This window comes from Pocillopora verrucosa, chromosome 6 (genome assembly GCF_036669915.1).
Source record: "Pocillopora verrucosa isolate sample1 chromosome 6, ASM3666991v2, whole genome shotgun sequence".
NCBI lineage: Eukaryota > Metazoa > Cnidaria > Anthozoa > Scleractinia > Pocilloporidae > Pocillopora > Pocillopora verrucosa.
Window position 1 is genome coordinate 248,796 of NC_089317.1, and position 276,257 is coordinate 525,052.

A 276,257-nucleotide genomic window follows, 5' to 3' on the forward strand; every position below is an offset into this window, starting at 1 on the left:
AGAGGAATTTCTCGCCCAATAAAAGAGCTGCAACCTCAACACTCCTGCACAATGCACATATAATCACGCTCTTTCTAACGCACTTGAAATTATCCCAGAACTTCTCCTTTTCACAGAGATATAGAGCCATGAATATTCAAACAATAGAAATTCGTTAATGCGCTTTTGGCAACTTGGAGGAGCTACAAGCTGAACTGGGTTTTTAAGTCTCATTAACAAAGTTCTATTGTTTCAATATTCAGAGAGGATTTTCCCGACCAACGAAAGAGCTGCAACCTCGACACTCCTGCACAATGCACATCTCATCACGCTCTTTCTAACGCACTTTAAATTATCTCACAACTTTTCCTTTTCACAGAGATAAGAAGCCATGAATATTGAAACAATAGAAATTCGTTAATGAGCTTTTGGTAACTTGGAAGAACCACAAGCTTAAATGAGTTCTTAGCTCATTGGAAAAATTCTCGTCTCAATGCTCAGAGGGGACTTTCTCGGCCCACAGAAGTGCTGTATCTTTAATACTTTCACACAATACACAGCAATACATGCTTTTTATTACGCGTTTTAATTTGACCCAAAACTCTTCCTTTTCATAGGGATTGAAGCCCATGAGTATTAAAAGAATAGGAGCTCGTTAATGAGCCTTTTGGTAACTTGGAACAACCACGAGTTATACTAAGTTTCTAAACTCGTTTATTTACAATTATCTAAAAGATAAAATTATCTCACTTTAGACTGCTTTGTCGGTCTATATGTTATTATAACACCTGTTACGTAGAGAATATCTCCATTTCTTATTCTGATCTCTTTATTATTACTTAATACTGATCTGTAGCGGTAGGTTCAAACTATAAAAAATTAAGAATTAAGTTTACTATTTAAGATACACAAACTGTAAACAGCAAATGAATACAAACGAAGCGAAACGTAAAAAAAATACGTACATTGATAACACCCAGTATAAATGCAAAATTGCCCTCTAAAATAGAGAACAGCGTCAAGCGCGACTATAGGTAAACTAAGAGAATATCAACGCTTGAGGTAAACTGACTCGAAAAGTGATTATTCGGAAAAGAAACTGGCTCTAAATATAAGAGGACTGCGAAATAACGTGCGGTATGAGAAACGACCGGAAAGGTGCAACCTACGAAGAAAAACGCTAACAAAAAACACTAACGAGGAGGTATGAAAAAATATAAAGAACCAAATAAATGAATACAAATTACACGAAAAATAACTAGAAAGAGTTTAGATCTTACACTAAATGATATGCCAATTCTGATTGGTTCTTACTTACGAGGTGTTGGTAAACAGATAAATAGATGACGTCACCATTGACAGCATTTTTCTCTATCGTCATAAATAACAAAGTGCGCCTTATGCGTCACTTTTCTGTTCTTACCAAATCTTGGCGTCATCTGTGATCATTTACTGAACAGACACACCACAACCTGAATCTAATTTTCAAACGCATTATGATTTCCACACATTCATGCATCTCAGAGTTTTAAAAACAACATCTGCAAAATGACCTCAAAAGCAACAAATATCAGAATTCTACAGGCTTCTGCTTTATTGAAAATCAGGACTACTTTTTTTCAAAACTAATAAACTTACCAATCTGAATTAACAAGCAAACCAGATGGTGATTCTGATAGAAGCAGTCAAATGAAATCACTCCAATCATTCTGATAAGAAACATGTTTTCATGGGAACTTTCTATATTCAAAATATTACAAATTGGAAAAAATGTTTTCAGAGACATAGGGAATCCACCGATAATTTGGCATTTGCCTCCGTTGTTTACGTGTCTCCATGTCATTTTTCTAGGACGAAAAGAAAACGCTCAGTCATCACTTGAGGAAAAAGAAAACGTAAAAATCTCAGACGGAACCTCCATACACCGTTTTCCCATTAAACCCACTTTGTTGCACAGGCATCCCAGGTTACCCCAATGCTACGCCCATAATGTATATGAGAATTTCGGCAAATGGTGAACGACCTTATCATAAGTTATTCAAATGCCTTTATCTCAATTCAGCATGTAGTTGACACCAGCCTGACGGTAGCTTACCATTCTCCTTAAGTGCATCATCACGTGATTTTTTTGAGCGGACGACTGGGTAAAACGTTTATCACAGTAACTGCACTTGTAAGGTTTGTCTCCTGTGTGAATCCGCACATGCGCGGAGAGGTTTCCTGATTGAGCGAAGGCCTTGGGGCAAAACTGACACCGATAGGGCTTTTCACCTGAGTGAATTCGCATGTGAACCTGACAGAAAAAATTAATTCGGTCAAGGTCGTCAGTGAGAGTAACAGATTGTGATCGAAATGGAAAATGGTAAAAGAACAACTACTTATGAAAATGAGAGTGAAAAAGAGAGGATAGACGGAAACGAAGATGAGGAATTAAAAAGGCGAGTGAAAACGATAATGTTACAACAAATAATGATAATGATGGTAATTAAATCAAAGTTTGAAGTTAGTCTAAAATCAAATAAACAATTCACCCGTAAGGATCCGAGCCTGGAAAATTTGTGGTTGCAAACAGGACACTTTGGCCGAGTATCCACCTTTTGGTTTTCATCAACGAATTGGATAACGGAGGGTCTAGGAGCGAGATTTCCTTTCTCCGGGGGGGAACTGACGACCTGGTCAGTTAGGTCAGAGTTGGTAGATGTTTCATGAGCCACGTGAACAAACTTACAAGGACTGAAAAACAAAATTAAACTAAAAAGTTAGCATGACCACGTTTTATTTTCCTTGGGTAATTTTATTCAAGGAAATTTAAAAAAACACTACGCAGCTCTCACTGGCATCATCCACTTTCCGCTTGGTGTGCACTTAATATGGGGCTCGCCGGGTAAGTTTCAATGAATGTCTTGAAAGCAGCTTCATAATTACTTCCATGCGACTCAAAATGCCTTCAGTCCCATGTTCCCAAGTTTACTAAAACTTGGCTATCTTCTGTAACGTTTATCAATATGACGAAGGATCCGATTAAATACGACCAGAGGAAATTCGCAAAAATTTAGATATGAAACTGGATATGGTTTTAAATCCCTTTATTTTGGGAAAATCTAGGAAAATCGCTTTAAATGTGATATGCTTTCCCTGTTACTTCCATACTGCAAGCCATTTTTAAGCTGAAAAATATTTGTCAAATTTTGAATTCATCGCGTGAAAACCCAACATAAGACTTGACTCACCTGTGTGCCATAGGCACGTAATAAAAAGCGTGGAATGGAATTTGATCCAGTGACGTGGTTTTGATGTAGGACGATTCACTCCCTAAAATATGAATCAAATATAACAAACGATAAATTTACCATCTCCATCTTTGCATTACATAACGTGCCCTCCCTAGTCGTTTTTGGTGGCCCTCAGTAATTTCAAGATATCAAAACACTGCTCGGGTTAAAAGTAAAAAGCCAAAGAACGCATGAACGGTGCAATGGAAAGGGTGAAACCCTTAGGAATCTAACGGATTCCCAGGTGATACTCAGTAGCACATGGAGTTCACTAAAACGTAAAAGAACTAGAGATTACGAAACAGTCTGCTGGGACAGTCGAGATGCAAGATGCTTGGGCAGTAGAGATACAGGATTTTGCAATCATTAACTGCCAAATGATAGAAGAGAAGAATAAGAGAGATGGCAAGTTTTGAGCTCGGTAAAGAAATAGAGAAAGATGTTTTTCGTCTTGTCACGAGCGTGGGACAAAGTTAAAATTCTGTGTCCCCATGAGGAATCGAACCTCAGACCTTTGGATTCCCGATAAAAAAGAAGTAAGGTTATCTAAATGTGACACTGATTTTAAATACTGATGAACACGCTATGCGAATGCTCCGCTTCATGTTTTTTCTTTTTTGGAGGGCAAAAGCCTTCTAGACCATTGGCGCGGACACCGGATTACCGCGACGATCGAACTTCTAATCAAATTTATGTCAATGCTTTCGCATTTATTTCGCTACTTGGCATTCTTTTTCAAATCAAATTGTTGGCTGAGGGCTTTTTGAATTTGGATAAAAGACGGTCCACACTAACAAACCATAGGTGCGCTACCAAACAAGCTAACGATCTTAGCTGATTCAAGATAAAAATCCTTCTTTACAGTTATTTTATTTCCACACTCAACAACAGCGATCTGATTTTGTTTCGTGCATGACCGAAGGAATTTACCAAACTGTGGAAGAAAAGAGAGAGCCGAATAACGTTTTTTCAATATTTATCTCGTAAATAAGGTTTGATTTAAACTTAAAAAACGAGTTGGATGCATTATGCCTTAAACAGAAATACATATCAAACGCTGCAATACCTTGATATTCCTCCATATCTTGTGGTAATCAGGAGCGGGAATGATACTGAAATGAACAAACAACCTAGAGGTAGTTTACACGGTGAGAATCATTGCGTGCAGAACAGCGAAGAACTGAGGTCAGAATAAGACACATTTTGCAATAAGGCTGAGATCTCATTGGCTGACGCAGTGACCCTGCCTCGTGATTCCAACAGATGATATAACATTTTTATGACAAGCTTTTTCATTGGTTGATTCAATTTTCTGAAAACGTGAACAAACATGTGAATAAGGAATCTTACTCAGCCCCAACATCATGGCCAATCAGGAAACGGCATTCGTCGCACGTGAAAAAAAGCTTGCCCAGACTACAAAGTAACACCGACAGTGAGGTAAGACGCAAGGGACTCAATAAAAAATAAAAACAAAAATCAAAATAAAGATAATAACGTCAAGATAACGCAAACGACTCAAAAAATAACAAGTAGTAACGAAGGCAAATCAACCAGCAGTACTGCGGCATCCATGACTTGTTGCTATTTGCACTGAAAAATCATATAAATTCTTACCAAAATGGCTGAAAAACACTTACGATTTATTTTTGATATTCACATCCGTTGATCAAAGATTGGAGATTTTGTTGAACGCTTTCACAGCTTGCTGTGTCTCAGAGCGTTTTTCATAATTGTTTTCTCGATTCAGACTTCACATTCCTTGTTGCTTTTAAAATATTTTCCCCATTGTTCAACGATTCGTTCTAAGTTTCTATCGTACCTTTGCTTTTTCACGTTCTTGCGTTAGTGGGAAAATACTTCATATTTTTATTCTGTAAATTTGAGAGAGAGCCGCACGATTTCACCCCTTTTTTTCTTGAATAACAAGAGCATAAATTGTACGTCCTTAATTTGATTAGAAGAAAGGGTTGACCGCTAATTTCCGCTCTATTCGAGCAGTCCTTTATAGTAAGTCACTCTTAAAAAGTGTCATGCGTCTAAAAACGCAAATGGACGTATTCATGCCGAAGACACATCATCTGTCTGACTGAACTTAGGCAAACATCTGGTTATGCGTCATTTGTATTATGACGGGCACAAGACATATAACGCATCGAGACAAATTATCCTTCGTACTGCATATTAAATGCACCTCAAGAAAGATAATACGTCAGGACATGTGACGCCGCTGTGTCTCAAGACGAGCAACAGACGAGGTACGTTAAAAATGAGACCGTGTTATAAAATGGCCAGCGGCTGTACGCCAAAGAAAACTACATGGCAGATGTAAAAGTAACTTGGACTGAGAAATCGGCTCTGAACAGAAACAAACCTCAAGTACTTTGCCTTCCCCCTGGCAGACGAGGAAAACGATTGTTGACATAAGAGCGGGTTCTGAGGCTTCGCTTTCGAAGTTCATCTCTCTAAGAAAACGTTTCTTTACCATTTCCTCCCTCTTTTTTTGCATGCACGCTTTGATAACTCCTCTTCAGCTTTTCTTAAACAGGAGAACTGCCAGTCTGTTTTGCAGTTTTCAACGAGGCGTCATCTTAAATTTTACCCTCCCCGTGTGCTGGTCTCTTCTAGTTAAACTTGTCCATCGTCCTGTCTTCACACTAGACGCAGAGCGCGAGAGATACATTATCCTTCAATAAGGATATTGGGTCCTCTAGTATAAAAACAGCCAGTTAGGACGTGTGGAAGATAAAATTTGTGACATGTATGTGTTGTAAACAGAGTAACCATCTTTTACACCGTTTTCATACTTCCATGTCTTTATCATTTTAATATCAATGGATATTACTACAATGGTTATCAATCAACCATCTTGTCCTAAAAGTTGTCATTCTAAGTTTCATATCTTCTTAAATAATACACCAACCAGTGCTACATTTTAACTATAACGCTCCCGCTGACCTTTCCGATGATAAGGGAAATAAAAAATGCGAGGCTTGCTAACAGTTTATTGCTGGAAATTATGACCTATATGTGCAATTGTTATAAAACAAATTGTTGTACCCTTAAATTATAATCATATCGATCTTAACATCTGTCATTAGTACCGTAACGTGTACGTATATATTTGTATGTCCTACGAATCAGAGGCAAAGATATTAAAAAAAAAATTTCGATCGTACCTTTAAATACCCGACACGTAATTGGTGCAAATTTTTACAAATATGATAAAATTAATGATGATTCTGTCTAATCTTACAGTACATCGTCTAATCTAAGCCGACGAGAGTCTACATATCAGATGATCTTGTTGTGATTGATACAAAGGAGAGTGTTTCCCATGTATTTTATTGTGCTGTTTTACAAAGCGTCTTTTAAAGAGGAGCCAAGCTACAGAAGTATCTTATGTGTGATCTGAAGCAACATTAGCTTAACCTCTCCTCTTCTGATTAATCAACACATTTTGCTCCTTAGGATTTAAAACCGACTTACTCCCCTGCTTTATGTATAAATGTTTTCGTCCGAGCCATATCTATCACAGACAAACTCATCTTTATTGCACGACTCCTCTCATGAAGTTTCATATGATTGTTTCTACTTGACTTTTGAGTAAACCGCCGACCACACTCACTGCAGGCGAAAGGCTTTTCTCCGGTGTGAATGCGCATGTGTACTGCAAGGTTCCCGGATTGAGTGAAGGCCTTGGAGCATTGTGGGCATTTATATGGCTTTTCACCGTTGTGAACCCGTAAGTGAATCTAAACAATAAACACATTCGACACTTGATGACAGAAATAAAATCAAATTTTTTCTGAACACTTCTAAGGCTTTATTATAGCTTTATCATGGACGCCATGAGATGAAAGTAGATAAATTGAAACCATTTGATAAAATTTTAAAATATCCATTCTTAAGATCGAACTCACTTCAGCAATCCATGATTATTACAAATTTAACCCTTTACTCCCAAGATGACCTTAGTAATTCTCCTTACTGTCTGTCATACAATTCTTATGATGTGAGTTTACAGAATTGGGTATTGGATCACCTAACAATCTAAAAATCGATATTTGATGTATTTTCTCATCACCTGTCTGCTTGATATTATACCGATATTGTACGGAGAAATTCTCTCTTGATCATTCACGAAAATTAAAGGTTAGGAATGTTACCTTTAGCGTTCCTGGCCTGGCGTATGTTTTCAAACACACAGGACACTGCATTCGTTGTTTTTGTGTCTTCTTTGATTCAAAATCTTTAGGCATGTACGTATCTTTTTCTTTATGTTGCTGCGTCATCACTGAACAGACAATAGCTGTCTCGTGTGAAATCATCGGATCCTTATTTGGAAATCTTATTACACTTTCCCGTTTCGGTCGCCGACTGCACGACGAGGGGTCATTACAGTCATTTATCTCTTCAAGTCTGCCATGATGATATTGATGTTGAGCATATCTGTTAATACAACATAATGAGGATACTGTCTTTAAGATGCCAGAGATCAAAAGGGAATTTGATCATTTACGAAGGCGGGGTTCAGGAATGACTCGTTCAAACTGTAATCGACATTCACGTTATGAATTCTGCGAAAGGTTTGACGCGTCAACTTCCCAAACGAGGCTACTCTTTGCCTAGCCATAACAAGTGAAGACAGGTTTAAAATTTAGTTTCATGTAGAACGAGAATATTTTTCCGTCTCAGTTTCACTACACATAATTTGGGAACGGGAAGAAAATTTTGCAGTGGGCATTCCACGAAGCAGCTTCTCTTGTCCTCTCTTTCCAGGTCGAACTTTAATTTCGAATGTTAGTTTTTGTGGGGGGCGGAAAACCGGAGGAGCAACGAGAACCATCTTAACTTACACGTGACATCAGGTCCAGAACCTGGACCAGAGCGGGTAGGAATGTGAGCGGACTCATCATTGCACTATTCCCATGTTTTTGTTTGTATAGGTAATCACACGATTTCGAGTGCAATTTGGAATAAATAAGCACAAGCAATTTTTTTCAAAGACCAACAACATTGCACAAGCCCGCAAGGCGAGTGCAATTTGTGGTCTTTGAAAAATTTTCAAGTGCTTATTTATTCCATATTGCACGAGGAAATAATGTGATTACGTATTAATAGTATACATGAAAAAATACGAGATAGCTTATTATAATTATGCAGAAGCAAAGAGTGCGCATCAAGTGCAAAAATAATTTATTCAAACCGTGCGTTCTGCGTATCCAAATGTTGCCACATCCAAGCTCGCATTTGATTGGCTATCAGTGAGTTTCTTTGATTGACCAATCAAAATGTCTGATTTGTTACTTCTTTGCACTGAATTAACCCTCTTCTGCATTGAATTACCTGAAAACTGCTTTTATCTTAACCAATCAGTACTGAGTAATTTTCTATGTATATTATTAGCACTAAAATGTATAAAATCTTAAGATGCACGTGCAGGGGCGTTCTGTTGCTCATAAGATTTGTTGTTTCACTACGTTCTCGTAGGTGTGTTCAAGCTTTGATCATGGTCTCTAATGATTATCACATCTCAGTGTCCTACCTGTCATTTTTACTGAAATGCCGGCGTGTCGTATTTAGAGGCTTCTGCGAAGTAGTTGAATTTGTCGACCAAAAATTCTGACAGGAATCAATAGCAGCAGTGGTTAGGGGATCAACCAAGTAACTCCTCCCAGAAAGTGTACTGCACGTGTTCGATATGTCCTCGACGGTTGCTTCCACAAATTGATTTGAATCCTTTACACAATTAGAAAATAAATAAAAAAATATATTTCTTCTAGATTTAGTTTTCTTTTAGGAATATGCTGGAAAATATTCAAGATTTTAACCGACAAAACATAAGACCTAAGGCACTGAAGATTACCTCTTCCGTCGATTCTCTCACGTCCATTTCTTCAGAAATCGTCAGGTAAAAAAAATGGTCTCACATACTAGTCTCAGCCAGCCCTCTTCGGGAGGAATTAAAGCTAAGCGAATATTTATACTCAACTAAAGGGTAAAATACATCTCAAGGAATTTATAAACAGTAGCCATGGAAATGGAAAAGTGCGTAACGTTTAGTCTTGTTATGCTATCGCTATAGCAACGCGGAAACTATTCAATTGCGATTCATACGGTATGGTTTAGTTACCATGACATTTCATAGCTGGTCTCATTGCAATCGGCTAAAATAATAAAATCTAGAAAGCACCAAGTGTTTGAGATATAAATACAGCTAAGGTGTGAAGATTTATGTATGGTAAAAATAAAATACCTATGGTAAAGTAAGGTTCTTTTATTTATTTTTTTTTCAGTGCATGGTTTTCTTCACGTGGTACCTGAGGTTAACATGTGATGGTGTAATCTGATCGTCCGATGAGTGTAGTCCTGAGAAGGACTGGTGTTGGTAGTGGTGACTGACGTTTCAACAACCTGAGCGGAAGTCATCATCAAGTGAATGGTTGTCGTCAACCGAATGTTCTAATTTCGGTTCGTACAAACTGATTAGTCAGTTTTGCCGTAATATTATCGGTTGTAAGACTCTCGCTCGGGATTGGTCCTTTTCGATCCGTTGTTAAAGTTAGGTCGTTCTATTCGGCTCGTTTGTAATTTTAATTTCGTGAATAGGAACTTTAATTTGTAGGTTGCCGGTGGCTGTGGTACTGAGCACCTTAGTCGATAGTAGCGTTGGGTGTCAATGGCGCTCGTCTTCTGGAGTGTCAGTAGTTTACAGTTGAGTTTGTGTTGAAGTGCAGAAGTCGCACCTTTTTTATTTTAAGAAACTGACTTTCTGTGCGAGCGAGCGAAAACAGTCAGGTCATCATCAATGATTGAATCGAAATATAGAAAGCAAGAACCAAGCACACTTCACAACGACAGATTAAGAAATCCCTAGACCCCGTTAATGATAATGATACGAGTAAAACTGATACTTCATATGATAACAACTTTGGAAATAATAATAATGATGATAAAATATGATAATAATAGCAATATTTAGAGAGATGACATCAAAATGGTACCAAGGTCAACTGGGCGGCCCTAATTATTTACTAGTAACGTCATTGTTACCAGAGAGACAAATAACAAACCAGCTGACTGCCCTCTGTTGTTTTAGAATTACCATAGCAACAACACACATCACTCCCCTTAATACATTATACAGAATTGTGCGTGATCGTCTTAAAGCTGTTTTTTTTCGGCAAAAGTCTTTCAGGCTAGTAGCAATTCAATAAAAAGAACTTTCAAACCTCATCAAACTATGCCGCTTTCCTCTCATTGGCTTTTTAAATCAGCCTGTATTTCCCATTCTTGCTGTTTTCTAGGGAATAAGGAAGTTCGCTCTGTAAGATATTAATTCTGACGTTCCATTCAGCTCGCACAGTTGAAAAAAACAACGCTCTTCTTTTAATTTGTAGAGATGAATCGCAAGGTTGGATTTCGACCACCAACAAAGAGACAAGGTATGTAAAGAAATGCCTTAATAATCCAAGATTTTTTTTTGCCCGTTTTAAAAATGGAAAATTAACATTTTAGTTAAAGTCACAAGCACGTACTCGGAAAATAAAAATTCGGTGTTCCCCCAGCTGAGAAGCTAGAATCGAATCTATGACCTTTCGTCACTGACATGAATGGCCTGCCTCTAAATTGTATAACCATCACTTGGTCAAAACTCAACATCTTCATCGTCATCGCGGCGTAAAAGCCTCAAGGGGACTTTGTAATCTGAACGTGTGTGTGTGGAATGCTGATCACATGGAGATCTGTTGAAATGATCTAGAACAAAAACATAAAGAGAAATCACATAAAATCAAAATTGTTTTGCAAACCACGATGCCGAAAACGAAGAAAATTTTACTCGACACGAATAAGGAGCGTAATGCTTCATTTTGGTGTAAATAATACATTTTCATATGCTGGTGTTAAGATAGAACCGAGGCCTCTTCCCTTTACTAACCTATGCGTCTCGTTTTGTGTTCAGCCCCTAGCATGGATTGTCCATATTTGGAATCCAAAGTGAATCGTCCAATCTTCTACCCGTGTGACACCACACGATTCTTGTATGGACACTTGCCACCGGAGTTGATGATAATACAACCTTACAACACAACAGAGGGCAGTGTCACGGGAAATTTGCCTTTTTATTGCTACAATGGACACTTCTTTAAACCTAAAACAGAACGGTGAGTTTTCTCTTCTCATTTGCTCTTAAAGCAGTTCCTTTATACCCCAATTTAATTTTAGTAAATATAACTTAATGCCATTAGTCAGTTTAAGCATCGCGTTGTCATAACAATTTCACTTTCCTCAGAATTGCCTTTAAACAAGCAAACCATACAAGTAAACACAATCCAGCGGATAAAGACAAGGTAGTCTTTGACGTCCCTATTGCAACTGCTGATTCGGGCACTTCCTCAGTTCGGGTGAAGAGGGAGAAACCAGACTCTCCCCAAGCCTCCGCTCGGGCCGTGACGAATCCCAAGTCTACTCCTTTTCCGAGCATGGTAAGGCTTGGTTACCTTTCTCAGAATCAAGCTGTCGCCAACACATCAAAGATGGCTGGAAAGGTGCTCGTTCGGTTCCAGTGCACTCTCTGCTCAAAAACTTTTTCCAGATCAGGCACTTTAAAGGTAAATGTTTATTTTAGAACTTACACATTTTCCCGCGCTTGGTACTGGACGATTGTTTCTGCTTGGTTCAACTACTTAGAAAATCAAGGAACCTCTCACACACTTGCCAACGGATTTGTTCATGACAGAATATACTCGGTGCCGTAAATTAATGTTTTTCCTATTTTCAGGTTCATATGCGGATTCATACTGGCGAGAAACCTTTCCAATGCCGGTTCTGCTCGAAACAATTCGCTCAATCCGGGAACCTTTCTTCTCATGAAAGGATCCACACAGGTGAAAAGCCATTTGAATGCAAGTACTGCGGAAAACGTTTTACCCAATCCTCCGCGCAGAAAAGCCATATGATGACTCATATTAACAAGCAACTGCTATGAATTCTATTTTGCACGTTATCTTACGAGTGAGAACGTCGCTAAACTGTTCTACTAGTTTTCTTTCCCGAAGTCGCTGACAAACTCTGAGAAGATTAGTGTTCTTCTCATTCTCGCGCATTTCAAATCAAATTTTGCTTTCCCCCACCCCTCCCCACAAATGAAACTTGGCTCTTCTTCAACCCTACCCATATTGCATTTCTCTCTTTTTCATTGTTGCGTCACACTTTTGAAGGAAAAGTTACCAGTAGAGGAGGAACTACATGTAAGCGTACCAATATGTATGGGCAGAAGCATATGGCCATGTTTAAGCATATGTTTCTGGTGCAAGTTGGTCACAGAAAAGTTAGTGGGGGTTATTTGTGACAATGTTAACAATAAAATGCAATATTCTTGTTTACAAGCAGTTGAACGGAAAGCATGTAATGCATTATACGTATTTCGGACACGAACAGTAGTAAAAGATTTCTCATTTTTTCTTGCACGCACACTTTGAGTTCTAATGCATTGGTTGTGTTGGGTTTGAAGATAACGACAATTTATGTAACTGTTTGCATTTAATTTTAGTTCGGATGTTTCCGTCACATGTACAGCAAATAAACTTCCTTATGCACAGGGTTGTACCACGATGCCTGTTATGATAACTTTTATTACCATTTGAATACTTACAAAGCTCAGAACTCCATCATAACAATACAACCAGTTTATGTACAATTAAAATAAAGGAACATCTCCATTCGGGTTTTCTTCCACTCTTCGGTGAAAAAATAACAGTTTATTGCAATCCAGCAAACTATAGTGTCCTGCATGACAATTTTTTTAGGGTTATACAATCTTTCCAACTAATAGGGTGACGAATTCCTTGTAAAGGCAGAATAATATCCTCTGTGATGCAAGCTTAGTCCACCTCAAGAAGATTTTGTAAAAGATCCTTGTAGCTGACTAAACATACAAATTCCTGCGGACCAACCCGCTGCTAAACAATTAAAGTAAAAAGCAGATATTAATACCATTAAAAAAAACCACACAGAATCATTCTCCTGCTGTACGTTTATATAACTCCTTTCAGATGGTTGCTTCCTCAGTCAATACATCATTAAGCTTCCAATACACAAGAAGAGCGAACATTTTCAAATGTATTTTTAAAAAACAACTTTTCAGTCATGAAACAAACAGTACTAGAAACCAGCATATAACATGTTCCGTTTTCTTCTAACATTTCCCCTCCTCTCACACACGTCCTAATATCTTAAAATGTTACTATCTTACCATTGACTTGGGATCTGGAGCTGCGGCTGGGACAAACTTCTGGGTTGTGACTGTAGAAATGAAAAAAAAAGAGGTTTACTAAGACAATGAACAGTTTTAGGAATGAGTTTTAATTGCTACAAATCTTGGAAAACGCTAACAAGAAGTCACTGGCAAAGAATTTGCAGTCCAATTCAGTCCTCCATGATCAGCTATAATATTTCCTATTTTCACCCTCTTTTATTACCACGTGACTCTCGCCCCAACCCTTCCCGAGGAAGCAAAGCTATTTTCCCACCTGGAGAGTCCCTCCAGTTAAGTAGTTTTAGGAAGTGTTCATAGTTCCCTTCGTTCTTGTCGTTTCGTTCAACTCTTTCCAAAATGGCTTGGAGTAAATCCGACTTGGCGGGCACGTTAAACCTTTTGCATGCGTTGTGGAGTTCTTGAATGGGAAGGAATCCAGTTCTGAAAAAACAACAATGGAATTAGATTGATCTAAACAAAAATTTCAAAATAAAACCAATGGATAACACACCCTTCACCGATAAATACAAAAGCTTATTTTAGGTTTTGAATCTAATGATCATTTCCATCTCAGAAGGAAAGATTTCATTTACAACGGTTACGGTTTTCATAAATTGCAGTAGCATACGAGTACGAATTTGATAGAACAGCAATAAACAAAACATCTTGGTTCGTATCCTCACCCAAGGACATCCTCGTGTCTACATGAATCCATCATGTTGGAGAAATCTTCAAAGTTAGCTTTTCTAAGCTGTTCTTGAACTGCCACTACCAATATTTGCAAATCATCTTCTTTCTCCTGAAGCACAAAGAAAATGTGTCAAACACTTGTTACACAAACACCATGAAATCAGTGACAGAAAACTAACAGGAAAAAAAATCAAATAAGCCGTTCTCGTACTTCAGCGAGTGGGAGAGACAAGATTAACCTTGCGTATGGGATAGGCCTCTATTGTTGCACACCCAAATTTTTTTTCAGGCTTTCTTTTTACCAATATAGCTAAGCTGTGGTCACCGAGGATATGATTGGGATTTTAAGGTGTCACTACGGCAACCACTGGAAAACGTCGTCGAAAAAAAAAACCGAACTGTCTTTCCTCCTAACAATTTTGCTACGAGATAAATGCGTTTATCGTTTCTAGCGGTACGACATCTTTACGTCGGCATAACAAGTGGGAGTTCGTGTACAGTTCAAAGAGAAAGGGCCCTAAATTGCTGTCGAGGTTTCCGTGCTAAAAAATGCTGGCGTGGTTTTCTTTAAAATCCTAATACTGGATATAAGCCCCATTCATGTTTAAATCACTGTAATGAACCACTGCTTTATTTCAGTCCAAGCTAACAAAGCCATGTAAGCCTCACGTTTGATCAATACAAGTATAGTTCTTATCTGACGAAATAGAGAGCTCCAAACTCACCGTCAAGGCACCAAAGTATCTGGACACAGTTAATTGCTCGTGGACAGTCAAGAGATTTTGCCCGAACTTCTGTAAGATTCCCCTGTAAAGAAAAGAGGAACTTTTAAGAGTTTCTTCAACTTCCCCAAAATAAACCCAGAATATCTACGTTCTGATTGAGCCATCCTTCTTTGTCGTCTCAAATTCAAATCCCTCCTCAACATGGATTCACCTCCAACAAAATAAGGACATTGAATATTGACAATTCCCAACATAAATTCTTGGCGGGGGGGAGGGGGGGGGGGGAGGGGGGTTCGGATCTTACGCATATGACAGCTTTTTGGGTAAGGGAAGAGAGTACGAATTCCGGGACAGGTGGGGTCTGGCATGGCACCCGAATGGGGAGGGGGGGGGAAGAGGAGGAAAGAGGGGGGGGGGAGGGTATACATTTGTGTTAAGTAATACCAGATTACACGCTTTGCAACTCACCTGAAAATATCGCCAGGGATTCTTCCCTCGTTACCAGGATCGTGTTGCTGGAAGTCGGCTTTAATTTCTTCGTATTTTTGTTCCAGAATTCGCTTCAGTTTTGGAAGAATAAATTGAATGTTGGCCTGGGGAAAGTCTGCGGAGTGTTTTTCCATGTAATTCACGGCATATTCATCCGCGTCAATCAGAATAAACTGGAAGTTGTGGAACGCCACATCAGCACCGATGTATAAATCCTGCAATGAAAAGAAAATACAAATGCTATCGTTAAATGGGACATGAAACTATTCGAATACCGTATAAACATGCAATGAAAAGCTGTATTCGCTTCATCTTTCAACTTACATTTCCTTCAAAGTCAGAGCCTTCCCTCGTTACGCTGGACATGTGCCGTATCCAACAAAATCTCCGTTGGAACTCTCGAGAGTTTTTGAGGCTTAGAGGCCAATAAGCATACAAAACGAACACTCTTGAATATTCCGAAAGGTTTTCGAACAATCTTCGTGATGGATCCGAACAATTTCCGATGCTGGTTGTTAATCAGAAAACAGCGCAAACAGCGCAAACAGTGCAAAATTTGGCTATTTAAGGGACATGCTGGTGTAGGTGACGATATTAGGATTTGCTAACAGTGTGCATTCACAAAACAATCTAAGTAGGACAGATCACTAACTTGAGCGATAAAATAATTGACACCATCCGGTTTCTTAATTCGTCCTCGCTCCAGGAACTTGCCGCCGAGTATCCCAGAGTTCCTCTGGGGTGGCTCAAACACAAGAATTGTGTCATCAGACAGAAAGTAAGAGATGATGAACCTAAAAGGAATGACAAGCAATCTTAATACTAAGGATGTAAAATTCTCGTACTTCTTCATTACCGTCACTTCAATCTCACCACCGTTCTACAGGGAGAGTTGGGACCTTAAGCAAGCACGATAGCAACAGCAACGAGAACGTGGCAAAACAAAAGAGTTAATGAGCACATCAATGGCTCAGCACGTGCGTTTTGAAGCTTTGTACATTTCTTAGCCTCTCTCTTTGCAAAACAACAACGTCAAATCACCGACATTCGCGTAGTCTGAGGAATTAAACCCCAAATGGCAAATTATTGAAGTTTCCTATTAAACTCAACGCTGCTCACAAACGTTAATCTGAAGTTGAAGCGTGGTCCCGTTAGAGATAGTAAACGCATGTTGCTATTCGCGCAACTCTCGCTAAAAATATGGATTCATACTTAAATAAATAATTCCATCGGCATGCCGTCATAACTGCTTAAGGTCCCTAGTACCGTAAATCCTGAATGGGCGCCTCCCTTCAAAATCGCCCCTTCTAATAACCAAAATGTACAGTATGACCTTATTCTCCTCCCTTGGTTAATTCAAGACGAGTAATGAAACAAATAGGATTATCTGTACCAAATGTGCCGCAATAAAAGTTTAGAACCAGCTTTGAATGACATTACTCAAAAAAGCCTCGTCTAAGTACTCAAACCTGGCAATGTTCTTGGGAAACATTTAAAAAGTAACCCAAGCGTTATCCTATCCATAACTGTATTCTCTTCAAAGCACTGTATTGGAGTTGTTAAACTCACCTTCTGTCCATGTCAATGGGACGCGTCGTGTCCAGACGCGCAACAAATCGAAGAACATTACTTTCCAAACCATGTCTGAAAAAAAAAACAGACAATGCGTGTTAAATATATAAAAATTAAGCGTTATAGATGTCAATATTGTAATTTCATTGTTGAGAATAAACACTTTCTTCCATAGAATCGCCGCTACCAACTCACAGAGTCAAGCCGTTCAAAGTAGGTTGAATATTTCGTGTTCAGATTCACAGCTTGAATTCACTTGTATCTATGAGAGACGAAAGCTGGCTTGAAATGTGGCCAGATCGCTTTCTCACCGCGTACAAAACTAATTTCAGAGATGAAAGAAGTCTATGTGTTGGGCATGAGCAAATGGATTAAGTATGGTCGGCTGCGCGCCAATTCCCCGCGCAAGGCGATCACGTAAGTATCAAGCACGGTGTCACACACAATTGACAAAAACACAAAATATATTGAAACGTTCTATGAAACCTGTAATAGGACACAAAAATACACAAAAGGAAAACTTGAGCCTTTTCGAGCGCTAAAATAATTTTATCACGGATATTCTGTTGATTTACTGTTCTGCTCAGAACTTCAACAAAATAGTCAAACTTTCCAATGGCTTTCGTAAGCTTTTTTTTTTGCTGTTGCTGTTCTTACAACATTTTGGCTAGTTTTTGGGGCTGCTTCATTGTTCTCAGACGTTTGATACCTTTGTTTTACATACAACAACTTAATCACTACAACACTTTTCGCTTACCTGTCTTTTTCCATGAACTTCTTGAAATCTCTCCGAGTGGGCTTGGGTCTGAGACTGAGACAAGTAGCCAACGAGTCTTCCTCAGAACCAAATCCGTTATATGGGGGGATCTCTCGGGGTGCCAGGGGCTCTGGGTCGGCTTTAAAGTTGATACTTTCAAATTCCTCTGCAGACAAAAAAACATGAGAAAATTAACCAATGTTCTGTTCCTTTTGCACTAAGAAGTAAAAGATCACTTAAAACGACAACAAGAAATATAAATTTCCTGCTTCCACTCCAAAAAGAAAAGCTTCCTGTATTACACTAATTAAAATAAAATGCCAAAAAATAAAATACAAAACTCATGATATCTTACGTAGTCCATATTTTGACTTGTAATACTCTTTGGTGAACTCATCACAGTCACAGATACGGAATTTCCGGCCCCACACATTAATAACACTGCCTATGGTGAGATCATTGTCCTGATAGTAATCTGTATACACTGCACCAGTCTGAAAAATTAAAAACAGGTACATCATTCATCAGGCACTACTCTATACTTGAAAGAAATGAGCCTTAAGGTACCTGGTAATTATTCTGAGAGAAAAACTCTTCAAGGTTGTCTGTTAACCTTTAACAAGATCTGTTTGCTGATTTCCCTCTCTAGCTGCTAAACATTTCCTTTTAATTTAGTTACAAGGTTTTGGTATTTCATCAAGAGAGCAGCTTCTACTTGACAACTTTGAGTATTCTCATTACCTGGATAATGCATAGATATCATGGAGAAGTAACATGTTAATCTCTTCTGTAAATAAAGGGCTACATTGCATTAGATGAAGTAACCGACTGTTCTTAGGCAAGGCCATCTCCCCTCACAAGGGATCAACAAGGAAAGGACTTGGGAGGGTAGTAGAAGACAAGACAATTTTTTTTCTGAGTCATGCACTTTGTATTATCAATTGTCTGACTTGTTTCAAGTAAACTAACCTTAAGGCTGTCCAAAATCCATCTCCCGCCATGTCCCATGGGACCAAAAACATTCAGCACTGTTCTGCCTGTAATCTCCCCTGGTTGCCGCAATGATGTAGGCTCCTGGAAAGAAACAATAACCATTCAATTACAAAAGTCAGACAACTATGCAATGCAAGCATACCTATAAGTGTTAACTATAATATATGTAGTACTCTAGACTAATTCTTGACAAATACCTTTGGTAGCCTTTGTCTTCTGAGGAACATGGGCACTGCATCTCTACCGCTGTTGTTTGGAATACGCTCACAGATCTCTACAGTGTCATCAGCAAGGAAATAATGCATCTCCATCTCACGTGCATCACCAAACATACTAGAATAAAGTGAGGAAAAAAATTAGATACTTGCTAAATGTTTCCAACATAACAATATCACTATCTATGCCATAAGCACAACCCCAATGCACAGAGAATCTTAGGGAAAACTAACCTGTCACTGTCATCCCAAACACAGAAGAATCGCAACACATTGCGATCAAACTGAAGAAACTGCTTGAGAGTGTCCTCTTTCTCATAAGGACGTAATGGCTGCATGCTCTCCACCAGCTGGAAAATATACAGTAACACCAAAGATTAGGTTTATTTTGATACAACAAGCCTATTACAGTGGAGAATCAAAGATAAGGTATTTTGTATGAGAGCATGTTTATATGGCATACCCCAGTTTAAGTCAGACTAAAAACAAACCTTTTTGCGGTGGTCTGTATATGGATCTGTTGGAATGTTTTCTGGGTTGCGTATCCTGACTCCAAGTTTACGGAGAAAATTATGAGTAAAATCATCACATCCCTGAAAACAATAATAACACATATAGCAAACTCAATTTTAGTATATCAAAAGTGAAAATTGTTTCAACATCTGTACTGAGGTCAGTGTACATCTAAGACTGCAAAGATATACTTTGTCTGGCTTTTTTCCATCTCAATCATAGCTACGATTATGAAGATGGACAGACACCCAAAATTTCCATTTGAACCCTCTGACAATCCTTATTGTCTGCCACACAAATCTGATGATGTTAGTTTGAAAACTTTGTATTGGATCAACTAATAATCCCTTAAATGATATTTTTCTTTACCCTCATCACTTGTCAGCTTGATTTTGTACTTGCGACCCATGGGAGATGAAGGGTTGAAACAAGAGAGGGGAAATTACAACCAGTTCATAAAGAAAATGACTTGTTTTAATCACAATGCTAAGTGGTATTTCAGTGATATCTTGATATACTCACAGTGATCTTAAATGTGCGGGAGTAAAGTGTGATTTCCTGACCAACATTAAAGTTCTCCACAGTATAAAACTCTTCATCATTAGGTGGAGGTAGTGGAATGCGATGACGACGAATCAATGTTCCTTTTAAGAATAAAAATGACAAAAATCAAGTTAACATTCTTTTTAACAGTAATCACAACTCATTTCTCACATTCCAGTCAAAAAAAAAAATAACATACCTTGTGGAATCCCACTGTTTTCAACTTTTGGCTCAATCACCTGGATACTGTCATCCTCCAAATAAAAGTAAATTTTGCATCTACCAAGAAAAAGATACAATATTTGAGAGGTCAATGAAATATCTAAGATAACACAGTTTAAATCTTATCAAGATTTTAATCATACAATTCATTATGCAAAAAAATATGATGTTAGCAATGATGGTGCATGACAAATTTAAAGCTTTACAGAAAGTGACACTACATTGCCTTTGCTTTGCAACCAAAACCAAGATAAGACTGCCAGATGTTTTTATTTATTCTAACTGGTAAGGCAAATAAGGAATGAAACAAGACTAAAATATAGTTTGATACCTTCTAATCCTGTATTGCTCCTCTCTTTTCTCATGTACTGCTTCTTGGAAATAAGCATCAAAGCACAAAACCTGTATTTCACAACAAGTAATTAGACATCAAACACCATCTTCATAGGTAACCTTGTTTCTTATTGGTCTCTGGTTCATAGCAGTCAGTGGAGTGTTTTACATTTCCAATTTTTTATTACAGTTGGCCTCTATTGTATCTGTTTGAAAAACAACACTCGCTGCATACATATATCACTTAATCTATCAAGAAAGACCCACAAGCATGTTTTCATTCTGGAGTGTAGATCAAATACTTTTCAGTGCTCCCATACTTTTCATACATTTTCTCCCAAGATTTAAATCAAATTCTCCCCTCTAGCTGCTATATATTCCTTGTAAATTAGTGAGAAGAATCTGTTGATTAGTCAAGATAACAACCTCCAGCTGATAAAATTTTCTGCTCTCATGACCTTTAGCAGGATAATGTATCAAAATTATAGGGAGAAGTACCATTTCAATCAGTACTGGGAGTTGAAAGGTTAAGGTACTATACATCATACTCTTTTGCTAGAAATGAATGCAAATTGTGTTGTATCCCCAGATTGTTGTATATTTTACTTAAACCCAGTAAGTAGATATCTCACTTGTTTTAATTAAAACAAAACTGTAGGGTTGACTCCGTTTTGCTTCTCAACATTCATGCAAACCACAGTTTTCATGAACAAAAAAATACCCCTGGTTTCTCTTAAACAAACAAAAACTGTAGGGTTGACTCCGTTTTGCTTCTCAACATTCATGCAAACCACAGTTTTTATGAACAAAAAAATACCCCTGGTTTCTCTTAAACTGCTAAAGATCGACATCTGTCTTCCAAGTTCTTCCACAAACCATTTTTTGAACGTCAGGGTACATTTTCTTCACGATTAAACCGCAGAAGCATTTGCGGTAAAAATTTCTGAATTTAGCCAAAATGACTGACGAATTTCTTACCTGTCTGTCAAATGCAACCCAGGCGGGTGCCTCTCCACCAATACCCTTTGGATAACCACTGTGTCTCGGTTTTAACTTTTGTCCTGGTAAAGGATCTCCTCCTGATAAAATGGAAACAAAACAGCTAAGTAAATGTGTCAAGTCTTCAACTATGTGTTTGGGTTAGAACAGTTACAGTTACCTCTCAACGTTTTGATCTGAAATAGAAGAGATGTAAACTTCAAGGAAGTAAACGTATTTTTAAAACTTACCAATTCCACTTTTATCTTCACCTACAAAGGATGATACATCATTCCGGTAATCAAATAATTGTGACTTGTGAAACTTGCTTTTCCCAATCTGGTAAGAGAGATTTGAGTCAAGTAAATTTTACTAGATTTAAGTTTTAACTCAGTCGTAAAATATCAAGAAATATACGGCATTGTATAATTTGAATGCTCACCTTTCGATCAAAAACTTGGCCTGGCAGGAAAGGTAGAGCCATAGTAGTTTAATCACAGCAAACTCCAACCTGCTTTTATCGTAGAGCTTGTTTGAATTCAAGATGTCTGCCGTGTTGCTAATATACGGTCCGTCGCTAAGATTTGTGGGTTTACCATAGCAACAGCTTCGAAATATTACATCACTTTTGATTGGTCAAAATTCTTTTATTCTTCAAATGCAAACCAATCAGGTTGTTGGATAGAATATGACTGGTTCTCCCGCCAACTGGGTTTGTTTGTGGTTCTTCTAGGTCGGTCGAATAAGGATTTTTGCAAACACTAGTGAAGAAAAGTCTTATTCAAGGGAAACAAAATGTAGAAAGAAGATCCATGGTTTTCTTTCATAACATCAATTCTGGGGCTCGTGTGCAAGTGAGATGGCGAGGAGAGATCGAAAACGGGACAATCCGATATGCGGGAAGCTTGGTGGCGAAAGATGGCGAATGGGTTGGCATTGAACTAGACAATAGAGGTAGTGTTAATTAACCCTTCGATCTTGGCCAGAAAGTTCATTATATTATAATCCATTTAACCTCCATGCCGAAGTGATCTATCATAGAAGCTCGTTTAACAGATAGCCAATTCTGTACGACATCACTAACACATTCTTTCACACTTCATTATTTCACGTACCTCGTGTTTTCTACGTAAACCATACAACCAACGCTTTCTACGATACTATTAGTCCCAAAAATGAAGCAATCGTATCATCCACATCGAAACCACCATTTCCTGGAGTAATCGTGCATTTTTCCCCTTCAGCAATATGATGGTTTCCTCTTCTATAATCAACCCAATCAATAGCTTTGAGTGACATAATACAGTCCCAACTTAACTATCGTCGTAACCCTGGATTGCTGTCCTTTATAGCGCAAAACAATCATCGAAATGACATTTATTCTGCTTACCCACAAATACCCATCTTAGCATTAACAGCATTTATTTTGGTAGCGAAAGTAATGATTGTATTTTCGATTGGTTTTTCCTCAAGTTGGTAATACAAGCGGCCTGTACAAGGGGATCCAGTACTTTCACTGTAGAGATGGCCATGGAATATTCACACATGCAAGAAACATCAGATTCATTCCAAGTCAAAGAAAGTAAGTTATTACCAGAAGCTATTGCAGACTCAAAAACAGGCCAGTGGTGCTCAGCACCTCTCTAACTCATAGTAGCTGCATATAGGTGCTAATAAAATGCTACTATTTTTCATGTAAGGAAATTATTTTACATGTTTGCTACAAAGGAAAATATTGGATAAAATAGAAATAAAGATGATTTATTTCATTTGACTGTGATCTTATCTGTTTCTTGCTGATCACTTTTTGAAGAAAACTGTGAAAATTTTCAGATAGTTTTTTAAAGGATTATCATGTCTAATTTTCCCTTTTTAGGTTACATGATACATTCAAGGTAGTTTCCAGGACCTCATCTGTTGATGAGACTCTCTTTTCTAAAACTGAAGGTAAAGGACAGCAGTCACACTTCATTCTTAGACTTCTTTTCATAATGCTGAACCTGTCTGTTAGATCTTGTTTCAAATGCATATATGTTTCCTGAATAGTGGAATGTTCTTTCAAGTTGGGTTGACTGTGATATTTTTTTCCTTCACAGTGACCCCAGTGAAGAGTTACTCTGACCCTGAAGTCATAAGCACTAAGCATCTGGACAGGATCAAAACAATGATTCAAGGTCTTTTCATCTCTCTCATAACTGACTAAATTTTGTATGAATATGAAACACATGTGGTATATGTAGTGACTGCCACTGAATGAGTCAAGAGTCAGAGGGCATATCAACATAAAAACAAGCCATGCTCCAACCAATAAGTATTTTGGTTGACACTCAACTGATACTCATTCTATTGTTGGTCAGTGGTCAATGAGTCAGTCAAGGTGAAGGAAGGCTGATGTCGTGACTTAGAGACTCTGAAAAACCGTCAATTAAGCAGATCAAGTGTCAGTCAACATCAGGCTGAACATGGTGTAGACTACTGACCAAAATATTGACTAACTATCCTTCAATACATCAATCTCTCGCGAGCTGAAATATTGATCTACTAAAATATTTTATGGGTACCTATGGTAACCACGATTGATAAATATCATCAAACTATCACCCAGGTAAATTTACCACCAATTTTTTACCTTCAGAAATTTTCAGAGGTGTGCAGGCAATGAAGTAAGATTAATGGTCAAAATTGCAAGGGCTGTCTCATTTTTTAACTCCAGCTTGATAACTTAAATCATAATTTTCTTTTGACAGGGGAATTTTCTTGGCCTGAACCGAAAACCCGGTTTAACAAAAGCCATTTAGTTGGAGCTCACATCCCATCAGCAACAAGAGAGAGAAGTCTCTCAGCCACTACCTTCAAGCCAGAGGAAGACTACAGCTTTAACAAACACTTCATTTCTCCTTCATCAATTCCAAACATTCATGTACCTAGGCCCATTTTGAAGAGAATGTTAAGATCTGAATACTTTGGGACAACAATCCCAAGGTATTCTAGTCTTTCATAAGAGGGGACCTTGGTCAGTAGTGTGTTGTAGAGGCAGAGTAAAGGCCTATTTACACGGCACGACTTTGTCGCATGCGACAAGCTTACAACAGGCCTACAACATGACTTAAGAGTCGTAAGCGAGTTGTAGGTTTGATTTACACGAAACAATTCGTGTCGTAAGCCTGTCGTAAGCTTGTCGCATGCGACAAAGTCGTACCGTGTAAATAGGCCCTAAGACTACCATTACTTTCCCTAGGAGTTTCCTTCCAGTACCATTCTGCTACTGTTTATGAGCCACCCTACCAAAATTAACCAATCATAGTGTGCCTCCTGCTTCCAGTATGTCTATTTTTTGTGTTTTGTTTTTGTATTTTTTGTTGTTGTTGTAAATTGTGTTACATACTTCACGTTAAATACTGGGTACCTAGTTAGGTGCTGACTATCGGCCACTTACATCAGACAAAATGAGTTTGTGTGTGTTTTGAAACAGTCCTCTGTGAGGACAAGTGTAGATTGCTAACCATTAAGTGTCTTATGATTGTCAATCATTACACCATGTATTTAACAAACAATGATTCCATCTAACTTCAATTGCACCAAGAGGTACTTAGGAGCAATGGAAGAAAAAATGACAAAGAGAATTTAGGTAAAATTCACAGTTTGTTTCCTATCATAGTAAACAGAGCTGACCTTAAAGTTTAAAGTAGATGAGCCAGGCAACAGCCCTTAATTTGTAGCATTATAATTGTCACTAACAACAATGTTAAACCCTGAAGCACAGTAAGCCCAAATTTCATGTTCAAAGTGCAATTGACTGGGTGACTCTCTGTGATCGAGGGCTTGGAGGAGGCTACCAGACTCAGCAAAGTCACCATACAGTAAGACAGGAGCTGTGTCTTGTTTGAAATTCAGCTACTGACTTTCAAACAAAAATTGTATTCTAAACACACTTACTAAAACATACAGAACGACACAGTTTACATTCCATTCTTACCTATTTATTACAAAAGATTACATGATATGCACTTCTAGTGATTGAAATATGGGGCTAAAAAAACTTTGAACTAACTACAATGTACCTGCAACCATGACAGGGTTTTGTTTTTTTGGATGATATAATTTTGTACAGGTACTTATTAAATACGTACATTTTTAAAAGGCGAGTTTTAGTCAATTGTTATGTCACAGGGCCGCCAGGTGTTGGTGTGTTACTAGTGGGGGTAGTTGGCTTTGGTATCCCTGTGCTCGTCAATCCTGTTGGTAGTAATCCTGGTAGTGTTACAGTCCCTGCTGATGTGGGAGTGGTAGGGTTAGAATCCCTAGGGGTGGTAGGTAGACCAACTTTCAAACCAGGTTGTAAAGAGATTGTGAAAGTCCCACCAGAAGTTGGGGTAAGTAATTTAACTGGACTTGCTCCAGGTGTAGAAGGTGTAGTGGGAGTTGTAATCCCAGTGGTCAAGACACCAGTTACTGTGCGCACAGTTAATGTGGAGGGTTTCTTCATGGCACTCATGTTCTGCCGCAGCTGTGACACTTTGGTGCAAAGAAGAGGTCCAATACTACCAAACTCTTTTTCATATTGATCGGCCAAGTCTGGTGGATGACGAGTTCTCAGTAACAAAGCAGGACAGTGTTTCTATAAACAAAGAGAAATAAATGTCAGTTGTATCGACTTAAAGCCAAAACACATAAACATTCAAACAGAGAGGGAGAGACACCATGGGAAACATGGATGCCATCTGTTGTTTGGTCTGAGGAACCCAAATTTTTTAAGCTTCTAGCTTCTGTTGGGTTTCCTTGTTACATTATTTAATTCTTTTTCTAGTTATTGACAAATTTGTAAATAAATTTAACACTCAAATTCCTCTGCAGTTATTGAATTTTAAATATCTTACTTGTAATGTTTTGTGGCAAAATAATATAAAATAAAACAAAGGAAGGTCACTGTATCAGATCTGGTCAAAGGTTAAAGGTGATCTGATCCAAGAAATTATATAGGCTTGTTTATAAAGTTCCAGACCAATTCATGGAATGGAAAGAGATTTTTTGTAACAATTAGAAATTACTACAAAGTTCACATCAAAAATTACCAGCAGTAGATTCTTGAGGTTTTCTGCAGCATTCTTCTCTACAGGGTCGATTCCTTCTTGAGCTTTTTTAATCAAAGCACTTTCAATCTTGAGTCTTGGAACAACAAATACCTTAACCACCTTTCAAATCAGAAGAGTTTGAAGAACAAAATCACTTAACAGTGAAGTATGAGAATGTTATATCACATTGACAAATTTGAATAAACCTCATGCCAGGGCAGGGTTTTTGTAAGAAATGCAATAACTGTAGAATAGTGTAATGTATCAGGAAATAATTCTCAAAATTGAAACACAGAATTTTGCATAACACATAAGTATTCTCTGATATCTGCAAGCCCACCCTGCAAGATAATCTTTACTTGTGATTAGCGTTAAAAACATACCTCCTGTCCCAGCTCTGCAAGCCCAGTTATAGCACCATAATGAGTTGATAATGAAGCTTTTTCTTGGTGTAATGCCTGCAGGAACAAACACGAGTGTCAACAGTAACTGATTTAAAACAAGTGAACAACAGATCTTCCACAACAATGTTTTGACAACCAAAATATTTTTTTTTATCTGAGGGGGATTGCACTTACCTTGCAGTAAGTTTTGGTAACCCTTGATTGAACATTATTTGTAGTGGAATTAAAAGACCTAAGACAAAAACCATGTAGTAACATTAGGCTACTTCGGAAAAACTTAAAGTAAAGTAAAACTAAGTTGAATACCTTTTTAGGGACAAAACTACGAAGAACAGCAATTTTTCCTGACCCATTAACATTCTTTTAAAAATTGTAAAACTAATATTGTTACTTTTTCTGCTACCAGTCACCTTAACAAAGCAATTGTATTAAATCACTTCTACACTTTTTCACGTACTACACTATATGAATTATAAAGTTAATACCTTAAGGTTATTGCTAGAATGAATCCCATTTGGGTTTAGTCAATTTGGACTGGTCATGCTTTCATTAATAAATGGCCTACAATGTAGCCTACCACAAGTCTCCTTAAGGTCAGTGGTAGAGCACTTGAAGTATGTACAAATGGGAAAGTTTTAGGTTTGACTCCTATTAGGAAGACTCTGAGGGTGTCATTCACTGCATCACATCATCTTTCAAACAACAAATTTCTTCCTTACCTGCAGACTTGTGCAACAACTCTTGATCCAAAGTCTCTAAGTGCCCAATGATTGTCAGTTTCTGGATTAGTACTAAGTTGTTTACTCACAATACAAGTCATTACTGCTGGAATTAACTCATGCAGCTGTTGAGTTAGAAACAAACAACTTGATGATCATAATAATAATAATAATAATAATAATAATCAAAAGCAACAAAAAGGGGGAAAAAATTTTGCTATCCAAGAAACCCAAAACTGAAAATATCTCAAGGTTTCAGGCAAACCAATAACTTACATATTTCTCCACATAAAGTGTTGGATTATCCAACAAAGCTTTCACCATACGCATCAGATAGATCAATAACACTAAGTTATTTTGTGCCACATTTACTCTCACCTAGGATAAATTGATACAAAGAGCAGCCATTATTAGTGCTTTTCACTAGCTTATATTCATTCAAAAACTGTTATTGGAGATATCAATACCACACACATTTTCACATGTCAAATGTTCTAGTTTACATTTTGATCAACATCAGCTAAATGATTACAATCTCATTTCTCCAAATGATACAAATATGTTGTCAAACAAATAAGTTATGAGAACAAAAAGGTATCAACAAGAGAGTGTTTCCTCTATATAACACCAAATTCTTTTTAACTATTCACATGGAAATCAATGACAGCTAGAAGGAAGAACAATTGATCAAATCAGATTTTGGAAGTTAAAGGTGCAATGAAGACTTACCCCCTCAGAGATAAATGTACTGAATCTTGGTAACATTTGATAGAGACCTGGGTCTGTTGATAAACTTTGTAGAGCTTCCTGGAGATAAATGATGAAAAGTAAGGTAAGGTAAGTCTACTCTCAAACTAATCGCTCACACTGACAGAGTTAATCCCAATTTCCCAGGCATAAAACAATCAGGAGTATACAGTAATTTCCTTCTCCCAATAGCTGAGATGTCATTCCATCATAGGTAACCCCCCCCCCCCTCTCACTTACTGCTCTTCTAGATTCACAGGATCCCACACAAGCCTCTGTGATCTCCTTGTAATATAACTGTTGTTCCTAAAAAACAAGCCAGTCAAGTCAGTTGAAGTATATTTGACCCTGTGCTAGGATTAGCTTCACCCAAAGCCTTGAAAGCTTGATACAGCTGTAGGAGAATTTGGTTTTAAATCAGTGTTTTTAGCTGATATAGTCAAGTTCTCTACTTTATCCCAAAACACTTCTCCAAGTACACCTAGTTTCTAGGCAGATGAGTTAACACTCTATACCCTAACATCAGTATGCATATTCTCTGGACTGTTCCTATCGTTCCCTATGGCACCGACAAGGAGACTTTGTTTATCAATCAAGAGCTTCTTTAGTCAGTGATCGTTTCCTTTATTCTTGTTATCTTTAATGTACAACTCAGGGGTGATATTGTAAGGAGAAACTAGAAGCTAGTCACTCTTGGGTTCAGAGAATAATGGTTACTGTTTGCTCATCCTAACACATTCTACAGAATAATAAAAAAATATATGACAAACGAAAAGGCTAATTAAAAACAAGACCTGCAACTGAAAGTGTTAACCTGTTCACTGCCACAGCTGATCTTACAGTCACTAATTTCATTGACAAAAATCTTACCATGGATAATTCATGAGTGACTTGGGGTTTTGTCTTATCATTTTTGTCTCCAGATTCTTCCTCTTTATTAAGATTTTGGTTATTCTTTTTCCCAACACTTTGTTTGGCTCCCTTTCCAGCCACCTTTGGTGCCTGGGGTTTGATTGTTTTAGTTACTTTGGGTAACGCTGCAGCTAACACAGCCCTATTGTCCTTTGCCTGAACTTGTACAGGCACTAAAGAGAGAAAGCAAAGAAAATCAATTATCATATCATTATAAGAGAGGAAAATCTTTTAGGAGTTATAATCCATTGGGATAATGGTTCCTCCAACAGACCAATAATGAAAAGTTTTCCAGTTTGAATCCTTTAGTTTCATCACTCTAAAGTATGACTCATACAATTTATAATAATACTTCATTAAGTTTACTACTTATACCCTTAAATGCTCCTACAGGCTCCCCTCATAATGATATACTTATACTGATCAGGATATTGATATCACAATTACTTTGCTCCTGTGATTTGAGTAAAATTAGATACCTGGAGGGGGATTTTCAGGAATAGCAGGCTGGAGGCCATCAATACTTAACCAGTGAGCTAAAAGATAAAAGACACATAAAAATTCAGCACCCTGTCTCAAACAAGAGCTTAATCCTTAGATATACCCCCCAGTGTTTCAGTTTTTCCCAAGAAGAACATGATTTTATAAAATTTATAGAAGGCTTCCTGTTTGGGCATCTCAAAACCAAAACCAAAACAATCAGAACAGTAATTCAAAGCAAAGGAGAAGGTTGCATAGAAGTGACAATTACTAAAACTTTGCACCCTAACATAGGTACCCATACTGTACATACTGTTCTCTACACACTCACTATGGTGCTAGCATAGAGAATTTGTTCATCTATCAAGAGTTTCTCTAGTTGGCAAACACTTCCTTCTTTCTTGTGACCTTAATGTTTAATTCAGGACTGATAATGTAAGGAGAAATTAGGTGCTGGTCACTCATTTGGGGAGGGGGGGGGGGTCGTCAAATGCTTAAAGGAAAAACAAGCAAACTGCCTCAGACCCAGAAGAATGCTAGTGACTGAGTAGAGGTTAGTTTCAGTTTTGATGCACATCTGATTGATCTTAAGGGTGGTGTAAGTTTTCACAGTGCAAAGAAAAGCAAAACCAAAGCAATCCAAGAAAATTTTTTACATGTTACTATACTACATGTCAATCATATAAACAATTTGCTGCAGCACCTTACAACAACAAAGTACCTTTAATGGTTACATCCACTGGAATACGCGGCAACTGTGAGCTCACAATTTCATTTAAGTCAATTTCAGGATCCTTATAATAATACAGTTCTCTTCCTCCACCACTGGCAAAACGGAATGGAACAAATTCTTTGGAGCCAAAGCCATAAAGAGGCTGCAAGTGGAAAAGACAACGCTTCTGAAGTTCAAAACAGCATTATTTATGAAATATTGTAAAGAGCTATTAAACAAGTCAGTTCAGTTTTGTATGATATTGAATTATACATGCATTTTGATTGGTTTGTACTTATGATCTGTTGGAGGACAGACGTGTAGGTGATGTCACAGTAACAATATTATGATTTTTTATCATGTAAAACAAAAAGATTCCATGTAAGGACCCATGAGGGAACACCATCTAACAACCAGAATAATAATGAAGATCGAAATGCACGAATGGCAGCGTACCAACGTGCTACAAATGGTGACCTGTAAACAATTGACCTCATTGCCTGATGAAGACTGGCAGTATTGCAGTTGAGACGTTGCAATCTACATCAAAAAGTGACTGTCATGAGACAAACGAACAAAGTTCATCTCCAATCTTACACCACCATGAACAATAAATGCATATTTCATTACTCAACATTTGGGTTGGAAAACCCTCTATTCATGATGTATGATACATAGATTAATGTTTGTTTTAAGTGTCTTAAGTCTGATGGACAAGAAATTTTTGAGAACTATTATAGTATCTCTAGTCATTCTCAGGTGGTGCAAAAAAGGGTTGTTTTTATGCTGGGGCCAAAGCATTCAATGATTTGTTGCCTGAATTAAAATCAATTAAGTCATTATTAATATTTAAATAAAAAATAAGAGAATTTTTAAATGATTTCTAGTCAATCTACACACATATTTAGATTTTTCATAATTATCTTTAATTATGATTGATATTTTGGTCTTATTTTTGTTTTATTCACTTCAGTATTGTTTTGTATAATTTACCAGGGCACCCATTGATATCAGCAATTGCTGATGGGTTTACCCTGGCTAAAGATGTAATTAATATTATTATTATAATTACAAAAAGATTCCATGTTGGAGGTAATACCCAGTAACAGACTACAGAGGACATAAAAAAAGTGGTAAGAGCATAAGTAAACACTCAGTACTGCCTTATGCACCACTTTATTTTCATACCAAATTTTTAAGTCATCTGTGATATATAACTGGACAGACGCATGGTAATCTATTTGTTATTTTAAATAGGAACAATTCCAAAGACTGCTGGCCACAACCACTGTTTAAATATATTCAGTACGTATCTCCAAAAAATATCAACAATCAACGTTAAATGTATCGTACCTCGATATTCTGCACGTGCAGTGCATTGTCGATATCTCCAGTGACGAGTTTCCTGCGTTTTGAGTGTTGCATAAATTTAGCAGACTCCTGAAGATTTGAAGCAAGAGTTAAAATACATCGCGATTTTCCCTTTAGGTACTCAATAAATATACTAGATGTAAGTAATTTTTTCAGGACTGCCATACTTTCAGTTCCAGTATCGTACGAACAGAGGAAACAATAACCTCATTTCAATGAAGATATGAGCTCTTCTTTGGTCGGTGACAAATTAACTTCGTTCCTGACACAACGTTTACATCAAATTTTCAAATTTTAAAACAAGTTTCAAAATGCTAACCCAGCTGAACATTTAAGTTCAAAAAGTTGATCAAGATCTATCTCTATTCGCAAGTCGCCGAACATTTTTCCAAAGAGGATAGTTGAGCAAGCATGCAAAGAAACATGACGCTAAACTCACCTGAGCGAGTTGTTTCAATCGATATGTCCCATCATCAATGAGCAGATTTATCGCCTCCTCATTGAGATTCGATATGCCCATGGATTCAGAAATTAACTTTATACTTTCAATTGTCAGCTGGCCATCAACCTCAGTCCTCTCATCGTCTTCATCCATTTTAAATCAAGATGTAATTTACTCCTAATCCGCCGTGTTATCCGCCATTTTTTGTTATCATCGGTGAGCCAGCGGTCAAACGTACGAGTGCCAGTCCCTCACGCTCGCACTCGATCTCAAATAGCTACATTCAACTCTCTCGTGAGCGGACACCTTCGGGAATTCGAAAAAGAGTCCGTTCGTATAGAAGAGCTGTCCGTTTAGGATAATTATTCTCATAAGTGGAAACCAAAGAAAAATAGGGTGAATGTTCACTTTCGGGAAGAAGAGGAAGGAAAGAGGCCGTGGCCAGAACGCGGCACTACAGAAATTATCGCACTCTTGCTTATGGATAACTTGTTTTCCCACAGACAAATGGGGATCGACAAAACTGGTCCCTACTGTTCTGTTTAGGCTCTGTCGAAGGTCACATTTTTGTCGAGTTGATTTGAAAATTCAAGACAAATTTCATTGCAAGAGTCACTTATCATGCCTGGGGTGTCTGCTTACGAGAGAGTGTAAACAAGAGAATATCTAATTTTCACTTTTATAAGTGTCTGCGTCCGTTTATTGTTAAAGTGTCCTCTTACGGGAATGTATAAATACTAAGCAGGCAAAGCAGGGAACTGAAAAAGTGTCCGAAAGTAGAAATGCCCGCTTATGAGTGTCTCTTAGCGGAGATGTGACTGTAATTTGGCAATATTTTATTCCTCGGGCACTTTTCCATGGCGTATTCTTCCTCTGAACATTTACCATCTCTCCCAAGCTCACCTTTTTCTCACCTTTTAAAGGTTTTTTACCTTAATGGTACGCTATCCTTACAGAAGAAAAAAAACGCGCAATATACGTTAATGCGGGTTCTAATTTGTGCGTATGGCTACTGTTGAAATTTTGCGGGAAGTTGAAACCTATAACATAAGTTTTCAGGATTACATCTCGAGTTTTACTTTGGGCTCTGGCCCTGTACATTTCCTAACTCAATTCGTGCAGGTTTACCGCCATTTGAATGGTTAAATATTATTTTATTTTACATAAAATGTTTAAGAGTAATCTCACTTTGGACAAAAACAAATCGCGCCCCGTCAGACAACAAGGCGAGATGTCTTTAAGAAACACAGGGACCAAGTTGTTATTCCTATTCTCTTGGCCAAACTGAAATCTCTCGAATCATAACCCATTGCTTAGCGTCCGCAGTAAAATAAATTTTTAAGCATTTTACTGGAAAGCTCACGACAGTTTCCAGGTTTCTAACATCTAAAATGGGATCTGCGAAGGACCCAACTGCCTTACACTGTGATTCATCGCACGTGTTTGTTTCCATATCATTAGCGCACAAGAGGAGTTCGCTGTTGATCATAATATCTCTGTAAAAAGGACTTCCAGTGGTTACAAGCACACGCGATATTGCAAAAGGTTTTCCGAATTTCACAATAACTTTATCATCCTTTTTCGGTGTCCGGAGCCAAGCAAAGCTTTCTTGAATGAAAGCTTTCTCTATTTCATGACCTTTCTCACACTCGACAGTTGTGTCAAACTCAGCCCTTGGTTTTGCACCGCGTGGCTCTGCAGCCAGTTTAAAAAGGAACTGACCACCTGTCTGAGATGTTGATGAACTGGAAACCCTCAGAGCTGCAAAGAGATCTATGATTGATTGAGGGAAACGACCCCCTGGGAAAAGAGCCGCATATTCAGCCAAATCGCCAACTAAAGCCTCCGAATAAAGCCGCCCTAAGGAAGGCAGCGACCTTTCTCCGAAATCATGTGCGTAAAGTGTACGGTTTTTCTCTTCAATTCTGTTTACAACTTCCTTGATTACTGACAAATAAGGTTTCAAAGCACGGGCTTGATCGGTCAAAAGTAAGCAGTGTTTAGACGAACGAAAGCAGTACTCGAGAAGGAAACAGAGTCTTTTGTTGAAGGCCATTGTAGTCTTTTTAAAATCCTCTGTTAATGTCAAATCACCCCATCCCAGGGGTTCTATGTTGACTGCCTCATTAAATTTATCCGTGGGATGTAAGACCTGAATGAGACCTTTGTCCACTTCGTGTTCGAATTCGCTTTTTATGCGCTGTAAGAGAAGTGATTTTGAATCTCCTTCGGAAACCACAGCGAACACGATGTCGACATGCTCATCTATTGAGATATGCTTTTTCAAGGAATAGAGAGCTTGTATCAGGTTGCTCTCTTCGCCTTTCGTTGCAACAATGCCAAGAGTGAGGAAAACTGGAGAAAAATTGACAAAAGTCAGAAGAACGCAAATAAAAACACAATTGTACAAGTTATAACTCGCGCCTCACATTTCCGAAAATCGTTCCACCTGCCCTGTTACATAAGAAATTTCCACGCAGGCTTAAACGCGAAATGTTTGGAAAGAAACATCCAAGGCTCTAGCTATCCTGTATAAGAAACAAATACCGGTGTATCGGTGAATAAAACTGTCTTGAAATTTCTCTTCGGTTATTCTGTGTCTAACATGACAAATATGCTCTTTCAGTAATTGCAAAATTAAACCGTTTGAGTTTCATTTTAGACCGTAATCTACCTCGTAAAATTAAGATGGCTATCGAACACTAATACCTTTCTGTTTTCTTTCCTTTCCAAGAACAAGCCCTTGGCTCATGTTCACACCGTCCAATACTCTTTGAGTGCAGTGACTCGATAGAGCTTTCAGAGGACACTGTTCAGCAGACATGCCAAGATTGCTGTCTGAATTTTCACATGTGAGCAGCAATGAAGTGCGCCTGTGGTAAATATCTGGAAGGCAAATGAAAGTAAAACAAAATCCTTAAGTACCACTAAAAAATTCCAATGAAACCTGTTTTTTTACAATCCATTCAAAATCTTACCTGTAGGAAAAAAAGCAAAGTAATCGATTGAATAAATTTTCCACGTTAAAATTGTACGGATGATGTTTTGATTTTGATAAATCTCATTGTTGAGAGACTGAAATCAAATATATCTCAACTCAAATCTACATTCACTGACACCAATGAGGAACGAATAAAGTTTTCTTTTTGAAGATAAAAAGCGTTTTTCCCAAGAGATAAATATTGCAGTCGCCATATTCAAAAGTCAACAAGCTCACTAAATATAACAAACAACTGATGCATCGCTTACGTTTTAGTAATACCATTGCAGCATTAAAAATTATGACTCCATATAGGAAAATTGTGAAAAGGTTTTGCTTCCACATTTTATGAAAAATTTCCTTAAGTGAATAAGATGGAACTTTCAAAAGAAAGAAGATCCAAGAAGTTGACGGAGCAGAAAACCTGCTGCCTGGTTACTGTACTCAGCCAGGAAAAATGTTATGCGGTAACCTTGAAATTTAGTCCTCCTGAGTGGTGATTGTTTAGAATTGAATCCAAATTGATCAAAACTTAAAACCAAATCCTACTATAAACAACGATTTTGTCAAAGGAAAAAACAAACAAACAAACCAAAAACAATCTTAAATTGATTAAAATTTTAGACAAGTCAATTGAGGAGGTCAAAACTTATCACCTGACCTCTGTCTAGAGATCGGAGTTGAGTGTTACTACGCCAACAAAACCTGAGGGAAAGGCGTGTGATGAAAAGCTTCCATGCCCGGGATTCAGTTTTTAGTATGCGTTTTACAAGGATGTGCGGTTATGAATATGTCATCTTATTACGCTTTTTGAAAACAAGATCGGGAGGATATGCTGCATGTTACTATGGCTCCGTCGCACTTTGCGTTCTCCTTTCGCGATTCGCGTTCAAAGTATCTCACTTGCTGCACGTTTTCTCCACTGCTGACATCATTATGACGCACTCGCGCCTATCTTAAATGGGTTTCAGGGCATTTGGTAATTACACCGGAAATAGCTTTCAGGACATTACTTCCGTTTAAGGAATAACGTCAAAACACAGCAAACAAAGAGTCATAACCTCAACTAACCGATAATTTACTGATGACATGATTAACTAACAACTCATAGAGGCCAGATACAGAAATTAAGTATGGTCATCAGATTGAAATGGGTCATCGCAACTATGCGTCAAAAATAGTTGATATCTCAAGCACTCAATGATAAAAAGAAATACTTTTTTGACCGAAAAGAAAAGGATAAAAGTTCTTTTCGGGAATAAAAGGGATAAAATAACGAAGGCAACTTGATGGGTGAACTGACGAGTGCCGAGGGAAATATGCACAAAATTTGAGTTTGTTAAAAATAAGTTTAATTCGTAAAGTCACATAGGTACTATACGTGACCTTTTTATTTCCGCGCAGAAGAAATAAATCCTGCTATAGCGAGTCTAACTTTGAGAAATGTGTGTATCTGTATCCACATCATGAAGTTGGAAGAAAGTTTAATTAAAGTCAGGTCACCAGTAGCTGCGTTAATTACCTGGTAAGCATCTGAAAGCATCTCATTAAAGTTGATGTCACCTGCTAATTCATTGCCTTCACTCAACCTAACTTGACATTTTGTTTGAGGAGTTCACTTGCAAGCTGTTGTTCGATGAAGATAAGTTAGACTGAAGTGAATCTCCGAGTTTCCTCTGAGCCCGATCACTTCTCTGGAAACGTTTGCATGCAAACAAAGGAATAATGAGTTGAGGTTTTGTGGTTTCTTGTTGCACGGTGGTGTACAAATTTGAACATTGCAAGCCCATAAATCGCCGTGCGCTGGCACGTTCTAAATGGATTGGAACGCTGATGAAGTTGCTCATTGGTTAAAAGAAATAGGGCTTCCAAAGTATGCGAAAAGATTTAGAGGTAACTGATTTTTGACATTGTTAATCCAGCTCTTCCTTTTATCAGATACACTCATCCAATGAGCTATGCTTGACTCTAAGTGAGCAGAATGAAAGTTTTCAGTTATTCAACATGAACAATATCAGTCTGACAGAGAAATCGTTAAGCGCGACAAGGTCATGCAATATCGTTTGTTTCAAATGTTTTGACAGAAATCTTTTGTAAAGTTGTTCTGTAGTACAAAGATGGGAAAGTTTCGCCAAATTTTTACAACACATTCATACTTGTAAAGTCTGTTCTCTTTCAATTATTCACTGTTGATTTCTGGTAGGATATCTTGTCAATGGAGCTGTTTTACTCCAAATGGATGATAATCTTCTTGGTAAGTACTTGACAACAAAATTAAACTCAGTTCCTTGAACAGAAATTATAACAGCTTCATATCTTAAATATTTCGTCAAGTCCAAAGCCACGCTCTTAGCTTCTACACTCTCATTTATTTTATTCTACCGGCAGACAAAATTCGAATTACTTACTAACTGAACACATAACTCTGATAATCAGAAGTTTAGCTTGATAAACAAACATACATTGGAAACCAAAACACAATTATTCCCTACATAATATTCAAACAGTAGTTGTGTGAAAATGCTCTATAATTCGCTGGATATAATACTGTCTGTCTCTCAGAGAACACTTGATCGATAGCTATAAAATATTTGCTCTCCTTCAATAAAGCAACGGGGCATATTGATATAAATGTGGTAAAGTTTAGACGCTCGGATAAGAGAGAGCACAAACTTTCGCCTTTGTTTATATTCTTGATTGCTCGCGATATTGCGTCAGAGAATAAATGTGAATCTTTTTATCTCCTAGTAAGTGTTTCGTAAGACGCTTTTAATCCAGCCGTTTTGCTTACTAATTAACAGCAGCAAGAGAACTTAACACTTTTTCCTCGCTTCACCTCTACGTAACACAACGAGGTTTACTTTTGATTCTGTGACTCTATAATCAGTGATTCCGCTCTCTTTTGTTTCATCTCTATGCTTTGTCGAAATGGGCAGAAATTCTCAACAATAGATCAACGGCTTATTTCAATTGAAGTCCAATTTCTTTTTATCTCAGCCTATAAAATGTTTTATGCTTCACTTAATTAAACTGCAAATTAGCGACAACATGCAAATCACGAGAGGTCACGACAGTTGTAAACTAGTTGCAATTACCGGGCAAATTTGTGTCTATGACTTTTCTTCTGTTATGAATAAACCCTTTCTTTTACAGTCTCTGAAGGAACAGATGAAAACATTATTGTAACAAAACGCTTCATAAAGAAAAAAAGTTGAATAAAGACTTAAGAGAAAGAAGAAACTGAACTTGTGGTCTTAGTGATATAAAGTCCCTGTCAAAACCTAGAAATAATAAAATAATTTGTAGTATGGGCTCATTAACATTTTCAAAAAAGATTTGAACCTAATCAGAAAATTATATGAAAAGCCATTGTCGTCAAGAATGACATTGCAATTTTTAAATCATGAATTACTAAGCACTTTGTTCATCTATTTATTGTTATCTACATCAATCAATTGTAATTGGCTCAGCGGGAAGGGAGCTTAAGAAGAAGGGTGGTGGGGTGGGGGGTTAAGATTGCCCAAGTTTTTTCGGCAGAGTATGTAATGCTTAACAAGCTGTGGTTTGGGGGGTCATAACAATTAAACAGAGCATACAGGTTTACTTTAAGCGCTTACTTTTTAGTTTTTTTTTGGGACTTAAAGCCCTCAAAAGCGAGTGAATTTTGTCGTCTTAAATTCCCTTTAGACACCCGTTCCCCCTCCTCCTCCCCCTGTAGATTATAGCTCAGCTGGGAGAGTTATTTACCAGAAATTCTGCTTTTATATTTATCAAGCTAGAAAACCATAAGAAAAAACTCGAATTTGTTCATTTTGCCTTAACAGAGCAAGATTGAACTTTCAACCATTCATATGTTTCCTTCAGAAGCTCATATTTAGTAGTCAAAATCTAAAACTGCCCCATAAAGATCCTTTAGAACTGTTAAGGGTCTACATTCAGATCCTCGTGGTGGAGACATTTTCAATCAGCGATCAAGAATTTACTCTTGCTGTCGGCTAAATCTTCAGTGTAACTTAGTTCAAGAAAAAGTATATAAATATATAAAGAAGCAAAAGTTCAAACAACTTGATTTTATCTCTAATCTTTCTCCAGATGACCTAGAGATCACAAATGTTAAGGACAGGGAAATTCTCCTGAAAGAATCCTCCAAGCTTGCCTCAATAAAAATAAAACCAGCGCCCAATGGAAGAGACTATACAAAACGGACAAAAACCTTATGGACTCCTCGTATTACTGTGAGCAATTTTGATGACAATGAAAGTGAACAAAGATTTATTGTTGTGTATGACGGCGATGAGCGAAGAGACGGTAATGGATGCAGAACGAATGAAGAACTGTTGAATCAAAGAGTTATAAGCTTCAAGCATAGAGATGAAGAAGAATCAGTGGGCGATGATGGCTCTGACGGAAATTTTAGTTACAAAGACAGTGACAAGCGATACGGTTTTGGTAAGAGCAATGTAATACTCTCTTTCAATTACTGTACTTGTCTGTCATAATAATGTATTTGAGTATCGATCAGTGAACAATCACCGACCGATTTTACTCATATTGAGCACCTATTTACTGAGAGAGCACGAGCTGTCTACGCCCGATCCGTTCCAGAAGGGTGTTAGGGACCTTAAGCAAACCACGTCGGCGACGGAGATGAGGAAATGGAAAAACAAAAAATCTAATTGGCAGAACAATAGCTCAGCACGTGCGTTTTAAAAACTTTGTACATTTCTTAGCCGTCCTATACAAAACAACAACGTGAAATCACCACAATTTGCATCGTCTCCAGACCAAAACCGCGACGGCAAATTGTTTTAATTTTCATTTGGAACTTTTATACGCTATGACGGTAAACACATGCAATCATTTTTTAATTCTAATTAAAGGCAGAAATTTATTTTTTAATCGAAGTCTTCCTTGGCGTTGCCGTCCTGACTGCTTAAGGTCCCTATTAATAGTATGAGAGATCTCGGACACAGACCACAAAAACATCGGGCAAAAGTATAAGGGGGCCAAGACTGCATTTCTAGTCATGAAGTCTCTGTCGACTGGCTCATGAAAAGATTTAGCGGCCACATACATTTGTCCTTCTCCTGTAGATATACCTGATAAAGATCCAGACAGACCAGTTGATTCGACGCCAACAGCATCAGCAGTTGCCACAAGAGCCACTCAAATGGTTGAATTGTTATCACGTGATAATGTTGCATTACGAGAAAAACTGCAAAGCGTTTACCATAAGATGAGTAGAATGCAAACGGTGAGGAAAGAAAAAATCTCGTTCACGGTTTTTGAAGGCACAATCTGAGCACCATGATTTTAATCCCTCGGGATTGTTCGGTCTATTCCCGTAACAACACAAAATTAATCGAAGCCGGCATAGACACTTCCGGACATCTTAGAAAATGTTGTTTACACGAAAAAAGTTTCCTGGAAATTGTTAAAAATGAATCATAAAACATAGCAATCACATTTCTTGAATATAGCAAAAACAAAGAAAAATGTTTTTTTGAAGGCACTTTGCAGTGAAGCGAACTTTCTCAAGGAAATATTTTGGACAGATGATAAATCCTTTTTTGAACAAAGTTCAGGTCATCATGATTGGAAATTTACGTCATCTTTTCTTCTGACGTTTTTAGGGAGCCTTGATATGTCTTGGTCCACACAACGAAAATAAAATTAGCCAGTATACGTAATCTCGACCTCAAGCAAGGTCAATAACGCAGTTATATTGCAGGTTGAAGATGAACTTGAGAGCTTGCGCACTGCATACGAGGAACTACAAATATCGTTTAAGAAACGTGAAAACCTGGAATACAGAACAAGAACACGGATGGAAACGGAGATGAAGGAACTTCGAGAAAGAGACAGGAATCTTGAAGGTGAGAATGGTTTGGATTTCAAACAGAAAGGTATTGTAAATTAAATGTGAAACAGTTCACTGTTATTTTGGTATCAGCTGTATATTCATGACGACAATTTTACAGGAATGCTATGATCTAGTCATAATAGTATATCTTTCGGCTGCGCAAAAACATTCACGACACGATTGAAAGCAAACAGATCTCAGTAAAATCTGCTAAATACAGAAATATTCTTTAGGTAGATGTGAAATGATCATTTTGAAGATAATAGATGTATGTTTTAATGTTTTAGGATGCTCTAGTCGCTGTTTGCCTGATCTTTCTTTACCCAAAAAACATGCATCAAAGACGAAAATAATGTTTGGATTTTCTCCCGCAAACTTACAGCAAATACGAATGGAAAAAGACAATCAGTTTTCCACCTTAAAATCTGTGAATGAAAGAATGAAAATATTTCACAAATTTATTTTTGAACTCGTAAGGGGAGACAGTAATTTGCTATTAAGTGGCACAGATATATTTAAATTAAAGGGGAATTAAAAATATTGGTAGAATATTTGCGATATTTAGGAAACTTGTCAAAGCCGACATCTACTACAATGAAAAATCAGAAATAAGATCACGTTAGGTTCATTCGTGTTTTTTTCAAGCAGAATTCTACTACTCAGAGATTTCATAAGATTACAAATACCACAATTTTAACCTGATGACCGAACGGAAATCAATGAGTTCTCGTCATGTCATGTAATGTACGTATAAGGTCATTTTACAGACTTACAAGTTGACGTTTCTCATAATGATTGAATGTTTTATTTGATCAGTTTGTTGTTAAAATCTCTAAGGAAAGCCATCAACAGCCGATATAAACCGATGTATAAATTAAGCAGATAGAGCTTGCGAAGAGGTATTTAAAGAAACAGAGACAAAATTAAGTGAGGTTTGTTTGTATTGATCCAGATTGAAGACTTCAAGAACCTGTTCATCAAGTTGGAAAATACATGAACTGATTGAAGGATACTATTACACAAATACGTTTACGTCAGTTGTAAAAACTACGTTAGAAAGACAACAAGTTTGGATGCAGTTAAAAAACTTCAATATTGATATCATTGTTGGTGATGTTTGTACCGGATATGGCGGTCATATTATTATCAAAACATTCTTCACTTAATATTCTTTCAACAGCTGAACTAGAGAAATGTAAAGATGAAGTCGAACAAGGAAAGGTAATTTATCAAAACATAAAAGTTTGGACGATATGTAACAGCACACCTACAGATGTTTTCGAAAACAGGTCCAGGTTTGCAACCTTGTTCACACAAATACGTCTTCTTGTGCTTAATAAACCCCCAATATACCGACAGCAAGGCAACATTTCAATGGCCAAAGACAAGAGAATGTAAGAGCATGTATTAGCATGCGTATTAAATATATTTTAGCGCCTTAGACATTAAATATTACTAAAGCGTCTTGTACCATTTTCTTTTCTATTTTGTTACAGAATTCATTGGAGAACTTCAAGAGGGAACTTAGGCTCAAAAATGACATCATACGACAACTCATCGGTCAAAGTAATCTTAATACTAAGTTTTTAAAACACTTTTCAATGTGTTGAAAGTAATCCAGGACTGCAATGGTTTTGCTCCAACACGGTCTGTGATTGGTTTAGGAAAATTGCGCCATCTTCTCCACCAATCAGATACAAAAATAAAGCCAGCCGCGACTCGCTTTTTCCCGCGCTTTAAGCTGTTTCCTTTTAATGTGAGTTCCCATTGGCTCCCGCACGGTCTCTGACATAATCTCATGACCAGGTCTCCCAAAGCCACGCGAGCAGGACTGAGTGAGAAATTACTCCGGAAGTTGCCTAGTGATCAGACGGGCTTTGGTCCCTCTTGTCGTATACCCTCTCTCCTCTCTCCTGAATATATGCACGTAAGAGTTTCATGATCAACTTTTCACTTCGCAGCCAACGTAAGGCTTGTTAATTAACAATAAAAGAGCTGCTGCAGACAATCATTTTAAAAGTAGTTGATAGCAACATTTCATATGTCTGGAATTAGGTAACCTCTTTATTTCAACGCGAGAAGAGCTGGAACATACAATAAACCGACAGAACACACAAATTGAAGAACTGGAGAGAGATAAAGATCTGCTGAGTTCATCGCTAGCACAAAGTCGAGAGAGAATAACATGTCTCCAAAATGAGGTGAGATTCATGTTTTCTTGGAAAACAAAATTAAGACGTGCCCTAATTGGTTTGGAGCTTAAATAGCGTAATCCGTATTAGTTCAATCGCTCTGACGAAGGGCTAACGCTCGAAACGTCAGCTTTTAAACCTCTTTACGGTGGCCAATTTACGTTGTAAACTCGGTTGATAATTCTAAATTACCCTGTTATACTCTCCCACCGACGCAGCACCACAGTTTCTTTAGAAAATTACCCCCTTAGTTCAATTTAGCTTTAACAGAAATACAATGTTTCTATTACAGCTCGAGGAAAAGTTGCACAAGAATCACGTAAGCCCCACAGGGACGGTACATGGTCTGGGCATGATGGAAAGTAACCCTGTTGACGAGAGGTTGTGCTCAACAACTGCTGATGAAATAGGAACACATCACCGGCATTCAATCTCAGCTGAAGAAGTTATAGCAGAGTTAGATGGACCTACATCTATCCCTGGGTTACTTGAAATGTTGAGAGAAAAAAACGAAAGGATTCAAGTGCTGGAAGATAATCTATCACGGGTAATTGTGAAAGTAAAATGTTATTTTTTATGCAAAGAAAATTGGTGATTGAACCTTCGTCTGCTTCTTTTTAGCTTGAACAAACGTTAATGCAGGAAGGTACATCAAGGAGCTTGGCCATAAAAGCTGTCTCTGTCCCAAAGTAAGTTTATTCTTGCGCAATAGGTTCAAAAAATTCCATAGATGAGTCATAGCTCAAAAATCAAAGTGAGCGCGAACAAGTGTTAGGAATCATGTACCTAATGGAAGACCTGAGAAAATGCGTAACTCGAAAAATAAAATGGCGGGAAGATAGCACAATCCGTGTTGGGAAACGCGTTACTCACCAATGCGCGGTGATAACAAATGAACGAAGAAAGCGCGGTGTAATTTGTGTTAATGCGCGAAAAAATCTTTCACCACAGTTCTAATGATGTGTTATGTATCTAATTCAGGGAAGCACGGATAGCGGCATTGGAAAAATCCATCCAGGAACGTGAAAAGATTATTGCTGAATGTAGAGCGGAAAATTTAAAATCCGTTGAAGAACTATACGTGGCCAACAGGCGCTGTGCTGATTTAGAATCTATGTAAGTGATAAGAATGAGTATTTTTACCTTCCATCGAACTATAGTGATTTTTACCACAGGAACACTAACCTTTAATATTCCACCTTCTTCAACATAGAATAAAATCCCTTCACTCGCAGTTGGCGGAGAAGACAGCAACAATTAGAGTTCTTCAAAATAATAACAACGATGAACTGAGTGAGCCTGAATGGCCACTAGACCCAGCCTACTGTCGGACAGACTTCGCTCAAATGAGGGAACTGGCGCGAGATTCTTGTAAGTAAACTTGTACCTGAGGAGTACATTGTAATTACTTGAGCATTAAGAAAAACCTCATGAAAATTGTCTTAAATTGTTGATATGTTCTGTCCTTTGTTAGATGCAGAGTCACTTGATTCCGGAATGTCACTAACTAATGCACTAGATGCGAGACAAACAGATCCTGAATTCAAGGTACGGTGAAAAGTAAATAATTAAATAATCAAGAAACAAGATCTTCATTAGTGCAGCCATGATATGATGTGGAAGTGAATTCTTGCGATAATCAGCTGAATACTGCAAGGATCCAGGAATATCATTGAAATGTGTAACTTTATAGTCGGAACTGTATGTCAAACTACGAAAAATTCCTTTTTTTCTGTTTTGTTATTCATCTCCACAGACAATGGACGAACCAGACGAGCTATCAGTTCACTTTTGGTCTGTGTAACAATTACGATTCGGAAAGGTCATACAGACTTCATCCAAGTGTCGTCTCGGATATTCGGATCAGAATATTATTTCTTACGAACTTCCTTTGAAATGATCAAGCCTAGACCTCAAAAGTCGAGATCTCAAAATTTTAAGGCACAAGGAAAGACGAAATGTTCTGAGACAATCCATTTTAAGGAAGACCAACCCACTCAGAAGTCTCCTGTTGGAGGGGATTAATTTGGACAATACTCTCCTGGAACACTATGCAGTATCACTGCCATGTCTATTGTAAGATGGGGGGAGGGAAGGGGAGGGGGGGCTCAATCGATTTGCTTTGCTAGAGGTATATCACCTCTTCACCAAGAATTATTAATCAAATCATCAAGGATATTGGCTGTGAAGCAGAGCATCCTATCATATGATAAATTAAAGGCATTTTTTAAGAATTCTTGTTCATCGAGAGCGCCCTCGGTTTTGTTTTTCCTGATGTACCAGTTCGCCCAGGTTTAAGTGAATTTCTCTTCGTTCGCAGTCTATCAGCGCCGGGTGAACGACTCACTTCTCTCTCTGCCATATCTTTTTCCAAGCTCGCTAAGAAAAAAACAAGATTGAAAAAAGAAAAAAAAAACTTACCATCTCTCTTATTTCTGTAAGATTGAAGTAGTAATGGTTCCTTGGTAATAGTTTTTATCAAAGTAAAAGACACTACTGGAGAAATTCATTTTCGCTTCATTACCCACCCCACCCCCTTGCGTTTTGAGTGAAAACAAAAACAGTAAAAGCTGACCAAGTGGACAACTGATGATGGGCCGGTTATTTAGACAAAGTTTGACCGTTGTTTAACAAAACTGTGCACTAAGCTATCCACAATTTAGCTGAACCTCTTACCTGTATACTTTATTTTGTGAACTGTGTCAAGAGGACCAAAAATTAGCAGTGGAAATAAAATTTATCTGATTACAGTCAACTCTCTTATAAAGAAAACCTGAGGCTCACTGCTTGCGCAAAATCGCGGTTTGGGTTAGACCTCGTGTAAATAACCGGCCCGATATGTTTTACAAGGCTGTGATTATGTGACTTTATAAAGATCATTTTCTTACCTAGAAAATGGTCAGTGATAATAGATTTATCCCTAAGAAGAGGTTTGTAAAAGGATTTTCCATTTTCCCCTGAAAAGAAAAATTACAAGTAAAAATTCAAGATCACGTACTTAAACTTTTTTTCAGAATAAATTCTAAATGCCTGGAAATGTAAGTATTAACCTTGCCAGGGATACATATTACGCAGTTCGCAGAACCACATAGGAATACACTCGAAAGCGAAAACTCAAACCATTTATTTTCAGGGATTCCAATGATAATCCACAAATGTTCCATAATCGAACCGAGTAAACATCCAATTTTGACAATAGAGTAGATTTTCGACTGTTTCAAGTTTGACCAACAACAACAACGATTTTAGGTAACAAAATATGCCAGTATAAACACGACTAGTTCTTTTTCGACAAACACTTGGTCCGTTTCGCGGACGTTGACGTAAAAAATGTAGGCACGCAATGGGAGTACAACACAGCATAACGTACTTTCCATTTGTATTAGGACGTATTTTCCTCTGGGTTTTAAGAAATTTGTGGCATAAGATTCTTGAGGCTGATGTTGTAGATATTTTGGATGACCGGTTACTTCACACAGATCCACTTCAGCTGAAGAAAAAAAAAGGGGCAGAATCCATCACAGCTTCTGCATTGGCGTTACTTGTTATTCATTTTGAACTATTTGGTGTTATTTATCGTATGACAAACCATTTCTTAAGAAATGCTTCAATAAAAGTATACAGCATGTAAATTCTATATAAAACTCCTGTAAAAATCTTGCGTTTTGATTGGCTGACATTTGCCGCCCCATCTTGCCGCATGCGTATTAGACTATTGCTACATGAGGATGAGCGGCGATATGAGCCACATCACGTAAGTGCGCAGATATCCATAAGTGTGACCCCACCCACTCCTCCCCCATTTATTTGAAAAATCCTGGAGTCGGAACAAAATATGATTGTCACAAATATTATATTTTAATCACCTTGCATTTCACACTTGCACAGCTTTTTGATACAATCTAACAACAGCTTGAGCTTGCAATCGGTGTTAAACAACACTTCCTCTTGTTCTGCGAAAAACAATACCTCTATGAAAGGTTAAGCGGCCAATACTCTGAGCAGTTATGGAGCTCGTTGCAGCTGAAACACGTTTCCTAAGACCTTTTCACAAAATTTATACTTGGTAATCCTTGGACCCCTATGAGCGACCAGCATCTAATTTTTTCCTACAATATCACTCCTGAATCAAACATTTAGATCATGAATATAAAGGAAATGATCACCAACTTAAGAAGCTCTTGATTATTAAACAAGTTCTCCTTGTCAGCTCACAAGGAAATCTATAGAGAACAGCATGGCCAAAATACATACAGAGGTGTGCTAAAGGGTGTAAAGAGTTTAAGTATTCACTGAAATATCGTGACTAAACTATACTCCAGAAACCCTTAATGATACCAAACTTTAACGAGCACTCCTCTTTACCTGACAAAGTTCAAATGTGAAGAGCCTTTTAGATATTTGTTTAATTTCTGTCTACTTTGAAGATCCTTAATAACTTTTTCAGTCATCTATGAAAGAAGCTGCATTTATGTTGTACTTATGTTTGCTAGATACCTTCACTGATAAAGTTGCAGACTTACCCCCATAAACGACTGTAATAAACATTTTTCTCAGAGCTTCACTTGGTGCCTCTTATTCAACTAATTTCATCCGACAAGTTCAGGATCTTAAGTAATGTAATTAATTTTGGAATCTTCTCTTGCTAACGAGGTGCTAATTAAATTCTTTGCAAATTGTTTTTTTCAAAATTGTTTTGATCTACAAAAGCCTGAAAGAACATCAACTCACGGATTACGTGGAAACAGAAATTCATCGAATATTGAAAAGCTTCCGTAAAATGTGTCTTTAATACAGCCTTGTCATAATTTCTTTATTAAGTCTTCCTGGATGTCCTTATAAAAGCTCATCCGTGGCTAAAATTGATGTTGACTTTGGGAAACTGTTTTAAACGTTTTAATTCCAAAAGGATTAACATCATGAATGGCGCCAAAATACCTGATAAGTCTTCTGAGGAAACAATATAAATGTCACTTGTCAAACGGAGACATCAGTCTAAATGATTTATTCCCTCAACCGCGGATCAATTTGTTATATCGAAGTCAATGGGGAGAGGTTTAACAAAGACTGAATAACCTCGATGGTGAACCGAGGAAAATGTTCTGCTCGCTTTCCATGGCGTATTGATCGAAAAAGGTTTGCAGTCTCAAAATACACGACTTCTATACGATATTTCAATATCACTGTCAGTTACGTTGTCCTAGCAACTACTAATGTCCTTCCCAGATCTACCACGGTGAGATCACAGAAAGTCGCAGGAACGAGCGAGAACTGGTGACGCTTTTCGTGCAGGTAATGCTACCAGTTGTTTGCGAAGACTTTCGCCTATTGTCCCTATCCATTCAGAAGAGCTGCTAAAAATTTTTTGCATTATTAGAAGGAGAACATTTTTTTCGCGGGTTAACAGAAAGGTTAATCCACAGAATTTTCTAATTTAGCAGCGTTATGAGAGCGAAAACATGGAATTACTGCCTGAAACCCACTTCTGAATTTCCGGTAAGTCAGGGTATATATAAATGGGTTGCAACCGCTGTTCAACATAGCCAGCGTGGTGGTGATGATGTGGTAACTGTCGGGGAATGGGCACAAGCCGTTTGTAAAGGTTAAACACATCATTCCAATAAAATGAGGAAACCAACAGAGAAGGAACGTGCCATTTACCACAAGCAGGATAAACGTGATCTTCATCTCCTTCCTAAAGAACACATTAAAGATAAAATGTTTATTCCTTACAGTGGGCGACCGTAAGTCAAAAATCACAGGATGAGAGGGGGGTACCATTTGACCATTTTTTCTACTTATAGGTTGAAATACTAATTCTTTTTCAGTACTACTTTTGAAATTATTTCACAGTTGGAAAACACAACTGGAACCCTTACCCTCAGAAATAACAAAGGAGAGTTTTATGGAAGGGGATAAGAAGGGTGCACAGGGGAGGTAACAAACAAGGGGCACAGGGAAGGTAACAAACAGAAACAAGGGTTTGTCCACTGATCAACTTAAAAGTTGAAGTAATTGGTTCAAGACTTGCCTCTTATGTCGCCCGTCTCCCTTTTTCCGCTCGTTCATCCATCCGCGCATTCGAGCGAGGGGTTCCGGCAGCCCGGCGGTAGCTGTTATTGTTCGGGAAAGAGGGTATCTCTTTCCCTCGGTTTCTTCTGGAATAACCGTCGATTCCTTCCTTGGAGAGATATCCTCTGTCCAGCGGTTTATTACCGGTGCAGCGACGTCAACTTTATTAACACCAGTTCTACGAGAGGAAGGGATACTAAAGTTCCTGGGGTGTTTGCCTTTTCCAGCCATTTTAGAGCAACCTTTGGCTGCTACGACAGTATTTAATTGAGCCACTCCACTTGTACTCGAGGGAACGACTCTAGATGAGGATTTTCTCTTTGTTTCTTTTTTCCGAATCGTAGATGTCGAACTCAGCTCAGAGTCACGTTCAATCTCATCATGGTGTTCTTCCATTTTAAGTGAGGTCGATTCAGATTTTTCCGGCCCGATATGACATTCCTCAAAGACACTTTTCTCCCACCTCTTCTTTGAATTTGAAATGAATACATGATTTTCTTTTCCGCGAACATATTTTCCTGAATTATCGCAATTTTTATCGAAAGCTTCTTCCGTGCTACTCGTACCAGGCTTCACATTCGACCCACTAAATCGGCCAACCGTGACACGTGGTTCCTCGCGCGCTTTACGACGAGCGGTTTTCAAGACACTTGAGTAACACAGCACCACGACGATCACGGGTGTCACGAAACTTGTCGCGCTAAGAAACATCGTGTAACTCTTATCGCTTTCCCATTGGACTGTACAGATGAACTCATAAGGCAAATAAACATACCTGCAACAACATGAATCGAAGTTAGCTGAAAATACAAATGTGTTTCTCTGTAGAGCGTTAAGTTACGGAAGAGTTTCGGTATTTCTCGGCCCAGTTCAATATGTCGAAAACGCACGCGCGCTTGAAAATCGCTGATTCATCCCAGAAGAAGGAAGATGAACTCTCGAATGAATGAATGAATGAAAAGCTAAACTGAGGGGAAAATTTAATTTTGCGCGAATATTGGTCACTAAAAAAATGATTGCTCAATGCTTACACCGTAGTTAATGATTGAAGGCCCAGAAAAATGCAGATCAGATCTAGAAGATAAAAATCAACTGATTTCACAAACCTTGACCAACCAAACACAGGAAGAATCGCCACAAATAGAGCATGTATCCAGATGTAAACCAATGTAAACCTTGCTCTTCTGACAGTCAACCAATTTCTGTACTGGAGTGGGTATACAATTGATAGCCATCTATCAACAGATACTGCTGTTAGCGTCAAAACAGATGTCACACAGAAGAGCGAGTTGGTCAACCCACTTATTACACAAAGAGATTCACCAAACAGCCATAGTTTGTGAAAAGCTGAAGCAGCTATCAGAGGCATCCCAATGATCGACTGCAAGAGATCTGCCACAGCGAGATTTGCCAGAAACATTCCAGTTTCATTCCGTAACGGTTTGTAACGGATTATCACGAATAAGGTCATAACGTTTCCAATCACACCGATTATTATAATTCCGCTTATAACGATTCCCGTGATGAAACCGATATCGACTGGCATGATATGCGATAAGTATCTTACCAGCACGGTCAAAAATACATTTAAGTTATTACTGCACGATGGAATTTAGGTCTGTGAATGGATATAGATGATGAGAGGAAATTAGGCCATGAAAAAAGCCATGCAGAGAAACTATTCCTGTTTTTCGATCTGCTCAAGTCTTGTGATTCTTTCAGCGTTATACAGATGCCTTTAGAAGAATAATCTACGTCAGTAATCGGACGTATCTTTGTTCTAAAGAAGAATGGAAGAGGAATGAAAAAAAAATGTTATTGATGTTTCACGTGTTCCGTTTGGCTGTATTTCCTTGATCAAAAAATACCTTTTATCAATAGCAATGGGTTATAACAAGTATCGCGTTAAAATTGAACATCCACACTTGTTCCAGAACGTGATCGAAATGCTTTCCTTCGCCGATTCACAGCGGAAGAGTTTCTTTATCCGAATAAAACGCCGCTAGTTAAATAAGGACTTGTTAGAGCGAGGAAAGTTCCGAAGGCCTTTTCCACGAGATGCCACCTAAAGAATACCGCTTTCGTCTCTATATTCATGGTCTCCAATCCAGCTGCGCCTCTTTTTCTTTTCTCCTCATCGTCCGCAGAACATTTTGGATCACATTTTCAAAATAAAAATTCAAAGAATGGAAAATATTGTTCTCAGATATGACAGATGGCAGAAATGGCTTCCTCGACTAAAAAAACTTCTTGCATGAACGAATCTTTATCCTCCACGAAGTGAAAAATAATTATAACAAGAGCTAATCGGCTATTGTTACTATTGTCATGAAAAGGGATAACCATGAAACACCACACACATCGGAAGCAAGAAAATGCTTTTCTATTGGTAGTTTTGGTCATTTTTTTTCAATAATTTTAATGATCTTAAATTTAAGAAATGAACTTATACTTTAGCGCATCATGTTTTCTTCGTCAAAGTAAACTCGTACATTTCTTCCAAATAAAGGGGGCAAGTTTCTAAAGAAGCCGTGGTGCTGCGTCGGTGGGAGAGTATAACAAGGTAATTTTGTATTATCGACCGAGTTGATAACGTAAATTGGCCACTGTTAAAAGTTTCAAGCGTTCTCCTCTCGTCAACTCAGTTAATAACACCGAATTACATTTCTTCAAAAGTTTGTTTGTTTGATATTGTCAGAATGTATTAACGATGCTTTTTCAGTTTTTTTCCCTTGAAAACGATCTTGGCCATTTACAAACAGCTGCTAGATTCCGTAAATTTGCGTTTCCAGTAAATGATGAAACATAAAGAGTTATCCAAAGGAAAGCGTGGGCTGATGAGAGGGGGTTGGAGCCTAGGACAGGACATTGAGACGAGGCGACAATCGCGTCTTGTGTTCCCTCACGTAAAGGAGAAAAAAAACTCACTGGCGGCTGTAACTCACCTTACCTCATTCTCATTTGAGGAGTCCTCATTTCTTTGGTCACGTGGTCGGCGACACGAAAGACCGTAAGAAAAACCGAGAGGCGCTGAGAACGAGATTGGCCCGTCCCATATCTCTTTTAGATTAGTGGTTTGCGCATACTCGGTATAACAGTGAAAGCTTATGTTTCAAGACAGATCATCTTAGCGCTGAAAATAACATATTTTCAAAATTATCAAATACAGGAAGGGAGTCAATATTCTATGCAAGTGACCGACGAGGTCCTTAGATGCAATACGGGATCAGAAACCATCCAGAAGTTCTCCTCGCAAATTTAATACGACTTTGTCATCTTTCAAGTAAATCAAGCAACCAAGGTAATTCAGTCTTGTCAACTGAGTTGATAATGTAAATTGGCCACTGTGAAGAGTCTACAAGCTGACGTTTCGAGCGTTATCCCTTCGTCAGAGTGAATGGGGGGAGGGGAGGGGTTTTAGGGAGCCCTTATTCGCTTTGACGAAGGGCTAACGCTCGAAACGTCAGCTTCGAAACTCTTAACGGTGGCCAATTTACGTTATCAACTCAGTTGGCAATACTAAATTACCCTGTTACACTCTCACACCGACGCAGCACAACAGTATCTTTAGAAACTTCCCCCTTTGATCAAACAGACAAGCCTGTTGGCGGTAACATCAAGCAAACAATCAAGCCTTGGCATCCCTCCCTGGGATCTATCGCTAGCCGCTTTTGCACGGGAAACCAAAATCGATGTCTTTCTTGAAAAAAGCTCTCGTTTAAAACAAGACGGTAAAGTTTCCAACATGTGCGCATATAAGAGGCTTTCTGCGTAGTCAGACCCGTTTCTTCTTATTTAAGACAGAAGATCTGAAGATGCGTCCTACAGATGTTACAGGATTCAAGTTCTTTTGCTTCCCTCTCGCAGCTTGTGCCACTCAGAAACGAACCAGCCACGCTTCTGCCAAATATAATAACTTCCGTATTTTAGGTATAGCCTGTTGAGAGAATACCAGAAGAAAACAGTTTGCTCCTGTTGAACAAGTAGCAGAAAAAAACTACAAATAGTTTGCTCACGTGAGAGAGTGATGGATTACAAAATAAACTGATCGAGTAGCAGTGGACACACCCACTTCTCTTGGCAATTTCAAGAATTCCTTGCAAATCCAAAATAAGTAGTTTTCCTCCTGTGCAAATATGGCTGGGAACGTTTTAACAATGTAAGCTTCGCAGCAACAGCATTAAAATGACACGTATCATTTGTGTTAACTACTTACGCCCCAAATAAAACACCACCGAGATGTGCCGCATGATCAAACACTCTCCAACGCATCAACAATCCTAGCAAGTCAAAGCCAGCTACAGCTAGGAGGCCCTGGGGACGAGAGAAAACGAAACACCCGTGACATGATATTCACATGACGCTCCTGGGGTCAATGACGCCATGAGCAGTCACGTGTTGTCGACTGTATCGAAATAGATTAGTGAGTTATCAGAAACAGGGTCAAAAAAATAATCATCCTCAGGATTTCTTTCTTATTACTTACCACTCCAGCAGGGAATGTAAAAAACGGCAGAAACACAATAGACAAGCGCAAATCTGGTTCATTGATGCACACAAGCGATAAACACGCAAGCAATGCCCCTGACTAGGAAACAAAACAAAAATTGGTTTTTAAAATGTGGATTTTACGGAGTTAAGCCTCACCGTCTGTATGTCTGTTTGACTAGATGACTGCTGAATGACTAACTGACTTACTGACTAGCCAACTGACTCACTGACTAGCCAACTGACTAGCCAACTGACTAGCCAACTGACTCACTGACTGACCAACTGACTCACTGGCTGACCAACTGACTCACTGACTGACCAACTGACTCACTGACTGACCAACTGACTCACTGACTGACCAACTGACTCACTGACTGACCAACTGCCTCACTGACTGGCCAACTGACTCACTGACTGACCAACTGACTCACTGACTGACCAACTGACTCACTGACTGACCAACTGACTCACTGACTGACCAACTGACTCACTGACTGGCCAACTGACTCACTGACTGGCCAACTGACTCACTGACTGACCAACTGACTCACTGACTGACCAACTGACTCACTGACTGACCAATGATTTACTGACTGGCCAACTGACTTACTGACTGGCCAACTGTAAGAACATGTAGGAAAATGACTGACTGGCTAAGTGACCAACTGATTTGCAGGCTGACTGACTGACTGACTGGCTAATTGACTGACTCACTGACTAAACTACTGGCTGGCTGGCTGAACAAATGAGCAGCTGACTGACTGAGCAAATGACTGGCTGACTGACTTAGTGGCTGACTGACTAAGTGGCTGACTGACTAAGTGGCTGACTGACTTACTGGTTGAACAACTGACTAGCTGACTGACTAAATGGCTAACTGACTGACTGACTGACTGGTTGACCAACTGACTAATGGACTGACAGATCAAGTGGCTAACTGACTGTGAAGATAATTTAACTTTGAATCCTTACCGCTCCTAGTGAAGCACCTACACGAAATGCATTGGTGAAACCAATTCTGCATGCCTGACTCAAGAATGAAGCAAAAACACCTGGAAAATATACATTTGAGCAAATGTCACATAAAGAATGACTATTCATGGTCAAGATTCTCTTTCCATAACTCATCAGTTGACTACTTTTGGAGAAGTTGTGAACTGTTTCTCACAGTATGAATTTGAGATATTTTTAATAAGCTTACCTCCAGTAATGTAAAATGCAATAAACTGTTCTTTGCCAAGAAGAGCTGTAAAAGAAATACAACCTTTTTAGAGGTGTATCAAAAGTTTTGGATTGCATCGTCCCAGAATATCATGGTTATTTTGGCAAAATACAAAATATAAAATGAAAATTGTATTGAAATTTGTGTATCTTAAAATGAAATACCAACACTGAAAAACAAAACAAACCAAAAAAAATCACAGTTTATTGTATTATCTACCTTCTAGATGAGGTGCAAAATTCCAGAGCACAAACATGTTGATAGATAAATGCCAGATTTCTTTATGACTAAAGATAGATGTCAGCATTGTCAGACTTGAGCCTGGAGATAAGAGTATGAACTTCATCATGAGAAGAATTGTTAAATCATGTTATATGATAAGATGCATTATGTATGCACTTTGATTGGTTCTGGATGTTGCCACCAACAACATTTTTCTCTTTTAGAGGAGAGATGCACAGATGAAGTCACTATTAACAACACTTTGGTTTTTGAAGGAAAAACAAATTGATACCATATTGCTGTGGGTCTGTTCAGTTATAGATTGAACAAAAAAGCATCCAGATGTGGTAAGAGCATTGGTGACACACTCAGCTGGGCCTCCGGTGACACACTCAGCTGGGCCTCCGGTGACACACTCAGCTGGGCCTCCGGTGACACACTCAGCTGTGCCTCTAGTGACACACTCAGCTGGGCCTCTAATGACACACTCAGCTGGGCCTCTACTGCCACACTCAGCTGGGCATCCTGGGCCACTTTTTCTTTCTTACCATGCTTTAACATTTATCTGTGATCTGTACATACAGCAATATGGAATGTGTAAAAATCTTCAACTGATTGATGACTGACCTGAGAATGGAGATGTTGTAAACCACTTGTACATGAACAAATGTAATCTAGGTTGATACCATAACAAAAGCACTGCTGTGTTTATGAAGATAATTACAGCTGCTGTCTTTGAGCCTCCATGCAAAGAGTTCCACCATTTATTCAACTAAATAAAAAACAACAAGTCAACAGGAGATAACCTTTTAACCCCTAACATCAGTATGCATAATCTCCGTACTGTTCTCTGTACAATTCTTAAGGTGCTGATAAGGAGAATTTGTTTAACAATCAATAGCTTCTTTAGTTGGTGATCATTTCCTTTATTCTCATGACCTCAATGTGTGATTCAGGGGTGATAAGGTAAGGAGAAATTAGAAGTTAGTCACTCTTAGGGATTGAAGGGTTAAAGAAACAGCCACCATATCACTACCAGATCAATTAAATGAAAAATTGAACACAAACCATATTGCGGAAGTCAAATGACTTGGATGAATGAGGAGAAGGCTTGTTTGTCCTTTTTCCTTGTACATACAAATTTCTGACTCGTTCATAGTTTATAATTGAACATGTTCCAAAGCTCACTACTCCTGTCTAGAGTTATGAAGAGAAAAACTATGTAAGTGGTAAATAACTCCAAAGTAGAAGATAACCTTTGAAAATTGGAAGCAGAACATGAAGACAATGGAATTCTTCTACAGGTCTTGAATTTAGAACTGCTACTATACTTCACTATTTTGATACTGTACAAAATGAGCTATGAAGTCCTACAGAGGAAGACAGCATTTCAAGCAAAGTAAAGAAAGATACTCGGCCACCTGCCTCCCTTCCCCAACCCCCTCCCACTTTTTACCTTTACCTTCCATCAAGGGAAGGAGGGAGCCTGTGAAATATCAAATTGGGCCTGGTCATTGTTTGCAGTCATACTAATCCTAAATGGTTCTTTGCACTAATTAATTTACCACCAGCCTCCTTCTCAATGGTGATATTGATCATCTTTAAAACTTCAAGACATATTCTAATTTTTAAGAGGTTGATGTTTGGATCACATACTAGCACTGTGAACCCCAAAGGACGCACAATCATCCGTACTTTACTGACGTCGTCTGAAATTTCGGGCTGATTTTCATTTTTTCCGGATGTTCTTCCATTCTGGCCGGGAGTTCTCTCTCGTGGGTGAAACTGTCTTGATCTTGATCTAACACATGTAAACAAAACCAGTACACGTGCAATGAGTAGTTCCTAACGCCTTAAAATTTCTCTTGTTTGAAAATGAAAAATCTATACGTACTACCTGTGAAAAGGAAACCTTACGGACGATGTTTTCCCAGAAAGTTCTCTTATTCCGCGCCGCAAGGGAACGAACACGGCCGCCATGATGACTTCTTTCTTCGGCACCAGTCTTATTACAGACAAACCAAACACGGACAAGAAAACCTTCTGGCAATAGAAATTTAAATCGGTATTCTCACACAACTTCCTGGGACTACCTTTTATTTATTGCAGCTTGTAACTACAACTTTTCATGCTGTTTTTGTCAGTTCATCCTGTATCGTGGTATGTTAGTTTTGGAGCCAGTCTTTTCTCTCATGCAATGTAACGGTAAGTTAACTTGTGCATCTACATAGTTTACTCTCTTGGAACAAAGATAAAATAAAAATTTAACTACCTATGACATATTAAAGTTCACACGGCAACCAGGTGAACAATCAGACATGGTTTGATGCTACTCTGGTTTACAGATTTAATGAATGTAACCGAAGAAGTTACAGTTCATAGACCCAACATTTCGACACTCCTGTTTAGTGCCTTCATCAGGGGTGATCTAAACGCTGCAACAATTAGTGATCATATCAACGGACCTCTTGTTGCAGCGTTTCGATCACCCCTGATGAAGGCACCAGATAGGAGTGTCGAAACGTTGGATCTATGAATTGTAACTTCTTCGGTTACATTCATTAAATCTGTAAACCAGAGTAGCATCAAACTATGTCTACTTATGGCATTTTATTCTTCAGCGATCATATGTTTCAGATTAATCGTGCGAAAAAAGAGATCATGACATCACTAAGGGGCTTTCCGCAAATAATAATAAAGAAATTGACTTCCCATGACAACTTCTTTAATTGTTTGTTTGGGATGCAACTGTAAAAACATAAAAATAGACGTCGAGGGGGTTGATATTGCGCTTGGTTTGGATCAAAGAGATTTAAAGGATATTGCCACACAACATTAGTTAAGTTAAGTCTCCTCTTACGATCCCCTTTCGGTGTCCGCTTTATAGAGGCCGATCATCCTTAAGAAGGTCTCCCCCTAAGCTTATTGTTTTAGAAAATATGACCTAGGAACCATGAACGAGAGGCGGCGATCGACTCAAAGTGACTTTTTCGTGTAGACGTGTCAGTGAAGAAAGTGTTCACTCTGTGATAATACATGCAAAAAAACACAAGAAAAAGCTGAATCAAAGGAAAAACACCCACCACATCCTTGTAAGCCAACACTTAGCAGGACTCCTGAGACGAAAAACCATTTTCATTCAGCTCACGAAACAGGAGTCATTAAAAAATAATTAAATTCAAAACAAATGTTTGACAACTTGACTATATACCTTCAGCGACGACAATATTAGATGTATTGTGTAATAGTACTGAACTATTTGCTTCACGTCAACAGAAGAGAACATATGTTAATTTAAAATTTTAATAAAAGATAATTAGGACCGTATGGCCTGACATGAAGGCACTTGGCTGTTTTATGTTCTGATTTCTTCTTCGAACGAGATTTATCTCGAAAACCTGAAGTATTTGTACACCGTATAGCTAAGGGAAAGTGTGTGTAACTAATCGGTAATATGATACTGGAATCTGTTGGTAAATTTCACTTAAATTCGGTTTGTGGTAAGACTGATTTAGTTAATATTATTATTATTTATAGTTTTTTCCATCAGATTGCCTGCCTGAACGCGAATAACAGCTAAAGGTGAAGGACAAACCCCTCGCCGGCGGACAGGATGATACGCCAAGCTTCCAACGATATGAGAAGATCGGTCGAGGAAGGAAGGCGTCATACTTAAGCGGCGTTGTTTAGAAAGTGTGCATGTTACTTCTCACGCAGAGGAAAACCCAATCTTAAGGGAATTGGAAACCATTTTATATGCGGAATGGCCGGTTTTTTTGCCGAAACTGTGTTTGCAAAATTATTTATACGGTGCAAGAATGATACCAACTTGACTAATATAGGAATCGAAGGAAACATTTACAATTCAAACTATAGTAGGTGCTTCAGAAAGAGGAAATTACCTGTACACACTTGGCAGTAATAGCAAAAACCCTTATAAAAAAAAAGCTGTAAAGAAGAAGGTTAAAAATAGGAACAAAATATACAAAATGAAGCAACGTACCAACGAAGCAACGTTTTATCAGTGAGATGATTCATGGAAAGGGGGTTATCGGAAGGAAATTTCTTTCAATGTCTTCAGACATTTTAGTAATGTTATGAATGTGTCAGCAAGACAGTGTAAAAAGGTTTTTTTATCGTCACTTTCCAATGGAATAGACTTTAAATGGTGCAAAAATAGATACACGGATTAAATAAAGATATTAAATTTGTGGTTATTATTATCTGGTTTTATGGAAGATCTTCATTTGAACTTAAGTCAGTGTTGGTTTACTCACCGTGGTGCAATTTGTAGGACAATTAACTAAGTCGAAAGCATGGGAACGAAATGTGGTCCTAGAAATGTCGATGAGGTTAGAATGATAACTAAACTATTGTTGATGGTCATATTTCTCAATTAATATCCAGGAAGCCACTGAGAGTGATTTTTTTTTTCGTTTGATTAATGGCAGGAAAACCCGGTTACCCGGCTCAAACACCCACAAAGGCGATAATTACTAAATATCGGATCAGCAAACCCAGTATATTTCCGTTTATTTTAGCACTTCTTCGTCTTGTGGGATATTTATCAAGTTTGAGGTTTAATTTTTCATCTCGGCACAATCTCCTTTTTTTCCTCGGTGAACCACAAGAAGATTAAAAAGTGACTCCTATGTTTTTACGTCAATTGGCGATTCTTTTTTCTCGTTTCGTATCGAGTTAACTTAAGTGTTGAAGTCGTTGAGACAAAAACAGCAAGGGCCGGCGCATCTTTACTAATTATTAGACAATGGGTAGTCCAATAATCGTATTTCTCACAAGCAGAGAAATTTTAACAACTAAAAGAATCAGAAAATAGGATTTCCGTCGGTTAGGATTGATGTTTACAAATGCGGTTTATCGGTATTTACTAAATCACGTTTAATCCAGGTCCTACAGGCCAAGAGAAAGCCTGATTCTAATTTCGTCAAGCCCTTTTGCTTCCTGTCATTACTAACTTTTATTTCACAGACCAGTACAACAGCTACAAAAAAAACAGAGGAAACGTTTACAGTCAAAAACTGCAGCTTATTAAATTAAATGGTGGTGATTTGAAAAAAGTAATCATTGTTGTTAACATATCAACGGAATATTGATTTATGAAAATCAAATAGCGAAAATTTCGTTTGCGTTTTTTTCCCTTTTTTTAATTCAAGCTCAGTAATTGTCTGCTTTCACAAATCTGTATCAGTTAAAACACAAATAATTTACATGTACCGCGGTCCGCTCAGTTCGTTCCCTCGATCTTCATTACCTGTTTTGGGAACTTTGGTTTCAGAGTTCTACGATTTAATGATGAAAGCGAGTTAGTGCAGAAAAAAAAAAATTGTATCTGCATGACCTTCTCTCATCCAGGTGTGTGGTATTTTGATCGCCTAATTCCCTTCCATCAAGGAATCATCATGAGGTTTGTTTCTTATCCAGTTTTCTTAATAAATAGTTTCATCACTGCTTGAAAGAGCTTAGGTGCAGGGGATAAAGGTTTGACTTCAGGCTAAAGAACGGAGCTGAGAAATTGCACAAAAATACCATAGAGGCTGGAGAGGAAGACATGTTAATAATAATAGGAATGATAATGATGATACTAATAATAATAAAAATAGTTATAATGATAAGGATGATAATGATAATAATGCAGGATGATTGATAGTTATGTTCATAAAATAAAAAAAATGTAATAGGCTATTTTTATTAATAAGAATAATAATTATTATAATGTTATTTATAGCTACCTGTCTCGCGTCATCATGATAACGGCATAACTTGTAAATACAGCGCTTCTTCCCAAATTTTCCACACGGCCGATCAAATATCATAGAGCGTTCATTGGTTCCTCTGTCATGATTGACTCGCTGGTAAATCAAGAATGCTGGAACACGCTCAGAAGTTGAATCGTGCACGTTTGTTTCTTTCTATTTTCGTCATTGCAACTGATTGGATTAAAAATCAACTTATTCACACTGATTGGATAATTTCAGCACCTTGCACGATTTTGCTGGCGTACGTACCGTAACAACACACCGACACAAATGAAAGTATTTCCAGCTTTAAAGAAAAAAAAATGGCGAACCAGTGTGGATTTCGAAAAACTCCTAAAAAACTTCTTGGTTCTGAAGATGGCCCCAAGCCGCCGCTCCCCCTCCAAAAAAATTGATCTTGCTTCTCAAAGCTCGGGGAACTTTTTTTCTCTCTTTATTTTCCTTGAGATTTGACGTCGCTGGAAAAGGTCCAGAAGAGCCTCTATCCTTTTATACTTGAAGTGGAATGAGTAAGTGAGTAAACAATTTTATTAATCTGAAACCTTTCAGCATGAGGTCTGCAAGTTATGCGTCATGTGATTATTGAGGTATAAAAATCACAGTTAATCCGCTTTCTTGTCTGTTATCCATTTAACCCCTAGGCAAAATGTGTCAGTGAGAAGATGGATTTGAAAACTCCAATCACGCAATGATTCCTATTTGGAATAAACACTTAAAAATCTGTTTTTCTTTCTTCAGAAGCAATTGAATTATTTTACAGTAACACGGCCATTGCGAAAAGAGAAACGATATTTCCGTTTATCTTCCCTCAAATGTCAAGACTGAGTCATTGCTGCAGAGCAAAATTAATCTTACCAATAATGCGATGGTTTTCGATGGTACGTCAAAAATAGCTTGTGAACTCACCGCGCAAGTCAGTTAAATTGTGTGCTAAGTTCCGTAATCGGTACTAATTGACAACGAAGGAGACCCCACATTTAAAACGTTATCCATACCATAAAAGAGATTGCGATCAGTTGAAAATATCGTGATATTTTTTTCATGTTTGTAGGTTTCATTCTTTCTTCCAGACAAATTATCAGACAAATGTCCTGAATTCGAACGCTTGACTGCCTGAAGTTTGACGTTTATCGATCTATTTATGAAAACATTCTGAGTGCCGCAGCGTTGCTACGTACTTGAAATGTTTAGTTAAGATATGAATGAAGATTTCTGTTAAGTTTCTTGTTTTGTCATGTACGCTTCAGGCTGACAGGGTCTTCAAAAAAGCTTGAAATATTTTTGTAGAGATTGTTTGTATATAAAATGACAGAGTAGTTTTGATGTTTAACATTCATTTTCATATAAGCACGCGATTTCGCCGCTCTTTGATTACACTTTTATCCCTACGATGGCTCCCGAGGGCTATCATTTAACGGTTTAATTTTCATGGTCACGTTAGAAATATTTATTAAAAAAGTTCCCACTAAAATCATTTGAAATCAATAAACCATTCCTAAATGACCTTATAAAGAACAGTCAACATAAAGATTGTAAAAATTTGCTGTCGTTTATTTTCTATGAAGTAGGTATTCGTCAACATGGAGGAAACGTTCCCAAATCCTTTCAAGAATTTAAGCTAACTCTTCGCAGCGAAATTTGCTAAGTATATCAGTTTGCGTCCGCGGTGAAGGTTCACAACAATGGAACGAATTGTTAATTGCCTGCTCTTGAATGTCTGTCCTCTCTGTAAGTGGAGTCTAAGTGTGTTTGCCCAGCCAAGGTAACCATTAACTGACATAACAACTAATCATAATAAAAATGTCTTTGCTTTCAGTTTCTTGAGAGGCCATCATTAAAGTGATAAATGACAGACAAGTTTGTCCGCCCTAATTTACCATATTGCCTCGGGCATCACGACAATTGACCATGCAGTCAATTCAAATCCTGCTTGAAATATTATAGACAGCACGTCCATGAGTGTTTGGAAGTGTTTTCTTGGCTTAACGATTCTCTTTGATTACAAACGGAGTATTGCGCAAGTTTCCTTTCTTCAGATGGGACCGCTCCCTTGGTTTTCCCTCTTCTAGGGCCTTTGAAACCGGAAAAAAAGAAAAAAGGAATCTTCTTTTTTTTCAAAACGATGTTAGTTCTGAGCGGCCCGAGGACGGATCATATCTTATAAAGGCTCTTAGACAGGAGATTTTGAAATTGCAGCCCGCAGATAAGAATGAATTTTTAGTTACTTATGAGGTCCGAGAGATCTCTTAGCTGCAGAACTCATTCGTGTCCCGTTGATATGTTGCTGAGAGGCGTGCAAGATAAAAATGCTCTCATAAATACAACTTGGATACTGCCACAGTATTTATATTGCTCAGTCTGCATTCTGACCGTCACTCCGGCATAAAGATTTAGATGAATTTTATAGATAAGGAAATCTTTTAATATTAATGTACTCGGATCTGGAAGCGAACTGTGTCGAAGAACGTTTGCATTTTTTGCTATAACTCTTATTGTTTGAAATTTTTCACCAGATGTCGAATGAAACAACATTGTTATTTAAGGAACTTAAAAGGGAAACTTGAGTAACTTGAAAGTTTTAAGAAGTTACACAAGTTTCCGATACGAATGCCATAGACTACTATTTATATCAAAGATTCAAGTGCTAGGAAGTATTGAATAACTGAATTCTAATTTTGGATACCGAAGTTTTTACGCAAATGCATCTTTTATCTATTTAATGCACTTAATAAAGATTTCATTTCAGGTGTTTTCAATGTATTTTGATTTAATGTACAGAAAGAAGCTGCCAGATTATCCATCCCCCCTCTTCCCAAAGAAGTCTATTTCATGTACGCGGGAATGTATGTGCATGTCGTCTTGCACTTGTCAGTTCTCTCTCCAACCTCGCCCATAGTTCGGAAATACTTGTCCTCCCACGTTTCCTAATCGATTAGGACGGAAATAACCTCTCGGGAGTACTCGGATCTCGAGTAAAATTGCAATCATGCAATCGGAGCAGACCTAAGAGTTCAGGATATCTGCCAGAAAAAAAGAGAGCAGTATCGTCAAACTTTAGCTTTGAATACGGGATGATACTGAGTTAGAAAACAGCTGTTTCCTTTTCAATCTTCAGTCGGTAGCAGTTTCAGTTTATTTCGAAACGTTTAGCCTGGTAAATTATGATCCAGTTTTTTCAAATAAGAAAAACAGAGCAGTTCCGGCGATAACGCAGGACGAGATATCGACTACAACACGCGGTTTCTCAAGCGTGTGTTATCAGCGCATAGAGTAAGCTCAAATATCTGCCCCTTCCATGTGTGCTTGCTAAGCAACAAGCCGGTTGTTCTGTCTGGCTGGTTAAAGATATTATTTTCTATTTTAATTTTACACCATTACCTGACATGGTTATTGACAGGGAATTTCGTGGTATCTGATACCACCTCAATTAATTACCGAACGCGCGGTATTGAAAATATGATACTACTTTTAAAAGAATGTTGACTACTGGATGAAGTTTATTGCCAGAAAGCCATTTTAAAGCGCACGTCGTCGAAAAATGGGTTTCCCACGACCAATCTTTGACCCATGAAAGCCGGAAACATGAAATTTCGAGAAGTTTCTCTTATCTCAAAGCTTACTTCAAGAAAATATGAAAATCCAGAATGACCTGCAACTTCGTGTTTGTTTTATGATTTGCGAGGATACATTGCAATAAATTGCGCGCCGGAACATATGTTAGATTAACCGAAGGACAGTTAAATTAGGGCCGACCTTTCAGATGAACTCAAATCAGGAGACAAACATAGTGTCTTGTTGAAGAAAGAAAAATAAGAGCTGAAGGGGCATCGGCCTGTTGATTAAAGGATTGACCTTAGCTGTATCCTTTGAAGACAAAATTGTCCGTAATCTTTTTTATTTGCCCCCACCATGTGTTGTGTGGCAAGCGAAAGGTTATCAAGTTACACGTGTTGCTTTGAAACAAAGCCAACCTTTTCTAGCATGGTTTTCCACTATTTCCATATTGCATAATCATCCTGTTCACCACCTGTCAAATTTGTTGCTGACTTCAGCGAACTTATATCGAATGCCACTATCTGCTGTCCTTGCAAGCTGAGTCTTGTAAAAGTTGATTCCTAAGGAAAAAAATGAACTAAATTATCTCAAGCTTCTGTTGTGAAAGATATAAAAAAAATTTTTCTGATGATTGCCAACTGAGTGAAATTACTTCGGTTTTGCAATCAGTGAGATTTACCTTTTTTTCCAAGGTGCCTGTTTTTCAATTTAATACCAAACGCTTGATTGTAATTAATGTATCAGTCAAATCCATACACTGAGAAGAAAGTACTAGACGTTAACTATTCGTTAAAGCTAAATAAAAGGCCCCTTATTGAGTTAAAGCATCTTACTGAAGATAAAAGAATATAATTCTGTTAGGGTTTAAAACTTTAATGGACTGGGGTCTGGTTTCACGTAAAGATTTGATAAAATGCTGAATCACAGATGCGCCGAGTGCAATGAAATGTGCAGATATAGCACTAAAATATTAGAGGATAGTGGAAAGAAGTTACCTTGTAAAATATTGTAAGGTGGCACATTTAGATTTTGGTTGCCTTAGGAATCCTTATAATGGCTAAAATTCAGCTTATTGTAACTAAATCAACATTCTTTAGTTAAGATCAGTTTAGTACTTCATTTCAATTTTTAAGAGCGGAGTTCCAGTGTGGCCAGAATAAGAACTGCCTGTTTCCCTGTTTGAATGAGTGATACACCCAATTCGTAAGCTTGGGCTTGTTTTTGTTTAAGTTTCAATTGTTACACTGGAATGTAAAGAAAAGCTTTTGAAAAAGACCCTCCCTACAAACCGCTTATTAACCAAATAATTTTCTGCTGTGTAAATTCCGTTTGAATTACCACCCAAGGGAGTTGTACGTCATCAACAGAAACAAATGATAGCTCTGTGCCATTGTGTTCACCGGACAGTCACGTACTTTCCTACCTAATCCCACTTATTTTCTGAGGTAGCCTTTCAGGGCACAAGCATACAAACATGGGATGAAAGTTAACTGTAGTACTAAGTAAGGGGAAAGTTAATCAGTAACTTATCTGAATTTACCCGATTGCGCAAACACTGATTAAAATTTCTGTCGGTAGCGGTTTGGGCAGTTAAGCAGGCGAGGGAGAGAAAATACATTAGAGCCTACATCTATCCTTATCTGTGTATTTTACGAATTGCTCTGTAAATTATTTTATATGCGATTGGATTTGATTTGTATGTGTGAAAGAGTTTTTTTCAGCAAGGAAATTTAGCGCTAACAAGTGGGAATTCTGTTTTTTACCGAGTCACAGTCAAAACTTCTCTTTTCAAGGTACTTGCGATCGAAAAAAACTGAGCCCTTTTCCGAAGCAGATTTAACCGAGAGAGGTATGTTTCCGATGCAATTATCGATGGCAAGGTGTACCATCCATTTATCGATACAATCAGCTGAAAAATGCGCCTCTCTAAAAGTTTTGAATTTCTGTTCAGCGCAGTTCAAGATAATAACTTCCTTAGTTTTGTTCTACTTCAGACAAAAGAACTGAAACTCGCTAATGTTGTCGCATTAAATCATGTTGTTTTACTGATGTAACAAAGACGCGTAAATCCAGACTTTGCTGTACATTTGCTGTTAAAATATTTCGACCAGACCGTTATAAACGAAGGAGATTTAAGGAAAAAGAAACCCTCGGGATGATAGAGAGCCATTAACACCTTCGCCTGAAATGGTGCTTGGTCTTACAGAAACTTCAATACAACGCCTTTCCCTTAATTTTCCTTTCTTACAAAAGATCTGACGTACTGCTATTGTAATGATTTTTTTTTCGTCGTTGATGCGATTACTGGAGTATTTATCTGTTAAATTAACCAAGTTTGTTTAAAGCATGCGGAAATTAGCGGGCTGAACGTGCAGTTGATTTTTTTCGCACTCGTTTTCCTCTATTAAGTCTTTAATCTTTTTTGCGTCCCTGTTGGTTGTTTGCTATGTGGAATTCTTTGGCAATCATTGTGCTAAAAAAAAGACTCGGCTTAGGGGATGTAAATATAAATAAATTGGGTGATTTGTGGAATTCACGATATTTGAATTTTGATTGGTTAGCGGTAAAAAAGATCCCGCCTCAGAATACGTAATGTCCAAGTGTAATTGTCCACGCTTGTCAACGGGAACAAGCGTAGTAATTAGCGCGAACTCCGATCACAGGCTCAGCGGGTGAATTTATGTTTTACTGCTTTCCCACTGTTACGATTTAGTCAAACATTTATTGTTGCAGCTTTTAGGTCAACTTGACGGAAAGCGTGGACGAACGTACTGCAAGCGACTCACGAATTACGTGGTGCGGTGAAACCTTTGAAGTGACAAGATTTTGTGCTTAGAGCACAGTTGATTGCGTTCGGAGTTTTATCAACAATGGTCTCTTTCTACGTCTTTCTTGTTGTGCTTGCCACCGTTTCTTCTGGTTTTGGTCAAGATAACGATAACGAACCGTCTTGTGCTACAGTGAAGACTGCCTACAGACAGAAAAGGCTGACAGATAGTGATGTACCGCAATGGGCTGTGAAAGGTATACAGTGCTGCATGAAGTGTGCCATACCAACACTCTGTGAGCTTTGTAAATATGTGGTTGTTTCGGACCATTCTCGGTGATATCTACGTTTTGTTAATATTCTTCTCTCGGCATGGGGTATCACTTAGTAAATTTCGCCTTCAATTCTGATATTATCGCTAACACATTTTGTCTTTACATCAGGGGATGACCTTCGCGTCTGCCCGAAAGACAACGGTAAGCAATGCTGCTCACAGCAAATGGAAGATCGCTTCGCTGTCTTTGCGAGCGAAGATTTTGACAAAGCGGTCTCGTCGAAAGTTAGCGAAATGAGGAGACAGTTCCACCTTCAAGAAAAAGCATTTAACGGTGAGTCAGTTACGACAAAATGTACAAAGTGTTAAAAGTGTGTGGATTAAGTTTGAGTGAAAAATGGATCTGCTAATGGCATTTCGAATATACAGAAACCAGCGATTTTTATGCACGCGCTCTTCACGTTAAGCTGATTTCGAGAAGAAAAACTTGCCTCTACGTTTATTTTATTTCAAGTTAATCGCGGATCGGTGTGACCGCGAGCATTTCGTTTACAAGGTCATTTTCTTCAATATAGGTCGATCCGACTTGGTCCACAGGAAATTGAACAAAATTCAAAAGTAAACATCGATGTGCATGCTTGATGCTACTTTACGCATAAGCCTGAAGCAATAATTATGTCACTCTAAATATTCTGTCGTTCCGGTTTTAGGTAATCCCTGAATACGCCAAACAAGAACACACGCTAAGTTACTTAAAGATTTTTATAGCTTTACGAAAATTTTATGCGCCGCTTAATTTAATTCATGTGGGCAGAAAAGACGATGGAATCGAAGGATTTACCGTAAATTTTGAAGTTATCAAAGTAAATAATGATAGCTGCCTCTGTAACCTTATCTTTTCTATCTCCTCTGTGGAATGTCCGAGAAAACAGGCTTAAAATTTATCGGGTTGAGTGTTATAAGCTCCCATGAATCGAGCCTATCTAAGGAACTAGTACTTTCTGTGGCAGTTCTAATGGATACACCTCGATTTTTCGCGAGGCCAACCGTACGTCTTGAATAGGATTTTACTCTCAATCGAGTTTGTGAATAGTTCGTGATGTAATTTCGGCAAAGTCTTCCAAACCGTTAGTATTAAATTACTTTCCGCTCTGAGCTGCCTTCGGTTCTACAACGTGTTCATTTGGTAAACTTTTCTTAAAGCCGACAGGGCATGCTTATGTCTGTCGAACAATCGAGGTTAACGATGAACCAGCACCGTTTATTTCAGAGCACATGTTGTTGGGTAATTACTGCACTGAAGGTTTATCTTTGTCAGTAGAGGTCGCACAAATCACTCCAGTTTCTTCTTTGCTTCAGTGTAATCACAAGCGAATGTTAAATTTAGAATCGACTGTTGTTTTGCGCAGTATGCGATTGCCCGAGGCTATTGAATATTGATATTAATCAGAATGGAATATGTTATTTCTTTTATTGTGAAGTTGATTGTTTTCCCAATTTCGCGGTTTTCTCGGGTCAGCGAACGCGCTACCCAAACTCCGTATATATCTTACCATCTAGTGAAGTACTAATGTCGCGGGCTTTGTTCGATCTCATATCCAAAATGTATACTGCATGGGAAAATTGGCAGCGAAAAGATAATGATTTTATAAATCCAACTAAGACAAAACGGAAATTAAAGAAGAAATGAAACAATCTCTCTCGTAGTATGATCGTTATTGGAGTGGCAATGTTGTGAATTATTAAGTAAAACTTTCGCCTTTTACAGGAATAAGTAATGAAGTTTTGCAATAGTGAAGTTTTAATATTAATATTTGTTTTGTCATAGCTTTTTTTATGATCTTAGGGCATTGAATATTGATCCCCCAATTTCCATTTAAACCACATAGTGTCTTGTGGATTGGATTTACAGAATTGTTTGGTCTTTCCAAGTCGTGGTTTAGCTGGGTTAAATACAGTTGTCAAAAGCTTACAAACTACTTCATTTCCTTTATTTCTCTGAGGAAGTTTGATAAATTAAAAGGCCAATTTTTTTTTTTTTTTGGGAAATGTCTCCTTTTGCATTGCTAGAAGGAATAGAGTGCAGACTCAATGCACATACCAGTCTTTCGCCAAAGCAGTGTTAAACAGGTTTTATTCCAAGTATATTAAGAATATTAATGAACTTCCCTTCCGAATATATAGCTCAAATATGGGCTTTGCCAGTGTCAAAGTGCATTGCTTGAAAAGTGGGTTTGTGAATAAATTCTAAGCAGTGTGCATCAATTATCACCTTATCTTAACCACAAAGCCATTCTTTATACTGTTTATAACACTCGAGATATCTGTATCTTGCTTTGTCGATCATGAAAAACTTAAGGGCAGACACACAAATAGTTTTTTGGTAATTACTCAACAAATATAGCAAAATCCATAGGATTATGCAAATCTCTCATAAATCATTGTGACCTGATGGAATTGAAGCTAACATTTACTCTTAAAAAATTGTGAAATTTAGGTTTAAAAATATACCTGTTGTGATGTAAATTTCGTGAGACCCAAACTTATGAAAGGTCAGACTGTTTAGCCGCAAAATTACCCTCTGTCATGTGAAACTTCAGTGGTTTTGCTCTGAGGTTGGGATGACTGTTTTTACTGGTTGCTTGAATATAATGTCAGAAGTTTCTTGTATCTGCGTTTTGTAAAGGTGTAAAGTATGAATTCAAATTACGGGTACTTGTTTGAGTTTGTTTTATTATATTCTTGGTATTCTAAAGTTCTTTCAAAGTTATGGCTGTTTCCTTTTTTTTGTGGCAGTATTGTTATATTTTTTTTCATATCACAAAATGTATCTGTGAACCAGGATCCAGAATATTACTTCAGGAGCTGTAATATTCTCAATTGGTCCAGGAACTGAGAAGTTTGTAGAATTTGGCCGCTATTATAGAGTTGGGATCCCCCTGATTAGCACAGTTTTCCGGAGGTGGTCAAAATTTCCTTCCTAATTACTTTTGCCCATAACAACATACCAGTGAAATCCTTTATTTTCAATGTTTGTAATTTTTTTTTTCTAGAAATGATCAGAAATGTTGCAATTCTTTTTCTTCATTTTTTGCATAAACAAGATATGAGTAACATAATTTTTTTTTTTTCGTTTTGTAATTTTTTTTTTAATGTTCAGAAATGTTGCAGTTTTCTTTTCATTTTTGGCTTCAAACATCACATGTATAACATCTTTTTTAAATTTTTGTAATTATCTTTTTCTAGAATTGATATGGAATGAACATATGCCTGAAAGCAAAATAATGATGTTAATTTTGAAGTATGATTTACATCGTTTACAATAGGCTCATTTGCTTTAAAGAAATATTTCTTCATCTGGATTTGAATAAAACATTGTTATTATCAAAATTGTCTGGACTTGCAGACATCACAGGTGATTGTCACCTGTCCATTGTTCACCTAATTTGAGACTTGTCTTAAATGGCATTGTTAATTTCTTGCAGCAAAAAGGTTTTTCAGTGATAATTGATTTCTGAATTTTCTACCCTGAATTTAATAGTAACAATACAATTCTTCCCTGGATTATAAACTGGCTTTGCTGAACCTTGGTGTTAGAAGAGTCTACATCCTTACTAAAAGCAAACTGTAATTTTCTTTTCTAATAGTTAATACTGTTTCAAGTGAAAATGAATAGCAGCAGACATATACAGAGCTGTGAAGTGACCAAGTTAATGCCCACCACTTTTAGTGTCACTGAAGTTGAGAATTGTTTTGGTATATACCATGCCATGAACCAAGAAATTAGTTTAATTCTTTCAGTATACCAAAAATGGTTGGAAATTGAACTCTTGTCATCCAGTTTGATGTCATCAGCTGCTCTCTGAGATAATAGCACTTGCTGTATAATCACTTTTGGGCTAGCCAATTGGCGTAGGGGAAAAGAACTATTCATTTGTGTGGTATGTATTAGCTCTTAATATTTCAGTCTGTGGAGAGCTGGACCCATTGTGCGGAAGTAATGTTATTTAAGTTAAGAACAATCTGTCAAACCTCATAATTATGAAATAGTATTTGTTTAGCTGCTACAAGATGTTTTTGATAAATTGGTTCATAACTGGCTGCTGTCCTCTGTTTTGTGTAAATTTTAAATCAAATTTAATAATTTTGCTGGGAAAAGGTAACATTTTTGGTGATTTATGTGGGTTGAACAATAGACATGGCAGTGATGCTAAAGAAGGATTATCATTTAAAAATGTGATGGATGTATGGTCTGAAATGAGTAGGCAATTAATTGAATTATGTTTGTGTAACAAGCTTGGCATGTTACCATGCACTTCCCCCAGAAAAAAATTGAGATTTGAAACTTTGCAAGATGCAATTTTAAGCATTTTGAGACATAAATAGGTAACTTTTTTTGGCCAGATATTGAGGATAGAATAATTTCCTAAATATGTGTTTTCTGTCTTAAATCACAATTCACAAAGAGGGTGGCACAAAATGAACTGGCAGCCAGTGGGTTGTGACTTCCTACTGGCATCAAATGACAACCTTGGTAAAGATCCTAAGACATGACAATGAGCATGTAGCACTGCATTTGGCTGAATGGGTCTTGGATTGTTTTCTTAAATGAGAAGTGTGCTTCGGAAACATCCTAATTTAAACTATATTTGAATGGTTACTATTTTTCTTGGGTTAAGATTCCACATAGTCACATAACCTTTCCAGAATTGTCTTTTAATGTGATTTATATTCAACTGTTCATGTTCCTTCTGACGTGTCATTCCCAAGTGCTTAAACAGATCACCAAGAAATGGGAAAAAGGGGAGTAAGTCTCTGTTAACCCTTAAATTCCAAAGATCCAACAAGAAATTCTCCCTTTAAAGTCCCTTACATTTCCTTATAAATTTAACAAGAGAATTACGTGTTCTATCTACTTAGTATAAGGAAACGTTACTCGTTATCCACTTCAGAGAGTTGAAGGGTGAAATCATGGGTATTTGGCCAGGTTGCTGAATTAGGTTGATACTTTATTGGACACTTAAACTCACTTAAACTCAGTCTGTGACATAATCTTGCAATTACCATTTAAGGGAGCTTGTAAAGTGATGTTGTTTTTAAAGCATTCTTCTGTCGTAATGCCTTTTATGTCTCTAATGTTTTTTTCCTCATTTATCCAGCACACTTCCAATCCTTGATCAAGGAATCCCACGAATCACTGGATGCTTACTTCAAGAAAGTCTACGTTCACTACTACTCCCAGAACAGCAAGATATTCTCAGATTTTTATGCAGAATTAATGAAATATTATGAGGGAGAGTCCAGCTCTGACATGAAAACAATCTTAAACAAACTGTTCAAAATTCTCATGCAAAAAATGTTCCAGATCATGCATGCTCGTTTCCAGTTCAGCAATTCTTATCTGGAATGTATACCGAAGCATATGGATCAGCTAAAACCTTTTGGGAATTATCCAGAAACGTTAACCTCTGAGTTGAGAAGTGTTTTAATTTTTGCAAAGGCCCTTACAAAAGCACTTGATGATGTTCATGATGTTTTCATCATGCTTGAGAACTCAATTTCTTCTAAAGACTGTCAGGATCAACTCATCAAGCTGAAATACTGCTCCTGGTGCAAGGCTTTGACATCATTAAAACCTTGTCATCAGTTTTGTATGGATGTACATAAGGGTTGTTTGGCTGACATAGCAAAGGTGAACAATCAATGGCAACGCTACCTGGCGGCAGTGAACGAACTTTTTGAGAAGCTTTCAGGGGTATACAATATTGAAATTATCCTGTCCAAAGCGCACATCAAGATGTCATTGCCATCATGAATTTCCAAGAACCAACTGTGGCTAAAGCTGTCGAGGAAAGGGTAAATTAAAATTCTTTCTTTTCGTCCCCTTATTTTTACTGGAGGTTTCTCCTGAATTGTTGTATCTCACAGCTGGTCCATGTTTGTGGTGGCTTCATGAGCTCCTTTATTTAGTGGGACAGTTTGTGCCTTTGTATCAGGCAATTCGGTCTATGCCCAGAGGAGATTTCTACCTGATTGCTGTTCACACAAAAAATTGGATCTCTGTTGCTAAGGTCAACAACTAGCATTCCATCAGGTTGAAACGGTAAACAAGGCTATGGTTTTTCATTTTGTAGAACACACTTGTATTGAATTATGCATGATGTGACTTCATTACAAGAGAAACTATTACATCAGTGATTACAACATGTCTACTTGATGCTGATAAATACATGGAAGAGTTGTTAAAACCAAGATTGTGCATTTCAGACTGGAAAGCCTTTGAAATTGAATGAAGATTTATCAATCAGTCTCAGATTTAAGTGACAAGGGAATTTTGAGGGGTATTCTGAAATTTCTCCTTTTTTTTCAGTTTTTCTTGTGTGTCTTTTTTTGGTCTGTGTGCCTTTTTCTTTGATACAAGTGTTTATGATCTTCTTTAGTGTAAATTCTGTTCTCAATAAATGTCCTGTCACCATATGCTGAAAAAGGAAGCCTTGGATTCCCAAACTTAGTTGATTAAACATCATTTTCATGCCCTGGAAATGAGATGCTTTTAAAGAACAGTGTATTTATACATGTCTTTGATGCTGAGTTTTACAGGCTTGCTATTCTAAACTTTCTCAGGTATTCCAAGTATGTGGTAACCCTGAATTAACTAAGAGATCAACAGATGACTTTTTCCTTGAAGGAAACAATCGACAAAGAAGAGAAAATGATGCTGCTTTACCCAAAAAATCAGCAGATGTCACCTTGGAATCGTAAGTTTAGAAATGTGCCATCTCCGTTTTTGGACTAGAAGGGTGATGTTAGTTGAACAGCGAGGAAGCTGTTGTGTCTTCATTTTGAACCACTATTTACAAACTTTATTAAGTTGAATACAGATCTGAAGTAAATTTAATAAATAAGGGTGCAGGATATCCTAAAAAAAGAAGGGCTTGTCGGAGTGGGATATCCTACATTCTTAAATGCTTTAAATTTAATCAATTGACTTCAGTAGTAAAGCCCACACACACTTATACACTTGCTTTCATACCACAAGGAACATACATAAGCATATACAGGCACACACAAAAAAACTCAAATTATTTAAACTGATGACTATTTAATGAGACTTGGTGGCGATCAAAATTATGAATTAAATTAATTAATACATGTCAATATAGAAGCACTTCAATTTCTTTTGGACAGATGTAGGCTTCTTGACTTGAAATATTCATCAATAATATTCCAAGTTTTAGGACTTTGGAATTTAATACTGAAAAGGCTTGTAGTTATGAATAAGGGTGCAGCATGAAATGGTACAAAGAGTTCCGTCTTGAACAAACGTTTGTCTTGGAAGACTTTATGTAATCTTGCCTTGGGAATTTGATTACACAAGGTGTGATCGCATTTTTGATAGCAGAAATTCCCTCTTCTCTCAGATTAAAAACAGACTTCAAAGCCGTAATGAAAATGGCTGATAACTTTTGGACTTCGCTACCAGACATGTTATGTAGTGACATAGCAGCTGAAAAGAATAACCCCTCAGAGTGTTGGAATGGTGCTGGTAAAGGAAGGTAAATATTTCCTCTTGTTCTGTTACCTTGATCTCATCTCCTTTATATAACTAGACCCTGTGAGCAGGGTAACTGGGATACCTGGATGGTACTGGATCCGTGGAATCAAGTGTAGTGATACTACGCGTGTCGGACTAGTATACTGAAATAGTGAGCTCAAGTGTGGCCAATGGCATACACCTGTCTCAAAACATAGGCATGCTATGCATGCAAGAGTTATTTTTGGTAGGGTGGGTGGATTACTTGAAGCATTGTAAGTGGTCTACATTCTTACAAAAGGAAAGAAGATTATTAACGCGGGAAAGAATGAAAATGTCAAATTACCTCACACACAGGTATTTTGTGGTAGATTATGTGTGTTGTGTGTATAAATGTAACCAAAAATAAACTGTATTGGTGCCATGGATACCTGTTAGTACAAGATGTAGACAGCAGACTGCAGACCGGATACAAAATATAGACTGCAGAGTGGGTACAAAATGCAGACTGAGAATCTGAAGAGTTTTTACATCTGGTATATAATAACATGTCATCTTACAGCTTACCGAGCGTCACGCAATCGCTTTTCCGCAATCAGACTTCACGATTATTTGCACTATTGTGGAAAATTCCTGGCCCATTTCTTGATGAAAATCGATCGTAATATAATTTCAAGCCTTCAACATAGTTGGTTGGTGTGATGTCTGTACAGATTTTACCAATGTAATTAAAGTAGATGACGTGAATAATAGTGATGGTAAAGCAAGCTTAAAACGGCAATAATCGCCAGAAACTAAAACGGATACAAAACGGAGGGTATGAGTAAGTTTTATTGATTTTACGAGAAAAATCTTCATATGTAAATCGACCATATTTCGTTCCCTATACTATTCCTTATAACGTGTTCAAATTTTCAACAGTTCCTAGCATAACTCACTCTGAGTTACACAACGCGTGACGCGTTCGTGAATTAATCGTTGGCTTTTTCTTGAGACTTGACCTTGGGTTGCCTGTGACAAGACAATTGAGTAAACAATACTTGACATAAAAACATTATACACAAAAAACACGGGGTTTTGGATCATGTTTTTATTAAAAAAGAATATCCATACAACTACAATGAAAACAAATATAAGATTCACCTTTCTGATCGTGAAATTAATACCATTCGCACTGTTATTGTAGCTACGTTCCCTGGCATCAAGTGAATCCAACATGGCGTCTTTCTTCACAAGCAGTTTGCATCCATTTGAATTTTGTTCTTCAGTCTCACGGTAGTAGTGTTGTTCAATAGATTGCATAGAGTATATGCAGTTTGGTTTCAGATTTCAGATTTTGCTTTATACAACGAGTTAACGTTTTCAACTAAGACATGGCATACTTAGCATACAAGACATACAAGGCATTCAATGCTTTCATGGCTTTCAAGCGTTCGCGATTCAGTCCGTTCCAAAATTACCGCTCAATAACATCTTTTTGTGTGGATTGGCCGCGAACAATACAACTTGTGTATGCGTCTATAAGTATTTTGAGCGTTTGCGCCATAATGCTCCAGATGATCGTAATCCAAACATGTTGAAATACAAAACGACTAACAAAAGAATTTTATGGGCAAAAATCTCGTGTTCGTCATGTGACCCGGCCCTGTCCGTGCATGACAACGTCAATCATCATCAAGATAGCACGCGTGATCAGCATGTGAACACCTCATTGGATCACAGTTAGTTGTCATGGTGTTCGGGGCCCAGTGACCTCTGGGTACTATTGCGCAATTTTTCCATTTTGTGGCGGAGGAAAAAAAAAAAAAAAAAGACGACAAAAAAACAAAGGCATTTTATGACTGGGCTACCACAGGTATCCCAGTAATTAGCAAGGTGGTAGTGGCAGTAGGGCTACTGAAAAGATGGTTAGACAGGTATGGTCAGATGAAGACTAGAAGCGTAGTAGTTCAATTGTCATGATTGTCAATCAACAGATTGACTCTACAGTTGAGAATGACTTGAAATCATGTAACATTTCATTAACCCCTTCAACTCCAATGAGTGACCAAGACAGAATTTCTATTTCAAGCAAGAAATAAGATTAAGACAAATATCAATAGGAGAATCATTGGTTGAACCAATAGGAAATTCTCTGAACTAACATCAGAACAATTGTATGGAAGACAGGAAGGAGAATCAGTAATGAGATCTTAAGAGTGAAATGTTTGCTCCTTACACTATCAGTACAATATCAAGTAGACAAGTAAAGAGAATAAAGAAACATATCAATTAGGGGATTATTGCTTGATCCAATTCCAAATTCTCCAAACTAAAATCACATAAATTGTATGGCAGAGAGTAAGGAGAATTAATCATGAAATCTTGGGAGTTAAAGGGTTAACAACTCATGAACAAAATATCTGTTTTCTTTTTCAAAGTTACTCAAGCCCTGATGATGGAAAGAATGCCATCGAAGAAAACCAAGCACCATCTGTGTTAAAAGCTAGTGAAAAATTGAAAAACATTGTGAAAATGATTGAGGAATATTCCAATGCTGCAGTGTATGGGGATGAAATAAATATCGTCACCACAGACAATGAGGATGATGATGAATCAGGAAGTGGGAGTGGTGATGGAAGTGGAGGCAGTGGAGGCAGTGGAACAAATGAAATACCAATTAGCACAGATGCACCACCTACAGACCCCATCAATGGGGTTGATGGCCTTGACAATGATGATAATGTTGTTGGGGGAGGGGTGGGTGGAAACACTCAAGGACAATCAAGGAACTCTGCTTCACAAACTGTAGTTGGAGCATGGTTGTTCTATTCAGCAATTTTATTGTTGTGTTCTTCACTTGTACCATAATGGTATTAATGGAAGTGGGATTCCTGTTATTGCCTACAACACAAAACATTTGCATCATACTGTACAGTACGGAATGGATTGTCTGCACTCAGTTTCTTTGAAAAGATTATTTAGTTTTGATACTGGTCATCAAGGCATTGTCCATGTTATTCAGTGCAAAAATTTCAATCCAGCCATCATCTCAAACTGTGCAAGAAACAAGCTAGACTATGAATGAAAAATATCAAGCTTTTTATTTGTGAATATGGGAATTTATTTTTACGAAACATGACTGGAATGAATGTTAATTAATTGATTTGTAAAGTTTTAAGTTTGCACAACTATTTGAAAAATCAGTAGTTGTTTTTTCACTTCAAATTCCTGCTCAAAATGAACTTCAGTTTGCTACAGTTATCATAAGCTCTTACAAATAGTCTATGGTATTAAGACTTGACAGAAATTGTATATACAATTGGCCCCTCTTTTGTGGCACTTTGATGCCCAGTGTTGATAGGAGTTAGTTGGAAAGGCTTCAAGTGTCATCTCATATAGTATTTGTTTGGATTTTGTAAAAGAGGGAGCTTTGTGCTCAAATTTTTTTAAAACTGCTTTATTGGACATAGTGTGCCATTTGCTTATACTTTTGGAGCTTTATTAGACACTGGCTGAACTTGAAATGTCATTAAGCTTGTCAAGAGAGGAAGTGCTCCAAATTTAGTTATCAACAACCAGAATATAGAAAAGAAGTAGTTTGTAAATCTATGTCACAGGCACTTGGAGATAAGTGCAAGTAACTTTAAGACTGGTTATGCATTGGGTAAAGTGGTTGGTTGTGAAAAATGTGAAAGCCTCACATTTTCTTCACTCCTTCCTTGAATGAACAAGTTATCTTGTCAATGGCAGGCTTTTAAAAATAACACAAGTGCAATTTGTGAACGAGTTTTAAAAGTAATCATGGATTGCTTTAATTGTAATTGGCATAGCGTTTGGTTAGATCCAGAAAATTGATTGAGTGGTTTCAACAAATGGAACGCAAAACTAACCTAATCATGATTTTTCATTAGTATTCTCCCACGGTTGAAATCGAGAGTTTCTTTTTCATTTGAGCTCTTTGGGCTTTTGTATACTTCCCTATTATTGTTATGGGCTGTTGTGATTGTGTTTTTTGGTGGTTTTGTAATACTCAATTCAAAGGTGCTCTTAGTGAGAGGGATGTAATCCTTCAGTGGTTCAAACTTGTTTGAATAGAATCAGTGACTAATTTCCACCTTTTGAGTTCAGTACTATTATTCATGTTTGTCTCAACTCTTTAACCCCCATGAATGACCAAGACAGAATCTCTCCTTACATCCAAATTGTATTGCAGAGAGTAAGGAGAATTAGTGAGGAGATCTAGCGAGTGAAAGACTTAGAAGCTAAGGTGAATATCACTAGAAGCAGGAGTTAAATTGTTAGGACCACTGTTTAAACTGTACTTTTATAGAGAAAGGAAAAAATTTATTTTTCTGATCACTTTGTAACTTGTATGAATTAATACTGGTACCATTTGTGTTTTTTAACAATGGGCATTTGATAGACTACTAAAAGAGAAGTCTTGGTATGTGATTAAGAGCTCCTCATGGGCTTGGTTTTTTTTTTTTTAATGATATTTGATATGATCTGTAGAAATTCTTCCTGGTCTTGGATTTGTCACAATTTTTAACTTGTAAAGAAATCATCTGATGACTTATTGAAATTGAAGGAAAATTTTCTGTTTGAAGTATTTTCATTATTGTGGTTAGATAAATTTATATTTTCAAAAGTGGATTCACACACCAAAGTTGCTTTTCCTTCTTTCAGTGTTCCACTAGTATGTTTTTTTTCTATCAATGTTCAGTACAAAATAATTATCCTGTGACACAGTTGTTAAGTTGGTGTTTCATTATCAATTTCTTGTAAGGGAAATTACTGTATGCAGAGACAATATAACTAGTAATATACAACAGATTTCAAATAAAAATGACTTCCAATTCTGGAGTCAACACATCACTTGCAGTTTGTTAGACTTTTCATGAAAGAATTGTTTTTACATGAGATGGGTTTTTGGTAGTCCAAGGGGATTGTCCACATCTTGATTAAAAATAACCATTGTAGTTAATCAACCAAATTTTGAGCTTATAGGCAGCGTAGGCAACGGCAAATGAACACTTTGGTCTGATTCCTGCTAACCGAAGTAATACATCCTCAAGATGTGTTATGAAGCAGGCCTCTCTCATGGGATAAAGCTACATCCTCACTAGGAATCAGCAATGTGTTTGAGAGAGACAATGAAAATGAATGTTCTACCCTCACTGGATTGTTTCTGAACACCTCCATCAAGAAGAAGATGCAATGCAAACTGTGGTTTCGCTAAATGACCTGTATAATACATCTTAGCTGGATAAGCTTGTAGGCATACTTTAATCCTGCTTGTAGCCTTGGACAATTCTAAGTGATGACAATGTATCCATTCATTGAAGCTTCAAACACCCCCACCTCCCCACGCATTGTTAAATTGCAGATTGTTAAAATTCTCTCCCTGACTGATGTACTGGATGTTCAAGATGATAGCCAGAAGTTGTATTATCTTCATAGCTCACTGCAGACAACGGAACAATTATTTACAAAGCATCGTTTCTGGCATAATTACTTTTATTAATAATCACTCATAATTATAATCAATGATTCTACTTTATCATATGTACACCTTAAGAAGAACTTGGTGCCATGTCAAATGCCTTTTTTTCTTAATCAAAATTACGCTTTGAGCTAGCAAACATGTTGGCTGTAAATTTATCAATGTATGTATTAAAAAGTATAGTTTCTAATACTAATTGTACTTAATCATGAAACTGTGTAAATACTTTGCTAATAATTAGCTGGTGAAGGATCGAATTTGAAGCAATTTAAAGTAAGACTGGGAATTTTTCAGTCAAAAAACTGGTATGGCTAAATGAGAAGCTTTCATTCAATAGCCTGAATCCTTACATCACAATTAACTTAACATTTTAGACTGAAATATATACTAACAAGTACTTTGTAAGCTTGTAACTTGTAGTCTTCACAAAAAATAGAGCCAAGTAAGCTGGGTAATTCAGGCTTGAGCAATATGATCAGGCCTTTAACTTTACGTATCTACAAGGTTAATTCAACTGCATGATGGTTTCACACTTTCAAAAAGGCAATGAAAACTGCACTCTCTTATCTTACCTACTTAATTGCCACAGACTACATCATCTATCACATCTCTACTGAAATAGAAAATAACCCTTAATGATAACAAAATTCTCGAAGACTCAGAGAAAACTTTGCTATGAGCTAAGCAACTTGAACTGATCACTATTAATTATAATAATACCTTTTAATAAATTATCATTATTAAAGAATCATTACTACTGTGATTTTATTAATTCTAGCAGCTGTTTCCACTAAATTTTTTTTCAAATTTTCCATGGAAAGTCTCAATTGGAAAAATAAATAAACTGCCTTATAACTTTGTTACAGTAGTATACAAGTCAATGCTTAACTTTAGTCATATTCTGTGATGGACTTAGGAACTATAGTCTCGCATGATGGCAGGTCTCCATTTCTCTGTCCTACCCTCAAAGAAAATGCCTCCCCGTTAGTTTCAAGCTATTCTTTTCCCAAACCAAAAGACAATCACTACTTGCCTTAGGTGTAACTAGCTCATTATAGGTCAGCTGACTATAACTTGAAATCAAATAACTTTTCTCCATGTGCAATCTAACAATTATTCTTTCAAAGTCAGTCCTAATAAGTAATCTTGGGATGCACTGACTCTCAAATGTTTGGTTCCACCACCTCCTCAACCCTTTGGCTAATCAGATGCAAATAAACCCAAACTTAATCCAACATTTCAAAACTTCTGGTATTACCAGGATCTTTGTTCTGATCAGCTGTTGCAATTATATTGTTTTCAATTGGCTTCTGTGATACTCAAGCAATTGCATTTTCTTCTAAAAGAAGCAGCATATTGTAATCTTCCAAGTTACCATATACAAGCTAATAACAAGTTCAGATTTAAAAGAAAAAAAATCAATCTACTAGCTATTACACTAGGGCCTTTATCATTGACCTTTCTTTCCCTTAAAATTGTTGTCTGGTGAGAAAAGAGCCTCATGGAAAGTAAAAAACATGAACACAAGGGGCAAGGAAAGAGAAAAACAAGTGTCTGCAGACTTCTAAGCCACACAATTCACCATCTCTCCAGTAATGAATGACTTTTGAATGAATACTGAACATGAACAAATCATCATATTAGTGTGCAATCTAAAAAAATGACCCATAGAAGTCCACAGACAATATTTTCTTTTGATCTCTCCCTCGTTGCCAACAACAGAGGCTCTGGAAAGGTTAGTTACACTTTGTTTTATACAACAATTTGGAAAGACTTTGAACTAAGCCTTACACTTCTATCTATTGTCTTTGAGAGAAAACTCTGGTGGAGGACCAATTTCTTGTTGTTTCAATTCCATTTGAGGTCAGAGTGACTGCTGAGATGTTTCTATCCTCTCGTGAACCATACCAACAGAAGTAGAGTAAAAAACTGTAGCCATGTGACAGCAAGAGATGACGATGAATTACCCTGAGCTAACACATCACCAGACTTGCGAGTTGATGTAGGGTCAAAACCCCCACCTAGGACTTCATTGCCAGAGCTTTTGATTGACGAAGGTGTTGTAATGAAATCAAAGTCATTTTCTGTAAAAAATAAAAACAACCCAAAGGTTTCAATGTATATTGGGATCACAATAGCCGAATGTTGCCTACTTTTAAACTAAGGAACAAAAATTATTCCGTCAGTTTCTAAATTCTTAGGGATGACATCCAACTTAAAGACAAAACAAACTCCTCCAAGAATCTTTTTAAAAGGATCTCTCCCAGACCTGTGCCTAAAACTGTCTTTGAGACTGGAATGATCAGTTTCATGAACTAAGTATTGACATGTTCTCATGTGTTTGGAGCTTAAACATAACCAAATGAGTGGACCTTTTGAAATATTGTTGCATTGGTAAGAAAACATAAAGGTGAATAGAAATCTTCATACCCCTTTCAAAATCACCGATGTTATTGTTTTCTCCGCTTGATGTGCTACCACAGTCCTCATCATCTTCACCACAGCCACTTTCACTGATTTTGTTTCCTAATTATGAAGCATAAATAAACATAAATAAACAAAATTTGCGCTAATTAGAGTGGCACCAGCATAATTAGAGTACATCCTGACATCCTTTTTGAGTCTTTGATACTGTAAAAGTTTCATTCCTTTGCAATGCAGTACCAACAATTAAACAAGCAACCAGTTAGCTGCCAGATTTCATTCACATCTAATTTTTGAAATTTCAGACAAGCAGCACTGCAAGCTGTAACCATTTCGGTCACCATAGCAACTGAATTTGAAGCATAAGGGGCACATTTGGCAACTTGTATTTGGCAGTCATGTAGGGAGATGAAATATTTAAAATTTAATTATAAGTTCTTTTTTATCTGAAGTCCTCATCATCATCATCATCATAGTACTCATGCTACCTTCTTTTCTTCTATAAAATTGTGTTTCTTTCTTGTTCAGATCTCACCTGAATGCTAACCATACTTCTTTCTTCAAAGAAAAGCAATATGCTCTGCACTTTATTACATTACCATAGTTATTCGGTTATAAGGCGCACTCGGCTATAGGACGCACCCCCAATTCGGCAACTTCATTATTGCATGTTTTCAAACTGAAAATATTGCTAAAATACTTGGTTATAAGGCGCACCGTTGGGGATTAAAGGTTGGTCAAGTTTATTGTAAATTCTTTCATAAACTTACAAAAAAGCGAAAAAGTTGCATATTGATTTTAATTTACCGTTAATTAACAAAAGCAGAATTGTCGCACATGCGACCACGCGCACAAACAAAAAAATTACTGAGCACATGCTCTCGAGCACGTATCATATCTATGCAAATTTGACTTCGCTCGTCTTTTCAGAACCACCATATTTATTAAAGTCAATGACCAACACTGTGTCCTTTTATTTGCTTGAAATCGTACCAGTAACTGTGATAAAAAAAATTGTTTCGGAAAAATATTCACCTATAAGACGCACCCAAACTTTGGCAGTAATTTTTAGTAGAAATTAGGAATTTCTTGAAAAAAACGGTGCACCCTATAACCGAGTAACTATGGTATTTAATATTTTACAATTTTTTTTTCCATTGGAATCAATTATAATTCCAAGTTGCCCTTTCAACCCTAATAAATATAAAAGCTGATTACCATTTTTGTCACCACTCCCACTCCCACTACCACTTCCATCAAGTTCATCATCATCATCATCTCTTGTGATAGTATACTTTTCCATCATTTTAATCTGGCCATGAATCTTCCTCTCAAGAAACGTCAAGTGGTTTTTACTCTCTAGTGACAAAGATGAATCACCTTGCTTTGGCTCATACCTGTAGAAAATGATATTAACAGAGAATATAATTTGTGAAGGGAAAAAACCTAAATGTATTCAATTAACAACCAATTGTATGTGTTTTTGTTGAGGAAATGGTCTATGAACCTATACAGACCAATCATACTGGCAAAAAAAGGTTTTGAAAATTTTAAATGAGGGCAATTTTGAGGGATGAAATAAATTTAAAGATGTAAAGAGAAGGACAAATTAAAATTGCAGTGAAAATTTAATACAAAATCGAAAAATCTTGATTACAATGAAAAGCTATCTGATCAAAATTCCAAACAAATAAGGTGAGATTTTAACTAGGCTCTTAAAATGTTTAAACTCTTTATGTTGAGTGGTATTGCATGCCCAACTCCTGGTGCAGCACAGGAAAACAAAGAGTCACGAATAGTAGGTTCCAAATTGAATTACCAATTACTTGTCTTTACCTTGCTACAAATGTTCCATTCCAACAGTTGTCAATGTTTTCCTTTTGTGAAGCAAGACCATCAACTTCACAAAACTCTCGAGCTAAATCGTGGAAGAATGAGTTGAGAGCATTCAGCTGCCTATGAACAGCATCCATTTTAGCAAAGAGTCGCTCTTTGACATGAGGAGTCGGTGAAACAGATTCTTTATAAGGAGAAGTCTTTGCATCACTGTAGGAAGGTTCGCCACACTCCTTCAAAACCTGTTAACAATATTGATATGAGTAACTGTTTTTAAGAACATGAACTAAAACAATAATTTTAGCAAAACCATTTTAACAAGTTTACTGACCATCAGTCTCAGAAAACCATTAATACCTTGAAAATATAGCTGCAATTCTTACTGTGTTATTACCAACCACATAGGAGATCAGTAAATAAAACATTAAGTCTATGCTTGAGATAAGTGGCTTATCCTAGTTTCCATAGCATAAAGCAACAAGGAGTATAAATACTCCCACCTGGATGGGATGCCAATCAATCACAAGGTTATCCCCCCTCCAATTTCATCAGGCTTCCCTGACAATTTGTGGGTAACCATTTATACTCCTAGGTAGAGAGAGGCACTGTAAATAAAGTAAAATGTTTTGCTTGAGGAAATGAAAGCAAACCACAAAATCACGCACAAATTAGTGTTATTTCCTACTGTTAACATTTCTCTTGCCTGGCTAACTTATTTTCCCAAACATGTCTTCCAAAGCAGAACCAACCAGGAGAATTCCTATTATCCCTTGATAAGATGCTAGTCCAATACAAGGTTACCAATCCCCTTCCCCCCCTCCCCCCCAGCAATTAGTCAGGTTTCCCTCTACACTCCTGGGTGGAGAGAGGCTCTGTGAGAGTAAAGTATCTTGCCCAGGAACACAACACAGTGACCCAACTAGGGCTCGTGTCCAGACCCCTTCACCTGGAGTCCAGCACACTAACCATTGGGTGACTACATTTTCTAGGTCCTGGATATTAGATTCTTTAATTATGTAACCTTACCTGCGGCATTAAATTAGCCTTCTGTAGTAACATAAAGGTGGCAGCATGCCATAAGTCTGTATGAACAGAGTTTAAAAAGTTCTCCAAATTTGAGTTTCCAACACTTTTAGCCAGTGAGAGAACAGTGTCTATTAACTGGCCCCACTTTCTTTGAAGTTGAGCTTCAGAGAGCAGACATTTTCTTGTTGTAGCCATACAAAATTCATAACATGGCTTCACTTGGGTAAGACCCTGGCATAATGAACAAAATTTCATCTCCAAAAGACCATTTTTGCATCCATCTGTGAAGTTGAACTGTTGTGCCAAGCTTAATACCTCTACTCCAAATTTCAGGCCTTTGAAGAGGCTTCCCACTGGCTCAAAAACCTCCTCAAACTTACCAAGTAACTCTGCTGGGCGAGTACCGAATGGTTTAATTATATCCATGTTATCTTTTAAACAACTTTTATACTTTGCTGAGAGAGTCTTTCCTTCTGGATTGAAATATCTTAACAGCATTGGAAAAGAACTGCGAAAGAATGCATTCACAATGTCTTCTAGTTCTTGTTTATCCTCAGCCAAATAGTTTTCAAGGTCTTTGAATAACTTAGATACTGCAATGACTTCATCTGCAGTAAGATTTGGTTGTTTACCCAGTAAAAAGGTAATACTCTGTCTGTTACTTTCTTCCATGAGACTATGAAAATGCCCTAGAAATAAAACAAAATGTAATTTCAAATAAATGAAGTGGAAAAATAGAATATATTTGTTGAATTTTTTTGTATAATAAAAATATTTGGTAAAACAAAAATTCAAACTCAACTTTAAATTAAAACAAAATTGAAAAAAAAACAATGATAAACAGTAACATCCTGATGAAAATTGGGTCAAACTTTCACAACAATTTAATGCCCTATTCCACTATTTAAAAAAAAATCTCTGGGGTTAGAATTTTATCAATGCATTATCTTACATTCAGAGGGTCAAGGCAAATTTGCACTCTATTGTTTAATTCATACCAATCCGCAAAGGGCAAATTAACATTATGAACTTCTAACTGAAGAGGTTGTTTGCAGAATACTCTATGAATAAAATTAAGGTAGCTCGAGTGATACGTCAGTAACTAAAGAAAAGTTTCCAAACTTTAAACAGTATGACTTCTGTTTTAATATTGAAGAAAATCAAAATACTGCAACCAGTTGGTTTTTAAGTCAATAGCACTTCAGATGCAAAACAAAAAGCCAGCACCTACTTGTGGTAAACAATCAGTAATATCAGCAGACAATAAGGTTCTTGGCTTTGCATTATTTACATAAAAGAAATTGGTTTAATACGTTCCAGATCTTTTGTCACTTGTACCAAAATTTGCATATTTACTTTTCTTAAACATAGAGAACGAAAAGGAAAGGCGCCGTAAGATTCATTTCAGATCCAAAAAAAAAAAAAAAAAAAGACAAATGGTTTGGTTGAGATGTGTTTCACTTTATAGCGACTCTGTATGGTGCATCGTGTCTCCCTATTTCAAAAAAGCTCCCGCTGGGTCAGAGAGGGCTTCAAATTTCTGACGATTTATATCCGTTCATTAATTTAGAACGTCAAACATATGAGATCGGAATTGTCTTGCCCGCAGGCGGCTCTGATGCGACTACGAAGATAAAGACAACCTTCTAAGCGCAGGAGAATTTTTAAAATGCTTTAGAAACACGCGATCACGAACACAGATGAACAAAGTTTAGGTCATGCTAGTTTTGTTATTGTTTTCGAGTCTTCTCAGGCTCTACTGTCATAATTTGCATAACCCAACTTCTATGCTAGATTTCATCGCTAGATTAAGTAACAAGAGCATGATTTATTCTTCGATAGCTGAATTGTTCATGATAAATGTGTGCGCTGGGAGGTCTTCTGGAAAATGACAATTTTTCTACCATTCTCATGGAATATATCATAATTAAGATTTCAACACAAATATCAACAACAAAGGAGTTATTGCATTGATATTTTATATTAAAGGCCAGAAACACGCTTTAGCCTGGCAAAATCCAATTCCTTCGCAATCGAAATATCCAGACTATAAGTCCGTTTTCTGTGTTTAAATCACATTCAGAGTGCAGCGCTTAGGTTCCTAACTATTCAAAATCCATCATGCGTTATGCGTTTGTTGAATTGTTTTAAGAAACATCGAGGAATAGAAAATTAAATCATGAGGTGTCAGAAAATTGTACTCAATATTAAATATTAAATTAAGGAAGAGTAGACTGATAAAAAAAGTTCTAAGTTTACGATTTTAAGCATATTAACGCACTTGAGACAGGAAAAAGAAAAAGAAACAATTCCGAGCATGTTTGAGCCATAAGCTAAAATGCTCAAGTACCTCATTATTACAATACCCCTATAGGAAATCGGCGTGAAGAGCAATTGATTAGGCATAGCATTGTTTAGAATACCTCGAGAGAGCCCGAGTTTTTTGTTAGAGTATGATCTGCTCTTTCTTTCTACTTTTGGCTACAATAACTAACCGAACCGCAAATCCCAAGGCAGTTGCGAGCACTCAAGTAGCCTGAAGAATTTGTTTATACAAAGCAAATGATAGAGTGCTTTTCATCAACTTACAAAATAGTTCAACGAACTGTGGATCGATGGCTTACCTTTCAAATCGTCAAAAAGCGATAACATGGCTTTCTTTGCAGCCATATATTTAGTTTGCAATTGAGTCTTGATATTCTTCGCAGCTTTAATGCGAAGAGATGCTTCCGTTTGTCTTGTACAGCACGTTTTATTCGTGTGACTAACACAAACTTGCGGCTCCTTCCCTGTCAAAGATAAATTGTGTCAGAGTAAGTTCGATAAACACTCGACCACTCGTGAAATATTGGAGTCTTCCACTTCTAACCTTTGTCAGGAACTTGCGGATTCCATTGGGCGTTCGCTCCAAGCTGTTCTACTGAACAAGACAATTGCTGAGTGTCGCATTCGGCATGCCAAGCTTTCAAAATAAAACTCAATAAACAAACCACGTGAATCTTGTGAAAAGAACCCATTTTGCGCCGCTTGTTAGGATATTGAATTGTTTCAAAGAGCCTAACTTTCACGTATGTCAGCTACGTGAGGAACTAAGATACGCAAAATAATAGCGACTTCACTTTAAAATGCGTTTTCATGTCTTAAAAGGTCATTCGTCTGCGCAACAGAGAAGATATAGTTTACAAGGTATTGAGTGTAATGGGTGTATCCGCAGAACCCTTTCCATATTCGTTCAACGGTAATTAATCGAAACAATGCAAACAGTCAATCATGACTAAGCGATGAGCGAAACAGCTGCGCGGCGCCTTTGACTAATAACAGAGAATAGAGAAGAAATATTTTATTGGGCGAACGGGGGTGGAATGTGGTGCGGCACAGGGAGGGAGTGATCGTAAATTCCGGTTTAAGGTTTCCCGACTTAGCATTCAGTAATCTTAACAACTTACTCTTTTCATCTCTTTTAGCTAGAGAGGTTTACTCTAAATCCTTGCTTAATAACTTCTTTGTGAATTTAATTTAGTTATGACGAGTTTTTAAGATGAACAACAACAACTGAAACTTGAATTATCCATAATGTACTATCCATGTTTGCATTGGCTAAAAAATTATTTATCTTCCCTTACAGACATTTAGGAACCCGAAGCAAACTGTGGAATATGACACTTTTCGTTGTTCTTCCCAAATAGATGAAGGACATAGGAGTTCATGCTTAAAAGCGAGAAGCACGACCTCTCCATTAATCATATTCCCAATCTCAAAGAAAACGTAAATCATCCAGTTGTGATAACATCAAATCTTTTCCCTTGGAAGATAAATAGTGAGGTCTGTTTCGGATAAACCTTATCATTAGTTGTTCGACATACAGGCTGGCACGTGCCGACAGGAGAACGAGCTAGAATTTCCATTTCTGCCTTTCTAAAAATACGATGAGAAAGTTTCTCAGCTCACGAAATCATTTACTTCAATATTTGGCTCAAATCAAAACCAGACATCGCCATTTACGAAAACAGATTTGTTGTCATCTACAAGCGGAAAGCAATAGTATATAATTCAACTCCGATTCATAAAGATTTGAAATTTGCTGAAAGTCAGTTAGGGAATTTTATAAGTCAATTAATGGTTGCGTAACCATAGCTGAAATGTAGAAAAGATTTACTTCCGGTCACTGAAGCAGATTTTCTCAGATGTGTTGTTTCAGTGTTCTCTCTCGTTTGATTATTTGTGGAGGGTTGAATTAAAATCGCACTTAATATAAACTTAAGAGTCAGCTGATAAGTGAGGCACTTATTACATTTTGAGTGGAGGAGGAGCTTATAATATCGCGACTGATTTCAAGGAATTCGTTACGTCGAAATCTTTGCGGGAAAACAAGACACATTCCTTTTTGAAGAAGGTATCACTAAAACGGAAACAAAGTTGTAAATACACACATATCAAGCTGAAAAACAAGATCTGCTTCTTACAAATATCATATAATAAGATCTGAATTTTCTCAATCCACTTTGACGTAGAATCTTAGATTTACTGAATTTTAATTAAAACGCTTTGATTGCAATCTTATTGAGGTTAAACGGATTTAAAATCACTCAAAAGAGTAAAATTTTCTATAGTGTCGTAATTCCTGACGCCCACTTTTCCTGTCAGCCCGTAGAAAACTCATTCAAACAACGGCGCAAACAATCAAATGGCAGAAAAGGAGCAGTCCAGTGAAATTCCAGTACAAAACCCAAACAACATTACCGCCGTCTCGTCTGATGTTTCAAGAAGACTTCCTTTTCTTGGGAGGACTTTTCTCTTCCTTTGTTTCGTCACTTGACTCTTTCGACTTTCGTTTGGAGTTTTCAGCCCTGTTTTCCTTCGTCTCCGCGAGTTTTTCTTCCATGTTGCAATCAGTTTCCTCTTTAGTTCCTGGCGGAGTGTTCACATCGTCTTTGCTTTCAGTTTCCAGAAACTTCTCTTTTTCCGTCTTTTCCGATTCCCCTGTGGTCTTCTTGATCGTTTCAGTCTTCGTATCTTTGCAATGTTTTCCTCCGCAGTTTGATTCTTCCGTCTCTTGGAACTTCTCCACCTCTTTCTCCGGCTGCACGGGAGTTGTGGATGACGTGTCAACTTCTGTTGATGGCATCTTTCACTATAACAGTAGGGGTATTTCTTGTCCCAGTGTTGAAACGGAAAACACGGGAAATGAGGAATAGAGTGTCAAAATTTCTTAGAATATACAGCAAACGAATAACAAAATGTTGAAGCTCTTTCAGCTTTAGGAAGGAATGGCGCACGCCACTTTTCCCGCCACTAACACATTTCCATTTTCCCGCCAGTTGACGCTGGCGCGTTTCTCAATTTAGAATAGAAACAGCCACAAAAAGAGAAAGGAAAATAAAATGAACCACGCAGATTGTAAATTTCTAGGCTCAATAATCTCCTATAAATTAAATTATATTGGAAAAAAATTCTTAAGAATAGTGAATAAATGAAGGGCCACAATCTTCTCTTCACTACGCCGTCATGAGAGGAGAATTTGGAATTGGATCTGTGCTGATCTAAGCCAATGGTTCGTTTTCGCGCCAAAATAAATTTCGAAAATATTAGCATACATTTAATTGAAATCCAAGATGGCGGCCGGCGAAGAGAATGACGGAGCTGCCTTGAACAAAGTCGTTATCCCTAAGAAGCAAGAAAAACGAAAATCATGTGAAGAAAATGTCATCTCCAATTCTTCCTCAGACTTCACGTGCCCCATATGTTTGCAAATACTTATCGAACCTGTAGTAATGCCTTGCGAACACGAGCTGTGTTGGCCGTGCTTCAAGCAAAATGTAGAGGAGGCGAATTTCCTTTGCCCTCTCTGTCGAATGAGGATTTCAAGTTGGGCGAGAAGAAATTCGCGAAATGGGACACTGGTTAATGTAGCACGATGGCAACAAATTCAGCAGCTCTTCCCAGAGAAATGTCGCAAAAGATTACGTGGTGAAGATGATGACGATATCTTTGGTTAGAAAACCTTGTTGTTTGAGTTTTATTACACTAATGCTTTCGTCGACAACATTAACAAAACTTTGAAATTCAACACTATCGAGGTCCCAGTATAACAGTTAAGGCACAAAAAAAAAAGATAAAATTTACGTATAAAGGTTTATTTTTGTCCACTAATTAGCTCGCGCAACATTAGTAGAATGCAGCACAAAGATTATTATGATGGGAGAGATTATTCGTTGAACCCATTAATAAATCTTGAGACTATGCTTTTTTCTCAAAATCTGTTCAATACTCACTGGTATTAAGTGATTCAGGTATTCTATAATCCGTTTTCCGGAGAGAAAGAAAAATGGAGGGGTGGGAGGGGTTTTGGGAAAGATTGCAATCTGTTCACAAGGGGTACAACTTGATTCTGCAATGGTGTTGACCACTCATAGCCTGCATTTTTTTTTTTCTGTCATAAATTGTATTTTTTTTTTCAATTTCACTGGTACAGATATGCCACCAGTGAAACGCACCTTATCCAAGGATGGGGAACTACGTAAAGAGTATGAGGAGGAAATGAGGAAGGCAAGTTACAACAGTTAACTCATTACATGTACCTAAGCCAGCATGCATTGGTGTTCCTCTATGAATATTGGTTGAGAAATGTAGGGATCACTATTCTTCAACACAAAAATGGCTTTCGACTCAAGTCACACTTGTAGAAACAGACTACTTGCCCTGTAAAGATGACCTTGAGACAATAATGCAAAATTTTTTTTTTCCTTGAAAGAATATTTCTTTTAGACTAAAGAGGGTTAGTTTCTAAAGAACCTGTAGTGCTGCATCAGTAGGGGGGGGGAGTATAACATGATAGCTTGGTTTTATCAATGAAGTTGATAACGTGAATTGTGGCTACTGCAGAGAGATTCTAATGCTGACATAGGGAGCACTGTCAAGCACTCTGTGGGAGCTAATCAGATTTGCTCTGATGAAGGGCTAATCCTCGACACAGCTTTAAAATCTCTCTAATGTACCAATCCACAAATTATTTTATCCCTGACTAAGCCTAAAGTTAGGTTAAAGGATGGAACAATGTGTTCTGGCATTATTAATATCTTTTAAATTCTTAACACAAGTCAATGCTACTAGAAAAAAAATTTCTTCTTGTAACAAATCTGAATCTCTATTTTATTAACCAGTTGGTGAACAAATTTACATAGACATAATGTCTAACCCCAGTTGAAATTTAATTGAAGGGGTGCCAATTTAAGGCAGATGTTGCCTAATGACTGACAGTTGTCTGGAGCTCTAATGTAATGACCTTTCTATCACAAACAGTCATTTATGCCTCAGACAAAGTGAATGTCCAATCCCTATCTGATGTCATTTTCAAATATCTGTCTTAGTTGAAAGTAGCAAGAGAGGAAGAAATGAAGGCAAGTGAAGAGGTTATCTACAAATTACAACATGAGGAACAGAGATTAATGAGGTCTCTAGAATACCAGAGACTACAAGATGAAGAACTTGCAAGAAAAATGATAAAGGAGGAACAAGGACAGGTGAGTAGTATACAGTAGCTTGAGCATAGTGGATCATTGAGAAGTTTCTTTTCTGTTGAAGTTTAGCTTGAAGCTAATCACTGGAATCTTTGTGTTATTGCTCTTTGGATTTCTACAGAACTCAATGGGACAGCTGCCTAAAAATAAAAGCTTATCAACAACCCCATACAAGAATAAAATTGTGAAAGGAAAAAAGATAAAAGGACAGAGTACTCAAGCTGGTCACAGTAACAGTACACTAGACAGGTGGTTCCTTCCTACAAGGCATACCTCTCCTGGTGATGTTCAAGGTATTCCATTCAAATATTATTTACATTCTTGGAAAGTTACCAGTACTATGGTTCTATTTAAGACAATACAACATATTGAAAGCAGGTTTTCTTCTCAGGCAAGTTGAAAGTCATGATTTCCTTACTTGCATAAATACCATAGATCCAGGTATTTATCTCTTTCAGTTTTAAAAGTAGAAATCACAACATGCTGCTGGCAATCAAAGTTTGAGGACAGGTTATGTAGTTGGAATTGAACATTATTCACTTCAAGAGCTTAAAGTTTTACTCCAAGCCACGAAATAAAAGTGTGGTAATTCTACAGACAAGAATTCCTCTATGTATAATCTTAATTATTATATTTACTTTGTCAACAGGATTATCAAAGAATAAAAGCAGTCATGGTAAATCCAATTTCAGAAAAAATTCCTCTGAAGACAAAGAGGATTCCATCTTTTCATCAAGTTCTATATTTAGTGATATTTTTAACATGAGCAATCTACAATTCCTTGAAGAAAGAAGAAAACAAGAAGAACAAGACCTTCAGTTTGCAATAAAGTTACAAAAAGAATTTGATCTGGCAAGTACAAAGACTTCAGAGGTGGACAGAAAGAAAGGAACTGTTGATGCATATTTACTACGGACTGTCATTGAAAATGAAGAAGTGGAAAGTGGCATTGATAATATACCTTCATAAAATAAACAGTGACATTCCTGTTTTTATTTGTTTTGACATATTTTATAAAACTTAAAAGTTAAACTGTGAAAATTTCTTGGCTCAAAATTGTAGCAGGTTTTGTTTGCAGAAAATTTTGTTTTGACTATGCCCTCTAATGTGCCTACTTGTAACTGTGTTTGTTTTGGTGAAAGTCTGTGATTAAAGTGTCCTAAAGGGCATAATAATAAAATTATTTCAAAATTACTAATAATAGTAAAAAAATTACTGGTAAACTAAATTAAAGTAGATATCAAGTGGTGTTATAGGATGAAGGAGAGATATAAATAAAATAATTTGTGGTTTATTTGATGCACTTGGTTGTAGTAATAATAACAATAATGATGACAATAATAATAATAATAATAATGTCAAAAATATTACAAGCTATTATTCTTATGATCTACAACAGGGTGAGCTGGAAAACCTTTCTTTTGGGAAGTGAAGGAGGAAGCTGTTACATTTCCAGCAAAAGTTTACTTTTTTGAGTTCCCTTTATACAAATTAATAACTAAATGTCATCAAGGTTTTAATTTTGCTCCATTACACAGCTTGAGCATGTATTCTGTTGGTGTAGTAAACTGAAGTCAGCTTCCTTTATTAAATTTCATTTGAGTTTCTGATGTATTCTGCTGTTTCTGCACATACGATTCTTGTGTAGAGGTACAGTTAGCCTAACTGGGTCTTCTAGGGAGGCACATGGTTGCAACACTCATGAAAATTCTTGCTCATCAGAGTCTGGGTATGAGTCTACAAATGCAGCTAACATCTGGGCAGTTTCATCATTTTCATTCTCCTGAAAATTGATTCATTCAGAAAAAACTCATTTGAAATGAACAAATGAATGGTTTAGTAAATGCAAAAAAAGTGGCATGGTGCAAAGGTAAGAACACTCCCCTCCCACTGCTGTGGCTTGAGTTTGATTCCCACACCTGGGGTCACATGTGGATTGAGTTTGTTGTTGGTTCCTCTCCTTGTTATGTGGGTTTTTCCCCAGGTCCTTGGGGTTTCATCCCTCTGCAAAAACCTACATCCCAACTTCCAATTTGCCTCAGAAACAGTGGACAGGAAGAGCCACCTTGTGGAATGCAGCCTGCTTAATTATTATTATTATTATTATTATTATTATTGTTATTACTATTGTGTTGATTACTAGCTTACCTCATTTAAGGAGGTATTATCACTATTTGCAACACTTTCTGTGAGTTGATCTTTATTTGCTGTGGGCAATGTACTGTTGTTGTTAATTAAAATTCTCTCCTTTGAACTGCAATTATCAGTATCAGTTTTCCTTCTCTTGGGCTCAAATATTCTAGCATACTGTGGAGAAGGTCCAAAGTCTTCATCAGGCAATGTTTCTGATAAGACAGTTTGACTTGACTCATTGTTCTGAGGTTGGGTTGAGATCTGGCTGGCTGTGTTTCCTGCATCAGCAAGTGATTGATCTATTCCACTGTTACCTTGGCTTTCCCTATCACTCTTACTAGTAAAAGACTTATCAGATTGATTAAAAGATGTTTCATTCTGTATAGACTCTTGTACTGTTTGATTCCCGACATCTATAACAAAACTGTTGTCAATACTTCCCCCTTCTCTAGCTCCAAATTCCCCTTGCTCCATAGGGATTTGGTTTGTCTGTAAATAATCAGCATGATTTCCATTATTGCTTTCAGATTCCCCGCTCAGACTTTGCCAGTTTGTATTCATAACATGCTCAAATGTAATTGAAGAGGCCATTTCTGTTGTATTTGCATGCTCCTCAGAGGTGTTAAGCTGTAAAGGCCCTGGTGCAGAACACACTTGTGGGAATATCCGTGGGTGAATGATGGTATTAACTACAGCTAAGGCCTCTTGGCAGAAACTTGATACCTAGGAAAGAGTGTTGCTGCTAATTATTTTATGAAATATTGGAAGATATAGCCTGTTTTTTTCTGTGATGTCATTGTCCAGAGTGAAATCAATCTAAGAGCCACTGGTGAATAACCAATATGAACACAAGTGCTCGTCTTGTATGTGCTGACAGGCTACTCAAAACAGCTGAGCACTTATAAAGGGGGTAAGTTTCAAAAGAAACTGTGGTGCTGCATTGGTGGAAGAGTATAACAAGGTAATATAGTATTATCAACTGAGTTTATAACATAAATTGGCCTCTGTTAAGAGTTTCAAAGCTACCATTTTGAGTGTTAGCCCTTTGCTAAGGGGAGAATCAACAATTAGATCTCTAAGATTTAATTACTATTGCTTTCAACCTGTGAGAGATAATTCACAAGCCTCAAATTCTTATTTCCAGCTGTAGTAAAATAAATGTTTACTGAATCAAAACTGACCAACCTTAAAATCACTATCCTGCAGTCCTAAACTAAACAATCTTGCAGCATGATGCACAGGTGGTGGAACACAAGGAGAGTTAGTGAGCAGACAATTAAGTAGAGCATGATACAATGCCTGTCGACAATATGCACTTGTGTAAGGTATAGGGAAACCATTGAATGAAGACTGCTGACATTGAATGATCAGTTTGACAACGACAACTTGCACTTCCTAAAGAAAAATTGAAATGAGGATAAGAACATTGAATCATTTTTTCATCTCTAGAAGCAAAAAGCCACATATTTACTGTTACTGACCCTTAATGCACCGTGAGGAATGTCACTTCCAACTGCAATCAATACTGCACATAAGGCTGAAGATGATAAAATCAATGTTAAACTTCAGGGCCATAAATTAGAGTAATTTACTGATAATTGGTTCCCCACAGTGTGTTGATTTAAAACACAGTTTAGTCAAACCACAGTTAACCTTTTAACAACCAGAAGTGATTAAAATGTAACTTCTCACTAAAATATCCATACTTTATCCAGCATAAAGGTAATGAGAATATTCCAACTTACTGGGTAGACAAGGAAATCTTGATCTAGCACCAAATTCTCATAACCAATTTAATAGGAAATGTGTAGCAGATAGTTGTGAAGAATTAACAATAAAACCTTGGGAGTTGAAGAGTTAAAAATTTTGTTATTGAGATAAGATGAACTAATTAAATTTTATTTCACCTTTGAGTGCTCTGCATGTAACACTCTCATTTGCATTTTCATCAATCTTTTGTTGACCTGTGAACCCATGAATGAAAGCAGTTAACATTTTGCAACAGTAAACATGTTGAAATAAAGCAGAAAATGTTTTTTAATGCTGCTTAATTATGGAATAGAGATTCAACCTGTTCTTCTTATGTGAAGAAATTGAGACTTCTAAATTATCATGCATAAATCCCCCAACAGCTTTAACATAAATTAAGCATTGTTGTTAGCAATTGCTAGTTACTTTCCTTGCATGAATTTCTATTGAACCCTTTTTGTATCGGAATTTGTTGTTGTTGTTGTTGCAGTTTTTTTGAAGTTTAAATTTCAACAACTAAATGGGAGAATGCAATCTTTGAGTGTAATTATACACCATTGAACCATAGAAAAATAAAGAGTTTTTTGCTGCTGCTGTGGAAAATAGTAATCAAAATTAGTAATAAAAAAAGGTAATAAAAAGAGGAAGTCATGAGGTTGTTATTTAGTTTGACTTTGTTTTCTGTAAAAATATTTTCAGGCCTCACTGGAAATGGTGACACGTAATTTTTAATAACATTCCCACAGTCAGCAATTAGAACATGAAGGAAAACCACATACAAAAAATCTAATTATCAGTAGCACTTTATAACAAAGACCTGTAAGTAACTGCTCAACATCCTCTTGCATTTTCCTCTTCTTCCCCTACCAAAAAAAAAAAAATGCACACCAGTACAAAAAAGATTATCAAGAAGAACTTTTAAATTTTCATTTTCTATTCTGTATTTGTACTGGTAACAGTACCTTTCTTGACTGCTGTTTATTTCCACAGCTAGGATTTGGTATCAACTACAGATCAAAAGAGGAAAAGAATCGAAGGAACTTGTAAGGCACAATCTCACTCAGGAAGAACAATAAATACTGGTAATAGGACTGAGTGGAGTCTAATTCTGTCTGCAATCATACCAGTGATAAAAATCTGACAACAGTGATGCAGGAATATGGTTACAAACAGAATTGGTTGAAACAAAGTCCTGTTACCAGTTAATCAAAAACAATGACAACATTTGAGAAAGAACTAGATATAGGTTATACATTTTCATAAACAAAAACAACAGTTAACTTTGCAAAATATGCTACAACAGCACATACACATGATGCATGCTATCCACTTACACAGGCATGTCATGTCAACTTTCCTATTACACTTTCTAATTACAAGCATGACGCATACATTGTCCTATCAGTGCTCAAATAGGGCTGGTGGTAACCAATCATTTTTGAGAATCTTGTTAAAGTTTTCATTAATGTTCTAATTCCTTAATTTTTGAGTGAATCATTTTTTAGCTTGCAACCCAGGGCTGTCCATTAGGGCTGTAACCTGTAACACCAGTTACATCTAAGCTCACTTGCTATTATGGGTGAAGAGGTGAATCATTGTGAGTCATGTATCACTTGGCCACATATTTACACCCTTAAAGGTGATATCCCAAATGTAATGACTGCTTTAAAACTGAATAACAGCCCAGGGAATCTACTCTTTCATATACAGGTAGATTGCAAGTACTATTAGTCAGTTGATTATTAATCCATATGACAGGTCATGTCACCCAAAAATGATTGACTTGAGAATCAACTGCTGATAAATATTTTAAGAAGAAAGGCTGACTTCTCTCAAACCCAACCATAAATTTTTCAAGTTGTAAATGGTTATTGTATCTTAACAGCACAATTGCTCCATACTTGTGTAAGTTTATTGCAATGCCATTTGTAAGCCTTGTCAAGTGTTTCATAATTTTACCTTTGTTTGAGAAGTTAATGGCCTAATGTCATCAAGTATGAGTGACATCAATTTGTTCACCACACTACCCTCCTCAGGCAGGCTATTTGTCAGTTGAACCCAGTGCTCCATGCAGTGATACACAGAACACCTCAATTTCCTGAAAAAAGAGGTAACTATCTTGTAGGAGAAGTAGTTTTTGGTTATTCTGATGAAGGATTTTGTCTCAGCCAAGAGATCCTTCAGAGATCATTCAGAATACATTGGCAAACTCCTTAAGCTCTGCTCTCTAGGTCCCATTCATATTGCAAGATATTCACATTCCTTCTACTGCTGGAGGATACTTATTTTAAGTAGCTGATGACAAATGACATGCAAAAACCTTCACAAAATAATACTAAAATAGGAAATTAAAGGGAATTTTTCCAAGCTCAGGATGAAGATTTCACAATTATTTTTCTAACCTGTATGGTTTGTTGAAGCCATAAGCAGGGTCTTGAATTTTAGTCCATGTAAGCTCTTGCACCAGAAGCTTTATCAACAAGTCACAATATGGAAGCATCACATTTCTACACCTGTTGTGCCATTGGAAAGAAAATATAGTTAAACAGGATTCTAGTACGCAGCTCAGGCCATGAATAACCCTTTCATTTCCAAGCTCTCAAAATCAACTCTCCTTTTTATTTGCTGCTATATACTTAAAATTTTAAACAGTTTGGTGTGAAATCAAACAATTATCCCATTCCAATTTTTTTTCCTTTCTTCTTATTTCCTTTTCCCAGACAATATATACATATTAGAAATTACTTCCTGATTAGTTCCAAGAGTGAAAAGGTTTGGTCAAAGTCTGGTCCTATTACTTTAAACACCATCTCAAAGTTTCCTTCTTCTTCTTCTTCTTCTTCTTCTTTTTTTAATCAAAGTTGCCTCAAAGGCATAACTTGAAAATGTAATGTAAAATGTTTTAAGTAGGTCGCTCATGTCTGGGATACTATCAAGGTACCTTGCCTTTTAAGACTAAAATACTTTACCTAGTAGCCCAGTAAATAGTATAATAACAGAAGAACCAAGACCAAGTACGCTTAGTATTTTCACAAACATATGAAACATAATATTTAACATATTGGTTGAAAAGAAAACATTAAATAATTTACCTTGTGATAAGTGTGGTTAACAAATCTACAGCATTTGTATGAATTAATGGTAAACTTGCTCTCAACAACACTGATTCCACAACAACAGCACTTTTCTGCAAAATAAACATTTAAATCAAGCTTAAAAATATGTATGTCCAATGTTAATACAAAAAAAGTTCCTTGAACACTGATTGGTCCAAAAGTTATTTTTCTAGAAAAATATATCTTTCATTAGGTAAATAACCATTCTCCTATGAGATCACTGTTTCATGCAGTTTAATCAATACATAATTTTCACTCTTACCAGTGAGTTGCAGGTCACATTCATTATTCTCAATAAAAGGTTCATTGTAGAATCAATAGGAACTGCCACAACTTTTAGATGTTCTTCCCTTAAAATGACAGAGGAAATATTTTCATCACTTTATGAAAATTATATATTTAACATTCCTAGAAAAAATTGACAAAAGCAACGGATATGATTAAAATTAAAAGGGAAAAGAAACCATCAGTAAAACCCTGGTGAAGTTCTGTCCATCTCACCATACATGTGTCCCTGGGAAACAAGTTACCTTATCATTCCTGAGAGGAGGTGAAGCAATGAATTCAACCTTGTGATAAGAGTGTGTGTTCGGTCTGGTTCTGTGGCTGGAACATCACCAAGTGGAAGGGATTCATTTTCTGAGTCTTGGGAGGGTTTGTTGGCAACTAGAGTAAATGATGTGAAATTAGTAAATGAACTTTACAATTTACTGTTTCAATAAATAAAAATGAAGAAAAGAATTATCCTGAAAAACATACCTGGCTCAACATTTTCATAGGCGCTATCAAGGAGTTTATGAATTGTACAAAGCACTTTGTTCCATTGTATATTCCAAGGACACAGCTGTTGCTTGTCACCTGACCCACTGCGACTACATCTTGGTAACAAGGCGTAGCAACTGCATGCAGCCTGTGGCAAATAAAAAGATACACAGTAATTTTTTTGTTTCTCTTAACTTGCACTCGAACAAAAAAGGAGTCTTCTTTACAACTGTTGCTTACTGTTCATCTAGGTGTTATTATTGACTCTAAAAATCTTTAATATTTTGGAATTACAACATATGTTGACGTCAGGAAGAACAATTCCTGTTACTGCCAGTTCTCCACTTGGATGCTCATTTCAGGCTTCTGAGTGGTAGACATAAAGTCTACTGATAAGTCTTAAGATCTTTTCTTGTTGGTAATTTTGTCCATTTTTTTACTTCATTACAGCATAAATTAAGACCAAGTTTGTTAAGTATGCAACACAAGTTGCTTGAATGATATCAACCAAAATCCTGCCTGCTGTTCAAAATGTTCAATTGACCACAACAACATACCTTCATTGTTTCATTGCAGAATGAATTTAAAGGTGGTAAAAGAAATTTCTCAATTTGATTCTGAAAATAAAGAGATAAAATTATAATAAAGGTGTAGCTGACATAAAGATGTGAGTGACCTTGAGCTACACCTAGAGTTGCAACCCTTGACAATACTTTCAGCAGACTTGGCCCAAAAAAAAAAAAAAAAACTATAAAAACTATGTTGTGATAGTAAGACTTACTATATATAGAAGTGAATTAGTTACGCACGATATAATCTAACTATTGTATTGTGTGTGAACTGGCTATGGAAGGCATTACAGTATTGCAAGGATGAGTGCATGAGTTTTCTGGCACTGGTCATTGTCAAAAGTGGACCCCTTACTGAGTCATAACTTGTCTTTAACTGCTTTGTCAATCATGCTACAGCACTTACGAGAGCCTGATTAAAATTACTTACCCTGGAGGGTCCTGAAGGTCCTGGGAAATAGCGAATACATGAAGATAGCATCAACAACACTGAGCTCTCGTCCTACAAATAATTACAGACATGATCATGGATGAAAACAAAGCAATGTTTGCTCCTGTACATATTGTTCTTTCCATAAGTTCATTACGTTTAATGTTGCACTTACTGAACATTTGTTGGTCAACAAGGTTGAAATGATGGATGGAAGGACTGAGTTAGACAACTCTCTTGATAATTCTGAAAACTGAACAATAAAACTTTTGTTATAATAAGTGGTGAGTATACTTGAAGCAAATTGCAATTTTTTTTAATAAGTGTACAATGTGATAGTCTTTGGTAGTCTTGCTAAAAAAAATACTGTTTAAAAGCATCCTCTTACCTCTGCTGCATGTTTTAAAATGTTATCAAGGATCTTGCTGCAATACTGAAGGACACTTGATTTTTTTGAAGTCTGTAAGCATTGAAAAACTATATCAAAAATTCTGGATAACATTTTGAAAAAATTTATGAATGGAGAACCCAAGCCAACAAAACAACCATAGGAAAAAAAAGCCAAAAAAAAAAAAAAGACAAAAAAAAAAAAAAAAACATAAACAAAATACAAAAACAAAAGACAGGACAAAGAAAACAACCTGAAAAGCTACCTGAATTATCTGGAGAAGACCTCTTAGCCATGATGAACAATTTGTCCTGAAGGCTTCTGTATCACATTGTTCAACTGTTATTCCAAGTAGACAAACACCTAACCAACTGTAAAATTAATCAATACCAGATCATTCATTCTTTTTGCACACTGAGGTTGAAAGCTTTTTGGGTTAATAAGAGCGTGTATCTAGTTCCTAAGACTTACATGTATGAAGCAACATTTATGGCATGGTTCTGTGGAAAAGGAAAGGCACTAAGACTTTTCCATAAATCCTTGGTAAGGTCCATATTTAGAGAAATGTTCCAGTCATTTGTCATTTTAATCCCCCTGATATCTGGCCCACTATTTATGAAATTTGATGATGGGGAGGCTAGTACTTGCGTAAATTACCTTTTACATAATGAATGGGGAAGGATCATTAAATTTGCTTGTTTTATCATGTCTCATGTCTGTCTTTGTCTTTATTTTCATCCAGCAAGGACGGGGGAGCTGTTAGTCGTTCTCATTTTCAAAGGGGTGAGGAGGTGGGGGGGGGGGGGGAATGAGTAAAAACCAGCTAAGTTAAAGTAGATATCCCCTTTAACAGCCTACATCGCTCTGTTTACAGCATATCACCTTGCAATAAAAATATCTACATTTACCAGTCAGTCTTTGAATTAAGAAGACTATTGACTTTTCCTATCCAGCCATCCGGAATTTTCTGAAGTAAAGGATAGAAAAAAATTATATTTTACCCGGGTGAGGATTGCACGTGGTGTACCCACCTAATGAAAACAAACATACCAAGAAGTATTTAAACGGAGGATTTTAAATAAAGCTGTTATTTTACTTACCTCTAAATTAAGGTGCTGTTTTGATTCTATGCATTCAAGAAAAAAGGCTGTATAACTCTCGGGTTTCGTCTCCAGAAACGAACTTGCTAAAATGGACAATTCGGCCGCCATTTTGTTTTTACTTGGGAAACAGCTGACTTGTAATAAATGCAGTCTCGTTATAAAAACCTTAATGCATTTCGGACGAAGTGCCAACATGGCGGCTCAAGCTCAAGCTGGGTATTCGTCGTATTCCAATGAGATAAAGGAGAAGCTAAGTCTGTGGGATGTGAAGGATTCTCCTCTCGCACCATTGTCAGAAAAGCAAAGAAATAGTGTACTTGAACTTACTACAGTAGCAGGAAATCGTCCTCTTTTAGACGAGGTGAGCTCAAAAATTGTATATTTGGATCAGCTGTTTTGAAGCAAAACAGTTAGATTCATCAGCTGAGGACATAAATTCTGATAGAATGTAAGAGGCAGACAATGAGTGCTGCGTACCTGATGAAATGCATATTTCTTAATTATTTCACAGAAATATTTCCTCACGTTACTTCCTCGTTTTGCTTAGTTTTTGTAATATGGTTTTGCATACCCAATTGTTTATCTACTTAAATGAATTTGATTGCTAAACAGAATGCTTGTGATGTGAGATCATGGAACAGGAGATCAATACATTTTTCTTCATCTTAATGACAGGGCACATAGTCCCACTCACTTTAAAGTAAAGCATATCTCTTTATTATTCTCTGCTAATCAATCAAAGTTACCTGATGACGACTGCACTAGTTTACCTGCAAAGAGGACCTTGAGTGAAACCAGTAAAGAAGCTGCTGTGGACATGGCAACAGTTGATTTGGGATCAGAAAAAATAGAAAATGCTCAGCAGGTTGGCTTTTTCATCTCTGTTGTTTACCTTTAAGCTTAAACTCCCGTGAGTGACTGAGACAGAATTTCTCCCAACAATATTAATAGAATATCAAACAGATAAATGATGAGAATAAGAAAAGATATCAATTTGGGGATTAGAGAAATCCAACCCAGTCCCTGCAAATCAGGTAGGAAAATTAATGACATTAACATCACAAACAAACAGAATAGAAGGACCTAACTTTACTGATGGATTAAAACTGACCAATCATGGCTGACTTATTCCACTTGAGTCTTACAGCTAATAACATCTTGGTTAAACTGACAAATCAGTTTACACAAACCAGAATTTGTACATTAGACTGACAACAACTATTCACTTGACTCTGATGATGACCTCTGTCCAGGTTGCTGAAACCCTGGTCACTACTGCCAACAACAGTCCTTCTCAGGACTACACTCACCCAAACAATCAGACTACACTAAGTTGCTCTAAAAATCTGGGTAGGTCCACTGTAGTTTGTGAGATTTCAATCATTCTAATTAATTTCTAACAAGTTTGAATGTTGCTCAGGATATAAAGATGACCATCAGAATCAAGTCTCTCTTTTGAATTATCTTAAAAGTAGTGTTGATTTCTGTTCCCTTCACAAAGCCTACAGTAGTTGTGCCATGATGTTGTTAGGTAAGTTTTAAACTAAATTTTTTTTGTGAACAGTTTTTTGCTTGGTTTGCAAATGTTGAAGCACAGATGGAAGAGGAGCAAGAATCATCTTACAGGTAAGAGAAAAGTAAAAAAATTGTTTTGAATATAGAAAGGATAGGTGAACATGGGTTTTTATTCCCAAACATAACAAATATTTTTATTATAATGACTGTTATTTGTAACTTTTTATTCTATTAGTTATATAGATGTTTTTATTTATAACATATTTCTGATATTTTTTATGTAATAGAATAGTTTATAAGTACAGTTTGTGTTATTGTAAGATTTTATATAACAGGGCTTACTAAAAGATTTACCCTGCTTAAAAATAAATAAAGGCTAACTGTTACTACTACTATTAGTAATTTTGCTTCACATCGTCAGTTTCATGTGAAATATACAAGTGATTAGAACTAGACAATACTATATGACTTAACACCAAATCCTCCAAACTGACTTTTAAAGAAATGTATGGCAGACAGTCATGATAATTAATTTCTAAATCTTAGAAGTATAAGATCTTATTAACATTTGCTGTATGGATAATTTATTCCTCAGATCCTATGCAGCACGGTTGCGTTCTTATCGTGATCATTGTGACAGTATTCTGAGTGAAGTGGAGTCAGCTTTGAATCATCTGCAGGATCTACAGCAGAAGCACTTATTGGTATCCACAAAAACTGGGGCTCTTCATGAAGCTTGTGAACAGCTTCTTCAGGATCAGGTCAGAGAGAAAGATATAAACATTTGAGTTGCATTTAAACTCTCTTCATTGGAGACCTTACCTTCCTTTAACCCTTTAACTCCCAGATCAAATTTGTAATTCTCCTTACTGTCAACCATACAATTATTATGATTGTTCATTCAGAAAATTTAGTATTGAATCAACTTATTATCTCCAAATTGATATTTTTCTTTGTTCTCACCACTTATCTGGTTGATATTGTATTAATACTGTAAGGAGAAATTCTGTCTTGGTCACTTATGGGAGTTAAAGGGTTAAACATTAGCTGTGGGAGTGATTTCAAAATAATGCGGAAATTAGTGGTGTTGAGGTAACAGATATAGCAGAACCAAAACAATGTGATTGCAGTTGGGCGTTGAAAATTTGTTCCTTGTAGCAGTTGATCAAGGTCAACAAGGTTACAAGATAACAAAATGATTGGACTATGGGAATGTTTTAATGGTCGCTTACATCTACTGAATTATCTGCAGCAGCTTTGAAGTTTCAAATGTTAACCCTGTAACTCCCAGAAGTGACTAATATACAGGGAAGTGAGTCACAGCTAGAAGGGGAGAATTAACAATCAGATCTTGGCGGTGAAGGGGTTAAGAACCTTTTTTTCCACATTAATAGTTCATATATTTATTTTCACATGCCAACCTTTCAGACAAAGTTGATGAACATGGCTGAAAGCATCAGCAACAAGTTGTCTTACTTCAATGCTTTAGATCATCTTAGACACGTGAGTAACCAGACCATTGTTATGCTAGAAAAAATTTTTGTTAGAGCCTTCGCTGATAAGTTGTACATTTGTCATTTTGGTGTACAATCAAACCAGTGTTATGTGGCACCATATGAAGCAGTCACCCCATGTTCGGCAGTCAGATGTCATTGAAGTCCCAAATTTGTGTTCCCTTCATCACTGTAATTTGTCTCCTCCAAGGCCACCCTTTTGTAAGTCCCAATAGCCAGTTTTCATTGCCCTCCACATGTATCAATCAGTTTCTGAAAGCAGGACCACTTAAATAAAACTATTAAGAATAATCATTTAAGGAATTTTTTTATTCCAAGTTTCTCTCTCAAAACCAAATTATGTAGTATTATTGAGCAAGGTTCTGTGCACTGAGTTGTTAATTATGGCATAAAGTAGTATTGTTTATTACTTTTTTATAATACCCCTAATCTGTGGAACCTATATTTAGTGATAGACCTGCCATTCCCTGTGGGTGATCGCTTAATAAAGGATTGACTGTACTTTAATATAGAATCATTACCTACTAGGATTTGGTTTGTTTTCAGAAACTCAACTCATCCACACTGTCAGTGACAAGCGAGTCCTTTGTTCCAATGCTGGCAAGACTTGATGAGTGTATTTCATTTATATCAAGCAATGTAAGTTTTCTGTCCTTAACCCTTTAAATCCTACAAGTGACCGAGACAGAATTTCTCCTTACAATATCAACACTGTTGGAAAAGTGATGAGAATAAAGAACAATATCAAAAAGATAATTTTTAATTGATCTTCTAGCAGTTCTCTTAACTAACATTATAAGAATTGGATGGCAGAAACTAAGGAGAAGTACCAATGAGATCTTTGGAGTGGAAGGTTTAAATCTTTCGTTTATAAATTCATTTTAAAAACTTAAGTTATTTTTAATGATGTTCAAACTTGGCTGAGCAAGGTTGCAGTTGGGGGAGGGAATACTAGGGTGTTTGTTCCTCCTCTTTTTCAATAAATATAATCATTATGAGAAAGCTTGGTATGCTGCTGAATGCCAGTAGCTGAAGGATATAAGTTCAGATCCATCCCCACCCCCCATAACTGTATACTGCAAAGCTTGAGGCTCCACCAAGTGTATAAAGTCCACATTTCATTGGGTATTGGACAAAGAATACATGTATATCCAAGGTCCTGGAGGAACACCCGTCAAATACTCTGCAAATGAGTGTCAGAGGTCTCATGGGGCTATATACCAGCCATGTTCTTATGCAGCATGCCTCTTGCAAGCTGCTGAATTCAGTTGCAATGCACTAGCTGCAAAACTAGTGGATTACATATGAATATATTTTTTTGTCCTTGTAGCCTCAGTTCAAAGAATCCCAAGTGTATCTTGTCAGATTCAAACAGTGCTTGAACCAGGCCCTCAATCAAGTGAAAATGCATGTTGTGAATTTGCTGAAAAATGCCACAGCACAGGTGTTGGCAAATAAGGTAGGTTGATGGAAAATGGTTTAAAAAAAGTGTCCTATTTTAGACAAAAGTGTCCAATTTTGGATACTTATGTGGGATTTTGGACACAAGTTTCCATTGTTTCAAAAACAACTGGTAGTCTTCTATTTCAGATACTAGTGTCTAATTTTAGACACTGGTGTCTGATTTTGGACACCAGTGCCCAATTTTAGATTATAGTGTCTGATTTTAGACACTGGTGTCTCATTTTAGAGACAAAAGTCTCCTTTTGGAAAGAATGTTAGACACATCCAATTTTAGACAGTATCATTTTATTTAAGGAAGTAGTATCAGTTTTAGATAGAAATGTGCCATTTTGGACACTAGTGTTCAAAGACCATTATGGGAACAAATTTAGTTTTTGTTCTTAATTATGCTTATCTGTCAAGTTGATTATTCATTGTAGTTAATGTTGGTTGAAGATATGTCAGGTCCAAAGGAAGATTTGGTTTGACACATGTCCTGTTTAGGAAGAAAACTTATTTCCAGTGCTGCAGTTGAATATTTTGAGGGTATGATGATTTTGAAAGGAAACTTGTTTTCTTATTTTGTCATTGGCTATTTCAGGAAGGTGGCAACTCTTCTGAAAGTTCCTTCGCTTTATTTTATGGGAAATTCAGGACTTGTGCTCCAAGAGTGAAGGTCAGTCACTGTATTTAACTTTATTTTTATTGTTGGAAGGGAGATACAGTAAACCTTTTCATTCCCAATATCTCCTTGGTAATTCTTCTTGCTGTCTGCCATAAATTGATTATAATTTTGGTTCTGAGAATTTGGTATTGGGTTGAATGATAATCCCCTAATTGATATTTTTCTTAATTTTCATTATTAGTCTGCTTGACATTGTATTGATACTGCAAAACAAAAGTATGTCTTGGTCTCTGCTGGGAGTGATTTTTGTTGTTGTTGTTGTTGTTTGAAAGGGTAAATTGCCTGTCAATGAAAGCCAGTTAATTTTTGATTCACTCCATTTACTAATAATTCATTTTATTCTTTTCTTTAACAGAGTTTAATGGAACAGATTGAACAGAGGAGTCACTTAAGTTCTGAGTGAGTATTACTTACAGACAATTATTGTAGTGACAGTGAAAAGCAGTTTTTTAAAGCCTTTTTTATGTGAAAGGTGTCATTTTGTGTTTCTTGATGTTTCAGGTACAGTTCACTTTTAAGTGACTGCCAGCAGTGTTATCTCTCTCAGCGTTCTCAACTCCTGACCCCATGTGTTAGTGATGCTATTGATAAACTGGCCAAGCAGTATGAAAGAAATCCTTGTTCTCTAGTAAGTTTATGCATGGAAATGCAAAATAAGGTTTCTAAACTGCTTTGTGGTGCTGATTGTGTCATTTGACATGAAAGTACAGCTAGTAAAGTTTTCATCTGAATGGTTGAAACAGAGGAATTTTACCCACTTAAAAGTGAGAAACACCCTGTAACAGTACTACACCCTAGCATCAGTATGCAAGTTCTCCTTACTCTTCTTATATTAACTGTGGTACATACAGGGAGAATTTGTCTAACAATCAAGAGCTTCTAGAGGTTGTGATCAGTTTCTTTATTCTCATGACCTTAATGTTTATTCAGGGATGATAATGTTAGGAGAAATTAGATGCAAGTCACTGTTAGAGATCAAATGTTTAATCCTTTAACTCCCAGAAGTGATCGACATGAAACTTCTCCCCATAATATCCTTATATCACCCAGCAAACAGATAATGAGAATATTCAAACTTATCATTTAGAACTTGTTATCTTGATCTCATGCCAAATTCTCATGACTAAATTACAAGGAAATGTTCAGCAGGTAGAGGGGAGAATTAACAATCAGATCCTGAGAGTTAAAGAGTTAAGTCAGGCCAATCATAACCAACCTTAGAATCACATTTGTTTAACCTTGGCATAGTAGAATTTTAGAGAAATAAAAAAAGTTAAACATAAATCTTTTTCTGTAGGTTCGCGCCGGTTGTTCAGTGTTGATTCGCGTCTGTCAGGATGAATACCAGTTATACTATCACTTCTTCTCTAGGCCAAGTTCAGGTCTCGAGTAAGTGAAATATTTTATCACTTGTAATCTTTTTACCTTTGTGAAAGTTTGTTTACTCTGGCTTGTGAGAACTTGGCCTTTTGTACAAGTCAAGTAGTGAGAGTCAAGCTCTTGATGGAAGAAATGTATGCAATGGAGAATGAAGTTAAAAAATATTGGCTGCAACCACAGAGGGCTTGCAAAGCTGACAGAGTAGATTTAGAGGGAATGATTCTGAGTGGTTTCTTGTTAATGTTTCAAAATGAAATTTCTCTTTGCTCTGTAGCTCCTTGTTAGAAATTTTGTGCAGTACCTTATATGATTCGCTGAGACCTGTAATAATCCACATGAATCACATGGAGACACTCACTGAACTCTGCACAATATTAAAGGTAAATTTATTTTGTCATAATTATGATCACTGTTATCATTATTGTAGATTGTATGTGGACTTAGTAATTTAATTAAAAGATTTCTACCCATTTCCAAGCAGTGCTCTCCTTTTAAGCAGTAGCTGGTAAAATTTGCCATTTGTCTTATATCTTAAAATTGCTTGGAATTCTAGAAAAATCAATAGTTTCAAGGATTGCTCTATTGGTTTAAAAATTTCATATACCTTTCGTGTGTAAGATGAGGGAGAACACTGTCGAGTGATAGAAAATGACTTATATTGGAAGTGGATAAGGCCACCAAATTTTATTAATTTCTATACCTAAAATATTATATGGAAAAATGTGATCCTAAAGATTGCACCTTATGCTCCGATAAGTATAGGTAATAATATGATTTCGAGTGCAATTTGGTGTCAATAAGCACAAGTAAATTTTTTTGAAGACAATATAATTGCACGAGCCCATTGGGCAAATACCATTTATAGTCTTTGGAAAATTTACAAATGCTTATTACGGCAAATTGCATTCATGTTATTACTTGTTAATAATGTACATGAAAAAACATCACAGAGTCAGGACAGACAAAATTTTGAAAGCGTCTGCGTGCTATTTGTAATTTGCACTCATGTTACAACTTTGCACTCTTGTTACATGAGAATGCACTAATTTTCAGCCAATCAGAAGTGCATAACTTTGCCATGTACATTATTAGGGGTATTATAATAATTGTTCTTTTTTGGTCCTCTCTAGGTGGAAATGATTGAGGATCATGTGCAGCAAAAAGGTATAATTGTTAAATTTTACTAGTTAGCAAAACATTTTGAATTTGTTATTTTAATGTATAGATGACACAGAGCCAAAAATTTTTTCCTTCCTTTTATGTCAAACAATTTGAGAGAATGCAGGGGTTGGTTGAAATCTAAAATTACTCTTCTTTTTCAGGTGAAGAACTAGCCGCTTTTGAAGTTGTTGTTCTACAGATGTTAGAGGATGTACAAGAACGGCTGGTTTACCGGGCACAGGTAACAACTACTGATACGAACAACTAATTTGGATATCACTGGAGCTTATCTTAGGAAGACGAGTGTCATTTCACTATGTGACAAACATTTTCCTATTTGACACCAATTTTCTCTTTTTTGGCAGGCGTACATTGAGAGTGACATCCAGAAATATTCCCCAGCACCTGGTGATCTAGCTTATCCAGAAAAACTTATTATTGGGGTTGGTAAACACTACTGTACGATTGAAACTGTAGGGTACTTAACCTTTTGACTCCTACATATGCACAAGACAGAATTTTGCCTTTTAATATCAATAAAATATCAAGCAGACAATTGGGGAATTACTAGTTGATCCAATACTAAATTCCTTGAGCTAACATCATAAGAATTGTTTGGCTGACAGTAAGGAGAATTAATAATGAGATATTGGGAGTGAAAGGGATGAAAAACTATCAGAGACACCTAATGAACTTGTGAGAGGTTTACCAAGGTAGACTGGCTTTCCATATAACAGGAGTTAAACTTCTTGCAGCTAACTTAGTCTTATCTGAAGACTTTCATTCTACATTCAACTTTCAGGCAGGGGATAATGACAAAGAGGAAAAACAATCTGGAGAAGAAGAGAAGAAGTCTGTTGGTTAGTTATGATCAAAAGCATTACCATACTCAAATGCATCTGTCTAACATTTCTTCACCTGTTTTGTTTCTTTTTTTGTTTGTAGAGTTACCAGGAGCGTTAGCGGACCTTCAGGGTATGTGGTACCCAACAGTCAGACGCACACTGGTGTGTCTCTCAAAACTCTATCGGTGCATCTCGGTGAGGATTATTACCTTCTTTGGGTTGTATTTGATTTTCTGTCCTCTGATTTCATCTAATTCATATCTTATTGATTTGAAGGTTTATGTTTGAATTCACCTTTTACATTTTAGAAAGAAACATTTGAAGGCCTTTCTCAGGAGGCTTTGTCCCTATGCATCCAGTCCCTTAAAACAGCAAGCTCTCTTATTGCTCAGAGAAAGGTACAGATACAAATTGACAGATTTAGATGACTGCCAAGTGTTGACTTAGTTAAGATCCCTTTGGAGACTGAAGGAGAAGTAGATGCTGCTTCAAAAATCATGTAGCTCTTTCTTCCATGCATCCTTTCAATTTTCTGCCCTCCCTGTCTTTGATGCCTAACCATTTTCTCCCAGTGAGTGATCAGCATCTAAATTCTCCCAAAAGTATCACCCTTAAATCAAACATTAAGGTCATGGGAATGAAGGGAATGATTGCGACCTCAATAAGCTCTTGATTGTTAGACAAATTCTCCTTGCAAGTTCCATCATTAGGAAATGTCTAGAAAACAGTATGAGAACTTGTATACTGATGTAAGGTTGTAAAGGGCTAATATTTAGCATTTGGTTTGTATGCTCTACATTTATATAAGTCTGGCATTTTTTCCAGGATTCTATAAACGGTCATCTGTTCCTCATAAAACATCTGCTGATCCTCAGAGAGCAGATTGCCCCTTTTGATGTAGATTTTGCTGTCAAGGAAATGTCGCTGGACTTCAGTAAAATGCGGACTGCAGCATATGGTTTGTGGAGTCACAGCAACAGGCTGTTTGCTCTTAGTGGCAACAATGCATTGCTGGAATTTTTGTTAGATGTAAGTTTGGTAGATATTAAGGAGAGAGATGCACTCATTTCTAGACAGTATGCCCTTGTCCTGATGTGTTTTGGTAGGAATCTTAAAAAAGTAGTGCTGAACACTAGCTATACTTTACTGGTAATTCTGTTTCAGGGAGCGCCTCAGTTAACAGAAAACTATCTGGATTCAAAGAAGGTAAGGAAAGCTAAATATTTGGACAAACTTAGCTTTGATCTAAATCTAAATTGTCCATATGTACAGAGTCACCCTAGAGAGCTTTTGAGTTCTCTTTGCTTTTTTTACTACTTTTCTCTTACTCAATCTTAAAGCAACACACATCAAAAATTGCTGATACAAGTATTTTGCAGGATGTGTGATATGGTCTATTATGACCTGGCGTACAAATGAGTTCTTTACAGCTCAGCTGGTTGGGAATCTGAACATTAAATTGAAACTAGGTGCAGTTCAATTCCTTGTAGGAAATTAATTACATTTTTTGCCCCACTAACACAACAAGTGTAGAGGATCTCTCTTTATAGAGTTGTGATAATATTACACTCTAGCTTTGTGGCTATTTCCATTTCATAACTCAGCACTTCTGTTTTGTTATCAACTGAAGGATGTTGATGTTGAACTCAGGATTGTGTGTGAGCAGTTTATTCAAAATGTATCAGAGTCTCTCATCTCTCCTCTGTCAGCGTTCTTGACCAAGGTAAGTTGAATCTTGATGCCAATTAATTTTTTGATGGATTGAGTGATCTGTCTGCCTTAGTTTTTGGTTGTGGATGGTTTGCTACTTAAACTAAACAGGTGGCAAATAACTTCATTATTAACCCTGTCACTCCAATGAGTGACCAGGACAGAATTTCTCCTTATGATACCAATATAATATCAAACAAACCAGTGATGAGAATAAAGAAAAATATCAACTAGGGGATTATTAGTTGATCAGATACCAAATTCTCTAAGATAACATCATGAGAATTGTATGACAAACAGTAGGGGGAATTACTAAATAAAAGAGGTCTTGGGGGTGAAAAGGGTTAAAAAAAATAGTTTTTTTGTGTAACTAGTACACTCTTAGTTACTCAAAGATGTCAAGCGCACATGAGAAAAACAAAGGAATATGGATTTTCTGAAATTTTTCTTGCAGGTAACAGTGATTAAGAATCTTGCCCAAGAGGAAGGAAAAGATACTAAAGCATTCCTCAAGCAACAACCTTTTGCAAAACCAGGTGATAAAAAACATTTCTTACTTTAATAGTTTGGGTAGTTATGTGAAAAGCTTTATAACCTCTAGCACTTTTTTAAGTCATGAATAGAGTTATGCGTTGTACTTTAAATTTTCTTAATTTTGTTTTTCAGAGAATGTTCGCAAAGTTGTTAGTGAGACTTACATGTTACTGAAGTCCAAGCTCACAAGCACTCTACAAAGCATGGCTTTGTTTTTGGCAAACAAAGACACAGAGTACATTCTCTTTAAACCTGTCAAGGTAATGATCAACTGTAATTTCTTTTCCTGATATAAATACAAAACCTAACATTCCAATGGCAAAAAAACATGTATAGCAAATCATTACCGAGGGTATCCATTTATAACAAGGACCTGGGACCAAACTGTGGCATAAAAGATGGAACTTTTGCTTTTAATGCTGAGTATTAAAAGACCACTTAGGGCAGTGTCACAGTTTAAATATCACTAACTTTCGGATGTTATATTTTCATGAGTTTGCTCTTGGAATTGTAAATATAGTTCTAACTAAAACATGCTCTTCAAAAATGAAAAAAAACTGTTGATATCGCAGTACTTGGTAAGAGCCTGCCACTGAAAGTAACAAGGCTGGATTTACAAAAAAGAATTCACTCTTTCTTTTACATTGAGATTAGAATACTCAATGGAATTCTATAACATTACAGGCTAAGGTTCAAGAATATTACAAACAAATGAATGACTTGGTGATGGAAACCTACTCTGAAGAAGATCAACAGATCATTGGATGTCCATCAATTCAGCAGGTTTGTTAAGTTTACATGCACAGTAACAATAATGGCATTGTTGACCAAGGTGCATTTGCTGTTGCTCTGGAAGGTAATGGGTGATAGTGCTTGTGATTTTTTTTATTAAAAGTTGTAATCTGTTTGTGTCACAAGCGTGGGACAAAGGAAAAATCTGAGTCACCCATTTGTTATAGTTTGTTTTCTGTTGTGAAACTGTCAGGGCTAACTTCTGGATACAGTCAAAACTGTCACCAATGGCAACTTCCTCACAATAGCCACTTTTTCCTTCTTGGGAGAGTCATTCAGTCTTTTTATTTAATCTATCTACAACAACAACCTCTTCACAAGGATCATGGCCAACAGACTATTCCCATCTTTGAACCTGAGACGTGACAGGTCTCTTATAACACTTCCACATTTCCCTGTTGGTCACTTCTTTTTGACCACTGTGGTGAGGTTGGACTTCACTTATTGTTATTCAGTGGTAAAATGGGATGAGGGTTCTGGTGTTAGTAAAAACTTTGTTCTTACTTCTCAGGTTTCTCTTCTACTAGCAGTATCATGAAAAATGCTGAGTGGATAAAGCACCCACAGATCAAAATAACTGTTTGAAAACTCCAGCTGGTTCATTAAATATGAAAATTTGATGAGGAATACTGCCTCAGCAAGTTGTTAAACCAGATTAAAAAATTAGATATTTATTTATTTATTACCAAGATTTCCTATGCAAGGGCAAACTCTATTGCAAAGATGGTGGTATTTGTTTGTTGTGTTTTTTTTCTATATAGTTACTTGCCTTTGAGCTTTCCACATATCAGATAAAGATAGATAAAGCAATGACAGAGAGAGGCAAGGGAAGTTACTTATTAGGTAATACTGTGAGACCCTTTCCTAAGATCACCAATTTCATTTTCTGTACTTACTACATTTCTTTTAACTTCAGCTGCAAGAATTTGGTGTTGAATTTGGTGCTTACTCAATAAGGGCACTAATTAACAATTAATTTGAGGGGGGGGCACTTATCAGAGGGAGGGCAGTTATTGGAACGAGGGTGCTTAATAAAATCATCACAGTATATGTAAATATCTATTATAACAGCTAGTAAATTTGTCTAATCAAATTCAATTGTGTGAACATGCTTCATATTCCTATTGTACACACTCATGACGTCAGCAAACAAATCCCTTGATAAAAAAAAATTTTCCATTGGGTTGAAAATGTTATAAAACAATTGGTTCATGCGTCAGCTGTGTGTTCGTTGAGATATGAAGCACTTGGGAAGTTTGGGTAGCACTCAAGAAGCTGGAGTTGCTCTCAGCTAAGCCTCAAGCAACTCTTATGCATCTTTCGTACTCTCCAAACTTCCCAAGTGCTTCATATCTTGATGAACGCATGCTTACGTATGAACCAATTGTTAAGTGTTGAACTTCTCACAATGTATTCTGCATCAACATTTTATTTCTCTACCTTTTGTTAAAATTTATTTACAATCCCATTTACAATTATACCACAATTAAGTTAGCATTATATCGTAAGCTGAATCATACATGCATCTTGACTGGTTCTTCTTTGTAGATTAGTGGATAGATGCATAGGTGACAGCACTATAAACAATATTTTGCCTTTTAATCATATAAAACAAGTAAATTCTGTGTTACCTCCTTGTTTCTATGGTTGTGTACAGAACTTGATCACTAGAAGTTGTCAAATGTGGTAAGACCATTAATGACATACTCAGCTCTACCTTGTCTGCCACATATTTGTTCTAACACATTTTGACATCTGTGATTTATTACTAAAAGGATGTGGAATCTCTTCGGGAAGTTAAAACTCCATACTAATGGACCCTTGGAAAAGGAATACCACTTAATCATCCTTTGGGTCTTTTTCAATGAAAGATGATTAATAATTATATTCAATGACCACTCTTTTTAAAATTTAGGCTTGCCCCATTTCAATCAGTCAAATTAAATAGCCTATCCTTCCAGTACACACTGTAAAATGTTCTATAATTCCATCAACAAAAATAATTGTTTTGAAAAAAGTAGAAAACAAGAGGATATTTCAGTATAAAAAGAAAAGTGTGTTATTATAAACAGAAACCAGCTTTACTTAATTGTTCTGTAACAACAAACAATTATTTTAAACCTACAATTCAGTTTATGGAAAAAAAAGCCAAACAAAATGAAGTAATTCTAACCCATGGAAACAATATTCAACCATTTCACTGCAGCTCCTCAATTTTCATTCTCTTTTAAACCTGTAAGTATTTCATTGAACCCTATTAGTTCCCTTGGGAGGTTATTAAGGGTGGCAGAATATAACAACTTATGCCCACTTCTCAAAGGTATCTAATATTAGTAGATATGATATGTGATTGGATCAATACCAGGAGCCCAAACATTATCAGTATCACAGTAGCAGAGACATAAGAGCCATGAATTGGCATCAACATCAGTTTGGCCTAGTGAAGGAAACAATGATATATGATTAAAGATTTTAAAAAACCTGGATTCTCTTGAACAATCTTTATAAAGTTGCTACTATCTGATGTTTCCTTGTGAGTTGATAAATCACTAAACGCAAACTGCGGTTTTACAATCAGTGGGCCTCAGGCTTTCTTCATAAGAGGGTTGATTTAATTAAATAGATGTCCTGCCACTGTTAGCTTTTGGCCCCCTTGACACTGTTCAAAAAAATGAATAGGCATGGCTAGATTGATGGAGGATTGTTTTGGAGGCGGTTTTGTTGAAAAATGACTAAACTTTGTTTAAATGATCAGACCAAAAAAACCTAACCCTGGAAATAAATTCCAGAAAGTGCTATGTGGAAAATTTGATTAATACCTGCATGACATAAAGGGCCATAAGAAATTTTCAACATGGGGACATTGAAACCTATCAGATAACCATAAACTGTTCCGCCCTAGTCTAGTCAAAAAGTTTTTGTTCACATCTGGAACTCCATCACTTTATGAGTGTATATAAGTATGTTCAGCTTGTCATATATTGGGCAAAGGGGAGGATTGCTGAAAAAATACAAAGATTAACAATCTGATGCAGAAATCCCTCTCTTAGTTGGATAGTATTTGTACACATTTTTAAAATTTGCTAAGCTGCTTAATTTTTTATAAAAATCTACCATCCATGCGATTTTTAAGGCTGAATTCACTAATTTACAAACCACAAACCTATCAACTCCTGCTAGTGATCCACCCTCCCCCTCCCCCTTCCCCCAAGAAACAAATTTTTTGTAGGACCAAACTAACCTTCATTTCTACACCTTGGGTAAACAAAATGAAAGAGTCCTGGTCCAGCTGTGTGGCTGAAGGATATCCAAACACTCTGACATTCAGGCTTTGCTGTTTAAACTTCTGTGCCACTGCACTAAAGCGAGCAGCCTGCAAATAAAGAAGTTTTAAAAAAATCAAAACCAACTCACACTCTTCATGGGCCCCAAGTGAAGAATTTTATATCAGCTATATAAAAAAAAGAAAAAAAAAAAGTTGTGAGAGATGTGATGGTCTGATGGTTAAGGTATTTGACTCCTTATTGAGAGGTCTGGGTTGGAGTCTCGCCTGGGTCAATGCGTTGTGTTCTTGGGCAAAACATTTCCTCTGACAGTGCTTCTCTACTTCCAGGAGTATGAGTGGTGACTGGCAATTTGTAAAGGAAGCCTGATGAAATTCTGGGGTGGGGGGGGGGGGGACCTTGCAATGGACTAACATCCCATCCAGGGGGGAGTAGTGATACTCTTAGCTACTTTATGCTAAGGAAAGCAGGATAAGTCCTAGCTGGTTGAGCCACTTGGTTTGAGTACAGACTTCACCCTTTTTTTTTCATATAAAAAGAAGATGCCCAATGTATTTTACAATGTTTTTCTTTCTTCTCTTTTTTCCCCATAATGGTGTCACCAGGCTTGTTTTTTGACCAAGTGATGATATATCTCACAAGATATCTTCAGCCTCAATATAAGACCATATTTTTGAAATGTGCAGTTGGAAGTGTGATGTATTTCTAGGGATTGATTAATGATTAGTTCACTTGTCAGCATGGGTTCAACAGTCAGCTGAGACAGGATGAGATGAATCTTTGTTTACATACCAAATGCTTTAAAAGTACTCACCACTATAAAGGGAATCATTATAAAAGAGAAGGACAAGAGTGGAGCTAACAATCTGTAAAGCAACGTAATGGCACTGAGTGTGTCATTCTTAATGTAGGTCATCATGTTGATCACCTCTGCAAGAGTAAAATAGCACAGAAATTTGTTAATCATGCTAATGTTGGTGATATAATATGTGTTATTTGATTGGAATATCTCTTTACACATTTTATTTAGTACCCTGTTAGTGCATCAGCAAACAAAGCCTTTGTGGAACAACTTATATTTAATTTGAACTTAATCACACACCAGGCAAGGATTTGTGCTTCATATTTGAGCATTAGTTTGATACAGAGATCATTTTACCCTTTTACTCCCAAGATCTGATTGTTAATTCTCCCCTCTAGCTGCTGCACATTTCCTTGTAAATTGATTACAAGAATTTGGTGCTAGATCAAGATAACAACTTCTACCTAGAAAGTTTGAGTATTCTCATTACCTGTTTGCTGAATAATGTATGGATATTGAAGGGAGAAGTTACATCTTAATCATTTCTGGATGTTAAAGGGTTAGAGCTGTGATAGTACAGGTCATCTTGCTAACAGTATATATCTTTACACATGAAAATCTGAGACTATGCCACTTGGAAATTTCATCTTCTTTGGCAGCGCCTCTATCGGTTCCCCTAAGTTTGCCTTGCCCTATTGCAAATAGCTTCAACAATTCCTTCCTCCTCCACAGGTAGCCCAGGCTTACAAAATGAGGTTCCATAAATATGCAAATATGTTTATGCTATGCAATGGACAAGACATGAGGATTTGTTAGGGAGTATGTTTATGGCAACTGTTTAAGCCCAGGTAAATCCTTCCATTTTGCCCATTGTGCAATATATTTGCATATTTACAGAGGCTCATTTGGAAGCTTGGGCATCCTGTTCTTCCTCTAGAATGCCTTCACACAAGAACCTTATTATTGAATTCAAAGCTTGAATCAAACTTCATAATGATAAGCAGAAATAAACACCCTACAATTATCAATGATTACCTGCCACAGTAATTTTAAGGTAGCAGAGCACAATTAGACTTGCAATTATGGATATTTTTCCATTCATATTGTTGAGGTTTTTCTTTACATCCATTACGTCCTAAAACAAAAACATGCAAGCTGAGGATGTTATAATGCTCAATTGAATTTGAGATATTTTTTACATTTTCTTTCAAGGAAAACAAGAGGAATAGATCTGTAATAAAATTAAGGAAAATTAAGGGTAGGGATATGATTGCAAGCCATACTCTATTCGTCCCTGACTGCTTCATAATTCTGAGTGATTTGATTAAAAAGAAGGGCCTTCAAGGTTTTGCAAGTACAGATGATTTTTACGTATGCATGTAACCAAGCTGTCAATAACTGGTGTTAAAGATTCTTTCCAAAGACATAAGTAAATATATATGTCCTGGAAAATGCACATTGGTGTCTGATTAAGGGAAGGAAGGCAGTTTTTTTTCAGAGTTTTCACAGGTTAAGAGAAACCATGGGTTTTGCAACAAAAGGATATGAGTAAGTCCACTGATTTAAGCCATTAACTAAAATTCTGATTCCACTTCTGTTCACATGTTCAAAAAATTACCATTTAAAACTTTAATTGAGAAGTAGGTTCATGTCTATTTAATTGCAACCTTCATTTTCAATTTAACCCTTTTACTACCATGAGTGATCAAGACAAAATTTCTCCTTGCAATATCATTACAATATCAAGCAATCAAGTGATGAGGATAAAGAAAAATATAAATTAGGGGATTATCAGTTGATCCAATACCAAATTTTCCAAACTAACAAACTAAGAATTGTATGGCAGACAGTAAGGAGAATTACTAAATTATGAATGAGATAATTGGGAGTGAAAGGGTTAACTCAAAATTGACAGGGGTTGGTGGGAGAGGTGGGGTGATTTCAGAGGCTGAAATAAAACTTTGAAAAAGTATTGAAGCCTAATCTCATTATAATTTTTTTGGGGTGGGATTCATTGTTTAAAAAGTCATGTCTCAAGAATATTCCACAAAGCTGTGATTACTTTCATTAAAGCAGAGAGATCTTTGGTTTTTTCCTCCATTCTCTGACAAATCTCGTGGAGATAAAAGGTCAACAATTCACACTGAGCACAGTAACTCATGAGTGTCACTATGGAAACAAAGGCCTCCACAAAAAAGCCAAGTACAATGAATGAAACTGCTATCCGCTGGCCACTATCAGGAAAAAAATAAAGACATCTTTCATCGCTTATTACCATACTAACAAAATTTCAACTAAGAATACTTAGTGCTTGCTAATTTTGGCCTGTATTGCAGTAAAATCGATCTCTTTATTTCTTCCATTTTTTTATTTTTTTGCGTTTAAATTCTTATTTAATAAGTCAAAACTTATGGTAAAGCCTGAGGCAGGAGTTGGACATTTTTCACTGTTTTGGTCAGCTCAATGTGGACTTAAACAAGTCTTTTACTATTGTGATTAATTACCACTGAGTTTGACTATTGCAAACCACTGATACTCTTTGATACCCTTACGTCTAAAAGTGATGTAATGAGCAATTTCCCATTTTTTTTTTAAGGGGGCAAATCACTTAGCCAGGAGGCCACATGACTTGGGGTGACATGACAAAGGGGCATATTTACCTAAGATTACAAGTTTCCCTTTTAAAGTGGCATGCAGCATCAAGTGAATATTGTGCAAGTAAATTGCCATAAATTACAGTTATTTAATTTTAAGCCAGACTAACCTTGAATTGAGACTGAATCCTGTCACTGAGGTTTTCTTAAAGACATGAAGAAACAACATTTCAACGGCACTATCAGCAATTGCCAACATCACCAAGCTCAAGAAAAAAATTCTGCAAAAATGAAATAAAAGTCTTAATTTACTCATAATTTTTCAAATAAAAAATATAACATCATGCATTTGCAAAATCTATTGCACAAATTACCTTAACCTTGAAACAATCTTCCTAGGAATGGAACTAAGCAAAAAAACCTTGGGAAAGGAAACAAAATAATTAATAAAAACATCCTTAACAATACTTCTAAGGTTATTTGTTAGACTACTGGGGGCCGGGGCCTGATGTGTTTATCACAAGACTCACTCTTGCAGTTCCTTCTGCATAGAGCCTGCAGTTCATCAAGAAGGGAGGTTCTGCTTCGTAGCTGGAAAATTCATAAATCTCTGATCCATAATGAACATCCTAAATTAAACTTTTCCCTCCCAGTATAGAGACAAATGAGTAATTTCTACAAATCAAAGTTCAGAAGGGGGGGAGGGGGAAGGGGGAAGGGGGAAGGGGGAAGGGGGAAGGGGGAAGGGGGAAGGGGGAAGGGGGAATAGGGGAAGGGGGAAGGGGGAAGGGGGAATAGGGGAAGGGGCAAGGGGAAAGGGGGAAGGGGAAAGGGGGAAGGGGGATACTTGAGCCAATTTATTGTCTATTCTTTGGCCAACTATAGACCACATTTTAGTCATATTTGGTAATACAGTAGCAACTTTTACCAGGAAATCTTCCCATTTTCAAATCCCTTTATACCAGAATTTTCTTATCCCAAAATCCCAAAAATGTGCCACCCCATTCTAGTAACTATATAAATGCAACCCCATCATAGTCAATCCAGTTGTGAAAATATGACCCCATCCATGCAGTGGCACATCTACATTAGCCCATTACTAAGTATTCCCTCTCCCCCTCCCCCAACTGGAGCCCTGCTCCCCCTGCTCCATCACATTCCTCACTTTTGCCTGAATTGTGGACCTGTTTAAGTTGAGCCTATAAAATGTTGGGAATGTTAAATATTTTTATGCTACCTTATACCTTTTCTACCAAAGCACTGAGATCCTCGTTGTCTTGAATTCTAAACAAGTAAAACCCAGTCAAAACTGCCATGAAGTGGAGGAGATGTGGCATCACATACTCTGTTAGTAAATGTTTACATTTTTTGAAAGCAGCTGGTTTCCAATCACCTGACTTTGAAGTTGCCTGAATAAAAACATTGGTAACTGAAGGAAAAACTGAAGAGCTAATGTTCTTCCCCATAGTTTGGGAAGTAACACCACTTTGAACCATAAGATTCTTATTTATTCTGTTTAGGTCCAGAGAGAAAGTGTGCGTTGCTTTTGTTCCACCAAAGGAATTTCCGTCAGGTTTTATCAAGCTTCTCTGGTCATGCTGTGATTGCTTGGTGCCTTGAGATGTTTCTGGAACCTTGGAGGTCTACATTACACACATTGAGAGAAGACAAAAAAATCTTATCCAACATATTGATGACTTTAGTTTGGTGACATGTGCAAGCTTGTCATATTTTGTTTGATCTTATCATGCATTAGACTTACTATGAAAACTCTGATTGGTCAAGAGCATACAGTCAATATACAATAGCATGTGAAGTTGATATGATAACCCAATATCTGTTGCAGATATTGGGTTATCATGTTGAGTTGAAAGTCTGCCTAGTTTTCAAGCCCCTTGTCTGTGTAGTGCTCTTCAACTTTTGCAAACTCAGAGGAAAGTGTCTTCTTTTGCAGATTGTTTAAAAATGTATAACAAAACAATTATTGATTTTTGGTTTTCACATGATATCATGAATTATCAAATCTTGTGTCTGTGTTATTTGCCTCAGCCTAATCAGATATTACTCAGACCTCAGCATTGATAATTCATGATATTATGCTCAACCTCATCCAGTAATTGCATAATATCAAGGTCCTTAATGCCCACAAAGGAAACTCATGGGTCCATTCTTGATTAACAGATAGCTTTGGTATTTGCACCAAAGGGAAAGCACAGAACATACTTCTTTGGTTGAAAACTAACAATATTCACAATTATGGTATTTTAAAAAGCTTCATAAACATTAGCTAGTATCTTGTAAACTCTAACCCAACAATACTATGGATAGAATTTTTCTTTGAAGGAGGGAGATTTTTAGAGAGTTAAAGCTATAGACAGAGTGCATATTACAGAGAGAGGGGGTGGGGGGGGGGGGGGACTGACAGAGCATGTAAGGTAAACATTTTTTTTACTTCAAATACACAGAATTAATGTACCTTATTGCTACTGACATCTAGCCCAAGGTTGCAGGATATAAGATGTGAGGCATAGGTAAAGATGATCAAGCAAAAAAACAAAAATGTGTAGAAAATGTTAACCACTTTCCAGAATGAACATCTTTGACGATAAGCCATTGAGCGAGAGCCAAATGGTCGCCAAGCAACCTGAGAAATATAATTGATTCATTTTTAAGAAATCAAAGTAAATGTTCAAATTATTAACTTACATGTAAAATGTGTTGGATAATTTGCATTGTATGCTGGAAGCAATACAATATTACAATCATAACAAAAAATGTTGCAGCACAATACAGAAAGGTTTTTTAATAACTGTCAAAAATATACTGCTAACCCTTTAACTCCCATGAGTGACCAAAACAGAGTTTCTCCTTACAATACCAATAAAATATCAACCAAATAAGTGATGAGAATAAAGAAAAATATCAGTTTGGGGATAATTAGTTGATCCAATACTAAATTCTCTGAATTAACATTATAAGAATTGTATGGTTGACAGTAAGGAGAATAAAAAAATTGATCTGGGAGTTAAAGGGTTAAAATATGTTTACTGTGTTATGACCAACCATAAGGGAGATCTGGATGTCTGTAAGAAAACCAGATACTGATTAACAATATGTTTATTATGAAAATTTCTCAAGCATGGTTTTATTTTCCCCTAGTAAATCACATCTCAAGGGCCTTTGCAGTGTCCATGGTTTTCTGAGTTCCGCAAGAAATGCTGACAATATTTTGTACAACTGTTTTCCAAACTTACCAAGCATAGAATATAGAGATAAGGGTAGATAACCTGACGTTTACATTTAAGCAAAAGGCTGGCTGTTGAGCTGCTGTTGTCTTCTTGAAGAGCACTTTGGTCCCTGATCTGCAGTAAAGACATTTTATAAACATCACAAACAAGGAAAACCTGAGCACTTTTTTACATTTGGTACTAACATTACTTCTTCAATGCATCACATTAAATCAAGTCAATTTTAGTTACCCACAAGCTAATGACCAAGCTTGCTCTTCAAGTTCTCATAAATTATTGTGGTAGGAGAAGAATACCAGTACTCTGGTTGGAGTCACATGACAACACCTAAGTGGCAACCCAACTCACTCAGGAGGCAATAATTGAATTGGGGTGACTGTGCATTAGGATAATGTGACCTGTATTCATAGCATTAGTCTAATTTTCTATTGCACCAAGGGGATATGATGGGGTAACCTGATGAAAATTCCTTAGATTCAAAGCATGAATCAGGGTTGGTTACCCAGGGACTGGATGAAGGAATAGGGTGTGGTCAGTAGCTTAGGGCTGCACTCGCCTCATAAGAACTTGAACCTCATCTTATGAGACAAGCCTCAAAAAGTTCAATTTCTTTTACTTAATAGAATCTCTGATGAAGGCCTAGTGTTAGTTTCTTCAGGATTTTTTAACTTTTTTATTTCATCTCATCAAGGACAACTGAACAGGAGAATCACTGTTTATATTATAATAATATTTTCACCCTTTAACTCCCAGAAGTGATAAACACGTAACTTCTCCCTAAATTATCCATACATTATCCAGCAAACAGGTGATGAGAAGATTCAAACTTATCGGGTAGAGTTTGTTATCTCGATCTGATTTGTAAGGAAATGTGTAGCAGCTAGAGGGGAGAATTAGCAATCAGATCTTGGGAGTTAAACGGTTAACAGAAAATTCCGTTTTTTCCCCCGAAATATACAGCGTCTTACTGACTAAACTGATTTTAATACTCTTCTAAAATTTTAATAAAAGAGAGCGAACTTCCTTTTCGACATTTCCACGAAACTACGAAACAAAGTGACGTCAGTTTACAGATTTATCACAAAAATCTCATTCAAAAACATGACGTTACGATATTGTTCTTCCTTTTTTGACGTGCATAGCTGCACAAGCCCTCTAAACTCAGTTCTATTAAACAAAAGAACTTCCTTAAAAGCCATGGGGTCACAATCAAACCGCTATTCTCACCTCAATGTTTGTACTGTCCCAGATGTCTGTGAATGATGATCCACCATAGCGGCTAGAAACAGTAACCGTACCAGCATCTTCCAGCTCGTTTAATCTGTCGTCGCGATTTCTGTGCATTGTTTGTCGTAAAAAAAAAAAAAAAGCAATGAAGAAAACGAATCAAACCAGAGCAATTCTTTGCTCTGCAGCGACTAGGTAAACGTCAATTGAAAACACTTTTCACTAGCCCATTACATTACATCATCTGGATGTGGACAAACTGTTGACTTACTGACCTGTTTCCAGTTCACATGACACCTGATGAGAGAGTCATGTGAGTGACGATGCTGTCTTAGAAAAGTAACACTCGTTTCTCGGAAAAAAGATGGCGCACACCAATTCCTACAGTATAGTTTTTTCAATTCTTTACATAAATGTATCATGAGTTCAATCCTCAGCCCATAAATATAGCCCATAAAGGAAAGATATAACGCCATATATGCAATAAGTCTTCAATTCTTATTTCAAGATGCACAATCAAGACAAAATAGAAAAAGAAAACGTAACTCTTGGGACTGTTTTCCTCATTGTCAACCTATTACAACTGGAAGTGGTTGCGCACGATTGCGTGACATCTAGCAACACCCGGAAATCAACATTTCTTTCTCACTCGGAGGCAAATATGAGGAGAAAAAGCCGCCTGTAACAGAGTTCTTTTCAACGTTTGACATGGTATAGTTCGCATTGTTGGAGAGAGTTATGTAAAATTAGATAAATTTCCTAGTCTAAGGGCAATTTGTTAAAAACTAACGAAGATACGACTCGGCGAACGACTCAACTGAGTCAGTACTTCCGACCAAACTGTCTGGAATAGGACGAAGGCGTCCGAAACAAAACGGCAGCGGACGGGGAATGGAGGGGTGGACGTAAGACTATGTTAATTTCACATGAAAAGGTCAGCTTTGGAGCGACAAGACCCATCCTGTCGTGGTTCATTCTGACGTAACATGATACAAACTTGTCTCGGCCAAGATCACAACAAAAAGGAGCAGAGACGTTTTGGAAAAGCGCACGGCAATCGAAACAGGAATGGAACTAATTTTAGCGCGCTCTGATGTCCATGGAAGGTCCTTGTTTTAGCACACCGACAAGATGGACATCTGTGGCCCTATAATGTGTAGTTGCTCCGCATTTCAAATCAGACTTTACATAAAACATTTCAACACCTATCGAGTACATTGTCATCTAGAAATATTCTTATATTTCACATTGCTTTACGAGTTCGGAAAATTTGTTAATTATTACAATGGTAGTAATTATAACAATCTTCAAATTTTGTACAGTTTAGAATAATTATTACAGATATTACAATTATTACAGTTTCAATAATTATTACATATTACAGATACCGGTAATCTTTGTAAACAATATTTAAAGAGAATTTCTTTGTGAACGATAAATCTTACATCACTAGTAAGCACGTCTTGTTCACAATGGATTCTTCTTCACAAATAGATAATCAAGTTATCATACTTTGTTCAATATACTACTGTCAAAGTAATCTTCATGAGAAAGAGGGACACTTATAATGCAGATATATAAAAACATATCTGCAACATTTGTCATTGACAGTATTCAAATTATATGCTGAAGACTAGCAAATGGATTTTTACATCAGTCATTTCTTCAATTGCTCTTATTATTCATTATATGATAAGCTAAAATATTCACTCATTTTTTGATCGGTTCTTACTCATGATCTGTTGAAGAGGACAAAAGCATCAGTGACACACTCGGCTGTGCCTCATGTGCTACTTTGTTGTTTTAACTACATTTTGATGTTATCTGTGATCTATTCCTGAAAAGACCTGCAGCAACATGGAGTACATTTGCTAATAACTTGCTGGATACCAAATGCAACAAATGAAACTTCTTTTTTCCAGAAAATTGTTACTTGCATATCTACTTCAATATTTGACATTGGTCTATGCAGTAATTTATCAGAAAACCTGTTTTTTTTTCTTTTTTCATTGAGAAAAAATTCAAAGGAAATTTTCATACAAAAAGCAAAATTAAAGTGAACCAGGAACACAGCTCTTTTAACGTAAAAAAAGTTTCTCTCACAAGAGAATGCTCAACAAAGGGTAGATATGGCAGAAATTTGAATACTTCATTCTAAGATATTATTTTTCAGATATCTTACCCTTACAGGTTTTTGCTTGAAAATCAATTAATATAATTGATAAATTAATTAAGACAGAAAAGATGAATGAAGCACAAAGGATGTCATAAATGCTGATCACCCACTGTTATCCAAGCCATTTGCTTAGGTTTACTTCTTTAGATAAACTGTAGGTAGTCTTTTTGATCCTCTCTGCTAGGGGCACAAATAAGTGTCACATCAAGGTCCTGTTCACATCAAGGTCCTGTTCACATCAGGGTCTTGTTCATATCAGGGTCCTCTTCACATAAGGGTCCTCTTCACAATGGGGTCCTCCTCTCAAAGGTATTTATTCTTGCCAGCAATAATGCCCAACTGTAACATGAGTAGGAGTACAAACACCACTACTGCCACAACACCAGACAGAAAAGAGAATTGAACTGGCATAAACAGCAGCTTGGCCTGGGAGATGAAGAGACAATTATCCTTTGCCAATACCTTGAATGCGGTTATTAAGTTAACTAAAGTTGAAATCTTCCCTCCTGTTAAAACAGTTTGTAGTGCAAACACGTCACAACATGCTTTATGGATGTATGATCCATAAGTATGGCAATAGACCCATGGGCCAAAGAAACTTTCAATGAAATGTGGGGGGGGGGGGGAAGGGAAAGGGAGCTGAACCCTATCTTCCCCAAGAGTCCCCCCCCCTACTCCACCATCCTTGTGAAACAAGCTGTCCTTAATCAAGATACTTAAGTTACCTTAATTTCAGCACTGTGTGTAAACAATACAAATGAATCCAAATCCAGTTGAGAAGCAGAAGGATATCCAAACACTCTGATCTGCAAACTATTCTGTTTAAGTTTACGAGCAGCTGAAGTCAAACGAGCAGCCTTGAAAGACAAAGAATAACCAGTATATAACATAATCATATACACTTTGAGAATATGGAACATTTAGTGTGAAGGCAGATTTTAAAGTTAGCTTAGCAAGGACAGCAACAACAACAACAATGACATTTCTACTTGTGTAAAACGTTCTTTATATCAACCCTTTACACCCCAACATCAATATGCATATTCTCCAATTGTTCTCTATACATCTTCTAAGTTGTTGAAGGGACAGTTTGTTCAACAAACAAGAGCTTCTTTAGCTGGTGATCATTTCCTTTATACATGTGGCCTAAATGTGTAATTCAGGGATGATATTGTAAGGAGAAATTGGAAGCTACTTATGCATAGGGGTCAAAGAGATTATCAGAAAAATGAAAAAAAAAAAAATAGAAAGGTGAAAAAAACAAGGAAAGAAGAGAGACCACATCCATATAGAAACAGTGAATGTACATCAAACTAAAATAATGGGTTTAAGCTACTTACGATAGTTATAGGGAAAATGATGATGACAAAACTTATCAGCGGTTTAAAGATTCTGTACATCAGTTTGCTCTTTTCTACTTTTAATTTTTTAATCTGAAGTGATAAGTTACAAAACCCTGAAAAGAAATCCAAATTACCAAGATTTAGTTTTAATATTTACAGCAAGTCCTAAGGCTTTGAGACAACCTTGCAGACAAGAATAAAAATTATGATGTACTATCATAAAATCCAAAAATTTTTCAAACTTTAAAACTTTAGGTAAAAATTTGTGTTAATCATTAATTACCTATCACAGAAAGTTCAAAGTAACTAAATATTATAAGAGTTGCAATCACTGATATAAATCCATTCACTCTGGAGAGATTTTTCTTTACTTCAAGAATGTCCTAATGCAAAAATAAAATGAAAGACAAGTACAATTGGGTTAGTGAGAGAGAGATCAGATAGATCCTGCAAATGGATGATCACCTTCCATATTTTCATTGACAATTTTGAAACTTCAACCAAATTTGGGAAAAGTTGACATAACAGACAATCATCTTATAATAATATACTCTGCTGAGACTGACACTTATACTATCAAATATATCTAGTACCCCTCCCCTGTTATAACCCTGTATCAAATTATCACCATCCCACCCCCCACCGTAAATCATGTTCTTGGTTCCAGTCTTCCTACTCTTCCATCCAAAAATAAAAGGAAAAAAGCCCTAAAGTCAATTAACCCTTTACCTTCCAGATCAAATTTGTACTTCTCCTTACTGTCCACCACACAATTTTTATAATGGGAGGGGGTAAAGGCCAGAATATTTAACTACACCATTACCTTCATTATGCTGTCAAGATCTTTGGTTTTCTCTTCCATGCGCAATGTGATTTCACGAATATAAAAAATCAACAATTCACACTGTGCACAGTAATTTACAATAGTAACAACGCTGACACATAACTCTACAAGTCTGCCCAGTCCCATTACAACTGCTGCTATCCACTGAGCTCTAAAGAGAGAAAAAATAAGCTTCAGTTACAAATTGTAACCTATGAAGGACATAAACTAGGAAAAGATTTTTCCCCAACAAGATAAAATGGGTCAAGCAAAGAGGGATGTCTGGCAAATAACTTAATTTCATGTCTAAATCCCTGAACTGCTAATTGATACAAATGAATATCAAAATCAGTAACACAATTTTTGGTATAATGGGCCTGTTTAGCATCATAGCCCTATACTATCTGAACACAAATGCTCTAATAAGACCAAATACTAATAAGACCCTCTCTCTAAGCCCCTCTCTCTAAGGAGCCCCCTCCCTAATAAGTTCTCCTCTCTAGTATGTCCCCTTTCCATCTAGTCCCCTCTCTTATGAACCCCTTTCTGTCAAGCTTCCCTCTCTAATAAGGTAATTTAAAAATCTTTTAAAATTTAATCGCAGTGTGTGACTTGGCTGCCTTACCTTAAGTTGTTTATGAATCCTGTGACTGACTCCAAATGGTAGGCAAAACAAAACAAAATAAAATTACAGATGCCCAGGAACACTATGAAAAAACCACCAAAAAGGAAAAACCTGTCAAAGGAACAAAACTGACCATTAAATGCTTTCTGCCTGAAAACTAAGCTGGGTTAGTCAGCTCTCAAAAATTTTCATAAAAGCAAAGTTATAGGTTGCCAAAAGGCAAAATTTAGTTGTCTTAGGCTTTGTGAGAAAAAAAAATATTTTAAATAAGGTCTGGGGACTTTTAATCAAGGAGAGGTAATTTGGAGTTAGAAATGACTTTGTGGAATATTTAACAATTTGTTTCAAAGCATTGTTGTGCTCTAATATTTTTCCTGATTTAAAACCCTTAAAACCAGATTTTGCTTCTCTTTGGCTATTAATCATTGAGGACTGATAAAATAAAAATCCAAATTGTTTCACAGAATTAAAGCAGGGAGAATTCTAAACACAACTGCATAATTCACTAAATATACATACACACAGATCAAAACTTATGTGTGTAGGAGAAACAGCACATACCGCAGCCTTGAGGTGATTCTTCTGGGAACTGAAGTAAGCAAAAAAACCTGAGAAAAATTAAATGATCAAGTTGAGGGGAAGGTTTCACTACAATGAAACCAGAGGGGCTAAAGATTAATAATTTTGTTGGTAAGTTGACTACTAAAATGAATCTCAAGAAAAATGCCCTCGTCATAAAACTTTGCCACTCAAGAAGGTGACCACTGATAATGTAAAATCTATCATGACACTTAAAACTGTAACATTTTAAAGCATACCTTTTCTATCAGTGCATGGAGGCCCTCACTCTCTTGAATCCTAAACATGTAGAATCCGATCAAAAATGCTAGAAAGTGAAGAATATCTGGTACCACGTATGTGCTAAATATATGAGTACACTCCATGACTGCTGGGTCCCAAGTGGCTGGTGCTGCTGTGGCCAAGGTATAGAATGGTACACCTGGAGGTTTGCTTGTGTATGTTGAAGAATTAATCCCTGTCAGTGGGTTAGTGAGTGTGGTTGATGTTTTATTTGTGTGGTTTGTTGTTGGCATTGTTGGCGCTGTGCTAATGTTGCCATGGTGAGAAGTTGGTAGTTTTGTTGCTGGTGTCTGGAATGATATAAACAGAGAGAAATGTCACAATCAAATGTGATTGAGTGACCAAGACAGAATTTCTCCTTACAGTATCAATACAAATCAAGCAGATAAGTAATGAGATTAAAGAAAAACATCAGTTAGGGGAATACTAGTTGATCCAATACCATGTTCTCTACACTTAAATCATAATAATTGAATAAAAGACAGTAAGGACAATTACTAAAAGAGATCTTAGGAGTGAAACACTACACAATGAATTGTATGCATCCACTGAATCCATTTTTACTTAAGAATGTGTTCACAAAACAACAATACTTTTTCAATGTGTATAAACGTCACAAATTAACCCCACAAGTATTAACTATTTGACCCCTTAGAGTGACTAGCATCTAATTTCTCCTTACAATATCACCCCCAAATCAAACAGTAGGGTCACGAGTATAGAAGAAATAATCACTGACTAGAGAGGCTTTTGATTATTTACAAAATTCTCCTTGTCAGCACCAAAGGAAATTTAAAGAGAACAGTATGAAGAATATGCATACTGATGTTAACCCTTTAACTCCCATGAGTGACCAAGACAGAATTTCTCCTTACAATATCAATACAATATCATGCAGACAAGTGATGAGAATAAAGAAAAATATCAATCAGGGGATTATTGGTTGATCCAAGACCAAATTCTCCAAAGTAACATTACAAGAATTGTATGACAGACAATAAGGAGAGTTACTATTGAAACCTCGGGGGTAAATGGGGTTGATAAGAGTTAATAAGTCTACAAGCTGCATACCAAAGGTATATCCAGCCTGGCTTGACAAGCTAATATGCTTGACACATAGCTGAAGATAATCAGGACAAAAATAATCAGTGTGTATATAATGTTCAAGAATTTCCGCATTGAACATCCTTGGTAACGAAAGGATTGAATATTAAATGGTCGCCAGGCAACCTGAAAAATAAAGAAAATGACAGTCACTAGTATCAACTCTAAATCAAGGGGAAAGGAATTAACTGTTTGACCCCTAAGACTGATTAACATCTAATTTCTTCTTAAAATATCATTCCTGAATCACACATTAAGGTCAGGATACTAAAGGAAATGATCACTGACTAAAGAAGCTGTTGATTGTTTGATAAAATCTACTACACTGATGTCAAGGTGCAGTGGCTTAAACCAAAAGTTATGAACTACAAGAAACAAGTTAAAGATAGATGATTTTCATCTTTTCACAGGCGTGGGATGAAGAAAAAAATTGGAGTCCCCATGAGGAATAACCCTCAAACATTTAGCTTCTGTGCTCCCATGCTCTTCCACAGTGACCCTTAGATGAGCAAGGCCATTACAAGGTTCTTAAGTCCAAGCTGTTACCAAAATGCTTTATGCTGCCCTAGTGCAGATGATTAAATGACAAGGACTTTTGCTCTGCGTATAAGTGGGTAATTTAGTATAATCAACTGAGTTGACAACATAAATTGGCCAACATAAAGAGACTCAAAGCTGACATTTTGAGTGTTAGCCCTTTGTGAGAGCAGAACAAGAAAGGGCTAATGCTCAAAACGTCAACTTCTAAATTGTTTATGAAGGCCACTTTACAATTATTTATCACCTAAGCTCATAATACTAAATCACCTTGTTAAACTCTCCCACTGATGTAGCACAACAGTTTCTTAAGAAACTCACCCCTGTTATTCGTCTGTATATGACTAATGAGTTACTCTTGGAATCTAAACTTACCAAGGAGAGGATGTAGAAATAAGGATAAATAACCTGGCTTTTACAAGTTAGCAACAAGCTTGTTGTAGCATTGAAGTCTCCTTTGTCTTGATCTCTGATCTGTAACAAAGTCAGTTAACAAATATTACTAACAATAATATAACATTGGAGATATCACTCATAATCTTTTATTAAATACCACATTTACTCAAGTAGTATCTCTTGCCCAACTAGAATAAGGGAGACACAGGTTCAAATCTCATTGAAGCCTAAATTTGTTTCAGGCTTCTTTTCTCCAATTGCTTGAGCCTTTTAACTCCCAAGATCTGGATGTTAATTCTCCCTGTAACTGCTTCACATTTCCTTGTAAATTGGTTATGAGAATTTGATGTTTGATTAAAAGAATAACTTCAACTTGATGAGTTTGAGTACTCTCGTTACCAGTTTGCTGGATAGTGTGTGAATATTACAGGGAGAAATTACATGTTAATCACTTCTGAGAGCTAAAGGGTTAAGTTGGAACTCACCTGCAAGGATCACTGCTATACTTGGGGACATAGGTGTTGTTTTAACCCTTTAACTCCCAAGATCTCATCAGTAATTCTCCTTACTGTCTGTCATACAGTTCTTGTGATGTTAGTCTGGAGAATTTGGAATTGGATCAACTTATAATCCCCTGATTGATTTTTTTTCTTTATTCTCATCGCTTTTCTACTTGATATTGTATTGATATTGTAAGGAGAAATTCTGTCTTAATCACTCATGAGAGTTCAAGGCTAACATGTATGATCCAGCTCTAGGACATGCATAATGTGGTGCTTCAACTAAGAGTACCTTGCTTGCAGGAGGTCATATTGAGACCTTTTCTGCGTAGTTAGAAGGGGTGTCCCCCCATCAAGGACATAACAAAAGGGAGGAGGGGTTGAGGAAGTATCTGACCCCCCCCCCTCTTTCATCAACAATGAAAGTATTTGTGAGTAATAACTGTTTCCAAAATGGAGTGGATATAGACCCCTACTTTGTGTTAAGAAATTTTTGTTGGCATCATAATAACCGTTTCTCTGCTGAGACTATTTTATCCCAATAAACCCGAAAAAATAAGCCAATCGTATCGTAACCATCAAAAAACCATCATGATGATTTAAAATAACAATAATAAAGTGGTCAAATTTATGAAAGATAACATGTTATGTGGCAATTACTTGGCTGAAAATTTAAGACATTTGTGAACTGTTAACCAAGCTAGAAAAGCTTTGTTCAAACTCGTAAATAAGCAATGTTCGGATCAGGAACGCGTCACGACTTGGAAAAAATTACAAATGGGGAAGACAGAAGCACCTTTCCTCATTTGATAACATATAAAATTAAAGTTTAACTTCGCGAGAGAGATTGTGTAATATTAAACTAAAAACAACTCACGTATGTTCTCGAAAGATATAGAAAACCCTTAATTTACTTTCACTACAGAAGTTATAGGCAAATTATGTAACAATTCCGAAGTAATGCAATTTGACAGCGACGTGCACGCGATGCTCAAAACGAAACTGACCTTTCATCCGAACAAATGATCTGATTCTTTGGGCCAGAATGCGTATATTCATATAAAGTTTAATCAAAGCAATTACATTCTAACCTCGACGCTTGTGTTGTCCCAGATATCAGTAAAAGATGATCCCACAGTATCCTCCAATTCATTCAATCCTTCAAGTTTTCCTTCGGTTGAGCTATTCATGCTTCCGTTTCGCCCTGCAAGCATTGTACGGGGTAAAAGTCTTCGTAGCGCTGACCTCTGCCGCACAACAGAAAATATTATCTCATGAGCAAGAATTTTGCTGCCCTTGACAGTAATAAAAGCTCCAAATTACCAGAGTTGTGTTGCTGTAAACTGCGTCCCAACTGTCACCCTGAGCTCTCCTGTGCTCAGCTGACATCTCCTGAGACGACAAGTACACTTGTTTGTCTTGCATATTTGTTATGCTAATTAAGGGCTCGTCCCTCTCTGGGTCTCTAATTCACAGTAAAATAAGGTACCATGGGTTACCCCTACTCCCTCCACCCCTGCTCTGCGCGCTATGGGATCAAAGCTCATTGGAGAATCGTGAGGTTAAAAGTTCAGTGAACAATATTTCAACCGAGCCAAAATAATTTCGAAACAAACAAAATATCCCATAGCAAGTAGACAAAGCAAAAAGAAGGACATGCTTGGGCGCAGGTCAAGTGTACGTGATCGTTAAGGGAGTGTTGTTAATCAGGAGCGGTGCAACAAACGAGTCATACAGCCCGTAATCATATAAAACGTTCTTAATTCCCCATGTATCGCATAGATTTTGTTGGTAAAAGAAAAAAATGTTTATTTCGTATTGCAAGAGCATATTTCGAGTGAGAATAACATTTAACGAAAGGATTAACATTGTCACAATTCCATCATGGTGGGTCCCAGAAAGGTCCCGAAAGGAATAGAGTGGGCTACCAATTACACCGTACCCCCTCCCCCAGTCAATCAGTCTCCTGTAAAAACACGCTTGCTTCTGAAAAGGCTTATAGTGTGAATAAGAGGATTATAGGAAAATAACGAAGAACATGAAACAGAGAACACTTGATCACACAGAGAACACACGTAGGGTATCATTCTAACGTTGTAAAGAGCTCTTACATTTTGTAATAAAGTGATAACAGGATTACTAACCATTTCGCTTTATTAAAAAACACGGTAAATCTGTATTTGCACTTTATTCTAGCTCCGACAGCAATCTCTGGAGTCTAAGAAAAATATCTAAAATAATAAAATTTAACAATTATTTTGGGCATTATTTGCTACCGTCACTCAATGTTAGTGCCTTATCATTCAGGAACCTCACAGATTTGGAGGCTACAATTTCACACATATCAGTAATGAAGTTACATGGAAGCTTTTCATGACCTTTGGATCTTTTTTACTTTACGTTTTACAGCGTTCTTTTTAACAGATGAGCGATACGAGATATAGCTCGTTTGCATATTAGGAGCAGGACCGTTCAGTCAGTCGATAAAAACCGTATTAAGACGAGCAAAATAAATTTCGGTAGTACACTGATAAAAAAAAAAGCTTAATATCTAAATCAAGAAAATCACAGCGAAATGGTCGCATGTCATACTGTAACGATTTCAGCTTTTCGTTCAACTCATGTTGCAATAATTAGGTCAAGTTAAAAGCGTTCTGTACAAAATTTTCTTTTTTCACGAACAAGGTCCCGCCTCTAAAGTTAATAAATAAATCACACTATTCGTGCTCAATGTTCGGAAACCGAAGTTTCCGAAAATCTTACGATTGTACAACTGACCGATAATAAACTAACGCAGGCTCTGTTCACTAAATAAAACGAGTTTCGTGGGTCAGAGTTCGATTGGCCCTCTAAAACTCTAAAAGACGTATTCAAAAAGATTTTTTAAAAAACCTACAACACTGTTTAAAATAAATGGCTTACTCTCAGAAAGCATGCCGTTAAGATCGAAAAATTTCTTGAATAAAGGCTGAGCGCTAAAACTCTCTTAGACTACAAACTTACTCATTAAAATTCACATTTGACAACATGATTTAAAGATACCGAATTCAATGTAAAAAGATTAACGCAATTTAATAAACGAAAACTGTATTTACATGGATAAAAAAGACTTTATACAGAGCTTCTCGAGAGAAGTTATTCTGTGCTTTCAAAGTTGCAATTATACTTTTCCACGTTAAATTTCGGTTCTGCTTTGTTTGTTTTGTTTTGGCTTTCACTTTTGTTTACAAATAATTAAATCTTACCCCTTAAAATGTGTTACTACAACGTAACCATTAAATTATACTGGTAATCTTTGCAAAAAAATCGAGAGCTGAATCTTTTCACTGCTAAAGCACACTTCTCAGGTCAGTGTGATAAGGGAAAAAACTAGACGAAGGTCTTCTAAGCTTTAAACCCCAAAGAAGAAAACCTATTCCGAGGAACACGTGAAATCTCTGCAGGTTCCCTCAGGTAGATTACGAACAAACGTAGCCACCACTGTAGCCCTGTGAGCTCTCTCTTTCTTGAGCCGTCATTTCATTTCCGTCCCAAAGAGCAGTTTGTGTAAATATTAGTAACCAAAGTTTTTAAATGTCTTGCTTAGCGTCATGAAGTAAATCTGGCCACTTGAACTCGACCGAGAAGCGAAGAAAACCTGCCATGAAAAATAAAAACAATGACAGCAAAGTGACAGTGATATAGCGTGACAACAAATCGTGAAACGAAAAGCGTAACCATGTTACGTGACAAGTGGCACGAAGATAATAAGACTGACCTTTTCGTTTCTCTCACAGAGAAATCTAAACGTCTGAGCTCTTTTGTGCATAAACACACCATCCAAAAGTCCCGTCTCCACAGATCTAACCTCGATGGCTTTTTCTCCCCATCCCATTATTTGTCCTGAGCCTATGTGAGCTGCAATAATAGTTGAAACTGAGTAAGATTTTTTCTCGTCTTTTCACGAGCGTGGAACAAAGTCCAACAAAGTCCGCGCTCCGGTGCTGTACCACTAGGCCACTGAGACTCCACGGTGAGCGAGGTCTATCACGAAGTTTATATATGACACACGTCCTACATACTGCTAGGATCAGCAAAGGAAGAAATATAGTGAGTTTTGAGCTCGGTAAAGAAATGGAGAAAGATGGTTTGTTTTTCTTTGTCCCCGCTCGTGACAAGACGAAAAAAAACCATCTTTCTTTGTTTCTTTACCGAGCTCAAAACCAACTATCTTTCTTATTCTATTTACAAAAATAGTTGAGATTGTGAGAAGTAGAGCGCTTTTCGATTGGGTGTCGTTAAACCAAAACAAAACGAATCACAACGGCCAATCAAGGAAATGGTTAAAATGACAAGAAGCCAACGGGAACTCAGAACTGTCAAAATGTCTGAAGCGCGGGAAAACGCAAGTGACCAAGTCGTGATTGGTTTTAGTGAGGAATTTGATTGGTTGAGAAAGTGGCACGTGTTTTCTGGACCAATCACAGCGCTTAGTAGACTTAAGCAGAACCAAAACAATCCCAAATCCCAAACCCTCAAATTTGACTGAGGAGTACGATATCACGCCAAGGATATTTTCAAAAGCGAAAGTGCTTCTCTCACAGCGCCAGATAACCGCCAAGTTGTGAAAAGTACTGAAAAACTAACTTAGCGTTTGGCAAAATTAACAAAAATAATCAGAGACCGAAGAAGAATAAAACCTAAGGGAATTAATATCTACAAAGGAGATAAAACTTACCGATAGCGTAAGGAGTCTCGCCCCATTGTAACACGGCATGTCTCACCAGTTCTCCGTTGGTATTAACGTAAACGCCTTCATCTAGATAAGAAGTAGGAGCATAACGACTCTGTGTTAAAATAATCGTAACAATATAATTTAAACGACCAAAATATTTCTTCAAATTTGGAACGGTGTCATTTGCTTCCATCCAAGTTAGGATCCTTACGTCTCATTATAGGTGATTACGTTCGAATTGGGAAGGTTTCGCCTTTTTTTCGTTTCCGTTTAATCTCCGACGATTCGGCCTGATTTGGTCGATTTCGTATTATTTCGGAAGGTTCCTTACGACTACGGACGGTTTCGTTAAATTTCGGACAACGCCGAGGAAAGAGTCCGAAATCGACAAAACAGTCGGGAATCGGACCGACCGTCCGACTTTAGGTGGAAACTCAAAGATTCGATGGATGGTTATGGATGGCGAATTTCAAAACGGTAAAGCAGCCTGTCTAATTAAATTAGTTATGCATCCGTACTTACTGTTAAAACAGAGAAGAAGTTCCAAACCACTCGAACCTAAAACACAACGCAAACACTTAATTAAAACCAGCAAAACAATATCGAAAAAGGCTAAGACAGTTTTTATTCATAAAAGCGCTCAACTCCTGGTCGACTTATAAAACGACACAGTAAATATCGAACTTGATATCATTAAAAGAAACGGCTGACAAAATCGCAAATTCTCCTTAACAGTCTCCATACAGTCTGTCTCACATTAGTAAGGAGAAAATCACAATAATCCTTACTTGGTAGAGGAATAATAGCATGCGGCTGGAACTTTTCTTGAAGCTGTAAAACATAAGAAAAATTCAGAAATAAAAATGAACTTCTTTTATTTCCTTAAAAATGTTCTTCAATTTTAACAAAAACAACATGAAAGAAATTTGTCGATCAAACTGACCTGAGTAGGAATAAATAAATCATTAACTGAAGCTGAGTCCAAGTCAACAGCATGAAAACCTGCGAAACAATCAACTTGATCAATAGGCAAATTCTCTCCAGTTTCCTCTCAGTATTCATATAAAACAACAAAGAAGAATATAATTGTAGAGTTTTACTCGTAATGAGCTAGTAAATGAGTTTGGCCTCAGTCTGAGCCTTATAGAGTTATAGGCCATCTCCGGGTTCCAAAAGTTTTTTTATGTGCAAATGAATTGTATGCTCATGAGAGTCAAATCTTTTCCATGTCACTGGTTTAACACTTACTCTCGTTATCAAACAAAGGCTTGAGGCATTTCAGAAATAGCCAACACCACCCGCTGGGCTCAGAAATTTGAGTGTCTTCTTACAAAGAAAGAATGTTTGATACAGTTTCTGATGAATACTTAGTGACGATTTTCTGTTTAACACAAGCAATGGTAACCTTGAGGGTGGAGCGGAGGTGGGGTGGGGTTCCAATGACCTACAATTTCTGATGAGCAATTGTGGATTGTCCCGTTTGCCACTAGCAGTGGTAACCTTTGGAGAGGGAGGAGGGGGTAGTGGGAAAGGTAAGGTTGCACTAACCTATTTCAGAGGAGTAACAGACTTTTAGTCTGCTGTTTTCCGCCTCTATTGATACATTCAACATCAGAGGTTTCTGGGGTAAGTACGAGAAAGACTGAAGAAAGAAAAAAAAAACACTTATTAATAATAACTAAAGGAGAGTGCTCGGAAAGTGTTTGGTGCAAGATATCCACGTAAGATCCTCTAGACTTTAACAGCAGGTCAAGTAAACTCTCCCCATTTCTAATCTACCCACCCGGTCGAATAGACAGGGGTGAGACTGGGAGTAAGATTTCCGGGTCAAGAATAAGTCAAGTGTTCCGCCAGAAAGTTGCTACACAAAAACCGGGCTACAAGATTCGTTCTTAAGCTCGGTTTTTGAGACAGTGAGCTAGAAAACATCGACTATCAAAAATTCTGTTGTGCAGTAATTACTCAGTTAAGCTCACCTTAAAGGCCATAAACTTGTGATATGGTTTTGGAGCCCAAGCGTAAACTTCAATCATGTTCTCAGTGGCGATGGCAAGAAATTTGATTCGGTGGAAATTCACTGCAAGGTAAAAGAGTCGTTGGTCAATAATCACTGCTTCTATCTGGAATACGAGGTTGCGCGATGGTTACCACGCGGAATTCCGGAAGGGGGGCTGGGTTCGAGCCCTGACAAGACAATTTATTCGCATAGTACCTATCTCCACCCAGGCCTAAATGTGGATGGACGAAACGCGGACGACGAAGTATCGAGGGGGTAGGTTTCATGTAATCGAAATCGGAAAAACATTCGTGAAAAATTCTTGTGGTGAAGATTTGAATCAGTCTTACCAACTTTGTAGTGAACACATCCCTCCAGATCACCGACTGTTGTGTAACCTCGCTGCCTTCGGATATTCTCCGCCTGCACACAATTTAAAAAAAACAGAAAAGAAAACACATACAGCATTACAGACAGACACCTGGAAAAAATACAAAAACATTTTCGTTTTATCTGCGAAAAATGTAGACATATGGGCTCTAAAGAACCATGAGCTTCTATACCTCTTCTCCCTTTAGAATCTTCGCTTTCAGCCATGACAGATAATACACACGGAGTTTGTTTTGTTTTCCTAGAAAGGAGAAAATAGATAAAATTTTTAAAGATTGAGAAATGGAAACTTAGTTCAAACTTAGGCTCAACAGGATCTCAATGAGCTTGAAAACTAATCGATGAACAAAACGGTTCAAATGAACCCTTTACACCCCAACATCAGTATGCATATTCTCCATACTGTTCTCTGTACATTTACTAAGGTGCTGACAAGGAGAATTTGTCTTACAATCAAAAGTTTCTTTAGTTAGTGATCATTTCCTTTATTCTCATGACATTAATGTGTGATTCAGTGGTGATATTGTAAGGAGAAATTAGATGCTAGTCACTCTTAGGGATTAAAGGCTTAAAAGAACGAGATGAGGAGGATAGTGGAAAAAAAAACCTACCACTGATGGAAATAAGAACGTTTATCCCCTCAAGTACATCTATCTGTTGGAATCTGCGTCTAGATATCAATTGAAAAACTGAAAAAGAACGCCACAACTTGGGTTAGTTATAAATTCAAGGAACAAGAACAGACAAACAAACACATACACAAAATGACGACAAACAGCAAAAATACTAATACAACGAAGATCGAAAAAAATTGGCGAGGATTAAAGTACACACAAAATTATCATCCACCTTTGCCATAACCACTCCGATCCAGTAAAAATAATCCACTTTCTGTTCCAACAAGAAGGTTGACTCCTGAAAATATAGCACAAGGAGAAGATGTATTAGATGTTTATTAAATCAAAAGGCCACAAAAAGAAATAGTAAGTCACAAGACTGAGTACAAGTCTGTAAATTCTTCAGTACCCCACAGAGCTCCACATAAGATTTCTGTTCGGAATTTGTACTTGTACTTTCTTATCTGCGGCATCTAACAGAAGACAGGAATTAATAAATTTGTAAGTTTTTTCAAACTGTTATTTACGTCGTTTATGTACAGTAGAGAGCCTGCACTAATTATTTTCTGCCTTTTCAAGCGAGCTGGGGCGTTTTAGCAACGCGGGTCACTTACACGCAAGTAAAGAGTGTGTGAGTCAGCTGCACGCGCGGAGGCGTGCAAGAGTCAGTTACACGCGGGGAAGGCGAACGCGAGTCAGTAACACGAGCTGTGGGCTGGCTCGGGTTCTTCACACGCGCGCTAGGCGAGCGCAAGGGGAAAATAACAATATTTTAATTGACGATTTTATTTGCCTGCCACTTGAAGTCCATTGCGCTCGCCCAAGATAACCAAGAAAAACAGTAGAGCCTGTTCTGGCGAACAACGAACGAGTCAACTTACTCCCAGATCGTCCAAGTTAGCGATTGAAGTTCTGTCAGGGGTCAAGTTCACCGACACCTCAGAGGGAGCCTGGGACTGACGACTGAAGCCAAAACTTCGTTGTTTGGAGAATTTCCTGTCTCTCCTAGGGTCCTGGGGCACAATAGAGGAGGCGATGGATTCATCTGATGACTTATGGCGCTCAGTCTGAGACTTCTGAATTGAGAAAAAATATATCATTAGTTCCTGAGAAGATGGCGAACGCGGCGGAGGAAAAACTATGTTTGAGAAGCAAGATTTCACCAGTAAAATCCCCCAAAAAGTTAAAAAAAATTCAGTCAAAAGTTCCAAAAATGATTGTAGAAATTATTTATGAATGACTTATGAAATTTCAATAATACCATTCTCCCCTCTGAACCCTGCTCTGCACACATTGCAGACCTGTGATATTTATTGCACAACGCCACTCCTCATACCTTTACTTGCTGTTGTGTTGGTAGCACGTCTGGCAGATTGTTCGTCAGGGGTCGAGTGGGGTTGCTTGCCTCACCGATACTGGCAGTTGAGGCACTTGACTGCTGAAGAAAAATATTATGACGTTATTATTGCATTCTTGGAAACGTAACAGTTTAGTGTTTGCTTAATTCATTTTTCTCAGTAACTAGGCACAAGAAAACAAAAGAAACACCGAGTAACGAAGATAAGGTCAAAACGAAACAAGGGTTCATCAAGAGGGCACATTTTCCAAAGCCGACTGCCAACGGCTTACTGAAGTAATTTAAACTCAATAAAAACTAAAAAACAAATGATAAAACAAAGAGCAAAGCTTAATACCGAGTCATCATCATCATCTTTTACCACCATTGTATCATATCCATCCAAATCCTCTTGGTGAGCTGTGAAAGAGAAATTAGTTTTGAAAGAAAAATTCAATCACAACCAAAGACCAAAAATAACTTATGAGACTTGATTTCTGGGGCAAGGATATTCCTGAAATGGACTGTTGTCTCTTACAGAGACTGATATGATTGATTTTTAATAAGCTTAGCAGAAGTCATCAATGAATGTTTTACATCAAGAATTACAAAACAGAAATGTGCTGTCACTACCTACCTTCTCTTTGAGGTCTAAGTGTGGATTCACCATCTTGCTGCTCATCCAAAGATACTCTGAAACGATTAGCAAATAAAAACGTTTTATGCGTCTGATATTATCAACCAGATATCCAACCTAAATGTTTACATAGCCCTGAATTACTTGGCATCCAATAAATAAAAGCAGACAATGCTTTAAGTCCCTTACTACAAAGTACAGAAAATAAGGGTCAGAAGAATGCAACATGCCACCTTAAGGTGTAGCTTATTGGCAAAGGTTGGGCAGTAAGCCTCACCGATGTCGTGAATGGCTGGATGCCGTGAGGGTGTCATCTGTTTGAAAAGTCATGAAGCTGTCAACACTGGTGTCCAGGAACACATCATTGTCATAACCACCAGTTGCACCCATGTGCTGAGGTGCGCCATGGTTCAGGTTCATTTCCTGCAACAGGAAGGAGAGGAAAACAACTTGGTAAACTCAAAGAGGGTGGTATTCACTTTCACAGCTATCAGTTACACTTGACACACAAGGCACTTTCCCTCTAAAGCATCTTGTGTCCAAACAGTGGCTGTGAAGGAGACAAAGAGACTAGCTGCCTTGTTTCAGGATTTGTAAAAAACTTAAGTGCTAAAAATTCAAGACTTTTTCATTCCTTTATCTTCAATTTTCAGACTCACGATTGAGATACATGAAATAGCCTAATTGGATGAATGGCTATAAAGATTTTGCCCTAAAAAGTGGGACCTTTCTGACAATGCTGATTCAACATTTTGCTCAAGTTGTTTCATGTGACATTCAACTACCTTGTGGTGGAAAAACCCAGAATCAACTTGAAAATTTCTAATCATTTTTACATGAATTAAAGTTGTTTCCATACTTTTTCAAGGTCTTGATAATTATTTTAAGTTTTCCCACTTTTTAAAGAATACAAAATTCTGTAGAGCACCCTTTTTTTTGTTCTTTAAATAACCAAAAAAGAAGGAAAGCAATGAAAATGTATCACTCACTGGGCTGCTGCCACTGCTTGTCCTTCTCGGTGGATAATTATTACCTGAAAAGCGTGACTCAGACCATTAATGATTCAAGAAACTTTATATATCTCTGAAAATTTAAACTGATGTACACTACATATATTTTGCAATGAACATTGATTTAAACAACAGTAATAGGCGAATTTACCTTCTAGTATGACATTCAGATGCAAAAATGACAGGTTTTATCAGAACTCTGGAGATGTCTCTAACATAGTAAATTCCCTTTTATAGTAAAGTCCTACTGCAATGTTTGTTAGTGCATACCTCTAATTTACCAGAATCTCACCTCTTCCAAAAGTTCCTCCTTGCATGAGGGTTAAATTTCTTCTCAAAGTTGACTGAACATTTACAATACTGTCAGAAAGAAACAAGTTTCAATTGAATCAGTTGAGTTTTTAAATGAAATGGTACCCTAAAGAGAATATCTCGACAAGACTCAAAACAGAACTTTGTGACTCCTAATTTACAGTGCACAGCTACTGACGTACTATTCCATAACCTAAAACTGGTTACCAGGCACTACTTCCCTCCGAGTGAAGGAATACTCTAGCAAGAAGCATGAATGAACTTTCCTGATGATAAAGTTCTCACCCCATTTCCTCAGCAATCATTCCTGCTAACAACTGCTCATCTTCCTCCTCACTTCCTGAATACTGATACTCTTCTTCATGATCAGGTGGTGCTGCAAGAAATAGCAGAAAATACTGTTACTTCAAAACACAACACCAAAAGACTAACCATGGTTTAGTATCTGTTCACAAGTTAAAAGAGCACAAACAACCGCACTTACCTCTCTTCTTTTTCATCCTGTCAATGAAATCCTTCAATTCAATTCTTATCTTCCTTTCATGAGATCTTGCATCACGGATAAATTCATGCTGCAGTTAAAATAAAAAATAAACTTGAATTCTTCTTTTACAGAATAAAGCAAGGCACCTGAGCAGTCCAGAAGTGAACCAAAAAGATAATGCAAAACTTTCAATATGTTTTAATTCACAGATTCACAACTTATTTTTAGATCCTCTCATACTCTCAAAATTTTCACAATTTATTTACAATATTCCTCCTTGAATGCTTAGGGTTAGGATTATGATATATAGATTTAGCCAAGCCTAAAATCGGAGCTTGCAATTTTTTTTTCCTGCACTTCTCAAGGGCACAACGCCTTGAGCCGGCCAGGACTAGAATCCGGGTTGTCCAACTCGGAGCCCAGTGCACTGACCACTGGACTACTGGACATCTTGCTGCTCTCTAGATTTGTTTGCAATTGCCCCAAGTTCAACTTCTTGGCTGTGCTTTGTACACAGCCAACTGGTCTGTCTCCTGCCAGTTGGTTATTTACAATGTTTGTTTCAATTTGTTTGTATTGGCACTGAAAACCCTGCTTGGGTGAGAGGTCAATTAATGTTATTATTATTACTGTTATCAATATTATTAAGCTCAACCAATCAATGCATATTTACTATCTCTTAGATATGATGATAATGATGCTGATGATAATAATAATGATAAAGATGACAACAACAATGGAAACTTCAGTGTAGATGAGTCAAAGCTGATAACAACAATGATAGAAACAACTTTACCTGTAAAAGCTGGTCTGCTGTTGGTCTATGCTGGTAATCTTTAATCAAGCATGTGTTGACAAAATTATGGAATTTCTTGGACCATGCCTTCTTTGACTTCAGTCGAGGAGGATCACTCCGTGGAATCAGAAATAAAGCTCTCATTGGATGCATGTCACATAAAGCTGTGGGAGAAAGCTCTCTCTTGTTAACTTGTAATCTTTTCATCAGTCACTAATCAAAGCAGGATTTAAAATTAAAATTTCCAGTTGATAAGAGGAAACAATTCTTACGTGGTTGGGTTTCAGCCATTTCAATTGCAGTAATTCCTATTGACCACATATCACACTGAAATATGAAAAAGATTTTCTTTGATCAACACAATTCAAGGTTGCTAACTTTTTGCTAAATTCAATTTCACAGAAACCAGTTCCAATGCCATTTTATCCCTTTCACCCATTTACAAAGAAATGATTTTCTAAAATTCCATACCCTGTTGTCGTATGTGGCATCTGGCTGCTCATCACAGGCAATAACTTCTGGAGCCATCCTACAAAAAAATGATCATATTTATCTGCATTTTTGTCTCATAACTTGTGCTTTACATTATTCTTTTTTGTAAAGGTGCACAAAGGATGAAAAATATTAGCTTAAATTTCTCTTAGAGATGTCCACATTCAAAATTAATAATACTCAAATGATTTTCCACAGATCCACAGTAGAGCATAAAATAAGTGATTTATTGCGTACCTTAGAAGGAAAAATGACTTTATAAAGTTCTTTTGTTTTACAACACAAACAGATTTTCTTACCAGTAAGGAGTTCCAATGAAGGTATTTCGTCTTCCAATGGTTCTGTCCAATTGAGCACTAACTCCAAAATCAACTACATAATAAAAGTTTGTGAATTAATATTAAATTTTTAGTACAGTGACATCATGTGTATGTAACGGCACCTTTCAAGTTAAAATGGCATTTCAAAAAATGTAAGTTATGTTGCAGTGAGTCATTTAGTTAATGGATCTAGAGCTTAGCCATGATTGGTTGATTTGAGTCACTTGATTGGTGCCAAAAAACATGACAACATTTCTGAACTTCATAGTAAGCGTCAAATTGGTAAATGCAGTAATCTAGCCACTGAAATAAAAAAACGCACATTTTACAAGTGATGGCATGTCCTTACCTAACTTCACCTCAGCACTGTCTGTTAGTAACACATTCTGTCCTTTTATGTCTCTGTGAATGACATGGTTTTGATGAAGGTGACTAACTCCCTAGAAAAGAAAGTTACATCAGACATAGAGTATGCGTAGCTGAAAGTTTTAAACCTGAAAATATGAAGTATCATGAGTGACATCACAAATGCCTTGTAACAAGTGCTCTGGAGAACTTACATTCAACACTTCATGACATATATATGAAATCCATTCTTCCTTCAAAGATTTTCCTCTTGAAGCTTTAAGAAACAAAGACAAAAAAATAACATTTAAAGAATAATTCAAGCTTTACCTCTCTATACATTGGTTTAATTTGCACCAGAGTGCAAACCTTACTGGTAGAATATTACTTGTAAACTTACCTTTAACCAGGTCCGTTATGGATCCTGCACCACAAAACTCCATTACAAGCTGATCAAAAAACAAACAATGTATTAGAACACACAATCACACCAGTAAGAATTAAATAGGAAATTTTCTAACTCTTCAGCTAACAATCTAACATTGGTCTTGAATGCCACTTCGACTAAAAACTGGCAAACAGGAAAGCTTCTACTTAAATGATATTAATTAATAAGATTTAAGTCACGGAACAGGTTGTCTGTGGGTGGGGAAAGTGAGGCTGAGAGTCTATGTGTCCAATAATTGCAGTTAACTATTCCTGAATTCTATAGCACTAGGCAACTAGGAGACAGTCTGTCTATTTCAACTGGACAATGTGGTCCTCTGTGGGTCACCCCTGACCATTTATGTACACTTCCCTAACACGTCAGAGGCACCCATTCACACTTCTGGGTGGAGAGAGGCAATGTGGGAAGAAAGTGTTTTATACAAAAGAGACATTACCATGACCTGTCAGGTCTTGTACCCAGACCTCTCAGTCCAAGGTTCGATTTTTAACTAGGCCATAGCAACTTCCAATGTTGTTCTTTAGCACATTATATTTAAAATAAGCATAAAGAGGTGCACAAACAGTAATTATTAACATACCCACAGCTGGTCCTCCTGTCCTGGTAAACCCTTCTTCACAAATGCTCCATAGTATGTTGCTATGTTCCGATGATGAGAAAACTAAAGAATACACACACACAATTTAGTCAGAAGATGCTGCAAAATTGATATCTTATCCCCACTAAAAATAATCGTACAGTCAATTATCTGTAAATTTCAAAGATTGGGAAAAGTCTAGCACCAAAATGACAACTGGTTATCAATGTTTTGACAAGTTGATCCATAAGAAATTTTAGGCAATGACCCCTAATGACAAATTCTTCTAAAAATTGTGCAAACTAGAGGGTTGTGTTGTAGTTTAATTTTACTCCTTGTGTAAAGGAACTCATCAGGTGATTTTGCATGGTGGATGGTTGACATCTATATGTGTACCTACCTTTCTAAGAACATTTATTTCAAGCTTAATTTCTTCCTCTTCATCCTAAAAAAAATTCATAGTTATCATAAACTGAATATTTATTCAATATGCAAGTAATGTTTGGTAGGGTTATGTCAATGTTCCATTATAGAGATTTCAACAGAGATGGTTGGAAATACTTACTTCTGTAACATCCATGATTTTAATGGCTGCAAGTTGCCCAGTTCTTTTGTGACGACCCTGGATTTGTTAAGGAAAGAAATTTTCAAATTTATCTTCCATGATTTTACTACTGAAGTTCACAAAACAGCAAGGAAGTGCCAAACATAACTGAGCGTAGCCCAAGTTTTCCTGATAGTTCAATCAGAGTTGACCATGGTCATAATCACCAGAGGGATGAAAGTGGTTTTGTTTGTCCTGTGCTAATCATAATTTTCAAAATGTTACTCTCTTCAACAACTGAGTTCTGACAAAGGGCTAAAGCTTCAAAGGTCAGCTTGAGAAACTCTTTGCGGTGATCAAGTTACATTATCAACTGGGGTTGATAAAACCACATTATCTTGTTTCAATAAAACTTGAACAGGGTTGCATTCCAACACCAAGTTCTCACAGGGTAATTTGGTATCATTAACTGAGTTGATAACATAAATTGGCTACGGTAAAAGGTTTCAAAGCTGACATTTCAAGCATTAGCCCTTCGTCAGAGTGCATGAGTTCTCTCAGTGCCATTAGCAGAGGATCCCACTGAGTAAACCACTACCCCAGATTTGTCATCAACACTGTTATTTCCTACCAAGCAATCCTTCAGATATGTATCACACTTTAAAACCAAATCATAACTACAAATTCTAGCGTAAATAAACAAGTTAAAACAAAACATGCTGAGATGTCACGAAATTTCTTTTAAAACAACTCTTTCACTTGAAGTTTTAAGTCACAGAAAGCATTAATATGAACAATAAATATTCAAAAGATCACTGTTTAGTGTTTGAGGTTTGTAAAAATACTGCCTGTTTGACAGACAGTTGAAATCCTGGCCGTGTCAGTGAACCAATCATCTACTTACTGTAAAATTGAAATCACAACATTCCATAATGAGCAATTATCTTTAAAATTGTTTCCAATTGAGTTAATTTAAAAGAACAAAGAACAAACACTAACATGTTTTGGTCCCACAGTTTTTTATAAGTCTAAAGAATAAAGAACCACTCGATGCATAGTTTAAATTTGGAATTTAGAGGTTTCACTAATAAAGAAAACACGATGGCAAGAGGTTATTTTTCTGTTTGGGTCCAGCGCAAACATTTTCGGTATGGTGTAAGCAAAAACTACTTCAAACTATGTACATCTGTTTTTAATACGAAGGAGGTGAAATGTGAAATATATTCTACATGGTTGGTAATGAAACTGAAGGAGTGAAAACAACAAGTTCTTTCATCACATACTCCGTTAAGCTCTCCTAAATCCTGATTGATCTCTCAGTATATGGTGTTTTGCGTGCAACAGAAGTTCTTATCTGCCACTTAGCATCAATAATTTATCAAATATATGATCAAAGACGAAATAAGAAGTCTAACAAGAGAGAAGTCAATTCTTCTGTTCATTTGTTATCAAGCTGTTATAAAACAAAGAGTTGTCTTAAAAACTGGCTAAATGTGCACGTAATGATATCCCTCGAGTACGAAATATTTTTCAGTAATCGATTTTAAGCTAAATAGTTGAGCTCGCAAATTATCAACCATCACATTGTCAAGAGAGTATTTGCATGAAAATCCTCTTTAATTCTGCTTTAAGCCCGTGCAATCTGCGACAAGGTGATCGCAATTCATTTCAGAACAAAAGAAACGTATTCTTTATTTCAAACGCATGAAAAATTTACACGGAAAATGAAATGCACAGGTATTGGAGCAAAACAAGTTACCGGGCTAGAAATTATTACACATCGCGAACTGATCGAGCAATTTTATCTAAGATCCTCTTAGCAATACCTTATGTACTTGCCCATACGTTCCATTTCCAACAACTTCGACCAGATCGAATATTCCGGCTGGATCCTGCAAAGGCAATACTTAGTACTTAGTTATCAATTACAGGCACGATAAAGAAACAGATAAAGCCCAGTAGGTAAAATCACCGGGATTTCTCGTTTGAATTGTCTAGACATCGGCTTTTTCGAGTACATCGCGAAAAACTACATTTTAAAAAATACATCCGCCGAAAGTTGACCACGTATTGACAGCTCTTAGGATTACACATTTTTTCTGAGTTCAATATCTTCATCAACCTGTGAGTTCACCGGCTTAAGGCTCTTAAAATATTGCGAGATCTATTGCAAACCATCTTTGAATTCAGTCCACTAAAAAGGAATTGTCAGGGTATATAGCGAAATCTGACTCACCTTCAGCGCAGCCAAATCAATATCGTCCAGTCCGTATGCCATGTTGATAGTCTAAAGTGATGAATTCACGACCGCACTGCTCACTGAAGAATTTGAATCTCTACCTAGTCGCGAAGCCACGCACGGGAAGCTTGTCACATCCGTAGAACGATCACGAGTGTTGCGCTACACCTCAGCCCACACAAACTCTCCTATTTCCACAATACGCATACGTTTACATTGGAGTGTTTTCAAAAAACAAATCAACCCTCGCAGCTCATCCAAAATATACACAAGCGCAGGGGAACCATAGGGCTCTGTTCATGGGAAATAATTTAGAGCCATACTCAAAACAAAGTGGAGGGAGGAGCTTGGGACGGATCACGTGATATCACGCTGAGTCGGTGGCCGCTGACAGCAACGCGTTACCTGACCAATGCGCTTTCGCTACATCTTTGAACCTGAATTTAACTAAATGCACATGTGCGCTGTTGAACGGAAATTCATTACTAACCAGTTCTCTTTCTGGGGGGACTGAGGGGGTTTTGTCATTCCGTAGAGATAAACGTTAAGGGCCTTTCTGAGAGTGGGGGGGGGGGGGGGGGGTGAAGAACTCGGAAAGGAAGGGGTTATGTCAACAGAGGAGTGTAAATTCTTGAAATGGTTGCAAACTGATCAGAAAGGAAACAACACTTTTTAAACCTTTATATTCTAACTTCAGTATGCATAATCTCCTAGGGTTTTCACCATACATTTCCAAGGTTGCTGACAAGAAGCATTTGTCTAAACAATCGAGAGCTTATTTAGTTGGTGATCATTTCCTTTATTCTTGCGACCTTAACGTGTGATTCAGGGGTGATTTTGTAAGGAGAAATTAGATGCTAATCACTCTTAGGGGTCAAGGGTTTAAAAAGGAGGACGGGGAGGAAAAGATGCCTTCACCGTCAAGCCATGGCGACTATTTGAACAGTTTATTCTGATAGCGTGACTTTTAAGACGAAAAACATGAAATACAGATTCTATTTCAGTCGGCTGCACGAAAGCTGTGTTACTAACTGCAAAAAAGTGGGCGTGACTAGGATGACACGCCTCTCCATGTCTGCTTTGAGATGACAAACCTACAATCAGGTCCCTTCCCTCCCCCTAGCCCACCTCAATCCTCTGGCTCCTACTATTGAGGGATTTGTCTCTCCGTTGTTCTCCCCAATACCGTCTCTTTTATAGGGCGGGTCAGCGAGACAAATTGTCGTGATCATTCATATCACTCTCTTCTCAAAATTAACCAAAATTAAACTTGTTCACGCACAGTTCTATTACCTGGCAATAACACTCAATAACACACACACGCGCACGCAAATGCTACGCAGTGATATGTCTAATTAACACAGGTTTCAAAGAACAAATGATCTTATCTTTGGTGTCTGCGTTCACCAGGTAGTTATCTGTTCAATGCAGGTTCAATTTACAGGTACATATTGGGAGTAATAAATTTGACACTTAAGCTAGTGACTGCTTAATATGGGCTAACTGCATAAGGAAACATTCTTTGGGAACTTTTCATCACTTTTCCCATAAAAGAAACAGTAGAAACCTATCATCACTATAATGGTCATAATTTATTGGCTTCTGACATCAAATACAAATAACTTGACTGCCTTGGCAGTTAACTCTCCCCATGAAATAACCAATTTTTAAACGGAACAACTCTTAAACTCTAAAATAAGGATTTTAAGTAACTGCATGGACAGCACGTCTTGATTCACCATGCTTTCTATGAGCACATTTTATAGATTTGTAAAGTCAACTAATAAGATTTCAGTTAACTTTGTTCCAAAGCAGCCTAAAATTTAATACTAAGGTTATCATAAGGTTGTAGCTGACGTGAAAACCCGCTGTCACGCAATTCTTATAAGCATCACGCAAGCAGCTTTGGAACAAAGTTAGCTTCGATCACATAGCTACGTTAAGATTTCTTTAAGGTCTATGTAAATAATACGTTATTATAAGGCTACTTGCTGTGGCCTGGTTTGTAACTTCCTTAGCTGTTCTCTTCCCGTTCATTAAAGAAAATAAATACCATAGATACTCTTAACAGTAACATGTTTAAAAATCTTGAGTTACGTCAAAGCATGATTGCATTTACAATCATACCCCAACCCAAAGTTGTTTATTAGCTGCTGACGAGTGTACTTCAAAATTTCAAAAGGACAAGGAAAATAAATTTTTCCCATGTTATAGTAACTGTAATGCAACAAAAATTCAGATCATCGGAATAATTACATGTTTTCAGCCTTTGTATCAACATTTTCACAAGCAGCAATATTCCTAATCCAAGATGATATTCATAAAATATCAATATAGTCTAAGTTTCAGGCAGGATGATTTTTCAACTTAAGCGATTATTCCTTATATAGTGATTTACTCGTTCAATTCCATGTATTCCTGGACTACATGATGCTTGTTGTCTCTTTTCGACACAACACTTATTTCACTTGGACTTCATGAATAACAGAAAATTGCTCACTTTTCTTTGCATGATAAGGCATTTAGATCGTTATAAATTATCACTGTACTGTTAACACCCTGTAAGATTTTTGTAAATAAAATATCTTTTGCAACTACTTTTGTTTAAGAATTACTGATTTTTTTTTTTCAAAACGGGAACATTTCTCTCCTGATACTTACTATGAGATTCTTAAATATTTTGGCGACATAAGTTTTCCTAGTTCAGCACAAGATTGTAATATTACAAAACAATTTGTTGGTGGACAACTGCAGTATTACAAAATATCTCAGTATGACTAAAATGTGTTTGGTTATGGCCCTTATACACAATGTGGAACTCAAAATTTACAATAAAAACTATCCATTTCTTTCTTTAGCCAAAGAAACTAGTGCCTACTTAACACTTATTACATTGCAAACAGTTCTCTTGATGTTCACAAAGTGTTCTTGTCAATTTTTTTTTTTTTGGCTATGGTTTTTTTTGGCAAGTTACGAACAACCTAATTCTAAAAGTTATATTACAATTTCTTTTGGTATAAATTCAGAAATTTGTGACAAGGGCCATGGTCTCCTATAAATACAAGAGATTTTCTGATGAAGCATTTTTCAGTGCATTTGAAACCCTGGAAAAAGAACTGATTTGTACAATTAACCAAACTGTATTGTAAGTAGGTACATATGTACTCATATTAAAATATTCCTGTTATGTTAATTAGGATGTATCTTAAATTATGGAGTACACTTTGTTTCTTGTAATTGCAACTAATTTAATAGCCTACATGTAGCCATACACTCCCCCCTAGGAGAAATGTTCCTCCTTAGGGGGAGGGTATTGTTACACATGGGCTACTAATTCAACTATATTTACTTTTACTGGGAAACACTTCATAAGCTAATTCTGATAATCATCTAGAAAATTGTTTTCTAGGGCTGTAACTGTAAGAAATCTATTGTAAATGGTGCAGAGAATTTCTTTTTTCCACTGATCAGGAAAATAGAAAAAAAAAAAATTTTCTGAAAGGAACCAAGACCAAATGTGGACCTTTATGCAAAGGCCCAGTTAACACTATCAATATGGGCCCTCACAAAACTTAGGCTCTTACTTGCCTTCACACGTGGCCCCAAGAAGATCTCTTGGTTCATATAAACTACAAGTAGATGGCTATCACATATACCTGTCACTGTTGGTACAATGACCTTAAACATAACTTTCATAACGTCGCCAAAGATATATAAATACTCAGATTGTTGTGTTCCATAACTTGCCTCTTCTATCTGCGTCACTTGAAGTTGACATTTCAACAACTTGAACAGGCAATTTTTGACCCTACTCGGAAAACAACAACCACAACAACAGGAGATAAATGGCATGTTTGTAAGCAGCAGTTTGAACAAACTGAACAAGCCAACTGACTTTCTCCATGGTGCTCCTTAAAGAGTTTCTTAAAAATCATGAACAGTTGAGAGTTCAACATCGAATAACACTGCATTTTCCATGTGCTCTGACCTCGCAGCCAGAGGCCTTCCTCAGTTACCTGACCTGTAACAGTGCTGATCCACACAGTAAGCCACTGCGACTGAAAACCGTCACCAGTCTTCCTCAAGAACATTCCACCAATCACTCAAAGATGCTTTATTTGATGCCAGATATTGCCAATGCAACAGTCCCAAATTTAACTTATTTCATCGAACGCAAAACAAATGCGGTAAATTCCTGTAACAACAAATAAAGAAAAAACAACAACTTGTAGTGAGAACCTTGCACCAGCTAGTTCCACCAATCCTGGGAAGCATTGCCACCAGAATAACGGCCTGGATTCCAGTAGCCCCCTGCTCCTCCCCCATAACCATAGTGGGCTCCACCACCCCCACCCCCACGGTGATGTGGCTGCTGCCTGTAGTCACGGGACCCAAAGCCACCAGCTGAGTGCCTGCTGTTGAAAAAAACAAAAAAAAAAAGGTAAGAGGTCATTGAATGTAAATTGCTATTACTGCCCAAAATGTTTGGATTGCTTCATCACTCTTCATGTTATAGCTTCAAATGAATTTCAAATCAAAATGATTTTAACCTAGTGCACAGAGTAGTTTGATTAGTACAAATGAATTTTTCTTTGTTCCAGGTATGTCACCAAAGATTAAAAAAAAAAAAAAGGGCCAACAGATCAAACTAAATCAAATCATTCACACAACAAATAAACGACTCTTATGAGACATTTGGCCGAACACTTGAAGGCGCTATTGAGATCTGTTAACACATATGGCAAGGCCAGCTACTCCAAGTAATTGTAGCTCATCTTCTTCTGTAAAAATGTGACTAGGTGTATAGAAATTCATAAAGGAAATAGTTTGCTCAGGTAAACCCCATATATTACTATACCATTATCATATTCACATCACTGATTGGCTTAAAGAGCATTGGGGCAAAATTGGCTCACAATGAAACCCAGATAAGCCAATCTGAAGATCAACATTTTGGGCACAAAGAAAATTAAAGGTAAAAAAACAGCTCAAAATTTGAGACACTTCTGTTATATTCAAATGGATAAACTAAGATGTATGTTATACCTCCTTCCACGGCTCCTGCCTGAATTCTGATGGCTCTCAAAGGCAATAGACTCCAGCCAGCTTGGCACCTCTTGCCTGCTTTCACTCAACAGCTCAACCAAATCCTTGGCCACATTCCGATTCTTCTCATTGAAAAATGAAGTGGCTAAGCCTACAAACACACATGAGGGATAATTAGCTCTGAACAAGAGATTTGTTTACGTTTTGCTGTTAAGCTACTGAACCTCAATTTCAATAATTTGTTGTCAGTGTTTCTCAGCACTTGCAATTAAAATGAATCTATTAAATTGTGCATGTTGTGATGCTGATCACCATGCTGCATCATATACAACTGCAAGCAGGGAGAAAAATTCCTTTCCCAGCCCCAGGCAATCAAATTTACCCAGAATTCTTTGTAACAGCCAGAGAATTCTTTAAAACCATAAAAGATGACTTCCAAAACAATAACTAAGGAAAGGAAATTTGTTTTGTTTACAAGTGGAATTATGTCCAGAAAATCTAAGTAACCTCACCAGTGTGTCCCACACGGCCTGTGCGTCCAATGCGATGGACATACTCCTCTATATCAGTTGGCATGTCAAAGTTGATCACATGGCGCACATTTGGAATATCCAAGCCACGAGCAGCAACCTAAAACACAAAATAATTAGTCACCCAAGCTTCCAGATATTTTGGAATAAAAACTGTCTCATTTATCAGAAAACAGTGTTAGTGTACTTACAGCTGTAGCTACCAAGATTGGTGTGCGGCCAGACTTAAATGACCCCAAAGCTGCCTCTCGCTCCCTCTGAGAGCGATCACCATGAATGGAGGTTGCATACCAGCCTTCACCGTGCAGAAAATCATCCAAAGCATCAGCTCCTTTTTTGGTTTCCACAAATACCAATGTCAGAGACTTTGGACCTGGAAGAGATTAAAAACAGAGGGAAACTTTCAGAACTTCTCTGACTTTTCCTTGATATTTGATACTTTAATATTTTTTGTTATTGACACAACAATATCACAACAAACCTGAAGCATTCAGCAGATCCAATAAGAATGACCTCTTGTCGTATTCATCAACCCACACTGTTTTTTGTGTGATGTTCTCACTTGTGGAGCCCACACGTCCCACAGCCAAGAAGATGTAATTCACCAGGAAATCTCTAGCCAGCATCTACAAAAAAAGGTAAGATGATTTTAAAGAAAACCATGAGCCACAAAAAGATATGAAGAGATCTTATTTGGAATTAAAAGAAGAACTCCTCTGTAGTTATGTTACAATTGCAAGTTCTTACCTGGATTTCCTTAGGGAAAGTGGCACTGAACATAAGTGTCTGTCGTTCACCAGCTTTAGGCATGGTGTCCTGATCAACAATGCGTCGGATTTGAGGCTCAAATCCCATGTCCAACATACGATCAGCCTCGTCCAGAACAAGGAACCTGGTAAGCAACCAAATACTTTCAAAAAAAGATCAAAAACCTTTCCACTTGGCCTTGAGATAAAATGATCAAATCTTTATCCTGATTTCAATTCAAATAGATTCAAATTTGTTTTGGAATTTTGTTATTCTTCCAAACAATTCACATTCTTTATGCTAGTGTTATTATTTGGCTAGAAGTCATGTTAGTCTTTCAAAAAAACCACAAAAAGGTCAGATATTGAAATGCTGAGTAATTCTAGAGCACAAAAAGAAAACTATAGACATAAAAGATGTCTTTACTGACTTGCAAGAGTCCAGCCCCACTCGTCCCCTGTCCAACATGTCAACAAGACGACCAGGTGTGGCCACAAGAAGATGGCAGCCACGATCCAGCTCCTTCAGTTGGCCACCAATGTCAGCTCCACCATAAACCACACAGGGACGCACATATGACCTGTAAGAAAACTGACAAGAGACACATGTTCTTAGGACGGACCACCTAACATAAGCATTGTTTGTTAAGTCATTAGAGACTAACAGCTTCTCTCTGTTTTCTCCCATCAGGAGGCCACTGGGTTATTGGAAAACATAATCCGCCTTGGCAATGCAAAATAAATAACAATGTTAAAAGGTGTTACTTTCATTACCTTCCTGGATTCCTCAAAGATTTGACAAGCCAATTCCCTGGTTGGTGCTAGAACCAGGCAGTGAGGGAACTGCTTTCGGCGACCCTGATGCCGAGCCTAAGAAATGCCACAAAAATTTTCATTTTAATTTCATATTTCATTTACGGAGAAGTAACTAAAAGGTAATACAACTTCCCATATAAAAATTGGACAAAAAAAAATATATATATATATATACAACCACAAAAAAGGAGGTACATAGAACCACATCTCTTGCTTACATCAGGTAGGGGAGGAGGACCTTCCTCAAAAATCCTGCTGAGAATGGGAATCAGGAAGGCAGCAGTCTTCCCAGAACCTGAAATAGAAGTAGTTCAAGTCATCTATTTTTTTTTTGTTAGCACTACATGAAATTCACATGTATGTCCTTTGCCACTAATGGTGAACAGTTCCTATCAAAAGGGCTGGTCCATCTATCTAATTACAGTTTTTCACGGTATCGCCATAGTAGCTGTTTCAAGTTGTATCAATCTTACCAGTCTGGGCACATGCCATCAAGTCCCTCTTCTTCTTCACAATAGGTATGGCATACTTTTGAACTGGAGTGGGCTTGGAGTAATTAGCCAGCTACAAATAAAGAGTAAATAAAAAAAAATAAAATATCTACCGTTAGTAGAGTTTCACTTGATGGTGGACTTAAAATGTATTTAATCTTAAGAAGACTTAAGTCAAAACCTACAGAGGCTGCTACAGTAGAGATACAAATATGAACAAATTAACAGACAAGTACATCATACCTCAACATTGTTGCACAAGATTTCCCCTAGTTCACAGTCAGAAAACTACAAAAAACAGAACTCTGTTACCATCATGTGATACATTTGTACACAATTACAACAAAAAAATTTTATTGTCCTTTAGCAATGTGAGACTGTCAACAAATACTCGTGTGTAAAGCAATCTTCACCATGTTCACCACTATTTATGAGAACAATCTAGTCACTTTGGTCTACTATAAACAATGGTTGAGATATGTCCAGTTTAATTGTCATAATTAACTAGATGTCCCAAACTGAACTAATTTCAAAACAAGACTCTTGATTTTAATTAGTTGACAGCCTACCGACTCAATGTTTTTAGGGACATCCTGTCCAGTGGCTTCCACAGGGATATCTTCATACTTGTCAAAATTTATTCCAGTGTTGTGCTTGTTGAAAAGCTCCCTAAGAAACAAAATATATTAACAACCATTATCAATTATGCCTATACTAATATCACGCTTTTTAAAAGTGTTGTAGAATCCTTCTAAAATGGAAATGATTGTTCCCTGAATAATCCAGGACTCTTACTATTTGGAGAATGGATCATCTACAGGAAAAAATCCTGCTAAGAAAACTAACATTACGAGAGATGTATGACCAACAGTAAGACAGATTACTATCGAGCATTCACAGAGAAAATGTTCAGCTTCTCCAACAGTGATTACCTTTCAATGCGGTCATTCTTCGGCAAAAGTTTAGACCAATCTTCTGGTGGTGGCTGAGTGACTCTGTTATAGTCTGATGAGAAAAATATACTTCCAATTAACATGAAACTAAAGCAGAACACAACAGAAAAATCACCCAGTGCTGACATGTTTGTTTGTATATTACAATCGCTCACCATTGCCACTTCCTCTTGTGGGAGGAGGTCCTCGGTTGTCACCCCTTTCTCTCCAGCTGTTTCCCCCTCCACGGCCTCCACCATAATACTGACCTCCCCCATAGTATGGGCGTCCACCTCCTCGTGGAGGATATCCACCATAAAAGTTTGGCTGCTGTTGGTAAAATCCATCTGACAGATAATAAGATACAATATATTATATATCCCAGTCAAAGAAAATTAATGAATCAAACTTTTTGCCAAGCCTTGTTATCATCTGAAGAGTCACAGAAATACTCTTCTGACATGTCCATATCCTCTTCACCACACAACTTAGATTTTGAAATGATTCCCTTTGCAAGATGCAATTGTTTGGTTCAAATTACTCCCATCACTCAGCTGTGTGCGGAAACTTATAGTCTCAAATGATGTATGACCGAACAAACCTCTGTAGGGTTCCCTGTGTTGAAAGTCCCTTTGCTGGTTGTATCCATGATCATGGTACCCCCCTCTGCCATGAGGAGGAGGAGGACCAGGTCTGCTGCGAAGGTGAGGAGGCACGTATCGTTCTGAAACATTAATCATACATTGGGCTGGTCAAAATAAAGCATGGCAACTCAATTAACTTTGGTATGGTACATTTAATTTACCACATTTTGCTTTGTTTCCAAATCTGATCAAAAGTATTAATCACATTAATCACATAATTGCTAGTCTGCCATGTCTGAGAGATATTCTCTGTGGGTTAAAATATCTTATCTAAATATCTCCAAAAAATCCTAAGAATTTGCTCACCAATGTCTCTATTTCATTGGTAACTGAATATATTTTGGGAAACTATTCAGAGTTTCAGAGGGATTTCGAGAACTTCATCAACTAATGTTTAGACAACATGACCCTCTAAGCTTTAGAAAATGACTCCATTACTGTTATTACTGAAATAATGGTTCACTTTTATAAAACGTAAGTATAATTATTATATCCAGAAAGTTTTTTTTGCCAAAAACTCTCACATTCCAATTAACAATGACTTTTAATGGTGAAAGTTTACTCCTGGCACTGGTGAATTTCAATGAAACGTTTTCCTGAGCCTTTTCAAGGCCTGATTTTAACCCGCAAAAAAAAGAGACTTACATCATAGATTTTCGCTATGGGAGCAAATATCTCTCATTTCAATTTATTAGGCAAATGTACGTTATTTCAAGACACAGAAGTAATTCAAATTCAAAACATTGAACTATTTTAACAAATAGCAAAGAAGAATCAAAGATAATCTTCATTAAAATATAAAGAACGCGGTGTGGAAAAAACATCATTAGATGTAATCCAAGCCGGCTACCAGAGCGACAAAGAGATTTTTACTTCAGCCTGTGAATTATATGATACCAATCCGGCGATTTACCCGTATTGAACGGCCAAAAGCGTTTACCACGTTTCATTCTTTCGTTTTCTTCATTTCCCACTTTACCGAAATGGAAATTTGCACAATCTTAGGCGACGGATTAAAATCGTACTTTTTCAAGTTACCTTGTTGAGACTTAGGATCGACGCCGTGAGGGTTAACGGCGCCCTGATTCAAGTCCAGACCAGCGAACTACAAGGAAACAACAACACAAAAATCACTTTAAAAACTTCATCTGTACTTAATACAAGAAATAGCACATAAATTGTTTATTTTCTAGACGAATGACGGAGAAACTGTTCGAAAAAGGAAGGCGTCATTTTGCATTTTCCATGTGCCTTTGTCTCAAAAACCACAATTTCATATCTTCCGATTTAAAATCTTCAACTTACCCGCTGGTCTAGAGCTTGAAAGTTAGCTGGGGCCACATGACTCATAACGGAATAGACAGTAGTTTTAAGCTTTCGAATGAAATATTTGAAATGGTTGGTAAAACTCGGCAAAAACGCGAACAATAATTGAAGGATTTTGCTCTTCAACTTTTTTCTGTTCAGATCGAGATGTCAGTCGACGACAGCCGGCTGAGTAACCGCACTGCCGTGACGTCACGTACCAAGCACGTGGCCGCCCCAGCACCTGGTGGGAGGGGGCAGGGATCTAGAAAGAACTCTGTGACTCGTTGTTTCTCAGTGACATCATCAAATAACAATACCGGAACCAATGGATTTGTTACCTGTGAAGTTCTCCCTGTAGATTTGGCTTTCAAGATCCTTTGCACAAAAAAGATAGATCTGGAATTTCTACACATGGTACACACGAGATATTGAAAAAAAATTTAGTGTTTTCACTGCCTGATTTAATGATTTTTTTCAAAGCCGTGAGATTTTTTGCGTACGTACTAATCGTTGAACGCAACTTTTGAATTCCCGCTAGAATGTGAAAAACACCAAATGACAAAATCTAAGATTAAAATTGTAATTTCTGGGACTACTTCGAAATGACAGTTAATTTGAACAATTAAAAAACCCCGGTTTACAAATCAGAATTAAATGATTTTGTAACTGCATAGAATCTATATACTATAATCTTTAATGAGGATGCCAGCGTCACAAAAGTGGTTTACAGGAGGGTCCTCTTAAATTAAATACTAATACAAAGATAAATTACAAATAAAAAACAAATAACTAAAACTAAATCTAAGAACTAATTAAAAATACTAATCACAAAGTATTAACTAAGAGTAATACTAGTAAGGTAAATTAAAATTCAAAATTAAATTTAGACAGGCCACGTTTGAAGGCAGGCAGTGAGTTTGCATTTCTTAGTGAGATGTCTAAACCATTCCATACATCTGCGCTAAAGTTAACTGACGACCAATGACCCTACTGATGTGGTCAAACATAATTCAGGCGGACACTATCCACCAAATAAGCTCAAGCTGGAAAAGGCGAGAAAACGCAGCTTTGGTCTTTCGAGTGTCGTGTGGGGAACTTAATTCTCAAAACGACATGCTTATGAGATTGATTCATGTATTCCACTGATCGGCAGGTGGAACTGTGGGAGATCTGGATCCCAGGCTATTTTCCTCTTAGGCGGCGGTAAAGTAGTTTGATTCGAAGCATACACATTTAACTACCCCAAGAGTTAAAATAATTGAAAACGTCAAGTGTAAACGTTACATTCAACAAAGGGAATTGTCGAAATCCTTATTTTATGAAAATGAAGGTTACAAATTTACCAGACACGATAATTGATAACCGGAAAATTAGTTATACGCCAAACTTTGCTTACGACCTGCCGATGAACTTAAGAAAAGCTCCCATACTATGGGCCATTTTGGCCAATCAGGTTAATCCATAACAACGTAAACAATCACTTTTTCACACGGTGTTTATGTGGTGTATAGCCCTCCGTTTTCGGGTTTTTTTTTTCGTCGTTTCACCTTTTAACTCGTAGACGTAATAAACATGTAACCTCTCCCTAAAATATCTAACATTATCCACCGAACAGGTAACGAGAATACTCACTCTTATCAGGTAGAAGTTATTATCTTGATCCGAAACCATGTTCTTATAACTAATTTACGAGGAAATGAGTAGCAGGTGCTAAAGTGATAAACGAATTACATAACACGCACCGTTGAGAGTGTCAAAACAAAAGGCATGAGGGTGGGGTGGGGAGAGACCGTAAACGGCTTGCCCTGAGCGAAATTCACTAAAGGACGTTAGAACGAATATTGAAAGACAACGCACTTTTTGATAAATCACCCTTCATTTCCTTCAGGAAGGAACGAATCGGGGTGTAACTTCCGATGATAATGAGCAGTAATTACTCCGATTGATATAATTACTGTTTCACAATGACGAGGCAAACTGCAAAGCAAGTTTGGTTGATATGGCGCCAAGAAATATCGAGGCTATCGTTCTGATCATGTATCTCTAAGTCTGTTTGGGAAAGTTTCGAAAAAGGGAAAGAAAGTTTCATACTTAAATCACAGAGTCGCGCAAAAACCAGTACTAATTCTACATAAAACTTATTAACAGATTTCAACTTGGAGTGACTTATTACGTAATATAACTTATTATTTCATATTTTATATTCGCCGTAGGAAACGATCACCGAATGACAAAGTTTTCAAGTGCCGTGATCTTGCACTTGAAAGGTCGCGTGTTACGTTGCTTCTGGAACATCTCGCGTCACGAATCGATACGGATAAACATTGAGTAATCACGAATGAATCAACCATATGAAAGGTTAAGAGCTGATAAAGCAGATAGAGCCAGGCGTTGGATTGGTTTTGCCGTTACAATCGCAACGAGGTTCTTGTATGTCTGATGCGCACGAAATATCACAAAAGTCATTGAAATGACAGCTGACTGATATGACCGCATTACTCAAAAGCTTCGAGGCCACCAATTGCATAAAATTATTTTAAAAAAATTGAATGTCATTGTCAAAACATTTCGTCTCAGAGTAGACTAGTCAAGAAATTTTGAAACGAAAATATCAACCGGCTATACCTTAGAGACCAGCTTTAAATGAAATAATTTTCAGGTGTTGACGTCTGAAGTAACCCATGCTGTCAGTTGACTCAGCAATCTATTTATATTGTCTAGCATGAACAAAACATTCCGTCTCAAACACAAAGGAAGTTTGCGTGTCACTTTTTACACCACTTTTTATCCACGTCTTAATTTAAGATTAAAAACAAATTTCCTTCTCGGAAATGATCGTTAGAGGTGTATTCATTTAAGAAGATTCTTAATTTTCGCTTAGTAGTGGACCATACTTACCGAAAAACCTTATTGAAAATTAAAATTACACTTATTCGTTGTTGAAAAAAAAACGCTGTTACAATGTTACTTACAAAATATAATTTCCCGCGATACCATATTACTGTAGAAACAATATGATGCCATGTTGGCTCAAACAGAATCTTGTTCAATTTTTGCCCTTTCTAATTCCACTGTCGACAGAAGATCCTCAATAATTTTATCCAATTCAAGATCTTGTTCCTCGTAATTGCTATGAATATCTACCTCTAAATTGCCTCGACATGGCTCAAAATGGCCAACATCGTTGGTTGAATTGTCCTCATTCGGAGAATCTTTTGCAACATTTAAAGAAGATTTTCCATCAGTAGTATTGCTAGAGGTTTTGCAGTCGTAATTATCAAAACTTGTTCTCCTCTCAAAGCGCTTCTGCTCAAAGGACTTGCGTCTATCCCGACGCAGCTTTTGAAAATGTCCTTCTCGAAAAGCAGCATATAAAGCCAGTCCAATAGCTTTTGCTCTCTCTTCGCTGTCACAGGCCAGCGCATGACATTCGATTACTGATGGACCTTTGTGGTGATTAAACGCAAAGATAGTGGCGTCAAGTCTGTTTAAAGTACAATAAGAAATGTTATCAAGAGATATAAACTTTGATTCGTTCATTGTGGACTTAGTTTTCACCTCCGTGAATTTTACGCCGTTAGTTTCCACCTCTAAATACATTTTCGGACAGCTTTTGTCATCGTCTTTCACTTGATCTTGTATTTTGCGTACTGCTTTTTCTATCCCAGCGACGCCGGGTTCTTCTGTTTTTCCACAGCCAAGATATTTTACCTGAAAGCGGGTGGATAGTGTTAGATCCGCTTTCCCTGATTTTCCCTTGATCATTGCTGCGTCCAACGGCTAAAAATCTCTTAAAAACTTGATACCAAAGCGCTTCCCTGAAATACACCAGAAGGTTACAGATGGGTTTCTTTTCAACCTCAATTTTTAAATATAATATTTTTGTTTTGTATTTTGAACTTGCTAGCTTCTTACAGAGCCTTGCACCACTCACTATCTTATTGGACTGTTTACTGCATTCACGTAAATTCCACCTGTTTCAATGTTCCATTCAAATCCTCATTGAAATGCAAATTTTGTCGCTTGACGTGTCAGTCATTTATGCTATATCAGCCTGAGGTGGCTTCTTCTATTTAATTGGCATAAATGAAAATAAAATTCTCTTTACCGACCTGAAATTCGTTTATGTAATTTTGATCAAATTTGGTTCTCTTTCTGGTGATAATTCGTCGTCTTTCGTTTGGTATCTCACATTTAGAAACTATTTTCGCATTGTTCATAGTTAATTAACGCACGAGAAGCAAACAATATTCTGAAGTGAAAATTTCCCTTTGCTAACAAAAGAAAACTGTTAATTTTCATTTTTTTTTGTTGTTCTCTTATTTTGAACGCGAATGCCCCCCGCGTGGAACTTTGTATGATGTTTTTAATGGGACCTCCATCTCAGAGGTTGCGCAACTATCTTGGTGAAAGAAATATAATTTTTTTTATTGATTTTCTTGTGGTATTCCTAGTAAGCCACGTTATGCGATCGAAAATTCAGTGGCTTGGAGTTAAAAATATCTTATGTCTTATTCTTTCAGCCGTATTTCTTATGAGGTCGCTAAAGAAACAAAGTTGGTCCGTGAGGGCTTGAAAGATATTTGCTTCACTTTGTAAAATTTCTTAGTATCAAAATCTGTATGCTTTGACGTCTTGCACTTTGACTCAGTATCTTTCTGGGTTTTTCTCTCGAGCTCTGTTTGGTTAATTTCCTCAGCCCTCTTTGGTTCTGGTTTTGTTTAGAAATCCTAACCACCAGAATTTCTACGGTTGTTGAAGCCGTGACTACTGCACACACGGGTCAGCGGCTTCGAAGATAATTGATTTAAAAGGCTAACAACTTACCGTTTTTAAAAAGTTAGTAAGTGAAAGCCATACGGGAAAGGAGCCTGCGATCCTCCCACCCCTCCCCTAGAGGTACAAAAACCATGACCTATCATGATAGCGAAAATCAAGCCTAGTTTAGCAAAAGCCTCCTGCAATTCGATGACATATCATCCAATGAAACTGCAGTATTTCTATGAGTATTCGCGACGCGGGGCGCAAGAATCCCTCCAGGGTTCTTCTAAAAATAGCACTATGCGCGTAGGAACATTGCTGAAACCTGCACGAATGTGACGGGAAGTTAGTATCTATGAGGTATGTTGTGGTTGATCGTAATACAAAACAAATTGATGCAGGCAAAACCGTCATTTTGTCATCCACGACAGGTACAGCTGTCATACCCCTAATTTTAACTCCAGTTGTTAAAGGCAATTTTGTAAATAAGGGTAAGAAATTGCGAATTATCAAAAGTAGGAAATGTAGTCAACATTTTGAATGCTTTAAATTTATACTGCAAGAGAGAAATAACCATGGTTGTTTTGATAACTGATGAGAACATGGCATGCCTAGCAAAGAAGATTTTAAAGGGGTAAGTTTCTAAAGAAACTGTGGTGCTGCGTCGGTGGGAGAGTATAGCAGGTAATTTAGTGTTAACAACTGGGTTGAAAACGTAAATTAGCTACCGTAAAGAGTAAAAAAGCTGAAGTTTCGAGCGTTAGCCCTTCGTCAGAGCGATTGATTAGCTAAATTCACATGCACTGTTTGGAAGTCATTTGCACACATCATTTGGCCGTCCTAATTGAATCAGACATATTCTAACAAAAAGCAGTTTTTAAGTGCTTGTCTGGTGCAAAACTATCACTCAGAAACTGTCTTCCGCCAAAATATAACTTAAACTACAAAAACTGCAACTAATACACGAAATATCTTATGTTTAATGTTGTTTCAGAACAATTAAAAAACTTGTTTTCCGCCGCTTGATTTTATAACAATGTGTTAACTGACGGTGTGTACTTTGTTTAGAAATAAAACATCTAAGCAGTTTAAAAATAGATAAAATGTCTTCTGAAATTAATTTCGCAAAAGACCAGCCTTGTAGTCGTAGTTAGTTCATGTTTGGTTTTCGGTCTTTGAGTTCACGAATCGCATCTGATTGTAAACATTCTCTCATTTTTTCCCTTTCCTTGCGAAGAGTCTCGAAATGGTCTGTTCTAAACGACGCATAAAGCGCTTCGTTAATTTCCCGTGCCTTCAGCGCACTTTCGCACACTACTGCATGACATTCAACATGGTTCTTCGAGACATGATGATTAAAGGCAAAAACATTGTTGTCTTTTTCATTGATAAAGCCATAGGAAATATTCCTCAGAGGAATAAATGTCAATAGAATATCTTTCTCTCGTTTTCGCTCCATCAAACAAAGTCCTTTTGTGCTAATTTTGATGCAGTTCGTTTGAGTTGTATTTCTGCAACACTCATGGCTTGCAGTTTTCTTAATTTCTTCCACAGCAGCCCGGATTCCTTCGACTCCTTCTCGTGTATTCATACAGAATCCCAGGTAACTGACACGAAATTCAGACTCTAGGACAAAAGTGCACGAATCACTTCGAAGACCAAAACCTCCTAATTTCTCCTTAAGTGATTCCATCTCAGGTAAGCACCGATATTCCAAGCTCGGTCAAAGTCTCACAGAAGCCATAGCGAGTGAATAAAAAATGCCAGACTGATTCAACGATGGCTCGAGGAGTTTTACAATTTCCTCCCACGTATTTTTGCGGGCAATTTTACTGATGTTCTGCCAAAACAAATGGTGAGAAATTATGATTATTAGAATTGCAAATTTGCGGGAAATTTTTACACACAAATCTATTTCGAGGCAGGAATGTGACATTTGACTTAAACTTCCTTACTTGGATTCAGGAGGTCGGCTGAACGCTTTGAAATTTTTTTTAAAGCAGTTCTTTTGTCATGCACAATCAACATTAACAAAAAGAACTCGCTTTCATTCCTTCAAGGTAAAGAAATTAATGATAGATTAGCACACTTGCAGCGGCGAAGATTAGCAAAAGATGATATTCTTCTTGATGACACATAACTCAGTAATTTGATACTTTTTGGCAAAACCGAATCTATGGAAAAATCTTGCGTTCATGCTTTTTGTTTTCAATCATTTTAAGCCATCCAGACCATTAATAAAATAATGCTATCTCGTAGAGCAATTTAGCAGGTACAGAGCTGCTCGATAAACGAAAATCGTGAGACATCCAAAAGTTAAATTAGCGGGTATTATTAGGGTACACTGCTGTGAAACCAAATAATGCTCCTCGTCGACATTGACATGGCAACGCAACCAACTTTTTTGCTCGTCTTTGTGTGAAATCTGATTGGACCGTTGCTCACGCATTGTTCTTTATTCAGGATGAATAAATACGTTTTAAAAACTGTCAACAGCTGTTTTATTGACATTCCATAATAAAGAATTCGATTTTAAATTATAATTTTGACACTAAGGAGGTAGGGATCCGTCGACCGGAGAATTATTTCACAGCTTGCCATGACGGGTGAAGAGGAAAGAGCTAAGATTGTAACGGTTTTCTTATGGGTGTTATGAAATCAAAACAACAAGAAACTGACACGAAACTGACCAAGAAGAAAACAGAACGCAACATGGTCAAACGGATAAGTTTAAAAAGTTTGAGGCAAGAATACGAGTTGAAACCTTCCAGGAGTTTTATCGTTCGCTTTGCAGGGAAAGCAGAGAGGAAAAATCCAAGCGGCGAGAACATCGACGAATGTCTGAAGAAATTGTACAAGAAAGTTCAAGATAATATAAATGGATTACCACGAGTTTGTTTGGAGATTAACTCTGCAGATGTTACGATTCGATGGATTCAGAGTGAAACCGAACATCAAGAGGAAATAGTAGTGCCCTTTACTCGAGTATCTTTTGTTGTGGCAGATAAAAAACATCAACTGTTCGCTTTCAATGACTTCGTTTCCCAGAAACCGAAAAAAGTTGAGTGTTATGCTTTCATTTGCACTGAGTCGGAGAAGTCTGATGTGGTAGCGAATGCTTTCTCAGAAGCGTTCAAAGAAGTCCAGGAGAGACCAAGGAGAGGCTCAGGTCTAGACGCGAAAGTAGAAGCTTAGGAAAAAGTACTTGAGGACTTACAGTTGATATCATTAGAGATTAGGACTAAGACTAATTAATAAGAAGCGTTGTAAGAGAGTATGTTTTGGTTTGCTTGTGAAGTGTGAATTTACACAAGGAAACAAAACAACATGAGAAGACACAAGTGCTTTGCACTGTAAGTATTAAGCCCGCTGGGCTCGTCTTTTTCAGGTGTGATAATCCCGAAGTTAATTTGATTTAATCTCATTAAATATGTCATGGGCCGACTAACTTAAATTATCAACACTCTCGAGTTAGCAGCTGGATAATGTTACTATGTCGATATTCGAATGTCATGGTTTTTTCCCGCCTATCTTTTCTTTGCAGTTTCGTATTTCAAACGCGTGATTCAGTAGCAGTAGAGATGGCACCTAGGAAGGGTTTCTCGCCCTTCACTCCGGTCATCAGCCCTGAATTAAGTCCACAATTGACTTAGTTCATTCTAAGTTCGAAAGTTTGTGGATCAACGCCGACGCAATACTTTAAGCGGTCGCCTGTTGTCGCCAGTTTTCCAAGCGATTTTCAAAGAATCGACAGTGCCCACATTCGGCTGCTAGATGGCCACCATTACTCGAACAAGAAGTCCTCTAATGCAACGGAAATTGTCTGTTCCTCGTTTGGGTTGATAACCACTCTGCTTCGCCGTTCCTCTTCAGAAAGCTCTGAGTTCATTTCGCAGCTGAGAGATTTGCTGAACTCAGTATATCTCAGTAAAATGTCTGTCGACGAAGAAAATGAAGGCCAAGCAAACAAAGAACGACCACGTGCTTCACGATGCTTGGAAATGCCAACGACACCAACGAACAAGACATCATCTGTGGCCATGACACCCCCCAAACAGTGGAAACTCGCAAAGAGCTGAAAAAAAGAATGTTTCCCCAAATCTAAAGGAGATCAGCGAAAAGGAAGATTTGGATACTCCAGAAAAGGTGCTGTTGATGAAGCAGCGAAGCAGTCGCGTCATCAAGGACGTGCATAACGTGTGCGAAAGAAACAGGGAAAGTTTGGCGATGGTGTTTTCGAACATGTGCGCATTTGGCGACCCAGAAGCGAAGGCCATCGTCAATGAAATTGTCGAAGAGATGGCTGTAAAAATGGGAGTAAAGAGGAGTGTGGAAGAGCTAGTTGGCGACGACACAATGTCGAAGTACGTGGCGTGCCTGAGAGTTCCTGATTGGAAGCTTGTCCTTTTCCAGGCGATGGCGAGAGTTTCTTCGAAAACGTGGCAATCCGTGATAAACATCACAGGGCTCAGAAGGACGGGGGTAAGATGTTTAGTTACGTTGGTCTTACGTCGGTATATTAATATTCATACTTGGCGCCCCGGCTAAGGGAATAAAAGAACAAAAAAAGAACTATTCCATCGCGAGCCTCAATGTTTATAGCAGCTCTTTCTTTTGTTTTATTCAGTTATTCTCGTAAGCGAAGCCTTGTACAGGAAAAGATAAGCAGGCTTTTTTTATTACTTAAGCGGGCGTTTTACTCAACTGCGTCTTCAAAATTACCCTAGGTCTGTTTTCCAGAGAAATTTCAGCCAGTGGTAAGCTCTTTTTCAGCTGGTGAAATATGCTGGAAGCCGTATGATAATCATCCACATATTTTTTTTGTGTGTGTGTGTTGTACTTCCAAATCAAAATAACTATAACTGTTAAATTTTTTTGGCCTTGCAAGCAGTTCTTTGTATGGAAGGTGGTCATTATAATAATGTGTAAGGTGAAATGGGTTGGTGAAGGGTGCAGTTTTTGTCTTGACTAATTTAGTGTAAAAAATTGTTTTGCAGGTAGAGCTCATATGTTGTTTGGAATTGTTCCCCGTGATGGTGCTGTATATAGCCAGCAAAGTGCAAAATCAGTCTACACATTGACAATTGCCAACTGTAAAGAAGACAGGTTTGTGAATTGCAACTTGCTTGAACTCTTTACTACCTTCTGGCTAGAATATGCTTGTGGTTGTATGTGCATTTAACTTAAATAACACAATGACAGATTTTTGTAAGCCCCACTCAGTTGCAATATCACCAAGTCATGCATCCACTCTGAGATCTAAGTGGATTGATATCAATATCCCTAATTTGGCTTTAATGCACTAAATATAATAATGACTGTATAGATTTTTGGTTTTTGTTTGTTGACAGAGACAACCTCAAGATTCTTTTTGAGGACATCAACCACCAGAAGAAAATATTAAAGGAAAAAGGAATGACAGTTGATGGTAGACATTACACCGTTGAATTTCTGGGTAAGAATCAATGTTAGTCTTGGAATTTGCTTTAAAAGTCAACTTCTTGTTCATGATACTATTTATAGCAATTTATTGTGTTTCTACCCAGTTGGTAGTCTGACTAGAACTACATTGAAGCAGTAGTCAAACTATAGTAAATTAAGAGTTTTTTATATTGTGAAACATGTTCAAGGTTTAACTGCAGCAGCAAGAAATAAAACCTGGAATTTATTACTATTTTACGTCAGAAATTGATTTGACTACCCTTTTCTTTAGATACATTAGAGATTAATTTCCTGGAAAGTTTAGCATGTTAACTTTTGCTTTCCCATTTCTGTTATCAAACTTAGTTGTACTGGACTACAAGACCTTGGTACTTCTTTTGGTGAAGAAGATGAATGCTTCATTCATGTTAGGTGGTAGAAGTGTCAGTGTCGAGTTCTGTTACATCTGCAATGCTATCAGGGTAAAGTACTCAAATGATATAGAAATTAGTATGGGGCAACTGCAACTTGTGCTGTTAAAGTTGAGGTACATAAAAGTGCTGCATCAGTTCATCAACTTTTTTTACAGTGATTTCAGATGACTTTGATCTTTGCCAATATTCGGGAAAATAATTAGTGAGTGATAGAAACATCAAGTAGCTTTAATTCAGTCAAAAAAAGTTGTAAAGTACTTCTCTAAAGGTCATTCTGCTTTTAAAACATTTAAAAATCACTGAAAGTATGAATACATGTACTGTAAAAAGAACAGGGCTCACACAGAGTCATAAATTCTTGGAAAAGTCTTGATTTTCCAGACCTGGAAAGAGTCTTGAAATTGAAGATAATGTCTAGAAAAATAGTTCAAGTCTGGAGTTTTTTTTATAGCTACAAAAAGTGCTTAATAAGTTCATTTTTTTACCCTGTGGTCAATTCAATCTCGCCTGTAGCTAAGACATTCAATCACAGAATGAGAAGTTTCGCAATTGCACCATGGTTATTGTACATTTGCAGTGCATCATGAAAGAAGCTTGGTTTCTGCATTTTTCAAGATCTCTATTGATCACCTATTTGACCATCTTCAGTCTGGAAAAATAAATTGATGTTTTGGAGAAAAGGTCTGGGAAAAGTCTTGAATTTTGGATCCAAAAATCTGCATGAACTCTGAAGAAGATAATCGGAAGCATGATAAATGTGTAGTTCTATCTGAAATTATAATATTGTATATTATTTGATAGTGTGCCTGTTTTTGTCAGGGTTGCAAATGCCATGATGTTGCTCCAGATGAGACATGCGTGGATTGCCTCAGAAGCAAATGCAACATGGGAAGGTGTGTAGGCATTTGATCATTGTCATATTAAATTACATTCAAACACATAAAGGGGATTTTCTTACTGTTACATAACAAAATGAATTTTGTAAGCCATGGGGAAATGACTTGTACTAAAGCATGAACTGAAATTAAGTGTATAGTTTGGGGTTTTTTTTTTCAAATTGTTGCTTGTAAACTAAAATCCTCATTCAGGATCTTTTGCCAAACTTGGAAGGTTGCCAAAAATTGTTTTCATACTGTCAGGAAAGGAGTACTCATAGTTTGGTAATTGAAAAAGAAAAAGAAAAACATTTTTAGAGAAAAACATGAGATAATTTATTGCTTCAGAAAATCAATCATTCTTTGAAATTGTCTTGTAGATCAACTGGTATACGAGATGATCTGGTTTTTCTTTTGGACGAAGAGCTTTGCAACATTCAACTTTGTGCTCTCCATATGGAGATGCGCAACACTGAACAGTTGTTGGCATCCATTGGTCTTCTTGCATACAGGGTAGATTCCCTAGCAGAGGCCAATGCTGCCTTGAAAAACTATGGCCCAGAGTCATTTCATGGTGATCGCATCTCAGTAAAGAAGAAGTCAGATCAACAGTCTGCTATTACAAAGCAGAATATCCATGTCAGTTCAATGTCTGGTAAGATATTTCCTAAAATAATGTTTTCAAGAGATGTTTTCCATAGGTCTTAGGTAAAATATTGTTTTTTTCTTTTTTAATTTACTCTCATGCTGTTGTGTTTCAGGTCCAACAGATCGGGAAATCCTTCAACACCTTGAAGAAATTGTAGAACTTGCCCTACCACTGGATAAATTCAAGAAGCCGTATGAAGATGTGAACACGGCAAAAAATTTGATCCTTAACAGAGTTACATTTTACCAAGCTCGTGTTGATGTTAGTAAGAAGCAACTATTATTTTTATACTTGCAACTTGATTTAACATCATGTAGTCAAGATCATTGGTAATGTGTATTCATTGAGTTCATACAGCATCCAGACAATCCGTCGGAGTGTGCTTTAGGAATCAAATACCTCTGTGATTATTTCTTTAATTGCTACAGTCTCCTATGTAATTTGCCCATCTTATGACTAATTCCATCACACAGCAGCTTGAAATTAATGGAGCTCCATTAACTGAAAGCTAATGCATGTAGGAATATAGGTGAGCTCAGGATTGAAGTGTGAACCATTGTTTAATTTTAGCATGTCTGATTCTGTTAGTTAACACACCTTAAAGTGTAGAGTAACACAGAATTTTCTATAGTTAGAGATCCATAGGTGCAGTGTAACCCAGTGTTTAATTTAGTTCAAGGTAACTAACATAGGCTGCACGTAAGGTGGCACACCCATAGGTGCAGTGTAACCCAGTGTTTTCTTTAGTAAACAGTAACTAACATAAGCTGCAATTTAGGTGGCACACCCATGGGTGCAGTGTAACCCAGTGTTTTCTTTAGTAAACGGTAACTAACATAGGCTGCACTTTAGGTGGCACACCCATGGGTGCAGTATAACCTAGTGTTTTATTTAGTTAAAGGTAATTAACATAGGCTGCACTTTAGGTGGCACACCCATGGGTGTAGTGTAGCCCAGTGTTGTATTTAGTAAAGGTAACTAACATAGGCTGCATTTTAGGTGGCACACCCATGGGTGCAGTGTAACCCAGTGTTTTATTTAGTTCAAGGTCACTACTGTAGGCTGCACTTTAGGTGGCACACCCATAGGTGCAGTGTAACCCAGTGTTTTCTTTAGTAAATGGTAACTAACATAGGCTGCACTTTAGGTGGCACACCCATGGGTGCAGTGTAACCTAGTGTTTTATTTAGTTAAAGATAATTAACATAGGCTGCACTTTAGGTGGCACACCCATGGGTGCAGTGTAACCTAGTGTTTTATTTAGTTAAAGATAATTAACATAGGCTGCACTTTAGGTGGCACACCCATGGGTGCAGTGTAAACCAGTGTCTTATTTAGTTAAAGGTAACTAAGATAGGCTGCACTTTAGGTGGCACAACCATGGGTGCAGTGTAACCCAGTGTTTTATTTAGTTAAAGGAAACTTACTTTGGCTGCATTTAGGTGGTAAACCCATAGGTGCAGTGTAACCCAGTGTTTTCTTTAGTTCAAGGTAACTAACATAGGCTGCATTTTAGGTGGCACACCCATGGGTGCAGTGTAACCCAGTGTTTTATTTAGTTAAAGGTAACTACTGTAGGCTGCACTTTAGGTGGCACACCCATAGGTGCAGTGTAACCCATTGTTTTCTTTAGTTAAAGGAAACTTACTTTGGCTGCATTTAGGTGGTACACCCATAGGTGCAGTGTAACCCAGTGTTTTCTTTAGTTCAAGGTAACTAACATAGGCTGCATTTTAGGTGGCACACCCATGGGTGCAGTGTAACCCAGTGTTTTATTTAGTTAAAGGTAACTACTGTAGGCTGCACTTTAGGTGGCACACCCATAGGTGCAGTGTAACCCAGTGTTTTCTTTAGTAAACGGTAACTAACATAGGCTGCACTTTAGGTGGCACATCCATGGGTGCAGTGTAACCTAGTGTTTTATTTAGTTAAAGGTAATTAACATAGGCTGCACTTTAGGTGGCACACCCATAGGTGCAGTGTAACCCAGTGTTTTCTTTCGTAAACGGTAACTAACATAGGCTGCACTTGAGGTGGCACACCCATGGGTGCTGTGTAACCCAGTGTCTTATTTAGTTAAAGGTAATTAACATAGGCTGCACTTTAGGTGGCACATCCATGGGTGCAGTGTAACCTAGTGTTGCTAATGAGTGACTGTAACCCAGTTCAGTTTTTTCTAGAAAGTGCTGTCCTTTAAGTAGCATAAAGACACGCAGACATTCTCTATAAGACAATGAAATTGGTGTGAGGGAACATTTCTTCAAGTAGTATGGTAGCACAATGTTATGTAATTAATGCATTTTTCGAAATGTTTAGTACTTTTCAGAAGCTTTCAGCAAGGGCACTTTTGTAAGAGATTTTGGTACACATACTGAGATAATTGATTTGGAAGGCTCAGGTTTGTAGAACAACAGTAGTAATAACACTTTGTTTTTTCTTTGGTTACAAGTTCTGATTTTTTCTCACTGGCTAAAGAAGGTTTACCATACTATAATATGACTTTATTGAGTGTTTTATGCTGAAATATAAAAATTTTGGAAAATGAGTTTGGAAAATATTAAAATAATTAAACTTATTGCTAATGATGAGCTTAGGAGCTGGTACCTTAAAGGTTAGTGTGAACCCACTGACCAGCTTTGCTCCAGTTTAACTTTGCCTAAATGATATTTAGCCACATCAAAAGGAGCTTTTTGTTTTTAATTCCTCAAAAATATTTACCCAAGGAAAACAAAATGTTTACTTGCAACAGTTATTTGAATGATGTGATAACATATAGGGCCTCTCATTACAATCTTTCTCAGGTCTTATTTCAGGTTTTGGCTATTTTGCAGATATTAAAGCTGACATGGAGCCTCGCCTTGTTCAGTGGCAAGGCAAGTTGGATGAGCTACATGTCTTTTTCAAGAAGTTGTGCAAGTCACGCAAAAAGTCACTATTCACTATTCACTATTGTTTTTCTTGCGTTAGATCTGCTTTTTTCGATTCGATTGCACCTTGACTATTTTTGTACCGCTACTCCTCTTGCGTTATATTTATTTAAATGAGCAATTTTTAAAAGACAGAAATGTCCTTCTTTCAATAACGTGGCGGAATAAAACAATTACACAAAGATGTTACTATGATACTTTTTGGTACAAAATATTTTATTTTTGACCAGCACTGTTATGCCTAATTTTGTCCATAAACGGACAAAATTGCTCCGATTTTGAGACGACATTACAGCTTTTTGGCAGCGATCGCCAAGAAACTGAATGTGCCACGGAATTACACCCAATTAAGAAAGATATTTTCTCCCTTCCAGCAGTCATTAGAAAGCCGTTTTGTCCCCTCAAAATCGGATGTAGTTCACACGTTAAGGGTAATAAACTGAAAAAAAATGATTTACAATTATCCTGTTGTCAATAGGTTCTTATTCACGTAAGCTGGGTCATAAACTATTTCTTGCGGCAGAATCATGGGGAAGAAGTTGTCCTTCATTTTAAAATCGCTGAAATTGTAGTAACTAAACCTTGAATGAAACTATTGTAGGAAGATTCATTACTTGACGAGGGAATTCCGCATTTAATTGCACGCGAAAAGCGATACGCGAAGCGATGAGTGCGATATCGGTTTTCAAGTGCAATTTAACGCGGAATTCACGAGCCAAGTAATGGATTTTCCTTGAATCACATATTTGAATAAAAACAAGATAAAAAGAAAACAGCATTACTTATATTTGTTATGTATACGTGGATGCGAAACAATATCACTTAGCCCCGCTAAACAAATCGCCTCGTCAACCAATCAGAAGGCGAGATTTTATGCAATGATGCGATTCTATCTGATATTAGGTCTGCTGACTTGGAAAATACTACACCTAAAATTTAACATCAGCAATCTTACGAGAGAAAGCATAAAGGCTAGGTCTCTCTGACGGCTTATCTCTGGTTGACATTTTAACCAATTCTCGGACCCTTTCATAAAAACCCAACAAAGACGATATCGCCTTAAGCATTCTTCCCAATGAAAAAATGTCACTGGCAACGCCATAGAGTCGTTCACTAACAACCTCAGGGGCTAAATAGCTTTTCCCTTGCATTTCATAACGGTGCCGTTTCTGCGGTACAACGAAACAGATGAAACCTTAAGGCTCTTTCCAAAGTCAATAAGAACTGGGCTGAATTCCCCAGAGGTTGAGGGCCGTTCTAGTACGGGCGACCCTAAAAGCCGGAACGGTGGAATGGCGGAATGGCGAAAAATGACCCCAAATCCTAAAGCACGGAACGGCGGAAAGTGACCCCAAATCCTAAAGCACGGAACGGCGGAAAATGACCCCAAATCCTAAAGCACGGAACGGCGGAAAATGACCCCAAATCCTAAAGCACGGAACGGCGGAAAATGACCCCAAATCCTAAAGCACGGAACGGCGGAAAATGACCCCAAATCCTAAAGCACGGAACGGCGGAAAATGACCCCAAATCCTAAAGCACGCAACGGCGGAAAATGACCCCAAATCCTAAAGCACGGAACGGCGGAAAATGACCCCAAATCCTAAAGCACGGAACGGATGCCAGGGCATGTTGCACAAATTTCGTACAAAGACACCAAGCGCTTAGCTCATTTATCCTCACGACGATAACGCGCGTGACTAAAATTAAGTGTTACTAATTTTTTTTCTTTTACTGAGTGGTATAAATAATAATGAACCATTATGCATGAAAGATAGCTGCGTTTTCGCGTTGTAAACCTGTTTAGCTACCTTTTGTTATGCAAAATTTGCCATGAGTTTGTCGCGGCATAAAAAGTCGCACAGCATGTGGAAACCAACTCGACATACCACACTACAATAAACAATTATAACTTTGATACGTTTCCTGGTCACGTCTGCATTGATTTATTGAAACAATAATATCTCATATGCTTGTAAATGTGAGAACATCACAGGAACGTTTTCAGGCTTCTCAAAATATGACAACGTTCAGCCCCAGCTCCAAACTTAGACTAGCGTAAGAAAGTTAGCAGAAGTTGAAATTCTTCAAATTCGTCTCGACGGCTTCCTTCTTCTAACTTTCTTTTGTCTTTTCACACCATGAGAAATTCCCACGCGCGTGACACCCTGCAAACCTCTCTTCAACTAGTGTTACTCAAGTCCCAAAACTTATTCGTGGATGAAAAAACGCTCGTATTGAAGGGCTCGTAACGAGGGCTTGCTCTCACGCTAGTCTAAGTTTGGAGCTGGGGCTGAACGTTGTCATATTTTGAGAAGCCTGAAAACGTTCCTGTGATGTTCTCACATTTACAAGCATATGAGACGTTATTGTTTCAATAAATCAATACAGACGTGACCAGGAAACGTATCAAAGTTACAATTGTTTATTGTAATGTGGTATGTCGAGTTTGGTTTCATGGCAAATTTTGCTTAACAAAAGGTAACTAAACAGGTTTACAACGCGAAACGCAGCTATCTTTCATGCATAATGGTTCATTATTATTTATACCACTCAGTAAAAGAAAAAATTAATAACACTTAATTTTAGTCACGCGCGTTATCGTCGTGGGGATAAATGAGCCAAGCGCTTGGTGTCTTTGTACAAAATTTGTGCAACATGCCCTGACATCCGTTCCGTGTTTTAGGATTTGGGGTCATTTTCCGCCGTTCGATGTTTTAGGATCTGAGGTCATTTTTCGCCGTTCCGTGTTTTAGGATTTGGGGTCATTTTTCGCCGTTCCGTGTTTTAGGATTTGGGGTCATTTTCCTCCATTCCGCCATTCCACCGTTCCGGCTTTTAGGGTCGCCCTTCTAGTACAACATTGTTTCCTTTGATGTCGTTATGAAGGTATCCTTTAGAGTGCACGTGGTCTAAAACACTGCATATCTTTTTAAATATAGAAATACAGTTTGCTTTAGTAACTGCGTTGTTATCGGCCGCTTGATGGAGAGTTACACTTTCATGCTGAACACCATGAAATTGAGTCACAAGGCATAATGGTGAGGCCTTTGTAACAACACCAAAAATCATGGGTAGATGTGGATGGTCCCCAAAGCAGAAACGACCTTTGCTTCGTGGAGCAAATCTCTCCTTGCTCGTTCTTCATCCTCTGACGTTTCGTTGTGAGTCATTTACTTGACAATAACGTCGAAGCCTCGATAGCGCCCGAGAAAACACTGTCCAAAGCTTCCACTCCCAACTGGATTTTTAGACAAGTATTCAATGTTTTCTGGCCTGAGTTCTTTGGGTTCAAATCTGGATCCATTGCTCGCTGTGGTTTTTTTTCCAATTAAAAAGGTTTGATGACGTTTCCCACGAGGTTTCTGCGAGACAACTGCGTCGGCACCAACAGCCATTTGAATCATCTTAGCAGCTCTTGAACAACCACCCAAGGCCTCTTTCATCTCTTCACTGCCTGGTTTAAGCGCGAGGATATGGGGTTTCTTGACATTTTGTGGCTCAAAATGTTGGTCCGAAGGAGGCAGTTTCGTTTCCTTAGCCTCAGAAGTACAAGGCACCAACTCATTCGCTTCGCGGTTGAGTGATTGTAGTTCAACATTTTTATTCGTTGAATTCGGCATATGCTTCCCTTGTTTCCTCTTTCTCCATTCTTTTCTCTGTCTGTTTCTTTCTTCTGGAGTGTTTTTTCGTGATTTAATAGCTCGCTCTTTTCGTTCTTCTTCATCTTCAAATTCCTTCACAAATTCCGCCATCATTATGTAGCTAATTGATCTATTTCCGAAACACAAATGAGCTCGTGATCGGTGTAAAAGTATAAAACAAAGGCTTGTTGATGTGCAGGAAATTCAATGCTCGTTTTAATGAACTTGATGATATGTGAAAGCCCGAGTTGCTCTTCAATCGTTTCTGGTTTGCTTTCATTACGCGACATTCTTCTGTCAGAAGAGTGTCGGGGAAAACACCTCGCAAGGATCGTACGTGACAACACCCTCCACGCCTCGACTAACGCTAAAAAAGCTCCATACAATTCCTTATAATTTTATTATAAGGAATTGTATGGAGCTCTCCGGGATACTTACAGTGCAAGCCCTGTGTGTCTTCTCATGCCGTGTTACAATCTGATAATTAATTGTATTTTAAGCCATGATCACTCGGTTGATCTTAAAGAGAAGTAGGTAAAGGCATAAACGTTTTTGCAGCGAAAATATGATAGAGTAGAAAAACCTTCCTTGCCTGCGCTTTGTTGGGTTTTCAGCTGGAAGGTTACGATTGCATAAACAGCTCTTAAAAAAACGAGAAATTGTGATCTATTCGAGAAGTTTATACGAAAGACAAGACTGACTCAAGACTATCAATTACGTACGAGACATTGTGTGTCTTTCAAGAAAAGTTAAACTTCCTTACATGCGACGGGTAGACTACCGTTCTTTAGGGAAAAATCTTATCGTTAACTGAGCGTCCTCGGAGATACAAAATCGCTTTAAACTAACAATGAATATATTATGAAGGCACGAAATGCTATGCGTAAGTAATTTGCACAAGACTTGATGATTGACAAAGATCTTTCACATATTCACCTTCTACGGGCATCAGGTTATTTTGATAGATCGAGTGTAATCAAGGATTTGCAAAGATGTTTAACTGATACCGATAAGACTCTTAAAAGATTTCTGTCAGCCATGCATGTCCGAGAAACTCAAGACGAAGACGGTCTTGAGGAAGTTGGAAGTTAGCGACTTCTTTGTTATCTGGAACTGAAACAAGGGTTCTTTTGGTCTTTGTTCTCATATCATTAAACATTCATTTCTGTCTTAACCATTTCTTTTATTCATACTCAGTACCTACAATAATAATAAACATGAAAAAATTACTCAGTTCTGATTGGTTAAGATAAATGTAGTTTTCAGGTAATTCCATGCAGAAGAGAGTTAATTCAGCGCAAAGAATCAACAAACCAGACTGAACCTTGAACTGTTTAGCCGGACTCTGAACTTTTTTGCGCCTTAAAGATGTGAAAATATCATTGTATATTATTGTTTTGACCGTACGCGGTTGTTTTGACTGAACACACAATGTCACTTGCAGGGTGTGAATAAATTATTTTTGCACTTGATGCGCACGCTTTGATTCTGCATAATTATGATAAGCTATCTCGTATCTTTTCGTGTATATTAATAATCTGAGGTAATCACATGATTTTTCACGTGCAATTTGGAATAAAGAAGCGCTTGTAATTTTTTTCAAAGACCACAAATTGCACTCGCCCTACAGGTTCGTGTAATTTTGTTAATCTTTGGAAAAATTTACTCGTGCTTATTTATTCCAAATTGCACTCGAAATAATGTGATTACCTATACTAATAATTTCTCCAGCGAACTGAATTCGAGACATGACAAGAGCAAACGCGGAAAGGCAGATTGCCTGAAGTACAGGAAAACGCTAATAAAAAAAGTCAAGCTTTGCATTTTATTGTTCAAGTTGCATGAAGTAGGTTATCCTGAACAATAGCGGGGTTCTCGGACTAATTTCGATACTCTAGTGAAACTCTCCCTTGCGCTTGTTGTTTTTCTCTTGTGGTGGTGGTGGGGTTGTGGCGGAGGCCGCTACAACACGGGCATCCCGCAGAAGTAAGCGGGTCACCCGAGGGCAGCCTGTCACCCCTAGAAAAATTAATAGTGACACTAGCCACAAGATCTGGCGTCACCCAGATCGTTATTTTCCTTACTCATTAGTTTAAGGCAACCCGTCATAAGTAACATCAAATTTATTATACTCCTACATAAATACGGTCCTTGTGGGTGACTGCATAAAGCTTTATCTTATTTTTTTTCGTTTTTCACAGTAATTGATGTTTTAATATCGTTTACATACGATGTTAGTCGCGAAAGACTAAATTTAATCGTAATTAAGCAGAGGAGCTTATTAAGGCAAAGCAAACGCTACGGTAGTTAACAGGCTGAAGTGCCAAAACTTTTGTTACGCATGCGCGTAAGGTATTCCACCTGAAGAAAATGCAAATGAAGATTTTGACCCTTCTTGTCGTGTTTCGAAGCATTTAGACTCAAAAAGAGCAGAATAAGCCAATATTATTCACCACACATGACACAAATACAAACTGATGTAATATTAGGAAAAGGGATCTGATGCAAATTTAGCCTCAGTCTGGGAAACCGGATAGCGGTAGGGGTCACTGATATTTTGCGATAAAATTTGTTCCGTAGGATGGAAAGGATCTGTTTACATTATTGTTTTGTGTGTGTGCAACTAAGTGAGTAATTTTGCTGGACGAGATCTTGAGAGAGATAAAGAAAAAGAAAAGTTAGAAAACAGTGACGTAAAACTCGTACTTACGAGAGGGTGATTTTATTGAGCTCCGCCAGTTTCATCTGAAGTGCGCCCCTTAACTGTGCCATAACATTTGTTTCTTTGAGTCCGATGAAGAAATGATGACAATTTTGATAGTGTGTTTGGTAGGAAGAGACGACTCGAATTCCTGGAAAGACAAACCCAGCGTATGTGCTCTAGAACGAAGTCAGCCAACCATAGCATGCCATTCTTAATAAACACAGCACTCGAGAGAAAGTTCTAGAGAAAGAATGGAAACTTAAATATTGGTTAGACACGAAAGTGCTTGGTCACACGAGCTATTTAAACTAACCAAATTTTAATTAAAAACTGCTCAAATGAGACAAATGTTGTTACGAGTATCTATCATTTGCATCACGTAAAAAAGTTAAGGAAATTTCTCTCAGTTCTGGCCGAATCGACAAACAGGATGTTAAAATTTTCTGCTCATTTGCACATGACAATGCCGTATCATCTTTTAAAATTTAACATGTAGTGACGCAACCGTAGGCAGGCGGTCTTAAAATTTAGTGATTCGACCAGTTTTCTATTTAAAATTTGTTTGTTTGGCTGTTATTTAGGACTCTGTAAGACAATTTACATAGTGAGAAGCCAGGTACAAAAAGCATAACACAAGCGTAAAATACAACTTTAAACATTCTTCCGTTTAAACCGCTTAACTATAAATATGCGACAAACAATAACTTCGCAAAAAATGCTTCTTCAAGTTCTTGGACTTTGAGTGTTTAAAATGTGTGTTAATATTTCCTCAGCGAGCAAAGTTACCGTGGGAAAATTCACCCTCCTAATCTCACAACAAGAACAAAAAATAATTTGTTGAAAAAACTTTTTGGTTTCCTGAATTAAAGGGATCAATTTTGCGCTTACGCTGTAGTTACAAATTGTATACCCATTTTTAGGGTAATTGCACGTGTTATTTTCTCTATGATCACGAAACAGCTCTGAATTCTTGATGTTCGTTTACCATTAACGTACAAACTGCGAATATCGGAAAAAAACTTCACATTCCAGGGAAATTTTTTAAGGGGAAATCAAACGATATATGTTGTTATGACTTGTCGTTCCTGTCGATAGCTGGAAAGTGTGACAAACAGAATGCTGTGATGACGTAAACAAGCTCGTCCGAGATAGGTCATGACGATGCGGCTGAGTGATTTGAAAGAAAAAAACCTCAATATTCCGTCATTTAAATTTATGCTTTGCATCACTGTCTTTGTCTAGATAATTCGATAAAATGGGCAGGATTTTTCCTTCGTGAAGTCATTCTGGAAACAGAGCAGTTGTAAAAATGCATCGCTGGAAGACATCTCAGTTTACCACTGTGAAGACTCCTAAAACTTAGTCAAGGACTCGTGGGAGTACAGACATCGTATATTTGTAAGTTTTAATATGGAAACTTGCTTCAAAATTGTCCTAATTTATTAAACCGAAATTTCTTCGGCATCCAACTCTATATGAAGTATCAAAGACATCATTAAATAGATTGATACACTTTCTAAAAGAAAACTGCAAAGCTTTTAGAAATGTAGAATACAGTCTTAGTTAGATCTGTTTTATAACGTGTAAGTGCACCTTATTTCTATGCAATAGGCTCAAGCTGCTATTCACACATTATTCGCTTGAAATGTTTTCTAAGGATGACCTAAGGCCTAATATCACTTTAATTTAAGCTGCAAGTTATTCAGCTCGCATTTAAAAGAACGGTAGCTGTCTGAATTCGTCACTAAGCCTGGGAGAGATCTAACGGTGAACATGCTCTGCGCGACAAATTATAAGCTAACCCCCCCCTCCCCCACCACTGCTATCAATCTTTGTTTCCAAGACAGTCACACTACGATGCCCTGTTATTTTAATTCACTTACAGGTATTTTTAGTGTATACGGATTAGGAGGGCGAGACCTCTTTGCATTTTTAGTCGCTACCTTTTGTTACATGAAACAGAGGAAGCTAGGAATCGAGCAAATGGAAATATATATAAAAATATAAATTTGGATCAAATAACCCTTACCGAAAGACTTCCTTTACATTCAAATGATCCAAAAAAGATCATATCACCCTTAAAATATGCAAAGTACATTTGTGGGAATGTATTGTACTGAAAGAAATTAATCCCTGGATATCGTTTCACTGTGTTCTTTATTTTTTTTTCAATTTCGAACAATTTTTTTACCCTGCGGCAGCAAAAGGAATTGTATCAATAACTAAGCACAACTACGAGCTAAGAGAGCACAATTTAATCAAGTTCCAGACAGATTTTTATTGCTGTCTATAGCAGAAGAGAAGTGGTAGTAACTATATTGTATCCCTAAAATTTTGAATGTCCCTCTGACCTTAGCGGCAATATCGTGACGGAAAACCCATTAACTGCGCTCTCATCCTCCATATAAGGAGGCGTCAATTGATATTTGTCACTTTCATATTCCCTACGGGACCGTTGGAAGCCATTGAAGTGCATTCGAGCACATCTTGCAGTTCATAACACATGTAAATTAGTTGTGTACATATTTTTGACCAGCTTTCGAAATCGGCATTGTTTTCACGGTTGTTTTATCTTGTCAAATATGTAGAGAGGGTGTGTACGGAACCAAGGAAGGAAGCCTGAAAAAATAAATTGTGTTTAATAGAGGCGAAGAGGAGGATTCAGTGATATGACTTCCCTGATCGAACGCGAACAAGCAAGTATAAAGAGCCCCAGAAGTCCTGGTCGACCGAGTAGTGGCCAGTTTAGCTTCAAGGGATCTCTATACGTGGCTCACAATGAGAAAGATTGGATCGAAATTCAGAAGAACACGTTCACAAATTGGTGCAACGTTCAAATTCAACCGTACGGTGTACAAATTACGAGTGATCTAGCTGAGGCGTTCCAAGATGGACTTTCACTTGTGTACCTGGTTGAATCGATTTCCACGAAGAAAGTTGGTCGATACAACAAGAACCCGAGGCTGTACGCACAGAAACTTGAAAATATCACCAGCGCTTTGAAGTTACTACAGAGCGACGGGATAAAGTTAGTCAACATTGGTGAGCTATTTAAATTGTTTCGTGACAGTAATGTACACACAGACATGCGAGACGACAACTGTTCTGCGCTTTTATTTACCTTTCTTGTTCTAAATGTGTCCATTGATACACAGACCAGTGTTAAATAAATATAACGGTGTGTCGAGATTCCTCAAGAACAACACAGCTTAAACATAAATGAGAAAGATATCTTCAAAGATACGATTCAAAATTTCCGCACAAGTTTCCAGTTACAAGGCAAGAGGTCTTGGGAATCACGCAAAAATAGCACGATTCCTCGCACAGCTGAATTTGTTTTCCTCGTGGAATACTGATAGCTCGTTGTCTAAGAATACCCTATTCGTGAATACGTCGAATGCATTGCAAACAAGTTTCGAAGCCTTTCATCAGATGCTTGCCAAATATTGCACGTGAATCGAATGCACGCAAATTGGAATCGAAAATAGGTTCTGTTAACGGTGAGGGAGTTTCGTATCTCTTGAGAATCTACTTTGGAAGTTTTAATCTGCAATGAACGCTACTTCTGTTGTGGCTGAAATACGCGAAAAACTTTCATTTGCTAAGAGACTCTGTAAAATATTTATAATATCGGTCTACCAGTTTCAAAGATTATAATGTTTACGTATAATTCCAAAACTATAGTTTTTAATTTTTCCCTTCAATTAATTCACAAAAGACCACGACCTTGAGTTCGGAAAAGACCACAACAATAACAAATTTAAAATTTTTAACTCACAGGGCGGTGAGAATAACAAAAGATAATTTTTTCCCGTTGTCTTCGTGTTTCGAAGCATCGATTTCATTTTTTTACTTCCCGTTGCCTTCATAGTTTTTTCCGGTGCGTTTTCCTTTTGTTATTTATTAATCGACTCTGCCTATAAACATTCAAGGAACGACGATTCTCTTTAACTGAATACTAACGCTTCCAGCTTTCTTAAAGACTCTACGATATGGCCGATCGTTGACTGTGGTTACTGCAAGAATCGATTTTCACAGCTTATATTTTTGTTGAATATCGTGGCGACGTGACACTGGCCGGGTGTAGACGAACTCCAATCTATCCAATAAGAAACAATCTTACTCCACTTGATGCCTTTAGTCTCGACGCACGTACAGACAATAAACTCTTCCAAAATTGTTTTTTCTTTTTTTGCTATTTTATACCGCTAAATCAACGTGGGGGAAAGCGGCAGTTCGTTAACCAAACCACAACTTTCGTTTAATCTTTGTCAGTTACTGAAATTAGTAATTTTTTTACCTAATGCGCCATACCGTTGAATATATATTGCACCACATAGGGTTTAATAAATATTGGCTTTGCAACAAGGCACTTGTTCGCCCTTTTTGCTTTGCAAATTAGTCAAATCAGACCTCCTGCAATTTTTTGAAAGCAGAACATCAACACAGCAAATTAAACGTTAAGACATCCAGTCCAAAATATTTCGTAAGGCCACATATTGACGATTCTCGGAGAAGTAAACTCTCGTTCAAGACAAAAAAGATCCTTTCCCGCTAGCTTGCGTAAGAGTCGTTTCCGTTTCCTGTTAGCCAAGCTGAATAAGCGTTAGATAAACAAGAGGTGGACGCAGTCAAAGACCTCATTTTTTTTTTTGCGCGCATGCACGAGAGTTCGTTTGTTTTTTTCTTCATAATGAATAAAGGGGTAAGTTTCTAAAGAAACTGTGGTGCTGCGTCGGTGGGAGAGTATAGCAGGTAGTTTAGTGTTAACAACTGGGTTGAAAACGTAGATTAGCCACCGTAAAGAGTAAAAAAACGTCAGCTTTTTTACTCTTTACGGTGGCTAATTTACGTTTTCAACCCAGTTGTTAACACTAAATTACCTGTTTTTTTCTTCCTCTGCCACGCGTGATTCCGCTCACTGCTCGATTCTCTTGTTAGGCCGAGGAAAGGAAAAGAATAATGCCTAGGGAAACTCTCTCCCTTAGGAAGAATAATCTACTCGATTTGGCAGTAAACTCTCACCGGTCTCTCAAGGCGGTGGAGGAGAAAAGAGATATCGATTTGAATGCGATCCCTTGTTTCATAATTTGTCAGTTAGTCTTAGGAACTAAGAATAAGTCATTTTCGATACACTTCTGAATAGCAAAGGGGGTGAGTTTCTAAGGTAACTGTGGTGCTGCGACGGTGGGAAAGTATAACAGGGTAATTTAGTATCATCAACTGAATTGATAACGTAAATTGACCACCGTAAAGAGTTCAAAAGCAACGTATCGAGCGTCAGCCCTTCGTCATTCGCTCTGACAAAGAGCTAACGCTCGAAACGTCAGCTTTAAAACTCTTTACGGTGGTCAATTTACATTATCAATTCAGTTGAAATACTTAAGTACCCTGCTGAATACTAAAACTTCCTTCGTTGATTTTATATTTTCCAGGGAACGAGGACATTGCCAATGGGAACGTGAAGCTAATTCTAGGTCTAATATGGAGGTTAATCCTTCACTATCAGATCAGTTCAAGTGGCAGCGCCTCAGGCAAGCAGCTGCTGTTGTTATGGTTGAAAAATGCAATCCCTGACATGGTAATCCGGAATGTGACAACGGACTGGAACGATGGTAGAGCTCTGAGCGCCCTCAACGAGTTCTGCCAACCAGGTCTGTGTCCAAACTATAAGAGTCTAAACCCAGAGGCAAAACTGTCGAACACGAGCGATGCCATGAATGCTGCTGAGAAAAACTTCGGCATCCCGAAAGTTCTTTCTCCGGAATTCTTCGTCAGTCCGTATGTCGACGAATTGAGTATGATGACGTATTTGTCGTATTATACACAACCGGGCTCCATCGGAGAAAAACGAACACTGCAATTTATCAATGATTCGGCACCAGGCTTGAACGTGCGTAATTTCAACACCGATTGGAATGATGGAAAGAAATTATTGCAGTTTCTTGAAGCTCAGTGCCCTGGAATTGTTCCAGGGTACGAAAATATTGATCGGAATAGTCCGTTAGAAAACGCTAAGCTAGGGCTGGATATCGCGGAGGAGAAATTCGGAGTAAGGAAAGTTTTAACCCCGGAGGAACTTGTCAGTCCCGATGTGGACGAGCTCAGCGTCATGGCGTATATGTTGCAATTTCGTACAGCTGATAAACTGCAAAGTCATGCGCACATCTTCAAGGCGGACGGCAACGGAATTAAGCGGGGAGTTCGCGGGAAAACTTCTGAGTTTTTTATATACGGTCGCAAAGATATCGGTTTTGATGGGGTACGTGTCCATATCCGAGGTCCGGACGGGGAGGATTCCGTGCCAGTAGAAACACAAGTTGAAGCAGACGGCTCTCTCAGGTGCAAATTTGTTCCCTTTGAAAGCGGCATTCACACGATCTCTGTAAAGCACTACGGTAAAGAAGTCCCTAAGGGCCCCTTTCAAGTGATGGTGCATGAGAACGTGGCAGATGTTACGGTTTCTGGCGTAGGGATCAAGAATGCTGTCGTCTTCAAACCGGCAGAGTTCATTGTTCAAACCAACGACGAGAATTCCCCCCCGGTCTCGGCGGTAGTAGAAGGACCGACCAAAACAGCGAACTGCAATATGGAACCTCTTGGAAATGGAAAGTGGCGGGGATATTTTGTACCGCGGGAAGTGGGAGAGCACAAGATTCGCATTGAGGTCGGAGACACACCCCTGCTCGGAAGTCCCTTTACAACGAAAGTAGGAGATCCAACCAAGTGCAATGTAGCTGGGAGCGGTGAGTGAGTGATGCTAGCTATCAATTAAGTCACGCAATACTTTGTCACTTAACAAATTATCATGTCACGTGAAGAACACAGTTGCATAACGTGAAGGCGATTTTCGGTGTTTAGCAAGTCATTTAGTTGCTCAATTATTTTTCATTTTTTTTCCCACAGAAACTGCTCGCAACCCGACCATAGGACGTCCCTCCTCCTTCGATGTTGATACTTCCGGGGCGGGACTGGGGGAACTGGCTATCCAATGCCGAGGCCCCGTAGGGAATGTCCCTGTCGACGTGAAACCCACTGCACCCGGACGATACAACGTATCGTTTACTCCTAACAAGCCCGGGGAATATAATATTCACTTCGTATTCAACGGGGATGACATACCGGGAAGTCCAGTCAAGACGATAGTGAGTGATCCCAGCCGGATTGTAGCTCACGGAGATGGTTTGCATCAGGTACGACGTCAGGTTCTGTTTATCATCATTCCTCTTTCCTCATTCGGGAGTCTTGGTCAAACCAAATTTTTTGCAGTCATCTCTGTCACGCACAACAATAGCTACGTGTGTCCAAGGTCTAAGAAACTCTCAGCATTTGGACCACAGAAATTTACGATTTTTCTCGAAAACCAACGTCAATCTCTCAATCAGTCGGATGCAAAACTTAAACGACTCGTTACTCGACCAATCGCTTTCTCCCATTCTTCAAGCAGTTTGTTTGTTTTAACTTTGATTTCTGGTTGGCTCCTTACTCCTTATCGTATTCACTCCTGTTCTAGTTTTGGGCTTACAGCACTTAATCTAAAGTCCTAACTACTACACAGAAAATTTGAAAATCATTGATTTACTTCGATAATCTATCTCTCCACAATTACAGGTTACTACAGATTCTGAAGCAGAATTCTTCATTACACTTCATGGCGCTGGTGATGGAGAACTGAAAGTGTATGGCGAGGCTCCATATGGGCACTTTCCTGTGGATCTGCTACAGTCTCCTAATGAAAAGGACACCTACATTGTGCGGTACACTCCTCAGGGGGTGGGTCTGCACAAAATTCATATCAACTTTGCTGGGGAACCAGTTCAGGGCAGCCCGTACATAGTGAAGGTGAGAAACATGACACGACATCTCCCCCTCCTTCTCAACCTTCTCCCCAACTGCGAAGGACCCCCCCCCCCCTTACTCCCAACTGCCAAGGACATTTCAAAAACAACGCAATTTACAAAAAAAAAGATATAAAAAAATGGAGAAGCTTAAGAGCTCAAGATGAACATTTTGATATGCTGTGTCGTTATCTAACTCACGAAAAGGTTCTTCTTCAAACTAGGCTGAATCAAAACATGTTAAAAAATTTCTACCTTACTCATGCGCAGGTTACTGTTCTGGATTAATTGACCTTTTTTTTTAATCAGGTGGCGGACCCCAGACAAGTGACTTTGAATACACGTGAGTTGGAGCGCGAACCAAAGCGCTTTACTGTCCGTCACGAGGTGGACATACCTGTGCAGGTGCCTAGCTCTGCTGGAGAGGGCCAACTGGAGGCTGCTGTTGTGGGCCCCGACCAGGAAAGTGTTCCCTCTAGTGTGACAAAGGATGACGATGGATATTATCATATCCGGTTTGTACCTCGACAAACTGGAGAACACAGAGTGATGGTCATGTATGGTGGCAAGGAAGTGTCAAGTAGCCCTTATGTCATCCGTATACGAGATGCCACCAGTATGAAGGTCAAGGTCACCGAGATGGAGCAGATGAGAACTGGTTACTCAGCGCAAAAAGAGGTCCATGTTATAATTATTTTCGTTTGTCTGACCTTCACCAGTGATGAAATTTTTCCTTACCGTTTTCGTTTTATCCTCATATTTAGGTTGATGTTCCTATCGAAGTTCCAGAAGAAGTTGATGAGATTTCCGCCACCGTCCAAGACGAGGATGGCAAACCTATAAAGTCAACGTTGACCTTTGAACCAGACGGCTTATACCACGTGAGGTAAGAACAGAGCATTTACGTGACGTTGATCATGTCACGCCTAAGGGCTTCTCATGCCATCCTAAAAAAATTTTTTTGTGACACAGAAAAAAGAGCAACCAACTTATATTATATATTCCAGATTTGTTCCGCATAAACCCGGTCGTTACACTGTAGATGTGCGCTGTGGAGGACAGTCCATAGAGAACAGCCCCTTCGTAATGAAAATCTCAGAAGCGGAGACAGTGTCGGTAAAACTGAAAGAGTTTGAAAAACAGGTAACTCGCTGGTTTGTAATCTCCCATCCAGTTCTTTTGCACCTTGTTATCTAAATAACCGTAAGTGTGAGACGATCAGAGTCGAGGTAAGGTGTAACCAGACTCGAACTGAATAAAATTGTTCGGCATTAATTAGTGACGTTCTTTTGATCCTTCCCCTGACAGGAGGGAGTTAGCTATCACGTGGGGTACGAGGTAGACGTGCCCATGGAGATACCATCCGAAGTAGATGAAGTGTCAGCTGTGATTTATGACCCGGATGGAAATATTGACAAGTCAACTTTCAAGAAGGAATCTGATGGTCTTCACCATTTGAGGTTTACTCCCAAAAAGATTGGACAGTACAAGGTAAGTAAGACCTACTTATAGTCCCTGAAAGACGTACGAAGCCCAGCGATAAGGGCGTCGGCTTTCGAATCGAGCGGTCCTGGTGCGAGTCTTAGCCGGGGTTACCAAGTTGTGAATCTGGGCAAGCAAGAGATTCAGGGCTTTTTTTTTCTATCTCAGATGAATACACGTTACTTTTGGAAAGTTGCTTAGAATTGTCTGCCTTCCCACTCCCAAAAGAAATTATTTCTTACTTGCGTCAAACTTATTTCTTTTTTACTAAGGTGGATATTCGCTGTGGTGGACGCTCAGTAGAAAACAGCCCATTCCCCTTGAACGTGGCCCAGCCAAAAACGGCCGTTGTTCGTTTACGCCAACCCGAGGAGTCTGAAAACAAGTATTTAGTTCGCCGTGAACTTGACATAGCACTTGACGCGGCAGAAGGTACCAGGAACCTGTCTTCATATGTAGACGGACCCGATGAGGAGAATGTTCCAGCATCTTTTGATAAAGGAGACGATGGCTTGTACCATGTTAAGTTTGTACCTTACAAGCCTGGAACCTACAAGGTAAGAGATCGGCGTAAATTTTATCCTGGAGAATTCGGTTTGGAAAATGTTTCTCGGTAACGCTGATACAAAAGACCAAACAAGTCATTGCGGTTTGTTAGAGCTGCGTGTCTGTTTGTCTCTCACATTCCTCTTTTAAAAGCCACGTAATTTTGATAGCAAGTGGTAGCTTCTTTCCATCCTGTTTACAGCTGGAGGAATAACCAGAAGGTGACGCTTACTATTCGTCCATCGTCGAGAAAGTGCGGAGTATCGGCTGGAACATACACCAGTTGAAATATTTTGGATTACTCTCGTGTTTTCGTGTTCTTCTTTTGTTTAAAAGTTGAGAAATTGTAACTTGTCAGCTAATTAGGTGTGCTTATTCCCCGAGTTCACTCATTTCGTAGTGATGATCATGTCGGCCTGGTACGCACTGATAAGTCGCAAAACCGCAATTTTCTGACAATATCATAACTTCTCGTCCCTCTGTCCGTACATTTTGAAGTATGTTCAGATTTTTAAAGTATTTTTGCGTCTACCCAGGTTCATGTTAAGAGTAACGGCACTCCAGTAGCCAGTAGTCCATTCCTAATCAAGGTCGGCGACCCAGGCAAGGTCCAAGTTGCGCATGTCCGTAGTGAGGAACTGTATGCAGAGCGAGTCATTAAGAACGAAGTGGATTTAGCCGTGGAAAGTTCATATGACATGACTGATGAAGATTTCTCCGCCAGAGTCACAGGCCCCGATGGAGAAAATGTCCCCTGTCACGTGAACAAGGGGCCTGACAATCGGCATCACGTTAGGTTTACTCCTCATAAGGCTGGTCCATATAAGGTAAGGCGCCTCCCCGCTGGACGTTGGAGACTTGGGTGACATTGTTAGAGGGTGTGGTGATTGTAATGTTAATTTACGGTCGGTTTATATCACCATTTTTGCGAGTGAGGGAACGCAAATGTTAAGTTTCTGGACGTAGGTTTCTAAACGGGTTTTATCGCATATTTGGCGGAATGGTATCGTCATTCATATGTACCAATGGTATCAAGTTTTCATCGGAGAATTTTCTGGTATCATGCCTTCCTAAAACTTAATAGTCGCTAGTAAAACCATCAAAAACTAATGCGGTGATCGCTCAAGATTGAGTAGAATGGATAAAAATTATTATCATAAAGCGAGTCTCTTGAGAAGTTATTTTTAAACAAAGGACACTTAAGTTAAATCATCCAAGCTGGGCTAACCAAAGTTTTACGGCAAATAAACAAAATTTGCAAACAAATCGCTGACATAATTAACTCACAGTTGGCTTTTTACTTTGGTTAGGTGGACGTTCGTTACCGGGGCGAGCCCGTACAAGGCTCTCCTTTCACTGTCAACGTCACGGATCAGGGACAGGGGGGCCCGGTAGTGAATTTCAACGAATCCGATCGATTTTTCGAGAACCGCGAGGCAGACATCCCCATTATGATCCCAGAGGGTTCATCAGCAGATTACCTCAAGTGCCGCGTTACTGATCCAGAGATGGAGTTACTTGATTACGAGCTGACCTACGACCGAGGCTCCAATTTATATCACGTGCGATTTGTACCGAAGAGACCTGGGCGCCACAGAGTAGACGTGGAATACGATGGTGTTCCTGTGGATGGTTCGCCGTTTATGATGAATATTGAAGGAACTGAAGGACATAAGAAGGTTTTTGCCTCGGGAGACGGAATTAAAGGAGGTGTGTATATTCAGTATTTTTTTTTTTTCAATTAGAGACTGAAAAATTTTATCGTTACGAATACAGAATGGTTATCTTTTGTCCCATATCCTTTGTAATTCAGGCACTCGTAAAGAAGTTGCTTATTAGGAAATGCCTTACGCCCTTTGTTTATGCACAGGAATGGTGAACGAGAAGATAGATTTCATGGTGGACGCCCGCACTGCCGGCCGGGGCAAGCTGACTGGGAAGCTTACCGGAGTCAAATATCACACTGATGTAGAAGTCATTGACTTGAAGGACGGGAGGTACGCATGTCACTACTTGGTACCACAGGCTGGGGCTTATGTCCTCTCACTAATGTGGAATGGACAGCACATACCTAACAGTCCTTATAAGGTCACTATCAGAGAAGCACAAGCTATGAGCGCCAAAAGTTGTTTTGTTGAAGGTAAGAAATTTTCTCCATGATTAATGCTCTATATTTCAGAATTTTAGAAGCTAATAAGATGCTATCTCAATCCGTTAAGAAAGTCAAATGACAGTGGCAGAACTACAGGTGCACGCAAATGAAAACACGTTTTTAAACCAGTTTAACTTGTTTGACCTTTAGGGAGCATGCTCAAGGAGGGCGCAGGAGCCACAGTGGGCCAAGCCATGGGGTTCAGTATCAACAGCAAAGATGCAGGCCCGGGGCAATTGTATGTTCGCTGTCAAGGACCCACAAAAGACTGTGATTGCACAGTGTTCGACAACAAGGATTCTACCTATCAAGTACAAATCTTCCCTTCCGAAGTTGGGAACCATCTCGTGTATGTGGAGTGGGGAGGAAGACCTGTACATGGAAGTCCCTTTTTGGTACGCGTGGGACAGCCCCCTGATCCCAGTAAAGTTCGTGTGTACGGTATGTCAACTCATGTAATTTTCACGTTCTGTTCGCCCTTTAAGATACACTTTGGAGTTTTACATTGAATTTTCTGAAGAATGATTTAATATCTGCGATTTTCTCGGTAGGTCCTGGTTTGGAGAACGGATTGCTACGAAATTTCAAGGGGGAATTCCTGGTAGAAACTAAAGGTGCTGGTCCGGGAACACTTAAGATCAGAATCCATGGACCCAGAGGGGCCTTCAAAGTGGAGATGTACCGGGACACATCAAAGGAGCGTTCTATTGGAGTGCGATACAACCCCACAGAGGCGGGACGGTACATTATTAACATCAAATGGGCCGATCAGCATATACCCGGAAGTCCTTTTGATGTCACAATAGTTGAAACAAGAGACGAACTTGAATCGCTTAATGAATTGAAGGACAATGCAGTTCTATTTCAACAAAGGGATGCTAGATTATAGGAGACTGGTTGCTAGTAATTTTTAAACCTGTACCCAACCTTTTCTCGGTCAGTCATTCCCAAGATGGCGACCGTAAGGCTGAAAACTCCGCATTTTGAATCATCTCGATCTATCAATCTGACCTATAACTGCTAATTGTTTTTGTTATTTTGATCGGTGCTAGGTGGTCGATCTATGGAGACAGTGTGAGTCTGTGAGGGAAAAAATGGCGTGCTTTCACAGACTTCATGGTTTTCTCTCGCACGTTGTTTTCGATTCCACCGACCGAGAGTCTGGCATATGCTGATTTCTTTTTCAATCATTGCAGTTGTCACATATCGGTGTTAGCAGTTATTGATTTAAAAACTTAGAGTAGGGGGGAGGGGAGGGTAGTTGGAGAGGCTGAGTAAAAAATGCGGTCTTTTTGTCGGTGAATATTCAAATTATTATCCAACTGCACAAAGTAGAATACAAATAACGCGCGAACAGAGTGCAAATATCCTGCGATATTGTACGGTTATTTGGACAGTAGGTTATTTTGCACTGTAAAAAAACCTGTTTAACCAGTTGGCTGCGCGCGCTACGCTTCTCTATCCGCTTTGCTTTTCCCGTGTGATGAGAAATGATCAGAAGAACTTAGCAGAAAAAAAAAGCAGTTGGTTAATAAATAGTTTCTTAGACGTTTTGGTTCGTAGTATCGCTGAGTATTTTTAAAAGTTGTGCCACATGGGCGAGTAAAATTCCAAACAACGAGTAAAAATACTCGGCGATACTACACATCAAAACGTCTCATAACATATATGTATTTATGGATACATAGCCTGCTTTCGTGAGTGTAAAGGTTAATGCCTGTTCTCTAAGCAATTCCGCTGAGTATACGGTATGAACCTTTGTATTACGTCGTACTCACTGACCTTGCCATTGGCGGGCTGAAGACAACATCATTTTGATTGACAGAATTTTGGATTGATATGGTTTACCTGGGTTTTCTAAAGGCACTGGGCGTGTTTACAGTTACCCATAGTGAATGTTTGGAGGAGCACGACATTTTTTTAAATTATCGGAATTGGTATTGGAATATCATACACACAACTACTGTATTTACTCTCAACTTATGAAAAAATGCTCAATCGTACCTGCACAGACTAAAATGGGCACGAATAAAAACAGATCTTAGATCTGAAGGGGTGTATTTTGATGTTCGTCAGCCAAATTTAAATAGTCCTATTTAAGGTAACCATTCGATATTTATATGGTACTTTGGTTAGATTTAATCTACTGGTTTAAAATAGATATGCTGATATGGTTTTAGTTCAATAGAAGTGAACACGTGTGCATGATATCAAGGTTAATCAACAAAAAATATTTGTTAATTCTGTAGGTTGTTTTAATTGTTTTAATTGTTTTAATTGTTTCATCTATCTTAAACAACCAGGATTGAGTATTTACATATTTTAGAACTTTTGGAAGAGTTAACCTCGATTATGTGTTGACTGGCTTGAAAAGCACAATTCTCACTATATTTAAACCTAATACTAAAAGTTTCCTCGCAAAGGTGGAGGAAAAAAGAAAAAAACAAACAAACAAAAATATCAAGTTAGAGACGTGGAAGGAATCTAGGTGATCCAGGGTAATATTAATATTTTCAAAAGGTAGTGTGTATTTTATTTTTAGTCAGGGCATGGTGTGAGCTTGCAGCGATTGGAAACAGCATCGAATCTTTTACTAACGTTGTATGGGTTGAGCTGCAGCAGAGTGGAGTGAACTTCTCATAATAATAGCCGATGAATCGAGTAGAAATTCCAGAAGAAGGCTGTCTTTTTCTACATCGATACATTTTAAGGTTTTTAGCTAGATTTTTTCCTTATGTGTAAATAAAAGTCTATTTTGGCCAGGTGACGTGTAACTGAATTACCATAGAAATATGTAAGCCCCTCACGATGCGGTAAACGTAAATGATATGCGACCCACGTATCGGGCAGTGCGCAAAAGTGGGTACTCTGACATGATAAATTTCTCTTTAGAGGCATCTCAATAGAAATTGGTCACGAATTGTCAATAGTTCTCCCCGTGCGCAGACAACTTACTTCCCGTGTCAATGTGAAAATGTTACAAGTAGAGTTTTGCGTAATTGTTTTCCTGGAGAGCGCTATAAAACCTCGCGCCGCGCTGTGAGTGTTTGACCGACCACAATTAGGTCGCATGGAATTTTTAATTAGGATGAGAAATAAGATGAATTAATCTTAACTGATGCAAACACTGAAACGTGCTTGGGATAATTCGAGAACATGATTGTTTCAATGCGCGGTGGGCGTACGGTTTTTCTAGTATCTTGTGCACGATTTGTGAATCTATAAAAACTCCACAAAATTTTCCAAGTTCTTGGCTTACAATTAGAGTTAATTTCCCCTTCAGTTATCATTCTCAGTTCGTTCTCTCGACTTTTGTGATATCGTTCGTTTTATCAATGGTATTTTGCGGTTTCGCTGACGTGAAGGATATTCTGCAAGTGATGAAAATCGTCTCCTAGTAATGCAGCGTTACGTAGGTCTCGATATTGACCCATTTAATAAACTTTTTGTCGTTAAACTTGTCTTCTGACCTTCCAATGGCTTTCCACGAACCTTAAACCTCGAAAAGTTGTTTGTATGGCTGTGGTAATACTAAAAACACTGTTTGAGTAGTGGGGAAACCATGAAGAACGTTCAAAATCGGTAAAGAAACTTCGCGAAGTTTCTTTCAACGATACATATAATTTCCGGTTTCCGACCGCGAATTCTTATACATGATATGAGGCCAGAATGTGAAGAGAGCGGAAGTGGTGGACGTTTTAGTCTATCGCGGCTTTGTAATATCTAAAGTACTAAAATAGTTGTTTGAATGATAAACGCACGCGTGTAAATCGGTATTACGATATGACACAACATAAGCCAGAAACATACAAGTGGTTAAGACTAGGCCAACTATAGGACCCTCTAAAGAAAACCATTGAATTACCAGACTAGGCAGGAAATTTACGTCAGCAGTCTTTAGAGTTTCATTTGATCAGATTTTGTGCCATCTAAGAAGAGTTGTCTTGCAAGTGAAAATATGTGACAATCTTATTATTAATTAGGTGCATTTAACCACCCAAGTCGAATTAACGCTTGTACTTTGGCACGTTTCTAGGTATTTGTTACTCCTACGATATGCATTACAATAGCTTACAATATTTATTACATAGTCTTTAGACTATGTACTTTCTTACAAGAGGGATTAATTTTCTCTGGGGTATTTTTTCAATTTGGTCGCCTCTGTGAAGAAGGTTGTATTGTGCAAAACTGTTAATGAAAGCCAAACCAAGACAAAGAAAGGACGGTATCATGGCATTGCCTTTAAGACCGCTCAAGAAATCATTAAATCCGAATGCAAAGTTTTGACAAAATGTTTTTTTTTCCATTTCACAGCTTCATCATTGATCAGTTTTCTTATCAGGGGCTTTACTCATTAGTTGTCGTCTACTGCTTTTAAAAAAAAGTTGCTATCGGTTTGTTTTTTGTTGCCTGTCACGCAAAGAATTTACTTTCACTGCATAAAGCTGTTTGTAAATTATGTACATAGAGTCATAGTTGTCTAGCCGGAATCTCTGCTTTTTTTATGCGTAGATTTTTTCAACTTGTGACATTGTTTCAAAGAGAGCAAATTTTTTTCCTTAACTTGCTCTCAGTTGAAAGAAAGGTTTCATTCTTTTCAAAAATCAAACGTGCTTTCTGCCTGGAATCCGACTCAATGATAATTACAGAAACGACGAAAATGTAGATTCACTCAAACACCAAAAAAACGTTTGTTTGAATACCAATCATAAAAATTTTATTTTATTTTATAAACAAAACAGTTGAATGATAATCCGTGGAAAGGCCCTTCAACATGCAAGCGGATCTACTTTCTCCTAGATTTGTTGCTCTACAGAAAAGCTCTTTATTTCATCGTTTTACCTGTCCGTCAATGCAAAAAAATCTCTGATAAATCAAGGGTGATGAAAAATAAAGCGAGCAGAAAACGTGAAACACATTGCCTATCAACAACTTTTCTTATAGCGGAAACGTGATAGAGGAAATTGGAAAGACTAGGTTGCTGAACAGAAAAAAAACAATGGTTTATATTAAATCTGGTTTTATATCACGTACCTGAGATGGAAGGTGGCATTTACAAATGAAGGATGTGTATTTGGGGAGCTTAAAAGCTTCTAAGCTAATGCATTTTACGATCTTATGAAATTTTGCGATATGCATGCTCTGTGACACGTTCTGAGGTAAACATAACATGGGCGGAAACAGGAAAACACGAAATTCTCTTAATTAAGTGTGTTTTTCACAAAATTTGGTCCTCTGATTTTCAAAAGAAAGCTGCCTTTAGGTTTTTAAAACAGAATCCTTTGACTGAAGATTTTTTTCTTACAAACGAGAACAGTACAGAATGCTATTATCAGAAAAGTTTTTCAATATATTTATACTTGTCTATAAAAGAAAACTAATGTTTTGAAGCGCCACAATTTTAATGCGAAAACTTAAAAGACACTGAATATTAAATGTAAAGTTAAAGACTCTGCGATGTTTTTAATGGCACCTTGATTAAATCAAACCATTGATTTGAACATTTAAAACTTTCTTCAACTAATCGCTTTTTTTGTTAAAAGCAGGAATCCGAATTTTCGAAATGTACCCATAAATTTAAGGGCTTCAAAATGTCTCTTTTGCGTGTTTCGTGCGCAAAGTGTGAATATGTTCATCCTAAATCATTCTTGAGCGTTTTGGAGCATAATTTCCGGTTTTCTTTTTTTACGGTTTGAGGCAGAATAAAATTACAATACCGAGAGAAACTTCTATGAAAACATATTTCATATTTCTAATTCGCTGGCTCAGTTGATTATTTTTCTTTTGTTTGGCAGCCACTTGCCAAAACAAAAGTGTCAATAAAGATTTTCAATTTTCGTTTGCAATGCAAATATGCAGTTAATTTATATTTTTAGCTCATAAGCAGTTTTGTCACGCGCCAAAGGCCAATATTGAGACCACATATCTATACACAAACCCAGCAAGCGTGTCCACCGACGTCCTAAAAATAATTGCTCTTGAAAAAGGCGTCATCTCTGAGAAGGTCAGCTGAGTCGAAATTTTCCTTTAGCAGATAAAGGACAGATCTCCATTGTTGCGAAATCCTTTTATCCTAATGTGCCAACTCCCCAAGGAAGCGTAAACCGCTCAGCTGCCCTGTAATGATTGTGAATCAAAACAGGAGTGATTATACTAATTGTTTCACGTCGCCTCGGGAAAATTGAAATAAAAGGCGTTCTGAAGGCACAAGCGTCTGTTCTCAGTGTGTTTACAGCACCGGAGACGGACTTCTTTCGTTAATTTAAATAAAAAAAATCAAGAACTACGCAAAATTCTGCCAAGTATAACTCGAGAGGGACAAAGAGAACACGAGAGAATATGGAGGTGCCACGGCAACCAGCGGATTTCACATGCAGCGTGAAGTATTTAGGAAGTCAAAATGCCATGTATCCACAGACTGGGACTTTGGAAAACATCGCCCGGGTGTATCAAAAAGGTTGTGCGCTTAACGAGAGGGACATCGAAAAATTGACTGTTACTAAAGACAGTGTTTCAGTTCGCAGCAAAAACACCGAAAAGATTTTCAAACTACGCAAAATTTTGTTCTGCGCAAGCTACAAGAAGATTCCCAAAGTTGTTGCGTTTAACTATATGGTTTCGTCCTCGCCGAAGCGATTGGAGTGTCATGCGTTTTTATGCGGGTCTAACGAAGAAGCGAGAGCTGTTGTCGCCGCTCTGACCTCAGCGTTCAGAATGGCGTACAACGAGTCGAAAAACGCAGGTGAAATTCACGTCGATGAAACCATTACAAATCACAAGATTTGGACAGTCGATTCAGCTGAGGAGAAAGAGATTAAAGTTATTTTCGCATTGCCTCGGAAAATCGGTGAAATATTTGATACTTTGACGAATTGCATGACCGCAAAGTGATTAACTTGAGGAACGTGAGGAAAAAATTGATGAGGACGACAGAAACTTATGCCGGGAGACGTCTGGAAAGTGTTAATTTATGCAATGGGCTGCACTCGCCGATCATATATGGACAAGTACCTGACGAAAGAAACTTTCTTCTTTGATTATCTCAAGACATGAAGTCTCGTTTCGAAGTTAATTACAATTTTAGGCGGTCAGTTACAGCAGTTTATAGAACATAAATTTGAAACTTATATTGTAGCATGGCAAAAAGACATCTCTATTTTGCCAAATCACATGCGTGTCGATTTGCAGTAAGCTAGTTTATGGTTCGCGTACCCCATTCTCGTTCACTGCATCAATATCGAAGATACGAGTGAGTCATTTTAGAAATTTTGCCTCAAAATTGTAATATAAGTTATTCAAATAAATGCAGAAATAACATTTCCCAGCAAACTTCGATGAGAAGCGGGTGGCGTGCGAGAGAATAAGCAAATTGAAAATTAAATTACTCTAATATAAACAATTTTTCTTAATTTATTTATCTTCACGACAGAGAAAGCTGACAACAGATAGTTCATCAAACGTTGAGTACGCTCCGATGTCCTCTCTATCAGTATCAATTGTAAATACGGTAACGGGATGGTATCAACGGGAGCTTGATCGAAATTGTATGTGAGGAAAAAAACTTGTAAATAGGACAAATCTTGTCTTAAAATCGGTGTAAGATATTTGAATGAAACTTCTGTAGATACATCTAGAAGCTTTCCAGTCGAACGTTGAAAGAGTGAACATGAAATAAAATGTGAACATATGTCGTCTGGTTTGTTGTAAATAATTTGTGTTTAGATTTCAAGCGACGGAAGTCCCAGCGCTTTTTGGGAAAAATCACAACATCTGTCTATGTGTTTTTAAAATATTCGTTGTTCACAGAATCTTTATTAGTAAACTAGACGGTTACAAGAAGTTCGTGTTTTCGATCACAAACTTTAATAATCAAAAACTTGATTTCCCCGCTTCTTACAAAAAACTCAAAATATGAGGACATTGAAGGTGGTTAGATTGAGGCTGGTGTAAGATTTTCTGTATGAAAAGAGAGAGAAAAAGGAACGAAAGTGCATATTTTCTTCGCTCGGAAACAGCAATTTTCTATCAGACGTTCTTGATACGTGCAAATCACGGTATTGCATATAGCAAGCTGAATCAATAAAATGGAAAATAATCGCTGATTGTAGACTCACTTCACAACACGAGCGGTAATGAAATAGGAATTTTCATTTCGTGAGTATCCTGTTTGTCTAGCAAACACCTCCGGATATTATCTAAAAGCAATAGCATAAAACCGTGATTTTTTTTTGTTTTAATATTTTTGGCCAGTGAAGAGACCAATAGTTTATGAGATTCACTCTTAAATTTTTCCCTAACTTTTGCAATTAAGACGTCTGAAGGTGTCATTCCTTTTCCCACTAATTCTTCGTTTGAATGGCTTTCTTTCATCTTTGTATCGTGTTTGCGATCTGTTTGATAAGTTTGCAGTGACTCACTTGTCACAGTGAGGCCTCGCAAACATAAGTTTGATTAAGTTCTTAATCATCTTGAATGAGAAAAGTTAAAATATATTTATTTGCGTGCAAATTGAATTTCTGTGGCGGTGTATTTGAGACAAAAGCGAAAATAAAGTACTTCTCTCTAAGACTACTTTTGGAAGGAAGATGACGATTTTTTTAAGTTTCTTTAAACTCTTGCATTTTAAATTAGTAAGCGACTGTGAAAAGAAGCGTGTCATGCATAACAAGAAATTACTTTTAACCCAGTTGGCGACGTTAGGTACAAGAGACGGTTTAATAAAAGGATTGAAATCAAAAATTTAGGTTTCCTTTCGACACTTAAAACTTAAATGGAAAATAAGATTAATTTAGCGACTCTAATGGAATATCTTGTCTTCTCTCAGTTTAAATTGTTTTCCAAACAAAACTTACTCATCAGCGTCATAAATAATTTAGTCTGTGTTCTAGAATATTGTAGCTTTCAATGGACCAAGCCAAGGAGAACGGAGCATTTCGTTTTTAAAGATACGAGAATAAACAGGAGACTTGTAGGTATCATTACCCATTAAACCTGTAACTTTCAGAGTTGATTGACAAGTAACTTCTTCCTTAAAATATCCACACATTATCCAACTAACACTGAGGTAATGAGAATACGCAAACTAATCAGGTAGAAGTTATAAAAACCTAATTCTCATAACTCATTTACAAAGAAATGTGTAGCAGCCAGAGGAGAGAATTAACAATCAGATCTTAGGAGCCAGTAAAAGGTTAGGAGAGAATGATTGACTGCTCAGTTAAAACTATTGCGTACAGTAGATACAGTGATATTATTTGAAGAAAATATAAACCAAAGGCAGGTCGGGCGATCAAATTACAAAACCAATCTTAAGGAACGTTTTGGTGTGTTTTCTTTATTTTGGTTAAAGCCTTCTGTTAAGGAGTCTAGATATTTCTGTCATAAGTGGGCGCCGAGAGAAACTAATGAGATCATTCTTTTCTCTTGGCGGGCGTCTAATTAGTGTAAATAACAGTGACTATTAATTAAACACTGGTTATGGATCATCTCGTTCCATTCTTCTTTCTCAAGTGGCTTCCTTGAGTGTCTGGTCATATGAAATCCATTAATAAAAAGTGAATGTGACACCCTTAGACGCACCTAATAACCTCATCGCCGGATGTTTCTCAGTCAAGATGGCAGCCGGTCTTTCCAGATCCTAATTATGACCGGGAGGGTCTGAGTTCGAGACTGGTTTCAGACGGCATACCTTACGCGGAAAGCACTATATAACATCGTCCTAAACCAGATGAGCCCACGACATATCAGCGGCATCTTGTATGAGTATCCGCAGTTTACAATGTGACTTCCGCTTTTTCTTGTTGATGCGTACTCACAGTGTACTCGAGTGTTAGGAAGTTCGCGTAGTGCGTCTGAGCCAGTTTCTGCCAGATTTGAACAGAAAAACAGGTCCTTTGTTGGACTGTAATGATACTTTGATGGCGCTGTTAACGAAATGTTTGGCCGGTTCGTAAGTTGTCAACCTGGTTTCGGTCGATCTGATTGATTGCCAACACCTCTTGAAAATCCTGCACACCATCGACCTAAGCCTCATAGCTGCCAAGTGAGCAGAAGAACAATGACATCAAAATACTCGAGAAAGATAAGTATTAATTTTAATTGCATTTGTGTTAAACTTATATGTACAGAAATTTCTGAAGAGGTACTTAATCAGAAGTTTATCTCATGATAAGCCTTCAAAGTTGTATTAAATAAATTGATGTACATATTTCACAATTTTAAGATGATTGTGTGATGACAATACACCGACGGTCAACATTCGAATATTCAGCTTGAGCTTCCTCCTAAATGTTAAGTATTTCAATTTGAACTTGTAGAATATAACCTATGGATTAAATGTGGGTCTATAAGTATCATCCATGAAATTCTTACAGGCAATTTTCATCATGATATTAAAGCACCCCAAACTCAAGAACAAGGAAAAATAAGTTACGCAGAAAACTGAGTTAGGCAGAAAACTGACGGAGAAATTCATAGTTTTCATAATTTTGAATTCATTCATAATTTTGAATTACAAATCATTCAGACCATAGCCACATATAGACTTTTAGATTGTCACTGCTTTTCTTTTGGTGATTGCATGATATGGTACCCGTCTTGACGTTCTTGGGAAAGGAACCATATCATGCAAGTCCAGGCAGTTGATGTAGTGTTTGCGCATTTTGTCTTGGTCATATGACTGCGCTGTGGGGTCTAGGCCATGGCATAAATCTGTAGCAAATGCCAGTGCAAACAAGCCACTGTCATTTGAATTTGTTTGCTTTTGCCCTCTTTCATTAGAAAAAGTGACTGTAGAACCAGTATACAATAGCATGCGACATGAATGATCAATGGCAACCACGCTTACATTTTGATATAAGCTGTCATACACCTTGACAGTTCCAGGACTAGTAGCTATTGTGCTCAGGCAAACCCAGTGTGAGCCAGTGTTTGTGATCTGTACAAACTCACTAATGGCTGGAGTGACTTAAATGCACCCACAAAAACAGGGTCCTTAGACCATCTACAAGAGGGAATTTTTGTTTTAGGAGGATCTGACCAGCATGTATCTCAGAATCACACAGCCATGTTGTCTTGTTTAAAATGTGATCCTTTGAATCTTCATACAGTCTGTTGGTTAGATCTGGAGGCTGTTGGCCTGTGAAAAGTTCCTTCTTTACATAATGATGCAGGTGCCGTTGCATTTCAGAAACACAATTAACACCACTTCCAACAAGCTCATGAATTTTTTTTAACCAGTGTCTCATCAATAGGCTGAAGTAGCCCAGCAGTCTGATTACACAACAAGAAAGAAAGAATAATTGCTTTATTATTTATTCATTTAAAAAATTACACAACCTCATCCCCAGGTTTTCTTGGTCAATGGTTCAATAACCTGGAGCCAGCTGCTTTTGATGTCATTGGTTCAATATGAGAAAATTTTTTCCAAATTTGGTCAATAGCAGCTGGTTATGATGAAATATGTGAGTGGTTTTAACCTTTCAGAAACAGGGAAATATTTTGAATTAATAATAATGTGTGTTTCCAGAAAATATCCATACCCCCACCACGGAGGGAATTTCATATAGGACCCCCCCACCCCTTCGGATTTTCCATTTTGGGGTAGCAGTGGTAGCCCCCCCACCCCTCTGGAATTTCCAAAGAATTTTCTACCACCCCCTATACCCCCTGGAAATATATTTTTTCTCGTAGCAAACAACAAACAAGAGGGACGTGTGATTTTGTCGCGTGTATATTCGAGAGATGGCGTACACGCGCAAGGTAAACGTCGCTAACTAGCTTAAACTTAATGTTTGCTTTATTTTTAAATACAATACTTATCCTTAAACATTTAACACAGTATTCTCAGTACACGAAAGGAGAAAAAAACTGTACAAGTCGCAACAAAACACTTTTGAACTGTTAAGTTTGTACGATGTACTGAGAAAATTGCGTGCACTTGAAATGGAAACGTTCGAAATCACATTGAGCAACGTAAATTTGTACAAAATTGTGTCATAAATAAGAGAGCAAAAGAGAAAACCGAGTCAGCAGTAAGTTATTTTGAACTCATCTTTCCAAATTCCAGCCTCTAATGTAAAATTTCTCCACACAAGCATTGATTCTTGTTAACAGCGGGTCGATAATTTCGTCCGATTGTGCATAAACAAACCTTGGCTAGTTACCAGTCCCACGCGCATATATACAAAGCCCTGGATCCTAATGTTTCTCAATGTTACTATCAACTGTTTTCTACTACGGTACGACTGTACTTATCATTCATTGTAACATCGCAAGCAAGTAAGCCATAAACAAATCGTCAAGTCTCCTACACATTATGATGTAACGGAATTAAGCTCAGTGCAGATCAAAATTAATAGATGGCTGGAGTCAATAAGGGGTAGTGAATGGTAAATTTATGCGAAACTTTGCGAGACGGCGGGACCAGCGTTTTTTTTTTTGTTTTTTGCGAGACCGAGACAGTTATTTGTAAATTTTACGAACGCGAAACGTGTTATGACCGAGGAAAATCCCTAGGTAACCACTCCTGTTGGTTGTAATCTTTGGAGACTGGTAACGAGTAATGGCGGCTCCGTTCGAAAAACAAAGTGATTCTCTTCTTTATTTGATGTTATTTATGTTCCAAAGCGCTACAAGGATAAAAGAAATCTTTTGCTGCAGAACTGTTAGAAGCATCGTAATTTAACAACTTAAACTTCAGAACGTCCCACTAAAGTAGGTAAAAGGCGCCAATTGACATACGAAGAAAGTCGATCGACTTCCTACCCTCTGGACGAAAATTTCGCCTCTTACCCCCCATCCCCTCTGGAATTTCCTGGGACTTTGACCCCCCCACCCCTCTGGAATTTCCAATTCCCTCCGTGGTGGGGGTATGGATATTTTCTGGAAACACACAATGCAAATTATACCAACATTACTATCGGCAGTCCTCTGGTAGGGCTTTTCAGTAATAGTTACAGAATGTTATAATTATAGAGTACTGAACACTGTATTTTTTAAGAAAATCCATTTAAAAAGTCCATGACAGCATTCCATTAAAACAGTGCCAGTGGAAATCCCTCTCCGATAAAATTGTGATATTATAGTCTTGACATTGAGTTTGAGGAATGAGTGCCAGTGTAGCTAAAAGAAGCTCTACATGTAGTACATTTTATTGGTCTTTTGTTGTGATGTATAATCTTTATTCATTCTTTATATATATTCGACATGACAGTGGAAGCAGCACAGTCTACAGTAGACTGATGATCTGTGTGAAGTTAAGTCACCTTAAATTCCCTACCAAACTTCAGTTTCCTGATTCCAAAAAAAATTTAATTGATGGTCAAGTACTTACCCTCCCCATGGGGTGAAATAAGTGATCCGTAAGTTTAGGAAGTAATATGTAAATACGCTCCTCTGTAGCTATTGTTTGCTTCTTTTCTGACTCTAGGGATGTTCTCAGAAATTTTGACATTGTCTCCCTTCTACTCTTTGTGTTCTCTGAAATCTAACAATAAAATGTTTTAATTAAAATAATATTTGAAAAATTGGTTTCTAAAATATTCACTCTGTTTCCATTACAGGTAATGTCCAGGTTGTCTTATCATATGTCCACTTCACCTACATGTAACACAAGGCCCATTGGGATCAAGCACCCTTTATTAGGCTAGTGGTCATTCATGTTAATGGTAGTGTCCCCTGAATCCTTATTCAATAATTAAAATAAACTGACCTTATTTTCAGGATACTTGATTATTTTCCTTAGGTGGATCTTTGCTGGACACTCACATTTCTTCGTATCCTGTACTATAAAGCGCTGTTTGGTGTTGTTATAGCAGTGATCAGTATTCTCCTTCTGAAACCAAATAGATTTATTGGATTGTTAGATAGAGCAGTCATATGGGAATAGTCAAGTTATCAATAAACTTAGAAGTAATGAAAAGTATCCTTTAAAATAGTACTTGATTCCTACCTTGTAAACTGCAGTCACAGTGGTCCTTTTTTTTGCTTATTTTAACAAATAAAATGTGATATGTCCTTTTACTTGCAAGTGGTAAAAAAGAAAACATTATTGCCTGCTATTAGCCCTGAGGGAGAGGTGAGTGCTCACCAACTTGCTTAGAAAAATCAGTTGGGACTTACCACCTTGTTAGCTTAAGAGCAAATAGGTGAAGGTAAATCAATAACTATGTAATGCCCTACATATGATATCCTCTTTGGGAGTCCTTAAGTAATAATATCATCTTGTTTACATTCTTATTTAGTTAATTAATATGCATGCTTACATCTTTTTGTAGTCTCTTTTGAGCCTCCTTCCTTTTGAGTGCCTTATTTCTGTCTGGCCCATTTTGGCATTCTAAAACTTTGACCCCCACAATTTGGAATGGGATGCCATCAAAACTTAGTCTGCATCCTGTCATCTCCTGTGAGTCAGCCCATTGTATACGGTGGTTCTTAGCATTTTTATCTGCATTTTCTTTTATGTGAGAAGAGGAACAAAGCTAAGTTAGCAATACGATACATGCACACAAACACATACGTACATATGTACACATGGGTGCTTAAAATGGAGGGCCTGAAAATCAAGCCTGCCCCACCCAGATGTAGCCCAAGGACTGGTGTAATGGATGGGGATGCTGGCAGCTGTGTGTCAATAGCACTGAGTAGGGTTTTGACACTTTAAGCTTGATCTTAATTAATTAAGCATTTCTTGCCAACTCTTGCTGCAGGCTCACAGTAAATTGACACTTGAAGCTAAGTTGAATTTTAATTACATGTTAATTTTGAAAGTCTAACTGACCAGGGTAAACCGAAGAATAATGATGTGTACATGTATTCTTAAGATATCAATAATTATTGGAAAAAAGTTAAATCCCTTTTTTTATTTTGATTTATCTATATTTCATGTTAATAACACGATCTCACACGCCCCTGGCTTTAAATACCTATAGTGTCTAAATAAAGTTATACTTCACTTTACTTTACTGTCAGTATGGTTTATTTTGTAAATCTTTACATGTGAGCTTACTTACCCAGCCTACTGCAATTTGAAAATCCTCCTGTTTGTTTAAATACAGTGAAGCGTGTCGTCGTAGCTATCTCGCACTGTTTTATGAGTTCGTCAGCGCTGCTTTCATCGTTAACATACCCGGAATAAGGGTCAAACTGTACGGTCCATCTTGAAGCCCAAGGTGTACTGTTATCAGCCATGTTTGTTCTTCTACCAAACATTTAGATTTCCCGCCAATATTTACCCGCGAGCCGCAAAACATAAATGCATGAGTGTTAAATATTAACTGGACCACCCCTTGGCAAATATATTTATTAGTAGCAAAAAAGATGTTGAACAAAAAATTAAGAGATCATGGTCAAATAAAACGTAAAGATAATTTATTACAAGCAGAAAAGAACTGTATGTTTGTTCCAATCGAAAGATTTTACAGTGCAAAGTTATGCAAATGATCTTTGACCTGAATCTGCTTTTGGTCGATGATAGCGAGGTCAGAGGATAACATCGACCGAAACTATTAGGCCGGTCATATTTAAGTGTCGATCCTCCTTTTAACGCCTTTATAACAGGCTAGATTTTTTCTTAAATATGTGATCTAGACAGAAATTAGTTTGTACAAGTTATGGGAAGAATACTTTCGCAATAAAATATTGAAGAATACGACGCTTTATCGTCAGTCACACAGGTCACGGTCTCTTGATTCGCCGGAAACGAGCAGAAAAATAGAAGACTCTCGCTACGATTCCGCTGACGTGTCATGGGCTCATCTGGTTTGGGACGATGATATGTATTGCCCTTGGGGTGTTGTCAATTAATCAGATCGACCGAAACCAGGTCGACAACTTACAAACCAGCCAAACATTTCGTTAACAGCGCCATCGATCAAAATGTCATTACACTCCAACAAAAGACCCGCTTTTCTGTTCAAATCTGCCAGAAACTGGCTCAAACGCACTTCCTATTCCATGAGTACACTGTAAAATACGCTTTAACAAGAATAAGCGGAAGTCACATTGTAAACTGCGGATACTCATACAAGATGCCGCTGATATGTCGTGGGCTCATCTGGTTTAGGACGATGTTATATAGTGCTTTCCTACCTACGCTTGGTAAAATAATTATGGGTAACTTACGGTATGTGAATCACGCTCCTTTATGTCCTATGGCTGGGTTTGAAAATGGTTAAGTTGATTCGATTGAGCTGCTTATAAGATTTTCTTCCTGAAATAAGGGTGAAAGGGAAACGAAAATGAATCTCTTTTCATGGGAAAAACAAGGTCCCATCAAATGCCACTAAATGATACAGGTATTGCAATTAGCAAGCTAAATTAGTACACTGGAAATAATTGCTGAATGCATACTCACTTCACAAAGTGCGCAGTTATGGAAAATTAATTTTAATTTCGTGAGTTCCCTGTGTCTTGTTTTTTTAGTATTAAAAACAACAGAATTAACCAGTAAATTATAAAGGTTTTTGGTAGGTTAGGAAATTGGCAGCCTTTAAAATCCATTCCTAATGGATTTTTATAACATTTGAAAGTTGGGAGCTGTAGGCAGCGTCTCTAGTTTTGCACTGACACTGCTTTCAAAGCCCTCAATAAATAATGCCAAGTAAAAACAGTTTTAACTCTAAGTGTAATTATCTTCAGTACACATAAAGCATTCCTTTGTGCGTGGACTTGAAAGTTAGAGGTGACGACCTCGCAATGAAAAAACAATGACGAGTCTGACTTTGATCCGTTATAGGTTAGAACTCAACGAGAAGACCAGTTTAATTAACCGGCCTTTCATCAATTTTTCCCGTTTTAAAGTAATTCTTGCAGGCTATTGGCTGAAATTTAGAAATAACTGATCTGCCTGAGCAGCTAAGTTTAAGAAGGGACATGTCTGAAGGGACATGTCTATTTAGTCAGGACTTGTCAGGTTTATGTGGTGCTTAGTCCATTCATGTACACATCCTGATTATACATCAACAATAGCCCTATGGGTTGTGAAAAATCGATAATTCTCGAGAACAGTAAAATAAACAAATACCTGAGGTATACTGAAAAAAAAGGAATAAATAAGTGTGTCCACTTCACAAAAAATTGATTGAGGCATCTCAGTGAGTTTAGTCTGGTGCGACGTAAATCGCTTTAATCATTTTCACAGATTAATTTCATGACTAGCGTTGCATTAGAATTAGAAGTGGCAGTTGTTTTCCAGTGTTGTTGATATACAGTTTAAGCAAAAGAGAACAGGAATCTAGCTACAAGAGAAAATTATGCTCTCTTTAACCAAATTGTTCAAATCTAATAACGTGGCTGATTAAAAACAAGCTATGAGAATCTCAGTGAGAATCTTGCTTTTTGCTATTACCCAGATTATGTATAAAAAATTGAATATACTTTTTTTTTTTTTTTTTAAAATTAAAACAGTATGGCTTACTTCACGCTGACCTCCATTGTCATCCATGCGACGGTTTTTAAGGATCCTTTTCAATAGGAATAAAGTCTAATTCTTTTTCTTACGATTTGGCAACTTGCGATTTCCCATTGCCGGTCTACTACAAAGACATAAACTAAGCCCTGAACCTTTCCTACGTAAGAAATATTGAGGTTTCCCTCTAACTGAGAGATTTGCAGTCGCGAAAAGATGTTTGTCATTGTTTTCTATCTTTAGACAGTTAAATATTTATTATTACTCCTCATTTTACCTACGCTTATGGTGGTAGCCTATCAGTTTTTGCCTCGGTTGAGCGTGCAACTCAATCGAGTTAATGCATCGAATACTACAATTTAAATCGATTTCACATGCCTTTGGAAGTTAACTATATAAGCTGCTCCGAAAGCTCATGAGATCACTTAAAACTTGGCCATTAGCGAAGATGCTCTTAATAACTGGTGTGCTAAAAAAGAAAGAAGGAGTCCATGACTTCAAACGAACTTATGTGTTAGGGGTCTTGGAATTATAGCCGCCTTTCCTTTGGCAAACACCTCGTCGCCCTCGGAGTCAGTTAGAGCCGGCCAGACACAAATGGTAACGGTTGACGCCCTCTCTGTAACCTCTTCTTCCTCCATTTCAAAGAATTCCTCAAATCTCTCGCCATGCACTTTATTTGCTTGTGTAATCTTTATTGGTGGAAGCTGGTTTACCATTCTCCAGGAAATTTGTACGCATTCTGCGATGAAATTCTTCATTTTTAATAAAATATTGTCGTCTAAATAAGGCAGCAAAGGATCTTCTTTTCTCCACTGATCACGAAATTTCTTCAACTCTGTAAGCGTTTTCTGTAAAAGAATAAACTTGAAAATCATGCAAATATTGGGCAAGCACTTGGCTGTTGAAAAAAATAATCGATTTTCCTAGTAGTTGAGTGATTCTTTTAGTCCGTCTAGAATTATACTTAATTGTACTCCAATCTGACGCGACACTATATGTTTAAATAAACTATTTTGTATTTTTTTGCGAAAAGTTCAGAAATGGAATTACCTCTTCCAGAGCTGTTAAGTCACAGCTGACTGCCATTTCCTTAAGTACAGAAGAGCAAGCGACTTGGAAGGACTCCCCTAAAAATAGGGAGTCCATTTCCCCTGAGATAGATTCCTGCATATACTTCTCAAAAAGCTCTGATGCCTATGGGGTCAAAAAAAACCTCAGGGCTGTTAAGTCATAGCTGACTGCCATTTCCTTAAGAACATGAAAAATATGAAGCGGAATGATTGTAAAGGCAATAATAATACTACTAATAATAAGAATAATCATCTTCATCATCATCGCTAACATTATGGGAAAGAGCTTCTTTTATATTATTCCTCGCCACAAACATGATAATTGTAATCATAACACGGTATCTAGCATTTTTTAACTGATTTACCTCTGGGGAATTAGATCCTTTCGTTTGGTGAATAACTCCTAAGGATGGTGCGCATTGGAAAAATTTCGGCAAAACACTTTGGGCGAATGCAGATTTTGTGGATTTTGCAACATCATATGCCACCTGGGAAAATAACGTCATTTCAATTTTAACATAAGGTGCTCACTTCCTTGTGATATACTCTTTGACTGACAGCGGCATGTTCGATATTCAAACAAAATGTTAACAAGCTCATAAACTCTTCCTAAAGTAGTTGTAGAAATGTCAGTCGCCCTCGAGGAAACGAAAGCTGGTAACTTACGCGAAGATATCTTTGTGACAAGAACTTTAGGAGATTTGAAAGAAAAACAAAAATCTTCGAGAATTGTCGAATCAATTACGGTAAACATAATTTTATGACACAGGATTTGTCAAATTGACGGTCAATACCTCGAAGCTGTATCTCGATCTACTTACTGGATTTAGAGTAGAACAAAAGATACGCCTTTCGCTAAAATGGAGACAAGTGTTCTTTTTAAATGAATTATAACTCATGGCTTTCGTTTTGGACGATGTTATCCGATACTCTTGGTAAAAAAATGTAAACAATATGCAGAAGTACGGCGTAGTTTAGAGAGTTGACCTAGTAAATTTAAAGATTGTAAACAGTTAAAGGATCTTTGGTTCATTTACTGATTATTATATTACCACAAATATACGGCATGTCACATCCTTTCTGTACCAGAGGTCACTCCTGTTATCCGATTTTCCGAATGCCTCGATCGCTTGCTTGCGTGGAGCACCATCCATTCTTTTGAACTTTTTTACAACATCACTTCGCTTGTTTCTACTTGTAATGTCCTCAGAACTGCTCTGGTAACAACGATGATCCATTTCTGAGTCGTCGCCAATCCTAATGAAGAAGAGGAATTAAAATTATAGGCTATCAGTACAACTGCAGCTTGCAGGCAAAGAAAGCTTGAATCGATACTAAATGATCTCCATGAATCTAAGAATCCTTTTCTCGAATGTTTCCTCAAATCTAAAAATATAATCTTCAACTCACCTTTGTCGCAAACTTTGGATTTGCTTTTTCAGGTCATGATTCTCTGTTGACAGTGCGCTCGCCTTCTCAAACCACTGCTTCGCGATCTTCGTCGCGCCATTTTGGAGCTCCAGGAAGGAGTTGAAGTCACCTGCGTTGGATCTCTCGTTCATCGGTGTGCCTAATAGCTCGGCGCGATTCCCAGTAGAATGTTCGACGCTTACTTTTTGATTAATAAACGTCCTTTTACCTCGTATCGAGGAACACAATCCCATGAAATACAAGTCTCAACAAGTTCAGCAACACATCGGAAATGCGTTGTTTATTTCTTAGAATTTGGGTGTATCGTTTCAAGGAATCATGTTATATGATCCTTAAAAAAACAATAGACAAGAAGTCCGTGCAGCTGCTACACGAAGAGGACTGTTTTTAAGTCTTCTTTTCGATCATTCAGTCGCAGATTTGGTAAATTTGATAGTCTTATGTAGATAAAATAATATCATGGAACATTTGATCCGTGGTGTCGACAAATTTCTTTCGAGATATAGACGATTTCTTTCGATTTCATGATTGTTTCTGTTTGCTTAACTTGAAGGATATTTTCGAAACCATGGCTTCTCAAACCCCAGTTCAAAGAGATGTCATAATTGCGATCGACTTCGGCACTACTTACAGTGGATTTGGATACGTTTTCCTGAACGCATCTCAAAATCATATCTACGTGTTTCAAAAGTGGGGAAGAGGACAAGGAATGGGCTACGGAAAAACACCAACAGCTCTCCTCCTCACCGAGAAAGGCGAATTCCATAAGTTTGGACATGCTGCAGTAGAGACGTACGGGAAACAAGCGATGTCAAAGAAGGATTGTAAAAAGCTTTTGTATTTCGATAAATTCAAACTTCTGCTCCATTCCAAAAAGGTAAGTCTGAACCGGTTCATAATTTTCCTTCTACGTTAATTGCTTACGTGTCAACATTTGTTATTAATGGTTTTCAGATCATCCGTGAGTAATCGAAACTAGCAGTGTAAAGTTGTCTGCTTGTCGTAACGTTTACTGATTCCGACCAAATTTTCGGGTTAAATAGAATATGCTTACCAAACTAGCGACTAAAGTTCGTCGGTGCGTTTCAAATGTTCTCGTAGGAACCGTACAATTCTGTTTCTTTTAGTCTGTGATGCAAAACACTACGCAACGATGTGGTCAATTAACGCGGAAACTCCATACTTGTTATGGTTATCACTAAAAGTGATTGAAACCATGTAAAATTTTTTAAAGACAGTGATGGGTCACCGTACTTATTTAGAAGCAGTAGTAGCAAGTTGTGTCTACGCAATTATTCTTTATGTCATCATAGCAAACTTTTGTGCAGGCTTATGCCAACTTCATTTTTAGGAGGAGTCTGAGAATGGTTCTTTATTCGAGCTGGCATTGCAGCTTTCTTGTGCCATCGGCAAAAAACTGTTACTGCTCAATTCATAATAGGATATGTCAACATAAATGACGATCAACGTCCTTAGTGAGCTACCGCTTCGACCAGAAAGAGAAGATATCATAATAAGTGCCTGAAAGCCTCTTTATTTCGCATGTGAAATTATGCAAAATAACGATGTACAATGAAATATTAATTTACAACCCTGAAAGATGAAGATTTTGCGGAATTTTCACTTCGCGAATAAGGGACCTTGCAGGATCGTGTCAGAAAATTGAATAGGGCTGGTTCTCATTAATAACTCCATGTTAGCGTATCGAGTGGTATGTTGCTCGCACCAATCAGATCGTTTAGGGTATGTGTCCCGCACCAATCAGATTGCCGCATTAGGGTATGTATCTCGCACCAATCATATCATAGCATTTGAATATCCTGCACCAATCACAGCATTTGGGTATTTTTTTTCTTGTAAATGATGTCATAGATCAAAGAATGACATTAGCCAGAAATTTTGGGCTCATTTGGTAAGTGTAATGGTATGTGGCCTTCGCGAGAGCCTCGTCGATTAAGGTCGAGATTTATCGGGATATGAAGAGTACACATTTAAAATTTTAAAGTCAAAACGTGTCTTTTCCGGTCCTTTATTCAAAACACACGCCAAACAACTTATATTACATCACGCGCCATGAAAACAACGTTCAAAGACCAATTAGAACATACCTAATCATTGTCCTACATGAGCATTAGGCAATTTTTCACGTGCTTGAATTGTATTCCACCAATCAGATTCCATTTTGCCACATTGGACTTTGCTCTATCGCGTGTTATTTTCTTGTAAACAACATGCATTTTATTGCGTATTCTAACTGCATTGTCCAATCCCTATGAAAAAAATTCACGTAGAACTAAATGCTACTGATATTGAGTTTTCTACGCAATCCTCCCGCGTTTGACTTTTTCTACGAATTAAAGTCGCTTTAAGCTACCTTGGACTTAACCCAATAGCGTATTAATTCATTGTAAAACAACTTGCATTTTATCACACATTTCACACACAGCAGGCAAAGCCCAGATAGTTAACAACCAATCAAGGAGTCCTCTTTGAAATATTATCCTTTCTCTTGTTCAATGTATCTTCACTTATTTGAGAATCGCAATATATCTTTGGTTAAGGTCTATTAGAGGTACAACAGAGTTTCAGTTTGCTTTTCGTTGTAAAATTACGCGGAATTATATTTTTGAGGTAACTAACTGTGGACGAATAACTTTGATTTTCTCGCTGTTGGAGGAACGGCAGTAAGCGTAGTCTCTTTCGCAACCGTTATTTGGTATCGTCACGCAACGCGCGCTCTCTCTCAAACGGGAAAATAGAGGGCGTTGTATGACGAGACCAAACAACGGCTGCGAAGGAGACAACAGTAAGCGTGGCACCGATGCATTTCATTTTAACTTAGACGTATTTAGACAATAGAAGCAGTAGAGCATATAATATCTGTGTGAGTTCAGATAAATTAGGTTGATTTCTGTCTTTCTGCGATATTTTCGTTTTTTGAAAGTTATGTTATGTCGGTGACAAAAATGAAAACAGTAATTAGACAAACTGTCCCATCTCATCCCACCCAGCCAAAAAAATAACTATTGCATGCTAGGCATGCCTATGTTTTTGGCTTGAAAATCGGCTGGAAAATCAAATTGCATCAGACCGGAAATGAAAATAAAATTGAGCTTATACGGTCGCATTTCAACGAGTGAAAATGCAAGCGTCAATCACATGGGAAATTTGAGAGGTGAAATTAAGTTCAGTCACGACACTTACCATGCGGCCGAACAGGATAACAGTGACTCACAGGTTTTCTTTGTTCGGCGCTCACAACAGGCCAAATTGGGGGTATGTTGCCCAGGTCATAAATGAAGGAATACTGTTCACTTCTTGGCATTTGATGGCTGTAATAAGGAAAAGGAAAATCTTTCTTGTCCATGTTGTAGCTTCGAACTGCACGCAATAAAAACGTCAGTGTGAACGATGAAATTCCGCGCTCTTTTTCACGTTCGTGACCTTGCCGTCTATGTTGGGAGTCATTCTTTTCAATTGTTGACAGCTTTGGCGGCGGGCTACTTTGGTTTTCGAGATTTGGAAAAATTGGTCAGGCCTACCCAAGCACACCAGCGTCTGTGATGTTTTTTACCGATTTTAAATTTTTGAAAAATCACAAATGGTCGCATTAGAAAACAAGTGTATTGACAGATTTTAATCCCTTGAGTAAACAATATTCTGCAAAATCGTCTGTAATGCGACCCGGTGTCATAGCGGATTTGGACCCCCCGCGGATTTGGACCCCCTTCGCAGATTTGGACCCCCCTACCAAACTTTCCTTTTAAGCATTCTTTGTATCATATTTAGTAACTAATTCTATTTGTAAGCTTTTCGATGTTCTTTTCAATCACAACAAAACATTTCTTCAATAAAGGTAAAAAAAAAACCAGCCATTTCGTTCCAATTCTACCGCGTTCATTATAGCGAGTCGTACAGTATACGCAAGAATTAGATGTGAACAAACAACTGCATTCGAACTATTGAAATTAGTTAGTTACTGGCATAAAATCTTTCATATAAAGACTACCGACTGAGAGAAATTACACCGTTAGTTACTGGCGTAAAATCTTAAATATAAACACAACTGACTGGGAGAAATTACGCTGTTAGTTACTAGCATAAAATCTTACATATAAACACAACCGAGAGCTGCACCGAAATCGCAGAGGTCATAGGTTCAAATCCCGCGTGGGCGTGAATTTTTTTTTTTGAGGTCTTATTTCAACTACTAGTTCAGTAGTGTTCATAGCTGCTAGGATCGCTTGTATCTCATTTCTTCACTGCAGTGCACATATATGATTTTCATATATTTCCCATCATTATTGAATGAGAAACGCAGCAAGTAAATTATTATTGTACCACATAACTCAGTCGCCTGAATAAGGAGTTCACTCGATTAAAACTCTTCTCACATTTTTGGCCAACATTCTTTGGACCCTTTTTTACACGAATGATACTACCCTTAGTTTTTCGTTTATGAAGAGAAAGTAATTATGAAACAAAATAAAACCTGAAAATACATTAACACTGTTCGAAATTTCGTTTTCGGGTATAAAGAAGATAACGTTAAGAATGAAATCTTTTTGTTATCTACTTTGAAGTCCAACCACAGGACACCCAAGCTCACACACTGAGCCTTTGTGAATATGCAAATAGCTCACGTTGCGCGATAGGAGCACTGGGCTCCTAGTGAAGTAAAAGGATTTGCATGGAAATGAACATTGGCGCTCTCAACCTTTACAAAATCTGGACTAGTTTTGAATCAGGATAAATTTACCCCGCTCAAGCGGTTTTTCTGTTGCATCGTGTGAATTTCTTGGGCTGATTTAGGGAAACTTAGCTTGGTTTTAGTTCATCTGCTTCCAAGATACCTCGGCGAGTAACGCCAACCAAACGAATCCATTGGAAGCAAAACGCTGTGAGTTCACGAGTCCGGACGCCCCGACCACCCAGAAATTCCACCGGCACGGGTAATTCGATTCATTATTTACTTAAAAACATCAAAACGCCTACAGCACTAAACATGAGTAGGAAAATTCACATTAGAGAACGAAAACTCACAAATAAGCCCACAGCAAAATATTAACCTTGACGGTACATAGCTTTACAGGCAGAAAACGACGACTGCTTCTTTAAAAGTGGACATAAAAGTTGATGCAGAGGACTTAACTTATACACAAAATTACTTGACACAATTACGTAACATCACGCATGAGGCTTTATACGGATATCGCGGTACCCAAACCGTCAGAGCTTTCAAATTATGGTTCAATTCTCGCTTAGGGTTAGGGTTAGGGTTAGGTTTGTACGTTGAATGCCACCACAGTAAAAGTTAGACGTCAAGGACGATTAAAACATATTTTTCTTCTGAACTGGTATTCTTTACACCCGAAAACGAACTTTCAAACTGTTTAAGGTCTTTTTTAGTTTTTCTTTTATTTCATTGCTATTCTTTTGCAAAAAATATCGAAAACACAAGATCCAAGCAATGTTGCTTGTCCGTCTGGTCGATGTTTGCAGCGTTCAAAAAAGAAAATACAAGGACGTTTGAGGAAAGCTCGCTACTTTGCTTTCTATTTTTCCAAACCCTTCCGCCCTAAATTTTCTTTTCATCTCTTCAGAAAGGAAGTTTTGTTAAGACTTGGGGATAATCCACTGAGTAGAAATGTGTTGCTTTGACTACCATTCCTCTATCGTTGCTCATCTAGCTGATAGTATGGTAGAAAATTCGATCTTCCAGCGGAAGGAATTTAAGTTACCCAAAGTCAGGGTGAGAGTTGTTCATGAACTTTTGTCGCGGTTAAATCTATTTAGGACCTAAATGAGAGAACAGAGGTAAAGGCCAGGAATGGGAAAAAGTGGCTTGCCTTGGATGTGTTTGCAAAGTGCCTTGAGTACCTGAAGAAAACTGCGACAGATGTCGTTAACGAACGGCATCTCCGGTCAGAAAAGGACAATCCCAACACAGAAGTTATGTACAAACCCGAACAGATCCAATGGGTGATAACAATTCCAGCAATATGGCGAATTTCTGCCAAGGAATTCATGAGAAAAGCTGCTTATAAGGTAACTGATACCTTCCATTCTTGTTTTTGCAGTATTAAGTTAGATTTAAAATTGATGCTCGAAACATCAATGCAGCCTTTTTCCGATGTGCCCTATGATTCAAAGGGGAAAACTGTATACAAAAAAAAATTAAAATATACAAGTTAACTATACCTACCCAGCTAACAAACTATAGATTTATCTAAATCGTGGCTGATAAAGAAGGGAGATTCACCTCTTTCAAAAGTTTCTCACCCGTTTGTTTCTTTCAAGGCTGGGATTGCAGGCCCGGAGGATCCTGACCAACTCATCCTTGCCCTTGAACCTGAAGCCGCTTCGTACTATTGTAGAAAGTTGCCTTTCGATATGTTTAAGGGACAAAAGGGGAAAGAGCTGGTGAAGGACACTTTGGACATGGAAAAAGTTCCATACATGGTGGTGGATAATGGAGGTGAGTTGTAACTCCTTCAATAGTTAGGAAAAAAAATTTGTAAGGATCGTGGCCAGGCCATCGACGGTGTTTTTCACAACCTGCACAGGACCAGGGCTAGAACGTTCACGTATAAAATGAGAACATTTTAAATAGGAGAGTGTATACAATCAGATTCAAAACAGATGAGAAACCTCATCCACGCGCTAGTCATGTAATTCCCAAAAAATATCGAAAGTGGGAGAAGGGAAAGATCAGCATGCTAATTTACAGGTGAGATATTAACTCAATTTTGCTCCACAGGAGGAACTTTAGATATCACCGTTCACGAAGTTAATGCTGGTGACGGACATATTATTGAAAAACACTGTCCCTCTGGCGGTACCTTTGGTGGCATTCATGTTGACCAAGAATTTGAGCAACTGATGATAAAAGCATTTGGAGACGACTTCATCAAAACATTTCAAGAAGAATTCCCGAGTGACTGGCAAGTCATAATGAACCGCTTTGAGGAACAGAAGAGGGCAGAAGAGGAAGTGGACAACGATGAAATTAGTATCGCTCTCCCTTTAAACTTTATAAAGTCTTGTCATCATGACATTGAAGAAGATGATGATGCTATCAATGAGCGAATTCGGCGATCTTGCCCTGACGATGTGAGTGTTAGCAGCGACTATTTGAACATAACCATGGGAATGCTTGGCAACCTGCATCGTCCAATTGTGACCAAGATTGCGGGGCAGATGAAAAGCTTGCTCGCTAAGCAAAGTCTTCAAGATGTAAAGACAATTTTTCTCGTCGGTGGTTTTTCTGAAGCTCAGTTTTTAAGGAGGGAAATTTCCCGCTGCTTTCCTGACAAACGCATTCTTATACCACCAGATCCCCAACTCGCCATTATTCGTGGTGCTGTAGAGTTTGCCCAAGAACCGAGTTTACTTCGAGCCAGGGTCATGGGTAAGACATATGGTTTAAATACCTGTATTGTGTTCGATCCTGAAAAACATCCGCTCGAGAAACGATTTGTTAGTCGAGAGAAAGTGTACTGTCGTGACATTTTTAAAACCCTAGCCAAGAAAGGGGAACGAATAGACATTGACGAGAAAAGAACGTACAATTTTTTTCCCATCAATCCGGATTCGACGGCATTTTCTTTCAAGTTCTACAGCACAGACGAAGATGAAGCTGACTTTATCTCCGATCCCGGAGTGGTAAGTGAAAACGTCGAAATTTTAATTCCCAGTCCTAATACTGCTAAGGGATGTGACCGAGAATTAAGGGTGGAAGTAAAGTTTGGTGGCACGGAAACCAACGTTCAGGTCATCGATGTCGAGTCAGGTAATGTTAAAATGGTATGTCTTCAACTCGTTTCCACATCTTTGGTTCACTCCCGTTTCTATTAGAACTATGCTGAGTGGACCAATGTGGACCCTAATATTTACTTTAAGAGAGGTTAATCAATATTCTAATTTTAGAGACTTGTTACCCCACCTCTATAATCGAATAAACAATGACTGGCTTAAGGCCGAAATTTTAATCATCAAGGGAGGACACAAAAGTCAATTTTCAAACTTTTAAACAGCGTGTGGCTTCGGCGTTGCCATCTTGTAGAAGCGTAAATCGTGAGCCAGAGGTCCTGGGTTCAAGTATCAAGCCATCGATAGGGGCTTTTATCATGTTTTAATACGTTAGATATGAATTTTTTTTTATTACAGATTTCTCGGTCCCGTTAGTCGCTATACCTTAAACACTACTGAGAGTAAATCGATCCTATTTTAATGAACATTTTTGTCAGCTTACATTGCATGTGATATTTGGTAACATTGACTCGTTTAGGTAAGGCAGCTGAGATTGATTCCGACAGTTAGAGTCGTATTTTAGTCAACGGCCCTTAGGGGAACACTCTTATATTTTCATTTTAAAAAAATGAAGTTAAATGTAATAATTTTAAATTTTTGATCAGCTAAATTCATGCACCATTTATAATCATGTGCAAGAGTCACACAAGTAGGTTAAATGTAATATCAAAACAGTGCTGATTGCTATCTGCAATCAAGTTGGTTCTTTTACACTATATATCGAGTAGTATGTTTTAGTCCGGTATATCTTTGTTCGCGGTTAAGAATACTGCATAATACCACATATTTTCTTCGGAAGATGGGCTCATATAGGATGTCCTCCGATACGAAATTGTTAGAAAGGAACTTTTTAAATGCGAGCAAAACTTAAGCTCTATTAGGTAATTTAGGTAATAAATACTAAATACTATCGCTCTGACGAAGGGCTAACGCTCGAAACGTCAGCTTTTTTACCCTTTACGGTGGCTAATTTACGTTTTCAACCCAGTTGTTAACACTAAATTACCTGCTATACTCTCCCACCGACGCAGCACCACAGTTTCTTTAGAAACTTACCCCTTTAAGCTCTATTACTCGATTTTAGGTCGAAATATTAGCACACCATTACGAACGAAACAGTTGTAAAATGCAATACTAAGAACAAATAAATCCGAAGAGCTATATCCATTGTAAATATGAGGTAGATGTTACAGACAAATACATATTTTTAGAATGAAGTTCGGATATAACGCGCGCTGTCATTGGTTGAAAGAGCGTGCTCTATCAGAGTACAAAGCAAAGAGCTGAGCTAAAGCTGTCACGCCATCTGATGCAAACCTCAGAAGTTACATTGGCCGCGCTTCAGTGAACAACTAAGAGCTTTCCGTGATATCATTTCCGATGCGTTGAGTGGAAGGCCAAATCAAACTTCGCCTTGCGCAGTCTCTGTACATGAGACTTTCAGATTGTGTGCAAGAGACTAAAAAAACCTCAGGCAAAAGTGTCGAATTCGACCTACCGAACTATCTCAGTTTGCAAACTACTGCAGACTGTGAACTTGGATGGTTTGACATTTTTGACAGCTCTAATCTTGTTCAACCGCTTAGATTATTTAGACTATTCCAACAAGAATTCTGATTAGCTTATTGTAACGTGCTTGATGAGAGTACAAAGGATGGTGACATCGCTGTTGTTCGCTTTGCAAATAAAGTTTGCTTTGAAAATTGAAAGTAATGCGTGGGGAATTTAACGGATTCTTTGTTATAGACAACCCTTGACTGTGCTCTGTTCTGTTGTAAAGCACTTAGGAAGCAGCTAGAGCACGGAAGAAATGCTTCTTCCGTGCTTTAGCCGCTTCCCGCGTGCTTTATAATAGAAAAGAGTATAGCGAAGGCTTCTCTATTCGTTAAACATGGCATGGACAATATATCTCTTATTAAAAGTTGCGTTACATGTAAAACAAACACAAACAAACAACAAATAGCAACGCAGTCAATCACAAAAAAATGCGTGTGTTTGCCACTTATCCTTCAAATGTGAAACAGTATCTTACCTTTTAAGAAACTAAAAATAACTTGACGTAGTCGAGATGAAGTTGAGTTTAAGCGGGCAGCCGTCCGACCGACGTCAAGGCAGCAAATCTCAAATCAAAAAGCACAAGAACAAAACCCTTACGCCATTGGTCCGCCGAGGGTCTACATCGAAAGTGACAACATCGTGAGACAAACGACATTACGGGTGCATTTACCGGGATGAAGAACTGTTTGATTTGATCCGCTGGGTTCTGTTTTAAACCATTTAGGCAGCTTACAAAGCTGTTTTCCCGCGCGAGCAAACGCGCACCGGTCTTATGTTTCCCGCGCTTTTCACTGGTGGTTACCGCTCTCTATCGCCAATTGAATCATGGGACGAAATATCTCCACATGCAGTTCTATCGTTATCGTGTAAAATTCTGCGTTAATTCTCGTTACCCATTTTCCGATAGGTATATTAGTATTCGGCTAATTCAGTGCAACTGGAACCAAAGAGTTGTAAACAAATCTCTTTTACTCGACATACTTAGATATTACTTAGTTATGCACTTTAAAATTTAATGTTGATATTTGTAATTTAAAAGTACAGCCTATTGATAGAATTTCTTCAACATAATTACATCGGAAGAGAATATGTCTGGTGATATGATACACGATAAAAACACAAATGTTTACTACATAACAATCGAGGTAATGATTGGACACCAAAAGCTTTTCTCTTCAGTGGTCCAAACAACGTGGAAGAGATTTTTCACTTTCGCGCAATGAGCCACAATGAGAACTGGTATTAGTTAAAGTGAAGTTTGAAGCGATTGAAGTATTAAGGCAACAAATATTAAAAAAGATTATCATCAGAATTAATAAATACGCGTTCTTGCGCAGAACTAAAGAAAACTTTCCACAACGACGAAAATGACAGAGGTTGAAATATTCATTGTTAAAGTCGACTAAAATTAATGTAGGAAAAGTTGTCGGTCATTACAATGTCACATGATATCGATATGTTACCGACTTCTTTCCGAACCCTCTTGCTATTTTCCTTTTGGAAAAACAGCCGAAAACTCTTCGGATATACGTCCTCTGCTGGGGCCGGCACTCAAAAATATAAATACGTATCATCCCTTGAAAATAAATTTAAAAAAATCGAATTTTCTCAGTCAACATCAAGCAAACAGTAGCGATATTTCGATAGTGAAAATCAAAATTGGTTTTTTGGTCCATTGGTTCTGTAAATTGACGTATTTCATGGATTTTCAAGTTATCACAACTAGCTGACAGTTGCGAGTTCTCTTGCGTTCGACTTCTCTGTGGTGGACTGAGTGATGGAAAGTTACTTTTGAAGTTCTCCAGGAACATTTGTACATAGGATGAGGTTTAAAAACATCAGAGATTCCGGACGTCTAAAACGCACAGCTGTTAGGAAAATAGAAGAAAATCATTAAATTTATTGAAAGAAAACTGCCAATCCAAACCAACTCATGATTAGTCTTATAGAACTACCGCTTCGTGGGCATCCAATTTTGTTTTTTATCATATCCACTTTGAAATCATAATCTGATTTCGCAATCCTTGCAATCTGATTGGCGCTCAGCAGTGCGATTTGTTCACATATGACACTGTCTTTCTTCAAAACAACCAATCACATTTGAAGACTTGTCTAAAATAACCAACTAAATTTCAGGTAAAAGAAAGACAAAGAAGCCATTGTGTGACGTAACTGAACTTCGTTTTGTGCAATTTTAGTCGGAAATCATACTTGTGAATTCAAATGGAACTCGCGCCGCGCTCTCATTCGATTTGAAATATATGGTGCATTTGAACTCACACCAAATTGCACTGCTACTTAGTTCAATTGCCTTCATTAATCATTGTAGAATTACAGACTGAAACAGAGCTTCAATCGCTAAGGTACATGAGCTGATAAACAGAGCTGAGTGAATTGATCGTTAGAAAATACAATATTCGGAGTTTTAAATTTGATAAATCACCATTAAGTACCATTGGATATCTCAACGTATTGTCCTGCTAACTCACCGTATTGTCTGAAAAGCATGCAGCTACTTTATCTCCTCTTGGACTCCACTGTACTTCAAATACACCCCCATTACCATGGTAACTATGAACTAGCGTGCCAGTCTAAAGAAAAATGAAAACAATGTATTAATAAACACATGCTACTTATCTGCGACTGGCTGACATTCAGGTTCGATTTTCAAACGGGAATAAAAAAAAAAAAAAGCCCGGTTTGTGAAAAGAACACGCGAGGAGCACCTAACTTTTCCTGACGTGTTTAAAGTGCGTCCTTGTCCTATTCCCATCACCCGTTTGCGTGTCTCCTCGTTTGCGCGCGCGAGATTAATTCGCTCATATTCACTTTTCTAGGGAGTCTTGGGTCTCAGTTCATCGTTACTTCTTTTCCTTACAGCTGTTAATTTCTTTGATAAACTGGAATTAGATCAAGGTTGCACCCTCTTACCTATACGTTCTTCTGTTAACCCTTTAATTTACATGAGTGACCGAGACAGAATTTCTCCTTACAATATCAATACAATATCAACCAGATAAGTGGTGAGAATAGAGAGAAATTTGAATTTGGGGATAATTAGTTGATCCAATGCTAAATTCTCTGAACTAACATTATAGGAATTGTACAGTTGATAGTAAGGAGAATTACAAATTTGATCTGGGAGTTAAAGGGTTAACATCACCCATTTGCTTAAGATGCCCTGGAACTGTGAGGAAAAGTCGATTATTGATCACCAACTGGAGTTAAAGGGTAAAAAAAAAAAAAAATTTCATTGTCGGAAAAAGAGTGAATATATTCCCTACCTGTGTTGACCAGACATTCAGTGCCCTGTCAAAAGACCCTGATGCAATGTATCTGCCATCGGGACTAAACGACAAAGAGTGCACTGCTTCTTGATGTTTGGAGAGAGAAAGAACACAGGAGCCACGCTCCAGCTCCCATAGTTTGACTGTTGTGTCGTATGAAGCACTAAAACACAATAAAAACATCACAGTTTAATTACAGTTACATGAGAAGTTTGTTATTGTAAAGCCAAAAGGTAAATGACAGCCTAAACAAATCTCTATGTACAACTGTTTTACATCATAAATTATCAAATCATGATTGGTATTCTCTCGATGAGAAAGATTCCATATCACTAGGTGATTTTTTTCTCATTGTATGGTTACTATAAGAAATTATCAAGGGGGTGAATCCTCCATTTGTGTCTCACAGGTATCTGGACACATTCCACGCGGTTTATAATCATAAATTATTTCTCTGCCACAAGCAAGGGGTGGATGTAGGGGGTGGAAGGGGCATAAGCCACCTGGGATCTTATCCATCCCCAATCCCCATCATACTTTTTAACTTAACAAGCTTATGACCAAAACCGTTTTAAGAGATACACAGGCCTTGGTTGTTTAATGTCTGAATCTTTTAATCTGTTATGTTGCGAACTGGTCACCAAACCCTTTAACTTCCAAGATATGGGCCCAGCTGTTTGAAAGCCAATTAGTGCTAACCCAGGGTTAAATCTTAATCCAGGTTTCTTTACTCCTTTATTCAAAAGCCTTTTACTAGATAGTTTTCTCTATTATTCATGGAGCACCCAGTTGTCAAATTGTATACAAAAAGAATTCTACTGAATTTTTTTTTTAAGCTTTCAGATCTGAAATCAAATTCCTCACTAACCCTGGGTTATCCTAACTCATCTTTGAACAACCTGACACTACTTGTGAATTCTCCCCTCTAGCTTCTACAAATTTCTTTGCAAAGTAGTAATAAGAATTTGGTGTTCGATCAAGACAACAGTTTCTACATGATCAGTTGGAGATTCCTTATTACCTCTTTGTTGGATTGTGTATTGATGTTGTGAGGAGGGATAAGTTACACACTAAATAATTCCGAGAGTTGATGGGTTAATAACAACGATAATAACACACAATCTTTCAACTTGTAAAAGAACAAAAAAAAAAAAAAAAGGTTACATTAAAATTTCATGCAGCATACCTTGCTAAGAGAAGAGGTGCATTAGGAAACACTGTTGTTGGTCCTGTTGGACTCCATGTTACTGTATATATTTCTTTTTTATGACCTTGGAGATCAAACAACCAGGTATCTTGTTTGGTGCTCCATATCTAAACAAATAAGAGGTTTGATACATTTAAACCCAAATATCAGTATGCATATTCTCCATACTGTTCTCTGTACATTTACAAAGGTGCTGGCAAAGAGAATTTGTTGCACAATCAAGACCTCCTTCAGATCGCATCATTTCCTGTATTCTTGTGACCTTCATGATGAAAATGTGTGATTCAAGGGTGATATTGTAGGTAGATATTAGTCAATCTCAAGGGTTCAGGTAAATCTTGAGCTTAGAAAGCTTTGACAGTGTTCTTGGATAGTTAAAGGGATTCACATTTGATCATTATTGAGAGTCAGATGCTTAAATATTCATTATGAAAGGGTTAAGAATAACACCAAATTGGCCCTTTACACCTTAACATTAACCCTTTAACTCCCACGAGTGACCAGGAAAGAATTTCTCCTTACAATATCAAGACAATATCAAGCAGACAAGTGACGAGTATAAAGAAAAATATCAATAAGGGGATGATAAGTTGATTAAATACTAAATTCTCCAAACTAACATTACAAGAACTGTATGGTAGATAGTAAGGAGAGTTACAAATGAGATCTTGGGAGTTAAAGGGTTAATACTGTTATTCTCCTCACTTTTCTCTTAGCAGTACATATGGCACTGACAAAGAGAATTTGTTTGACAATCAGGAGCTTCTTAAATTGGTGATTGTTTCCTATATTCTCCTGTCCTTTACATTTAATTCAAGGGTGATACTGTACGGAGAAATCAGAAGCCAATCTCTCTTAGAGTTTAATCACTTACCTTAGCTGATAGATCATCTGAACATGATGCTAGGAAAGACCCTGATGGATCCCATCTAATTGTATTCACTTCACTCTGTTAAAAAATCAATAATGGACAACAGCAAATGAGTATGGCATACATGTACATGTTAGATGTGCATCTCTTTGACGAAGTTGCCCTATGTAGACCCAATACTGGGTCCTTTTCTACTAAAACATTATCAGACAATCATTAAAAAGCACAAGAACAATAATCAAATGGCACAAAAACTACAAGTGCATGCAAACTCACAGTGTGTCCTTGAAATGATTTGACAGGTTTTTCAACTCCTATTTTACAGACATGTATGATTTTATCGGTTGAACAAGATGCAAAACTTGTGTTGTTTTGCCAGTCTACATCTAGTATGGGGGCTAAAAAAAAAAGGTAAACAAAATTAATTTCTATTTGTAAGAACAAGTTGTACATACATTCATAAAAAAATCAAGAGAGGAGATAATGGAGAATCTGTGTTGTTTACAATCATAAACAAAAATTCAGTTTTGTGGCAAACAGGGTTAATTAATGTTTTAAAAATAAATTTATCTTCTTTACCTTGATGGAAAGAAAATTGCTGTTTAACTTCCCAGTTATTTGAGTCCCAAACAAAAGTGCTCTGGAAATAAAACCACATTTTCAAAAATATATATGATTACTCTATCAAGAGTATTATGTAAAAATACAATAATTTTTTGATGGTTTTATAGTTAGGACTTTTACCTTATCCACTCCAGCACTTATTAGATAGTTTCCTTTCTTGTTCCATTTGATGGAAAATATTGGTCCTTTGTAATCACCTAGTGTTTTAACCAGCTCCCCTGTAAAGAGAAGAAAATTACTGAACCTGCTTGTTGCACAACACAGAAGTAACCCTTTAACTCCCATGAGTAATCAATAAAAGTGATTGACAAATAAGTTCCCCTTAAAAAATTGACACAATATAAAGCAGGGTAGTTGTGAGAAGAGAGTAAAACATCAACAAAGGGTTTTCATTTAATTTACCATGTAATTCTTAAAGCTAAAATCATAATCAACATATGGCCAACAGTAAGGAAATTGATTTTGAGATCTTAGGAGTGGAAGTATTAAATATCATGTTTCAGAACAATAATTAAATTGTTAGATGGTGTTACCTTCTGGAGACCAAATCCTTGCCTGCCCATCACATGAACCTGTGGCTAGCAGAGTTCCATCATTCTACAGAAAAAGAGTTAGGTAACAACCATTCCTTTTTCTAAAAAGGAGTCACCACATTTGTCTGGGTTAAATAAGTTACAGTAGCTGTAACTCTAACAAATGAAATGCAAAAAGGGGGAAAGTTTCTAAAGAAACTGCAGTGCTGTGTCAGTAAGGGAGTACAAAAAGATAATTGGTTCTATAAACTGAGTTGAGAATGTAAGTTGGCCACGGTAAAGAGTTGCAAAGCTGATGTTTCAAGTATTAGCCCTTCATCAGAGTGAATGGAATGCAAGTAATGAAATGCAAGTTTTGGTGGCTCAATCACAAACTAAGGATGCAAAACATGGGTAAAAACTAAGTGCACAACTTACATTCCACTCCAGACACGTTATATCCTTGGTTGTATTTTTATGGTTTTCTAAATCTTTGAATTGATGACGTAGAATGATAGGTGTTCCTATTCCTGTCTCATTTATTGGCCACAGTCTTGCTGTACCATCTCCAGATCTAACAGTGTGAAAAATGTGTAAGTATGTTTTTTACGAAAAAACTATTTGGCTAAATAACTAATGAAATTGCCACAACTTCTGATAAAAGGGCTGAGATTGTTTGTCCTAAAAGGGATTTGGAAAAATTTTACAGAATAAATCAAGAGAATCAAGACACCTGCACCTTCAGAAAAAGCCACTATTGTTTATTGGAACCACAATTTGCCACAAAGATGAAACACCACAAAATATAAAAAAATCCATAAATATCTAAAACTGTCTCTCTTCAAGAAACTCTGACTGTAGATGTCCTCTTTTACAGCTTAACATTCTTTTGAATTCTAGAGATGTAGTTGAGGATAAGATGATAAATAAATAAAAAAGCAATATCACATAATTAAAAGATGTCCCTATTTGTAAAGAAAGTCTACAACATGATGTTTGAGCCACTTAAGCAAATTTTCAATAGTTTATACTGTTCAGTTCATGCTTTGCTGATTTCAACTTACCCAGATGCGAGTATATCCTGAGAGGGATTCCAAGAGCACACAAACACCTACAGGAGTTGTTATGCAAATGTTAAACACAACATACCTTTGAATGAGCATACAATGAAACATAGTATTACAGCACTGGATGCTTAGAATACATGTACATGTAACCACAGGGAGCTAACAGAGTCAGGCAGTCAACTGATACATATTCAAACACAAAGTACAGGTAAATTACAGGACAGCAAGATCACACAAACTCACACAATCACACTAAAGGAAAAAGAAAGAAAATAAACAGAAATATCTGCTGATATTCCAGGCCTATGCTTTTTTTACACCTTAAACAGATAATTTGGTGAGTATTTTTTAACAAGTTTACCAGCAAATACAAGCAGTTCTACCTCATGTTCATGGCCTTTCAATATCAATGCTTTGTTGTTCCCTGCATCATTAACTGTGCCATCGATCTCCATCATCTCACCATGTCCCATAGAATTGACATGAGCATAATGTCCATCCTCAAGTTTTATTCCAATTTCTGGTTTCATCCCTCGATTATGTAACAATGTATGTCTTGTGGTTACTATGTCTGGTAAGACAGCATCAATGAGGGAAACATGATCTAGTTCACTGCCGTCATCAAGTATTGTTCCATCCTGAAAAAGGGAAGCATTGATAGAAAAATCAGGCAATAAAAAATACGAGGCACCTAGTTAAATGGCATCAAACCTCTCTAACAGACTTAATCTGTTGACAGGTGACACATGTTGCCTCAGTAAGGGATAAACTGTCTACTTATAGCGAAGCTTGTAGAGCGTAGCCCCATAATTATACAAAATAGTAGTAACCCATCAAGCCGAAAAAATTTGGATGTATGACCATATGACCTTACAAGGTGCTACTTTTAACATGCACAGTCAACTATACCGCTGGCACACCAACACCATGGCTTTGTTCAGTAGTCCAGTGGTCAATGCACTGGGCTCCGAGTTAGACGACCCGGGTTCTAGTCCTGGCCAGAGCAAGGCATTGTGCCCTTGAGACATGTGGGAAAAAAAAATGCGAGCTCCGCTTTTAGGCTTGGCTAAATCTATATATTAAGCCAACACATCTCTTCACCCTTTTACTCCCAGATCTCAAAAGTGATTCTCCCTACTGTCTGCCATACAATTCTTATAATGTTAGTTTGGAAAATTTGGTACTGGATCAACTTATGATCCCCAATTGATGTTTTCCTTTATTCCTGTTAGTTGTCTACTAGATATTGTGTTGATATTGTAAGGAGAAAGTCTAACTTGATCACTAATGGGAGTTGAAGGGTTAAAAGGGCACTTTTTTCTAGGCCTGATGGTTTGACCAAAGTGTAAAGTATTTTTCTTTGCTAATATCAAACTAAAATTGAAGGAAATATAAGTCTTCTCTATTTAGACCAACAAGGAGAAAGTGATCAAAGGAATATTCCCCAAAGGCTTTTTATTTTTTTGGTGTATACATGTACATATAATGTACAATGACCAGTGCTTTAGAGATGTGATGCAGAATCCTGCCCAAAATTTTCGACAAATAAAAAAAAAAAAAAAGAAAACACTTTTGTAAAGGAGTTATTTGTAGATTTTCAATAAAAAAAAAAAACCTTCTCAGAAAGAACTCTATCACAAGTTTGCTTTGTTTAGCTCACCTCATTTAATGTCACCTCCGCCTCAACATACTGTACACCTTTCTGAATGATTGACACCAGAGCACCAGGTGGTACAATGGATCCATTAATATTTGATTGGTCTACATGGCTCTCCACTCCAAAAGTAAAAGCAGAATGCTGAAATCCTAATGGTGAAACAAAGGGTACATATTCAATTTATAGTTAAAAAGGGTAAAGTTGGCACTCCAGCAAAGTACCCTACACTGCCACTGCTTATTGCTGTTTCTATAGCGTAAAAACTCTTTAAGTGCTGCTCTCCTAAAAGAGAGCTAGTCAGCCTTAGGTTACCCTTCCCCCCCTCTCTCAGAAATACGTACTTTACTTTTCTATTTACAATCTTAAATGTATTACTGTACTTACAGTGCTAATAATTACAATACTTACTAAAAGTACAGGCATGAAAGACATTACTACTCATACTAATTCTTAGTACTAATAATCATCTTTGCTCTCATAATTCAGACAGACACAATATGTATTAAAGTACTTAAAACAAAAATAAAACTGAATACTGCCATGAAGATAACCCTAACTTGATGGATCAAATTGGCATTTTATCAATAATACATGTATATAAGATTTTTAACTTGTAAAATTCATGATCAAATCAAATTTTTCCAATAAAGTCAAGTACAAAATCTGTAAGATATTTTAAAATGCAGAATTAAACTGAAAATGGTACTAATAATTAAGTGTCGTCTTAACTCATTTCCATAATTCGTAATATTAGGCTCAATCTCAAGCAACAATTAGTTTTTCGCATGGGGATTAATTACTATTTCTTCGGGATACTAACTATACTAACACTGGATGTTTCAAATTAAGCAAGAGATAATTTTTGAACGAGAACATCATAGCCACAAAGCAACCGACCAATCGAAACTCTATCATTTTTCGATTTAATCGTATCGTTTGAACAGTGCAGCTGGTCTCCAACAAAGAAAATATTGTCAAGAGTTTCCAAAGAGGGTCCGATCTGTCTAAACACCAGTAGAATCTAGTAGCTGAATATATTTCAAATAATTTTTATTACTTTGGGCGTAAAGAGCAGTAATTAGAATAAATTTTGTTCACAACGTGGGCTTGGAATAACACTCGATGTGATAAAAGCAAAATAATTGCACCCAATGACGGCAAAATCTCTGTAGAATCTTACGAAAATTTGTTATCATACAGATGACTGATTGATACCGGGAACTACAAACTCACCTGATTCTTGAAGATATCTGTAAACTAGAAAGTTGACCTCATCGCTGCTCATAGACATGATAAATAACACATAATCTAAACGATGATTGTAAAGATTATGTTTCACTTTGTTCAGACATTGATCTACGGCACGCGGGAGATTCAATAAAATTGCGGTTAGATCTCCAACCAATGCAGAAATAAAGCAATCAAGAGGTCTACAAACACTTTAAAATTAAACTTTGATGAAGGATGTCCACAATTAAATCGCAACCAGCGTCCTACGCAGTAAAAACTGGAAGAAAATTGCAGGACAACTTCCAGTTAAGACTACTACTAGTCCGCCATGTTTGTTAAGCGCGAAATGTCACGTGATCAATGACTTTGGAGTGACGTGATGTCACTTCGTAAAGACACTGTATTTTATTCAGCCTAATTTTCTCACGAAAACGAAAAGTTAAAACTCACGGTTCCAAGTTTTTTTTACTCCTAAACGACATGAAAGTGCGTAAAATAAACCGCTTGCTCTAAAAATTTATTTTGTTTTAAGTGCAGACACTTTCTCATAATCAGAAATGAAGAAAAAGCTTGAGAGAGGCTTGGGCACGAACAGCTTTCCTACAGCCTCGCTTTGACGCATAATTTTGTCCTCTTTGCCATCTGTGGCCATATTGGTAAGAATTATCTGTAACGTTTGTGGAAATCGTTCCCACAGAAGCCGTTAGAATTGCCATCGGTTGTGTAATACACCTTTACTGAAAATAAGGATAACTTCTCTATCAAGCCCTAGGGTTATTTTTAAACGAATCTACATCTTTGTAGCAAGGGAGCTCTGACAAAAATTACTGTCCCTTTGGAATAATGATGTTTTGCGACATATCGTCTATTAGAAATAGCGAAAAACCCGGAAATCTTTATTAGACGATTGCTTTGTGTTTCATTCCAAAGTACTCCTGTTCGATTAACTTTCAATGGCATAATCTTCCATCAGTGGTCTCCATTTTTCACTAGTAATCACATGAAAAAAAAATAAACATACAGTTCTTGCACGTTTCTTCAAAATTGAATTTTTTTGCGCTAAATTCTAATTATTTTGGAAACATACGTCTGTACAGATTTATTTCCATCGTGACTTCTGAATGTTGATGTGTAAAGAAAAGACCTAGACACATCATGTGAACAAAACATGTTGTACTGGGTTCCTCTCAGTGTTCTACAATATGTGTGTACTTATTTCGACCTACTCAAAGCATTGAATTCTGGAAATTACAAATTATCATGCTCTTCTTTTGCTGTTGCAACAGATTTCTCTGATTGCTTAGCTAGAGGGATTGGCAGAATCCTTATCAAGACAATTTTCTTAAGCTTTGAGTGTTTAGGGTCATTTATCTGATAAGTAAAACAAAGCCTACTAAACATTGCATGTATTCAAATTATTAATACTTGAAGGCATCAACTTAATAATTTTTTACAGAACTAAATTTGTATTGTCTCTAGCTGGTAGCAGAAACAGACATGCAGTCAAACTTAAATCTTTAAAATATTCCTCAGTACTTTTCTGCTGCCTAGGATTATCTAAAGCGAAGGCTGCTGTCTTTTTTTTTTTTTTTGTGGTAGATAACCAAATTCCCTAAATATGAGCTTTGTTTAATAAATGTTGTTATTGAATTGCAGTAAATACAGTATGGGTCGAGTTATCAGAGGCCAGCGTAAGGGTGCTGGGAGTATTTTCAAATCCCATACAAAACACAGGAAAGGAGCTGCAAAGCTCAGATCTCTCGACTACTCTGAACGCAATGGTTACCTTAAGGGTGTTGTGAAGGAGATCATCCATGACCCTGGACGCGGTGCACCGTTGGCTATTGTTAGCTTCAGGGATCCATACCGATACAAACAGAGAAAGGAGGTTTTTATTGCCACTGAAGGCATGTACACAGGGCAGTTTGTGTACTGTGGAAAGAAGGGTAAGAATTCTGTTGCCATGAATCTGGCATAATTAATATTAATAATATTAATTATATTTATTTGAGTTCAATTATGTTCAGATATGTACCGTGCTGGAAACAAATTCCATTCTTGATGTGATAGCCCTCTCTGCTTTAAATTCAGTCACTAAATTAGAGGCAGTGTGCATTCAAGGGATGTCATTAAGTCCATGCAGAAATTAGTTCCTGAATTTTTCAAGTGATGTAAGAACTAATTGCAGGAATGAGTCGTGAAAAAAGTCTGTCTGGACAACAAATGCTGGGAAAACTACCTGGTTATATCTTTCATTAGCCTTTTTATCTTTCTTCTCAAGGCTTCTAATCGCTGCAGTGTCTTCTAAATTTTCTTTAAAAGTGTAGGATTCTTTTTACCATTTAACTCTTGAGTGTGACCAGTATTTAATTTCTTTATGGTCACAAGAATAAAGGAAATGATCACCAACAAAAGAAGCTCTTGATTGTTTGACAAATTCTCCTTTTCAGCACCTTAGGAAATATATAGAGAACAGTATGAAGAATATGCCTACCAGTGTTAGGTAAAAGGTTAACCCTTTCACTCCCACAAGTGACCAAGACAGAAATTCTCCTTACAATATCAATACAATATCAAGCAGACAGGTGATGAGAATAGAGAAGAATATCAATTATGGGATTATTAGTTGATCCAATACCAAATTCTCTGAACTAACATCAAAAGAATTGTTTGGCAGATAGTAAGGAGAATTACTAATTAGATCTTGGGAGTGAGGGGTTAATAAAAACCAATTAATCTTCAGTGAGAAAGGGGGGAAAAGTATTATGGTAGCAAAGTACAAGTTGAAAGACATTCATTGCTTTGCATTTTGTTGTTTGGTGTGTTTCAGCAACTCTACAAATAGGCAACTGCTTACCCATTGGTGCCATGCCAGAGGGAACTATTGTCTGCAATGTGGAGGAGAAATCGGGAGATCGTGGCAAACTAGCCCGCACATCAGGAAACTATGCCACTGTTGTATCACACAACCAAGAAACTAGGAGAACCAGAGTGAAGCTTCCCTCTGGAGTCAAGAAAGTCTACCCTTCTGCTAACCGTGCCATGGTGGGTATTGTTGCTGGTGGTGGTCGTATTGACAAACCTATGCTGAAGGCAGGACGTGCTTACCATAAGTACAAGGCCAAGAGGAACTGCTGGCCACGTGTCCGGGGTGTGGCTATGAATGTGAGTATATGGAACTTTAAGTATTAAACACTCTTTTAAATGTATTTTGCAGAGGACCTCAGGAGAGTTCATGTACTGCTGGTTACCAACTTTTGTCTTAAGACTATGGTTAGACTTCTATGACTTGACTTTTGTGAAATTTTTAAGAGTTTTAAGATAACGGCTGTTACTCTTTAGCTCCCATGAGTGACCAAGACAGAATTTCTCCTCATAATATCAATAGTTTATCAAGCAGACTATTGACAAGAATAAAGAAAAATATAAATTAGGGGTTGATTCAACAATAAATTCTGAGAACTAACATCATAAGAATTGTATGGAAGACAGTGAAGAGAATTACTGAAGAGATCATGGGAGTGAATGGATTTACATTTCATAGGCACCTTGAAACTTTTCCAGGAGCATAGTTATAATGGATCAAACATTTTCTTTTTGGCATAAAAATTCTACATCTAGGCACAGACTGAATCAACAAAATTCTAGCTTTTTAAAATTTCTGTGTCAGTTTTACCACCTTCATCAAGGTCTGGTCAATAATCAATGTAAGAAATTCATACAAAGTGATATTTATAGTCTGGATATATACCTCTCACTAAAGAGACCTGATTGGTTTTTGTGTTTGATTCCTTAGTCTGTTCAAACTTTGTAAGGAGACAAATAGTTGTGTTTTCAATGTCAAATCTTTTGAATGACCATTTAGACAAGTTTAAGCACTCTTTTAAGTGAACACTTGTCACTGTTGTTCTTATTTGCTTCTTGCATTTTTTCCACAGCCTGTGGAACATCCTCACGGTGGTGGTAACCATCAACATATTGGTACCCCTTCAACTGTGCGCCGAGACACATCAGCTGGAAGAAAGGTCGGTCTTATTGCCGCCCGTCGTACTGGCCGAATCAGAGGAGGAAAGAAAACTTTCAAGGGAGACAAAGAAACAGATTAAATTGTACTTTGCTCAGTTGCCCAATAAAATTTACTGTAAATTTGGTTTTGTGCTGTGTCTCTTTGTCAACATGAAATTTTGCATCCTTGTCTCTGTATTCTATACAAAATCAATTAAAGGAATTTGGTTTCATAAATTGAGTTGATTCAACCACCCAGTGCAAATTGAGGAACTTTGGGGTTGTGTATGATTTACATACAGAAATATGGAGCTATGCTATTGGTGAGATCATGGTAACATGAAAAACACAAGAAGAAAGAAGTTGAATTAAAAAGCATTAGTTGATGCTGTAGGATTTAGTGTGCTGAATTGAAAGATAAATTTTTTGGCTAAGTTTTACATCTCTCTGAACTGCGTACATGTAAGGGAAGGATGCAGGCTGCTGCATGCTGCTAAGAGTGACTAGAGAGTGTCTAGTGACAGGTTTGGCACACTTCGTCGTTCCGTTCCATGTCACAATAATTAATAAATGACAGCATTGGCTGTAGCCCTTCATTTTTATGAGAAAGATATTTGCGGAGAAATCTTAAATCGGCCTTTTCGGTTTGGCAGTGTGCGAGTAGTCCTGGGACGAGGAGGATAGGGCGGACTGATTCCCAAATCCTCTGTATAACTCTCGATCAATATGGCGGCTGGTTGGCAAGTCCTTCTTTTCGTTTTACACGGTGACTTTACGAGTTGATTGGTGAAGATCTGCGGATGAAATGTCAGGCAATAAAAAATTACCCTGTCAAAAAGAGGCTTGTGCTATCCAGAAGTGCTTGCAAGGTAATCTCGTATAATGAATAAAGGGTGTAAGTTTCTAGAGAAACTGTGGTGCTGCGTCGGGGAAAGAGTAAAGCAGGTAATTTAGTGTTAACAACTGAGTTGAAAACGTAAATTGGCCACCGTAAAGGGTAAAAAAGCTGACGTTTCGAGCGTTAACCCTTCGTCAGAGCGATTGTATAATCTCGTATATAATCTCGTATACAATCTTGTATATAATCTCGTATAATTGCGAGGCGCCTAATTGTTCTTAAGGCTACTCACACGTAAACGGGCAATTCATGGCTAGGTAATTCCGAGGTCCAAGTTTTCTCATACTATTGTTACAAACTTATGAAATTACATCAGCCACGAGTATTGCTCCTTTTTTTAACACAACTATTAATGCTGATCATGAACATTTCTACTCGCTTTGTACAGTACAACTGGTTTGAATCTAGGAGTGATATTTGATGGTGTACTCTGATCGTCTAAATAGTCCTGGAAAAGGAAGGACTGTGTCGGTAATAGTACGTGACTTTGATGACGAAAATTCACTACTACAGACAACAGTCCTTCTCAGGACTTCTCCGGACGATCGCAAGAGACGATAAAATTGACTAAGAAAAAGACCGTGAATTGATTGGCTGTAAAGTTTTGGATGTGGGGGAGGGGGTGGTGGGGGAGGGGGTGGTGGGGGCGGGGGTGAGGGGGTAGGGTTTGGTGTGGGTTGAAAGATGGAGATGTATGGACCATCAAAATTAAACCATGCCTTAAATATAATAGTTTGATGATAATTATTAGTTCATATCTTTATTTTCCACCAAGAATATAATTATCAAGAGGACAGGTGCCAACATGTGATTAACAACATGAAGAAATGTTGTCAAAAGATTTCAGCCATAAACACTGAACTGTGCTTGGGCTTCAAACAGAACTTGAGCAGCAAAAAGTAATGAACAGAGAGAGGTAGTGAAGGACTTCACCCAGAGAGCAAGAGTAAACAAGTGAGGCACCTACATAGGCTAAAATAAGTTGATCTCTGCACTGTCAGCCAGCAAGAAAATCAGCAGATAAGAGTTGACTTACAGATGTTTTGAAGTCTGTTTATGCACATTGCGGCTGACTTGAAGACAGAAACTTTATTGAATAATTTAAGCAGTTTGTGATATCATAATAAAATAAAATTTCTACATACACAGGTCATATTTTATGCTGTCTACTTAAAAATCCTTTACTGTTCCTTAACCCATTTCACTAAATGTCAGTTCCCAAGGTCTCCACACTGTTCTCTTTATGTTTTCCATTGTCCTGACAAGGAGAATTTACTTAATAATCAATAGCTTCTTGACCTTGCGATTATTTCCTTTATTCTCATGACCTTAATGTTTGATTTAGGGGTGATACTGGTAAAAGAAATTAGATGCTTATCACTCTCAGGGATGAAAGGTTAACGGTTTTTACCAGAAGTTGGACAAGAGTTTTCAAGAATTTATGAAAAAGTCATTAGTAATATTTTAAAAAATTCTTTTTAAGTTACTTCAACCAAAATACTGTTTCAGTTAATTTACGCACTGTTCACACACAATGACAGAGGACATAGTGATATACTAGTTTCATGTTCAAGCTGTAGTGAATAATTTTGTGTTAAACGCAAGTTTTTATTTCAAGTACCTATGCTATGCTATACTGTCCCATTTACTTGGTGCCTTGTTGACGAACTGAATGCATGGATCATGTTACCCTCTATTGTGACCATTTATAGTGTGAACATGGAGATGAGTCTTGATCATGACCCTATGAAAATAGGACTTAAAGTGAAGGACTAGAGGAAGTGAGTTTTATGAGTACAGAACCAACAAGAAAAATTAGTCTTTTGACAAAAGAAAATCATGATGTCCATTGTTTTTTGTTTCTGGCCTTTTCACTCAAAGATTGGATCCACTTCTAAATATCTGAACCGGATATTTTCATTATTTTTGACTGATTTCTTGAGACTGCCATAAATCAATCTTTTATTAATGGAGGAAAACACTTTGTGTTGTTTGGGCTAACAGTTTCGGATTCTGATCATTACTTTTCAATAGTCATTATTTTACTTTTCTTCACAAATTGAGGTAATTGTGACTATAAACAACTTTCCATGCTACATGTTTATTTTACTTCAGACGCTCCTCAGGCTTAGTGCAAGCTTTGCTAAATCCTTAGTCCTCTTCGCTGTCCTTCGATTTTGTACAGCAGCCTGTCTGACGGGTTTTTCCGCGGCTCATTATGTGTACATCCTAGAGCTTGTGGGACCAACCTACCGCACGATGGCTTCAAAGTGTTGTGGTTTCTTTTGGGCCGCTGGTTCTGGTGCTATTGCTCTCATGGGTTATTACAGCAGAGACTGGCGTACACTGCTCCTCGTTTCCAGCTGTCCTCCAGCTCTTTTCCTGCTTTTGTGGTTGTAAGTGATCGGATAGCGCAGTTTTCTATGGAGTGTCGTAAAACTTAAAGCAAAGCTATCACAAAAACCATTTATGCCAAAAAAAAAATGTGTCAAGGTGCTAGCTTCTGGACAAATTGCAGAGCGTATAGAAGCAAATTCAATGCAAATCTGCATTACTTTCGACACTCAGTTGAAAACTCTTTCCATTGCACGGCTGGCTCCCTCCTCATGTTTGAAAAATAACGCGAATCCTAACGCGAATCGCTATTGATTGTCTGGCTGATTTGTTCCACTAAAAGAACGAACAAACATAAAACTTGAAAAAACATGTATACAAAGAAAGATGCTTTTTTTGTCTTTTTGTTATGAGCTGCTGTCACGAGGACAAAGAAAAATCCTAAGTCCTCATGAGGCATCAAACCTCTTACGTTCTACCACTGAGCCACAGAGACTCTACGGTGAGTCAGGCCATAACCAGATTCAAAGATGACATGCTTCCCGCTTGAAAGCCTCGTCTGAGTCAGTCGACCAAGACAGATGGTAAATTTTAGGCCTGGTAATAGGGGTACAATTGTAGCTCGGAGGTTGTCACATTTGCTTATCATCTGCGAGCCAACCAATCAAAGTGCTATAAATGCTCCATTCACTCTTTTTATGAACATCATACCTCGTAGCCAAGGTGAAAATTAAGCTCTCAATATGTTATGATTGCAGAATAATCCCAGAGTCTGGTAGATGGCTCCTTGTCCGAGGTCGTGTAGATGAAGCTGGCCAGGTTGTAAGGAAGTTTGCAAAGAAAAACTCTATAATGTCAGATTACCTAGACAGAGCACTGGCAAAATGCAACCGGGGGGAAATTCTTGCGCGCACAAGAAAAATACGACATTCACCCCTCGACCTGTTACGGACACCACGCATGCGTAAGAGAACTCTGATTCTCTATTCTCTGGTTTTGCTGGTGAGTTGTAGTTTCTTACCATAATGGGAGAGAATTAAATAAAGAATTATCTATGCATAGCTTTCTTCTTACGCGCTTGGGGGAAGCTTTCACGCAATCGCTAAATAGCTAAGCCTTTCCTTCCTTACATCCTCCCAGGAAGAGGCGGTACTCTGTTTCTAGTAATCTTGCACTCCACAGTAGTAAATACCAAATCAACTGATTGATTTCTAATTAGCCTTCTTCAATTATTTGAATCTCTCACACCAGACCCTCCCATCGGTACGGTGTATACGTAAGCTTTTACTTGAATTCGCTTATTGTAAAGCACACGGGTGCTAGTTTGAGCGAATATCTATATAAATAAGTCACAATTAAAAAGAAAAAAAACCCTAAATATACTATATGTACGTACATGAATTAAAAATATAAATGATGTATTTAAGGATAAAAAATTACATTTACATATGTAAAGATATTGCTATAAATTCTCAAAGTGCCGTATAAATTTCTTAAAAGATTGAAAATCAGGTGGAGTTCTCAAATTATCATCCAAGAAATTCCATATCTTGGGTCCAAAGTACCTAATGGATTTAGAACCATATGATGTAGTATTTATTCTAGGTAAGGATAAAATATTAGATCCTCTAAGTTTATAATTTGTGTTACGAGTTGTAAATAAGTCCTTAAATAGGATGGAGCAATATTATTCAATGCTTTATATATTAGTATAGAGATATTTTGGAGCCTATGATTGTAAAGTGTAGTCTTATTAGCCCTATTTAAGAGGTATTGATAGTCGTTTTCCTTATCCTGAAAAACACTTCGAAGAGCACGTTCATGTAGTTTTTCAAGCTTATCTGAATCACTCTTTAGACAAAAGTGCCATACCTTAGAACAATTACTAGGATGTGATAAAATGAAAGAATGATACAACTGTAATTTAGCATCAAGTGGAATAAGACATTTAAATCTATTAAAAACACTTATTTGTCTGCTAATTTTGCGGCAAAGTCCAGCTATATGTTTATGAAAGTTTAGTTTTTTATCTATAGTAACATCCAGTAGCTTGATATAATTCTCTTGTTGGAGTTCCTGACCATCAACTTTGAACCTGAAATCAATGGAAGATCGTCCAGGGGCCAGGTCAAAACCTTGGAATTTGTCTGGATTTTCTTTAAGTGAGTTTTTCCTTAAAGTTTTTCCTTTTTCCTTAAACCTTTCCTTTCACCTTATCGAGGTTTCATTGGATTCTCGTATTTCATGTACGTGACGTGTTGTCGTTTCGCCTTATTTAAAACATTTATGCCTTGCTTTAGATGATTTTAGATAGTTTGCGAGTGGCTGTAGATGTTTTTGAAATGGTTGTAGGTCGTTGTTGAAATTTTTTAGGTGGTTGTAGATGGTTGTAGGTGGTTTTAGGTCGTTCCATGTTTTAGTACTTACCTTTTGTCTGCATGATCAGTGACAGTTTAGAGTAATAAGTACCGAAGGTGGGTAAGGTTCTCTTACTAAAATGTCGGTTGTACTCATAGCTTAATCTCAATGAAGCTTGGCTTCGTTTGACCCCCCTACAAAGCTTAAGTTTTATTTAGTTTAGGCTCTCATTCCGCAACCGGTTGCAAATATTTCCTTTTGCATGTCAATTGGGTGGCCAGACTGCAGACTTTCGTAATTCTGAAAACATTAACTACTTCAAATCAACATTCCCAATTTTCTCACCCTCGCGGGAAGCCATTTCTTCACAGTGACGGTCAGGCTGGATCTCATTCAGTATAAAGATTTGTAAAGGGACTTGATCCTGTACAGACGAACACGACAAACCAAGCTTATTTCTAGAATTCACTTTGATTCCTGATTTATTCAGATTCTCTAAAAAACTAGACAATAATAACATGTCTCGTGACATCCAGACATGCAAGGGAAGATTGGACTGGACTCGGAATTTTCTGGTACGGATTTCTTTTTCATTGACCCTCCCCTTCATTATAAATGTTTCTTTGTACACAACTTTGCTATCATCAGCAACTTGTCTTTTTGTTTTTGTCTTTGCTCTTTCTTTTTGTTTTTGTTTGTTTGTTTTTTTTTCCCTGTTTTTCTTTTATATCAATTTTACCAGTCAGAGCAGGGGATTCACTAGCAGAATTGAACTCAATTTTCATCTAATTCAACCAATACTGTCGGCCCTCGCAGCCGCCCAAGACGAGATGAAAAGAGCAAGAACTTTCAAGCTAACTGTAACTGTAATAGATCGTTGACGGAAATACTGGATAGCCAAGAACTTCCCAGATTATTTTTGATAGGTCTGTCATTTTCGTTTTGAATCGCTTGCGCTGTTGTCAACCTGGGGACCTTTAGTAAGATCCAACGAGTAACGTTCGAACTTAATAAGGAAATCTTCTGATGGAAAATTGAGAGTTTTTAAATCATGTCATAACATTAGTTATAACATGATGTAACAATGAGGATTGGTATAGCAAGACACTGCAGACGGTGTGCTCCAGTCTTCTAGCATACACGAGTCCGTACCAGATTTTTAAAATTTCATATAAGGTGATCGATCGATCTCGTCGAGTCGTCGAGCCATGGCGCTTCAAGACGTGTTCGAGGATTTCAAGAAAAGCAAGGCTGTGCTGAAAAAAGTTCACGATGACACAGTAGAATACTTCGGTGAAATCGTTCGAAAGCTTTCCGATAAAGGTGCTGCAGATATTGCAGAAGAACTTCGCTACAAAGCCTCAGCCGTGCAAGCTTCTCCAGACGAAGTTCGAGTAATGGTTCAAACAGCGGCAATGGCGGATGTTCATCTGGAGTTCGATAACGCCCTTGCTGAGCTGCTTTACACAGCCAAGGAGAAGAAGAAAGTTACCGATTTGTTTGATCAGGAGCCGGCACTCATTTTTGTCGGGCAAACCAACTGCGGAAAAAGCTCCATAATCAACGAGCTCCTAGGTTGTAAAGCGCTTCCCACATCAGATCGACCGAGTACCGCGAGAATTGTTCGCGTTTGCCACGCCGAGGAGCCTTATTGTCGCCTGGTTGACATAGATGGTAAAACCTTGGAAGAGATAAAGATGAAAGGCAAGGATGGAAACATAATCCCTCGAAAGAAGATCGAGCTCAAATCAGGGGATCGTGGTGACCCTAGTAAAGTGGAGGCGATCGTGGAGACTGGTTTAAATATCGAGTTCTTGAAGTGTGGTGTAACCATCATTGACTCCCCTGGAAGAAATGAAAATAAAGCGCTGGACAACTTGGTAAAAAAGCAGCTGGAAAATCCCCTGGCGTTTGTTATTTACGTGGTGGATGGACATGATCTCTTTACTGAGCAGGTAAGGTTTTTGTTGTTAACACGATCGATTCCTCGATTGGTTACAATTAGTATTTCCGGGTTGCATTAAGATCGAAACTATATCAAGTGCCATGTTCTGTGAGTCACTTGGACTGTGTCCTTTAAATATTGAGTCATGAATCAGTAATTCGATTAGAGTAGTTTGTAAACACGAAGCTGATTAAAACAAAAGTTTGCTCTTTTCGAAATTAAACAGTCGTGGTTTAAATTTACACGAAAATGCCGTGAAACGACAAGAACGTATACACCACAACATCAACATAGCTTTTACTCTGGTTCGCTTGCTGTTGCATTTATTACGAAATAAATTCGGCATTCGGATTTGGCAACCCACGGCAATCACTGTCGACCGCACCCGCGAACGACAGTGATTGCCGTGGGTTGCCAAATCCAATTGCTGCAATCTGATTGGCTACGCTATTCGCCTTATATAATGAGTAAAGAGAGTGCCTTACTAGTAATATTGTGGGATTGTAAACAAGGTAAAATAACGATTTGAGCTTGTTTTGTTATAAAGTTTTGAATAATTAGCAAATTTATAATAAAACGGCTAGATTATTCGCCCTCTATTTCTGTGCGTGAAAAAGATCTAATAGTTGATAGTGATTTTTCTTTACACAGTCTTATATATCGTCAATTAATACCAATTGTTATTTGTTTACTTGCCAGGATAGAGAGATCCTGAATGATATGACATCCACAGAGACCGATTCATCGATTTTTTTCGTTGTTAGCAAAGTGGAACCAGAAGATCGTACCGAATCATCAGATGAGGACGATGAATCAAGCCGTCATGCAGCATCAGTGAAGGCGCGGGAAAAGCGAGAGTGGGAAAGAAAAGTACATGAAGATAAGAAGACACGGGTGTACCGGCGGCTTGTCACATACGGCCATTTTTCTTCTGAAGAGCCCATGAATCAAAACGAGAAATTCCATGGGTTGTCAGCTTGGCGCATTCATAAGTACCGCGCTGTGAAGAAGAAAAATCCCGAAGCTTCTTTCGAGGAGTTTACGGATTACACGGAAGCCTTTGAAAGATTTCAAAACAGCTTGAAAAAGTTCGCTGAAGAATCTCTTCGTGCAAGGGTCGAGTGTGTGTGCAAAACCCTCGTGCGTGTTCTATCCAGATGCCTGGATTTCTTCATTCAGAAAGCCAATGTTTTGAAAAGGGGAAAGAAGCAAATATTGAAGACGTTGGAAACACTTTTGCACGAGGAACAGCAAGTTCACGAGAACATAATCCGCGATCTGCAGGACGAAAAGCGGGCCATGTATATACAAGAACTGCTCAGTGATGCCATAAATGGAGCTAAAGATGACATCCTAAAAGAGGCAGGAGATTTTGAATACGTTTTTAGCGCATTATCCATTCCGTCAAATGGCCATGTAAAAGAGAAAGCAGCTGTGACTTGCTGTCAGGACCAGATTAAGCGGATGGTGGTCAACAAACTCCAGGGAGAGATCAAGCAAACGTTAACAATGATTTTCCGCTCCAGAGATCTGTTCCTTGTTCACCTCAAAGACGACGTAGAGCAAATTCAAAGAGAAATTACCAGAGATAATGAAATTCCATCGGCAGCAATCGCTCTTGGCAAAAGCCTTCTTTCTTCTTACGAAGCTCAAATCACGCTTTCACAAGGCGACAGAGCTTTGTTCAGTTTCATAAAGAAATCAATCGGGTGGATTTACAAGGCGATTTGTAATCCGATCGACACACTTGTCAAGACCATCAGTGGAGAGGTTCCTGTTGGCTCGAAGAAATGGAAGACAAATGTTGCTTCAGATGTCCTCGCGAAAGTAGATCCATCTGACATGGCTCAGAGAATCACCACCAGCTTGAAACAGCACTTTTGTGAATGCCATAAAGAGTTCACCGGTGAAATAGAAAAAGTCCAAGGACTGTTCGATCGCGGACAGACCATCAAGGATATGAAAAGAGAAACTGTTCTTGGCTTTGCTCCCAGTCTTGCATTTCTTGAGATGCTGGCGTACGGTGTCACGGACAGGTTCAAGTTTGGATTTCCAGCTAAAGGAGAGCGCATTGGGACTGGGGCACAGGGCGAGGTCTTCGCCTGTGACAACATTAAAACTCCAGAAGGAAGGCCCTGTGTTGTTAAGGTGGTAAGTGTCGCTTCAGAGGAGGTGCTCAAGGACTTGACCCTGGAACTTCATAATACCAGGTAATGTGCAATATCAAGATGGTAAAGTAACGTAACGTTTTGAAATAGGTGCGAAACAACGCGCGGTCTCATTGGTCGATGGGTTCGTTTGGAGTTATCGATACAGATTCGCCCGTATTTTGAGAAATCATTTCTGAAGGGCAAATGGGATTCCTTTTTTCCATGTTCACAGGGGTTTATCTGAACACTCGGAGGATTAAGGAAATTCTTGAAAGCTATTCAAGCCCTCGTCTTTTCTTATTCCAACAATTTACTGAAATGAACTTCTTGGTTTAAGAGCTCTCCACCATCCGAACATTCTACCAGTTATGTGCACCGTAGTGGAGTCCAACCCAACTCGTGGCCTTTCTGTGCAACTTGTCTCGGAGCGAATGAGATGCGATCTTCATGATGGCTTAGCGGGTATACCCTCCCTGAGAAAGAGGCTTGAGATAGCTCTTGGCGTTGCCAAAGCCTTGCAGTATCTTCACGGAGAGGAGCTGATCCATCGCGATGTTAAAATGCAAAACGTCTTGGTGAGTACCGTCAGACTGCCTGTTAGCCTTGATTGTAAAATAAATGGGGCTGTGGTGGGTGTTTACTATGTAAGGCTTTGCTTATGAAGAGTTCCATAAGAGGAGCCGATTATTGAACCAAAAGGGGACTTAGAAATAATAGTATTCTGAATTTATACAGCATATAAGTGGTACAATACATTTTTGGACCAGCAAATTCGATTTTCTCCTTTTCTCTCCTTTCAGTTGGACGAGAAAAACAACGCCAAGTTAACAGATCTGGGTCTCTGTAAACCCGAGGGTCTCATCAATAACTCGTTGGTTGGTACTCCTCTCAATATGGCGCCCGAAATGATGAAACAACAGTACGACAAATCCATTGATGTGTATGCGTTCGGTATGTTGCTCTGGCGAGTGTGCGAAGGTAAGGGCAACCTACCAAAGAATATACACCGCCACTTTAACCCTCTGGTTATGCTCGTGATGAATGCATATGACAACAAGACGCCAGAGAGATTGGACGTGTTTCCAGAACAATGCTGGCAACTCATGGAAAGGTGCTGGAATCAGGATCCCGAAGCAAGGCCATCATTCGACATCGTGGTTGGGGACTTGGAAGCGTTCCTAGCGGAGATGCGGGATCAGTAGTAGCCGTATGGGGCATAATTGATTCTGCGTCTATTAAAAAAAAACTTAATTCATCTTTTTTATTTGTACAAGAAACGAGACTAAGCACTGATAACGCGATCCGTGCCTCGGTAACAGAAAAGAAACCACTCTCTGGTGCTGATTCTGCTGTTGTTAAAGCTTAAAAAGTCATAAATAAATTGGCATTAGAAGCAGGTTTTCCTTGTAACCCCACAGTAGAAAGTGAGGAATGAGCAACGCTAATTCGACGGGCGCACTTGCATAACATTGTGCCTTGGGTAAGAGCGCCTATTCAAGGTATACGGTATATCCAGCACACATTTTTTTGAGGTTCCACTTCTGTTTTGTCTATGAATTAACTCCCATTGTCCTTTCAAAGGCGGTTTGTTGTTCCAGTTGAAAAGTCGGGAGTATAGTATAGTATACAGCTTCCCTAAAGCCTACCAGGGGTAGTAGATCCAAAAGAGTTTTTCCACTAACATAGCCAAGCGTGCGGTGGTGGGGAAGGGAAGTTTGAGTTGGTTTGTTGAAGTATTCATTCAATTTTAAGTTAGCGAGCACTTAACTCTTTAACTCTCGTGATTGATAAAGAGAGAACTTCTCCTTAAAATATCAGTACATTATCAAGAAGAAAAGTGATGAGAATAAAGCAGAATATAACTTGGTGGACTTTACACTGATCCAATACTAAATTCTCTTAAGTAATACCAAAAGATTCTATGGCAGACAGTGAGAAGAAATACTAATCAGATCTTGGGAGTGAAAAGGTTTAATAGTCGTGATACCAGAGCTTCACACAATGAAAAGCTCAAAGAATTTGATTTATTAGATTTGAATGGCAAGTTCCTGAGACAGAATACTTAGGGAGTGCATCCTTTTGCAAATTATAATAGGTACACTTTTTAAACCAACTACATTCATCAACCACGCTAGATCATTTGCTAGTTTATTCAAAACAATAATTACGATGGCATATTTTGTCAACTTGTAACCTGATGAGAGGGTGGCCTTTAAATTTCAATCATCATCATCATCAGAACACTTCATAACATTTCAGAGGCTACCAGTTGATTTCATAAACTTGCTTGTCTACAGCAAGGCCTCAATGAAAACATTAAAAAAAAAAGAAATTAGGTGATGTGGTTGAGAAACAAAGAACAGATTTCTATCACAAACTACAAAGTGGTAACAGCATTTAACTTTGCATTACATGCCCATGGTAAGTACTAAAACATGTTACAACCTAAAACCACTTAAAAACCACCTACAATCACCCACAACTTAAAGAACTTTACAAAATGAACTATTAAGTTACAAAAAATAATGAAGTAAAATAACAAACTTGTAGTCAATCTATCCAGAACTGTTTGCAAGGCAATCTCGTATAATTACGAGGCGCGTAATTATTCCTAAGGCTAATCACACATGAACCAGCAGTTCATGGCTAGGTAATTCAGAGAGGTCCAAGTCTTCTCATTGCTATTGTTCCAAGCTCATGAAATTACTTCGGCCACCAAAATTGTTCTTTTCTTTTTTTCACACAAGCATCAATGCCGACCATGAACATTTGTACTTGTGCTCAACTTTACACAGTGGAACTGATTTGAACTCAGGAGTGATATTTGATAGTGTATTCTGATCGTCCAACTAAGGGTAGTCCTGAAAAAGAAAGGACTGTGTCAATAATAATAAGTCTTTTTAGTGATGACTTCTCTCAAGGATGACGAAAATTCATTACTACTGACAACAGTCCTTCTCAGGGCTTCTCTGGACGATCGGAAGACATGATCATATCAATTCAGAATATGCGAATTGATGGGCTGTATAGTTTGGATGTGGGGGGGAGGAGGGTTGGGTTAGGTGTGGGTTGGAGGATGGAGATGTAAGAACCGACTTAAGGCAATTAAAATCCTTTCCCAAAATTAAACCATATCCAAAATATGATAGTAATCAGTTTGATAATAATTATTATTTCATATCTTCTGTATTTTCTGTTTTGTTCTGTTTGATTTTTTGTTACTATTCCAAAGAATATAATGCCTTAACTGTGGGAACGATTTTCGTAATGGAAACATAACTTCTAATAATACATAAACGAAATAAAGAGAGGCTGGTGACTTTTGGTTTTCGTCTGCATGATCAGTGACAGTTTAGAGTAAGTACCGAAGGTAGGTAAGGTTCTCTTACTAAAATGTCGGTTGTACTCTTAGCTCAATCTTAATGAAGTTTGGCTTCGTTTAACTCCCCTACAAAGCTTAAGTATTACTTAGTTTAGGCTCTCATTCCGCAACCAGTTGTAAATATATTTCCTCTTGCATGTTAATAGAGTGGCCAGACTGCAGACTTTCGTAATTCTGAAAACATGAACCACTTCAAATCAACATTTCCAATTTTCTCACCCTCACGGGAAGCCATTTCTTCACAGTGACGATCAGGCTGGATCTCATTCAGTATAAAGGTTTGCAAAGGGACTTGATACTGTACAGACGAGCACGACAAACCACGCTTATTTCTAGAATTCACTTTGATTCCTGGTTCATTCAGATTCTCGCAAAAACTAGACAATAATAACATGTCTCGTGACATCCAGACATGCAAGGGAAGATTGGAGTGGACTCGGAATTTTCTGGTACGGATTTCTTTTTTCATTGACCTTCCCCTTCATTATAAATTTTTCTTTGTACACAACTTTGCTATCATCAGCAACTTGTCTTTTTGTTTTTGTCTTTGCACTTTCTTTTTGTTTTTGTTTGTTTTTGTTTTTTTTTCCTGTTTTTCTTTTATATCAATTTTACCAGTCAGAGCAGGGGATTCACTAGCAGAATTGAACTCAATTTTCATCTAATTCAACCAATACTGTCGGCCCTCGCAGCCGCCCAAGACGAGATGAAAAGAGCAAGAACTTTCAAGCTAACTGTAACTGTAATAGATCGTTGACGGGAAATACTGGATAGCCAAGAACTTCCCAGATTATTTTTGATAGGTCTGTCATTTTCGTTTTGAATCGCTTGCGCTGTTGTCAACCTGGGGACCTTTTGTAAGATCCAACGAGTAACGTTCGAACTTAATAAGGAAATCTTCTAATGGAAAATTGAGAGTTTTTAAATCGTGTCATAACATTAGTTATAACATGATGTAACAATGAGGATTGGTATAGCAAGACAATGCGGACGGTGTGCTCCAGTCTTCTATCATACACGAGTCCGTACCAGATTTTTAAAATTTCATATAAGGTGATCGATCGATCTCGTCGAGTCGTCGAGCCATGGCGCTTCAAGACGTGTTCGAGGATTTCAAGAAAAGCAAGGCTGTGCTGAAAAAAGTTCACCATGACACAGTAGAATACTTCGGTGAAATCGTTCGAAAGCTTTCCGATAAAGGCACTGCAGATATTGCAGAAGAACTTCGCTACAAAGCCTTAGCCGTGCAAGCTTCTCCAAACGAAGTTCAAGTAATGGTTCAAACAGCGGCAATGGCGGATGTTCATCTGGAGTTCGATAACGCCCTTGCTGAACTGCTTTACACAGCTAAGGAGAAGAAGAAAGTTACCGATTTGTTTGATCAGGAGCCGGCACTCATTTTTGTCGGGCAAACCAACTGCGGAAAAAGCTCCATAATCAACGAGCTCCTAGGTTGTAAAGCGCTTCCTACATCAGATCAACCGAGCACCGCGAGAATTGTTCGCGTTTGCCACGCCGAGGAGCCTTATTGTCGCCTGGTTGACATAGATGGTAAAACCTTAGAAGAGATAAAGATGAAAGGCAAGAATGGAAACATAATCCCTCGAAAGAAGATCGAGCTCAAATCAGAGGATCGTGGTGACCCTAGTAAAGTGGAGGCGATCGTGGAGACCGGTTTAAATATCGAGTTCTTGAAGTGTGGTGTAACCATCATTGACTCCCCTGGAAGAAATGAAAATAAAGCGCTGGACAACTTGGTAAGAAAGCAGCTGGAAAATCCCCAGGCGTTTGTTATTTACGTGGTAGATGGACATGATCTCTTTACTGAGCAGGTAAGGTTTTTGTTGTTAACACGATCGATTCCTCGATTGGTTACAATTAGTATTTCCGGGTTGTATTAAGATCAAAACTATACCAAGTGCCATGTTCTGTGAGTCACTTGGACTGTGTCCTTTAAATATTGAGTCATGAATCAGTAATTGGATTAGAGTAGTTTGTAAATACGAAGCTTATCAAGGCAAAAGTTTGCTCTTTTCGAAATTAAACAGTCGTGGTTTAAATTTACACGAAAACGCCGTGCAACGACAAGAACGTATACACCACAACATCAGCATAGCTTTTACTCTGGTTTGCTTGCTGTTGCATATTTTACGAAATAAATTCGGCATTCGGAATTGGCAACCCAAGGCAATCACTGTCACTGCGTGATTGCTGTGGGTTGCTAAATCCAATTGCTGCAATCTGATTGGCTACGCTATTCGCCTTATATAATGAGTAAAGAGAGTGCCTTACTAGTAATATTGTGGGATTGTAAACAAGGTAAATTAACTATTTGAGCTTGTTTTGTTATAAAGTTTTGAATAATTAGCAGATTTGTAATAAAACGATTAGATTATTCGCCCTCTATTTCTAAGCGTGAAAAAGATCTAATAGTTGATGGTGATTTTTCTCTACACAGTCTTATCATCAATTAATACCAATTGTTATTTGTCTCCTTGCCAGGATAGAGAGGTCCTCAATGAAATGACATCCACAGGGACCGATTCAACGATTTTTTTCGTTGTTAGCAAACTGGAACCAGAAGATCGTACCGAATCATCAGATGAGGACGATGAATCAAGCCGTCATGCAGCATCAGTGAAGACGCGGAAAACTGAGCGAGAGCAGGAAAGAGAATTACAGGAAAGAAAGAAGACACGGGTGTACGAGCGGCTTGTCAAAAACGGCCATTTTTCTTCTCAACTACCCATGAATCAAAACGAGCAATTCCATGGGTTGTCAGCTTGGCGCATTAAGAAGTACCACGCTATGAAGAAGAAAAATCCCAAAGCTTCTTTCGAGGAGTTTACGGATTACACGGAAGCCTTTGAAAGATTTCAAAACAGCTTGAAAAAGTTCGCTGAAGAATCTCTTCGTGCAAGGGTCGAGTGTGTGTGCAAAACCCTCGTGCGTGTTCTATCCAGATGCCTGGATTTCTTCATTCAGAAAGCCAACGTTTTGAAAAGGGGAAAGAAGCAAATATTGAAGACGTTGGAAAGACTTTTGCACGAGGAACAGCAAGTTCACGAGAACATAATCCGCGATCTGCAGGACGAAAAGCGGGCCATATATATACAAGAACTGCTCAGTGATGCCATAATTGGAGCTAGAGATGACATCCTAAAAGAGGCAGGAGATTTTGAATACGCTTTGACCGAATTTTCCATTCCGTCAAGTGGCCATGTAAAAGAGAAAGCAGCTGTGACTTGCTGTCAGGACCAGATTGAGCGGATGGTGGTCAACAAACTCCAGGGAGAGATCAATCAAACGTTAACAATGATTTTCCGCTCCAGAGATCTGTTCCTTGTTCACCTCAAAGACGACGTAGAGCAAATTCAAAGAGAAATTACCAGAGATAATGAAATTCCATCGGCAGCAATCGCTCTTGGCAAAAGCCTTCTTTCTTCTTACGAAGCTCAAATCACGTTTTCACAACACGACGGAACTTTTTCCCATTTCATAAAGAAATCAATCGGGTGGTTTTACAAGGCGATTTGTAATCCGATCGGCACACTTACCAAGGCCATCAGTGGAGAGGTTCCTGTTGGCTCGAAGAAATGGAAGACAAATGTTGCTTCAGATGTCCTCGCGAAAGTAGATCCATCTGACATGGCTCAGACAATCACCACCAGCTTGAAACAGCACTTTTGTGAATGCCATAAAGAGTTCACCGGTGAAATAGAAAAAGTCCAAGGACTGTTCGATCGCGGACAGACCATCAAGGATATGCAGAGGGAAACTGTTCTTGGCTTTGCTCCCAGTCTTGCACTTCTTGAGATGCTGGCATATGGTGTCATGGACAGGTTCAAGTTTGGTTTTCCAGCTAAAGGAGAGCGCATTGGGACCGGTGCACAGGGCGAGGTCTTCGCCTGTGATAACATTAAAACTCCAGAAGGAAGGCCCTGTGTTGTTAAGGTGGTAAGTGTCGCTTCAGAGGAGGTGCTCAAGGACTTGACCCTGGAACTTCATAATACCAGGTAATGTGCAAGATCAAGATGGTAATTAGTTATCGATACAGATTCGCCCGTATTTTGAGAAATCATTTCTGAAGGGCAAATGGGATTCCTTTTTTCCATGTTGACAGGGGTTTATCTGAACACTCGGATGATTAAGGAAATTCTTGAAAGCTATTCAAGCCCTCGTCTTTTCTTATTCCAACAATTTACTAAAATGAACTTCTTGGTTTAAGAGCTCTCCACCATCCGAACATTCTACCAGTTATGTGCACCGTAGTGGAGTCCAACCCAACTCGTGGCCTTTCTGTGCAACTTGTCTCGGAGCGAATGAGATGCGATCTTCATGATGGCTTAGCGGGTATACCCTCCCTGAGAAAGAGGCTTGAGATAGCTCTTGGCGTTGCCAAAGCCTTGCAGTATCTTCACGGAGAGGAGCTGATCCATCGCGATGTTAAAATGCAAAACGTCTTGGTGAGTACCGTCAGACTGCCTGTTAGCCTTGATTGTAAAATAAATGGAGCTGTGGTGGGTGTTTACTATGTAAGGCTTTGCTTATGAAGAGTTCCATAAGAGGAGCCGATTATTGAACCAAAAGGGGACTTAGAAATAATAGTATTCTGAATTTATACAGCATATAAGTGGTACAATACATTTTTGGACCAGCAAATTCGATTTTCTCCTTTTCTCTCCTTTCAGTTGGACGAGAAAAACAACGCCAAGTTAACAGATCTGGGTCTCTGTAAACCCGAGGGTCTCATCAATAACTCGTTGGTTGGTACTCCTCTCAATATGGCGCCCGAAATGATGAAACAACAGTACGACAAATCCATTGATGTGTACGCGTTCGGTATGTTGCTCTGGCGAGTGTGCGAAGGCCAGGGCAACCTACCAAAGAATATACACCGCCACTTTAACCCTCTGGTTATGCTCGTGATGAATGCATGTGACAACAAGACACCAGAGAGATTGGACGTGTTTCCAGAACAATGCTGGCAACTCATGGAAAGGTGCTGGAATCAGGATCCCGAAGCAAGGCCATCATTCGACATCGTGGTTGGGGACTTGGAAGCGTTCCTAGCGGAGATGCAGGATCAGTAGTAGCCGTATGGGGCATAATTGATTCTGCATCTATTAAAAAAAAACTTAATTCATCTTTTTTATTTGTACAAGAAACGAGACTAAGCACTGATAACGCGATCCGTGCCTCTGTATAAACGAAAGCAACTCTACCTTCCGCTCAGCTGACGCTGAGCCATATTGTACCGAAAAAACGGGAATCCCCCCCCCACCCCTCACCCCTGGCATACTTAGAAAACATATGCAACGTCACCAATATGCGCACTACGGATAAGGAACTTAGTTGCGCAATTGCCTTTGATTACACGACTTCTCCAGTAATGTTGTGCTAATCTTGTGACTAAATTTTGTATTGTTAGCCCTTAGTAAAGAGTTTGTAATAAATTACTTGTGTAGTGTATTGCGTTACCTAAGCGTTACTATAGTCACGCTATATCCTGTAAGACACGATCGGTACATGATTGTAAAAGTACATTCCTATGTAAAAGTAGTATTACTGATTCCTAGTATTGTATTGTGAATAAAGCTTGTTGATTCTTTAATAAAATTCAGTTGAGCAATAGCAATGAAAGGAGTAACTTGACTCAGCCTAGACGACACAACAACTTGTAAAGTTGGAACCTTCGAGCTGGAAGTGTGACGCCCTCTAACCGATTTAGTACCCTTCGGGCGACACATTACAGCTGAAGATCGATCACACGCCAGCTTCAAAAACACGGCACTTGTAATGTAGTTTCTCTACGTAGAGGCACAGACGGGAAAGTGGGGGCTTCTGCTGATAGTCTACCACAACTGAACCAGTTACCAATTTCCTCGAATGAGCGCTCGTTCGGCTAAATAGAGGGGGGGGGGCTTATTGAAAGGGGGTCCCTTACTGAGTGAGCGCAGAAACAGGAAAAAAATTAAAATCACTGAAAAAGCATATAAAGAACATTGCATGCATAAGGAGATAGAAATAACTGGAGGTGCTGTTGTTAAAGCTTAAAAAGTCATAAATAAAGTGGCATTAGAAGCAGGTTTTCCTTTTAACCCCACAGTAGAAAGTGAGGAATGAGCAACGCTAATTCGATGGGCGCACTTGCATAACATTGTGCCTTGGGTAAGAGCGCCTATTCAAGGTATACGGTATATCCAGCACACATTTTTTTGAGGTTCCACTTCTGTTTTGTTCTATGAATTAACTCCCATTGTCCTTGTAAAGGCGGTTCGTTGTTCCAGCTGAAAAGTCGGGAAACAGAGTATAGTATAGACGGTTAAGAATATATGAAAGTCATATATAGTATACAGCTTCCCTAAAGCCTACCAGGGGTAGTAGATCTAAAAGAGTTTTTCCTCTAACATAACCAAGCGTGCAGTTGTGGGGAAGGGAAGTTTGAGTTGGTTTGTTGAAGTATTCATTCAATTTTAAGTTAGCGAGCACTTAACCCTTTAACTCTCGTGATTGATAAAGAGAGAACTTCTCCTTACAATATCAGTACATTATCAAAAAGAAAAGTGATGAGAATAAAGCAGAATATAACTTGGTGGACTTTATACTGATCCAATACTAAATTCTCCTAGGTAATACCAAAAGATTCTATGGCAGACAGTGAGAAGAAATACTAATCAGATCTTGGGAGTGAAAAGGTTAAATAGTCGTGATACCAGAGCTTCACACAATGAAAAGCTCAAAGAGTTTGATTTATTAGATTTGAATGGCAAGTTCCAGAGACAGAATACTTAGGGAGTGCATCCTTTTGCAAATTATAATAGGTACACTTTTTAAACTAACTTCATTCATCAACCACGCTAGATCATTTGCTAGTTTATTCAAAACAATAATTACGATGGCATATTTTGTCAACTTGTAACCTGATGAGAGGGTGGCCTTTAAATTGTAATCATCATCATCATCAGGACACTTCATAACATTTCAGAGGCAACCAGTTGATTTAATAAACTTGCTTGTCTACAGCAAGGCCTCAATGAAAACATAAAAAAAAAAGAAATTAGGTGATGTGGTTGAGAAACAAAGAACAGATTTCTACCACAAACTACAAAGTGGTAACAGCATTGAACCTTGCATTACATACCCATGGTAAGTACTAAAACATGGAACCACCTAAAACCACCTAAAACCACCTACAACTTAAAGAACTTTACAAAATGAACTATCAAGGTACAAAAAATAATGAAGTAAAATAACAAAACTCGTAGTCAAGACTGACTTGACTTGGCTTTTTCTACCCTGGGTACCAGCAGACGTTTTGGCCCCCGTCTAGAAAAAGTATGAGTAAGAATGGTCATTAAAATATTTTAAGTGAACTGTGCGTACCTTCGGGATCTTCCTTTGGCACGAACGCCACCGTGCTGGCATTCATACAGCATGCAGTTGTACGAGTGGTGCCACTTATGCAATAGTGACTCACATTTTGCTCCAATTACATATCCGGTGCAGAGATTATAGATGGAGGAAAAGCCCTCCTTGGACCATTACGTAATCAAATGAAACGTGAGCCAAAACATCTACTTGTAAGTTCTTTAAGTCTTTCACTACTGAGGTAATAAAAAATATAATTGGCATGCGCTCGCATTTCATTTCGTGAGATGGTTGATTCTACATGGGACCTGGGAGAGTAAGATTACTTTTCGACGTTTTACGCGGTGACTTTACGAGTAGATTGGTGAAGATCTCCAGATGAAATGTCGGACAATAAAAGATCACCCTGTCAAAAAGAGGCTTGTGCTATCCAGAAGTGTTTGCAAGGCAATCTCGTATAATTACGAGGCGCGCAATTATTCCTAAGGCTAATCACACGTGAACCAGCAGTTCATGGCTAGGTAATTTAGAGAGGTCCAAGTCTTCTTATCGCCATTGTTCCAAGCTCATGAAATTACTTCGGCCACCAAAATTTTTCTTTTCTTTTTTTCACACAAGCATCAATGCCGACCATGAACATTTGTACTTGTGCTCAACTTTATACAGTGGAACTGAATTGAACTCAGGAGTGATATTTGATAGTGTATTCTGATCATCCAACTAAGGGTAGTCCTGAAAAAGAAAGGACTGTGTCAATAATAATAAGTGACTTTAGTGATGACTTCTCTCAAGGATGACGAAAATTCACTACTACTGACAACAGTCTTTCTCAGGGCTTCTCTGGACGATCAGAAGACATGATCATATCAATTCAGAAGATGTGAATTGATGGGCTGTATAGTTTGGATGTGGGGGGGAGGAGGGTTGGGTTGGAGGATGGAGATGTAAGAACCGACTTAAGGCAATTAAAATCCTTTCCCAAAATTAAACCATATCCAAAATACGATAGTAATCAGTTTGATAATAATTATTATTTCATATCTTCTGTATTTTCCACCAAGAATTTAATTATCAAGAGGGCAGGTACCAACATGTGATTAACAACATGAAGAAATGCTGCTAAAAGATTTCAGCCATAAACACTGAACTGTACTTAGGCTTCAGACAGGAACTTGAGCAGCAAAAGGTAATGAACAAAGAGAGGTAGCAAAGGACTTCACCTAAAGAGCAAGAGTGAGCAAGTGAGACACCTACATAGGCTGAAGTAAGTTGATCTCTGCACTGTCAGTCATTCAAAAAAATCAGCAGATAAGGGTTGACTTACAGAAGTTTTTGAAGTCTGTTTATGCACATTGCAGCTGACTTGAAGACAGTAACTTTATTGAATAATTTAAGCAGTTTGTGATATCATAATAAAATAAAATTTCTACATACACAGGTCATATTTTATGCTGTGTACTTAAAAATCCTTTACTGTTCCTTAACCCATTTCACCACATGTCAGTTCCCAAGGTCTCCACACTGTTCTCTATATGTTTTCCATTGTCCTGACAAGGAGAATTTGCTTAATAATCAATAGCTTCTTGGCCTTGTGATCATTTCCTTTATTCTCATGACCTTAATGTTTGATTTCGGGGTGATACTGGTAGAAGAAATTAGATGCTTATCACTCTCAGGGGTGAAATGGTTAACAGTTTTTATTGAAGTTGGACAAGACTTTATGAGAATTTATGAAAAAGTCATTAGTAATATTTTAAAAAATTATTTTTAAGTTACTTCAACCAAAATACTGTTTCAGTTAATTTATGCATTGTTAACACACAATGACTGAGGACATTAGTGATATACTAGTTTGATGTTCAAGCTGTAGTGATCTGTTCCATTGTTTGTTACGTTAGTGTCTCGCGCAGAGTTTTTCCTGTGTTCTGTTTGATTGTTTGTTACGCTAGTGTGCCACGCACTGTTTTCTCTGTGTTCTGTTTGACTGTTTGTTACGTTAGTGTCTCGCGCAGAGTTTTTCCTGTGCTCTGTTGGATTGTTTGTTACGTTTGTGTCTCGCACACTGTTTTCTCTGGGTTGTGTTGGCTTGTTTGTTAGGCTGGAGTCTCGTGCATTGTTTTCTCTGTTCTGCTTGACTGTTTCTCATGTTAGTGTATCGAGCACTGTTTTCTTTGAGTTCTGTTAGATTGTTTGGTACTTTGGTGCCTCGCTCATCGTTTTCTCTGTACTATGTTTGTTGTTTGCGTCGTTAATTCCTCGCGCACTGTTTTCTTTGAGTTCTGTTTAATCGTTTGTTACGTTAGTGCCTCGCGCACAGTTTTTTCCTGTATTCTGTTGACTGTTTATTACGTTGGTGTCTCGCGCATTGACTTTTCTGTGTTCTGTTTGACTGTTTGCTACGTTGGTGCCTCGCACACTATTTTCTTTGTGTTCTGTTTGATTTTTTGTTACTATTCCACAGAATATAATGCCTTAACTGTGGGAACGATTTTCGTAATGGAAACATAACTTCTAATAATACATAAACGAAATAAAGAGAGGCTGGTGACTTTTGGTTTTCGTCTGCATGATCAGTGACAGTTTAGAGTAAGTACCGAAGGTAGGTAAGGTTCTCTTACTAAAATGTCGGTTGTACTCTTAGCTCAATCTTAATGAAATTTGGCTTCGTTTGACTCCCCTACAAAGCTTAAGTATTACTTAGTTTAGGCTCTCATTCCGCAACCAGTTGCAAATATATTTCCTTTTGCATGTTAATAGAGTGGCCAGACTGCAGACTTTCGTAATTCTGAAAACATGAACCACTTCAAATCAACATTTCCAATTTTCTCACCCTCACGGGAAGCCATTTCTTCACAGTGACGGTAAGGCTGGATCTCATTCAGTATAAAGGTTTGCAAAGGGACTTGATACTGTACAGACGAGCACGACAAACCAGGCTTATTTCTAGAATTCACTTTGATTCCTGATTTATTCAGATTCTCTAAAAAACTAGACAATAATAATAACATGTCTCGTGACATCCAGACATGCAAGAGAAGATTGGAGTGGACTCGGAATTTTCTGGTACGGATTTCTTTTTTCATTGACCTTCCCCTTCATTATAAATTTTTCTTTGTACACAACTTTGCTATCATCAGCAACTTGTCTTTTTGTTTTTGTCTTTGCTCTTTCTTTTTGTTTTTGTTTTTTTTTTCCTGTTTTTCTTTTATATCAATTTTACCAGTCAGAGCAGGGGATTCACTAGCATAATTGAACTCAATTTTCATCTAATTCAACCAATACTGTCGGCCCTCGCCCAAGACGAGATGAAAAGAGCAAGAACTTTCAAGCTAACTGTAACTGTAATGGATCGTTGACGGGAAATACAGGATAGCCAAGAACTTCCCAGATTATTTTTGATAGGTCTGTCATTTTCGTTTTGAATCGCTTGCGCTGTTGTCAACCTGGGGACCTTTAGTAAGATCCAACGAGTAACGTTCAAACTTAATAAGGAAATCTTCTGATGGAAAATTGAGAGTTTTTAAATCATGTCATAACAATTGTTATAACATGATGTAACAATGAGGATTGGTATAGCAAGACACTGCGGACGGTGTGCTCCAGTCTTCTATCATACACGAGTCCGTACCAGATTTTTAAAATTTCATATAAGGTGATCGATCGATCTCGTCGAGTCGTCGAGCCATGGCGCTTCAAGACGTGTTCGAGGATTTCAAGAAAAGCAAGGCTGTGCTGAAAAAAGTTCACCATGACACAGTAGAATACTTCGGTGAAATCGTTCGAAAGCTTTCCGATAAAGGTACTGCAGATATTTCAGAAGAACTTCGCTACAAAGCCTCAGCCGTGCAAGCTTCTCCAGACGAAGTTCGAGTAATGGTTCAAACAGCGGCAATGGCGGATGTTCATCTGGAGTTCGATAACGCCCTTGCTGAGCTGCTTTACACAGCTAAGGAGAAGAAGAAAGTTACCGATTTGTTTGATCAGGAGCCGGCACTCATTTTTGTCGGGCAAACCAACTGCGGAAAAAGCTCCATAATCAACGAGCTCCTAGGTTGTAAAGCGCTTCCCACATCAGATCGACCGAGCACCGCGAGAATTGTTCGCGTTTGCCACGCCGAGGAGCCCTATTGTCGCCTGGTTGACATAGATGGTAAAACCTTAGAAGAGATAAAGATGAAAGGCAAGGATGGAAACATAATCCCTCGAAAGAAGATCGAGCTCAAATCAGAGGATCGTGGTGACCCTAGTAAAGTGGGGGCGATCGTGGAGACCGGTTTAAATATCGAGTTCTTGAAGTGTGGTGTAACCATCATTGACTCCCCTGGAAGAAATGAAACTAAAGCGCTGGACAACTTGGTAAAAAAGCAGCTGGAAAATCTCCAGGCGTTTGTTATTTACGTGGTGGATGGACATCATCTCTTTACTGAGCAGGTAAGGTTTTTGTTGTTAACACGATCGATTCCTCGATTGGTTACAATTAGTATTTCCGGGTTGTATTAAGATCGAAACTATACCAAGTGCCATGTTCTGTGAGTCACTTGGACTGTGTCCTTTAAATATTGAGTCATGAATCAGTAATTCGATTAGAGTAGTTTGTAAATACGAAGCTTATCAAGGCAAAGTTTGCTCTTTTCGAAATTAAACAGTCGTGGTTTAAATTTACACGAAAACGCCGTGCAACGACAAGAACGTATACACCACAACATCAGCATAGCTTTTACTCTGGTTTGCTTGCTGTTGCATTTATTACGAAATAAATTCGGCATTCGGAATTGGCAACCCAAGGCAATCACTGTCGTCCGCAGGTGCGGTCGACAGTGATTGCCGTGGGTTGCTAAATCCAATTGCTGCAATCTAATTGGCTACGCTATTCGCCTTATATAATGAGTAAAGAGAGTGCCTTACTAGTAATATTGTGGGATTGTAAACAAGGTAAAATAACTATTTGAGCTTGTTTTGTTATAAAGTTTTGAATAATTAGCAAATTTATAATAAAACGATTAGATTATTCGCCCTCTATTTCTGTGCGTGAAAAAGATCTAATAGTTGATGGTGATTTTTCTCTACACAGTCTTATCATCAATTAATACCAATTGTTATTTGTCTCCTTGCCAGGATAGAGAGGTCCTGAATGAAATGACATCCACAGGGACCGATTCAACGTTTTTTTTCGTTGTTAGCAAAGTGGAACCAGAAGATCGTACCGAATCATCAGATGAGGACGGTGAATCAAGCCGTCATGCAGCATCAGTGAAGACGCGGAAAACTGAGCGAGAGCAGGAAAGAGAATTACAGGAAAGAAAGAAGACACGGGTGTACGAGCGGCTTGTCAAAAACGGCCATTTTTCTTCTCAACAGCCCATGAATCAAAACGAGCAATTCCATGGGTTGTCAGCTTGGCGCATTAAGAAGTACCACGCTATGAAGAAGAAAAATCCCAAAGCTTCTTTCGAGGAGTTTACGGATTACACGGAAGCCTTTGAGAGATTTCAAAATAGCTTGAAAAAGTTCGCTGAAGAATCTCTTCGTGCAAGTGTCGAGTGTGCGTGCAAAACCCTCGTGCGTGTTCTATCCAGATGCCTGGATTTCTTCATTCAGAAAGCCAACCTCTTGAAAAGTGGAAAGAAGCAAATATTGAAGACGTTGGAAAGACTTTTGCGCGAGGAACAGCAAGTTCACGAGAACGTAATTCGCGATCTGCAGGACGAAAAGCGGGCGATATCTATACAAGAACTGCTCAGTGATGCCATAATTGGAGCTAGAGATGACATCCTAAAAGAGGCAGGAGATTTTGAATACGTTTTGACCGAATTTTCCATTCCGTCAAGTGGCCATGTAAAAGAGAAAGCAGCTGTGACTTGCTGTCAGGACCAGATTGAGCGGATGGTGGTCAACAAACTCCAGGGAGAGATCAATCAAACGTTAATAATGATTTTCCGCTCCAGAGATCTGTCCCTTGTTCACCTCAAAGACGACGTAGAGAAAATTCAAAGAGAAATTACCAGAGATAATGAACTTCCATCGGCAGCAATCGCTCTTGGCAAAAGCCTTGTTTCTTCTTACGAAGCTCAAATCACGTTTTCACAACGCCAAAGAGCTTTTTTTTGGAATCCGATCGACACACTTCCCAAGGCCATCAGGGGAGAGATTCCTGTTGGCTCGAAGAAATGGAAGACAAATGTTGCTTCAGATGTCCTCGCGAAAGTAGATCCATCTGACATGGCTAAGACAATCACCACCAGCTTGAAACAGCACTTTTGTAAATGCCATAAAGAGTTCACCGGTGAAATAGAAAAAGTCCAAGGACTGTTCGATCGCGGACAGACCATCAAGGATATGCAGAGGGAAACTGTTCTTGGCTTTGCTCCCAGTCTTGCACTTCTTGAGATGCTGGCATATGGTGTCATGGACAGGTTCAAGTTTGGTTTTCCAGCTAAAGGAGAACGCATTGGGACCGGTGCACAGGGCGAGGTCTTCGCCTGTGACAACATTAAAACTCCAGAAGGAAGGCCCTGTGTTGTTAAGGTGGTAAGTGTCGCTTCAGAGGAGGTGCTCAAGGACTTGACCCTGGAACTTCATAATACCAGGTAATGTGCAATATCAAGATGGTAAGGTAACGTAACGTTTTGAAATAGGTGCGAAACAACGCGCGGTCTCATTGGTCGATGGGTTCGTTTGGAGTTATCGATACAGATTCGCCCGTATTTTGAGAAATCATTTCTTAAGGGCAAATGGGATTCCTTTTTTCCATGTTGACAGGGGTTTATCTGAACACTCGGAGGATTAAGGAAATTCTTGAAAGCTATTCAAGCCCTCGTCTTTTCTTATTCCAACAATTTACTGAAATGAACTTCTTGGTTTAAGAGCTCTCCACCATCCGAACATTCTACCAGTTATGTGCACCGTAGTGGAGTCCAACCCAACTCGTGGCCTTTCTGTGCAACTTGTCTCGGAGCGAATGAGATGCGATCTTCATGATGGCTTAGCGGGTATACCCTCCCTGAGAAAGAGGCTTGAGATAGCTCTTGGCGTTGCCAAAGCCTTACAGTATCTTCACGGAGAGGAGCTGATCCATCGTGATGTTAAAATGCAAAACGTCTTGGTGAGTACCGTCAGACTGCCTGTTAGCCTTGATTGTAAAATAAATGGGGCTGTGGTGGGTGTTTACTATGTAAGGCTTTGCTTATGAAGAGTTCCATAAGAGGAGCCGATTATTGAACCAAAAGGGGACTTAGAAATAATAGTATTCTGAATTTATACAGCATATAAGTGGTACAATACATTTTTGGACCAGGAAATTCGATTATCTCCTTTTCTCTCCTTTCAGTTGGACGAGAAAAACAACGCCAAGTTAACAGGTATGGGTCTCTGTAAACCCGAGGGTCTCATCAATAACTCGTTGGTTGGTACTCCTCTCAATATGGCGCCCGAAATGATGAAACAACAGTACGACAAATCCATTGATGTGTACGCGTTCGGTATGTTGCTCTGGCGAGTGTGCGAAGGCCAGGGCAACCTACCAAAGAATATACACCTTAACCCTCTGATCATGCTCGTGATGAATGCATGTGACAACAAGACACCAGAGAGATTGGACGTGTTTCCAGAACAATGCTGGCAACTCATGGAAAGGTGCTGGAATCAGGATCCCGAAGCAAGGCCATCATTCGACATCGTGGTTAGGGACCTGGAAGCGTTCCTAGCGAAGATGCGGGATCAGTAGTAGCCATATGGGGCATAATTGATTCTGCATCTATTAAAAAAAAAAACTTAATTCATCTTTTTTATTTGTACAAGAAACGAGACTAAGCACTGATAACGCGATCCGTGCCTCGGTATAAACGAAAGCAACTCTACCTTCCGCTCAGCTGACGCTGAGCCATATTGTACCGAAAAAACGGGAATGCCCCCCCCCACCCCTCACCCCTGGCATACTTAGAAAACATGCATACGTCACCAATATGCGCACTACGAATAAGGAACTTAGTTGCGCAATTGCCTTTGATTACACGACTTCTCCAGTAATGTTGTGCTAATCTTGTGACTAAATTTTGTATTGTTAGCCCTTAGTAAAGAGTTTGTAATAAATTACTTGTGTAGTGTATTGCGTTACCTAAGCGTTACTATAGTCACGCTATATCCTGAAAGACACGATCGGTACATGATTGTAAAAGTACATTCCTATGTAAAAGTAGTATTACTGATTCCTAGTATTGTATTGTGAATAAAGCTTGTTGATTCTTTAATAAAATTCAGTTGAGCAATAGCAATGAAAGGAGTAACTTGACTGAGTCTAGACGACACAACAACTTGTAAAGTTGGAACCTTCGATGTGGGGGGGAGGAGGGTTGGGTTAGGTGTGGGTTGGAGGATGGAGATGTAAGAACCGACTTAAGGCAATTAAAATCCTTTCCCAAAATTAAACCATATCCAAAATATGATAGTAATCAGTTTGATAATAATTATTATTTCATATCTTCTGTATTTTCTGTTTTGTTCTGTTTGATTTTTTGTTACTATTCCAAAGAATATAATGCCTTAACTGTGGGAACGATTTTCGTAATGGAAACATAACTTCTAATAATACATAAACGAAATAAAGAGAGGCTGGTGACTTTTGGTTTTCGTCTGCATGATCAGTGACAGTTTAGAGTAAGTACCGAAGGTAGGTAAGGTTCTCTTACTAAAATGTCGGTTGTACTCTTAGCTCAATCTTAATGAAGTTTGGCTTCGTTTAACTCCCCTACAAAGCTTAAGTATTACTTAGTTTAGGCTCTCATTCCGCAACCAGTTGCAAATATATTTCCTCTTGCATGTTAATAGAGTGGCCAGACTGCAGACTTTCGTAATTCTGAAAACATGAACCACTTCAAATCAACATTTCCAATTTTCTCACCCTCACGGGAAGCCATTTCTTCACAGTGACGATCAGGCTGGATCTCATTCAGTATAAAGGTTTGCAAAGGGACTTGATACTGTACAGACGAGCACGACAAACCACGCTTATTTCTAGAATTCACTATGATTCCTGGTTCATTCAGATTCTCGCAAAAACTAGACAATAATAACATGTCTCGTGACATCCAGACATGCAAGGGAAGATTGGAGTGGACTCGGAATTTCCTGGTACGGATTTCGTTTTTCATTGAGCTTCCCCTTCATTATAAATGTTTCTTTGTACACAACTTTGCTATCATCAGCAACTTGTCTTTTTGTTTTTGTCTTTGCTCTTTCTTTTTGTTTTTGTTTGTTTTTGTTTGTTTTTCCTGTTTTTCTTTTATATCAATTTTACCAGTCAGAGCAGGGGATTCACTAGCAGAATTGAACTCAATTTTCATCTAATTCAACCAATACTGTCGGCCCTCGCAGCCGCCCAAGACGAGATGAAAAGAGCAAGAACTTTCAAGCTAACTGTAACTGTAATAGATCGTTGACGGGAAATACTGGATAGCCAACTTCCCAGATTATTTTTGATAGGTCTGTCATTTTCGTTTTGAATCGCTTGCGCTGTTGTCAACCTGGGGACCTTTAGTAAGATCCAACGAGTAACGTTCGAACTTAATAAGGAAATCTTCTGATGGAAAATTGAGAGTTTTTAAATCATGTCATAACATTAGTTATAACATGATGTAACAATGAGGATTGGTATAGCAAGACACTGCGGACGGTGTGCTCCAGTCTTCTATCATACACGAGTCCGTACCAGATTTTTAATATTTCATCTAAAGTGATCGATCAATCTCGTCGAGTCGTCGAGCCATGGCGCTTCAAGACGTGTTCGAGGATTTCAAGAAAAGCAAGGCTGTGCTGAAAAAAGTTCACGATGACACAGTAGAATACTTCGGTGAAATCGTTCGAAAGCTTTCCGATAAAGGTGCTGCAGATATTGCAGAAGAACTTCGCTACAAAGCCTCAGCCGTGCAAGCTTCTCCAGACGAAGTTCGAGTAATGGTTCAAACAGCGGCAATGGCGGATGTTCATCTGGAGTTCGATAACGCCCTTGCTGAGCTGCTTTACACAGCCAAGGAGAAGAAGAAAGTTACCGATTTGTTTGATCAGGAGCCGGCACTCATTTTTGTCGGGCAAACCAACTGCGGAAAAAGCTCCATAATCAACGAGCTCCTAGGTTGTAAAGCGCTTCCTACATCAGATCAACCGAGCACCGCGAGAATTGTTCGCGTTTGCCACGCCGAGGAGCCTTATTGTCGCCTGGTTGACATAGACGGTAAAACCTTGGAAGAGATAAAGATGAAAGGCAAGGATGGAAACATAATCCCTCGAAAGAAGATCGAGCTCAAATCAGAGGATCGTGGTGACCCTAGTAAGGTGGGGGCGATCGTGGAGACCGGTTTAAATATCGAGTTCTTGAAGTGTGGTGTAACCATCATTGACTCCCCTGGAAGAAATGAAAATAAAGCGCTGGACAACTTGGTAAGAAAGCAGCTGGAAAATCCCCAGGCGTTTGTTATTTACGTGGTGGATGGACATGATCTCTTTACTGAGCAGGTAAGGTTTTTGTTGTTAACACGATCGATTCCTCGATTGGTATTTCCGGGTTGTATTAAGATCGAAACTATACCAAGTGCCATGTTCTGTGAGTCACTTGGACTGTGTCCTTTAAATATTGAGTCATGAATCAGTAATTGGATTAGAGTAGTTTGTAAATACGAAGCTTATCAAGGCAAAAGTTTGCTCTTTTCGAAATTAAACAGTCGTGGTTTAAATTTACACGAAAACGCCGTGCAACGACAAGAACGTATACACCACAACATCAGCATAGCTTTTACTCTGGTTTGCTTGCTGTTGCATTTATTACGAAATAAATTCGGCATTCGGAATTGGCAACCCAAGGCAATCACTGTCGTCCGCAGGTGCGGTCGACAGTGATTGCCGTGGGTTGCTAAATCCAATTGCTGCAATCTGATTGGCTACGCTATTCGCCTGATATAATGAGTAAAGTGAGTGGCTTACTAGTAACATTGTGGGATTGTAAACAAGGTAAATTAACTATTTGAGCTTGTTTTGTTATAAAGTTTTGAATAATTAGCAGATTTATAATAAAACGATTAGATTATTCGCTCTCTATTTCTATGCGTGAAAAAGATCTAATAGTTGATAGTGATTTTTCTTTACACAGTCTTATATATCGTCAATTAATACCAATTGTTATTTGTCTCCTTGCCAGGATAGAGAGGTCCTGAATGAAATGACACCCGCAGGGACCGATTCATCGATTTTTTTCGTTGTTAGCAAACTGGAACCAGAAGATCGTACCGAATCGTCAGATGAGGACGACGAATCAGACGAGGACGATGAATCAAGCCGTCATGCAGCATCAGCGAAGGCACGGAAAATGCGAGAGAAGGAAAGAGAAGTACAGGAAAGAAAGAAGACAAGGGTGTACGAGCGGCTTGTCAAAAACGGCCATTTTTCTTCTCAACAGCCCATGAATCAAAACGAGCAATTCCATGGGTTGTCAGCTTGGCGCATTAAGAAGTACCACGCTATGAAGAAGAAAAATCCCAAAGCTTCTTTAGAGGAGTTTACGGATTACACGGAAGCCTTTGAGAGATTTCAAATTAGCTTGAAAAAGTTCGCTGAAGAATCTCTTCGTGCAAGGATCGAGTGTGGGTGCAAAACCCTCGTGCGTGTTCTATCCAGATGCCTGGATTTCTTCATTCAGAAAGCCAACGTCTTGAAAAGTGGAAAGAAGCAAATATTGAAGACGTTGGAAACACTTTTGCGCCAGGAACAGCAAGTTCACGAGAACGTAATCCGCGATCTGCAGGACGAAAAGCTGGCGATATCTATACAAGAACTGCTCAGTGATGCCATAATTGGAGCTAGAGATGACATCCTAAAAGAGGCAGGAGATTTTGAATACGTTTTGACCGAATTTTCCATTCCGTCAAGTGGCCATGTAAAAGAGAAAGCAGCTGTGACTTGCTGTCGGGACCAGATTGCGCGGATGGTGGTCAACAAACTCCAGGGAGAGATCAATCAAACGTTAACAATGATTTTCCGCTCCAGAGATCTGTTCCTTGTTCACCTCAAAGACGACGTAGAACAAATTCAAAGAGAAATTACCAGAGATAATGAAATTCCATCGGCAGCAATCGCTCTTGGCAAAAGCCTTGTTTCTTCTTATGAAGCTCAAATCACGTTTTCACAACGCCAAAGAGCTTTTTCCCGTTTCCTAAAGAAATCAATCGGGTGGTGTTTCAAGCTGATGAGGAATCCGATCGACACATTTCCCGAGGCCATCAGGAGAAAGGTTCCTGTTGGTTCGAAGAAATGGAAGACAAATGTTGCTTCAGATGTCCTCGCGAAAGTAGATCCATCTGACATGGCTCAGACAATCACCACCAGCTTGAAACAGCACTTTTGTAAATGTCATAAAGAGTTCACCGGTGAAATAGAAAAAGTCCAAGGACTGTTCGATCGCGGACAGACCATCAAGGATATGCAAAGGGAAATTGTTCTTGGCTCTGCTCCCAGTCTTGCATTTCTTGAGATGCTGGCATATGGTGTCATGGACAGGTTCAAGTTTGGATTTCCAGCTAAAGGAGAGCGCATTGGGACTGGGGCACAGGGCGAGGTCTTCGCCTGTGACAACATTAAAACTCCAGAAGGAAGGCCCTGTGTTGTTAAGGTGGTAAGTGTCGCTTCAGAGGAGGTGCTCAAGGACTTGACCCTGGAACTTCATAATACCAGGTAATGTGCAATATCAAGATGGTAAAGTAACGTAACGTTTTGAAATAGGTGCGAAACAACGCGCGGTCTCATTGGTCGATGGGTTCGTTTGGAGTTATCGATACAGATTCGCCCGTATTTTGAGAAATCATTTCTGAAGGGCAAATGGGATTCCTTTTTTCCATGTTCACAGGGGTTTATCTGAACACTCGTAGGATTAAGGAAATTCTTGAAAGCTATTCAAGCCCTCGTCTTTTCTTATTCCAACAATTTACTAAAATGAACTTCTTGGTTTAAGAGCTCTCCACCATCCGAACATTCTACCAGTTATGTGCACCGTAGTGGAGTCCAACCCAACTCGTGGCCTTTCTGTGCAACTTGTCTCGGAGCGAATGAGATGCGATCTTCATGATGGCTTAGCGGGTATACCCTCCCTGAGAAAGAGGCTTGAGATAGCTCTTGGCGTTGCCAAAGCCTTGCAGTATCTTCACGGAGAGGAGCTGATCCATCGCGATGTTAAAATGCAAAACGTCTTGGTGAGTACCGTCAGACTGCCTGTTAGCCTTGATTGTAAAATAAATGGGGCTGTGGTGGGTGTTTACTATGTAAGGCTTTCCTTATGAAGAGTTCCATAAGAGGAGCCGATTATTGAACCAAAAGGGGACTTAGAAATAATAGTATTCTGAATTTATACAGCATATAAGTGGTACAATACATTTTTGGACCAGCAAATTCGATTTTATCCTTTTCTCTCCTTTCAGTTGGACGAGAAAAACAACGCCAAGTTAACAGATCTGGGTCTCTGTAAACCCGAGGGTCTCATCAATAACTCGTTGGTTGGTACTCCTCTCAATATGGCGCCCGAAATGATGAAACAACAGTACGACAAATCCATTGATGTGTACGCGTTCGGCATGTTGCTCTGGCGAGTGTGCGAAGGCCAGGGCAACCTACCAAAGAATATACACCGCCACTTTAACCCTCTGGTTGTGCTCGTGATGAATGCATGTGACAACAAGACACCAGAGAGATTGGACGTGTTTCCAGAACAATGCTGGCAACTCATGGAAAGGTGCTGGAATCAGGATCCCGAAGCAAGGCCATCATTCGACATCGTGGTTAGGGACTTGGAAGCGTTCGTAGCGGAGATGCGGGATCAGTAGTAGCCGTATGGGGCATAATTGATTCTGCATCTATTAAAAAAAAAACTTAATTCATCTTTTTTATTTGTACAAGAAACGAGACTAAGCACTGATAACGCGAACCGTGCCTCGGTATAAACGAAAGCAACTCTACCATCTGCTCAGCTGACGCTGAGCCATATTGTACCGAAAAAACGGGAATCCCCCCCCCACCCCTCACCCCTGGCATACTTAGAAAACATGCATACGTCACCAATATGCGCACTACGAATAAGGAACTTAGTTCGTGCCTTTGATTACACGACTTCTCCAGTAATGTTGTGCTAATCTTGTGACTAAATTTTGTATTAGCCCTTAGTAAAGAGTTTGTAATAAATTACTTGTGTAGTGTATTGCGTTACCTAAGCGTTACTATAGTCACGCTATATCCTGTAAGACACGATCGGTACATGATTGTAAAAGTACATTCCTATGTAAAAGTAGTATTACTGATTCCTAGTATTGTATTGTGAATAAAGCTTGTTGATTCTTTAATAAAATTCAGTTGAGCAATAGCAATGAAAGGAGTAACTTGACTCAGTCTAGACGACACAACAACTTGTAAAGTTGGAACCTTCGAGCTGGAAGTGTGATGCCCTCTAACCGATTTAGTACCCTTCGGGCGACACATTACAGCTGACGATCGATCACACGCCTGCTTCAAAAACACGGCACTTGTACTGTAGTTTCTCTAAGTAGAGGCACAGACGGGAAAGTGGGGGCTTCTCCTGATAGTCTACCACAACTGAACCAGTTACCAATTTCATCGAATGAGCGCTCGCCCGGCTAAATAGAGGGGGGGCTTATTGAAAGGGGGTCCCTTACTGAGTGAGCGCAGAAACAGGAAAAAAACTAAAATCACTGAAAAAGCATATAAAGAACATTGCATGCATAAGGAGATAGAAATAACTGGAGGTGCTGTTGTTAAAGCTTAAAAAGTCATAAATAAAGTGGCATTAGAAGCAGGTTTTCCTTGTAACCCCACAGTAGAAAGTGAGGAATGAGCAACTCTAATTCGAAGGGGTACTTGCATAACATTGTGCCTTGGGTAAGAGCGCCTATTCAAGGTATACGGTATATCCAGCACACATTTTTTTGAGGTTCCACTTCTGTTTTGTTCTATGAATTAACTCCCATTGTCCTTTTAAAGGCGGTTTGTTATTCCAGTTGAAAAGTCGGGAAACAGAGTATAGTATACAGCTTCCCTAAAGCCCACCAGGGGTAGTAGATCCAAAAGAATAAAAAAAAAACAATAATTATGATGGCATATTTTGTCAACTTTGTAACCTGATGAGAGGGTGGCCTTTAAATTGCAATCATCATCATCATCAGAACACTTCATAACATTTCAGAGGCTACCAGTTGATTTCATAAACTTGCTTGTCTACAGCAAGGCCTCAATGAAAACATAAAAAAAAAAGAAATTAGGTGATGTGGTTGAGAAACAAAGAACAGATTTCTATCACAAACTACAAAGTGGTAACAGCATTTAACTTTGCATTACATGCCCATGGTAAGTACTAAAACATGTTACAACCTAAAGCCACCTAAAAACCACCTACAACTTAAAGAACTTTACGAAATGAACTATTAAGTTACAAAAAATAATGAAGTAAAATAACAAACTTGTGGTCAATCTATCCAGAACTGTTTGCAAGGCAATCTCGTATAATTACGAGGTGCGAAATTATTCTTAAGGCTAATCACACATGGACCAGCAGTTCATGGCTAGGTAATTTAAAGAGGTCCAAGTCTTCTTATTGCTATTGTTCCAAGCTCATGAAATTACTTCGGCCACCAAAATTTGTCTTTTCTTTTTTTCACACAAGCATCAATGCCAACCATGAATATTTGTATATGTACTCATCTTTATACAGTACAACTGATTTGAACCCAGGAGTGACATTTGATATTCTGATCGTCCAAATAATAGTAGTCCTGAACAAGGAAGGACTTTGTCAGTAATAGTACGTGACTTTGGTGATGAATTCTGTTAAGGATGACGAAAATTCACT

The 276,257-nt window shown here is 37.9% G+C and overlaps 33 protein-coding genes, 1 non-coding gene and 1 pseudogene across 41 annotated transcripts; 15 read left to right on the forward strand and 20 right to left on the reverse strand.

Moving 5' to 3' along the window:
• Positions 1 to 2,032: 2,032 nt before the first annotated feature.
• On the reverse strand, positions 2,033 to 7,546 carry LOC131788294 (zinc finger protein 239-like). Its single transcript, XM_066168272.1, has 5 exons — positions 7,421 to 7,546; positions 6,847 to 7,006; positions 3,210 to 3,291; positions 2,574 to 2,712; positions 2,033 to 2,272 (listed from the first exon to the last, which is right to left on the reverse strand). Exons 1-5 carry the CDS (start codon positions 7,544 to 7,546, stop codon positions 2,033 to 2,035), a joined length of 747 nt encoding a protein of 248 aa, XP_066024369.1.
• Positions 7,547 to 12,871: 5,325 nt separating this feature from the next.
• LOC131788295 (EF-hand domain-containing family member C2) lies at positions 12,872 to 22,124 on the reverse strand. Its single transcript, XM_059105381.2, has 20 exons — positions 21,985 to 22,124; positions 21,794 to 21,881; positions 21,543 to 21,643; positions 20,563 to 20,633; positions 20,209 to 20,288; positions 19,989 to 20,110; positions 19,445 to 19,546; positions 19,188 to 19,303; positions 18,936 to 19,071; positions 18,715 to 18,819; positions 18,101 to 18,239; positions 17,746 to 17,911; positions 16,986 to 17,060; positions 16,069 to 16,210; positions 15,396 to 15,631; positions 14,928 to 15,009; positions 14,196 to 14,311; positions 13,787 to 13,953; positions 13,510 to 13,559; positions 12,872 to 13,216 (listed from the first exon to the last, which is right to left on the reverse strand). The coding sequence occupies exons 1-20, from the start codon at positions 22,024 to 22,026 to the stop codon at positions 13,139 to 13,141; spliced, it is 2,214 nt and encodes a 737-aa protein (XP_058961364.2). The 5' UTR covers positions 22,027 to 22,124; the 3' UTR covers positions 12,872 to 13,138.
• Positions 22,125 to 22,248: 124 nt separating this feature from the next.
• Positions 22,249 to 25,682, forward strand: LOC131788311 (CAP-Gly domain-containing linker protein 4). 2 transcript variants are annotated; one of them, XM_066168598.1, is made up of 6 exons: positions 22,249 to 22,496; positions 23,016 to 23,124; positions 23,419 to 23,489; positions 23,639 to 23,716; positions 24,290 to 24,581; positions 24,757 to 25,682. In XM_066168598.1, exons 1-5 carry the CDS (start codon positions 22,355 to 22,357, stop codon positions 24,541 to 24,543), a joined length of 654 nt encoding a protein of 217 aa, XP_066024695.1. In that variant the 5' UTR covers positions 22,249 to 22,354; the 3' UTR covers positions 24,544 to 24,581; positions 24,757 to 25,682. The 2 variants fall into 2 exon arrangements, with proteins under 2 accessions (XP_066024695.1, XP_058961382.1); XM_059105399.2 differs by having other exon boundaries at positions 24,290 to 25,682.
• A 19-nt stretch (positions 25,683 to 25,701) lies between these two features.
• LOC131788310 (transcription initiation factor TFIID subunit 6) lies at positions 25,702 to 32,614 on the reverse strand. The gene is made up of 13 exons (XM_059105398.2): positions 32,399 to 32,614; positions 31,942 to 32,028; positions 30,598 to 30,751; positions 29,876 to 29,932; positions 29,355 to 29,569; positions 28,725 to 28,790; positions 28,467 to 28,544; positions 28,014 to 28,115; positions 27,738 to 27,862; positions 27,193 to 27,250; positions 26,998 to 27,072; positions 26,615 to 26,734; positions 25,702 to 26,160 (listed from the first exon to the last, which is right to left on the reverse strand). Exons 1-13 carry the CDS (start codon positions 32,552 to 32,554, stop codon positions 25,702 to 25,704), a joined length of 1,752 nt encoding a protein of 583 aa, XP_058961381.1. The 5' UTR covers positions 32,555 to 32,614.
• A 493-nt stretch (positions 32,615 to 33,107) lies between these two features.
• LOC131788320 (alpha-1,3-mannosyl-glycoprotein 4-beta-N-acetylglucosaminyltransferase C-like) lies at positions 33,108 to 35,772 on the reverse strand. The gene is made up of 3 exons (XM_059105410.2): positions 35,651 to 35,772; positions 35,111 to 35,287; positions 33,108 to 34,756 (listed from the first exon to the last, which is right to left on the reverse strand). The coding sequence occupies exons 1-3, from the start codon at positions 35,724 to 35,726 to the stop codon at positions 33,669 to 33,671; spliced, it is 1,341 nt and encodes a 446-aa protein (XP_058961393.1). The 5' UTR covers positions 35,727 to 35,772; the 3' UTR covers positions 33,108 to 33,668.
• Positions 35,773 to 36,999: 1,227 nt separating this feature from the next.
• On the forward strand, positions 37,000 to 46,935 carry LOC131788297 (angiomotin-like protein 1). Its single transcript, XM_059105383.2, has 14 exons — positions 37,000 to 37,274; positions 37,585 to 37,635; positions 39,474 to 39,830; positions 40,475 to 40,635; positions 41,113 to 41,257; positions 42,425 to 42,465; positions 42,741 to 42,810; positions 43,300 to 43,445; positions 43,729 to 43,983; positions 44,058 to 44,125; positions 44,418 to 44,552; positions 44,650 to 44,807; positions 44,911 to 44,984; positions 45,193 to 46,935. Exons 1-14 carry the CDS (start codon positions 37,199 to 37,201, stop codon positions 45,238 to 45,240), a joined length of 1,785 nt encoding a protein of 594 aa, XP_058961366.2. The 5' UTR covers positions 37,000 to 37,198; the 3' UTR covers positions 45,241 to 46,935.
• On the reverse strand, positions 45,664 to 47,984 carry LOC131788298 (uncharacterized protein CXorf65-like). The gene is made up of 5 exons (XM_059105384.1): positions 47,960 to 47,984; positions 47,303 to 47,389; positions 46,807 to 46,926; positions 46,325 to 46,393; positions 45,664 to 45,815 (listed from the first exon to the last, which is right to left on the reverse strand). Exons 1-5 carry the CDS (start codon positions 47,982 to 47,984, stop codon positions 45,664 to 45,666), a joined length of 453 nt encoding a protein of 150 aa, XP_058961367.1.
• An 864-nt stretch (positions 47,985 to 48,848) lies between these two features.
• LOC131788317 (alpha-2 adrenergic receptor-like) lies at positions 48,849 to 51,054 on the reverse strand. Its single transcript, XM_066168273.1, has 3 exons — positions 50,615 to 51,054; positions 49,468 to 50,283; positions 48,849 to 49,131 (listed from the first exon to the last, which is right to left on the reverse strand). The coding sequence occupies exons 1-3, from the start codon at positions 51,052 to 51,054 to the stop codon at positions 48,849 to 48,851; spliced, it is 1,539 nt and encodes a 512-aa protein (XP_066024370.1).
• An 860-nt stretch (positions 51,055 to 51,914) lies between these two features.
• Positions 51,915 to 57,577, reverse strand: LOC131792261 (presenilin-associated rhomboid-like protein, mitochondrial). 2 transcript variants are annotated; one of them, XM_059109638.2, is made up of 10 exons: positions 57,341 to 57,577; positions 57,100 to 57,244; positions 56,512 to 56,640; positions 56,071 to 56,215; positions 55,441 to 55,542; positions 55,201 to 55,245; positions 54,972 to 55,051; positions 53,995 to 54,096; positions 53,725 to 53,822; positions 51,915 to 53,445 (listed from the first exon to the last, which is right to left on the reverse strand). In XM_059109638.2, the coding sequence occupies exons 1-10, from the start codon at positions 57,421 to 57,423 to the stop codon at positions 53,349 to 53,351; spliced, it is 1,026 nt and encodes a 341-aa protein (XP_058965621.2). In that variant the 5' UTR covers positions 57,424 to 57,577; the 3' UTR covers positions 51,915 to 53,348. The 2 variants fall into 2 exon arrangements, with proteins under 2 accessions (XP_058965621.2, XP_058965622.2); XM_059109639.2 differs by having other exon boundaries at positions 57,338 to 57,436.
• Positions 57,578 to 67,382: 9,805 nt separating this feature from the next.
• Positions 67,383 to 80,210, forward strand: LOC131792236 (glypican-4-like). Its single transcript, XM_059109615.2, is given in 7 exon segments — positions 67,383 to 67,799; positions 67,986 to 68,150; positions 72,976 to 73,617; positions 73,620 to 73,672; positions 74,441 to 74,574; positions 75,238 to 75,372; positions 77,771 to 80,210. Coding segments are annotated over 7 exon segments (1,713 nt in total). The 5' UTR covers positions 67,383 to 67,645; the 3' UTR covers positions 78,201 to 80,210.
• Positions 80,211 to 80,831: 621 nt separating this feature from the next.
• LOC131792264 (glypican-6-like) lies at positions 80,832 to 89,372 on the reverse strand. The gene is made up of 7 exons (XM_059109641.2): positions 88,991 to 89,372; positions 88,746 to 88,910; positions 86,122 to 86,810; positions 85,096 to 85,337; positions 84,478 to 84,656; positions 83,266 to 83,361; positions 80,832 to 82,919 (listed from the first exon to the last, which is right to left on the reverse strand). Exons 1-7 carry the CDS (start codon positions 89,136 to 89,138, stop codon positions 82,723 to 82,725), a joined length of 1,716 nt encoding a protein of 571 aa, XP_058965624.2. The 5' UTR covers positions 89,139 to 89,372; the 3' UTR covers positions 80,832 to 82,722.
• Positions 89,373 to 90,880: 1,508 nt separating this feature from the next.
• LOC136281617 (uncharacterized) lies at positions 90,881 to 91,246 on the reverse strand. Its single transcript, XM_066168274.1, has one exon. The coding sequence runs from the start codon at positions 91,244 to 91,246 to the stop codon at positions 90,881 to 90,883; it is 366 nt and encodes a 121-aa protein (XP_066024371.1).
• Positions 91,247 to 91,733: 487 nt separating this feature from the next.
• LOC131792254 (E3 ubiquitin-protein ligase rnf168) lies at positions 91,734 to 94,818 on the forward strand. Its single transcript, XM_059109630.2, has 5 exons — positions 91,734 to 92,112; positions 92,594 to 92,667; positions 93,489 to 93,641; positions 93,760 to 93,931; positions 94,288 to 94,818. Exons 1-5 carry the CDS (start codon positions 91,734 to 91,736, stop codon positions 94,605 to 94,607), a joined length of 1,098 nt encoding a protein of 365 aa, XP_058965613.2. The 3' UTR covers positions 94,608 to 94,818.
• A 270-nt stretch (positions 94,819 to 95,088) lies between these two features.
• Positions 95,089 to 103,996, reverse strand: LOC131792253 (proline-, glutamic acid- and leucine-rich protein 1). The gene is made up of 20 exons (XM_059109629.2): positions 103,886 to 103,996; positions 103,694 to 103,752; positions 103,051 to 103,156; positions 102,786 to 102,857; positions 102,573 to 102,650; positions 102,398 to 102,469; positions 101,956 to 102,015; positions 101,396 to 101,546; positions 101,167 to 101,302; positions 100,899 to 100,986; positions 100,613 to 100,707; positions 99,923 to 100,033; positions 99,480 to 99,618; positions 98,483 to 98,527; positions 98,338 to 98,383; positions 97,679 to 97,735; positions 97,253 to 97,308; positions 96,957 to 97,166; positions 95,787 to 96,494; positions 95,089 to 95,421 (listed from the first exon to the last, which is right to left on the reverse strand). The coding sequence occupies exons 1-20, from the start codon at positions 103,994 to 103,996 to the stop codon at positions 95,338 to 95,340; spliced, it is 2,484 nt and encodes an 827-aa protein (XP_058965612.2). The 3' UTR covers positions 95,089 to 95,337.
• Positions 103,997 to 104,075: 79 nt separating this feature from the next.
• LOC131792225 (conserved oligomeric Golgi complex subunit 3) lies at positions 104,076 to 116,607 on the forward strand. The gene is made up of 25 exons (XM_059109604.2): positions 104,076 to 104,249; positions 104,631 to 104,753; positions 105,453 to 105,514; positions 105,999 to 106,164; positions 106,832 to 106,906; positions 107,464 to 107,556; positions 108,248 to 108,376; positions 108,962 to 109,036; positions 109,401 to 109,444; positions 109,547 to 109,673; positions 110,343 to 110,434; positions 110,700 to 110,805; positions 111,556 to 111,589; positions 111,748 to 111,827; positions 111,952 to 112,029; positions 112,389 to 112,446; positions 112,532 to 112,626; positions 112,740 to 112,829; positions 113,257 to 113,460; positions 113,596 to 113,637; positions 114,062 to 114,154; positions 114,596 to 114,677; positions 114,808 to 114,935; positions 115,360 to 115,458; positions 115,979 to 116,607. The coding sequence occupies exons 1-25, from the start codon at positions 104,082 to 104,084 to the stop codon at positions 116,003 to 116,005; spliced, it is 2,370 nt and encodes a 789-aa protein (XP_058965587.2). The 5' UTR covers positions 104,076 to 104,081; the 3' UTR covers positions 116,006 to 116,607.
• A 272-nt stretch (positions 116,608 to 116,879) lies between these two features.
• Positions 116,880 to 126,880, reverse strand: LOC131792227 (uncharacterized). Of its 2 annotated transcripts, XM_066167915.1 has the most exons (12): positions 126,862 to 126,876; positions 126,623 to 126,731; positions 125,402 to 125,509; positions 124,624 to 124,791; positions 123,392 to 123,790; positions 122,522 to 122,568; positions 122,318 to 122,428; positions 121,616 to 121,787; positions 120,589 to 120,688; positions 119,566 to 119,681; positions 118,709 to 118,840; positions 116,880 to 117,904 (listed from the first exon to the last, which is right to left on the reverse strand). In XM_066167915.1, the coding sequence occupies exons 1-12, from the start codon at positions 126,864 to 126,866 to the stop codon at positions 117,782 to 117,784; spliced, it is 1,590 nt and encodes a 529-aa protein (XP_066024012.1). In that variant the 5' UTR covers positions 126,867 to 126,876; the 3' UTR covers positions 116,880 to 117,781. The 2 variants fall into 2 exon arrangements, with proteins under 2 accessions (XP_066024012.1, XP_058965588.1); XM_059109605.2 differs by having other exon boundaries at positions 116,881 to 117,904; positions 126,623 to 126,880.
• Positions 126,881 to 127,855: 975 nt separating this feature from the next.
• LOC131792275 (uncharacterized) lies at positions 127,856 to 136,412 on the reverse strand. The gene is made up of 12 exons (XM_059109654.2): positions 136,311 to 136,412; positions 136,079 to 136,234; positions 134,467 to 134,565; positions 133,522 to 133,680; positions 132,408 to 132,740; positions 132,151 to 132,197; positions 131,590 to 131,700; positions 130,965 to 131,136; positions 130,425 to 130,524; positions 130,139 to 130,254; positions 129,524 to 129,655; positions 127,856 to 129,224 (listed from the first exon to the last, which is right to left on the reverse strand). Exons 1-12 carry the CDS (start codon positions 136,410 to 136,412, stop codon positions 129,102 to 129,104), a joined length of 1,650 nt encoding a protein of 549 aa, XP_058965637.2. The 3' UTR covers positions 127,856 to 129,101.
• A 711-nt stretch (positions 136,413 to 137,123) lies between these two features.
• Positions 137,124 to 152,561, reverse strand: LOC131792271 (serine/threonine-protein kinase mig-15). 2 transcript variants are annotated; one of them, XM_059109650.2, is made up of 34 exons: positions 152,242 to 152,561; positions 151,832 to 151,897; positions 150,027 to 150,083; positions 149,862 to 149,906; positions 149,465 to 149,545; positions 148,837 to 148,885; positions 148,652 to 148,713; positions 148,441 to 148,531; positions 148,071 to 148,143; positions 147,751 to 147,808; positions 147,552 to 147,606; positions 147,280 to 147,443; positions 146,484 to 146,571; positions 146,285 to 146,375; positions 145,980 to 146,047; positions 145,667 to 145,710; positions 144,955 to 145,100; positions 144,678 to 144,733; positions 144,399 to 144,460; positions 144,041 to 144,139; positions 143,586 to 143,780; positions 143,114 to 143,177; positions 142,937 to 143,002; positions 142,699 to 142,776; positions 142,261 to 142,328; positions 142,048 to 142,120; positions 141,678 to 141,778; positions 141,250 to 141,343; positions 140,645 to 140,703; positions 140,490 to 140,532; positions 140,224 to 140,259; positions 139,705 to 139,785; positions 138,745 to 138,884; positions 137,124 to 138,624 (listed from the first exon to the last, which is right to left on the reverse strand). In XM_059109650.2, the coding sequence occupies exons 1-34, from the start codon at positions 152,281 to 152,283 to the stop codon at positions 138,541 to 138,543; spliced, it is 2,679 nt and encodes an 892-aa protein (XP_058965633.1). In that variant the 5' UTR covers positions 152,284 to 152,561; the 3' UTR covers positions 137,124 to 138,540. The 2 variants fall into 2 exon arrangements, with proteins under 2 accessions (XP_058965633.1, XP_058965632.1); XM_059109649.2 differs by having other exon boundaries at positions 144,041 to 144,142.
• Positions 152,562 to 153,816: 1,255 nt separating this feature from the next.
• Positions 153,817 to 162,931, reverse strand: LOC131792212 (ATP-dependent RNA helicase DDX3X). Its single transcript, XM_059109590.2, has 17 exons — positions 162,755 to 162,931; positions 162,488 to 162,554; positions 161,407 to 161,529; positions 160,982 to 161,152; positions 160,806 to 160,878; positions 160,443 to 160,542; positions 160,117 to 160,161; positions 159,856 to 159,946; positions 159,601 to 159,677; positions 159,341 to 159,436; positions 158,998 to 159,158; positions 158,568 to 158,712; positions 158,302 to 158,446; positions 158,012 to 158,193; positions 157,803 to 157,920; positions 157,291 to 157,441; positions 153,817 to 156,659 (listed from the first exon to the last, which is right to left on the reverse strand). The coding sequence occupies exons 1-17, from the start codon at positions 162,797 to 162,799 to the stop codon at positions 156,494 to 156,496; spliced, it is 1,956 nt and encodes a 651-aa protein (XP_058965573.1). The 5' UTR covers positions 162,800 to 162,931; the 3' UTR covers positions 153,817 to 156,493.
• A 2,689-nt stretch (positions 162,932 to 165,620) lies between these two features.
• Positions 165,621 to 166,670, reverse strand: LOC131792278 (low density lipoprotein receptor adapter protein 1). The gene has a single exon (XM_059109658.2). It carries the CDS (start codon positions 166,520 to 166,522, stop codon positions 165,788 to 165,790), a length of 735 nt encoding a protein of 244 aa, XP_058965641.2. The 5' UTR covers positions 166,523 to 166,670; the 3' UTR covers positions 165,621 to 165,787.
• Positions 166,671 to 168,356: 1,686 nt separating this feature from the next.
• Positions 168,357 to 169,387, reverse strand: LOC131792276 (uncharacterized). Its single transcript, XM_059109655.2, has one exon. It carries the CDS (start codon positions 169,209 to 169,211, stop codon positions 168,669 to 168,671), a length of 543 nt encoding a protein of 180 aa, XP_058965638.2. The 5' UTR covers positions 169,212 to 169,387; the 3' UTR covers positions 168,357 to 168,668.
• A 630-nt stretch (positions 169,388 to 170,017) lies between these two features.
• On the forward strand, positions 170,018 to 170,725 carry LOC131792245 (low density lipoprotein receptor adapter protein 1-A). The gene has a single exon (XM_059109623.2). The coding sequence runs from the start codon at positions 170,162 to 170,164 to the stop codon at positions 170,711 to 170,713; it is 552 nt and encodes a 183-aa protein (XP_058965606.2). The 5' UTR covers positions 170,018 to 170,161; the 3' UTR covers positions 170,714 to 170,725.
• Positions 170,726 to 171,078: 353 nt separating this feature from the next.
• Positions 171,079 to 178,601, forward strand: LOC131785665 (uncharacterized). Of its 2 annotated transcripts, XM_066168315.1 has the most exons (9): positions 171,081 to 172,000; positions 172,516 to 172,624; positions 172,870 to 172,973; positions 173,306 to 173,421; positions 174,193 to 174,266; positions 174,629 to 174,903; positions 175,010 to 175,158; positions 177,214 to 177,295; positions 177,729 to 178,601. In XM_066168315.1, exons 2-9 carry the CDS (start codon positions 172,527 to 172,529, stop codon positions 177,893 to 177,895), a joined length of 1,065 nt encoding a protein of 354 aa, XP_066024412.1. In that variant the 5' UTR covers positions 171,081 to 172,000; positions 172,516 to 172,526; the 3' UTR covers positions 177,896 to 178,601. The 2 variants fall into 2 exon arrangements, 1 of the variants encoding a protein (XP_066024412.1); XR_010717876.1 differs by lacking the exon at positions 177,729 to 178,601 and having other exon boundaries at positions 171,079 to 172,000; positions 175,010 to 175,300; positions 177,214 to 177,274.
• Positions 178,602 to 178,648: 47 nt separating this feature from the next.
• On the reverse strand, positions 178,649 to 181,794 carry LOC131788319 (uncharacterized; annotated as a pseudogene).
• A 1,625-nt stretch (positions 181,795 to 183,419) lies between these two features.
• LOC131792284 (U12 minor spliceosomal RNA) lies at positions 183,420 to 183,569 on the reverse strand. The gene has a single exon (XR_009340842.1). It is a non-coding gene; the product is annotated as a U12 minor spliceosomal RNA (small nuclear RNA).
• Positions 183,570 to 185,452: 1,883 nt separating this feature from the next.
• Positions 185,453 to 198,952, forward strand: LOC131792224 (filamin-A). 2 transcript variants are annotated; one of them, XM_066168196.1, is made up of 15 exons: positions 185,453 to 185,570; positions 186,761 to 187,214; positions 189,608 to 190,918; positions 191,079 to 191,365; positions 191,784 to 192,014; positions 192,320 to 192,688; positions 192,775 to 192,896; positions 193,018 to 193,153; positions 193,319 to 193,501; positions 193,765 to 194,049; positions 194,575 to 194,865; positions 195,349 to 195,748; positions 195,909 to 196,178; positions 196,341 to 196,631; positions 196,742 to 198,952. In XM_066168196.1, the coding sequence occupies exons 2-15, from the start codon at positions 186,842 to 186,844 to the stop codon at positions 197,077 to 197,079; spliced, it is 4,887 nt and encodes a 1,628-aa protein (XP_066024293.1). In that variant the 5' UTR covers positions 185,453 to 185,570; positions 186,761 to 186,841; the 3' UTR covers positions 197,080 to 198,952. The 2 variants fall into 2 exon arrangements, with proteins under 2 accessions (XP_066024293.1, XP_058965586.2); XM_059109603.2 differs by lacking the exon at positions 185,453 to 185,570 and having other exon boundaries at positions 186,648 to 187,214.
• Positions 198,953 to 202,123: 3,171 nt separating this feature from the next.
• On the forward strand, positions 202,124 to 203,880 carry LOC131792243 (uncharacterized). Its single transcript, XM_059109622.2, has one exon. The coding sequence runs from the start codon at positions 202,530 to 202,532 to the stop codon at positions 203,079 to 203,081; it is 552 nt and encodes a 183-aa protein (XP_058965605.1). The 5' UTR covers positions 202,124 to 202,529; the 3' UTR covers positions 203,082 to 203,880.
• Positions 203,881 to 213,300: 9,420 nt separating this feature from the next.
• LOC131792265 (uncharacterized) lies at positions 213,301 to 216,466 on the reverse strand. 2 transcript variants are annotated; one of them, XM_066168727.1, is made up of 5 exons: positions 216,081 to 216,456; positions 215,723 to 215,927; positions 215,036 to 215,158; positions 214,651 to 214,794; positions 213,301 to 214,448 (listed from the first exon to the last, which is right to left on the reverse strand). In XM_066168727.1, exons 1-5 carry the CDS (start codon positions 216,332 to 216,334, stop codon positions 214,095 to 214,097), a joined length of 1,080 nt encoding a protein of 359 aa, XP_066024824.1. In that variant the 5' UTR covers positions 216,335 to 216,456; the 3' UTR covers positions 213,301 to 214,094. The 2 variants fall into 2 exon arrangements, with proteins under 2 accessions (XP_066024824.1, XP_066024825.1); XM_066168728.1 differs by lacking the exon at positions 214,651 to 214,794 and having other exon boundaries at positions 216,081 to 216,466.
• Positions 216,467 to 216,495: 29 nt separating this feature from the next.
• LOC131792266 (heat shock 70 kDa protein 12A-like) lies at positions 216,496 to 225,622 on the forward strand. The gene is made up of 5 exons (XM_066168726.1): positions 216,496 to 216,524; positions 216,655 to 216,978; positions 221,898 to 222,149; positions 222,402 to 222,579; positions 222,862 to 225,622. Exons 2-5 carry the CDS (start codon positions 216,670 to 216,672, stop codon positions 223,956 to 223,958), a joined length of 1,836 nt encoding a protein of 611 aa, XP_066024823.1. The 5' UTR covers positions 216,496 to 216,524; positions 216,655 to 216,669; the 3' UTR covers positions 223,959 to 225,622.
• An 804-nt stretch (positions 225,623 to 226,426) lies between these two features.
• On the reverse strand, positions 226,427 to 236,261 carry LOC131792217 (F-box-like/WD repeat-containing protein TBL1XR1). The gene is made up of 14 exons (XM_059109596.2): positions 235,929 to 236,261; positions 234,699 to 234,844; positions 233,422 to 233,676; positions 233,036 to 233,082; positions 232,410 to 232,545; positions 231,993 to 232,056; positions 231,580 to 231,677; positions 231,415 to 231,475; positions 231,112 to 231,233; positions 230,839 to 230,913; positions 229,944 to 230,071; positions 228,755 to 228,920; positions 227,960 to 228,061; positions 226,427 to 227,338 (listed from the first exon to the last, which is right to left on the reverse strand). Exons 1-14 carry the CDS (start codon positions 235,984 to 235,986, stop codon positions 227,309 to 227,311), a joined length of 1,488 nt encoding a protein of 495 aa, XP_058965579.2. The 5' UTR covers positions 235,987 to 236,261; the 3' UTR covers positions 226,427 to 227,308.
• Positions 236,262 to 236,542: 281 nt separating this feature from the next.
• Positions 236,543 to 240,075, forward strand: LOC131792255 (large ribosomal subunit protein uL2). The gene is made up of 4 exons (XM_059109631.2): positions 236,543 to 236,581; positions 237,582 to 237,871; positions 238,756 to 239,090; positions 239,864 to 240,075. Exons 2-4 carry the CDS (start codon positions 237,592 to 237,594, stop codon positions 240,029 to 240,031), a joined length of 783 nt encoding a protein of 260 aa, XP_058965614.1. The 5' UTR covers positions 236,543 to 236,581; positions 237,582 to 237,591; the 3' UTR covers positions 240,032 to 240,075.
• A 6,551-nt stretch (positions 240,076 to 246,626) lies between these two features.
• Positions 246,627 to 251,467, forward strand: LOC131792274 (dual serine/threonine and tyrosine protein kinase-like). The gene is made up of 4 exons (XM_059109653.2): positions 246,627 to 247,475; positions 248,165 to 249,675; positions 249,953 to 250,190; positions 250,416 to 251,467. Exons 1-4 carry the CDS (start codon positions 246,729 to 246,731, stop codon positions 250,815 to 250,817), a joined length of 2,898 nt encoding a protein of 965 aa, XP_058965636.2. The 5' UTR covers positions 246,627 to 246,728; the 3' UTR covers positions 250,818 to 251,467.
• A 2,598-nt stretch (positions 251,468 to 254,065) lies between these two features.
• Positions 254,066 to 258,631, forward strand: LOC136281640 (dual serine/threonine and tyrosine protein kinase-like). Its single transcript, XM_066168302.1, has 4 exons — positions 254,066 to 254,829; positions 255,500 to 257,013; positions 257,226 to 257,463; positions 257,689 to 258,631. The coding sequence occupies exons 1-4, from the start codon at positions 254,083 to 254,085 to the stop codon at positions 258,088 to 258,090; spliced, it is 2,901 nt and encodes a 966-aa protein (XP_066024399.1). The 5' UTR covers positions 254,066 to 254,082; the 3' UTR covers positions 258,091 to 258,631.
• Positions 258,632 to 264,034: 5,403 nt separating this feature from the next.
• Positions 264,035 to 268,624, forward strand: LOC131792269 (dual serine/threonine and tyrosine protein kinase-like). Its single transcript, XM_059109647.2, has 4 exons — positions 264,035 to 264,799; positions 265,484 to 266,955; positions 267,233 to 267,470; positions 267,696 to 268,624. The coding sequence occupies exons 1-4, from the start codon at positions 264,053 to 264,055 to the stop codon at positions 268,089 to 268,091; spliced, it is 2,853 nt and encodes a 950-aa protein (XP_058965630.2). The 5' UTR covers positions 264,035 to 264,052; the 3' UTR covers positions 268,092 to 268,624.
• A 1,465-nt stretch (positions 268,625 to 270,089) lies between these two features.
• On the forward strand, positions 270,090 to 274,757 carry LOC136281639 (dual serine/threonine and tyrosine protein kinase-like). Its single transcript, XM_066168301.1, has 4 exons — positions 270,090 to 270,874; positions 271,554 to 273,082; positions 273,360 to 273,597; positions 273,823 to 274,757. The coding sequence occupies exons 1-4, from the start codon at positions 270,128 to 270,130 to the stop codon at positions 274,222 to 274,224; spliced, it is 2,916 nt and encodes a 971-aa protein (XP_066024398.1). The 5' UTR covers positions 270,090 to 270,127; the 3' UTR covers positions 274,225 to 274,757.
• The last annotated feature ends 1,500 nt before the right edge of the window (positions 274,758 to 276,257 follow it).

Excerpts from the sequence above, each read along its gene's own strand:
- LOC131788317 (XM_066168273.1), bottom strand. The coding sequence starts at position 51,054 with ATGCCAGTCGATATCGGTTTCATCACGGGAATCGTTATAAGCGGAATT. Across the intron at positions 50,284-50,614 it reads CCTGTGTTTGGTTGGTCAAG|GTATGTTTATTTGCCTTATG; the intron begins GTTTGTGAAATC and ends ATGTTGTTGCAG. Across the intron at positions 49,132-49,467 it reads GGAGACGGGCGACATAAGAG|GAAGGAGATGAAGATCACGT; the intron begins GCAAGTCTTGAA and ends TGTGTTCTTTAG.
- LOC131788310 (XM_059105398.2), bottom strand. The coding sequence starts at position 32,554 with ATGGATGAAGACGATGAGAGGACTGAGGTTGATGGCCAGCTGACAATT. Across the intron at positions 28,791-29,354 it reads TCACTCATGAATTATCCATG|GAACAACAGTTATATTACAA; the intron begins GTAAGATTTTTG and ends CTTGTTTTTTAG. Across the intron at positions 27,251-27,737 it reads GTTGTTGCACAAGTCTGCAG|GTCTTTTAATTCCACTACAA; the intron begins GTAAGGAAGAAA and ends TTTTTGTCTTAG.
- LOC131788297 (XM_059105383.2), top strand. The coding sequence starts at position 37,199 with ATGGATTGGAACGCTGATGAAGTTGCTCATTGGTTAAAAGAAATAGGG. Across the intron at positions 37,275-37,584 it reads GTATGCGAAAAGATTTAGAG|GATATCTTGTCAATGGAGCT; the intron begins GTAACTGATTTT and ends GATTTCTGGTAG. Across the intron at positions 43,984-44,057 it reads TGGAAGATAATCTATCACGG|CTTGAACAAACGTTAATGCA; the intron begins GTAATTGTGAAA and ends GCTTCTTTTTAG.
- LOC131792224 (XM_066168196.1), top strand. The coding sequence starts at position 186,842 with ATGACTTCCCTGATCGAACGCGAACAAGCAAGTATAAAGAGCCCCAGA. Across the intron at positions 187,215-189,607 it reads GATAAAGTTAGTCAACATTG|GGAACGAGGACATTGCCAAT; the intron begins GTGAGCTATTTA and ends TATATTTTCCAG. Across the intron at positions 194,050-194,574 it reads ACAAGCCTGGAACCTACAAG|GTTCATGTTAAGAGTAACGG; the intron begins GTAAGAGATCGG and ends GCGTCTACCCAG.
- LOC131788298 (XM_059105384.1), bottom strand. The coding sequence starts at position 47,984 with ATGTTTATTACAGTCGTTTATGGGG. Across the intron at positions 47,390-47,959 it reads TATTACAGTCGTTTATGGGG|AACAAGAGGAAGTGTTGTTT; the intron begins GTAAGTCTGCAA and ends TGTTTTTCGCAG. Across the intron at positions 46,927-47,302 it reads GTGCAAGTGTGAAATGCAAG|CTGAAGTGGATCTGTGTGAA; the intron begins GTGATTAAAATA and ends TTTTTTCTTCAG.
- LOC131792276 (XM_059109655.2), bottom strand. The coding sequence starts at position 169,211 with ATGGAATCACTTAAGGAGAAATTAGGAGGTTTTGGTCTTCGAAGTGAT.
- LOC131792254 (XM_059109630.2), top strand. The coding sequence starts at position 91,734 with ATGGCGGCCGGCGAAGAGAATGACGGAGCTGCCTTGAACAAAGTCGTT. Across the intron at positions 92,668-93,488 it reads ATGAGGAGGAAATGAGGAAG|TTGAAAGTAGCAAGAGAGGA; the intron begins GCAAGTTACAAC and ends TATCTGTCTTAG. Across the intron at positions 93,932-94,287 it reads CTCTCCTGGTGATGTTCAAG|GATTATCAAAGAATAAAAGC; the intron begins GTATTCCATTCA and ends CTTTGTCAACAG.
- LOC136281640 (XM_066168302.1), top strand. The coding sequence starts at position 254,083 with ATGGCGCTTCAAGACGTGTTCGAGGATTTCAAGAAAAGCAAGGCTGTG. Across the intron at positions 254,830-255,499 it reads ATGATCTCTTTACTGAGCAG|GATAGAGAGGTCCTCAATGA; the intron begins GTAAGGTTTTTG and ends TCTCCTTGCCAG. Across the intron at positions 257,014-257,225 it reads CTGGAACTTCATAATACCAG|AGCTCTCCACCATCCGAACA; the intron begins GTAATGTGCAAG and ends TCTTGGTTTAAG.
- LOC131792245 (XM_059109623.2), top strand. The coding sequence starts at position 170,162 with ATGGGTGTTATGAAATCAAAACAACAAGAAACTGACACGAAACTGACC.
- LOC131788294 (XM_066168272.1), bottom strand. The coding sequence starts at position 7,546 with ATGACGCAGCAACATAAAGAAAAAGATACGTACATGCCTAAAGATTTT. Across the intron at positions 7,007-7,420 it reads CCAGGCCAGGAACGCTAAAG|ATTCACTTACGGGTTCACAA; the intron begins GTAACATTCCTA and ends TTTATTGTTTAG. Across the intron at positions 2,713-3,209 it reads TACGTGCCTATGGCACACAG|TCCTTGTAAGTTTGTTCACG; the intron begins GTGAGTCAAGTC and ends TTTGTTTTTCAG.
- LOC131792264 (XM_059109641.2), bottom strand. The coding sequence starts at position 89,138 with ATGGGTTCTTTTCACAAGATTCACGTGGTTTGTTTATTGAGTTTTATT. Across the intron at positions 88,911-88,990 it reads TCCGCAAGTTCCTGACAAAG|GGAAGGAGCCGCAAGTTTGT; the intron begins GTTAGAAGTGGA and ends TATCTTTGACAG. Across the intron at positions 82,920-83,265 it reads CATCGGTGATTTTGAAAGGG|AAAATGACTTTGATTTCATT; the intron begins GTATGAAGATTT and ends TATTTTTTACAG.
- LOC131792243 (XM_059109622.2), top strand. The coding sequence starts at position 202,530 with ATGGAGGTGCCACGGCAACCAGCGGATTTCACATGCAGCGTGAAGTAT.
- LOC131792274 (XM_059109653.2), top strand. The coding sequence starts at position 246,729 with ATGGCGCTTCAAGACGTGTTCGAGGATTTCAAGAAAAGCAAGGCTGTG. Across the intron at positions 247,476-248,164 it reads ATGATCTCTTTACTGAGCAG|GATAGAGAGATCCTGAATGA; the intron begins GTAAGGTTTTTG and ends TTTACTTGCCAG. Across the intron at positions 250,191-250,415 it reads TTAAAATGCAAAACGTCTTG|TTGGACGAGAAAAACAACGC; the intron begins GTGAGTACCGTC and ends CTCTCCTTTCAG.
- LOC131792212 (XM_059109590.2), bottom strand. The coding sequence starts at position 162,799 with ATGAGTCATGTGGCCCCAGCTAACTTTCAAGCTCTAGACCAGCGG. Across the intron at positions 160,879-160,981 it reads CACAAGAGGAAGTGGCAATG|ACTATAACAGAGTCACTCAG; the intron begins GTGAGCGATTGT and ends TTTTCTCATCAG. Across the intron at positions 160,162-160,442 it reads TCCCTAAAAACATTGAGTCG|TTTTCTGACTGTGAACTAGG; the intron begins GTAGGCTGTCAA and ends TGTTTTTTGTAG.
- LOC131792261 (XM_059109638.2), bottom strand. The coding sequence starts at position 57,423 with ATGGCGGCCGTGTTCGTTCCCTTGCGGCGCGGAATAAGAGAACTTTCT. Across the intron at positions 57,245-57,340 it reads GTAAGGTTTCCTTTTCACAG|ATCAAGATCAAGACAGTTTC; the intron begins GTAGTACGTATA and ends TACATGTGTTAG. Across the intron at positions 56,641-57,099 it reads CTTTGGGGTTCACAGTGCTA|ACAGGAGTAGTGAGCTTTGG; the intron begins GTATGTGATCCA and ends TCATAACTCTAG.
- LOC131785665 (XM_066168315.1), top strand. The coding sequence starts at position 172,527 with ATGTTGTTTGGAATTGTTCCCCGTGATGGTGCTGTATATAGCCAGCAA. Across the intron at positions 172,974-173,305 it reads TTACACCGTTGAATTTCTGG|TTGTACTGGACTACAAGACC; the intron begins GTAAGAATCAAT and ends TATCAAACTTAG. Across the intron at positions 177,296-177,728 it reads AATTGATTTGGAAGGCTCAG|ATATTAAAGCTGACATGGAG; the intron begins GTTTGTAGAACA and ends GCTATTTTGCAG.
- LOC131788320 (XM_059105410.2), bottom strand. The coding sequence starts at position 35,726 with ATGTGGAAGCAAAACCTTTTCACAATTTTCCTATATGGAGTCATAATT. Across the intron at positions 35,288-35,650 it reads TGCAATGGTATTACTAAAAC|ATATTTACCACAGGCGCACT; the intron begins GTAAGCGATGCA and ends TTTGCCTTCCAG. Across the intron at positions 34,757-35,110 it reads AAAGGAAAGAAAACAGAAAG|TTTTCCTCACTCTTGGCATT; the intron begins GTATTAGTGTTC and ends ATTTTTCTCCAG.
- LOC131792278 (XM_059109658.2), bottom strand. The coding sequence starts at position 166,522 with ATGATCAAGGGAAAATCAGGGAAAGCGGATCTAACACTATCCACCCGC.
- LOC131792227 (XM_059109605.2), bottom strand. The coding sequence starts at position 126,739 with ATGCACAGAAATCGCGACGACAGATTAAACGAGCTGGAAGATGCTGGT. Across the intron at positions 121,788-122,317 it reads GGATTCAGTCTCAATTCAAG|TGGCCAGCGGATAGCAGTTT; the intron begins GTTAGTCTGGCT and ends TTTTCCTGATAG. Across the intron at positions 120,689-121,615 it reads ATCTCTCTGCTTTAATGAAA|GACGTAATGGATGTAAAGAA; the intron begins GTAATCACAGCT and ends TTTTTGTTTTAG.
- LOC131788295 (XM_059105381.2), bottom strand. The coding sequence starts at position 22,026 with ATGGCTCTACCTTTCCTGCCAGGCCAAGTTTTTGATCGAAAG. Across the intron at positions 18,240-18,714 it reads GGATTTTGGACAGCCTTAAG|ACTGGTGCAGTGTATACAGA; the intron begins GTTAGTTTACTT and ends TTAATTTTTCAG. Across the intron at positions 17,912-18,100 it reads CAAGTCAAAATATGGACTAC|AGGAATTTGAAAGTATCAAC; the intron begins GTAAGATATCAT and ends TTTTGTCTGCAG.
- LOC131792275 (XM_059109654.2), bottom strand. The coding sequence starts at position 136,412 with ATGCAAGACAAACAAGTGTACTTGTCGTCTCAGGAGATGTCAGCTGAG. Across the intron at positions 130,525-130,964 it reads ATCTTGACAGCATAATGAAG|GACATTCTTGAAGTAAAGAA; the intron begins GTAATGGTGTAG and ends TTTTTGCATTAG. Across the intron at positions 130,255-130,424 it reads CTTTGAACTTTCTGTGATAG|GGTTTTGTAACTTATCACTT; the intron begins GTAATTAATGAT and ends ATTTCTTTTCAG.
- LOC131788311 (XM_059105399.2), top strand. The coding sequence starts at position 22,355 with ATGGTTTTCTTTCATAACATCAATTCTGGGGCTCGTGTGCAAGTGAGA. Across the intron at positions 22,497-23,015 it reads CATTGAACTAGACAATAGAG|TTGGTAATACAAGCGGCCTG; the intron begins GTAGTGTTAATT and ends TTTTTCCTCAAG. Across the intron at positions 23,125-23,418 it reads TTCATTCCAAGTCAAAGAAA|GTTACATGATACATTCAAGG; the intron begins GTAAGTTATTAC and ends TTCCCTTTTTAG.
- LOC131792266 (XM_066168726.1), top strand. The coding sequence starts at position 216,670 with ATGGCTTCTCAAACCCCAGTTCAAAGAGATGTCATAATTGCGATCGAC. Across the intron at positions 216,979-221,897 it reads TTCTGCTCCATTCCAAAAAG|GACCTAAATGAGAGAACAGA; the intron begins GTAAGTCTGAAC and ends AAATCTATTTAG. Across the intron at positions 222,150-222,401 it reads TGAGAAAAGCTGCTTATAAG|GCTGGGATTGCAGGCCCGGA; the intron begins GTAACTGATACC and ends GTTTCTTTCAAG.
- LOC131792255 (XM_059109631.2), top strand. The coding sequence starts at position 237,592 with ATGGGTCGAGTTATCAGAGGCCAGCGTAAGGGTGCTGGGAGTATTTTC. Across the intron at positions 237,872-238,755 it reads TGTGTACTGTGGAAAGAAGG|CAACTCTACAAATAGGCAAC; the intron begins GTAAGAATTCTG and ends GGTGTGTTTCAG. Across the intron at positions 239,091-239,863 it reads TCCGGGGTGTGGCTATGAAT|CCTGTGGAACATCCTCACGG; the intron begins GTGAGTATATGG and ends TTTTTTCCACAG.
- LOC131792225 (XM_059109604.2), top strand. The coding sequence starts at position 104,082 with ATGGCGGCTCAAGCTCAAGCTGGGTATTCGTCGTATTCCAATGAGATA. Across the intron at positions 104,754-105,452 it reads AAATAGAAAATGCTCAGCAG|TTTTTTGCTTGGTTTGCAAA; the intron begins GTTGGCTTTTTC and ends TTTTGTGAACAG. Across the intron at positions 114,678-114,807 it reads ACAACCTTTTGCAAAACCAG|AGAATGTTCGCAAAGTTGTT; the intron begins GTGATAAAAAAC and ends TTTGTTTTTCAG.
- LOC131792265 (XM_066168727.1), bottom strand. The coding sequence starts at position 216,334 with ATGGGATTGTGTTCCTCGATACGAGGTAAAAGGACGTTTATTAATCAA. Across the intron at positions 215,159-215,722 it reads TGACATGCCGTATATTTGTG|GTGGCATATGATGTTGCAAA; the intron begins GTAATATAATAA and ends TTATTTTCCCAG. Across the intron at positions 214,795-215,035 it reads AAGGATCTAATTCCCCAGAG|GCATCAGAGCTTTTTGAGAA; the intron begins GTAAATCAGTTA and ends TTGACCCCATAG.
- LOC131792269 (XM_059109647.2), top strand. The coding sequence starts at position 264,053 with ATGGCGCTTCAAGACGTGTTCGAGGATTTCAAGAAAAGCAAGGCTGTG. Across the intron at positions 266,956-267,232 it reads CTGGAACTTCATAATACCAG|AGCTCTCCACCATCCGAACA; the intron begins GTAATGTGCAAT and ends TCTTGGTTTAAG. Across the intron at positions 267,471-267,695 it reads TTAAAATGCAAAACGTCTTG|TTGGACGAGAAAAACAACGC; the intron begins GTGAGTACCGTC and ends CTCTCCTTTCAG.
- LOC131792253 (XM_059109629.2), bottom strand. The coding sequence starts at position 103,996 with ATGGCGGCCGAATTGTCCATTTTAGCAAGTTCGTTTCTGGAGACGAAA. Across the intron at positions 96,495-96,956 it reads TGCAGGATAGTGATTTTAAG|GTATCAAGTTTCTGCCAAGA; the intron begins GTTGGTCAGTTT and ends ACTCTTTCCTAG. Across the intron at positions 95,422-95,786 it reads ATAATACCTCCTTAAATGAG|GAGAATGAAAATGATGAAAC; the intron begins GTAAGCTAGTAA and ends ATCAATTTTCAG.
- LOC136281639 (XM_066168301.1), top strand. The coding sequence starts at position 270,128 with ATGGCGCTTCAAGACGTGTTCGAGGATTTCAAGAAAAGCAAGGCTGTG. Across the intron at positions 270,875-271,553 it reads ATGATCTCTTTACTGAGCAG|GATAGAGAGGTCCTGAATGA; the intron begins GTAAGGTTTTTG and ends TCTCCTTGCCAG. Across the intron at positions 273,083-273,359 it reads CTGGAACTTCATAATACCAG|AGCTCTCCACCATCCGAACA; the intron begins GTAATGTGCAAT and ends TCTTGGTTTAAG.
- LOC131792271 (XM_059109649.2), bottom strand. The coding sequence starts at position 152,283 with ATGGCATACGGACTGGACGATATTGATTTGGCTGCGCTGAAG. Across the intron at positions 151,898-152,241 it reads TTGATTTGGCTGCGCTGAAG|GATCCAGCCGGAATATTCGA; the intron begins GTGAGTCAGATT and ends TTGCCTTTGCAG. Across the intron at positions 146,376-146,483 it reads CAGGATGAAAAAGAAGAGAG|CACCACCTGATCATGAAGAA; the intron begins GTAAGTGCGGTT and ends TATTTCTTGCAG.
- LOC136281617 (XM_066168274.1), bottom strand. The coding sequence starts at position 91,246 with ATGCCATCAACAGAAGTTGACACGTCATCCACAACTCCCGTGCAGCCG.
- LOC131792217 (XM_059109596.2), bottom strand. The coding sequence starts at position 235,986 with ATGTCTATGAGCAGCGATGAGGTCAACTTTCTAGTTTACAGATATCTT. Across the intron at positions 232,057-232,409 it reads TAACGTGTCTGGAGTGGAAT|AATGATGGAACTCTGCTAGC; the intron begins GTAAGTTGTGCA and ends CTTTTTCTGTAG. Across the intron at positions 228,921-229,943 it reads GCACCTCTTCTCTTAGCAAG|TGCTTCATACGACACAACAG; the intron begins GTATGCTGCATG and ends ATTGTGTTTTAG.